The following is a 247996-nucleotide window of genomic DNA, read 5'->3' on the forward strand; positions in this document are numbered from 1 at the left end:
TTACCTGGCTGACTGAGTGTTCATCAGGTTTATCTCCTGTAAAGTTCATCTCTTTCCTCCTTTCCTTACCGTATTTCCTGGAAGCAGGTTACTTTGTACAGCCCCCGCTGAAGGAGAGGGGAGTTATTCTCCTTTGAGGGTGGAGTATTTACATAAATTATTAGGAATTCTTCTAATCCAGAGAGATCTGTCTATTCTCCTGTATTTATTGATTTAATCATTTATTTATATTAGTATGGACTCATGGGTATTTATGTTATTTTTTGGTTATAATTCAATTCCACTTTATTTCTCAGGCTGTCCTGGTTTGGGCTATTGAGGACTCTTTCAGTTGGTTCCTGTGGCTCAGCGACACACACAATCTTATTTTCTGGCACTACAAAGCTGCTCCCGACTCATCTTGTATATTTCCTGATACAGTCATAGAACCAGTCATTTTTCCAAGGGGCCTTGGTTCCTTTTATTGGGGAATGGTATTAGAAACTGAAATCTGGGCACCACATGTGCTCATTGTCCCCACACCCCTTAAATCTGTCTGTTAGCATAGTTAACCAGTAATTCTTCAATACAAGCCTCTAAGTTCCTTTTGCTTTCTTTATTCCTGAAGATAGTTATAATCTGCATGGCAGTAAAGCTCAGGATAAAAAGGCAGGAAAAAATAGTTGTTCAGGTTTAAATTGGGTCACTTTGGGGAACATCATAGAATAGGAGATTAAACCAAATGGCCTCAACATTCATGCCCAATACGAAGGTTCTATGATATCTTATTCTAATGGCTTGATGTGGGATACAATTCCATTTATTTTCCAGGTGGCCCAAGGTATGTGAGATGGGAATGTGGATGGGGATAGGGCATATGTTAGTCTTACTGGAATATAAAATAATCAATTAATTTATTTCATTATTTTTTTCTTTTTATTGAATTTATTGGGGGTCACACTGGTTATCAAAATTCTATAGGTCTCAGGCACACGATTCCACCACATGGAGTAGAGAGTTGGTATAAGCAAGCGCTAAGAGACATGGTTGGAAGGGAGGACTGGGACTGTGTGTCGAGGGGCCTGGCCTTGACTACCAGCCTACGTTCTATGAGCTGTGGTAGCTGTTTTATGTAAGAAACCAGGTTTCTTTGTCCAATGTTTTGTAATATATATGAGAAAGGTTATTTAGTATGAGGCTGGCCACGCAGAAGCAGGGAAGTATTAGTGATCTGCCAGGCAGGTTGTTGACTCTACTAGGGGTCATGGCGGGGGAGGCCAATTTCCTTTCTGTTCCTTAACACATATTAATCACTCTCTATTCCTAGTGGACATAGATATTCAGATAAGTAATAGGAGCATTTTAAATACACTATATGAAATTAAGTCTGAGGTAGACTCTACAGACTTATTTTCCTTCATCACACTTTTTTCCTATTAGATTTCAAGCCCTGCTAGGAAACCCTAGCGGAAAGACGAAAGTTGTGTATGTAACCCAGTTGTCTCACTGGGTGATTGGTTGTGTGTGTATATCTCATTGTCAGAGACTAGAAAATGATAGGGGAGTGAGAACAATTTTGAAGCTTTGGGCAGGAAATATTAATATGTAGGTCTTGGTCTTTAAACAGACATGAAAAAATATTGTACTGGTTGCCTTTTCCTTCTGAGTTTGTTACTTATTAATTTCCCTGTCCCATGTCCCCTGAACTTGAACATTTCATATATATTTTTTCATTGTCATATATATATTTATCCCCTTATGAATCATCCTTCTGTATCTGAGTTTGGATTAGGTGGTTAACCTATTTAATAAGGTAATCACTCTCTGAAAGGATAATAATTCATACAGAGGCAGTTTACCTTGCCCTAAACCTCCACTGAATTGATAACCTTGAAGAGAGAATGCTAGTTTTCACTTTTTAAATTTTTAAATATTTTCTGACCTGATCCCTTCCTTCCTTTTCTTAGCTCTGTAGTTAACTTCCTTCATCTAAACCTTGATCTGAATATTTGTATTGATCATCTGCAAGTGATAGATGTTCAGAGAGCAGAGGAGTCATTATTTTCACTAAGAAGGCCAGTTCTTAGGTTTTTGATCCACTCTATAATTTTCCTTGTTGAGATGTGGATACTTAGATGGTTTCCTCAATACTGTTCAGAAGACAAAAACATTTTAACAAGCTAGTGCTCTTTTTCAAATATTTTAGGAACATTTTACAGTGGGGTTTTAAAAAAACAAAACAGAACATCTCCTTTTGCTTCTGGTTTATTTCTAATAAAAACAAACAGGATTAAAATGAAGAGAGAGAAGTAATTCCCCAGAGGCAAACCAGAGCACCAAAGGACTGTGCTGTTAGGCTTACTGGGGAGCAGAGGATGCTTCTAAGACAAGAAAAATGGATTTTGGAAGAGTGATAGAGGATTCTGACTTGGGGGGGTGGTTGCCTCCTCTTGCCTTTGCTGGGTAATGCCACGAATTAAAAAAAAAAAGAAAGTGGATTATAAGACCAAAATACTTTTGGGGGTTCAAAGTGGTAGGGAGGGAAGGAAAAAGTCAAGTCCATCAAGTCCAGTGATGAGTTTAAATTGTGTCAGGTCAGGACAAAGATAGGACCCCCAAAGGCAAATTATTCATTATTTCTCATTTGTTGATATACATGCATATTTTCTGAAGCTTTCATTTAAAAGTTATGATTACCCACTTTTTTTTTTACTGATGGGGAATGGGTGCCATTTAACCTTTAACAGGTCATTGGGAAAATAGGGAACAGAGAGACTGATTTTTAAATTTGCCCGCAATGACCAAACTTCCCTCCAAATGATGGGTTCCCTTGGTCATTTTCATTATTGTTTCTACAGGCTCAACAAACCAGTGGGGAGATGGCATTTTAAGTGGGTGTACGCTATGACTGGAAAGGACTACGCGTTTTCATCACTTCTCACCTTCCTGAGCATCACAATGTAAGTCTTTGCCAAATGCGAGGGGAAAGAAAGGAGCCACGCGGACATTCTCCGGCTGGCCCCGGACAATGCTGACAGCACACGTCAGCCACTCAGCACTTTTCCAAGTAGCAGCTCGTGCCCGGCTCCTCAACTTTAACCCGGGAGAAGGAGGTCAGCTCAGGAAAGGAAAGCGTGTCAGAGATTGTGATGGTGGTCGGCTGGGGGAGATCATGGCCTGCTGGCGATGGTCGTGCTTTAAGATCTCCTTCAGCTCACTGTCAGCACCCTCTTTGGGGGTAGTAATGTAAGTGCTTCTCTGACAAGGAATGAACTATATGTAGATTCATCATTGCTAGCTGAGGGAAAGAAAATAGTTTTTATCTCAGAGAACTGGAAGAAATCATAATAATTAAGAGTTTCGAGCATTTACTAAGTGTTAGACACTATGCTTAGTGTCTTACATAAATTGTCTTATTTAATCCTTAAAATAATCAGAGCTACACCTCATTTTTCTGCTAAGATTAGCTTTTTCCTTTAGCAGACATTGTGATTAAAACACCACTTGTTTAAAATTACATCCTGTCTCTGACCTAGACTTTATAATAATTGCAGTATATTATGAAAATTTTGTTTCTGACCTTTCACTTAAGCTCAAATATGCCTTCTTTTTCTGTATAGCTTCTCTTATCCCATCGTTTATTACCATTAATTATGAAGATAGAAAATGCCCATTTAGTCTCTGTCCCTTGCACATTCAGAGCCATGTGTGTGGTTGATAGGGCTTTACAGCTACACTTGTAGGAGAGTCCAGCTCCCTTCCTTAACCTCATCATTAGTCCAGACACCGCTAGCCTAGTGTAGTAGTCTAAACAACTGTTCCCCTGTATGTCCATGGCCTGACCCCAGAAGCCTGCGACTATTACCTTATACGACAAAAGACACTTTGTAGAGGTGATTAAATTAAGGATTTTAAGATGAGAAGATTTTCCTGGATGATCAGTGTGGGCTCTGTGTAATCACAATGGTCCTTAAGAGGAAAGCAGGAGAGAGAGAAGACCATGTGATGATGAGAGAAACAGAAGTTGGAGTGATGTGTTTTGAAGATGGAGGAAGGGGCCAAAAGCCAAGGAGTACAGGTAGCCACTAGAAGCTGAAAAATCAAGGAAATGGGTTCTCCCTCAGAGCCGCCAGAAGACACCAGCCCTGATGGCAGCTTGCTCTTAGGCCAGTGAAACTGATTTTATGACTTATGACCTCCAGACCTACAAGAGAATAAATTTATGCTGTTTTAAGCCACTAAAATTGTGACAATTTGGTACAGCAATACCAGGAAGCTAATATACCTAGATACTGTAAAATTTAAGTCTTGTGAGAAAATAATTATATGGAGCAACTGTAGAAATTGTTGTGCACACAGAGCAAAGCACAGGACATCTAATTCTGAGTTCTCAAGATTACATGTTTCTGGGTAGCACCCCACGATAGGACCTCTTGTCCTTGTCCTCCCTCACCACTGCTGGCACGTCCCAATCCCCATACACACACACACACACACACACACACACACACACAGGAACAAACGGCTTCACTCTGGGTGACTAGTTAGTCTTTGTTCTCAGAACAAGAACCATTTTACATTATTTTAAAGATGGTCTCATGGAGAAAAAATATCTTTGATTAAATCTCAGTGGCTCTTAGAACCAACTTTGTCTTTGCTGAGGGTGTGCTGAGGGAGTCATTCAGATAGAGAGCTGGGATGCCAATGGTAAGCAGAAAGGAAGACCTATTTGTTTTGCCCTATGTTGTCTTAGGATACTAAAAATAATTAATTTATTTCCCTTTGGGGCATTATTATGAGTGAAACTTCAGAGTGCTTGATATTTAATACTACTTGGAATTTTTGAATGAGGAGCTAAACAGAAGGCTGTGGTAAATTCTGTGGCTGGTTAGAGAAGAATCCCAGGCATCGCGGTACAAGGAGAGTGAAAATCTCAGTTGGAAGCAACATCTCAAGAAATACATTAAAATAATAGAAGAAAAAGAGGACTTTTAATTGAATATCAACTACCAAATTTTAATGAGCATTTTATTACAAACATCATCTCTAATAGGCAGTTTGAAATGAGAATGTTTTCTATATTAAAATATTCATAAATTGACAGTAGCTCTATATCAACAACTGATTTTCAAAGAACATAATAGATTAAAATTTAGTGAAGGCTGAAGCTAAATTGCACATAATTTATTCAAACTTCAGCGATTCAGATCTTATACAGGATTATGTTATGCACCTAATATATCACTGAAGTGTAAAGGAACAGAGAAAAGCGTCTTTACATTTCTGCCCCTGACCGCCACCAGTAGCAAATTTAAGTGCATTATTGGCTCTGAATAATTTCAAATGGTGAAAAATATTTCTTTATCATCACTGTAGTTAGCAACTTACATTGATGTAGTAACCTTTCCTCAGAAAAGAGTATATGTGGGTTATAGCAAATTTCAAAAGGAAAGAGCAATTGGAGTAGAATTATTAACCTTTTCAGAGTCTGTCCATGACTTCTCCTCTTAACCTCCATCCTTCACAGAGGGTTAAAACAGTGAAGTTGAGCTAAGGAGACACTTGTAAATTTTCAATAGCATCTTAATTTGAAATTGCAGTTTGAGAAGACTAATATTCACAGTGCTTTTAAGAAATGTTCTGTGCTACATATACTCAATTAAAACGCCTGCATTTAGGCCAAATCACTGCGTTGTGGTTATATTCCTGGAAGTGCTCTCATTCCCCTGACCTAGTATTTCCAGGAATAATATTACAGCTCTGGCCAATCAGAGAAGACAAACAAATGATAGAAGTATTTCTGCTAATTGCAATAAACAGTTAAAGAAAACATACGAAAAGTAAATGACAAATGTTTACACTGAAAGTGAGCTAGTAAATGAATTCCTTTGGACAGCTAGTCCTCCTAAAAACTCTATTTAGTATAGTTCAGTCACCAATCATTTAGTTATTGAATGTTGGAAACTGAAAATCTGTAGGCATTGGAATTGCACTGATTCAACCTCTTCGGGAAATATGAAATGGAAAATGTTAGAATAAGCAGCATATATTATATACAGGAAATATTAGACAGTAAACTATATAGGCAAAATTCTCTGTCACTTTTTATTACCTCTTGCATGGAAATAAATATTTCTGAGTATACTATTCTAAATAAAACAAGACCTGCATTTAAAAAACTCATCTTTATGGTTTTCTTCTTCAGTAGTATTAATTTTCAAAGTAACACGATATGGAGATTAAAAAATGGTAGAGCCATATTATCACTGAATATTTTAAGGCAGAAGATAGTTTCTGTGAAAATCCTGCCAGTTATGAAGCTTGTCTGTACAGAGAATGTCATCCATATCTACTGGGATCATTACTGGGGGTTTGACTGTAAATGAATTCTAACATTAGACTCATTAAAAAGTCTAAGTATTTTTGAGAGGTGTTCATTTAACAGTTTTTTGTAATAATTCTCATCTTTTATTATAGAGGTTTTTTAAAAAATGGTTATTTAGAAAATCAGTCTGTTAAAATTGATAGTTTTTTTAATAAATGACTAATTCAATTTTATTTTATAGAAATATAATAATATATGAAATACTATATGAATGAACATACAATATAATATACTTTAAACTTTTGCTCTCAGATGCCAAAACAGTAAGTCTCTTTACTGAGCTGATTTAGCATTGCCTTTTCAGATGGTATCATTGGTAATTGAGTCATTCTGTAGTAAGACAGGCAAATTAAAAAATGTGATTTATATCTGTGTCTTTCAGTTTATTGCTAATTTTAGGGATAGATATGCAGTAGTCTACTTTTACATATTATTTTCAACAGTATTGGAATGATCAAAGTAACAGCTGTTACTGAAAATTTCTTGAGGGACTTGAGTAATTTAAAATAATGTGCCTAAAATACAAGCTTTCCCACTTAGCTTGCCTTGGTAATGATCCTACAGGCAAACTCTACATCTGTATTTCAAAGAGAGAAAACAAGTTTATGTTTTCAAATGCCCTTTCAGCTTTGACTAACACACTTATATTTTAAGTGAGCTGAAGAGAAAAAATATTGTTCGTGTTCACCATTGAGTTTTAAGAAAACTTAAAATTAACATCATGTTTTTCTCCTCCTGTTAAAACAAACCTCTGCGATTTCCCCCTCGGGCTTTGACAGTTAACAATTAACAAGAGTTAGAAGAATGCTCTTACCACCATTTTCCCTGGAGAACTTTGTAAGGTTTGCATGTAAATGCAAACAAAAATTTCAAGGCTTTTGATCTTGGGAATTTGATGAAATCTCCAAATCTCCAGAGCAAATTTAAGGATTACAGGCTACGACAAGTATACATATGAAGGCATGACAAATTAATGGGAAATATGTAGTATTGATCCCAAACAGAAATATGATGGATTTATTTCTTATGACGACATTCTTGTCTGAGCCACTAAAAAAATAAATGTCACTGGGATGGGTGGGAGTGGGAGGAAGATGGCAGAAGTCTGTCTATTGACAGTATTCGTGTTCATTTATATGCAAAAGAAAGAACACAGCTCACTCAAAGGCTTCACTTACTTTCATCTTTTCCTTCTTTTTTTTTCAAACTTGTTCTAAGCAGAGTGAAATTCAATTTTGATCAGACCTGAATCACCAGGGAGTTGATATCCCAAAGGCCTTTTTGTTTCCCTTGTGTCAAGATGTGAGCGAGCTGGTATTTAGCTGGGGGAGCAGAGGAAGCCTCTTGCTAAGCAGGACAATGACCAGGGCTTGTGGAATTACCATAGCTCTACATAGTAATTGTCATTCTGAGAGGTGATCTATGCATTCCCTCTCCCACTTGGTAGCAATGGTGGCAAGTTGACCTGGTCATCCAGGTTCAAGTGTCATTGATGGGCTGATGATGGACAAGGCAAGACACGAATCTACTTTATATTTATTTCACTCAACAAGCATCTTAGATGTATTACCTAAATCAGTCTTTCTTTTTCCTTTATTTTGCTCACAGTTTAGCAACATTAGCATGCAGGGACATATCACCTTGTTTGTATCTGGTAGTGACTCAAGGAGGAAAAAAATGTCTCCTGCAATCTTATGTAGACATTTCACATTCCACAAGTGTTAGAGAAGTTGATTGAACCATAGCAGGAACTAAAAATGATAAAAAATGCATGTAGTTGTCTCAAAAGAAGAACAGAAAATGAACCTGATCCTATTTCTTTTATACTAGGGTTTATTGTTGCTTTCTTTCCTTGTATGTTGTAAATACTGAGGGAATGAGACTTAGCAAAGTCAGAGTACCTATTTGGAGATCCCCATGCAATTTACACATATCTGAATATGTGAAACTTGAGATATTTCTTTAATTTCAATATATAAACCTTGTGAAAAGGAGCATATTTTGTTCATATGCTGGGTGCATACTTTTGTTACTTTCTAAAAGCTTTGATGTCTAAACTGAAGTAAAGACTTGCCCAGACTCAGTGGTAGATTATAAAAATGACAAAAAAATGTGGAAAATGAGATTTATAAGGAAATGATAAGGCAACTCAGGATAATATTTGGAAAGAGGCCAGAAGCATAAGCAGAGGGAACTTCTCAGTGAGATGGTAATCACACTCTTTGGCTTGGGCCTAAAGGAGATACCTATGGAAATGGAGAGACTTTGATCTCAAGTTCTGTACCCACTGTTCTGGATGATGTGATTAATAACACAGAACAAACCAGGTAGAATTCACACCCGTACATGTATCTTCAGTTTTCAAAAATGCACATGAAGTCTTGCTATGTTGATTTATATTATAAATAGGTTTGCAAAGAAAATTTCTTGAAAATTGTAAAAAATATTATCCACAGTATTTCTCCATGTGATAGGAGAAAGTTCACAAGACGAAAAACTTTCAACACAGTAGTTCACAGCTGAGAGTTGTTTCTGGTTTAATTTTCTATTTAACCTTGGCTAAGACCATATTTCAAAACTTTCATCTTAAATAGGCATTCCCAACAATTCTCTCTATGTAATGCTGAAAACTTTTAGAGGAATTTATTATGGATATTGAAATTAAAGAATAGAAGTAGACAGATACCTAAGTGAGCAGTCAAATTGAACACATACTAATTTATGACTAAATAATGAACCTGAGGTTAATGCATTGTATATAGAATGATATTTATTACATAAATGTCACCCCTAGCACTTAGGTCAGCTATGGTGTCTCTTCATCCATTTCAGTCATTTGCAGTGTCTGGGGAAGAACTTCCTTCTGGGGAAGGAACTTCTCAGGTTAGCTTCACAACTGGCATAACTGGAGTCACTTGGGAGTTTGTGGCCGTTTTCTTTCTACTGTGTAGATGAGGACATGTAGATTCCTAGGTAATACTCAGGCCACGACCTGGGAATTGCAAAGGCATAATCAGGCAAGTCTTAATTTTTAGCCTATTGAAGACTTCTGATAAGGTTAAAATCCGAGAAACCCAGTGACTATAGAGCAAATGGACAGCAATATAAACCAAGTTAGGTTACAAGTGATTTGGAAGTAACTAACGGTTTCTGAGCAATATCATATTGTGGTTGATTATATCATTTTCCCAGTAACTTACAGGAGAACGAACATCTTTCTGTAAGCAAAAGTGCTATTTGCCAGATCCTAGTTTAAGACACACTGTATGTCTCCAACAGCTCTTGCTCTTCTCCCTCTGCCATCGGGATGAGATGACCCCAGGCATGGACCAGACACGACCTCAGCCTAAACCTAGGAGTGAAGACTATTGGAGCAAAACCACAAGCAGTCTGTATAGCTCACAAAAAAGTAAGCAAGAAACCATCTTTTTTCTTGTAAGTCCTGAGATATATTTTACAGTTGTTTTTGCTGAATAATACGGTAAAAGCTGACTGGCATATTTATCAAAAAGAAAACGTTAAAAAAGTTTAAGTAAAATTCCTTTGTAATCTTCAGTACTCATTCATCCGTAAATTTTACTGAGTGCCTCCTGTGTTCCACGTACGTGCTCGGTCCTGGAAATACAATACACCTCACGAAGTTTCCATTGGGGGTGCTTTCAGGGGAGCACAGAAACGAGAAAAGTAATGTGACTGGAACAGTCGCATGGAGGAGGTCAGCAGCGTGCTGTGAGGGGTAATAGCTAGAGATGGAGGTTCAAGAAATCGACTTCATGAAGGATGGCAATGGTAGATATCCGTAGGAAGGTGATGTTCAAACAGAGACCTGAACAATGAGAAGCTGTCTGTCTGAAGAACATTCTAGGTCAGGGAACAACAAATGCAAAGGCTCCGCGTCTTTCTTCAGCTTCCAGCCTGACCAGTCTCTAAGCTACTAATCGTATTCTGAGAGATTGTGCTATAAATCACATCAAGAGATAGACCTGAGTTTAATGCACAGGAACGCATGGGATTGCCCAGCCTTCCTAAAACAGAGCAGAATCTAAGACGCGTCTTCTCATTGGCTTAGAGCATCCTGGGTAGGACTATATAAGGAATAATGGTGGCAAGTGTACAAACCAGATTAAAGAGTAGTTTTAATTTTTCTTTCTAAGCAATAGCTACCTGTGAGCCATTTCCTAGTTAGTTAGAAACTTTTTGTCCTACCAGGACTACTCTAGAGCAGGCCTCTTATAGCTCAAAACTGTATCAATGAAAAAATATTTATTGAGTGTCAACCCTGCCCAAAGGCCCCATTCCAGCATGGGTCTAAACATTCAGGGTTTGGCTCCAAACTGGACTGAGAGGAATGGACCGCTATTGCACTGGTATTCTGCTAGATATTAATAATTTTATCATGTCACACAAATGCTTCCAATGGAAGCATGTTCATGCTGCATCTGGACCAGAGTTGGAGAGCTGCCTGATTACCTAACCTGATTTCCAAATTCTAGGTTCCTTTTATGTTCACCCTGATATGGATCAGTGGGGACACAGAGGACTCTCACGGCCACCTGTCCAGGCAGAGAGATACACAGGGAAAGCAATTAAGTTCATTTCAAATGACATGAAAAAAAAAAGCAACCGCCCTTTTTCTCTCCCCTAAGGCAAAAGGTGCAAGAAAACAATTCTTGACTTGGTGTCTTTAAACTCTAAATTCTGCATTTCTGTGATTCCTAACTCGACAAGTACATTTAGAAATCAAAACTCAAAGCTGGGATGGGAAAACAGCCAGTTCTTTGCCCATTGCACCTGGTTCCTTAAAAGATAATTTACATGTGAGGCAAAGAAGGCATTCTCTCTAAAAGGAGAAAAATGCTTTTATCTTTTACAGACGTAATCCATAGACAGCAGCAGAGAATTTATATGTATAATTCCTCAATTTGATGTAGTAGTTAAACTATTTTATCTGGCTTTTGCAGTGATAGAAAACACACTCCTGTAGAGCTCACATACAACTACATAAAGCAGAAGTGGAATATAGACAGATAAAATTGCATAATGCTCTCAGGATGGTGATTTGAGAAGCAATTGCTACATTTCATTTAGAACAGGTAGAGTGCCTGCATTCTTAGGAAAGCCATTCTAATCTAATTAGGAATGCAGGTAAACACCCCTCGCCATTCTGATTTTTCAATATTATTTTCTAAATGAATTCAAGGCACAATTTAAAAATAGAGTTAGTATTAAACGAAATAGCAAATTTTTTTCCCTTTAGAAAGTGGATGTAAAAGGGAATAGTTTGTAAGCGACTTCCCCAGCTAAAATGCTAGTTGCCACAAACTGATCATCATTTGGGTGAAAAGTGTTAAAACTGAAAAACAGAATACCAGTGTAAGTGTGTTAGGGAATAAAATTGCAAATTAAGCCAGCTTTAAATTGATTATCAAATATCAGTATAAATCCTCAAATAAAAGCCCTGTTTACAATTCATAAAAATTCTAGGACATTTAAAAATATGTGCCAGGTTTGTGTGACTTTGAAAGGTAATACTAAGAAATATATTTGGGAGGTGTCTAATTACTAACAATATTTTCATTGTTTTATTTTTTATAATTGTAACATTAATGTGTTCATTTTACATTTGTTTATGTTTTTTAGCTAGACCCCAGAAGTGCTCAGTACATACCCTTCTTGAACGACCTATTTAATAAGATAGTTTATTCTTACATTAACAATCTTATCATATTATCTTTCATAATGTAAACATCCTTCTATTAGGTCTTTTAAGTAGTTTCATGTGATCAAGTGAAGTACTTACTATTTAGATAAATTCTTCTTAGTAGTAATTATCTAAAGAGTAGAACAGTGTAAAGGAATTTTGAGTACTTTAAAAACAATCAGTTTTTAAAAAATCCCTTCACTTTTACTTACTAACCTTAAAAAAAAATCTATATTTCTCAAACAACTTACAATTCTTCAATTCTGTGTGTTCATAAACATTGTTCAAAAAACTTACCTGGTGAAGCATACCAAACAATCATAAGTCTATGTGATAACTTTTCTTTTTGGGAGGGTAACCAATCACATTTGGGTTTATTTTTTTAATCATGTTATACATGTACATAATTTAAAAATTAAATAGTTCTCCAAGCTTTACTTTGAAAAAAAGCAGGTCTTTTCCTCCCTTTCCACCACCGTAACTCCATTTCCCAATTCCTAGGAGAAATCACTTTTAACATTTGTGGTCATTTCTCTTGGTACTTACCTTTATATTATTAAATATTCATTCTTATGCTAGTACTTCCTGGCTTTTTATTTTTAAGCACTATTTATTGATGTCCCCCTGTGGAAATAAGAATTTATCTTTCTTTTACTCTTGTTGCCACCAATATTCTCATTCCTGCTGTCTACATTTCTACTTTCTCCATTCTTCTCATATAATGACATTGTGATTTTGTTTACTATTCAGTGCTTACATTATTATGACTACATAAATGCTATTCACAACCGAATCACGTAGTATACTATAATAATTTTTCTTCCTTTACCATTATTTAAAAGCATAATTTATTTGAATAATGCTCTTGTTTTTCATTTATTTAGTTTTCTGTGAACTTATAGCCAATTTGTCCCACAATCCTTTCCAAGTTGTACAAATCTCCTTTCAGTATATTCAAATATTTCAGTAACTCATTAATTTTATTATTATTATTTTTGGACACCTCTCTCCTATGGCTTTCTGATTTGTTCTAGTCTGGGCCATTTGCTGTGTACACTTGCATATAACTATTATATTATTCCAAGATATTCCTTCATCATCTTCTCAGGCAAGGCAAACTTTTTCCATAGAGTGCCAGATAATAACTATTTTGGGTTTTGGGTGCATTGACTCAATTTTGCCATTGAAGCATAAAAGCAGTCATAGACTGCCCATGGATGAGTGTGACTCTATTCCTATAAAAGTTTTACAAGCACTAAAATTTGAGTTTTATATAATTTTCACATGTCACAAAATATTCTTCTCTTGATTTTTAAAAACAACTTAAAAATGTAAAAACCACGAACTAGACAAAATAAGGTGTCAGGATGGATTTGGCCCATGGGCTATAGCCAGAAGCTATTTGCTGACCCCCTTTTCAGATAATTCTCTTTGCTTCTCTTTTGGATCTCCTGGTTTCCTGGATTTCATGTCTTTCTTTCTTTCTTTTTTTTTTTTTTTTCATATTCTTAATTTGATAGATATTTTTTATAACAGCTTCCCGAGAAGTGTTTGAGATCTTGAATTATTGAAGTCTATTACTCTACGTTCACATTTAATTGTTTAAAATTTAAAATTTTGAAGGCATATTTTCTTTGCTAGCTTCCATTATTGTTACTAAGAAGTCTGATGCCATTCTGACTCTTAATCTTGTGTGTATGTTTTTTAAATCTAAAATTTTATAAAATCTTTTTTCCGTGCTAGTGTTCTGAAATTTCATAATTATATATATATATATATATATATATATATATATATAATTAAATAAAGGCATGTCTATTTTTATCCAGTGTGCTAATTATTCCAGGGGTCTTTTCATTCTGTAAACTCATGTCCTCCAGTGCTGAGAAGCTTCTTGAATTATTTCTTCAGTGATTTCTTCCAATCTCTTTTGGACCTCATATTAGCAGATTTTGGACTCTTAGATAGGTCCTCTTCCATTTTTTCACCTTTTCTCATTTAAAAAAAATCTCTTTGTCTTTTTTTTCTCTCCTTATTTTGGAAATGCTCTCAATTCCTTCATGGGTTTCTGAGTTTTTAATTTCCAAGATCTTTTCCTTTTAAAAAGATTTTTATTGATTTTAGAGAAAGGGAAGGAGAGAGAGAGATATTGATTTGTTGTCTCACCCATCTCATGTATTCATTGGTTGACTCTTGTATGTGCTCTGACTGGGAATTGAACCTACAACCTTGGTGCATGGGGACAACACTCCAATTAACCGAGCTACCTGGCCAGGGAAGATCTCTTTCTTATTCTCTGATTTTGTTTTTTAAAAAAAAGATCCTTTCTTTTTTTTCATAGATGTAGTAACTTCCCATATTTTTCTGAAGTGTGATAAGAAAAGACATCTTGTTTGTGTTTTGAAAGTTTCCTTCTCTATACATAGTCTCTATTTCTTCCAACTTGCTTTTTTTCTTTATTTGTTTTGGGAGTTGTCTTTCATGCTAGAGATTTTTTTTCTTATGTCTTGGCTGTCTATTGGGGATTAAAAATGGTGAGATTAAAAGATTGATTGGAAACTGAGCATGAACGTTACTGTAAGTTGATCTCTGTGGGCTCTTTGTAGGGGAACACTGCAGTATCAGAATCTTTAAGTCTGTCATCTTGGGCCAGTCATATTCCCCCCCCAAAAGAACCATACACTTTCTTTTTAGAAGATATAAATCTGAATGCCAAATTCTAGGAGTAATAAACCTGCAGTCTTCTACTGAGATTGGGAAGGGGTGATTGGCCAGTTTCATGGAATTAAGGAACAGCTTTACATTCACCTCTTCACTTTCGTAGCTGCTGCTGATGTCAATTCCTGGACCTTTTGGGAATTCTTATAAGCAAATTGCGTTGCTTCTTAGCTATCCCCTCTCCCAGTTTATGATTCAGCTTTCTGGAGTTTTATTGCTTGTTCATCTGCTTTCTAGCTTCCAAAATTTTATGCCTTTACTCCCTCTTTCATTGTTGGTCTCCCTGTGGATTTGTCTTAAACATTCTACTACCATCATTAGTGGGTTTGGAGTCTGGAGTGGAGAGAAATTAAAGTTCAGTTTGTCCACTTAAATGGGACAGATTTTATGTGAGAATTTCTTTCTTCATGAAAATATATTAACTCTTAAATATATTTAGTCAGCCCTGGCCAGTGTGGCTCAGTTGGTTGGAGCATCATCCCATAACCAAAAGTTCTCGGGTTCAATTCCAGATCAGGGCACATGCCTAGGCTGCAGATTCGGTCCCTGGTCAGGGCGCATACCAGAAGCAATTGATCAATGTTTCTATCTCACATCGATGTTTCTCTCCTCTTCTCTTCCCCTCCCTTCCCCTCACTCTAAAATCAATAAGCATGTCCTCAGTGAGGATTAAAATATAGTTAATCAAATATAATCTGGTTTATAAAATATTGGGTGTGAAGAAATAGGTTTATTCTCAAGGGATTAATAGTGAGTTGTTGCATATATTTCTGACAAGTGCCTGGAGTTATGTGTCCTAAGTTTTTACATATTTTAAATGTATAATAGTGAAAGTCTATAGGAGTTGTTCTAAAGTAATATATAATGTGTTATTATATTGTTATGAAGATAGTCTATATTTATTAGTAGTAGGTTTGACTGATGTTAACAAAAAACCTCAAATAAAAGTGATTTAAATTATATGAATCTATTTCTTTCTTACATAAATGAAGCTCTGAGGTAAGCAGGTCAGAGTGTATAAGGAGGCCCAAGATCAATAGGAACCCAGATCCTTTTATATTGTTGTACTTTTATCTTCAACATGTGGCTTCCTCCTTACGGTCTAAGATGGCGGCTTGAACTCTAGCCATCATGTTTGCATTTAAGCCAGCAGCCAGATGGAAGGGCAAAGCAAGGCACATCTACTCTCTTTAAGGGCACTTTCCAAAAATTGTATGCATTACCTTGACTTATATGCCATTGGCCAGAAATGTGTCATTTGACTATATCTAGTTGCAGAGGAGTCCAGAAAATGTAACCCTCATTAAGGATAGCCCAATAAAAATTTTTATGTCCTATTACAAGGAAGAAGGGAAGGGTGAATACTGGGTGGTCACTAGCAGCTTCTTTCACAATATCTAAGGTCTTGTATGTAGGAGCTGGGCCTAATAATGGCTTAGGGTCCCTGGAAGTAGGGTGCCGCTGAAGAACAAAAAGAGAAACAAGGAGGAAGAATATAGTCTTTGAGAAAGGGGTGAAGATTAGGGAATGAAGGAAACTGTGACCTGATGAAGAAAGCTCTGGACAGAAGGGCCAGAGACAAGGTGCTACTTTTGCTCCTAAAATTAATTCTGCTCTCTTAAGCAAGTCCCTTATCTCGTTGTACCTTGTTTCCTATCAGTATATTGAAGACCACTGAGTAGTGAATGCAAAGACAGGAGTGCCCTGGGAACTAGTTCCATATCCATAGGTTACTCTGCAGGTGCAAGATCTATGGCATCTAGACTGTATGGAACAAGGGTTTGATCTCCAAAAAACATAAAGAACTCATATGACTCAACACCGGGAAGACAAACAATCCAATTAAAACATGGCAAAGGACCTGAACAGACACTTCTCCGAGGAGGACATAAGAGGGCCCAGAGACATATGAAAAGATGCTCAACATCACTAGCCATCAGAGAGATGCAAATTAAAACCACAGGGAGATACCACCTCACACTGGTCAGAATGGCCATCATTAACAAGTCAACAAACAACAAATGCTGGCGAGGATGCAGAGAAAAAGGAACCCTGTGCACCGTTGGTGGGAATACAGACTGGGGCAGCCACTGTGGAAAATAGTATGGAATTTCCTTAAAAAAATACTAAAAATGGAACTGCCTTTCGATTCAGTGATTCCACTGCTGGAAATATACACTAAGAATCCCGAGTCACGGACTCAAAAGAATTTATGCAATCCTATGTTCATAGCAGCACTATTTACAATAGCCAAGTGCTAGAAGCAGCCAAAGCGCCCATCACTGGATGAGTGCATCAAAAAACTGTGGTACATTTACACAATGGAGTACTATGCAGCAGAAAGAAAGAAGGAACTCCTACCTTTTGTGACAGCATGGCTGGAACTGGAGAATATTATGTTAAGCGAAGTAAGCCAGTCAGTGAGAGACAGATACCATATGATCTCACCTATAACAGGAATCTAATGAACAAAATAAACTAACAAATAAAATAGAACCACAGGCAAGGAAATATGGATCAGACTGAAAGTGACCAGAGGGGCTGAGGAAGGGGGATAAAGGTGGAAAGAAGGGGAAGGGACAAGACAAAGAACATGTATGAATGACCCACAGACATGGACAACTGTGGGAATGGGGGCGGGGCACTCATAGTGCTACGAACTGGGAAAATTTGAGTCCCCCTGGACTAGATAATCTTTAAGATGATCCCAATTGCCTGTTGCTGTTACAGCTTTGAGCCCTATAACCATTCCGAGCATGTGGTTAAAAGGTTGATGTCGTAGGACCTGAATTGTTATAGGAACAGGAAATCTGAACCCTTCAGCTGCGAAGAGAGGGGGGTCTGCTGCATGGGCAACAGCAGACCCTCCGTATTACCCTGCCCAGGCTCTGTAGCTTCAGCTTCACTGGAGAGGACACTCCAGCGTCATCGCAAGATGTCGATTCAACACGGGAGGAGACAGATACCGTGTCACTCCCAGGTCGGACTGCACAACCATTCTCGGCAGTGCAGATAGACTCTTAAGAAGCTACACCATCGTCTCTCGAGACGGACGGCTGCCGAACGAATGAACGACTCAGAGGGATAGTCATGGCTGCTTTGGACTCCTGAGAGTAAGGACAGCCTGGCTCTAACTGCCCTTGTGTAGGGGCTTGTGAAAAGTCTGGCCCCAGTTCATTCTTGGATCTCAATTTGTACTATCTTAGGGCAGTATGTGCCCTAAAGATTTTTCTTCCCATTTTCAAATTTAAAGTTAGGTTCCTGGCTCTCAAGAATATCTACCTCTTGTTGAAGGAGCGGCCTTACTGGGTCATGAGATAGATTTTTCAGCCAAGAGGCCGAGCAGAGATTTGTTCCTGGCAAGCTAAGCTGGAACTTGGAATTCATTTTTATAAGGAACGATGTTATGAATATTTTGATGTAGCTGAGTCCAATTTTAGCATTTATCTAATGTGCAAGAATGCATTTGTGGCATTCATATATTTTTGTATCTTGTAGATAAAACACCCAAGTGACTGACCAAAATCTTTTCTTGAAAATACTTGGTAAACAAACTCATTGTATTATTGAAAAATTCCTCATAGCTCCTTTCCCAAACCCTATTAACTTTATGAAAGTGGCCATCTACCCCAGAGCAAACAACCAGACCAACTCTGGGAAAATCAAACAAGCTTTAATGTCCAGATATGCTGACTGATTTGAAAAAGGAAATTTTGTTTATGTCAAGAAAGCTTTGAATGGTTTAATAAAAATAGTAACAATAATGAGTTGCTAAGTTGCTGTAAGTTTAAAAAGCATTCCTTTGAATTGATTTCTCAATCATGGAGGAACTCATTGTAAATATAGACGCTAGCCTCTTTTATATAGCAGTTCAATCAAAAGAGAAAGATGAAAATTAGGTGTCCTTATCCAGATTATCCAAACAATGCCCAGTGAATCTGGACAGTGCAACTCTAAGGAGACAGAAATGCAGGGCAGATGCTTTTAACATGACGATCTGCTGTTTTTGATTTGGGGCTGGAGTTATGGGTGTTATAAATGGCGCATCTTTTCCCAACTGAATTATTGTGACAAGGATAATTTTTATTACCCATAAATCGGGTTCAGATGTTATTTCTTATAAGAATTTTAGTATTTTTTTTTTTTTGTTCTTTTTGGACACATATAGTAAACCTGGTATTTTCTTATACTAAAAAGAACGACATGAGAGCTTAATCGATAGGTCTGCATATGTCTTGTTATATGTATAGCAATTTTATATACCCCATATTGAACAGAGAATTTTTTTAGAACTACGTTACAGTGAAAATCAAAAGCACAAAATTTAGATCCGTTCTTTAGGGTCTACTCTACTACATATTATGATCTTTGTCAAGTCATTTAGCTTCTCAATGCCTCAGTTTCTTTATCCACAAACCAATAAAAAGTGACTGCATATAGTACATATCCCATTTCCTAGGTCTCAAAATTTCACATTCCCAGTATTCAGGGATTCAGCATAAGCCAGATATTCATATATTTTACTTTCTGGGTGTGTGCTTTCTCAGCCTTTTTCTTCTTAATTTACTCTTTTAGAAATTTCTGGCTGAGATTTAGATTGGGATCTAAAATGCTCCCAGTTATATAAAGGCCATATCCAGTCATGTTGGGCTTGAAGGTGATATGTGCGACTAGGGGTAACAGTCCTTCTGAATACACCCCCCACCCCCCACCCCCACAGTGAGTCTTGCCACACTCACTGGTATGCCTTTAATTACAAGGCTGTTTTTCAAAATTGCAGAAGAAATTGCTTACTCAGCAATTTGTATGGGTAAATGTATCTGATGCTGCTAACCCTGCCTCCGAAACCCTGCCCCCTTCTGTTTCTAACTGCCTGTCACTACTGATCTCAGTAATAACCTCATATCCTTCACAGTTTGGCAACATGGAAGAATTAATGTTTTGGGAGGAAATAAGTGGATTCTAAAGGCCGGAAAAATTTCCAGGCATATTACAAGCTGGACCCAGTTGCACAGAGTTACCAGATCCTTGAAAGAAAATGCTGCAGAATAAGGTGCAAGGCCTACCCTAGTCCTGGGATACAGCAGTACCCAGAAAGATATCGGTCTCAGTTTCCAGCAAAGCAATAAACACGTGTAAAGAAAGAGTGATAAACATTGCACCGGTATGCCTTACGCTAAAGGAAAGCACAGGGATGCCTGCTGAAACTAAAAGGAGTGTTTGAAAAAACAGCAGTTCTCTGCAAATAGTATGCATCGGACTCCTCTAGTATCAGTGACAACTTGGGTCACACGTCCCAGAAGACCCAAGTATGAACACTTTAGCTATCTTGGGATTAATCAAGATTACACCAACCAGGGTGCAATTTTTTTGCTGCGTATGTTTTTTTCAGGGATTTGCCTTCTTGGCTTACCCAGTGGGTTTTGCCTGTTTTTCCTCATTCTTTTCCTGTGTCTTTAGACAGTGCTGCCTCTTGACAGCAGGCTGGATAAATCATCAATTGCATGCTGATGAGCTGGTTTGCCTTCTTTTGCCAGATTAAATCAGGACAGCCTTCCAGTTTAGAAAAGGAGAGGATGGTCTGTGCCATTACTTCTGACCTTTCCTTCCTTTTCTTTTATTCTCTTATATCCTCAATTTAGGATATTTTATTTCCTTCATCTTTTCTGCCAGGAACACAACTGTTTTATTGTCCTGCCAATTTGCTTTTTGTTTATTTTTACTGATTTTACTTTGTGTTCCTTTTAACAAATAAGTACACAACCTTAAGAAAATTTTAATGAAATTCAAAAGTGAAATAGAGTCTGTTCATTGACACTCTGAGCCAATAATCAAATATTTACAGATTCAGTTTTCATATAAGATGGTAATAAGGGAAAAAAGAACTATATACTGGTATTACACAAAGTTGTTTTGAGAAACACATTCCAGTATTTTAATATGCTAATGTGCATTGCAAATCTCCAAGAGGAAATTATGCTGCATTTCCTGAACTCATTAGATGATGAATCATCATTTTCAAAGGATTTTTGGTGGAGTAGTATTCCTAGGAGCACACTCTTGAAAGTGTTGTCATATTCTATTTTCCTATAACTTATTTTATAATTCAGCTTTATATGTAATTTGATAACTAATTAGAATTTCAAAGAACCACAGACTTTATATCGTTTTAATAGTGACCTTTGTGGGGAAAGTTTGGCGTGAGAGTGGTTAAAGATTAATTGTAATCTGAATATTTGAAAAATTTTTAACATTATAGGAATCTTTACATATATATTTGGATAGGAAACCTTCTCTCTTCAATTTCACTTCCATGTTTACCTTAAGAAAAAGAGTAGAAGGAGGTGTGGCTAGAGTTCAGTTTTTTTCTAATGTTATTTATTTACCCTGTGTACCATAGGAAGAAGTAGTGGAAACCATGGATACAAATACTGAATTTTACTTTACCATATGAGTCTTCTGATTTGTCAATATTTTATAACATTGCTCTTGGGGCTCAGCCTGTCATATTAGCATACAGTGAAGCCTCCTTTCTTTCCCCAAATATGTTCTGTATGATGACTATGCCCCAGTCAAGGTCCCAGTCATCAACTTTAAACCCACAAGGTCACTTGGTCATCTTGTGATTACAACAGCAGCTTTACTGCTTGTAATTGTCCTACAGCTGTGGCAGGTCAATGGAAAAATGTTCTTTAAACACCATAAGCATCTGATTGTGCAATACCTAAATGAGTGTCATTGATTATTCACACTGCTGGCTGGTCAAAGCTGGGGAAGTAATTAGGGCTTTTTGTGTGGATTATCCACTGAGAAAAGGTCAAATAACTACAAACAGAGCCAGCAGAGAGGAGCCACCAAGGACCGCAGCATCCGTGATCAGTTAAGAAATGCTAAAGCAAGGCTTAATAATGATGTGCGTATGCCAGGTTCTACAGAACGTGATCATTCTGTCATAGAAATCCAATGAAGCATGAATGATGGCTACTTTTTCCCTGGAAGCTCTGCTTCAGGTCTCTGATGCCCATCAAACAGGTTTGTCAAGGAAACTAGACTGAGAAGAATTTAAAAAGCAGGGCTTCCCCTCCTATGCTTTCTTTAAATCAAGAATAAAGGACTTTCCCTTTTGAAGCATCACAGCAATGCAGTTTTTCATATTTTTTAAATAAAATATGTCATCAAATGGTCTTCATTATGGGGACTTGAAACCATTCATTTGCTGATGTAAATCAGGATCTTGGAAAATTCTCTTTGAGCCAAACTTTTATTTTTAGTAATATAATGCTGCAAACACATTTCAGTGTGCTGAAGGGCCTTCGGTATTTTCCAAGCTTAAGATAGTTCTTCTAAATCCAGTCAGTCATGTTTGGGACTAGCCTCTATTCTCAAAAATACATGAAGTCCTAAGATTAAATCTTCATTGTTTTAGTTTAAATTATAATTATTTGTTTCTATTAAACTGAAGGTATTCAGGGAAAGCCAGCAATTTAGTCATTTTTAACCTTGGTATAAATAAAGCTTTTGCAAGTCAGCTTTGAGAGGCATTAGGGAAATAGTATACAGAAAGTCAAGTAAGTAATTGGGGTTACCCAAGACAAAACATTCTTGGGTTACTTCCTAAACTCTGCTTGGAAATATATTAGTATGGTGGGAAAAATACTGGGTATTAGTTAAGAACACCACCTTTGTGAGGGTTCAAATCCTGGTTCTACCGCTTACTCTGTGATACTGGGCAAATCACTGAAGCATCCTGATCCTTTGTAAGGGCTGGACAAAAATTTTAAAAAGTCTTTTATCAAAATCCAGTGAAATAGCAGGTAAGAGATGAACTAGCTAAGAAAACAGGACCTCTGAAAGCCACCTTGACCTTGTACAATGCAGACTTTCCAGGGTCTCCTAAGAAATAGGAGTTACAACCAATGATCCACACACGAGGACAGCCTTTTGGGCCAAACTGCAAGATTTGGCCTTGGGTTCTCTGGTCTCCCCTACCTATCCCGTTTCTCTTTAGTCCGAGTCCCCAGAATCTATGAGACTGAGGCCACATTTGGTTATGGCTTAAGGAGGATCTACTTTCTCAAACCAGACAGAAGGGTTTTCAAACCTAATGATGGAATTTCAGGCAGTACAACAAATCAAAAGAAAGGTACCACTAACTCAATACCCAGTTGGACAGAGTTCCTACTCTGTTTCAGCTCTCAGTCTTCGCTCAGACCGGAAGCCCCCTGAGTTGGTGGAAGAACTGTAACGAGAATGAAATGAGAAAACACATTGTGAGCTGCCCGCACAGTCCCTGGCGTGAAGTAAGACTCAACTATAGATCTGTGGATGCCAGAAGCCTAGGGGAGGCAGAAAAACGACTGTTAAAATATTAAAGTATTTATGATGCTGAAGTATTATCTCTAACATTCCGTAAATTTGGAATGACAGGGTTGTGAGAGTTGTCTGCTGTTCTGCGCTAATTCCCTTCCATTGATCATTTAAATAAGGGATTATCTTGTTTTCGTTCTGCTTTCTGACTGAGGACTAGATGTTGAAAAGCAAAGCTGGAGTATACGGTGCCTCTGAAAGTTAGAATGTCTAAGAAACACCGCCATGACGTTTGTATTTTGTAAGAAAGGAATTTTTACTGTTCAGCAGTCAGAGGGGGAAAAATGAGAGCAATATGGTTTAAACGGTGAGAAAGTAAAACTAATTCATGCCAAATTGCCATTATCTCTAAGGATATTTTAAAGGCGAAATGAAACGTTTTTCTGTTTCAGTGCACAGACGAGATGTAAAAATTTTATATTTCCTATTTGCATTACTGTAATTTATGAGGAGAATGCTGTCCTAGTCAAAGGCAAGGCAGAGGCAGCCGTCCTAGGGGGCAGAGTTTGCCTCTGACTTCGTTGGGTCCCAGTGGTGGGAACTTGGTAAAGCAACCTTCCGCTGCCCTTGTACCTGTTACTGTGGCTGTGGGCTGGCGGGGCAGGTGAGTGCCTGGGGGTAGTAGGGACAGAGAGACGGAATGGTGGGAGGACCATGGGGGAGGAAGCCGAAGACCTAAATTTCCATCTCAGCCTCGTCTTACATTAGTTTTCTAGCCCTAAAGACATTGCGAAGGGAGAAGGGTTTGTTTGTTTTTGTTTTAATGTAACAGCTTTATTGAGATATAACTAATGTATCAGAAGATTCATCCTTTTAAAGTGTGGCACGAGTGAGTGACATTTCGTATACTCACAGAGTTGTGCAGCTGTAACTCCTACCTAGTTTTAGAACGTTTTCATTACCCTCCGAAGAAACCCTGTGCCCATCAGCGGTCATTCTCCGTTCTTCCTCCCTCAGCCACCGATGCGCACTGGTTTATTTTCTGTCTCTAAGGATCACCCTGTTCTGGACATGTCATGTGAATGGGATCGTATGAGCTGTGTCTGACTTTCTCCCCTTAGCATCATGTTTTCCGGGTTCATCTATGTTGAATATTATATATCAGGACTTCATGTACTTTTCCCTTAATTTATTACTGTGGTAAAATACACGTGGAAAAATTAGCTACCTTAACTATTTTTAACTGTACATTTCAGTAATATTAAGTACATTCATATTGTGCAACCATTACCACAACCCATCTACAGAACTCCCTTAACCTTGCAAAACTGAAACTCTGTACCCAAGAACTCCCTTGTCTGTTGTAGGTAGCATGTAGTTGGATCATTTTTAAAAAATCTATTCTGCCAGTCTCTGTCTTTTGACTAGAGGGTTTAATCTATGCACTTAAAGGAATTCAGCAATATAAAGGGATTTTTGTAATTTTCTTGCTATTTGTTTTCAATGTGCCGTACAGGTTTTTTGACCCTCATTTTCTTATTCCTGTCTTCTTTTGTATTTAGTTTTGTAGTGAGATGTCTAAATTCCTTTTTCATTTCCTTTTGTGTATTTTCTTTGTTATTACCATGAACATTACGTTTAACACCTTAAATTTAATCCTCTCATTTGAATTTATACCTGATTAACTTCAATAACATACAAAAATCCTGCCCTTAGTAAGTTTGTCTCCACCCCTTTTAGTTTTTGATGTCACAAACTACATCTTATATGTTGCGTGACCAAAAACATAGACTAATCATTTTAACACATTAGTCTTTTAAATTATGGAGAAAACAAAATATAGAGTTATCAATCAACGTTACAATTATACTAGCTTATTGACTAATAATTTTTTTAAATGTGTTAGTTTCTTAAATCATGTAGAAAACAAAAAGTCACACCATTGTTACAATAATATGGCTTTTATAATTGCCTGTGCGTTTACCTTTACTGAGATCTTCATTTCTTCATATAGCTTTTAGTTACTGTCTAGTATTCTTTTATATTAACCTACAGGACTCTATTCAGCATTTCTTGCAGGGTAGGTCTTGGGGTAAAAAAACCTCCTCAGCCTTTGTTTATCTGGGGATGTCTTATTTTTTCCCCTCCTTTTGAAGGCAGTTTAGTTGACAATTTTGGTTCATCTTTTTGTTTAGCATTTAGAATTTTTAACCACTGCTTTCTGGCCTTCAAAGTTGCTGACAAGAATTTTGTTGATAATCTTATTGATGAGTTGCTTCTCTCTTGCTGCTTTAAAAATCCTTTGTCTTTTGACAGTCTAATTATAATGTGGATAATGTGGGATTTTTTGCATTTTTTTTTTACTTGGAGTTTGCTGAACTTCTGGAATGTTGATATTCACGTCTTTCACCAAATTTGGGAAATTCTTGCTCATTATTTCTTCAAATATTCACTCTGCCCTTTCTCTCTTTTTCTGTCTCTCTCTTTACTTCTCTATTTCTCTTTCTCTCTCATCTCCTCTAGGAGGAGATGCATGTTGCTCTGCCTGTTGGTGTCTGCTTGTTGCTCTGTTCAATTTTCTTCTTTTTTCCCTTTCTGATCCTCAGATTTTATAATTCTTATTGTCCTATCTTCAAATTTGCTGATTATTCTACTTACTCAAATCTGCCTTTGAATCCCTTCAGTGAACTTTTCATTTCAGTTATTATACTCTTTAGCTCCAAAATTTCTTTTTGTGTTTTTTATATTTTTATTGATATTTCCATTTTGTTCATATATTGACTTCTTGATTTTTTTCACATCTTCCTTTAGTTCTTTGAGTAGTCTCTAAGACAGCTACTTAAAAGTATTTGTCTAGCCCTGACTGGTGTGGCTTAGTGGGTTGGGCGTTGTCCTGCGAACCGAAAGGTCACTGGTTCAATTCCCTGTCAGGGCACATGCCTGGGTCCTGGGTCAGGTCCCCAGTTGGGGGTGTGTGACAGGCAACCGATGAATGTTTCTCATTCATCAATGTTTCTCTCCCTCTTTTTCTCTCTCCCTTCCCCCTTTCTAAAAACAAATAAATAAAATCTTAAAAAAGAATCTATGTAATAGAGCCACCATCAAGTCTTTTTTCAGGGACAGTTTCTGTTGGTTTATTTTGGATCTTTGAATGGACCATACTTGCTTGTTTCTCTGTATGCCTTATGATTTTTTTGTTGTTAAAAACTAGACATTTAGGTCTAAGAATGTGGTAACTCTGGAAATCAGATTCTTCCCGCTTTCCAAGGTTTGCCAGTGTTTACAAAGATTATTGTAGGCTATCTTTGTGTGAAGTATAAGCCTAAGATGTAAACATAAGGTTTTCTCAGGTCTTTTTTGATCCTATAGCTCCCCTTGGACATGCAGAGTGACTTTCTAATTCTTCCCATATATACAGTTGCATTTAAATGTCCCACTCTTTGATTTTGGCTTCCAGAAAGGGGAAAAGAGAAAAATGAAGGAGGGAGGACACTAGCCCTTTGAATGTCCCAGGAAGTCACTCCAGCCACAGGGCCAGGGGCTTGCAACTGTGGGGGGAGGTGCAACAACAATGGTCACCCCTCTTTGGTGCACCTCTGTGATTAGAAGCAGCGATTAGTGATAAGAATATATGCCTATGATATTAGGAGGACAAGGTTCTTTTGCCCACCCTGAATCCTACAAGCTGTGGGCTGTCTGCTCCAGTAACACATGCATAGCTGCCTGTCACTGGACTGAGAGGTGGGTAGCTACTTTTGTGCAAAGAGCTTAAATTGACTGAAATTAATTGCAATTTATCATCCAAGTAATTTCGATCTTCCTCTGGATGTCGCAAACCTTCAATTGATTCCAGAGTTCCAAATAGTTACATCCAACATATTGTGTCAGTGTAATTGTTGTCTGGGTAGGGAGACAGATTTCTGCTGCTTCCTACTCTGCCATGCTCATAAATCCTCCTTCATTCCTTTTTATTGCTAAATAGCATTCCATTTATGAGTATACCACATTTTGTTTATCCATTCATCAGTTGATGGACATTTTCATTATTCCTACTTTTTGGCAATTAAGAATAGTACTGCTATTAACATTTGTGTAAAGTTTGCACAGATATATATATATATTTTTCATTTCTCTTGAGTATATACCTAGTACTAGAATTTCTGGGTCGTATGGTAAATCTATGTTTAACATTTTGAGAAACCACCAAACTATTGTCTGAAGTGACTGTAACATTTTACATTTCCATTAGCTATGTTTGAGGCTTCCAATTTTTCCACTCTCTCATCAACACTGATTATTTTCATTCTTTTTGATTATAACCATCCTAGTGGGTGTGGAGCAGCATCTCATTGTGGTCTTGATTTGCATTTCCTAGATAGCTAATAATGTTGATCATTGTTTTCATGTGGACCACTTTTTGGCCATTTGAAGAAATGAAAGAGATGAGGTTTGTTTTTCGTGTTCTATTTTTTGAAGACTTAATCCCTTTTATGGTGCTATAATCTCTCTAAAGTCACATTTATCAAGCTATATTTTAGGCAGACTCAGTTGATAGCTTGATATCCTGAGACTGCACCTGCATGGACCAGTAAGGGAAAGGAAATAAGGAAGAAGTAGAAGGTCAGTGGTGAAGAGGTGTCCAGCTGTCCATATTATATCATGTAAAGAGCTAAGAAAACTATAAATGGGCCATGATGAATGTTAATACTCAAAGGCTCTGATCAGGTGATTAGGGCCCAGTAGCAGAAATCTCTAGTTAGGAATAGATCTCAGAGTCATTTATACCTCCAACAAATATTTACAAAGCAGTGCTGTGAACCAACCAGAATTTGTCTTATGTGTTCAATTAGCAATACGTTCCCTGGCTTTATATCGCTTATATTCAAGGATCAATCCAGTTGAGAACAGAAACTCAGTCTGTGAGCACAAGAGATTGGCAAAGGCTGGGCAGTGGAACATGTCCAAAATTTTAATAGAATTCTTATTTCAGCATGGGATTCAGATATCACATCAGAAAACTTCAGCGACTTCCAGTCAAGAAGGGTGCAAAGGTAGATGCACTGCATCACCCTTCACAACTAAGAAGGAACACAACTACTTCAAAAATTATAAAAATCAATCAGAAGTTCTAGAAAATTGAACAGAAGGGAAATCCAACTAAGAAATAAAGAAGAAATACACATTCAGACAGGTAGGAGGAGCGGAGCCCGGGCAGAAAGGAGGTGGAGTGGTACACCAGCAGTGGCAGTGACACTGGCACCAGCAGCCCAGTGGCAGCAGCAGTGACAGCACAGTGGCTGGGGCCAGCCGATGGAAAGCACAGCCAAACGTTAAAAAAGGAAGGAAACCTGGGGAACGATTGAAACCCCAGACCAGACTGGGAAGCTCACAGTTTGTCCACTTAGGGGAAAAAAAGCCACATTGCTTCTGACTGTGAAAACCAGTGGGAGTTGGGGCAGCGGAGGGAGCTCCCGGTTCCTCAGCAGAGTCCTTTTGTTTAGTGGAAAAGGGGCAAGTGCTAAGCAGGTGGCGTTGTTCCTTCTCAGACCCCTCTGCACATACAGCACCAATGTAATAGGTACGGCAGCTCTACCCAAGACGCAGAGGCAAACAAAGGAGGCTGTCAAGTTGAGGAGACAGAGTAGTATGGCCCAAAGGAGGGAGTGGATCATGGTCTCAGTGGGGGAACTAAGCGACAAGGAGATAGTCACCTAACAAAGGAGGAGATAGCCAACCTAACAAATGCCAAGTTCAAAACTCTGGTGATAAAGATGCTCACAGACTTGACAGATGAGATTAAGTACAACAGGGAGGAAATGAAGGCTATACTAAGTGAAATGAATAAAACCCATATGAATCCAGTGATGAAGGGAAGGAAACCAGGGTTCAAATGAATGATTTGGAACATAATGAAGAAATAGTCAACAAGTACAGAAGGAGGAAACAAGAATTGAAAAAAATGAGGAGATGCTTAGGAATCTCTGGGACAACTTTAAATGTGCCAACATCCAAATCATAGGGGTGCCAGAAGAAGAGGAAGAGCAAGAAATTGAAAAATTATGTGAAAAAAATAATGAAGGAAAACTTCCTTAATGTGTTGAAAGAAATAGACATACAAGTCCAGGAAGCACAGAGAGTCCCAAACAAGCTAGACCAAAGGAGGACCACACCAAGACATATCATAATTAAGATGCCAAAGGTTCAAGATAAAGAGATAATCTTAAAAGCAGCAAGAGAAAAGCAGAGAGTTACCTACAAAGGGTGCCTATAAGACTCAACTGATTTCTCAAAAGAAACTTTGTAGGCAAGGAGGCACTGGCAAGAAGTATTTAATGGGATGAAACGGAAGGACCTACAACCAAGACTACTCTATCCAGCAAAGCTATCATTTAGATTAGAAGGGCAGATAAAGTGCTTCCCAGACAAGGTAAAGCTAAAGGAGTTAATCACCACCAAGCCATTATTATATGAAACATTAAAGGGACTTATTTAAGAAAAAGAGGATCAAAACTATGAACATTAAAATAACAACAAACTCACAACTATCAACAACTGAATCTAAAACATAAAAACAAAAACAAAATAAACAAACAACCAGAATAGAGATAGAATCATAGATGTCGAGATCATTTGGAGGAGTATCAACTGGGAAGGGAAGGGGGAGAAATGGGGAAATGGTGCAGGGATTAAGAAGCATAACTGGTAGGCTCAAAATAGACAAGGGGGTGTTATGAATAGTACAGGAAAGGGCGAAGCCAAAGAACTTATATGCATGACCCATGGACATGAACTAAGTGGAGGTGGGATTGCTGGAGGGTAGGGGGGTAAATGGGCAGAGGGGAGCAAAGGTAAAAGAAACTGGGACAACTGTAATAGCATAATCAATAAAATACACTAAAAATATGCAAAAAAAAAAAAAAATACAAAACAAAACTGCAGCAGAGGCCTGATCAGAGAAGAAAAACTCCTCACACCAGGATGAAAGACCAGAGGGCCATATGTGGACATGAGAATTTTTACTTTAATGCAGGCAGCAAATTTATTCTACAAGCCAGCAGCTTAGGGACCGGACCTCTTGCTTCTGGGTCATAACTGGTTCAGGAGTGGACTGATGCTCAGCAGATAGTAGGAGGTTATTAGTGTCTGCAGCAGAGATAGACTTCGGGGAGAAAGAAAATGATACCTCTGTTTCAAAATGAGGATTCCTTCCCTCAGAGTCTCTGCAGTGCTTTTTATGGGGACAATAGAGCTGGTAAGAGGCAGAGTTATGAGCCTTCAGGGAAGGAATATTTATAGAAGAGCTCTGAAATATTGTCAAATGGCATCCATATGTAAAGCATTAGAATAATAATGATGATGATTGCTTGTGGCAACTGATGTCTGAGAGGGCACAGGTTAGGGTGGTGGCAGAAGACACAGAGGAGAGGAGGCCACAGGCACATAAGAATCTCATCTCACCTTGCTCAAGGAACCCAAAGAGTTACAAAATTTCAGCATATTTTTGCATCACAAATGTGGTTCTGTCAGAAATGATGGCGTGGCAAAGTCTCTTTGAAGCTAAATCATGCAGAAGGAGAGATGAGAAGCAAGTAGGTAAGAGACTACTTGGATTTACCTTTCTGAATAACCTGGGTTTTAAACTTATAAACCAGTTGGATGCAAAATTCTTATTGCAGAATGCGACTGTTTCCTTTTATATTAGAACCGCAGATCAACAGACTGGTTTCTTCTGGTTGATTATTAAAATCCATGTCCAAATAAAGTACAAGAAGTGGCTTGGCTCCATTTCTCAGATGATTCAGGCAGCGATAAGAAATAAGCAGACAAAGCACGGTATTGGAATGCATTTTACTATAAGAAACAGAACATTCATCTGTAGAGGCATAAGCAAATGGGATTTAATATTTGTTACATGACATCTGGAGGTAGGCAGTTGCCTGTGCGCCTCTAATGACTTCAGGGCCAACTTCTTGGTCATTTTCCTGGCCAGAACACAGCTGCTGTGGTGTTTTAGGACAGAAAGGAGGGCAGGTGGAAACATTTTCCTTGGAGAGTCTTATCTTTTTGTTTAGGAAAAGAGCCTTCCCTAGTGGACTTTCTTGAGGCCTCATTGGCCAGAATTGGGTCATCTGCCCACTCTTTGGCCAATCCCCGAAGAAGGGGAAGGAGATTACTAAAATGGATTTAGACCTATTTTAGCTCGTTCTCTGTGGCTGAGGCAGGGGCCTGACGTTCCTGAAATTCAGGTATCTCTGCCAACAACCTGAATATAAGTTGGAGTTTTTGTTACCAGGGAAGAGAGAGTCAGCTGCAGCTTATACAAGTCTCAGTATCTGGTTCATGTGTGCCAACAGATCCAAAAGGGACTGGCAATTTGGTGTAACAAGATCCACAGAATTTTGCCGTCTTAAGCTAGAAGGGTGACCCTGGCTAATCTTTTGCTCTAATGCATCCATTGTGAGTTCTAGTGGTTCTTTTCTTTCTCACTGTAAATTAGAGATAAAGGATTCTTCAGCTAGTACACACCTCACCACCTTGGGTGGTCTCCTACCTTTTTTTTAACTCTCTCTCCTTGCTGCCAGAGCCTCCTAAGGACTTAAGAACAAAAATAGCTCACATCTGTCAGGCTCCTATTGTGTGCCAGGCATGTGCTGAGTACTTTATATTCTTTATCTCATTTAATCCTCCTAAAGCCCTTTGAAGTAGATACTATTAGTATCATCTTTATTTTATAGTTGAGAAACTATGTTGACCTTGCTAGATGAGGGCCACAAATACCCAGAAACTGTGGACTGCTCCAATTCTTTGGTTTGGAACTAGCAGCCCATCATTTTGTTCTTCCATTTCCAGTAAGCTCAATTTCTATGTCTGTCACTTCTAATATTTCTCATAGTGTCCTGACAAAGGCTAGTATGTCAATATAAACTTACCAGAGTCACACGACTAGTAAGTGAAGAGGCCAAGGTTTGACTCTGTGCTCTGAATCTGTGCTCTGAAGAAATGTGTTAAGCTAGCTACTCTCCACATAGAAGGTGAGTAAAATGGAGATTGAGAGGAAGAACCCAAATATTTAGCATGTGGTGTTAATCTTTATAGACAGCATATGTATATTTAACAAGGGCTTTCTGAAGACATAATGCCCCAATTTAATGCTAATCGGAGAGTCTTCGAATTCCAAGGAATGCTTCTAAGACAACTCTCTGGGGGACAAGCAGGTTCTTGAGACTTCCTCCAGGAACAGCCACATTAGCTCTCAAAAGAAATGTTGATATGGATGATCATTCACTTTCTAAATATCTTCTTTGTCTGAAGCCCTAAAACTTATCAGAACAGTGTCTCTGGAGAGAAATAAAGACCTGGGAATCTCATGTGAGATTGAATATCCTGCCCCTTACGAGTGGCATAAAATGAAACACACCTATTTTGAATGTTATTTTTTGCCCTTATTTTGTTTCTTTAATATTTTTGTTGAAGTTGAAAAACTTTTTCTGAATAGTAAGTGACCTTGACAAAAACTGGCTTCACTCTGCAGATGTTTTAAAGTTATAGCAGTCAGATGGACATACCTGATTAATATTTTTTTCACACTCAGTTCTCTTCTGTTTATTTTAACTTGCGTAACTTGCTTGCATTAGCTTGTACTGGCTCTAACTGCCAGTGGGGCATTCTGTAGTCGATTTTTTCTTATAGCAGCCTTCATACAAAAGTAATTCATGCCATGGTTTGAGCCAAATCAGTACATGGAAAACTAAAAGGACTGTTGTTTGTTTAAGATCGAACAGGGGGAAGACTCCAGGACCCTGCCCTTCCAATGTCAAGCAATGAACCAATCTAAACACTCTGTCATCATCATATATAAACAAACAGCATCTACTGAGTGCTCTTGTTATGCATAAAGAATACGGATGATTCTTTTTTCCTTTTCCTTTTTCATCATATCTAAAAGCACAGGTTTCACCAGGTCAAATATAGTCTTGTTTTTGCTGGCTTATTGACTTAGGAATAAACAAATAACCTGTTTTATGGAGAGAATATCTTAGCATTTCATCTTTTGTTGAAATACCATTCTTATTCTATCATGTTCAAGTACTGTGACAACATTTTGTTAATGAGGGGACTGGGCTGGGGTGGGGAGGGGGACAGGACTAACTAGCATATCAGAGGGTAGGTATATATTTGCCTTTTCTATACTATCTCAAATTAGACCCTTGTTCATGGATTAATTTTCTTTATGGAGGAAACATATTTGAATTTCCCACACACACTTAAACAACTTTTGTTTTATATGCAAAATATAGCACATAACTTAGAATAAAAATTTCCATTTTGCAACCTTATGCATCCAAGTATGCAAAGACTGGTTCTAGCGAACAGAGCAAACAATAAATACCTTTGTCAAAGGGTTACCGATTGGAGCTTGGCTATTAGAAGAATTCTGTTATTACTGCCAAGGGTCTGAACTTGCCTAGACATGCTACACTAGTCATGAGTCTTCTCAGTGATAGCGACGTACAGCAGAAGTCTGTAATTATACATGAAGTGCTTTAATTTAAAGAACGTTTCCTCCAAATGTTCCCAAATGTAATAAATTAGCCTACAACATAACCAGTATTATTCCAGAGGTAATAATGAGGAGAAAGAATGTGTGTATTTTTTTCCACAGGACACTAGCCACTCAGAGAGTAAAACATGCTCATGTTTTAATCAGCCACTTTGCAATTGCTGGTTAGGATGTGTACTTCTGGGGAGAGACTTCCAGTAGTCTCTAATACGAGAACAAAGAGCCGTTAAACTGGCAGTATTGAAACCATAGGTTAAAACTCTCAGTCTCTGAAGTCGTTCTAACATTAGATTGTAGTGATGGTTGTACAGTTCCATAAATATACTCAAAATCATTGAATTGTACATTTTAAATGGGTGAGTTGTATGGTATTGTCTCAATAAATCTGTTTACCACCCCCATCCTTTCTTGCTGGTGTCTCCTACTGTCTCTTTCTCCTCAGATCTCTGTTTATTAATTGTACTGCTATGTGACAATGTAATTTTGTACCGACTGATTTCACCTTGGAAGTTGATGTGGTAATTAGCTATTGGGGGCATGGTTTTTTTTCTCTTTATCATTTCTTAGTATTTAAAACAATAAGCTTAATTCTTTCTCTTCCTCAGTTCTATGAATTAATACGGAGTTACTTTAATGTTCTAGCGCAGTGCTTCTCAACTTGGGGGCCATTTGGCGCTATCTGAGATATTTTTGACTGTTACAACTTGTGGGGGAGGGTGCTACTGGCACTGAATATGTCGGGGATACCGCTAACATCCTACAAGGCACAGGACAGCTTCCCGCAACAAAGAATTGTCTGGCCCAGAATAATGGCGCTGAGTCTGAGGAACCCTACTGTAGGGAAACTGGGTGATATGCAGTGAAGCTGCTCTATTTGCCCTGTGGGTAAACTGAGGCCCAATTCTGAACTCCGTCATAGAGGAGCTTAGTCATCCAGAGAATGAAGCTTCCAGTCCTCATCTGACATCTGACAACAGCTTTTACATCGGGTCACAGCTGACATTTCCATGCCCACTAGCGAGTAACAATGTTAACAAGTGAATGGATTGATTGATTTTCTGCGATTAAACTAGCCATATACCTACTTGCTTGTAGAAAGAGAAATGCTTTGGTACCCCATTGTTTTATTCTCTAGTTTTAGATATTTCTTTGTATTTATAAATTACTTTAAAAATAACTCTAATATATATTATCTCACTCAGACAATTATACTGTGGTTCAAACAAGAAGGAAGTAATTCCTCTCTCTACAATTAGGAAACTGAGAACCAGAGCGGTGGTGGCTTTCCAAAACCGTGTTCCAGGTTATGGAGAAAGTTGGCACTAGCGACCTGGCCGGTGTGGCTCAGTTGGTCTGAGTGTCTTCCTGTAGACTGAAAAGTTGCAGGTTTTATTCCCAGTCAGGGCACATGCCTGGCTTACGGGTTTGGTCCCCAGTCAGGGCGCATATGAGAGGCAACCAATCGATGTTTCTCTCTCACATTGATGTTTCTCTCCCTCTCTCCCTCTCTCACTTCCCTTCTCTCTAAAATCAGTAAGCGTGTCCTCAGGTGAGGATAAAAAAACAAGTTGGCACTAGAGCCCAACCATCCTTTCCAGAGTCATTGCAGGCAGTATTAGTAATTAAGGGCTTGTGCTTTGGTTTCACGCAGACCTAGAATTTTGATTAATTCCTGGCTCTTCTAGCGGTGTGACCTACGGAGAGTTAAATACCTTCTCTAAGGCTCATATTCTCTTCTTGACAAAATGGAGACTTTTCTTATGATAGGATTCTTTTTGGACAGAGTTGTAGTGAAAGAAGAAAGAAATTATTAATACATGGAAAACAACCAGTGCTTGACCCATCGTAAATGTTCAATAAAAATTTGCAGTTACTGTTCTCTTGTTTTTAAATTACCAACCTGGCTGTTAAATACTGTCAAGTCAGTGATTGTTTTAAGGTCTTAGTTTTGTGAAGTCTAAAATAAGGGAATTGCATTAAATTATTTGATTTTCCTTTTTAGCTCCAAAATTCTTTGATTCTCTATTGCTCAGTTACCAAGAGAAGACATACTTTAGAAATAACATAACACAGTGTTTTGAGGGATTTATTATAATGGCTACTTCTTGGGAGACATTGGAATTCTCTAGTTTCTATTACTACTGCTCTTACTAACCATAGTTTTAGGTCATGTTTGCTTTCAGGATTGTGTATGGACTCTGTTTGCAGCCACTTCCTATCTCATCATATACAGAAAGAACATTGAAATCACTCATTCCAAAAAATGAATGAAAAGTAGCAAATATGAAAATCCTCTCAGTCTCATGAGATATATTATAGAGCAATATTGGCCTCTATTTCATGTCCAACAGTTTCCTGAGGGAGCCTAGATGAGGGAAAAGAGCATATGTTTCTACCAAACATCTTCAAAGGTCATTATTGGGCTACTTTGGATACTCTTGCTTAGTTAAGCTTTCTCTATAACATTTTAGGAATTATTTAACAACAACATCACCACCCCAAAAAATGCCCCCACTTAGCAAAATATGGATCAAACATATTGGAAAGACTATCTCTTACCCAGTGTCAAAAAAGAATTCAAGTGTGTGGATGGCATATTCCCGCTGTCTTCTCAAAGCCTTCTCCCTGTGCTTTGACTACTCTGACCCCTGCCCAGTCCTCATTACCCCATCCGACCAGTTTCCGTGTTCTCCCTCTCTTTTGGGCCAGCTTGCCCCCTAATTCTCAACATCCCAAATAATCTTTGCTGCCTTCTCCTACCTTGAACCCTTTGCAGGGGGCTCTTCTCTCCATAGTGAAACTTCAGGGCATCTCCTGCTTCGGGGCCACATATCGCTGTTTTATAAGGGGTCAGCTACAAGTTTGGTGTGATTTAAAAATTTTAGCCCTCCTCCCAGCTTTGATCTTTACTGCAGATAACCTTTTTTTGATTGTGTTTGTAAAATTAATCCTCACAACAACAACCATTTCACAACAACAACCCTAGGATAGTTATAATTATTTACAATTGTTATTCCCCTTTTAGCTCTAGGGAAACAGATCTAGATTGATCATACAGCTCTCCCTAGGCCACACTACTATGAAGTATAAGAGCTAAGATCCAAACCAGAAAGTTTCATAGAGTCCATGCTCTTGTTAGTCTATGCTACCTCTTCAGTAATAACATTTTTGGAGTCCTTACTAAGGGCTGGCTATCTACTAAGTACCTTGATACAGTTTCTCATTTAATCCTTAAAACTACCCTATACTGCTAATACTAACACTTCTGATTAGTTTCCTTTTCTGTAAATTAAGCCTGTGATACCAGTGACCCATATTGCCTCAGTACTTAATCATGCCTGCATTATAACATGTTAAAATGGATTAAATGGCTTACATTTTACTCCTCAACCAGAAAGTAAGCCAGTTGGGAATGTGCCTTATTCACCTTAGTGTGATGCCTGGCACCTAGTAGGCATTCATGAAATACTTGAAGAGTAAATGATACATATCCTTCTCTGTATGGCAAATGAGACAGCACAGAGCATATGCCAGTGCCTTGTAATTTAATTGTTATACAAATGTGAAATATGATTAATAATAATCATTTGTTTGACTTTTTGCTTAACAGGAAGTAAAATGTTCTCATTTTCCTGGTGATATGTGCATTTTTACAGTGGTATCTTAAATCATTGCTCTTGCCTGTGTTTCTCAACCAAAGGCAGATTCTTTTCTGAATATTTCTGGGGAGAGAGTATATTGCTTTGTCTTGGAAATCTACACCCTATTTAAAAGATATATCTAATCTAATTTTTAAAAATCTTAAGCCTCCCAATCATAAGTGCCAATAATATTAGGTTTTTAGCTATAGAAAGAGCATGGCAAATAAAACACAAATGCATTTGTAGAGAGCTGGGGGAGCCTTGCGTGACAGGCAAGTAGATCAGAATAAAGCGTTGTTAATGATTCCCCCAGATGCTTTAAGAAGAGTGCAGAAGATCAATAAATCTACAGAACACTAATCCTTCTTGAAAGTGTGAGCATCCTAGATTTTATTTATTTAAGACCGATACAATTGAGTTATAGTTTTGAGAATCTAATGGAAGAGTAACACATCATCTCTCAGGAAAGCAATCTTCTTAGCCGCACTGGGCAAGCTTCATCTGTTAATCCTTTTGACCAATGAAATAGTTAGTGTACACACTCTTGTAAACTTTCTGGAGGCAGTCTGTCCATTATTAGGCCTGAACTTGATGTTGTTGGAGAAAGAAAGTTAAGTTCAACAGCTGCTCTTGTAGCAAAAACAATGCAAGTGAGTCTCATTTTAATAAAAAATCCAAGAGCACCATATCACCTAGCAAGTAACAGGTACTCAATAAATGTTCTTTGAATGAATGGATGAAAATTTAAATTTGCGAAACAGATTGATAAAGGTGTGATCATTGACACTCCCAGAAGATTTATCTGCTCATTTGCTTTTGAGTGTTACTTTAAATATGGATCTTTTACACTAGTATTAAGGAATAAGAAGGCGAGATTTAAATTTGTGAAATAGATCAATAAAGATGTGATCATTTACACTCCCAGCAGATTTATCTGCTCATTCGCTTTTGAGTGTTACTTTAAATACGGATCTTTTATACTAGTATTAAGGAATGAAGGTGAGATTTTTCTTTTGAAGTTACTTAGTCCTTTTTCCTGTCTTTAGGGACATAGTGACGACCTCAGCAGCTTATCATATGTATGACGAAAGAGAGAGTTTCTGGTTTCTTCATTTTCATAAGTACCAATATCTAATTTTTTTAAAGTAAAATCCTGCCAGACCACCATGATTTATAGATTTAAAATGTGCTGTAATGTATTATGACTTAGCATACACAGCTTTTCCTCCAACATCTGTATCCTGATTTGTAGTCTAATAAACCTTCCTGCTGCAGATGGCATGTGCATAGTTGTTCAGAGGTGTAATACATCAACACAGCATTTCTAAACACAGAGCAATAATGTATTCAATTAAGGGAGGAAATAAAACATCGAGCCGTTTCTTATAATAAATCTTTTACTAAGCTTCCCACATCACATGTTTGCTGAGGAAATAATACATGTCATTCAGACTAAGGGTTATTGTAGACTGCTGAGGGAAACATGAAATTCTGGAGGTTTCAGCAGTCCCGTGAAACCCTGAAACATGGAAAGTGTACAAATTAGAAAAGGATGTAATATGTGACTAATGATACCTCTTGGGATATCTTTGGAACCCATATTTACTGTTATGATCACTAGATTCATTTAAGCTACAGGAGTTGAAAAGCAATACCCTAGTAAGTGAAAAACACCTTTGAGTTCATTAGATGTGGTTGTAATTTAAGCTCTAAAGGCTTTTTTCCTTGCTGTCATTCTTCATATTTCTGGAAATGTGGTACTTGAGCTCCTAATAAAAGTGGTCTACATCATGACCATGTAATCTACAGTTCCTGGAAAGCACATTTACACCTCCACATCTGCAGCTAAAGCTAGGACTGAATAGAAACTTAATTCACCCCAGATGTCACTCCAAAGAAAGTTCTGGAGATAGGTGGCCGCTCTCAAAGTACTCTAGCCACTGAATGTGTCCCAGGCAATGGTATGAACATGCAGCCTGGTTCTTCCAAGCCCAAATGTTGCCAACTCCTTCCATATACTATGCCAACTGCAAAATTAACCAGATCCCACCAAGTAAATCCCCAAGCCCATGTCTCCATTTATGGATGAAGACAATGACTATTTTGACATTGTTTAGAAAAAGCATTTCAGGTCTTTCTATGTTAAGCATCTTAGCAAGAAATTTGTTCTTCTGGCTTGGTGAGACATCATTCCATAATGTTTTAAAGGAGCTTACATGACAGTTTTTTATTTTTATTTTTAATGTGTATGTATATGATTTGGGCTGCTAATCACCAGAATAACATTCGGTGGGTCAATATAATCAGGCAGTCGCTTTCTGCCTAGTCATCTAATAATACTCTTTCTTAGCTTTGGATTTCTCTGACCCATTCTTCTTGCTCTCAGTGATGGACTAGTTGGTATGGAATTGGTTCCCTCTTATTCCCAGGTGATATACCTGACCCATACACTTTATGACTGAAAAAAGCTCAGCTCATACACCGCAGGATTCTCCACCATGTGCAGAAATTCAGCGAGGCAAGACTTCAGTCCCACTCTAACCTGTTTATCATTTTTAGTTCTGTGTCTTAAACTCCTGTATTTCTTGGTGCCTTCCTTAGAGTCATCTTCATTCCACATGATGCTCCGCCCACCGGGTGTGTGGGCTGGGGGGTCTGCACAGTTTCCCAGGAGGCGCTGCTGATGCTGCAGCTTCTCAGCTGTCCAGGGAAGGCCGCTGAAGGCACACTGTGCCTTATGAATATTGGAGCTTTCTCTAGAGGAAAATCATTTACTGCTCTGTCAGGTCAGATATAGAAGCCGGGTTCCCTAGGCACAGTTGGTGCAACTGCTCATAAAAATTACTATTTAATAAGGATATCCTCCGAATTTATTAAGGGGACAATGTAAAGATGGCCATGTGAAAACCAGTTTTGCACATTTGCAAAACTGCTGTTAAAGACATGGTACATTGAATACTTAATAATTAGAGATCCATCCCTCTGGAATTTCCTCATAAAATGTGTTTCCTGAAAACCTGACATGCGTTCCTCTATTAAACATTGAGATCTGTGTAACCTATGGAATTTTCTTTTGCTTCGACTACCAGAAGTAGAACTAAATTCTAAGCTTACTTTTCCTAATAATTTGTACTCTAGTTTCCCCTTCCTCTGTGGTGGTCTATGGAATGGCATTGGTGGTCTCTAAACATTGAAATTTGTACACAATATGTGTGCTGTATGTATGTATACTCACATTCTTTTTGAGAGGAGAAGTTCTAAGTTTTCATCAAATTCTCAAAAGGATACATTTACTCAGAAAAAAAATTGAGGACTATAGTACTATATAGTGTTTTATATCTTTGATACCACCTTTAACTGCCTTGTCTGTGTAGCAAATATATTTCAATTATAAATAAATTGTTTTTTGAGGGGAGAAAAGAAAGAAAAAACAAGTAAAAATTACATACACATGAATATGACAGCATATTTTATTGTCAGTTACTCAATCTGTTAGTAGGTATGATTTTGGTGGGCATTTTTTTGGTTTGTCTCTTTGTGTTTTTCAGAAACAGTGGACTGAAAGAAAAAAAAATCACCCTAGGTAGCATACATCTGTATGGAAATGAAATCTGTGTCTTTTCTATTTTTATTGTTCTATCTTAAAAAAAAAACAAACAAATAAACAACTATCTAGACAGGTCTGTCTAGAGAGCTCCCATATGTAAAGGATCTAAATATCACAGGGAGGTAACAATAGACATAGAAAATTCCATCACCGTGTGACATTGATACATATTGACCTTGGGACTGAAAAAGTACACTGTGTTGTACATATTAATGTGGGATTTTAAAGAAAACCCCAGAGGGGATAGCTTGCTAATTTGGAAACTAGATAAGTCCCATAAAATGAAAACTTGTTCAGAGATAAATCCTTGAAGAGAGAAAAAAAATCTCAGGAGATCCAATAGTAACACCCGACAATTGGAGGAGCAGATATATTCCCCCCCGGAACAAAGTATCTTCTGTCTTGATTTTTCCAAAATAATATTTTATGAACATATTGTGAATTACACAGGACACCAACCCTGCTGCGTTGGGAACAAAAAGACATAGCTGACAGATGTAGTTATTTGCCAGGAACAGCCATGTGAATTTATAAATATTTTACAAGTGCAGCTTTCAGAAGAGTGACTTTTACTGCCATATTAATGCAACTTGCGAATTTATAGTCTGGGCATTTGTGGGTTATGAATGTCCAGCATTCGAGGCTAGTGCCAAGAACATGGTTTATGTTTTGAAATTCTCTTTTTCTCTGAACACAGACTTCTTGGCTGTAAAGGTCTGCGTTATAATTCAGCTGCACATGAGGTGCAAGGCTACATAATACATCAGTTCCCACTCCTAATGGCTGGACTCATAAATATACTCATTACAACATACTCCATGTGACAGAATGACACACAAAGCATAAAAATATCTCTTAAGAACAGAGAATTAGTAATCGTAGGAGCAATGGAGCTTGATTCCATGCCTCTGGTGAGGCCCCGAATACGTGAACTAAAGCTATAATTATGTGCCATAATATGGAGAAAACTGGAATCATACGTTTTGGGAAATAATATTTTCCAATATGTTAGATTCACGTACCCAGCCCTGTTGTCCTACGCGTTGAAGGGTACACTGCTGGAAGGACTTCACTTACTCTACTCACCTTTCAGCAGGGGCTTCCTGGAGGAAGGAGCCCCACTGCGACCCTTTCCACGTGAATTTGTAAGTTGCTTCTCCCACTGATCACGTCTGGGTGAAACCAGCTTTCTGGTGCTCCAGGTCTGGAGAAAGAGGAGCAGATTATTCTGGCCTTGAGCAAACAAGGCCTGGAATTAAACCTTAGCTCGACCAGCCTTTGATCACGTGTGAGAAGGTCCTCTTCTTTCAAGAAGTATGACTCAGGCAGAATCCTTGCCACGCCTTTCTGCCTTCCACTAAGTGGTTCTATTAGCTTGAGCATATCATGTCACTTCTCAGGCTCTCACTTCTTCTTCTTCTTCTTCTCTAAATCATGCAAATGGTACCATGAGATTACAAAATCTTCTTGGCCATTATGATTTTTTCTAATGCATGTGTGTCAACATATGTAGATATTGCTAAACAATAAATTACAATCTTCAATATTAATTCTTCATCATTGGGCACACGTTTCATTTCCTAAAAACTTCAGGTAGCAAGATGCTTAACTGTTTCACACTCTTACATCCACTATTTCTTGCTTTGTGTTAAAACTATATATCACCCCTAAAAGAGTCCATTGGAAGTCTAACCTTAAATAATGGAGGATACTGTGTTCTTACAGAAATTTGTACTTAGTACAGTGAAGAAAGGTCTTCTGAATTACTAAAGCTGAACAAACAAGCAAACAAACAAGCAAACAAGAGAACAGATCATTCCTGTTCTTGCAAAGGTTTAATCCTACTGAGGCCTCCAACCTGATTAACCATGCAGCAGACAGCAAACTGCCTGTTATAAGCCGACCTTACACATTTCAATGAAATGGACTACAGCCTGTAAAAAAATGACACCCCCCCCCCAAATCCCAGGCAGTAATTATATTAGAAAACACTTTGTTAACAGGTTTTAAAGACAACCTTAGCCTTAAGAATAAGATCCTGTCAAGAGCAAATCCTTCTTCTTTCATTTCCTTCTAACCTAAGGGATAGAAGTAGTCAGATGCTTGCTATGGCCACCCGGGGAAGAAGTCAGCTTTAAAACTGATTGAGCCAATTTCCTTTATCTTATTATCTTAAACCATAGCAATTAAAAAAAAAAAAAAAAACCTCAAGTAGGATGATAGCAGTCCAGGATATGGGCAGTCTCATATGTCTCTGGTTTGTTTGCTTTCCTTTTCTTCCTTTTCCCTTTATCTTTATCCTGACATTTCCTTTCTATCCTCCCATGAAGGCGAGAAACCTAAAAGAAAACAATTAGCTATTCATGCTCTTCTAACACAGCCACATGTTCACATGATAAATGAAACATGACTCCACAGAACCACTAATATGACATCCTTATTGCAGGCTCAATTTACTTAATTTTGTGTCTTCCACCTATTAAGACAAGGGTCACCCCTTCTGTAAAATTAATGGCTAATACGAAGTTAGAATGTAAAAAATCATAAGAAAAATATTTCTTCACCCTACATATGGCCAACCTGTGGAATTTACTACCCTCGGAGGTTATAGATTTAGTCAATGGACTAATTAGAAGGAGCTAGGTAATTTTATGACCAGTCATAATACCATAGTTATGGATACTAAGAGGTAATAGAATCTTATGCTTCATGCACAAGCTGATCATTTTAGGAGTTTTGCAAGTCCCTTATTTCATTGTGAGGCTCTGGGCAAGCGGATCAATTCATATTGAAGTTTTACCTCCTTTTTGGTGAAAGCATTGAGCTTTCGCTGGAATAGGATACCACATCCAGGTCACATTGTTTTTTGTTTTGTTTTATCAGTTAATACCACAAGTGTCTACTAACACAGTACCAAAGAAAAAGGAAAAGACAAAAGAATTTATTCTTTATTTAATGAATATTTATCGAGGCCCTATCATAAGCCTGTCACTCTTCTGGGTGTTTGGGAGAGAAAAATAGAGAAATATCTCTGCTTTTAAAAAACTTACTTTCTAGCAGGGAGAGAGAGATAATAAACCAACCAAGTAAGTTACATAGGACATTAGACGGTTTTAAACATGGAAGAAAAAAAAGCAGGGAAAAAAAATAGGAAGCAGTTTACAATTTTGAAAGAGTGGTCAGGAGGAAAGCATCTTTAAAAAATGACATTTGAGGCTTGGAAAGTGTTCCAGAGAGACAGAAAAGCAAGTACAAAGGTCCTGAGGCCTATCGAAAATTATCTATTAATTAAAATATATTCTTGATTAAGTGGAAGACTAAGGGAAATAAAATAAGCTGAATTAATTTTTATTATTGTTTAAAATGCTAAAATCCTTATTTCTACTCCTCTTGCTCAAATAATTTTCTGAAAATATTAGATAATTTTTCTGCCTTAGTATCATAGAACAGTACACACAGCTTTATGATCTCCTCCCCCTGGACTGGGGATGAAAATTCCAGTGTCCGTTACTGTAGCACGTACAACTATTGATGCATCAACTGAATTTGTATCAATTCCCAGATGGGCTCTGGTTTTTACTTTAAAAATAAAATTCTGGATGTGTCAATTGTATTGTCTTCTGTTTTCCTCTCTTTAATTTGCCTTTTGCTTTACTCTTTCGATTTAAAAAAAAAAAACTTTTCTGTGAGATCTTGTTCTGGGTTACGGGTTCCTTTGTCTTTTCTGCTCTTGCTGCAGTCTTCTGAAAGAACAAACTTTTAAAGGAAGCACTTTTATCCATTGAATTTTTCTGGGTAAACACCATACCCAAACTGAACGGATTAAGCAAGATCTATTATCTCTGAAGGTTCTTGGAAATTGTGAGGTTCTTGTTTCCTGTGGTCTGTATGAGATTGGCCAAGCTGGACGTGGTCCAGGATAGTCTTCCTCACCTGCCTGGGAGTTGCTTTGTCAGCTGGGATTACATAGGCTAGCAGGCTGGTCCATGATCTTTCACACGGTGGCAGAAAGATTCCAAGCAGAAGCCGCGGGCAGGGCCCAATATAAAGCACTTTCTAAGCCTCTGTTTATATCCTACTTGCCCATGGCTAAAGCAAGCACACGGTCAAGCTCAGATCTGAGGGGTAGAAAAATAGATGTCACTTCTTCATGGGCTGGTTGTAAAGTCATAGGGATGGGAGAACATGGGCATTTTTTACAGTTTACTAATCTTCCTTCTGGCTGCAAATCATTCATGTTTTTCTTACTCATAAAATATGCTCACTTCTCAACTAATACAGGAACCTAATGAACAAAACAAACAAATGAGCAAAAAAGAACCAGAGGTGTGGAAACAAGGAACAGACTGACTGACCAGAAGGGAGGGGGGAGGGGAAGAAGGGGAGAAAGAAGGGGAAGGGTCTAGTCAAGAAAATAGTATAAAAGATCCATGGACATGGATAACAGGGTGGGGATTGACTGTGGGAGAGGGGGGAGGTGGGTGGGGCAGGGGAGAGCAATGGGAATAAAATGGGACAACTGTTATAGAATGACAATAAAAGATAAAAAAAAGATTAAGGCTGGGGATGAACATCTGATTAAAGGTGAATTGACAACTCAAAAAAAAAAAAAAAAAAAAGCTCACTCATATCAAGAAGTCCCCCAAACCCAACAAATCTATCCTAAGGTATCAGGATTGAAGTTCAGGATTTTGAGTATGTAGCTGGTCGAGGTGTGGATGAGGCTCCCTGAATGTAGTTTCTGAGGAGCAGTTATCTGGCCTTCCACTTTACATAAGATACTGAGACAGAAACATGGTAAGTGGAATAAACATTCCTTTGGAAGTCCCACCTTCCTCTCTTCTTGTGACCTTAATCTCATCGCCCGGGACACTGGGCCTGACCCTGTGCTCTCGTATCTGGCCAGATTAACGTGATTTGCCGCTACTTTCTCAGTGGCCCTTTGAAGTGTGAAATGGAAGTGACTTAACAAAATTAGAGAGGTACAGTTCCAGAAAGAGCTGTAATATTTCTGGTTATAGTTAATACATACTAATTTTAGAGAGTCTGTTATTTTCCCCCAGGAACTACTAACGCAAATCTGTTTCTCGTCAACATAAAAGATAAAGTAAGAGACCAAGAGGCAGATTTGCAGTCCACATACCAGCACATATAGATTCCATCAGGGAAGAAAAAACTGCAATTCAAATTAATGAAACTGGCAAGATTTTCATCAAAGTTTATCATTCTGATAATTTAGAATTCGGAGGTTACTGATCGAAATGGGTAAGCTAACGTAGTTTCTAATGTGGAAGGTTACCACTTTCTTAAGACCCAAGAAAAAAATAACTGCTATTTTGGGTGGACTATTTTCTTGTCATTCTGGCTTCCATTACTAGAGAACCAAGCCCTCACCCCTGGCACACTTTATATCCTAAAACTCTTAAGGAAGTGACAATCAGAATAGCACTTTTGCTAACACCTAAAATAATTGTCCATAGCCATTCTGAAGTTTGGCCTGGCCCATGCTGCTAGGTTTCCTCTCAGCAAGAAGTAGGCCAAGCCTAGTTTCTTAATGAGAGCCCAGTTCTTCTTCCTAGAATTGACTCCCTGGTTCATTGTCCTTTGAGGTTCTCCTCAGAGGGAGGGGGTTTATTGCCCTCTGGGCTCTTTCCTTCCCCTCTGAGACACCCTTCCTTTTCAACCAAAAGCAGCTCCTGTTTGTAGCTGGGTTGCTCTCCCAGCCTGAAAATTGCACATAGAAAATTGAGGACCCAGAGGAATCTTTTTGTTTTGAATTCTGTTTTAGTCCAAATGCCTAGGATTTTGTTAGTACAGCTCTCTTTAAAACTTGTGGCCTCACTATGAAACTAATTTGGGCCTACACAATGCCCTCCAGGCCACATCACCAACTCTTTCAGAGGCCACCTTCACCTTTGGGTTGCATGTCTGGTTGCTGTGACTCAACATCCGTCAGATTCTAGGCACTACCTTCGCCAGGTCAGTGGTTTTACAAAGGGTCTTTCAGCCACACGCTTGCTTTGGATCTTTACCCTGATGTCAGTTTTTACTTTGAGAATCTTTTAGTGACTAGAGAGACCAGAGATATGAAATAGTTTTGTTTTCTAAATTCTCAAGCCTTCGCTCCCTCATATTGCTTATGAGTTCTGCAGGAAAACAGCGCAGTTTTCTCTTGAGCTCATCTTTCGGTTTTTTGTATCTTATCTTGCACAATTAAAAACAAAACCACTCCTTCAACATTTTGCCTGAGATTCTCCTTAGCCAAATCTACAAATTTACTAGGTAAATGTTCTGTCTTCCAAGTTATCCTGGACAACAGTTTTGCTGTCATTTCACTACTAGGCAGGCACAGACCCCCCCTTTTTCCAGGGTCCTGTAGCAGTTTCTTCACCAACTTTCTAGCCTCTGCTAGAAATTTTTGTTCGCCATTTTCCCAATTTTAGCTAACATTCTTTTGCCACTTTTCCAGTCTTTGTCTACATCCTGGTCCCAAAGCTGCTGTTACAGCAGAACTCCAGTCCTAGTACCACTTTCTGTATCAGTTAGCTTTTGCTACATAACAAACAGTCCAAAGCTATAGATGAAAACAATAGTATCTATATTTTTCAGTCTTATGGGTCGACTGAGTGTTTTCTCATCAAAACTGGCTCAGCTGGTGGAGGTAGGGGGTTAAGATTGATGGTGTTTCAGGGTACAAACTTGTAAGAAGTAGTAAATAAGCCATAGAGATCTAATGCAGAATATAATGAATATAGACAATATTCATTGTACTATAATGATGTAATGTGATGAATATTGCTTCAATGACAATCATATTATAATGTATAACTGTATCAAAGTAACACTCTGTATATCTTAAATTTATAAAATGTTACATATCAAATTTCTCAAACAAAGAAACAAGCAAACAACACAAAACAGCAAACCTGGCTTAGCAAGGGATGGCTCTACATATGTCTGGTGGTTGCTCTGTGTCTGGTGGAGTGATAGCCACATGCTTGTCACCATCAGTAGATTGGCCCATGCTTGTCCACATGGTAGAAAGTTATAGTGCCCAGGACCACACACCTAGGAGTGGGAGAAGTTAGTGGGCCAGTTTTTGCAATCTACTACATTTCTGGTCTTTTCACTTCAGTTTCTCTCATCTTCTTTACTTGAGATCAAGAGGCTTTAGCTTCGTTAGCAGCTCGATTGGTTTCCTCACCAATCATTGTCGTTCTTATGCTGCCTGATCAAGACTGTGCAAAGATTTACTAAAACAATCCATTTGGCATAATTCAATACCTATTTGAACTATGTTCCTTTGGATCTTTTTGGCAATTTGAACTCTTTTCAGTTTATGTTTGAGAATTCCATACTGAAACCATTCAGTTATTCTGCCCTGTTTGAGAAGTGTTCGATTAAAACTGTCCTACTTTCAGGGGCACGAGCTTTCAGACAACTTTCTTTATCACCAGGGAGATGACATTTCCCATGAAACTTACCTTGCCCTTAAGAAGATGAATATTGAAGACAATTATGAATTTGTTTGAAGAATGAATATTGTAGTGGTGGGTTATATGAAACTTTAAAAAACATGTTTTCTCTGTCCCAGGATTAGTGGTTTCAAAGGAGAAGCGAGTTCGAGAGAGATCAGGTTGGGAGTGGGAGAGGGAATTACGTTTTGAGGAAAACATCTACTTAAGGCCTCTGCATTCTTAAATCCATCAAAGGAGTCATTTATTTCTCTCATAAATCTGTAATGATGGCACAGTTGCACGTAATGGTTTGTAACGTCCTGTAGTCGGCAAAATAAAAATGAAAGAGGTAAACAAGCTCATGAACCCAATAATGTCTGCCCAATATTTCTTAACAGCCCCTGAGATGGCAAACCTAAATGATCTTGCTCGCTGAAAACCATGGCAATATCTGAGAGGATGAGTTTCCAGTCATAAATGGAACACAAATAATAAGATGATTTCTTCTGCTCTGTATAGCCTAAAATGTCAGCCACGATTTTCTGCACCTGATGAGCCTTCTGCTTTCACACAGACCTGTAATAGGAAATGTAGTGTATCCTTATCTCAGCCCTTTCCCATTTTAATTGCATAAAAATTTATTAACATTTAGACACTGAAAAGCTTAAGCCAAAAATTCTGATTTCGTTTCACTAAACTCTCAAATTTATATCTTGACCTTTTAAGATAATTTTTCTATCCTGTTCCTCAAAACTAAAGAGTTTGTGTTCAAATAAATAAAATTTACTTAAAAATATCTATTTTTAAGCAAGATATATTTTTATATACTTGTTATTAAGAACAGCATATAAAAATATTCCTCTGGCTGGTGTGGCTCAGTTGGTTGGAGAATCATCCCATATGCTGAAAGGTTGCAGGCTTGATCCCTGGTCAGGGCGCATACCTAGGTTGCACGCTAGATCCCTGGGTGAGGTGCCACAGGAGGCAACCAATAGATGCTTCTCTTTCATCCCTCCCCCCACCCCTCACAACCCTGTTCTCTCCAAAAGCAATGAAAAATATCCTTGGATGCGGATTTAAAAAGATAAAACAGTATATAAAAATATCAATTTAACTACCTGAAAGAATTAGTAAACTCTCTATTCATTTTCCAGGAGCAGCTTATAGCCAGTCAGAGATTTTTTGACTTCATATCAGATTCATTAATACTACCACCATTACTTGAATGCTTGATGTTCCTGCTCTGGAAAACTTAAATTGTCTCTTAACCGATTTTTCCTACTGTACTCGTTAGTGGCCACCCAATCATTTTATTCATTGCTGTCAGAGTGATTTTCCTTAAGCTGTCATTCCTTAGTTTAGAAACATTAACCATTTCCTCATAGCCTATGGAATAAAACCTAATTCCCTACTTATTTAAGCCTTATTTAAGGCTCTCTATTAGCAGGTATCACATCATTCCCCACCTTCATCTTCACGGAATAATCTCAGAAAAGGAGTTAAGTTTTTTTTAGTTTTAAGAAAAAGCACTTTCCATATGGAAAGAATTATCTCTTATTTTAAGTAAACAGAGACATCAGGTCTTGATTGGCTTAGAATATTCTATATTATTTTAATCTGGAAGGCCTAACACTGCTCCCGGCCTACTCTATAATTTGGGTTCAACAAACAGTATTTACCAGGAGTTCTTTATGTGCCAGCCATTTTCACATAATTTTATCTTGTGATCTTCAAAACAATCTTGTTGGGCATTACCACAGTTGAGCTCAGAAAAGATAAAAATATATGCCCAAATCCTCACGACTGGGCAGAGCAGAGCCAGAATTTGAATAGCATTCTTCCGCATCTGTAAGCTGCGTGCTTTCCCCTTTGCCACAGCTCTAGCAGGATTTCATCACAGTTCCGTTTTGGTTCATCATGGAAACTTCCTAGAGTTTTCTTAGGTGAACTCTCCACCAGGGTGACTTTGAGAGATGATAGTATATTAAATGAACTTTTTAGAATTACAGTGTCCCAGGGACTTAGTCTCATATATGCTAGGCTCTGAACTGTTTTTCCTCATTGGGTTGCATGATGGCAAACGGGTGTTTTCTTCTTGACACCATGCTTTATTCTGGATATGTAAAGCATGGTATGATGATGAAGATTAACTAACTTGTAGTCATAGTGAACATAAAGCACTTTCCAAGATGAGAGTTCATAGCCTTTGACACATTCAGTGCTGCTGCCAGTGATGCCAAGAATGGGAATGAATCTATTTAAAAGACATTCCAGGCATTGTGGTTTAGCTTAAGTTAAGATTTCTAAGACATTTAAGAAATTTTATTGTGTTTTGGGCCTACAAAAATAATTGAAATAGTCCTTGAAGGTTTTAGTTAATTGAAAGGGACCCTTTTTCCTGCTGCCTCCCAAATGGTTGTCTCTTAGAGTATATTTTATGAATAGCTCTGCAAAAATAAAGAATGCTCGATGATAGAAATACTGAATGCTAATAAGAAACACATAGGCACTTCAAGTTTAATGCAAAAATGTTTAACTCACTGAAGCCAAATTTAAAACATATTTGATTTTCAGTCTCTAAGACTGTGGTTGGGTTTGAATTCTGTATTCCCAAGCCAGAAAAATTTAATAGGAAACTCTTTCTAATTCCTATATCTCCCCAAATGTTTCTTCTAAATATGTTTGGTTATATCTCTCTCAAGTACTGAAAAGGGCTGACGTTTTATCCTACTTGCAAGCCTAGAAGTTAGCCTGCCACAGTTTCATGGGTGCCGGCAAAGACATGGTACTCTTGGGTCAGAAACCAAGGACAGTTTATTACTCACAGTAATGGCAGTATCAGCATTTTTACCAGTTCCCTGAGCCTCACCTCTGGCTGGGCAATGTGCAGAGGTCCAGGTGACAACGGCACATGCAATGAGGAGTGTAATAAGTGAGCAACCCCGAGGTTAGGGCATCCACATTTTTTATAATGGGGAGTAAGCTTGTCTGCCTTTTCCTCCAGAAGGAGACACCATCTTCCAGAACCGAAAGCAAAACCTGCTCTTTATTTCAGAGCAAGATGTGTTTTCAGATATCCAAGGTCTCAACAGAGTTATTGACCCTCTACCCTCTGTCAAAAAAAAAAAAAAATGCATATGCTCAATGAACTGACTGAGCAGAATGAGAACTGGGAAGGCATGAAATAAAAAAAGATTAAGAATCTAACACAGGAGGGAGGCAGAAGGAATTCCCAGGGTGACGGCAAAGGGAAGCCCCACAGTGGCAGGTGTCCAGCAGCCTAAAAACCAGTTAGTCAAGATTGTAATGGAAAGACAGAGGATCCATAGGGATGTCTCCAAGAAACAAATTACATCGACAGATCGTATTAGGTGTTTGACTACATTGAGAGGAGTTTTCGGTTCTAACGGAGAGTTTGAGAATGAGTTGATGATAAGCATATAGCAATTCAAGCAACCGTCCTCCCACAAAATGGAAGAAAGTGAAAACTCTTAGGAAATAAGAAGTTGTACCGAGGTATAATTTTACTACATGACTGAGCTACAAAAAATATTAATAGATCCGTAACTATTTAAACTTCAGTTATGGATTTAACCTAAAAGTATGTGGTAGTTATATTGGGAAGATGGAGAAGGGGAGATGAGTGCATGTTTTGGGGGTGTGTGGGTCGTATTAAGAGAGGTAGTTCCTCATGTTCCATAGAAGGAAGTAAATAAATAATGTTTAAAAAAAATCAGGAAATAACAGTATAAGCCTTTTATTTATAAAATTAATATAAACATCAAAAGAGACGGCTAAAAGAATTGAAAGTGGTCAACTCAAGGAAACAGGAACAGGGCTTGGGAAAGGGGGAACGAGAGGACTGCCTTCTGTCATGTTTTACTTTTTAAACGATGTGCATGTATTACTTTGATCAAAATTAAAATTAACTTTAAAATGTAATGCATTAACTGGCGCATTGCCAGTTAAATGTTTAGCAGAGATTAGTTGAAATTAGAAATGGGATGGAGCCTGGTGGAATAAAGGGGCCACATACCAGAGAGCAGAAGGTGATGCTATTAGAAGAGGTGAGATTTATATTTCTAGCTTGGTTACAACCTTTTTCTAGGGCAACCCTGGCTACATCTTTGATCTCACATCAGAAGCTGTGCCAGAGCATTAATCACGTGTAGAAGCTGTGCTAACTTGTACGGGACACTGAGGTCTATGTGGCAAGTCACTACTCCAGCACACGGAATGCTATCATCTCAGCCTAAGTTCGTGTGTCTTTGCTGAGTGCCTAATTCAGGACCCAGCGGTACTCCTTGTATTTCTGTCAGCCTGTAGAATTTAAATGAATTGTTATTGCTCAATAAATATTATGGCCGTAATACTTGGAGGTGCCCTGGCTGGTTTGGCTCAGTGGATTGAGCGTCGGCCTGCGAGCTAAGTGTCGCTGGTTCGATCTTCCAGTCAGGGCACATCAGAGAAGGAAAACTCTGATTCCAAAAAACCTCCGCTGCCTTGCGGCATACCTCTTCAGGGGAAAGGCTAAGGGAGTAAACCCCGACAGAAAATCCGGAGCCGGAGTCCCTAAGGCGGTTTGACGTTGTAGTCAACACCGGCAACTCCTGCGGCGCACCTGAAGCCAAGCTGTATTGACTCCGTCTTTCCCTTGGATCCTTCAGCTGCGAAGAGAGGGGGGGTCTGCTGCATGGGCAACAGCAGACCCTCCATATCACCCTGCCCAGGCTCTGTAGCTTCAGCTTCACTGGAGAGGACACTCCAGCGTCATCGCAAGATGTCGATTCAACACGGGAGGAGACAGATACCGTGTCACTCCCGAGTCGGACTGCACAGCCATTCTCGGCGGTGCAGATAGACTCTTAAGAAGCTACACCATCGTCTCTCGAGACGGATGGCTGCCGACGAATACTTGGAGGGCCGAGATGCTTTCAGCTTCAACAACGCTGTTGCCATCTGTGCGAAAATGAGCTCAGACCGTGGTCATACTTCTAGCTGACTCTCAAGTGTTGAGCCCGTGTTAGGCTGCTTATCATGCGGTACTTCTTCTGCCTCACTTCTCAGGACGGTTCCGCTAATGCGGGTCTCAGCGCTCTGTGATAGCCGCAGCTGCCGCTTTCTGGGTTATCTGCAGTTTTTGTAATCTATACCGATGGACTTGGGAGGTGAATGCAGGAAAGTGGTGTAAGCAAACTATAGTCTATTAGAGTTTTCAGGTTCCCGCATCCTCTTTTATGTTTATTCGTGAAAGAAACTGAGCGCCTGTGGTACGCAAAGCACAGCGCTGGGCCCTGTGATGCTACAGAGCTGCAAAGGTGCAACCCGACATCTCAAGAAGTTAATAGTTTTGATGGAGAGACAGAGTTTTGAATATTAATTTTAGTATCAGGCAGAATGCTACCTGGAGTTGGACAATCTCGGTTTCATTTCCCTGCTTCCCAATGACACTGCTTTAAACAGGTTTACCTTGTAAAGACCTCTCTGTTAAATGGAATAATAGTGGTGATGATTAAGGGAGTTAATGCCTATTTAGTTAAGTGTCTCACACATCGTGAGGCCTTAATAATAGTTACAATAGTAATAGTAATAAAATATTTTAAGTTTTATTATAAACAAGCAAAATGTCGTGGGAACAAGGTAGAAGAAGTTCCTACTGATGGTATTGGGATAAAGGTAACTAGGGCATGCCAACTGAGCGGAGTACACTAGAAGATGAACAGGAAGAAGGAGTAGAAGGAAAGGAATAGTATTTTAGCAATTTAGACTCAGGGATCCGTACGAATGATGAACGATATGAACGTTTTTATGCTTGGGCGAGTCTGTAGTGAGAAGTCATGCTGGAAAGTGAAATGAAGCCAAGTTGGACTGTACCTGCAATGCCATAGTAAAGAAACTCAAATTTATGCTGTTGGTAGGGAGGAAAGTTAAGAAGCTTTATTAGCTGTTATCTAATTACAAGATGAGGCGAGTACTTGGGAGCTTTTCTGCGGACATTGGAAATGTGGGAAAAACAGTAGATACCACCAGGGGCCAGGGGGGATTGTGTCACTGTTAACTAATGTGGAACCCAAGAGGATGGTCTGGTTTACAAGGAAAGTAATGACTTCTGGTGATTGTTTTATTTCTCAAGCTTATTAAAAAATTATTTTCTCAAAATCAGATTCCTTAAATCAATGATTATATGAAAGCTAAAGATCGGTGTCACTCCAGAGTCAGTAACATGAATAATTTGACTTTCAAGTGGCCTCCTATGTGTCATGCCAGGAAGTCATATAATATGTAATTAATTATGTTACATATTTTCAGCACAAGAGTCCACTAGCAATATTAACATGCCAGACACTCTCTAAAGCCCTCAACATCCCCTCACACTGAAGCAGGAAGTGTAGTATCTAAAGTATGATTACTGATAACTTAGAGGAAGATTATGTCTTCACATGTGTGTTTATTTAGCTTTGCATTTTTAAGAATTACCTCCTATGCATATTTAAACATTTTGTTACTGGCTTATCTATAAGGCCTGCATCAAGAGCTGTTATTAAACATTAACATAATGCTATATTTGGTTGAAGAGCCAGTAGAGTGAATTTAAAACAAGATCTCCCTTTTAGATGAGAGCACTTCTATTCCCCTCACCCACATATTGATTCACCCTGGGATGTACCCTTGAATTCAGTTGGGTATCGTACATTCCGCAGTCTAGAAGGAAGAGAAATAACAATTCACTTAGAATACTTTTTCATATTCATTATTATATTCTAGTTAGGGTGATTTCTGTTAACACCACCAACTGTGACCTTGAACTCAGAAGCTGAAATCCCACTTTTCTAATACAACTACCTTAAAGTTTGTATATTATCCACTGAGCCACATCCACATACACATTTTTATTTAATTGTAGTGAATTTGCATACTCTTTGACATTCTGCTTTTTTAGATTTAATTTTATGTTATGTATTTTCCTATGTTTTACAATAGTTGCCAAAGTTATTTTCATATCTTCCTACCATTATAAAGTGTTGCTATACATAATATACAAATCTATTTAAGGGATACATTTTAAAAATAAGATTTATTAGTGATCTGGTTGTGTTTACGAGGGCCTCTTAAATGCTTATCTTAAGCCTGAAATATATACTTGGTGGGAAATGAGTATAGTAAATGATCAATAAATGTTAGCTGGTATTATTATTGATAACAGGGTTGGACTTCATTGTCTATCCCTAGAGAAGGGAAAGTAAAGAACAAGATCTTGTTTGAAATGGCAGCTGGGGCAAGTTGGGGGACAGCGACACATGCAACACTTCAATTAGCTACAGCTAATCAATACTCATGCGCCGTTTGTAAGACACCCAGTTGTTAGTCGTGCTTATTCTTCAGACGTTCTGGGCTGGAAAGACAGCGCAGGCGCCTTTGTTCACCTTTAACCGTGTCTCCCCTTCCCGTACTCTCATTGCTCTTCCCCACCCCGGACAGTCCTTGTTTCCTCTATGTGACTTCTGGGTCACTGGTGGCTTACTTAGTGTTCTGGGTGTCCTAGTAGAATTGGACCACTAGGAAGAGCATTCCACAGAAAGGCTTTCAAATTTCTCATGTGGTATTATTTTAGCTAAAAGTCTAATATGGCATTCTGAAGATAGTAGGGGTTTCCAGTGTTGGTGGGTTCTTGGTAGAATAATCAATTAATTTGGGGGTACTTCTGGTAAAAAGTATATTACATTTTTTAAATTAAATTTATTTTTTTATTAGATTGATATTTTAATTATAATTGTACATAGGTAATATAGTTACATTATTTCAAAGACCAGAAAGTATAAAAAAGTTTACAGTAATGTCTCAACGTCTTCATCTGCCCAAGTCTCCCTACTCCCTTTGAAATTAACCATTGTTCATAATTTCTTCCTTTTAGAGTTTCCTGACATGTATATAATAATAATAATACATGTAAGCAATATTTTACATTTATATTTATATATACATTTTATATTACATATATATTTTTATTTTCCCTACTCTATCTTCAGGTTGATTTTTCTCATATCTGTACTTCAGTAGGAATTGAGAGTGAGAAAAGTCCAGTACTCTTGGAAAGAATAAAACAGAGAAGTCATACATAGGATTAAATTTTATTTTGATTCCTAGTGAAACAGTGATAATAAACATCACACATTTATTAAGCAGTTAATTAACATAAAGCTAAAAATAGTCTATTATTCTAATGAGAGTAAAGGCAGAATCAGAACATACATTTTTATGGTGATAACAAAAGAAGCTAGGAAAACTATACCGTATTACCCTTCTTTCTTTACTACTTAATAGCATAATTGCTAATCCCTGTACATTATATTTCCCCCAACTCTTTTTAAAATGTTGTTTTCTATTTTTTTAATGGGGAAACATTGGTTAATAAAATTATAGACATTTCAGGTGTACAATTCTATAACACAGCATCTATATATTGTACTGTGTGTTCACCGTCCCAAGTCAAGTCTCCTCCCATCACCACTATCCCCCCTTTATCCCCTTCTACCTCCCCCACCCCCTTTTGCTCTGGCAGTCACTGTACTATTTATTGTCTGTGCGTACAAGGATTTTTTCCTTTGCTTAATCCAACTTCACCTTTCTCACCCAGCCACCCACCCCCCTTCCCTCTGACAGCTGTCGGTTTGTTCTCTGTATCCATGAGTCTGTTTATTTGTTAGTTTATTTTGTTCATTAAATTCTACATATAAGAGAAATCATATGGCACGTTTTCTGGTCTGCTCAATTCACTTAGCATAGTATCTCCAGGTCACATTCATGCTGTCACAAAAGGTAAGGTTTTCTTTTTTCTTTTTCTTTTCTGACAACGGAGCAGTACTCCATTGTGTAAATGCACCACAGCATTTTTTATCCACTCATCTACTGATGGGCACTTGGGCTGCTTCCAAATCTTGGCTATTGTAAATAGTGCTGCAATGAACATAGGGGTGCATATATTCTTTCAAATTAGTGTTTTGAGTTCTGCCAACTCTTGAACTGCTCATTCTGCTCTAAATCTCTTGCTCTTACCTTCAATCAGCACCTAACGGTCTTTCGCCTGTGCCATCTCCTGACTGGGTTTGCCATTTCTTTCTTTCACTCTTTCACAGAGCTTTCAGATGAGCTATCGCTTAATAAAGCTATTATCGTAGCAATCATATTGTCCTTTTGCTGAAAAATCTCAAATTCTTTATCCTGGCTTTCTGATGCCTCAGTAGCTTGGTCCAAATCTACTTTTTCTGTTTTCTTTTTTGCCTTTTCTCACACTTTATTTACCCTTTTCTCCATTCCATGCTTTAGTTAAACTGAATTAGTCATTCTGTCATACACTTTGCCAATTAACACTCTGTTAAACTTACCTTTTTTGTATAACGGTTTCTGATAATTCACCTGAAAGAAATATTTTCTTTTTCAAAGTACCATAATACTTTAATTCAATATTTCTTGTGACATATACCTTGTTCTACCATGCCATATGGTGATGAGTGTACCCGACTTACCTTACGGGCTGACTTCTTTGCATCCTCCTCTTTGCTTACATTTTTGAATGAATAAATGTACTTCCCAATTTTTTTCTGATGAACTTTAGACTAGTTCTGCGTGCTTCTGTGGTTCCAAATCACTTGGAAGAGTTTAATAGGAAGGGCTGGTGATAAAAATATCTATGTTTCAGCTGGCAGCTTGGTAACGTTTACTATTTTCTTTTTTTTTAATTTTGGTTTTTCAATTCATTTACTATTTTCTGACTAGTTCTAGAGTTACTACTTACTGAATGCCTATCATGTGCCAGACATATAAACGTATTCTATAATTCCCACAACACTCATCTTGTCCTCACCTTTCAGGTGAACAAACTGGTACTCAGGGGGAGTAACTTGCCCAAGTTCCTTCACAGGTTAACCAAGCCGAAACTCCAGACTTTGCTGTGTGTCTCTCCACAGCCATACAGGACAGGGTTAAAGCTGAAAATAAAGATGGAGGCTAGATATCAGATTACTGATTTTTTTCCAGCTCACCCACACAAGGTCAGATTCCAATCTGCTCCTCACACATTGGTCTATTCGGACTGTATTCCCAATTCTACTAGGAAAGCTACTTCTCATCGAAACACACAGTTAAATAAAGAAAAGCCAGGTCCGCATGAGATACCTTGAATCCTGCCCAATCCCATTCTGCAGAAACCATCAGAAACCATTAGGATTTAATAACAGAGATTGAAAAGCATCAAAATGAGAGAATACAGAGCTGGTAATGAAAGTTGAAATTTCATGGGGCAAACAGAATTGGTATGAAAGCTCAGTTGCTTTCTTACTTCTTACATATTTACATATGAGGTCATAGAGGTTTTGCCTACATTACCTCAAACATTTGGTTTCAGAGTGAATTTGAATTTGGGTTTGTTACCTGGATATTCCCAAAGTAGCCAGATTTGTGTTTAGCTTTCAAGATGTTTATCTAATATTTTCACTTCTCATCCAGAGACAACCTTGCAGGAAACTATGAATATCAGTTGAATAAATACAATCCAGTTCTGTAGGTTTAGACCTAGAGAATTAAATGTGATGGGAATTAGACAACCTAGTTCTAAAACTGTTACTAGAACAGGGTTATGATTTAGTTTAACAGAGAGTAGCACATCCATTTTTCTTACTCAAAGGTGTCCCTGTATTGTAAATTCCTATCCTAAGTCACTCGTGTGAAGGCCAAGTGTGAATGTAAGAGGTAATGGCAGCAGCGAAAGAGCCTCTTTTAAAACATTTGAGTGAGAACTATGGGCACGATTTGATCTGACAGCCTAAGGAACATTAGGAGAGACGGTTGTGGCCATCGAATTTTTATGGTAGAGCAGGGCTGTAACTTTAATCCTCATATAAATTTTATCTAGTTTCTGGATAACCTACAGAATGGCTGTCACAGTTGAGGTCAGGACTGGGCTTTCCAGTCAGAACTGCTCTACAGCAAAGGGACTTTATTGTCTCTGAAGTAATAATACAAAACTAGACACAGCGGCTACCCAGGCACCACAGAGATTTTGTGATGAGATGTGAAACTAACGAAAAAGCATTTCCCAGAAACTCTAAAACACAGGAACTGCATTGTTTCTAGTGTACTATGCCTTTTATTAGTGAACACTTTTATTAGTCTCCATACTGTTGACCAATGAGTCCCACTTGACACATATATAGAAAGGATACCAAGCTGGTCATAAATGTGACTTTTACTCTAAGTCAGAGAAAAAGATTAGGTGACCAGAATAGTTGGCTGATATTTGATGCTTACTAGGTTCTCAATATTTAAATATTGTTTAATAATTTTCTGTAGCTTTACTTTTTTCTCTACTAAATAGCCTGAATGTATAGGTTAGTGCCTAATGTTGACACAAGGTAGGAAGTTTAAGTTCAATTCCTAGCACACCATGGAGTTGCTGTTGAGCAACTTAAAGTCTTTTTACTTTTGTTTTTTGATTTATGAAATTGGGAGATTCATACCGTGGTCTTATAGGAAAACTGTGAAACCAAGTTAGATTAATAGCTAATAAAGATACAAAGGCTCTGAGCAAATGAATAACAAGTTATTAAGTATATTTGTTTATAACTAGGTTTAAAGAATACTGGAATGTAAATTAGCGTAAATTTCTTAGGAGGATTTTCACTTTATGCCAATTTACTTAAAAATATTTTTTACATGAGAATGTTATGTTTTCATTTTAATTAAATTATTAAAAAAAATACTGTGTCATTTTAAAGGTAGGAATGCTCTAAAGAAAAGTGAATCATTAATGTTTGTCTTTATTCCTTAGAACAGCTGAAGACCAATCAGGTACATAGTTCAGGCTTAATTTTTATTTTAGAATGGCGACATATTAATGGCTCAGTGTGCCAAAGCAGTTTCGACATAGACTATTATATTCTGTATTCTGAGCATAGGATGGAATAGCTCAAATAAAAATGCTTCTGGGCAGCCTTGAAGCACTTTCAAGAAACCCTTGCATTGCTGTGTCTTTCCATCTCAGATTTCTTCAGATTGAACTCGAACTGCTAATACCAGGGAGAACAACAGGAAACAGGCAAAAACCAGCTTCCAAATTCTTGTTAATGAGGTGATAAGTAATCTTCCTAAAGCTTCTGCCATTATAGGCATTGTTGGAGAAAATCTTGAGGGAAGAAGAAAAAAAGAAAAAATTAAAATCAACCTAAGAAAAAAACCAACCTTAGCAATATGGAAATAATAAAACGTTTTAAATCTCTGCTTCAGTTTTGTTTTCTAAAAATATATTACACTGGAAAATTTATTTAAAAAAAAGAAGAAGAATATATGAAAGGGTGAAGCGGGAGACCTTGTATGTACAACCCATGGGCATGGACTTGGGGGGGATTGCTGGGGGAGAGGGGGTGCTGGGCGAAGGGGAGCAAAGGGGAAAAATTGGAACTGTTGTAACAATATAATCAATAAAATATACTTTAAAAAAGAATTAAGGCAGAAGTGAGTGAAGGAAATAAATGTCCAATTTTTATTTTGAGCACTTTAATACTTTCTGAAATTTTTTTGTATTGAGCATGTATTACTTTTTAATAAAGACTACTTGCTATTAAAATATATATATATATTATATTTAATTATTTATTGTGGATTTTTTACTGTATCGTGGGATTTTGCGGTACTGTCCAGTAAATACTAAAATAAATCTACTTCGCAGATTTTCACCTATTGCGGGGGGGTCTAGAATGTAATACCCACATAAGCAAGGGATCACTATATACTGAAGGTCTAACTAGTCTTTTGTTAGGAAGCAATGAATTAATTTTTCATATTAAAAACTATAACTTTTTCTATTTTAAAATAAGGTATTTTTACAAACAAACACTCTCATCCAGCTGTTTTGCATAATGCATTCAAAATGCAGTTAGAGTTTATTAAGACTATGTGAAGGTTCAAGTCAATTTTAGTTGAATTTATGATTAATATACTTACTTTGCTTAGTCAGTTGATCTGATAATGATCTGTTTTTAGCTAACAGAGTGGATTCTACACCCAAGCCCCTCTAAGAAAATTCAGTGAGAACAGTTATTGCTTGGTTTTCTAAATATTGGAAACCCTTTCCTGAGCCTCTTGGCATATTTAAAAAAAAATAGATGTAGATTAACTTTCCCATTATATGGAACTTGAAAACGATGGCTAATTTTCCAACTTCAGAAAATACTACATTTGGAAAGAAAGGTTTTATCAAACCAAAATGAAGAAACAAAGAAATAGACTCTGTAACGCACAATAACGTTCAACCAGGAGAGAGATGAGCAAAGGTGCCAGCGACATGTGACAAATGGAGAGTAGAGCTTTTCCCTAAAACTTAAAAAAAAAAAAAAGAAAGAAAAAACAAAATGAGTTCATTAAGCTATTGCTGTCATAGATTTGGTTCTGTGGTTATTTAGCAAGAAGAAACATACCCAACATGTATGATAGACAGCTAATCATTCCATAATACCTTCTCCTCTTCTTCTAGGCGAACACAGTGTTTAGTTGACATGACACTGCCCGGAATAAATATTATTTCCCAGAGCCCTTTGAGCCAGTGTTGTCATGTAACTAAGTTCTGGCCAGAGAGAGGTGGGACTGTCATGTGGCAGCTTGAGAACCGCTTGAAGAGAAGGCTAGTTCATACCTTCTGTCGCTCTTCTTTGACATTTCCCTCTTCCTGCCTGGGACACAGATGCTGCCGTCTTGGACAATGAAGTTGAAACTTCACATTTGGAAGGAACCGGAGAAAAAAGAAGCAGGGTCTCTGCGTGTGGAACAACCATACCAGCCCTGGACTGCCTATCTGGACTTTAAAACAAGAGAAACATGAACATCTCTCTTGCTCAAGCCACTAGACTCGGGGCTTTCTGTCAAACCTGAACTAGTGAATACACCAGCTTTAAGGTTCACTGAGTTCATGTTGGGAGCAAACCACTACTTATTTAAAATCTAATTAAAAAAGATATAGACTGTTTTTGTTGTTGTTGTAGATAACATAGATAAAAAACTGAAACAAACAAAAATAAGCATCATAGAAGAAAACATTTTATACAGCACAATTGAAATATAAAGTGAGGCCTGAGTTCTTATCTCACTTGTATTGCTAACTTCTACCACTGTATAATTAAATAAAATAAATATGTAAATCATAATAGATACAAATTAGCAATTATTTGTTCTCAAGAGTATGTCAATAGTTATTTTGTTGTATGATGTCATAGAGCACATTTACCTTTGTTTACAATACAATGTACAGATGATGTAGTATAGAATTGCACACCTGTATCCTATATAATTTTATTAACCAACATCACCCCAATAAATTCAATAAAAAAGAAAAAAATTACTTCAAAATTAAAAGAAAATACTTCCATTCCCAATTTCTTGAATCAGATTATGTGCTAGCCAAAAACTAGCTGAAGAAGAAGGTATTGCTGTTGCTAGACTAATCTTTATTAATCATTAAAAAATAAATCAAACCTGCAGTTCCTCCTCTTTCCTGCCACCCCCTCCTCCACTCCACATGCACTTGGCAGTTGATTTCACCTCTTAAAGAAAATAGAATCCTTCAGATAAGAAGTCCCTCCATTCTCTAATACCAGATTCCCAAACCCACTCGTGCCTGTTTTCATCCTGGCCTCCTCTCATGTCATAACAGGAGAGATGTCTCTTTCCACCCAAGGTCTGTTGGGCTTTGCGTTCCAACACCTCCTGCCTTCTAGGGAATAAATGCTATTTGAGTATTTTAAATATCTTCTTAACTGGATTTTCCCCATCTGCTTATAAGCAAGCTTGTTTCACCCATTAAATGAACATTTCCTGCCTAAGTCTCTATCCTTTCTAGATAATGTTTAGGTGAACACTGTCAATTTTTGCCTTCGTGGTTCTCTCTTTTCTGTGCTTTTATAACTGACCTCTAGGTTGAGAAATAGGTCCCCATATTTAATCAGGTTACAGCCAAGTTTTCTGGACTGCGGAAATAGATATTCTATCTCTTTTAAGTGGTTGCATATACCTGCTCCTGCCCTATTTATGTGTAGAATTCTTGGTTTAATTCTCAGAGGATAATCTTAGGTTCCCAGTTTCCTTATTCCTAGAGAGTGCCTTACTGTGACTACAAAATACATCATGCCAGTTTTCACAGTCTTTTCCTAACTAAAAGAATTCCTCAAAGTCAGTATAAATACTTGCACTACACAAATAATAGTAGATTTGTCTCCTAGTCTTGTAGTCTTCAAATTTCATTATAAAACTCACTAAAAGTGCAATATTAATTGAGCAGTTCCACTGGGGGGAAAATGATGTTACTCCTAATAGACTTTATTGAAATTATTTGCATTTACATCAAGAGTTTACTAAGATTTCCTATTTTACAAATGTATATTTAGCTATTTACATAGACCCCACTGCCGTGGAAGTTAACAACAAATTTGATAAAACTGGGGGGGGGGGGATATTTGTAGAGAAACAATAAATGCTTCATATTTATTGAAGTGTTTTATGATTATGTGCATCAGTAAAAAGAAATTGATTGTCTGACCCACATGGAAAAATGTTAAAGCAATGAGAAAAAAGATTTCCTTTTGATTCAAGCTGATAAGAAGACTATTTATGTATTTTAGGAGCACACTTTCATTTACATGTTCCCAAATAATCAACGTTGAACCCAGGCAGCAGGAGAGGCTGCTTCATCTGACTTTTATGACGGCTTTCTGATTTGGTGCTACTTAAAGCAATCACATAAGGGCAGCAAATTCCCAAAACATCAGGAAATGTAGTATTGAAAAATTTCAGCATTAGGTTCTTTCAGATGAAATTCATAAGTAGTAGAAATAATAAAAGACAATGATACGCATGTGTGATGAGGTAGTTAGGGTCACTATGGTTAAACTGGATGACTTTCATTTAACTCACACATGGTCATTCTTAAGTGGCATTTTTTTCAGAGAATAAGCACAGCACAGGCACTCCTCGTCAAAGGCTTTCATTAAAAATAAACCACTGAAGCCCTTTCCACAAAGATAGTGCCCAAGTGAAGAAAGAAGTCCCTGCCCCTCCCAAAGCCAAAGCCAAGGCAAAGGCTTTGAAGGCAAAGAAAGCCATGCTAAAAGGCATCCACAGCACCTCCCACCCCCCCAAAAAAGATCCTCACATCACCCACCTTCCAGAAGCCTAAGACACTGCAGCTCTGAAGGCCACCTAAATATCTTCGATGAGCGACCCCAAGAGAAACAAGCTTGACCACTGCGCCATCATCAAGTTCCCCCTGACTCCTGAGTCAGCATGAAGAAAGTAGAAGACAACAGCCCATTTGCGTCCATTGTGCATGTCAAGGCCAACAAGCACCAGCCCATTTGCGTCCATTGTGCATGTCAAGGCCAACAAGCACCAGCCCACTTGCGTCCATTGTGCATGTCAAGGCCAACAAGCACCAGCCCACTTGCGTCCATTGTGCATGTCAAGGCCAACAAGCACCAGATCAGACAGGCTGGGAAGAAGCTCTATGACCTTGACGCGGCCAAGGTCAGCACCCTGATCCGGCCTGCTGGAGACAAGAAGGCACATGTTCAACTGGCTTTGGATATTACCAACAAAATTGGGATCATCTAAACTGAGTCCACCTGGCTGATTCTAAATATAAACATTTTATGCTATAAAAAAATAAACAGTTCAAAATAATTTTCAATGACATTTATTTTATAAAAAGCTAACCCTTTTCAAAGACTGACGTTTGTGTTGCTTCTCTGTATTTTATAGAACCACGACATGATTTTAAATGTTTCCCAAACAAAGCAGTGTGGAAGTCAATTTTTAAAATTATGTACACATTTTACTTCAAACATTTCTGAATTCCACCTACAGACATTTTACTTTAAAAATAAAATAGAGAAAAATGAAACCATTCTGGGAATCAGGAAGAATTTTTGAGATTTGTAGACCAATAATAAATAAAATAGTGCCCTCTGACCTCCGTGTCTCAGTAAGGGGATAAATATGAGCATTACTATATTGGAAAAGGTTTAATGAGTGGATGGTGAGATCTGAAAAGGAGAGTGGAAGGCAGACTGGCATGAATTTGAAGATGGGAAGAAACTCATGGAAGTTTATCAAGGTTGGATTACAGTAGTTGTTACCTTTGTAAGTATGTTGTCAAACATATTTAAGTCAAGCCTGGAGTTTAGGGATGGTGACATCAGTAATTCTTATTGAGGGGATATGTGTTTGATGGATGAAGAAAACTGTTTAAAAGTTATATACAATAAGGAAATTAAAATCGTAGGCATTAACATATTTTCTACAAGTAGACCTATTAACTAAAATGATATTTAGTTGGTAGTATGATTACATATGTTGTTTTGTATGATTATTTAATAATCTCTTATTCAGTTTATGGATTTTATAGTTATGTGTACAGTAGTCCCTCACTTATCATGGGTATTTCGTTCTAGACCTCCCAGCAAAGTAGGAACCTTACATTCTACACTCTTAAACCTATGTAACTTTAACAACATACATATACAGTACTGCAAAATCCTGCGATACAGCGAAAAATCCATAATAATTAAATATAATATTTTTAAAAATTCTGCAATACAGTGAGGCGACGATAAGTGAACCGCGATATAGAGAGAGACTACTGTATCAGTTTCCAATTGCTGCTGTAACAAATTACCACAAACTTAGGGGCTTAAAATAACATGAATGCGTTATCTGAGAGTTCTGGAGGTCAGAAGTCTGAAATGGCTTTCATTGGACTAAAATTGAGGTGTCAACAGCGTTGTGTTACTTCTGGAGGCTCCGGAGAGGAATCCTTTTTGTTACCTTTTCTAGCTTCTAGAGGTCACCTACATCCTTTTTTCGTGGTCCTTTCCTCTGTCTTCAAAACCAGCAGCAGACACCTTAAAATCTCTCTGTGGTTCTGTCATCACATCCCTTTCTCTTACTCTGACCCTCCTGCCTCCCCCTTATGAGGACTGTTGAGGTTACATTGGGACCACCTGGATAATCCAAGATACTCTCCCATTTCAATATTCCTAATTTAGTCACCTCTACAAAGCCTCTTCTGCTATGTAAGGTAACACATTCACAGGTTCTGGGGTGTAGGATGTGAACATCTTTGGGAGAGGGTCACTATTCTGCCCACTGCAGTGTGGTAGACCGGACCATTGTCCCAACTCTTCATTCCCTCTCCAGAAATAGGATTGTATATTTATATCCTTGCAGTAAGTTTTCAGTGTTATTGCACTGTGGTGAAGGAGTATTTCCCCATCCCCTGGCTCTGGGAATGACCACGTGATTTGCTTTGGCCTGTGAGATTTTAGCAGCTATGATGCAATCAAAGGCTCTGGGCATGCTCTCTTGCACCTCTGTCATTGCCATGAGACAAACACGCCCAAGACAAGAGTCAGGTATAACCCTAGCCGAGACCAGACTGGATTAGTTAACCTTCGGCTGACTACTGGCCACTCCACTGAGAATAAATTATTGTTGTTTTAAGTCGGTGAATTTCACGATAGCTTGTTGTGCTTCATTTTTGTGGCAATTTTCCTCTTTCCTGATTTTATTCGCCACTCTTATTTTACTGCTAAGTAACATTTATTCATCATATATTTAACACTTGCCTAATTACTAGGTGCTAGGTATTGTGCAAAGTTCTAGACAGACATTTGGAAGCTAAACGTGTATGCAAAGATTTCATGGACGTGATTCATAATGGACAATCTACATTGATGTGCCATTAACGTAACAACTTTTTATTTAGTAGCTACTTTATGAGTGAGGTAGGTGTTAGGGATACATACAAGAAGAAGATACAGACTGTTTAAGTAGTTTTTAGAAATTATATTTATGATCATAGAAATTATATTACTGACACTAAGTTAATGAAACCTTTCTGTTCTATTCAATTTGTGTATTCATAACAGGTATTGCAGCTCTGATTTAAAAAACAACAATTTTTTAAATGATCTGCTGCACTGGGCTCAGATTCTGCTTCTGTCCCTGTGATACTATGATTTATAACAAGAAATCATTTAACAATATAATTTAATAAGAAAAAAGTTTAAAACTATTAGTTTAAGGTTGGGTAATGTCTATTGATTTTAGTTCTTTATACCAGTGCTTCTCAAGCTGTGTATGGTGAGGGACCATTTATTTTTTGTTAAATTTCTAATCTATAATGACTGATACATTAATAAAATGTGATTAGAAATACTAAGGCAGTATCAAACTACTAAAAAGTTCCTAAATATTCTCATTTATGATGCTTATCTTTTCATTCACTGGTAACAGTTTGTGGACTGGCACTTGTCTGTAGACTGGAGGCTGAGTAACAATGATACTGTCTCTTATTTTGAAAATCAACAATGTGGATCTATTTGAATGCACAGAATTTGAGGACTTTTACTAATAATTCATGTGTCAAATTTATTGTTTTCTCATATCAGCTTTTATGTTTTAGAAAACAAAATGGTAGATGAAAATGAAAATGAGATGTTTTATTAATTCATTCAGGTCTATCTTACAATACATGTCATGTCTTATGACTCAAACTGAAATGACTGAGCAACTGAAATGACTAAATTTCAAAGTGACTGGAACTTTAAATAATGCAAAGTGGTTTTCAAATATTTTCAAATGAGAAAAAAACCAAAACAAAACAGAAGAACCCACAAAAAGCTGAACCACAAAGATATCTAGAAAAGCAGAGGACACTTTGTTCTGCTATGTGCCAGAGGAAATTATTTTGAATAATATCTAAGGTTGGCCCTTTGGCAAATTATATGCTGAATCTATTTTGTCAAGTTCCTCTAATTAGCATTGCCTCTATGTAAGTGCTTCTCTTTTGCAATTACTGTGCTGCACAATATTTCTATAAATATTGTATTTGTAAATAAATACAGTTTTACCTTTAGGAGGATAATATTTTGTTTTAGACAAGTAAAATTTTTAATGTTACTTGAATGACTCTGAAAATGTTTAACCTTGCCATGGTCTAAATAATTCTTAATTTACTTAGGTGATAGCATGGTAGTACAGGTATTACAGATATGTAATGTATTTCTTATATAGAAAAGCACAAACAAATGTATTTTCCTCAGGTTAGTTAATATGGGCAGTGTGCTTTTCTTTTTTAAACAAAAACAAATATTTTCCTTTAAAATGTTCCATATGAACATTGTTCCCCAGGAAGTACCTAGCTATATTTTATTTGAAAATATAAAAATGAGTAATACCCTCTTCTAATATATAGTGTAGTACAATAAAAGCATGTAATTTGAGGATGCTTCAGGATTTCCTATTTTTATACTACTCCAAGTTAAAGTGATTTTTCTAGATTTAAAAAAGTACACCTTTTGACAGCACTGCATAAAAATATATTAATTTTTTACCTCTATGAAAAAAATTAAGGTGGTTATTAAAAAAAATAAAACTGAATGCTCACAGAAATGTAAAGCAAGCTGGCTGGAGAGGAGTCAGATTTGCCAGTGTGTTCTCCTCGAAAGTGTGGTTCTTGGGAAAGGCACAAAGCTTTTAGGGTCAAAGCTGAGAACTAAAATGAGGAAGCAAGTTTTTCATAGACTGTGATGTGTCTCTAGAATGTTTAACAAATGGACTGAGGGTCAGCAAAGCCCATCAGTGTGGTAAATTACATAATTTTTGATGTCTTCATTGTACCCTAGACTTGTCTGTGGCAGTCCACAAATTGTGAAGACTGGGTCACGATTTGTCAACAGTACTGACTTCCTTTGCTTACCAAAATTTAATCTGTAAGATCGCATTAAAGTGGTAATCAACAAGTAAAAAATAAAAGGGGAAGAATTGAGATACAGATTATCAAGAAAAAATGTCATAAAAAATTCTGTTAAGGATGCAGGTGAAAATTATATTATGAAATGAGATTGAACATGGATTTGATGTTTATATTTATATATAATACTATATTTTTATATGTGTAAATAAATATTATCTATATATATACTATTCCTACCTTCTCAATCTTTCCTATTTAACCTTTTGAGTTAATATTGCATATTTGCCTTTTCTTAATCATGCTTTGAATTATTGCATGTCCAGGCTTCTGCTTTGGTCCTGGCTGAATTGTATCTATTCTATGAGCAATTATTAACAGACCGTATTCACAATATTGAAAATAAATTCCATTGTTATTTAGTTTTTGAAAGTGTTTACTTCAAAAAAGTAAAAGCCATTGATTCAATGTTGTATTTATAGTTTTTAAAACCCTCAGATGAGCAAATGAAATTAAATAACTTTAAGAGCTAGAGATCTCATTTAATTCTTGAAGAGTAAGGCATCAACACAGACTCTTAGGCTTTATCTTAGTTCACTGCTTTTATTTGGGTGTGTCATAATCATTAAGAAGCATATGCCTCCATGTATTAACTAACATTATTGTGGTAGACGTTTTGCATAATGCACATATATCAAATCATAACATTGTACACTTTAAACCTATAAGATGTTATATATCAATTATATCTCATTAAAGCTGGAAAAATCAATTTAAAAAAATGCTGCAGCCGCTTGCAGGAGAATGAGAAAAATATACTTAATTTTTTTTGTCACTTATTAAGGTTGTTTATACTTAAGTGAACCTACCCAGTAGTTTCCCAGATTAGTTTTTGTTTTTTTCCCAACTAGAGCTGAGATATATGAAAAAGGACAAAAATTAAGTGGGGGTAGGGGGTAGGAGAGGGAAGGAAAGGAAGAGTTCCTGGATATAGTAATATACAATGCAAATAATAGGCAAATATTCGAGACAGAGCTTAAAGGCCTGTAAAAATGTTTTGGTTTTTATTTTTTTTGCTTAGTAATGGGACAGTATAGAAAGAAAGAAGAATTTGGTCAAGCCTTTTAAATTTTATTTAATTTTACTCTTATTGGTCTTAAAGTAGCCATTTGTAAAACACTACTGTTTAATATTGACAACTTTGAAAGTCACTGTAAAAAATTAAATGGCAATTTAATGTTAACAGCTGCTTATGTTTATCAAATCCATCAAAACCTTCATGAACGTGCTAGACGCAACCCCACTGAATTACAGCTGCTGCAGACAGCTTGGTATTTTAACATTGCCTTGTGAGGATAGATGTACTATAACAAGAGGGAGGGCTCTGATCACAGTTTACTATCTTGTCTTTGCACAGAGAAAGCAAACCTAGACCTGTTTCTAATTATTGAATGTCCTAAAACATCTGTCACCTTAGCTACAAAATGCTCTCTGTGGAAGTGTATTCAAAAATTATGTTTTGTCTCAATTCATGCTTTTAAGAATAACTACAATAACAAAACAAAAACAAAATTTTCTGTAATAAAAATAATTAGCATGGGTAAGGATAGAGAAAACTGAGTAAATAGTTCATATTGAGCCAATTATGATTCAGAGCCCAAATGTGAGTCCTCCAAAGTTTAATTCATAAGGCTGTCATGCTATTCAATTTTATTCTTTTAGAAGACTGTCTTCTCATTAAATGTTGTTAAGGATGTTGTGGGGTCAGAACTATCTGAAAGAAGAAGGGTGGCACACAATGTAAAATCTGCTCATGAACACCTTGTTTGCTTTACATGGCTAGTTCTAAAACCATTTCTCAGAAGGCTCATGTAGCCTGCTTTCTCTTAGGGTGTTCTAAATCCCAAAATACTGTCTCAGTTACCTTTCATTCAAAGACATGGTGTGCTTAATGCAGGTATCAGAAGACCTGACTTCTCCAACCAATCTAGACTGAGGTGTAAAGGGAGATAGTTACTCATCCACTTTCCTAACTCTACTTGGTAGAATTTCATGGAGTGCAAGTCATACTTATCCTTGGGGAGGCTTAAATTATACCAGTGACCTTGCACATTACTTAGATTAAGCTCAATGATAACTCTTCCTAAGTTTGTTATGAGACAAGAATAAAATGGAATTTTCAAGATCACTCAGTTTGGCCTCTGAGGTAGAAATTGGGGAGAATCAGAAGTTCTTGTCTTTTTATGTACATGTTCCTAGTTCAAAGTAACCTCACCAAACGACAGAGTAGCAAAAAGTTTACATGGACACAGAGGGTGTCTGAAAGGGAACCAGGTGGCATGGGCAAGTCTGAAATGGGATGGACAGTCCCCTCACCTTATTCCTGTTTGTAGAACCCTGCAGACATACAGCATCTTAAGAACTCACATCCGATCTATATTAAATTGCATATTATTCTTACATTTAAATGATTGACCAGAGCAGCAAAATGTCTGAATATATGTTTGTGTGTATGCAAATGAGTTGGACAGCAAAAGAAAAAGAATATGTTACCTAATCTTGCTAAATTAATAAGTTATACTAATAGGATTAATAATAATTACGATGTAAAAACTCAAAAGGCAAGTTACCGAGCCACATCTATCAGAATCTATTGGATCTGGTGGGGTTTTGTATCACATCTTTTAAGGGTAAATGACTATACGAATTCCAGTGAGAAGATAATATTTTTCCTGCTGGTTGCCACACCATGATAAACTTATTAGAGGGGACCCCTTAAAAAAACCGGAATTATCTTCTAGGGCAGCAGTTCTCAACCTGTGGGTTGTGACCTCTTTGGGGGTCAAACGACCCTTTCACAGGGGTTGCCTAAGACCATCGGAAAACACATATATAATTACATATTGTTCTTGTGATTAATCACTATGCTTTAATTATGTTCATTTGTAACAACGAAAATACATCCTGCATATCAGATATTTACATTACGATTCATAACAGTAGCAAAATTACAGTGATGAAGTAGCAACGAAAATAATTTTGTGGCTGGCGGTCACCACAACACGAGGAACTGTATTAAAGGGTCGCCGCATTAGGAAGGTTGAGAACCACCACTCTAGGGGATGGGCCCCTTGTAGTATAGGCTTCCCCCACTGGGTGACTGTTCTAGGAACTCGTCTGCAACAGTGTACCAGTTGGTGTTGTTGTGAGAGGCTGTGTTTGGTTTCAGTGAATTTTTTTGGAAGACTCTTTCAACACGTTTGCGCATTTCATGACGGGTGATTTACGAGAGCTAAGTGTTCAGCGGTTTCTGACCAAAAACGGCATGATCCCCACGCCCCACCCTGCCTATTCACCGGATCTCACCCCGAGTGACTATTTTTTTGTTTTCCCTGATGAAAAAAGTCCTCAAAGGGAAACATTTTGCCAATGTGGAAGAGATGAAATAAAAAAATGGTGGGAGCACTAAAAGGCATCAAAACTGACGAGTTCAAAAACTGTTTTGAGCAGTGGGAAAAACATCTCGATAGGCGTAACACATCAAAGGGAGAGTACTTTGAAGGTAACTGCTGTTGAAACATGCAAGAATAAATACACGATTATTTATAAATAAATTCTGGGTTGTTGTGTCCCCCCTTGTATACCTACCAGCCCAAGAAGATTCAAATGAAGAGGGGAATAAGAATTTAGAAAATAAAATAAAATCTTAATTTCTAAAAACTTTTTAAAGGAGTCCTAAATAGGAGAGGCCAAGAAAAGTAAAATATGTTTTAGCTCACTGTTTTTTTTCTTTTAAAAGATTTTATTTATTTATTTTAGAGAGAGGGGAAGGGAGGGAGAGAGAGAGGGAGAGAAACCTCCATGTGAGACAGAAACATTCATTGGCTGTCTCTTGTTTGCACCTCCACTGGGGACCCAATCTGCAACCCAGGTCTGTGCCCTAGGCTGGGAATTGAACTGGTGACCCTTTGCTTTGAAAACCGATGTCCAACCAATGCACCACACTAGTCACAGCAGCTGACTGTTTTTCTTTAATGCTCATTTAGATTCTTTTAAACCCAGCCCTGTGGGCGAATAGTTATTCAGCTAAGCTAAATTTGAAAGATGTAAGAAAGGAGGTTAGCTTTAGTTATAGGGAGATACATATCATGTGCTACATGTGATGTTTTGGACAACGGACAATATAGACAGTGGTATGCCATATGTCCTAGGTGTGTAGTAGGCTGTAACATCTAGGTTTGTGTAAATACACTCTGTGATGTTTGCAGAATGATGAAATCGCCTAGCAACACTTTTCTCAGAATGGATCCTCACTGTTAAGTGGTGCATGACTATACATATACCTTCTCTGAACGGGAGGATTTACTTCTGAGAAAACCGATCATGATATTCTCCCAGAGTCTAGTGTCTTCCTTGCAGAATGGTAGGGCAGCTGCTACTTCAGTTGGGTTGAGATTTAAAGTTTCATTTATAATTCATTTTTATCTAATATAACTAGTTTAAAGAATGTAAAGTATGATTTGATTTCCTTCCTAGATTTTGTTATGGAAACAAGAGAAATAAGAATATATTTCTTCTAGCCTCTGTTTATTTCTCTTTTGGTCTATAATCAATTTCAGTAACTTTAACAATAAACAGTAAAAATGATAGAGTATACAAAGCATTTCCCAAATGAATCCATCATGAACCTGTGTCTGAGAATGGTTTCCTAAATAGGGGAAATGTGTTTCATACAAAAAGTCCATTTTCTGTTATTGCCTTTTTTATTTGGACTAGATGCTATGTATTTTAAGGCAATCTTAATAGTTTCCTGTCTCTCAGTAACAAGAAAGACTTGTCATAATGAGCAGCGTAGACACTGTCCATTTGATCCACTCCCGAAAGCTGTCTATTTGATATAAGAGTAAATCACCTCAATTCCTTTGTGGAATGGGTTGTTGAGTATAAATAAGTGAATGAGACACAAGAATAAAAAAAGTCTGGTCAGGTCTATTAGAAGGAAACAATGGATAGGAACGTTTGGAGGCCTAGTTTAACAACAACAAAAAAATGTGACAAAACAAAAAATTATATGTGATAACTATAAAGGGAAGAAGAATCCTCACTAATTTAAAATGTCCATGAAATAGTTTCTTCTTTTGGAAAGAAGATAATTTTATAGTTTAAGAATAATAATTCTTAACTCTTTGAAGTTGAAGAACCTATGTTGTAAAATGACTTTTTTACTCACCTTTACTTCCTCCATAAAGAATACTATTTTTTTTTTTTTTGTTGTTCATAGCAGTGCTATTTACCATAGCCAAGTGCTGGAAACAGCCTAAGTGCCCATCTCTAGACGAGTGGATTAAAAAACTGTGGTACATTTACACAATGGAGTACTATGCAGCAGAAAGAAAGAAGGAACTCCTGCCATTTGCAACAACATGGGTGGAACTAGAGAGAATTATGCTTAGTGAAATAAGCCAGGCAACAAAAGACAAATACCATCTGATCTCACCTAATACAGGAAATGAGTGAACAAAACAAACAAATGCTTTACAAATGCGAAAAATTGAACCAGAGGTGTGTAAACAAGGAGCAGACTAACAGTTATGGGGGTGGGGGGCAGCTAGTAGGGGAAGGGTCTAGTCAAGGACCTAGTATAAATGACCCATGGACATGGACAACAGGGTGGGGATTGACTGTGGGAGAAGGAGTGGGCTGGGTGTGGGGGGAGCAATGGGGGAAAAAGTAGGACAACTGCAATAGATAAACAATAAAAAAAAAGAATACTAATTTTTTTACACCAATTCAGAAGAACCTATGCACCCCTATGTTCATAGCAGGACTATTTACAATAGCCAAGGGCTGGAAACAGCCTAAGTGCCCATCACTGGATGAGTGCATCAAAAAACTGTGGTGCATTTACACAATGGAGTACTACACAGCAGAAGGAAAGAAGGAACTCCTACCATTTGCCACAGCATGGATGGAACTGAAGAGTATTATGCTCGGTGAAGTAAGGCAGAAGGCAAAAGACAAATGCCATATAATCTCATCTAATACAGGAACCTAATGAACAAAACAAACAAATGAGCAAAATAGAACCAGAGGCATGTGAACAAGGGACAGACTGACAGTGACCAGAGGGGAGGGCGGAGGGGGGGAAGGGGGGGAAGAAGGGGAAGAGTCTCGTCAAGGAACTAATATGAATGACCCATGGACATGGACAACAGAGTGGAGATTGACTGTAGGAGAGGGGGGAGGTGGGCGGAGCAGGGGAGAGCGATGGGGAAAATTAGGACAACTGTAATAGAACAACAATAAAAAAAAAAAGAAAAGAAAAACAGAATTCTAATTATTAGCACTCTTTCTGTATAATTCATCACATTTCTAAATCTGAATAGGAATTTCAGTTTCCATTTTAGGAAGTGGGTTTATTTTGGGGGTGTCTTTGTTGTTATTTTGCATGTTTTTCCTCAATTGTAAAGTTTTGGTCTTGTATTTTATTTTGAGAAGACTCCAAAATGTTCTAATTTTTCATTTTACAAATAGTGTGTGGTGTACCTCTTAGAGAATGATACAAAAATGTCACTGCATTTGACTATTTAATTTTTTTTACTGTTACTGAGATTATTTTGTGCATGAAATATTAATAAAGGTATTATTCCATGTCAGGTGTAGGGTTCCATGCGGGGATGAAAGCTACGACAAATTTTTTAAGTCTTCACCCAAAGATATGTTTATTGACTTTAGAGAGAGTGGAGAGAGAAAAAGAAACATTGATCGGTTGACATTAAATCTAAGGATGTATAGCTACGGAAGATTGGCTGTCCACCACATCTGCTTGCTGTGGTCATGTCCTTTCACGACAACATGCACAGCACGGTGTCCTACAACGGCGCAACCTCTGAGGCCTTCCCAGTCAGCAGCGGAGTAAAGCAGGGCTGCGTCCTCGCGCCTACGCTGTTCGGAATCTTCTTCTCCATGCTCCTCCAATACGCCTTTAAGGACTGCAGCGAGGGTGTCTTCATTCACACCAGATCCGATGGCAAGCTCTACAACCTGGCCCATCTACGAGCCAAGACCAAAGTCAAAGAGGTGCTCATCCGTGAGATGCTGTTCGCCGACGACGCAGCCTTGACATCACACTCCGAAGAGGGACTCCAGCAGCTAGTCACTTGCCTTTCCCACGCATGCAAGGAGTTCGGACTAGCCATCAGCCTGACGAAGACGAACGTTATGGCTCAAGGCACGGGGACTCCCCCATGCATCACCATCGACGGATACACCCTGGAGGTTGTCAACGACTTCACTTACCTCGGGTCCACCATCTCGAGCTCTCTGTCAGTTGACTTGTAGGTCAACCGGAGAATCGCCAGGGCAGCCACAGTTATGGCCAGACTGAACCGGCGAGCGTGGAACAATTCCAGCCTCACTGAGAAAACCAGACTGCGCATCTACCAAGCCTGCGTACTCAGCACTCTCCTCTATGGCAGCGAGACGTGGACCACCTACGCAAGGCACGAAAGGAAACTCAACAGCTTCCACATGAGGTGCCTGCGACGCGTCCTGCATGTCGCCTGGCAGGATAAGGTTCCCAACACCGAGGTGCTGAAGCGAGCCAACATGAGCAGTTTGCATGCAGTTCTTAGTGAGAGACGCCTCAGGTGGCTCAGCCATGTCAAAAGAATGGATGCAGGCCGTATCCCCAAAGACCTCCTCTACGGCGAGCTAGCAGAAGGCAAGAGGATGACAGGGCGCCCAAAACTGCGGTTCAAAGACATCTGCAAAAAGGACATGAGACAATGCTCCATCAATCTCAACACATGGGAAGTTCAAGCAGACGACCGCCTAGCCTGGAGGCTCGCGGTCAGGCAAGGTACGTCACGTGCAGAGGCTGCGCGCAACGAGGAGGCGGCCCAGAAAAGATCGAGGCGGAAGCAGCGTCAACAGCAGCAACAACGGCCATCCGCCTTCACCTGTACCAAGTGCGGCAGGGATTGTCACTCCCGAATCGGACTGCACAGCCATTCTCGGCGGTGCAGATAGACTCTCAAGAAGCTACGCCATCGTCTCTCGAGACGGACGGCTGCCGACGATAGCATCAGAACCACCTAGAAGGCTAGTTTAAAATGTAAATAATCAGGTCCTACCCTAAAATGACTGGATCAGAATCTCTGGGAGTGGGACTTCAGAATGTGCATTGTATAGGTTCTCTCTGTGGTTCTAATGTAAACTAAAGTTTAAGTGACAATGATCTAGTCAGGGTTAGAGGGTAGAATAATAAACAATTTACACTGTGCTTGGAGCCAAACACAATCTTCAAAATACAATAGTAGCATCTAGGAAAGAACTTTACCATGGCAGTTCCTAAGGGAAGAAATATAAATATCTATTACACACACACACACACACACACACACACACACACCAACAGCACCAGAACGTGTCTTTTGGGGTTTTTGAGTAAACCTGAGATTTACACCTAAAAGACCCTCAATAAGTATTTGTTGACTAAACGATTAGGTTGGAATGAACAGATTTCATAATTCCATTATACTAATCACCAGCAATTTGATGTCTGTAGGTGGACAGTGGAATCTATGTCTATTTAGCTTTCTTTTTTTTTTTTCAACTCAAAAATATAGTGATTAGCTTCGTTCGCAGTGGGGGCAATCAGTCACCTCAAGAAACCTCAAGGTAGAAAAGGAACGTAAGGGCCAATCAGATCGCTCTCTGGACGTGCTTTTCAGGGAGGACTGGCGGAAGATGGAACATTGTTACCATCATTCAATCGGACAAAGAAGGCTAGAATAGTTCAGGGAGGTCGAAAATTCCTTATGGGTTACTAGGTGAGGTGTTAAACCTCGGCAGCGCAGACCGTCGGCCGGAAGGTGTTTTAATCGGGCAACGTGGAGGCACTGAGGATCCCCTATTCTCTGAGTACCTGGGGAAACGGTCAGCAGTTTTGGCGGTGCCAGTAACAAAAATGGCGGCAAGCCGCTTCAGGAGCGGGATCAGGAGATACAGCCCCAGATCTCTCCCTTCCCACCAGCCGCTCCTCCTCCCGCTCCCCGACGTGGTGGGCGTGGCCTGTCCAGAGGCTCCCCTTGGAGGTTAGGAAAACCGAGGGACACACATGCGCAGTTGCGCGCCTCAGGCCTTTGGGTCTCCGCCTCGCCCATCGCCCCGCCCTGGCCTGACGGGCGGGGCAGGGTCGAGAGTCCACCAGCTGCTGGTTGGGGATTCAGTGACTTCCTTGTTGTGAGCCCGGGCCCGGCAGTGTCCGGCATCGCTGACCGGGGCCGCTAGCCAGAGTCTAGGTCGCAGCCGCAACCCCAGCCCGTCGGTTACCCTTTCAGCACAGGTCCTTCCCCCGCACGCCCGCGCTCCCTACCATGCCCAACCCCAGCAGTGCCTCCTCTCCCTATTCCCTCCCCGAGGAAATTAGGAACCTGTTGGCAGGTAAAGAGCGGGAAGGGGGCGGGTAACGCTGCGGGGCGGAGGCGGGGGCGGGGGCGAGGGGACGGCGAGCCGATCGGGACAGTAGCTTTCAGTCTTTCCCTTCCTTTCCCACGCTCCCCCGTCCCCTGGCCAGTGGGAGTGAGACTGGGAGTGGGGACTGGGTCTGAGAAAAGGAGTGAGCGTGTGTGTTGAATTTGGTGCTAGAGGGGGGGAAGCCCTTATTGATGAATTACACTATTCTGTGTGCACCGTGAAGACGCCGTGTGTGTGTACGCGCACGCGCGCGTGAGAGAGAAAGAGAAAGAGAAATGAATGAATATGAGTGTGTAGTGCGAGAACTGGGAAGGGATCAGCAGTCAAAGAAGTACTTGGGTGGCCTGGTCAGTGGGGGAGAAGGGTGTAATGGTGCAAAGAGATGTGTCTGAGCTACAGGTGTTGGGGGCTATGGGGGAGAAGGGTTTATCATTTCTAAAGCTCCCACTTTCCTTGAACATTAAGTCCCCTCATATTTGAGTTTCAAAGAGAGCCTGATTCTCAGATGGCCACTTGTCTTCAGCTTGAGTAACATTAAAAAGGAAGGATGTGTTAAAGTCCGACTTCCTGTGTCACTATGAAAGTACTTCATCTTTGCACCCTCATCTTCCCCTTTTCAGTTTTAAATGGCCATTTATAGGAACTTCCTTTAGGAGTTAAAGTTGTGAGCAGGGGAGAGCAAAGGGGGAAAGATGGGAAAACTGTAATAGAAAAACAATAAAAAATAAATTTAAAAAAAAGTTGCGGTTCTTCAAGGCTCTGTACTAGGTATGGAAATGTGTATTGTAACCAAGGGCCAATGAAAAATTTATATTTCTGCATAAGATAGAAAATATATTAGGGTAACACAAATCATATCTATGCTGATGCTCTGGAATTCTTACCAGTATTCATTTTGTCATACATACATCAGAATTCTGAAAACTTACTTTTGATAGTTTTACTTTAGTTGTCTCTCAAGTATTTATCTTTCAATATTGGTCATGAAGACCTTCTCTTAGATGCCTGTATTACAAGTTGGTTATTTTAACTCTTAAAAAGCAATATGTTAAATGGGACATTTTAAATAGTAAGTTACAATTAGAGTGTGAGACTAAATCTAATACACTTATACTGTTTTGGTGGTTAGCATCATGAATATGATAGAGAAAATAAAATCAATAGTATCTGGATTCAGTCTTGATTTGTGTGAACATGGTTACAGTATGATGAATGCATATGTGGTGAGACAGTATTTTACTCGAAGAAGTGCTGTTGTCGTTAATAGGTACTACTGAGGGAAATATTGAAAGGACTGAAAAGACAGCTTTTATTCTGTTACATTAGAGTTTCACATGAGTACTATTTTGTTTTACTACAGTTAACATTTTTGTTGTTACAATGCTGGAATGGATTAGAGTGTTATTGTTTAGAGTATTATTTTAAGAGCCATATCAGTGTAGTATTTGTCATTACTCCGAAAACAGATGTTACCATTTTCAGAATGTTCTAGGTCTAGGATTGAATTTTTTGCCCCCCCGTTTTTAAGGTATGAATTTTTTAATTTAAGAAATAAAGTACAGACTTCTGGGCGCACACTTTTAAAGCTTGACAGCTCCCACAGTTGACAGTTTGCTATTTTGATCCATAATCATACAATTGCAGATAGTATGATATATAGTTTATGAGATCCTCTATTCTCTGGTTACCACATATTACAAGTGTTTCATGTGGCCCTTATTTGAGTAATTTGACTGAAAGTTTAGAATTACATAATATTTAAATTATCTACCAATGCTAACTTCCTATATACTTTAGTTCCCTCTCTCTTTAGTCAGATAATATACTTGCATAATATCTGCAATCAGCATTTAAAAAGTTATTGACATTTTCAATATTTCATATTAGAGAAGCAAATCACACATTAAAACTCATGAAATAATAAAAAGAAACATTAGACCGTTAAAATTTTGGAGGTTATAAATTTGGCTTATACTTTATTTTCAGAAGATATTTTCAAGTGCATGGATATGAGAAAAAATATATTTTAAAGAAATGAAATAAGTGAACCAGTGTTTAAAAAATTTTTTAACTTTTTCAAAGAAAGTTAACATTTTATGTTTGACTGTAATTAAAATCTTTTTTGAGGCAGGGAGGTTTTCATGAATAAATGATCTCAGTGGTTTTTTTTTGCAGTTTTCATTAAAAAAGCTGTTGGAATTGTGCATGATGATTTGTGTTGAGTAGATGGTTAGATATTAAATTGCCAAAACTGTGGAAGAAGAGTTGGTATTGGTTTGACATTTAGAGACATTACTGGCTTACCTAGTTCTTTCTTTGAAACTAAGAACAGAAATATGGGTGATTGTCGTTAGCAGTTGAGAGCTCTTGGAATGCATGGCCCTGCGCTAGGATTCCGAGATAAAGAAGACAAGCACCTAAACTTTTCAGGTGTTTACAGCCCTTTTCCTTCGGGAAAATGAATATAAAGTAAAAAAGAATGCCTTTCAAAATAAAATTATTTGGACATTTTTCTTTGATCCCATGTGCTTATTATTCAAATCATTATATGTCACGCGTGTTAGCTGTTTGACATTTCAATTGCTTGTTAGAGGTAGGGGCTCAAATATATTCTTACCAGTTTATTATTTCATTTCCCATTATTATTTTTTCTGATTTTAACAGTTTTAGGCTTCCCCTGCTTCTCATTCCTTGCCCCCTTAAAGAAAAAAAAAAACAAAAAAACATTCTATAGGAATGCAAAAACCCATAGAAGCTATCATTTCTAACTCACATTTAATGATACTCTTGAAAAAGTGGCTATATAGTCTGAGTGTTAGTTATTTATATTTCTATGAAATCAGTACTTAAATCTTGAAAGCCTACACTTTTCATAAAAGCGTTGAATTATTCTTTCGTTTCATGAATGGAAAACCACTTACAGATGTTTGTTGTTAAGAGCAAGTTTTGAACTGCCATATGCAGGCAATCTTTAATATTTTAAAATTAAATTTCCTTAAAATTAAATTTATTGGGTTGACATTGGTTAATAATATTATATAGGTTTCAAGTATACATTTCTGTGATACATGATTTGTATATCTCATTGTGTGTGATTTTTTTTCACAACAATGGAAGAACAGTTTTAGCCTGGATAATTAGGATCAAAGGATAACCCCAAATCTTGTCCATTTAAGCTTCTCCTACATCCAAATATTTTGACTAGAACTAACAGCAAGAATAATCTTGATTTATGTGAGTTTTTCCTGCAGGCAGTCATGAAAGTGAGAGGAACTTGGCACCATGGCCCCCCCCAACCTCTTTAATAATTTGTTTAATCACCCTTTGAATACTGGAGTGTTAGTGGTTTGCAATCAGATATTCTCATTCATTTGTTTTAGGACAACACACTTAGAAAGGAAAGCTGTAAGAAGATGTGTTAGTATCTTTTTATGAAGTTAGAAAATGAAACCAATGTTAACAGAAGAATATAGTGGATCTGAAAAATCAAAACCAAAACAAACCAAACAAACAATAAACAAAGTGGGTATATGGTGTCTGCAAAGTGACCTTGGGATTTTGTTCATCTGGCAGTCTTGAATTGAAATATTGCATTTTTCCCTATTGCGGATCTCCAGAGCATTTAAGAAAAAAACAAAATCCTTCACACATTATAATCAAGGATCCCTTTAGGGACACTAGGTAAAGAATGCGATTCAGTTGAAATAGAGGCAAGACTTATTTTTTTCTCAATGCTGAGGATAGTGTGGTTTGATTTCCACCCTTCTGAAGTTCCATTTATAATTTGGTCAACACTTTGATTTTATTCTTCTTATGAGAAATATTTATGGTATATCTAGTGTCCCATAACTTTCTTCTGGCGCCTTGGCTGAGTATGTAAAGGGAAGAGTGCCACCTACTGAGTCACCAATAGTCACCTACTTCTTTAGCACCTGGATTTTTCAACAGAGCAAGATCAAGCTGGCCCCATTTTGACAGTAATAACTAATGAGCAAAAAGTTGATATGAGAATATTTTATCTTAAAATGAAACCAGTCTTTGACACCTCTAAGATATTCTCTTCTAGAAATAAGAAAATGTGTTTGTAAATCAAGGGACCAGAAATTCAGTTTCTTGTTTGAGTTAAATAACAAAGGTGAATTAAGATGTGCTGTAAGGAAAATTATTTGTCTCTCTTAAGCATATGATATCCTACTTTTTCTTGGGAAGGGATCTTTGGCTGGCTTGCTTCCATCATGGATTTCCATTAGAAGTATTTTCGTTTTAGATTACTAAATAAGGCTCTTGATAGTACGTACCATTTTTATAGTTTCAGTCCAAACTATCAATGTTTTCTTGTTAAAAAAGGGAATCTGTACTAAAAAATGAGAAGTACTTAAAATTTTTCCAAGTGAGTTTATCTCTGCATTATCAGCACTAAAGTATTACTAGAAAGAAGATAGAAACAACAGGGTAGGAAAAGCCTCTGGTGATTTGAAACACAGTTCAGTTGTCGCTCATAAATTTAAGATTAAGTGTCATATATGGGTGATAAAAGTGGCATAGGCTAGTTTTTATATACTCATTATTCACTTAGTTTGTCTTTTTCAATTAAAGCCAAGTCTATTTTTTCATTCCACCGAGTTTACATTTCTTTTTCAATCACATACTGAGCACACTATAATAGATGCTGCCTAACAGTGAATACAGTGTAAATCTCAGACTAATATTATTCACTGAGGCTTCTTTGAAAATGTGTGGCAAAAAGATTTTGATTATTATAAGGTGCTATTTATCAAGAATCATCTTTTAAAGATGTTCATCCCTATCCTTAAGCAGTCTAGTATTTTTTTGAAAATCAAAATAAATCATTTAGCCTCCAAAACCAATTCTGAAAATTTTGTCAGATGATAGGAGATAAGACTTAGTTATGTTTTCTATGAAAACTCCTGTGCTTGTTCATGCCTCTTCTTCCCTGTTAGAAAAGTCCACAGTTTAACTGTAACCTGTAAAAGTACGAGGTAATCAAGAGTAAGACATTGATTAGAGCAATCAAAAAGTTTTCAATTAACCATTTTCCAGCTTTGGGTGTTTGGCTCCATTGATCTACATGTGCCAGTTTAATTGATTTTTAGGTTTTCACCCATAGGTGTGTTTGGTTAGCCATATCTTCTTTTAGCAGAGAAGAAAAGCATGTTTTTTTTTTTTTTTTGTTCTGAAGCCAGCTTAAAGTTTGGCTGGAACCCTTACCACATTGTTCGGTGATAAAACCTCAGTGAATACAAACTGAAAGCTGGCCCAATTCATAAAGTAGAGAAAGCTGTAGAATTAAGTAGTAAAGCTATTTGGGATGTAGTGTGATTGGTTTTTCACTTATTTTATTGATCTCGGGCTGAGCAAATGGTAGTTGATTCAGTTCAGTTCTTGCCCCCCTCTCCTATACTCTTCAGACCATCACCATGGCGGCTGTGTGTGTGTGTGTGTGTGTTCACTGAGGGAGGTATTAGGTGTTTGGGAGACAGGCTGAGGACAGCAGGTGTTACCTTTGTGACTTGTTTACAACCTCCAGCCTGGAAGTCCTATTCCAGGCTGTTTGCTGGTGGAAGATAGTAAGGACAAGTAGTCAAACATCCGCTTTCTTCAAGAATGGCAACCAATGCTGTGTACTCAGGTTCAGGTAGCTGACAATTTGTTTTATTGTTTGCAGAAATTTAAAGACTGTTCTAACCTTGTGTGGTTTCACCTTTTCACTGTGTATGGAAGTTCATAGAAAGCAGTTAGCCTTTGTCTGTGTGTGTGTGTGTTAGTTACCTGTCCTAGCCACTCAGGTGGCAGTTTTTCTAGCAGATCCGTATGTGTAGGGAGTCCATAGTACAAGGAAAAAAAAAAAAAAAGACAATTGGAGTACCATTTGGTGATTTGGTGTGTGCTAAGTGCCTCTTAGGGGTTGAGATGGCTGTTAGGAGGTTTCCAACTTAAACTGCTTGAGGATTGCTGAGCCAAGATATGATGTCATCTTTTAATTTTGTTTTCAGACCTTAACATTTATCTACAGAGCAGTTGTAAATCTGATCTTTTTAGAGGCCCTCTCCCCCAGATTTTTACAGTCCTACCGGGAGATGAGGTTTACTCTTGCCAGTGTTGAGGAGAAACAGGAGCAAAATTCACCACCGCATTTACATTCATTGGGCTAATTTCCCCCCGCTGTAATGGCATGGGGGCAGAGGCTGATGGAGATGGGGCTAATTCTAGGGATTCCGGGGGACGCCCAGGCCGCTGACCCGCAGTCCGGGAGACTGGGGAGTGAGGGGTTGCGGGATGGGGGCGTTAGCCCTGGTGGGCTGGGCGCCTCCTCCAACTCCTCGAACTGCTTCTCCTCTCCCGCGGGGAGTGCGCGAGTGAGTGGAGACCCCTCCTTCGGAGGAAGAGGAATTCTAACTCATCGGGCCTAGAGGCAAGTGAGAAGGCAGGCCGACCTTTCCCTGTGATCGAATTATGGCTGTTCTCCGAATTACAGACAGCCCAGAGTCAGTGAAATCTACATATTAACCCAGGGACGCGACCCCTGAAGGAAGGTGGAAGAGGACTTCTGCACTCGCTAGTTTACCGTTTGCAGGGCTATTCAGAGCACAATAAAAAGCTTCAAATCTCTTTTCCACCCAGCCGAGGAGTGCTTGATTCGCCCAGGACTTTTATTGCTGGCTTTTGAAATATTACCCCGGCTCTGAGCCACAAAGCCGCAGCAGATCCAGTGCCATTTGTCTGGCGAAGGCGCTGCCCCAAACCCGGCGCTGCCCCAAACCCAGGGCTTCCTTCTCACAGCTCCTATGACTGGGACCCTGGGGTTTAACACTCGGCTTGTCGAATGTCGCAAACTTCAGAGCCCCAGCATCTCCCAGTAAAGCCCCAGTAACTCCAGTGCTCAATCTGTCTCTGTGCTGGGACCCTGTCGCAGGCCCCCGCACATCCAGAGAGTCTCCTTGCCTGGAGAGGCTGGTTTCGTTGGATTTGAAAATAAGTGGGCACAGTGTGAGTTTTAAGGGAAAAAAAAAGAAAAGAAAAAGAACACACACACACACACACACACAGACAACACCCAGATTTCAAACACTTAAAAACCTAACTGAATTAGTGGGCACCAACAAACTAGGATTATTGCAGTAATAGCTTCCACTTTAAAGCTCTTATTGGTTAAAAAGAGAAAAAAACAGCAAAGCAGTTTCCATGCTTCCTTGTCTCCTTTAAGAAGTATTTTTTAAAATTAATGTTTATTAAATCTTTTTGGTTACCTTAAACCCTTTTCCTGGGATAAATTTAGGAATTAATACATTAAGACTGCTCTAAAAATATAGATCTGTTCCCTTGCCAAATCTTTGAAGCTCCCCCTCACCCTGAATAAACAAACAACATAGGTTTTTCCTGCATCCTCTCTCTCTCAACAAGTATTTCCTCGTAAAATAGTAGCAGGGATCAGTATTTTAAAAACATCTTTTGAGAGTGTTAAGAAACGCTGTATAGAGCATCACAGCTTTTTGTGTTTTCTGTTTTTACAGAACTGAAATGACCTTTTAAAGAAATAACTCTTAGGCTGTAATTTGTTCTGTTATTGCTTCCAGAGATAGAAATAGATTCCGTTTGTTTAAACTTGGATTGTATAATGAAAATGTAAAATAGGCAATTAAATACTCGTGGATGAGGGAATTAAAGACAAACACTGAGGGAAAGTAACATTAAGCAGGCTATTCACCAATCATTGTGCCTGCCAGTGGTTCTCGAAAGTACTGAGTCTGGCTGGAAGGAAGAATCAGTGGAGATGCTGCTCCTTCCCTTGTTCCACTCTCTTAGCAGATTTATTGTACCCATCCTAGAGAAGCCAATGATCTCTTCCATTTCAGCTAATATCTGAATGTTCAAAGGTTGCTTGCTCCATTGGCTACAACATTTAAGAGTTTCGAGAACACTTTCTTTTTTCTGTTTCATTGTTTTGAACTCACTTTAGAAGTCTGAGTCTGATTTGCCCTGGTCCTGGATTATGTCTCTACGTCCCTGTATTCAAAAATATGGACAGCTCAAAGAAGGAGAAGCTGTGACACTTTGCTTTCATTTTGTTTTGCTACTTACTTTTAACATTAAAATGAGAAAGCAGTTTATAAAAAATATATCAAGATTAAATTTTAATTCTTTTACTTGTCATATTGATTTAGGGGAAAATTACCTTTATGCATTTATTGTCAATTTATAGAATAACACTTTAATTAACTTTGTTTATGGGATCAAGATACTTTTGTAATCAAGGATTTAAAATTGATTACATTCTATCTCAAATACTAGGTTTTAAATTGTTAGTTATAAGTAGAGTTGAAAGACTTGTACTGCTTGAATTAATACAGATAATATTATTGTATGTTTTGACACTTTTTATCATTGTGAGTTAGGAGACAAAGTAGTTAAGTAAAAAGAAAGTAAAACATACAACGTACACATATTTCTTCAATACGAGATATGGATGGTTTACAGTCATACCTACTTGAAAAAATTTTTTATGGTATCCTCTGTATTAGAGATCTCAAAGTGAGATTTGAAAATTCAATATATAAAGTTAATTTAAAGTTGTACAGTATTTCATAAACAATAAGAAAGGAGCTATTAAAAAATCATACCAGTAAGGATTTGTTGGAATTTTATACCAGAGAAAACTAGATATCAGAAGAACTTAGAAGTTTGCTAATTTTTTAAAAAAAGAGACTATGTGGAAATATTATATGAGGCCATAAAATCTTATCTCTAGGTTACTATATTTCCAAATAGTGGATGAATCTATTGTTACTTACTTATTCCTTTTTTTAAAGAAATATTTTTAGGTGGTAATACCAAGGCGAGAAGCTAGAAAACATAAAACCACACAATTTATTATCTTTTTTTATTTGAGAGTGGCTGGTGAATGTGGATGAGGCAGGTAGGAAGGAGGAAGGTTTGATTTGGGGAATCTTGGCTAGAAAAGGGGATTGATTTTTTTCTTTTAAAGCATTAAACACCTGAAAATAGATTACACTGGGAAAAACAGGCCCTTGCCAGAGACATTAACTTATACTGACATAATAATGTGAATGCCTTATTCATACAGGAACTCACAAAATACTATACTATGGTAGTAACACATGCATAAAAACTCTGTGCTTGTTTTTATATAAGAGAATTTATTTTATGAGGCACCATAGTTTATTGAAATTTCTGTGGTTCTTCCCGGTTTAATGATACCAAACATCCAAATAGCATTTGCTGTGCTAAGCATAAGTGGAGCATACAAATTTATTAGCTAAGTGGTGAACAGATTTGTCCACCTTCGTATTTGAAACATACTTCAACTGTTATGCTTTGGATTGATAAATAACTATAACAAATTGTACAGATATTAACACTTATGGGTAGGCGCAATCATTGTCCTATTTGTCTTGACAAAAATGATTCTTATAATTTGTATCCCCTTTCGTACATTTTATGGTTTAGATGTTGAAACATTTGTAGCAGACATACTGAGAGGAGAAAGTTTATCCAAGAAAGCAAAGGAAAAAAGAGAATCTCTTATTAAGAAGATAAAAGATGTAAAGTCTAAGTAAGTGGCTTGCCTTTTATTACTAATTTTTACTTAGAAGCAAGTTTGTAATTAACATTTTAATAAGGAATTGATTACCATTTAATTAAAAATGTTAATGTTGTTATTTAATAGCTCTTAAGTATTTTTAAAGGACAAAATATATTTTCACTATAATAGCTTTTAAAAACAGACATGCTTATCATAACACTCTTTTGTGAAGGTTCTTGAATATGTATGTATTTTTCTAAGTATTCTAGCAATATTCAACTGTTTATTTTAATTAGGTGAGGATATATTTGGTTTAAATCATAAGACATAGTTAGATTAAGAATTTTAATATAAATATGGAAAATAACCTCCGGATACTGAAATGAATAAATGTAAGTTGTAGGTATTAAAGATGTGTCCTGATTTTACTACTGTAACTTAGGTCTTTAAAAATACTTTTATTATAAATCCACATACCTTTTGCAATTGTCATTTCAGGATAGGAAGTAGTTTTATTTTCTCTAAATGTATTAAAATAGCTTTGAATTACTGTCACATATTGGACCTTGTTTTGATTTGTCCGTACTCATTTTAAAATATAATCCTCTTGTTTTATTTTGCAGTTATCTTCAGGAATTTCAAGACAAAGGTAAATTTCCAAGTTTGTCAAACTTGAAACTAGTTTTCCTTGTGGAAGTTTTCAATGGGATAATCTAACACATACTGAAATGTGATAGTTGGAATCAAAATTTAAATATCCGACTTGTATACTTAGACTTTCAAGATGAGAGTGCTAGCTCCCCCTGCTGAGAAAAAAAATTAAAAAGCATATCCAGAGTCGACTCTGCACAATCTTCTGATGGAGAAATCTTCTGTGTTTGACATTCTTAGGTTTTAATGTCTCAGAGCGGCAGAATTTAGTTAAGAAAGGTATGTACTTTGCAGTTCTACATGGAATAATTTAGTGAAGCGCAGGCGAGGTTCCAAACCCCACGCCATTTCACCCCACAGAGACAATTTCATAGTGGTGGGTGCAGGAGACCCCACGGCTAGGTACTCGGTACTCGCCGATGTTATTTTTAAGGATAAGGACCATTGTTTTAAAAACAGGACCCATTTTTGTTGAGAGCATGAGTAAAATCTCTTTCAGAGGCTGGTTTCTATTCTCCTTTTGATATGAATAAATGTGTGTCATAGAAATTTTCAAAGAAAGGAATCCAGTTTCATTTTTTTTTTTTTTTAATACATGAGAGCACTGGTAATCTGTTCGTCTTCCTTTGGATTTGAGAGAGAGCTGCTTAGCACACTGAAAGTCAAATCAGGAAAGGCATAGGAAGTCCCTACTTTTTCATGTCTTCAGTTCTGTGAGGGAAACTCTGTATGGCCCTTACTTGCATGATGCTAATTCATAGGTCATGACCTGAATCCTGTGAATGCTGGTATGAGGGTCACAACATGAGGTCAGTTAACCTACCCGGAGCTAGGATCTGCTTTTGGGGGAAGACAGTATGACATCTAACTGGGGTTAGCAGATACCACAGAGTAATTCATATCTCTGCCAGCTGATAAGTGAGAGAGTAGTGACAGCTTCAGTAAACCAAGTACTTAGCCAGACAAGCCTAAAATCAAACAGTGAAAAGGAAACCACAGTACTTTTCACATTAAATCATTACCATTGTTGTGATTGGAGGGAATGGGATTTTTTTCTATTAATTTTTTAAAAGAGAAGAGTGGGGAAACTCCTCCTCCTCACAAATACCCACTTTTTTTATAGTCTGCAACAAACCCTAAACCATGGGTTTAATCATGTTGCATTTTGCTTAGTTGAATATAGAAATAATAAATGTATACATTTTAATTATGATAATATTTATACAGTGTACTGTTTATAGAGGAATATTAGATTTTGCCTCTCTTCTTAAAAGGTGTATTTTGTACCAGGGATTATTTATCACATTCTCTATTGTGACTTATTTTTACACTGAAAAATTTTAAGCTAAGAAAGCATGATAATATGAAGTCATTGTATGATTGCCTATGTTCGGTAATAGAGTAGGAACTTTCCCTTTGGTCTTCTGGTTTAGGACTTGTTCAGGTGTGTGGATATTAAAATTACATTACTGAGATATGTCTCTGAAGAGAATAGAAGTTTATATGGTATTTGATAGAAACTAAAAAAATGAACCTAGAATAAGAGTTCAAATAACATAGAATTCAGAGAATTCCCATGATAATTTTTCTCTGAATGCCATTCGTAGTTCAGTACCACTGTACTGAGTTAGCTAATCACCAGGAGTGCTGGTTCAGAAGTGAGCCTGTGGATAAATTAGATGTATACCTTGGAGAGATAGGAGAAGCTGAGTAATTTTATGCCATTTTACCCTCACAGTATATTCAGCTTTGTTCTAAAGGACTATTCCTGTAATTTGTTTGGAATAGTAAGCAGAAGTAGTGCACACTAAGTAGTTGCAAAGTAATTATCCAATATACATTTTTTTCAAAAGTAGGAATTTATTAATAATAAGATTCTCCACTGAGCAAATTCAGTGTGTCCATGTATGTTTTGATAGTGCTGCTTTTCTTCCCCCCCTTATATTTCCCCTTGGAGTTTTGGATTGTCTTCATCCAAGGAGACCTGGGCAGATTCCTTTTGGCTGTTTTCCTGTTCTTCCTCCCCCCACCCCACCTCCCTCTCAGGTCAATATGGGGTCACAATGAAGTGAACAGAGGCAGTTTTCCTCCTTTTTACCTTTGGAGTCCTATTTGTTCCACATACCTTTTTTTTTTTTTCTTTCCAAATGACAGTTAATTACCATCTTAATATAATTATTGGGTAGAAAAAGGAGCAGGTAGTGAGTTCTTAAATAAAATGAATTAGTTCTGATGTATTCATTTCTATTGAGTAAGCTATTAGTCCTCTAAGGTGCACGGCTGTCCAATATCCTTCCTTCCCTCCCACATCTCCTTCTTTCTTACACTATAGCTACTTACCCCCCTCATGAGATTGAATGGCATAGGACTTACAGTTCGCAGTACTTCAGTTTTTCAAACTATTTGAATTGATACATTAAGCTGCATAGATCTTAGAAGATTAAAAATGTTTTTAATTCCACTTTTTTATGAGAATACTTTATATTGCAAGAAACTTATTTTATTACAGTGGCTTTGGGATATTGAAGCTTGTCCATTAAGTTAATTTCCTAATTGCTGTTTATATTCATTTCCATAGCAAGCTGTGGTCTTAACAGTTCTCTTCTCATTTTTAAAATTTCTTAAAGTTCTTATTTTTATCTCTTTATAAACTGAAGGCTAGATTCTCCATTGATAGGAGGTCAGAAAAATTGTGACTTTAGAATAAATGCTCAGTTGGTTTTCTAAATTTTGTAATTTTGCTTGTACAGAAGAAAAATTTGAATCTAAGCAACTAGGACCCATCTTGCTTAGTCTAGTCCCTGTTAATCATTTGAAATATCTAGAATAGAGAGTTCCTTCTTGTGACCTTCAAATATTGTCCAGACCAGAATAATGAGCTAACCCTAGTCTCCTATTCTTAGTTGTCAAATAGCCCAGTAATATAAAGTGTATCTGAATATAAGCTTTATGCACTAGGATTATGTTCATTTTAGAATTTAGAATAAAATTATAATTATTTTAGAATTTGTTCTGTGTCACAAAAGAAGCTCATAGATCTCTTAAAATGACTTGAAGTAATTATTTTTGTAATGAAAACATATTAATAATTGAGTCCAGACTGTTATTGACCCACTACAAAATGTAATCTTCTAATATATATTTGGTACATGATAAAAAAGCTTTACTTGTAGTAGTATCTTGCCCTTATATTAGCCTTGTTTTACTCCAGTGATGATTTAGGCATGATTATTTTCTGTATAGAATGATTAAGATAATGTGAAGATACCTTATATGACACATAGCAGGTGTTCAATAAATAATTATATTCTTAGATTCAGCTTCATTTATCAAGAAGATTTAAGTAAATCTTGATTTATAATTCAGTTTTCAAATAGTTTTTGAGGAAATTATAAATTATTAAGAGAAGGACATATATAAGCACATGAGACAACTATTTCAAGAGAATATTTTTCAAATTTGTAAAATATTAGTGCTTTAAAAAACAATTCCCTTTAGATGCCATAGCTAGAACGCTCATTTCTCCTTTAAAATATTTCCCTCTAATTAAAAGAATTTAATAGTTTTGTCCTTAAGACTCCACTGATATTGTTAACTATGTATAGGTATACTGAGAAAGAAATTTTCATTGACCTCATTTGTGTTATGAAGTTTATTAATGGACTATAAACTGCTTTTTAAAATAGCAGGATTGGTAAGTAAGAAGGGACCCATTTTAGTTTGTTCTGATGGAATCCTCAAGAACAGCAGAAAAGTCAGAAGTTCAGATGACATTTAATTTCTTTTCCTTTACTTTTCTTGACATAGTGTATGTTCTGTTGAAAGTTAGCTCCTCAATGAAATCTGAGCAGATAACTGGCAGCCCTCCCCCCACCCCTCCATCTCTGGCTTTGTACAAACGTGTTAAGCGTGTTTGAGGTTACGTGGCCTGTGGCGAAAGAAGTATTATATATTGCAGAGGTAGTGCTGGAGAAATGGCATCCTTATTTGAAAACCCTGCCTCACGTTGGCATACTGTAAATTAACGCTCCTATGGTGGAAGAGTTATGAAGAGAATCTTATTTGTAGTGATCTAAATCTTTCCAAGCTTTAAGAATTAAATTACAGATTTTCTTAAGAAATGACAAGTTAAATGCATAAGTCTGTCTATGTATCTGTATTTTATTACTTCTGAAATTAGTTTGGACAAATGAACTGAGTAGAGATTTAAAAATTAATTTGTTTTCACTTGAGTAATTCTCCCCACCTCCAAGTTTGTTTTCATGTTCTATAAAAGTAAATGGTTATATCTAAATTTTAGGCATATTATTTAGTTTAATGTTTACTTAATTAGGTTTAAAATATGACTGTTTGACAAAACAAGCAGTGAGTTGGTTAAATCAGCTTCAGTGGCGGTAGAGATCATGACCGTTTTGTTGCTGCTGGGCTTCATCTCTAGGCATTTAGGGGAATGTTACTTGATAATGAGCCATTTAAATTGAAGATAGAATAGTGATTTGAACCCAACTATTATAAATTTAAAAATATTTTTCAGATAACTATGTTGCTGTGGTACGATTAAGCCTTGGTTTTGCTCTAATATTTTAGTTGCCACTGAATATTGGAAGGGAAGCCTTGGATCATTGTCTTTTAGTAGACTGTTGACTTCGTATCATTAATTAAACTTTTCAAAGTTGTGGGATAAATCAAATGCTTTTCTGGGGAAACAAGAAACAGTATTAATGAGCAACAACCTCATAATTATCCTTGTGAGTACATAACAGGAACACATTCATGTCTTTTCTTTGTGCAATAACTTTTACAAAGAAGTATTTTTAAACTGATCATTAATTTTATGACCACTGAAATGAGATGCAAAATTTATGCTGTTGTCACTGGCATGGGCTCAAGGCACCACTGACATTATGTGTGATTGTAATAGAATGGCTGCCAACTAATGATTCTGTAGACATTTCATTTGAGCATGCTTTTCCTTTAGATGTCTGATTAGGCTGTAATGCTTTCAATTATGTCTGTAAATTGTATTGGATACGTTTACCTGATGCCCATCATTGCTTTGGAGTTCAGTTTTCTATTACAAATACAAGTTGAAACATTTTCCTTTTAATTTATAGAAGTCTTTGCAGGTATAGCTGCAAATACTTAGCCCCCGGGGAGAAAAAAAGACGTTGCACTACTCAAGAGCGACCCCTGTGTTCAATTAAAGCTCTTTATAATACAGCAGCTCTTGATTGGGATTGAAAGAATAATTGGGGGGGTGGAGGGAGAAAGGGATGGGTCATCACTGGAACAACAGTAAAGTGAAGAAGACCATTTTGAAAAATGATGTGTCCTCTCAACTTAATGCAGGTTAAAAAGGGAATAGCCCTGTACAGAGATTCTTATTCTTTACTTTCTGAGTTAATTCAAGGAAAGCTTAAAAAAGGGATGGGGGGGTAGGGCACATGAGTCAGTAGCAACACTTAATTCATACTGTCTTAACTAAATATAAATATCACACTGATTAAAGAAAAAACATTTGAAATGAGCTACAGTTCTTAGAAGGGTAAGTTTAAGACAATTTCCCTTTAATATATATATAATCCAAAATTGTTTCTTTAAAAAAAGAAAAACTTCAAAGGTATTTAACATGTCATTGACCGATCTGTGTAGAATATTTATAATTCGTGTTAAATATGATTGGATTTATAGCTTTAATAATGATCTTTATCCTGTGTGTTCATATGCGTATGCATTTATATGCATGGAAAAAATATGTAATGGATATTATTAAAAGAAAACAAATTAATTCTGATTTTCAAAACTTTTTAAGTTTTATTTCTTCAGCTTATTTCCACATAGAGTTTAATAGACTTAAGCTCAAGCATCTGGATATTTTTCAAAATTCTTTCCATATATTCACTGGTTTTAGTGTTGTATTTTTATATTCTTAAAAGTGAAATATGCTAAGTGCTAAGTTCTGGTGATATATTTTTTTCACAGCAACATTTATTTTATAGTTCATCATATGAGATATTCTTAGAAAATTTATATTATAAAAATTCTTACTTTATTAAAAATATAAGGGTACTCTAGCAACTAAGAGCAATTGAGGACTTTGTGATCTTTACCACCACATATTCCATGAGCTGTCATTCCATGTTCATACATATTTTTACTAGCACTTTATGAGATTCTGTCTTTTCTCATGTTTAAAATCAGACCATGGTTCTTTCCATAAAGATAAATATTGTAAGGGATCACTGAATGTTCTGAAAAATATTTTGAACATCTTGTAAGCAAGAGTGTTAAGATTTGAAGAATGAGTAGTATTTGTATGTATTCCTTGTAATTTTAATTGAGGAAGAAACATCACCATGTATGGTACACCCAGTGATGGAATCACTAAGAAAAATGAATAGTCTCTATATTTTGCTCTTATTGTCTTGATGCGAGATATTTGGATCTTTACTTTCAGCATAAGAATGACAAATGCTGGTGAAATATCAATATTATAGGGAATAAAGATAAATACTGATTTCTTAAGTTACTTTGATGGTGTGGTGGTGAAAAATAGGGTGCCACCCATCAAATGGTTATCAGAGGATACAGATATGCTTTTGGAGCACCTAGTAGCTTTAATCTGGATCTTTTCAGCAACCATGGTCTAAAAGTAATTCTCTTGGTACTGTAGGGTTCCTATGGAGATTTTCACCATGTTTTTTGGTTAGTCCCTAAGGTGACTGGTTTTCTCTTGAATTTTTAACAGATAACTAGAATTGTTAGCAGTTGATGATCGATATAGTATTAACTATATATTTTTCTTTATTGTTGAATATGGATGAGAAATTATTGCTTACATGTAACTAGGCTAGCAAAAATCTGAAACACTCTTTTAAAAAAATTATTCTAAATGAGTATGTGGGGAAAATCCAAACCGCAAGATTTAATTGTGAGGATTAAATGACTTCAAACTAACCAACCAACCAACAAACAAACCAACCATCCTAGGATTCGGAAATCATGTAGAAAACTGGTTAGAACATTTTACAGTAGATTAAAAATAGTTGCATTTTCAAGGGCAGGAATCCTGTATAGAAAAAGCTGCTTTAAAACACATATAAGCCTTTTAAATTTAAACATGGTTATTTATAAACTAGATACTTCCAATTTTCATTCAGTGATATCTCATCAGTTTTTAATCTACTCTGATGTTACCCTGTGATTTTTAATGAAAGCATAAAATGTTCATATGCCTTTGAATTATCAATTTCTCATAATTTTTCAAATATTGAGCAGGTAAGTAGGTAAATTGAATAATTTTTCTGTTGTGTCTTCCATGTTTTTTTGCCATTATTTTCATTATTCTGGTTTCAATTTTTTGTTTATTTTAGATGTGCACTCTGTTTTACTTTGCTTCTACTTTTTTGTATTCATCTTTGTAGAGACCATCATGACTTTGAACTCGTATCCTTTTGTTCGAAAAACAAGCACTTTATATACTGACCTTCAAAAACTCTTACTTTATCTGAATTACAGTGAATATACATTAAAATAGGACCTATTTTTACATTTCAAAAAGTTTTCTTTGTTTTTTTAAAGACAATGACTGAATTGAATAGAAAAAGTTAACTCTTCTATTCATTTTTTAAGATGTAACACTTTTTAAGTTGGCTAAATTATAAAAGTCTTCTCTTATTCTTTTATAGGTGATGCGGAAGATGGGGAAGAATATGATGATCCTTTTTCTGGGCCTCTAGACACTATTTCATTGGCCTCAGAAAAATATGATAAAGATGATGAAACCCCCTCTGATGGTATGTGATATTTTCCCATGGAATATATCTTTTGACACTAACACAAAACCGTGCAATGCATAGACGTGTTGGTCTTGTCAGAAAGCAGATAAATGCGGAGGCTTCAGTGAACTTCAACAGAAACCTTTTAAGGAACAGAAGAGCTCTCTCTAGTGGTTTTCCTAAGTATGTAGTTCTTTTATTTCCTAGGAAATTTTCTTAACTAGAATTTTTAGAAGAGAGCTTTTATGATCATGTGAATATTATTAGTGAGTTTGTTGGTTAATTTAATATTATTAGATTTTTGCTTAATTTTATTATACTGCTAATGGCCTGTTGTATTATTTATTTTATAAATAATGAAAAAGGTTTTTGATCTTTTTTTCCCCTGAAAACTTCATACATAATTAGTTCATAAAATATTAAATTAATTATTCCTATATTGCCTTCTCACATCGAGACAGGTTTTTATCAAATGCTTCTTTTAATACACATTTTCATTTTTCTGATTGTCACTTAAAAGTGCCCCACATTATGCAGTAATATGATAGTGCTTTGTATTAATTGAATTAGCAATAAAGTTGATAGTTTATCTCAGGAATTTTTAAAAACTTGCCGAACCTAAAAAACTTGTTTTTTGTGTAGCGTGTGCTTTCTCTATTATAGCCACTTGAGGACATCTGCCTTAAAGAGACCTGTCAGAATGATATGTAGTTATAAATTAAAAATGTGTATCGATAAATTAGCCATGCATATTAATTTGTGGCACTGAAAGTTTCACATAGACACAGAAATGAATAATGCCTTCTGCCACTATATGATGATCAAACTGTGCAGTCCCATCTCTAAATACAATTGCTGAATGAAAATATGCTTCCTGCAACAGAGCACTCCACATTTTATGTTATCCAGATTATTCCCTTTGGAAGCATAAATTGCTTTTATGAGGTATAAAATTATGTCTATTGCAGAACAGGGATAAGTCAAGTACATGCATAAGTGATAAACATTCTAACCACTGATTCAGAACAACACAATCTTTTCTTTATATTCAGAACTTTGTACAATGTGTAACAATAATAATCATATCCATTTTATGTCAAGTTTTACATTTCAACAAACACTTAATTTCTCGTTTTAAAGGAAGGGACTTTTTTCTCTTATATTTCCTACCTATTTTTTAAAAAGATGCGCACTTCTCTTTAGTTACACTTGCTGTCCGAAGCAGAGCATTACCCTTTTTCACCTGCGCTTCAAAAGCATTTCTACTAGAAAATGTTTTATAATTGATAAAATCCTTTCAGGCAAAACAATGAATTATTATTTGAGTTGAACTATTTTTCAGATACATTACAATGATTTGTTTTGCTTCCCTTTAGAATATTGGTAGATAGGAGAGTGTGTGTGTGTGTGTGTGTGTGTGTACATTATAGGTACACACACACAGAATATATTTACTGAATATATATACTCAGGGTTTCTCAAAATAGTATAAATATTTTTATGTACAAAGAAACATTATATGCGTTCTTGAAAATATTGCAACCTAAGAAATCCAACCATTAAATATCTGTGAGAGACAGTGCTTTGTTAGAAAAAGTGAGTTGTTATTAGAGTAGTTACATGATTATTGTGTGTTTTTATGAATAATTTATTATGTTTATTTCATAACCAAATATATAAGAAGTACACTAATAGCATGAAAAGATTTATTGTTAAAAGGTTGCTATATCAATATTTGACTATCATTTAATAACATATTAACATTAAATTTCTTGTTAAATATTGGTGCATCTTCATTAGTGTTTAAGCAATTCTTAAGCAGATTGAAAATTTAACTTTCAGTATTATTAATTTTTTGTATATAAAACCATTTTTGATATTTTTACATTTTCTTCTGAGAATATTATAAATTAATTTTAAAACTACCACTTGGACTTTTAATTTTCACTCTCAAATATCACATAGTCATCAGTTTTTCTCTCCGTAACTTACATTTGTATGTGTTCTCTTTCCTTTGATGAATAAATTTTCCTTCATTATGTGATCTCAGTCTAATGACATATTAATTATAAAAAGATAATGCATTTAACAATAAGTGTAACTAAATTAGCACAGGTCACCAAAAGGCCTTTAGTCAGATCAGATTGTTGTTTTGTCCTTTTGACTTTTACCTTATGGTAGGCACTAACAAAGTATCTGAACTTTGATGGATGATAAACTCTAAACATGATATGTATTTTTCATAATGCTAATATAATTTTCAAGGTACTGAGAAGGTCAGACCTGCACATCTCTGTGTGCATTCTAAGTCTGTCTTTTCCTTTAATATTTCTTTTTCTCTGTTTCTCTGGTTCAAAAGTTCACTCAGTTCCCAAATGGCTACCTAATTTTCCAGTTATTCCCTCAAGCCATATGTGTTTTGGTTTCTTTATGGTTTATTAGGTACTGTAGGAAAGTAGCATAAGTTATATCTTCTAATGAAATTCAAGCACACTTCAGTGATGCTTCGACTTGATTGCTGGTAGCAATTAAATCACAGCCAAAGAAAATAATGCATAATCTCACAAGGTCCAGACACCCCTATAGAAATGGAAAGGGGATGAAAACAGAAAACAAAAACAAAGTCTTCCAACCCTGCCAGACACGCTTTTCCAGCCAGCCCTTTTTTTTTTTTTTTTATTGGCCAACTGCCTGATTGATAGCAAAATCATAACTTGCTGCATGCTAACAGGCAGAGTTCACTTGTAGGTTATTGTGAGCTGATAAAGGGTTAGATGAAGTTTTGATTTTCGCATTGGACCTTGGTACACCAGATTAATGGAATTTCAATGAGAGACCAGAGTAGCCACAGCTTTGTCAGAGAAACAGATGGAGATTCTATAGTCATGTCTACTCATTAATACTAGTTGCCTGAAAGGTGTGCTGCTTCTCTATACAAAAGAGTTGATATAATTGATTTTTGAGTGGTATATTGAAAAAAAGTACCTTATTGATGACTACAATTGTAACATAGATAGTGACAGATTTTTGTTCAGTTTGTAGCTTAAAAATATTGTACTTTGTAATTTTTTCTCATCTCTCTTTGGACATGCGTTTTATTTATGTTTTTTAGGAGAAATTTAAAGGCCAATAGCAAAAAATGAGAAAATGACATGCGAAATTATCTTTTAAGAAAAAGAGTAGGAGTTTGTATTTTATTTATAACTGATTACATGACTGCTGTTTGTTTCATTTTGATATGGTAATGTTTGTTTAAAAAATCATACTTATTAGAAATATCATTTTATTTGCTTTGTGCTTTATTTGTTCTGGAAAATTTAAAACAAATCAAAATGGGTTCTAGACTATTATGGATCACCGTTACAAGTTTTATGCTATTGTGTGTCTGGATATATTGAAGTGTTAATATAAATGGTGCATGTCAGTAATCAGATAAAATTAGAGATGATGAAACTCAAAACCTTAAAGAAGAATATCCCTTCTTGTGCACATGTGAGAATGTTTGGGCGCTAAGGTGGTAGATGCAGGGTAGCCTTTAAACGCTATATAATGACTTGGGTATCTATTTTTCTATTCTGAAATCATTTTTCATTCATTTTCATCATTTGTGAAAGAAAGCTTCTAACCGTATAGCATTGCGGAAAGTCCCTGAGGTGAGGTGAAAGGGTTTAGTGAGCCTGAAGACATATTGGCTCTGCCCGTCAATGATAGGTCGAAGGATCCCAGTGGACATTTGTTACAGATCTGATTCAGCCCTAGACCATAATCACTTTGTGGATAAGAATCTGGAACCTCTAGGGTGTGAATATAGGAAGCTAAAAGGAAGCTAAGGAGATAAAACAGTCATTTACTTTTTAAAATTTTTACTGAATTTATTGGGGTGAAAAATAGTCATTTATTGTCCTGGTATCTTCCTAATGCAAGATTTTCAAGTAGCATAGGTTACTGAGAACTGTGGACCTTGCAAGGACGTAGGTTGAGAGGAAAAAATATTGGTTTAGGGATGGAATTATTCTTTAAAGCTCGAGGATTAAGAAAAAAAGGCTGTTTGATCATGACTTACATACAGTAGTAAATAATGATTTTCTTCTTTTTGGGTATACTTTTCTTTAAGAAAATCTAGTGTATAAAAATTTTGATTTATAAAACATATACATCACTTATTCCAAAACACTGCTTTAAACAGGATTATCTCCAGGATGCCTATAAATAATGAGCTCTCATGATGCCTCTAAAACAAGTTTAGCTATAAACCCATCGACTAGCACACACATAGTTTAATGTGGAAACATTACACATCAAATTTTTGAGGAAGGTTATTTTTGGGGTAAAATTAGTTGTAGCACTAATTGGTTCTTGTAAAAGCCAAGCCATAGATATGCTTTACTTTTCTACATGTTCTAGCAGAATATGAGACAATGATTAAAACCAGGAAAAAAGGTTCTTTCAATAACTCACCAGTTAGCATAGGTGTTATTCTACTACAGTATCATGTGGTTGTTGATAATAAAATCATATTTTTGTATTTTATTCTGATATTTTAGATTACAATTTGCACATATCTTTGTGTACATAGCACATATTATTATTGCACTTGTGGGTGTCTTTTTTACTTTTTTTATTATTTCAATATACCAATTGCTAGCTGTGTGTGTTATTGCAGTATAAGAACAATGATTATTTTATCCTGTAATGTGTATAGTATAGTTTCAAGTACTGTGGTGAAAGTGAGGGGTTATAGTTTGGGGAAACGATAAAAAAGTAGAAGACCTGCTTTTAACACTCAATACGTGTTGTGTAATTGGAGATATATGAGTAAAGTACACAGATGTGAGATGTTTTCATGATGCAAAAGTATATGTGAATAAGTAAAATAGCCATTGAGAGTCATCGTTCTAAGTTTTATGCCTTTGAATGGGAAATTCAGTACATCAGAACAGAACAATGTGGGCAAATAAGACTATAACGAAGTGGGTTAGATAAAAAATACTGCAGAGGTAATGAAACTCAACAATATGAAAAATAATTCATCTTTACTATGGTAAATTAGCAGCTATTTACACAGTACACGAAGAAAGTAGCAGCACAGGTCAATGGGGAATTCAAAGATGAATATGATAGAGTTCTTATTTTCAAGAGACATATTATCTAGAGAAAGAGAAGGCAATCAGCTAAAATAAGGTAATTAGTAATCTAAGTTACAGTAAGGCAGATTCCAAAAATAGTAATTAGTATTGCTATAATATTTAATTGATTTGATCTATACTGAGGCAAATAATTGGTTTCACTCATTTTCTTTCTTAATTTGTTGGCTGAGTCAGTATTGTATGTTTTGGCCTCATGTTGAATAAACCAAAGCATAAACTTTATGCGCCATGCTGAGAGGTTGTGGATTAAATTGTGGAGAGAGCTTCTCTTATTTAATTGAGTTTTTCATGGTTCCCGAGTTTTGCTGGAGAAAATGTGGGAAAAGAGGCAGGAGAAAATATTTGCAGGTTTTCATACTGATTGGTAATAATTTTGTTGTCAAGGCTGAGACATTTAACCTCCCTGGATTTTTATTTTCTCGTTTATGAAATGAAGAGTTTGGACCAGGTGATTGCTTAGAAGTTCAATGGATCCCTAAATGCTCCTGTCCACATTTCAGAATCAGAAAACTTAATGGTGGCACAGGTGATTTGCCCGGAGAAAGTAATAACCGGAAGTGACGTTGAGCAGGAAGGAGTAGAAGGGGTTTTAGAGTTAAATGTATGGTGGGCAGTAGAAGCTGAAGACCCAGTAAAGTTAAGGGGCTGACCTTTGATTTCGTAGTCATTAAAGTATTTCTGAAGCAATATACAGATGTGACGAATGCAGATTTGAGGGAGATTGTCCTGGCAGTTTAAATGTAGGATGGATTAAAGCATTGGGACCATCCAGGGGAGGCAGCAAGCTTAATGCTTTGCTACATTGTTTATTTTTAATCTTGACAGTCTCTCTGTGAGGTAGATATTATCACTATTTGACAGCTAGGGAACCTCAGGGGTAGAGAGGTTTAGATGAGTTGCCCAAGGTCACATAGCTACTAAATGGAAGAACTGAAATTTGAAATTACGTTTGTGTGACTCCAAGGATCATGCTCTGCTTTCAAAACCATTATATGTTGCCTCTTCCCCAGCGAAGATACTGTTGCTTTGGGTTCAGGGGCTGCTGAGAGCCAGGGTGTAGAGGAGTGGACATTGCACTGAAAACGAAGAGGTTTGCTTGTCCCTTTCTACCCCAAGTGTGGTTAGCAGGCCAACAGCATCAGTGTCACCTGGGAGCTTGTTAGAAATGCTGACTCTCTGTCCCCACCCAAGACCTACTGAATTTAGAATTAGCATTTTAACAAGATCCCCAGATACACATTAAAGTTTGAGAAGCTCTATCCTAGAGGCATTTATCACATTGGCCCTGGCAGCTGGAAAGAAGGGCGGGCCAGACCACAGTGTCGTCCTGGGCTGCACATGCAAATGTGTGACCAGGCCGGGCATTGGGCAATGCCTTGAAGTAGGCAAAAGCATCCTTCTGTGGGCCCACCTGTCTTCACCTCCAGGATTTTTCTGTGGTCCCTCAGCACCCTAATGCTGTGACTTCCTTGGCTGCACAGGGCCTCTTCCCGAGACTGGTTTCAGAGCCTCGTCCCTCTCAAATCGAACTCTGGGTCAGGTGCACTGGGAAAGCTCTGAAAACTTGCTCCCTAACCCAGGGGAGGCAAGCTCCCCTCACACATCTTCAGGTGTCAGCGCTGGGCCCGTGGTAAAGGTGTCCCTGGCTGCTACAGGGCACCGTATCTCATTAGGATTTAGACACGTAACAGGCTTCTCTTTCTTGCGGTGTATTTACGGGACTGGCCTGCGGTCTTTGGAGAAGTCGCACTGTGTAACTTCCTGTTTTCAGTTGCGTCCGCTCTTTACCACCTCAGTCCTGTTTGAGCCACACACTGTGCATTTACAGTGTGAAAACGGAAAAGCAAAGGTTCTTTAAGGCACTGGACTGACCCATTTGATTTTAGAGGAAGGCATGCGTGCTAGCCTGGCTCTGGGTTCCCAAGAGAGCTTCCTTCCTCTGCGACAAACACGAAGAGGGGGCGGGGCTGGTGGTTGGGGTAGCATCTTTAAGGGATTAAGCAATCTTTAACTAATATTTATTGAGAAATAAGTCTGGCACTTAACCAGATTCTTTCAGAATAAGATTGTTTCCTTTAATTGGCTCAAAACTACACTGAGAAGGAGACATTTCCCCTATTTCGCTGTTGTGGAAACTGAGCCTCAGAGACATTTAGTTATCTTGACCGGGATAGCCCACTCATAAGTAGCAAGCTTCAACTCCTCAGACCGTCTCTGCCCGGCTACTTAAAACTTAGGTTAGTTTTCTTTCTAATTACAAGATACATGCATATGGTTAAAAATTTAAAAAGAACATAAAATATTCAATAAAAAGTAAAAGCCTCTTTTTTCATCTCCCCCCCACCCCCCAACCCCTAGGTCTGCTCCCCAGAGGCAGCTACTTGTTACAGTTTCTTCTGTAGTTAACAGAATAACTTTGGACACTTTACTTTCAGTTCTTGTTCGATCAACCTTGAATAGTATCTGACGACTCCCCCCATGATGAATGGATGGTTCCTCACACCTCTCCCACTTCTGCCTCCTGATTTTTTGCTACGTTTGCTTCTTCTTGTGTTTACTTTGGCCTTACATAATTCCCTGCTTACTTTGTAATAACTCAGACAGTGCAACTAAGCCTTCCTTTTATCTCTCTTCCTTCTCCTCAACTCCAGTTTTGTTAAATCATGTTTACATGGTTAAGGTCTATAATACTTATATTTGATTCTCTAAGTCTAAGTTGACTGTGCTTCGCGTACAAGTTGAATTTTAAACATTGATCCTTTTCATTCATGTTTATTGGTTTTCCTCAAATGTCTGAAGACCCTTGGCTGTTGATTCACTTTTATGAGTCAAGGACCAAGTTGAAGAGTGTATGTAGGTAGCCTGTGTGGGGTTCCTTTGCCTGCGAATGTGCATTATCCTGGAAGGTTTTTCCTTTGAATGGGAGGTCTGATTGGTGGCTGTGAGTGAGACGGACAAGGCTTGCTTAGAGGTATCCTGCCTCCCAGGCATCTGAGTGAGAAGCAGAGGGGCAGACCAGAAGCCCCCCAGTTGTCAGAGGAATTAGGACATCACTCAGGGGTTTCATTCCTAGATACACGTTTTTACACTCCTCTGTCCTTTTTTAGGGGTTGGGGTGGGGGCCTTCTGGAGCTGTCTGAAACTCTGCTTAGCTTCTCAGCCTAGGAGACCTCCTCAGAGTGACTAGTGTACTTCTGTTTAGAGAGTGGACTTTAAGATTCACTTGGAGCACAAATGCCTTTACTGCCAGGTGCCTTGCAGGACAGACCCAACCATTCTAGCTGCTTGGATTGCAGTTCTTTAATGAGCACCCGTCCTCACAGCCCTGTAACTCTGCTTGGAGCATTTCCGAGGCTCCTCTGGGAAGACTGACACCTTTTCTGCTTGGTGTTCTCCTGGGCTTTGGTATCCTCTGCTCTGTCTTCATCACTCCAGTCTGCCTTCTAGTGTCTAGGAATTACTCAAAAATTTTGACCCATTGAAGATACCCTTCTTTGATTACCAATCTTATTAAGGTTTTATTCTTTAAAAACAAAGAATTTCAGGGGGACTTTTAGGAGGAAACATTGGTACTCAGTTTATGTTCCTTTTTCTAATGACACAAAGAGACAGTTTTCTCCTAAAACATTTTCACAACTATTCCAATTATCTGTTGGAATCGTCCTTTGGGATAACTGTGCTCTCTGGCTACGGGTCAAAGGTAGTCCAAATAATTATGTTAATCAAGCCTTAGATATAGTCACTTAGAGTGAGTGCTAGCTTTCTAGAAGAACCCAGATGCCTTAAACAATAGAAAAAAATTGTCCCTTGCCCCAAAAGTATTAGTCTTATTGTGGGTACAGGGTATGCATACCTTATAGTAGGAAGCCATATAAACTTTGTTCAAATACAAAATATGTGCCATTGACACTAAATACTCTAGGAGGTCAGAAGAGAGAGAACCTGTTGCAAACTGGTTTTAGTGAATGTTTTCTGGAAGAAATTGGAGTTTGAACTAGAACAACAAGGATGGGTAGAATTTTAATTAGTAAGAGTGGAGGGGAGGATGCTTTTCAGCATTCAGGTAAGCTGAGGGAATGAGAACAAAAGGAAATGGACTTTTAGGCATAGTTGGAGGAACTGTGAAAAGACTAAGATGAGTGAGAAAGATTGAAGAAAATCAGAAGACAGAGACCGACAAGAGCAGCATGTAGAAGGCACTGGCTCCGCTTCGGGCCCTGATTCTGACACTGAGTGACTCTGGCCAAGGCGCTACCTTTATGGGTGGTTCCTATTTTTAAAAGGAATTCCATTATTTTAGGCAAGGTAGAGTTTAAATAGCAAAAACTTTAAATTGTGTCACAAAGAGTTGATTTAGTGAGCAAACGAGTATTCATTTTAGACTCTTGAACAAGAGAATGTTATGATGCAAAGTATTTTAGAAATATTTAGGTAGTTGTGTGATGTAGGTGGATTGAAGGGGGTGGGAACGTTTGGTTTGTGAGATAAGCAACCATCCCATTAAGCCAGGTGTAGAGTGATTAAGAGACTCAGCCAGGATAGGAACAGTGAAACTGAAAAGGAAAGGGTACATGTGAGGAAGAGTGAACAGGACTTGGTAAGTGCGTGTGTGTGGAATTAAAAAGAGAGAGAAGCCAAAGATAATTACAAAATTTAAATTTGGATGACTGGGAGAATTGACTGAAATGTAAAATCTGGGAAGAGATCAAGTTGGAAGAAGATGAAAATGATAGTGAGTTTATGGTAATTGTGGACATCCAAACTGCCTAGTAATTATCTAGAAATACAGAATGAGAGTTTGAGTGATTCTTAGCTTTTCCTTCTCTTTCTAGTTCCATCCCTTTGTGGGAAGCTTTGTGGTGAGACCTACCTCAATAGCCCTAAAAATGTAGCACAATGGTTGAGAACAGTGTCTATGGTCATGCTGCCAGGACTCATACAGTGCTCCTTCATTACTTATTTCTGTGATCTCCAGCAAGTGGCTTAACCTATTCGAGTTTCCTCATCTATCAAATAAGGATAAATAGACCACCCATATACCAAGGTTATTGTGAGGATTAAACAGGATAAAGCATATAAAGAGCTTAGACTACTTCCTGGCCCATAATAAGAGCATATTAAATCCAAGGTATTATTGTTATTGGGCCTATTTTCAGGGTTGCCTAAAATAAGTGTTTATTTTTGCATTTGACTGAGTTATATGCCTGAAGTGTTGTCTGTCTTCTGTACTGTGTAGTTCTTCTGTTTTGATGGCTAAGTTGCAGTTTGTAGGATTTTCAGGTGGAACTTGTAGAGGTTCAAATGAATAATTGCATAAATTCCATTTATATAAATTTACCATTTTAAAATGGAATACTCTCTCTTGAAGACTGTTAGTGGTTTGATTTTTTTGTAGCAAATGTATCATGCCTTTCACCAGAACCATTCTACCTCTGTGTGCCTTAGCTTTTCTCTATTGAGTAAATAATGCAAATATGAGACTAGAGAAATTTCATCCCTGGAAAGGTTGTGTGGATTGATTTCATGAGCCTGTGGAGGAAATCACTCATTTTATTCATGAGCTCAGTAGCCAGTGACTACAATATTTGCAGACTTTTGAGAGTGTTTCAAAGAGTTTGAACTATATTAAAAGATTCATAAAGCTATATAGTGGAAAAAAGCGGGGGAAAAGTGGCCTGAAATTATTAGGAAACAGGATACCAAATAATGTCTTGCTAATTTCATTCAAGAGCTAAATGGGATACTGTTGATGGCGAACAGGTCGAAACAGAAAGAATAGTACACACAACTCAAAATGCAAGGCTCGAAAGTCATTAGTAGCAAATAAATTCTCTGTTAATAAATAAACCCGAAGTGAATTAAGACAATTAAAAAAATTTTTTTACAAGATTAAATATGGAATACAGTCTTTGGATCTGCTTACCAAAGTCCCCCACCCCCAAAACTGATAGTTGATATAAGGGTCCCTCTTCAATACTTGAGGGAAAATTGGATATAGCTTGCTCTGGGTTTTAAAATAATATAGATACCATCGAAGAAAAATCTCTGCAAGGAAGGTATAAGAATAAACTTGAGTAAATTATTTTCTTGAGGAGCTTTTTCTCCACATATGAGGAGCAGCTTGCAATACAGAACTGGGGCTAAGATTAAAGGAATTTCTTTATTAAACCTTCTCAATTTATGGCTTTTGAAGACATAGGCACGTATTGAGTTAGAGGATGACTTTGATTTTACAGAGTTCATCGACAGTTTGGGGGTAAAGTCTAGGATACTTACTCTTTTTTAAATAATAGCTTTGAGATATAATTAATATAACTATAGACTTTGCCCATTTAAAGTATACAGTTCAGTAATTTTTAATATATTCACAGAGTTAAAGCATTACCCCAATCAGCCTTAGAACATTTTTATTGCAAAGAGAAACCCTGTACCATGGACAATCACTCTCCATTTTCCTCAATTCTGCCCCGCCCCCTTTCCCTCAAGAGCCTAGAGCAACAATGAAACTACTTTGTGTCTCTGTAGATTTGCCTATTCTGGACATTTCATTTAATGGGATCCTATAATATGTGGTCTTTGTGTCTGGCTTCTTTTGCTTAACACAACGTTTTCATGGTTTATCCATGTTGTAGCATATAACAGTAAGTAGCTGTATAGATATACCACATTTTGTTTGTTCATTCATCAGTTAATGGATTTTGGAGTTTCTTCTTTTTGGCTATTATTGAAATACTGCTATGAACATGTGTGTTCAAGGTTTTGTGTGAATATGTTTTCATTTCTCCTGGGTATGTACCTAGGAGTGGAATTGCTGGGTCATATGGTAACTCTTAAGTTTAACTTTTTGAGTAATTGTCAAACTCTTTTCCAAAGTGCTACATCATTTTATGTTCCCAACAGCAGTGAGTGATTTCCATTTCCCCACATCCCCTTCAATACTTGTTATTGTCTGTCTTCATTTTAGCCATCCTAGTGAGTGTTTAGGTGCTAAACACTCATTGTCCATTTGTATATGTTCTTTGGAGAATGCCTACTCAAATCCTTTTCCAATTTTTCAGTTGAGCTGTCTTTTTATTTTTAAGTTCTAAGAGTTCTTTATAATATTCTAGTTACCAGTATCTGTTATCAGATATATGATCTGTAAATATTTTCTCCAGTGTTGTGGATAGTCATATCACTTTCTTTTAAAAAATTTTTTTATTGTATTTATTGGGGTAGCCTTGGTTAATAAAATTTTGTAGCTTTCAAGTGTACAATTCTGTAATACATCATCTGTTCATTGTATTGTGTGTATGGAGTTTCCTAAAAATTAAAAATCAAACTGCCTTATGACCCAGCGATTCCACTTCTGGTAATATATCTGAAGAAACCCAAAACACTAATTCTAAATAAACTCAGCACCCCTATGTTCATTGCAGCATTATTTACAATCAACAATATTTGGAAGCAGCCCAAGTGTCCATCAGTAAATGAATGGATAAAAAAGCTGTGGTACACTTACACAATGAAATATTACTTGGCTATAAAAAAAGGAAGGAACTCTAACATTTTGCAACAGCACAGATGAACGTGGAGAGTGTTATGCTAAGTGAAATAAGCCATTTTACTTCTTTGATGATGGCATTTGAAGCATAAAGTTTTTAATTTTGATAAAGTCTAAAATGTCTATTTTTTTCTTTTGTTTCTTGTACTTTTGGTGTCATGTCTAAAAACTCATTACCTAACTAAAGATTCTTAAGGTGTTATTAAGTTGAGGCTAAGTTATTTCTCAAAATACTATGTTCTTTTACTCTAAAGAATTGAGATTAATATACTAATTAAAACAGGGATTATATTCTAGCCCTAGCCTTCCTTTAATGTTATTGTTGCTTAGTTCACTTTTTTTTTTATTGTGAAAATGGCAAAAACCGATTTTCTTGCTGTGCTTTTTCAGCTCAGTGAACTATTGGATTCTGTAACCTTTAACATCATTGAAAAAAGATTTCCTGCTTTGTATTGTTGCATATGATATCACCCCTCTTCTTCGAGCAGTATCACCCATATCTTTTGAAATGTAAGTGCAGTAAGGTCTGTTGCATTACAAATATAAATGTATAATCACATAGCTCTTCTTCAAGTTGTTTTTACTTGAACAAAGTATTTCAGAGAACATATAGTCTTAAGTATATTATTTTGTTGATTTCCTGGCTTTTTTTGGGCTAAGCTTTGTCTCTGTATAATTATGGTGGTGGGACTGGGATGAGCACCTTAGAAAAATTGTTACTATTTTTAGCTTTCAAAAAAAAGGTTTGTTTGTTTCTTTGATGTGTCTCTTTTTTGGTAAGGGCATGTGTTTGTTCATTTTTAATGTTTTTTCTGTTTGTTAGTCATTAAACTGAGCAGTCTTGCCAGTTAAGGAAACTGAAACACAAGGAAACTATGTGAAATATCTAAGCATTGCTACCCAGTGTGTAGTCTGCAGACTGGTCTGGGTCTGTGATCTATTTCTTACTGGTCTGCAACAACATAAGTATAGAAATTGAGAGTAAGCATTTAGAAATGTTTGTAGTATTTTGCTATTCTTGCATTATCCAAATATGTGATTTATATTAATATAAAAGTACTAATTTGTGATGTCTTGGGGGAAAACTGGTCTTTTATCACAGCTAGAAACATTGATCTAGGCTTAGAGAAAGAACTAATTACAGTAGTCTTAGAACTCTTCTGATTTTTGGTTGTGTTTTAGGAGAGTCCTATATTTTTCTTTATAGCATAGAGATAGTCATTTTTAAATTTGAATATTAAGTTTATTTTCACTATGGAGAAATTTTAGTAATTCTAAATCCATATTTCTTGTCAAATATACTTTCAGGTTCCAATGTCATGTTCAGCTATTTTATTATATTTCCATATAACAATGAACAATGGTGTAGCCTCAAAGCTTTGCATTCAGAGTATCCGAAGCAGCGATTTTCAACTGGTATGATGCAGAAATTTAAAAACATGCGATACCTGACTAGTCAGAGGCACTGACATCTTTTCCCTTAGATTGTAAAATAAAAATAATGACAACAGCCAACACAGAAATAGCTGTCTGGTGTGAATGCCCTGTCTTGAACTACAAATATGTAGGTCATATAATAGAGTTGCATCTTATTGGTCATGTCACATATTAAGGTTGCATCTGATTGGTTAATTCTTGGTAACAGAAATTTTTATGTACAAGTATAGGCACCTGATTTAAAAAAAAAATCTCTTTGAAGCAAAAAGGGCAGGTAATTACTATTGTTATCTTTTTTTGTAAATCAATCAAAATTATACCCGTTTTTTGCCAGATTGTCAAAAATGTATTTTTGGCGTGCTGCAGAATTTTAATAATTAGTTTATGTGTGCCGTGAGATGGAAAAGGTTGAAAATCACTGATCTAGAGAAAATTTTAACATAATTTGAATACTATCTAGCTCTTTGCCATGTCTAAAAAGCAGAATCAGGTGGTGTTATACTTAAAATCTCTATCAGAAAAGTAATTTCATCTCAGAGATGTCCTCTTATGTGATTTTGTTTAAATGTCTCCAAGTGCTCTTCCCCACCTATAAGCTTTACTATTTTGAGCACTCCTGTCACTTTCTATTAAACACCAAAGGAGGTTAATAAAAATAATACATTTCAATATAAAAACAGTAAAATATCTTCCCATGGTGAAAAAGAAGTACACACGTGTTCCCTTCATTGACTAGGACTTGTTTTGGTATTGGTTTCCTGCGATCCATGTCCTGGGATGTATGTATGCTATAAACCTCTAACATGTTTAGAATAGAATTTCTTTGCTAAAAGAAAATGTGTCTTATAGATGGAGAAGAATTGATTTTTTTAAATATAAATACTGAGAAAGGGAGACAATGTTGATGTTTTAGGCAAAGTGCTAGTTGGAAGAAAAGTTTATTTCAACAGATTTTATTTAGACTGAGGGGGGGGACGATAAATTGATTAATAAGACATGTCACTGCCTTTAAGATTAGTAGAGATTACAGATTAGTAGAGGAAAGAGAGATGTAAATAGCAACTCTAATTCAAAGCAGGCTGGTGTAATCACCACTGTAAGACAAATAAAGGGAGAAAGAAGATAGTAATTATGATTACAGTTTAGACTGTCTTCGTAGCAGAGGTGGCATTAGAACCAGGTCTGGGAGAATTAAGAAGGCTTCTGAAATGTGAAACATGGAGATAATAGCATTTCAAATTTGTGGCGGAGTCTGGGGAAGGGATGTTTTGGTTAGCACTTTTCCAGCACGTGGGACAGAAAAGAAACCCAGCTCCAACTGCTTGAAGCAAAAGCAGAAAGGGGAATTTATTGGTTTGCCTGTGAGAGTTGGAGTCTGGCCTCATGCCCACTTGGATGCAGGTGGGTGTTCAAACTGTAATGAATATTTGCACTCACATCCTGCTTTCCTGTATGTAGCTTAGATTACTACTTGGACTATAGTAATTTGTATTGCTACTTTTAGTCATATCTTTTTAGCCAGCATAACTGGAGGTAGGGTTGATAATATCTTAAAAAGATGAGGAGCTTATCAAGGATATGTGCGTATCTTAGAAGACCAACCCACCCGTAGGAAAGTAGGCTGAGGAATCTGGCCCGGAGGCAGACCCAATTTTCCTCAGTAAATAATTCTAGGTCTATCCCAATATAAAGACAGTTGGGTAGATGAGAACCAAATGACACCTCTCTTCTGTTTATTACTTTGGCTCATCAGTTGTCATGCTTAACAAAGGTGGTCATGGGTAAGCTATCACTATAGAACTAAAGACCGAAGATCTGATATGGCAAAGAAAATATAAGTAATTATTAATTATTAATTTCCTGATAAATGTTAACTTATCAGATTAAGCAAGTGGAGAAAAAGTTGTAAGGAAGGCATCATAAGACATGTAAAAATTTAGCTTGTTGTGGGAGGGGAGCTGCCCGTGAAGAGAGACAGAGATTGGTGCACTTCTGGGGGATACAGCTCTGAGAGGGTCTGACTGAAAGCTCATTGGTCACCTTGATGGGGAGGGACAAAGGAGAGTAAGTACCCAGAGGGGACCAACTTGACTTTATGATTATGCCCAAGGTAAACCCTGATACTTCGGTTTTTTTTCCTCTGGGAAGTGATACTTTCTGTAAAGAAAATGGGAAAATAGATAAGAAAGCTCAAGTCTGTTGAACTTGAAGGAGTATTGAGAAATTCAGTCAAAGATATTTCAGGGGGAGTCTGAGATATGGGATAGAGATATGGGGAACCATTGATTTATTTGACTAAACATGCTGAATGTCATGAGAAAGGTAAGACTTGCCAGAGATTATAGAAGGAGATAGATTAGGAGGTTGAGAATAGAGACATCTGCCTTCAACATTCCTCACAGGTAAACCAGAACTGCTGCTTTTGCTTCTAAGCATATGATCCTCATTTACAGAATTTTAGAAGCCATTAATTATGGAGATACATTTTATCTCGATAGTTTTCTTTGGCGTCCATTTGAATCCTGGTATGTTCTTAGACTTTTCTTTTCTCTTTGTTTTATTGTCTAATTATTTTCCTCTTTGTAATTCAGGTATGTTTATTAACTATGGTTTGCCCTGACAGCTTATACAATTTTAGCAATCTTTAAGGCAGACCATATGTACTTCTAGTATCTCAAAACTAAATTTTTACAAAATCCTCACCTGAGGACATTTTTTCATTGCTTTTAGAGAGAGAGAATGGGAGAGAGAGAAACAGAGAGGAGCATTGGTTGGTTACCTCCTATATGCGCCCCGACTGGGGATCAATCCCACAACCTGGGTATGTGCCCTGACTGGGAATCAAACCCACAACCTGGGTATGTGCCCTGACTGGGAATCGAATCCACAACCTTTCAGTTATGGGGCGATGCTCCAACCGAGCCACACCGGCCAGGGTGACTAAATTTTTAAGGGCTTTAAATAGGATACATTTTGTACTTCATCATATTAAGGATCAAATTTTATTGTTGTGGTTGGTTAAGTGCAGAAGATGGTATCACATATACCTAGTTTCAATCCTAGTTTGACTTACTGACTTTGGAAGAATTATTTTCCCTCTAAACCTTAGTTTCTTAATTTATAAAAATAGGGTGAATTGTAGTATCTCAGAGGATGGGTGTAAAGAAAAGTGTGAGGCACATAGGACGTGTCCATTGTTATCTCTTGGCTCTTATAATGTCACAAGACGGCTAAGGGAGTGGGTGATTCACTTGGTTTTAGTATATATTTTCTCTGGAATTTTTACCCGTGTTTGAATCTAGGTAGTTTAAGTTGTGTTAGATGATATTTAATTTAACCATGTCATATTGTGAGTAGCTAAAAGGTATGTTGATAACTCTAGGAATTTTTTTATTATTTAATATTCAACTTTTTAGTATAAATATGGCAAGCAGTTTAATGTGGTGGTTCACACATGTCACCACCGATGTTAAATTTCAGCAATCCATTTCTTTTTTGTTTGGGTGAATTGTATTTAGCTTCCTGTCTTTGTTAGATAATAAGAAAGCAATAAAATAATAGCATATGAATTTGATTAAAATTATCTATAACCTTGAGATTACTTTTTCAGAAAGATGACAATATAATAAAAATGTGAATAATTTTGAAATGCTAATTGCTGTATTCTTTGGTTGGGTAATTTTACACTTGAACAAAAAAAAATAACAAGGTATATAAGTATTATACAGTTATTTTAAGGCAACATTTTATAAACAAGATATATTTTCAATATATTAGGAGGTAACTTTTAAGAGAACTTGTTAGTATATTCTATTTTATAAAAGGAAGGGTTATTTTTTGTGATAATTACTCCTTATTTTTAAAGTCATGTTTTTAAATATTTGATTTTTTTAAAGCAAACTCGTATCATGCAACTGTATGTTTCGTGGTTAAATAAAAATTAAAATATTAATATTGTTTTCTTGAACTTTATTAACTGGTATTTTGCAAAGTTGTCCTTTAGATGATAAAAATATATGAAATGTAAGTTAGTGTTGTTCTTTATATGCGTAATATTTGGATTTTACATAGAAGTAGCTCCTTTAGTTTAAAATTGTTCCCCAATATATTTTTCTTGTCCTGTTTTACTACCCATTGAATTTTAATAAGGTGTTCGTTATCACGAGCTATTTTTCTGTTGACATTATTTTAACTTGTCTACTCTTTCTGTTCTGATTTTCATCTAACATTAAAATACGTTTAATACCTTTTATGGATCTTTATGGATATAGGAGCCTAGTGACCTGTGTGAACACAGACACTTCTGGGAATGTGTCCTAACAAGCTGAAATGCTGATGTCCATTTTAAGTTTATAACAGTATTTCAAACAAGCTATTTGAAGTATACGTAGTTTTAGTCAGATAAGGAAAAGTGAATTAGGTATAATTTAGATCAGCGATTTTCAACCTTTTTGGTCTTATACCACACATAAACTAATTACTAAAATTCTGTGACACACCAAAAATATATTTTTTGCTGCTCTGACAAAAAATAGGTATAATTTTGATCCGTTCACACCGGATGGCCATTGTTGTGTTGTGTTGTCACTTCTTTTTATTTGACCATCTAAAGGAAAAGAGGTCAGTGCTCCTGACTACATAGTCAGGTATTGAATATTTTAAAAATTCTTGTGGCACACCAGTTGAAAAATCACTGGTTTATATAAAACATATCCTCTGAGATTAATTTTTCCACCACTGTAGTTGTCAGGGCTCACAACAGGGATTCAGACAGTGCATTGAGCAGCTCATGTTAGCAATTCGTATCCTATCCTGCAATATGCTAGAACATGTATTAGAAAAGGTTTCGTGAACATTGACCAGATTGCTGTATATCTGTGATTTCATTAATTCTTTTCTAGATTTGTAAATTCACTTCTTGCTTTTATACTTATGAGCTAATTAACCAAGAAACTTTTTTGCCGTATATTTATTTATTAATGAAATCTAATTGATCTATACTGATTGGTTTTTAAGACTAAATCAAAGGCCATCCATCCACATAACTGCTAATATATTAAGTGAATCAACACATTTTTATATTGTGCTATTATATGTCGTTAGGATTTAAAAAAATCAATAGTCTGCATTTTAAATTTCTAATATCTTAATTTGCTTACCTTATTATCCAAGTTACCAAAGCTAGAGTAATATGAAACAGCTATATTCATAGGCGACGGTGGGCTAAGGAAAGGTGGTAATAATAATAATAAAAAAAAAATCTCCCCTAGTATAAGCTTTGTCAGTCGCTTCTAAATGTCTAACCACTTTACATTTTAAAAGTATGACTAAAACTGATATTAAATTTCTCATAATTGCATAAATTCACAATGTACATTATCTTTCCCTACCATGATTTGACTTTGAACATATCTTGCCATGTTGCTGTTTCTTTAGAGTTCTTTAGATATTACAAAATGGGGTGCTTTTTTGTAAATAAAAAATAAATGAAATATTTTAAATAGAATATGTAAGTCAGTTATTTAGTCATGAGACTATCATATGTTACTATTATCTGTCGATTATTCTCTTTTTGGAACATATACAGAATTTTAACAAATGCTCTCATTGAATAAATAAATATAAAGAATACAAAGTATAAAAAGAAATATAAAAATATGTAGCTTTATTTTTTCACAACAGAGGTGTGACTAAAATACTTTAGTTTTTGTTGCATGTAGATCTTGTGCAGTTGGGTCAGGTTCTCAGTGCACCTTGCTAGAGCCTATAATGAAAAGGTGAGATTATCTTTTACTTTTTACTATATTTTAGTTTATTGTTCCCAACTAATATTGGGACTCTTTAAACCTTAAACAAATCACTGGTATGGTATTTAGAATCCGTTATGAGGGTATGATAGGAAGGATGTAGTGAGTGGTGTAATTGATTTATCCCCATCACACTGAACCTCCCGCTCTTCTTCCACTTTGTCCTCCCTTGGGCAATAATCACAGGGTCGAGCTGCCAATCTGTAGACTTAATTTTTTCCAGCAGTACCATCTGGCTCCTTGGCACCAGAAGTTATATTGGTTCTTTGTGGTTGCTGCTGAATTTGTCATATTGTTAGACAGCTGATGGGATGTTTCTTGCTATTTGATCCTAATTTTCTTTGAACTAATTATTGATTTTTATTTAGAGAACCTTCTTTAGCCATTTCTGAGAACAGGGCAGAATTTTATTGTGAAAGAATAGAATGCACCTAAACAAATACTGTGTCTGCCTGAGAGTCTCTCTCTGTGTTGTATTCTTAGTGCTCCAGCAGCCTCCCTTTCAAGAGAGATTAATTTGAAGTTAATTGTGGAGGTTTTCTATTTCATTCAAAACCTTGTATCTCTATTTAAAAATTATCTGACTGTGTATTTAAAATCCTGCTATGACTTCTTGTCATTTACTAATCAATGATGAATATTTAGAAATCCTGTCAGTGGCACAGATAACCTCCTCCCATCCAGCCATACCTAATCCCTTTTAAAAATGGCCTTTGTGTTTATCTTGTGCTTCATTTTGTAGATGAGGTAGATTTGCTGTCATGCCCAATAACATCCATAAACAGTTTAAAAGAATAGTTGTTAAAAACACAACTGAGTTTCAATAATTAAAATTTTTTTAAAGCACATGTTTCTACACAGTTAAGCAATTTTTTCATGTCACATAGTAAACTACACATTCTTGATGAAGGCAAAGAATTACTTGACCTATATGTTTCTAAAATAAAGACCATAAACAAAAATAAATTATTTCTTAAACTCTTACAGAATCTGCATATAGAGCAGTTCATTTTGACATGTATTTACTTATTATATTAGATTTCATTCATTTTTAATGGAGCAAGATATATCTTTTAGAAAGTCTTTAGAGGTGTTTATTCATATATAAGTGTTTTTCCTGAGTTTAAACTAACTAGATGTAATCGATGTTGGTTATAATATGACCGTATACTAATATGTTAGAAATATTTACTTTAAATCCTTACTGTTGCTGGTATGTGAGTGTTTGAGGTTCTTAAACGGTGATTTAGCTGGAATTATTTTAATATCACCATATTAGAAGCATACTAAATGAAAACTAGATTTTGAAGATCATTTTAATTTTATGTTAGGTCAAATATACAGCAAAACTGCTGTAATTTGGTCACGTTGTGATGTTCAATCCAGTTGTTTATAATTGTTTTGGTTTAAAGTATATAGGGAAAAGGAGCAATAAATGTCAATCTGTAAGAAGAGCTAAATCAGATGTCAGTGAAATGATTCATGTGTTAACTGGAATAGTTAACATGCATTTTATTCTACTGTCTAGCAGGAGGAGGTGGCTATAGAAAAATGAATTCTTCACTAAATAATTTATAACAATTATATCAAATTTTAATAACTTCAGCTAAGAAGGCATGCATATAATTCATGCTCTCACAGTCACCTGTATTAGAGATTAATTGTGCTTTCTTTAAACAAAAAATGTACTCTTATAAATGTTTTTAATTGGTAAATCATGATGACTTTTATCTTTATAGAGTAGCATCATTTGATCAGTTTTTAGCTATAACTTAGTGTGAAGCTAAAATATAGCAGTTTATCTGCTGTCTCAAACGCTAGCTCATTAGAATTTGCTCCTAATATAAAAAAAAATGCCCTGAATTGTTTGTTGGCTTTATTTTAACTCAAATATGTAAAAGGGACAGTAGAGTATTTTTCTTTAGAATCACAGAGAGTTCGGTGACCTTTTTGTGGCAAATTATGTAGAAAGAAAATATTTATATTCATTTAAAATAACCTCCGTGAAGAAATAGTCTCATTACCCTGTTTGATCAATTTCTTGTAGCCTGAGCTGTAGCATGCTGCTATTGCCATTGGTTGATGGAATACACTGAGTAGTGGCTAATGGTGATGGTGCTCATCAGGAAGGGTTCAGCCAGCGGTCAGCAACAAATAATTCAAGACTGTTTCTAAGTTTGTGGCTGGTGGAATTTGCTTCTTGCCCCAAGCCAGCGGCATTGCTGAGCTGGGCTATTTGATTAGAAGAGAAGCATATTTGCTTCTTAGCAACTGCACATTTGCACAACCCATAGTTCTCTGCCTCCAAAGGTTTTCCTTTTGTGATGGTAGAATAATACTTTATTGTTGATTGACGGACAAAAGAAGTTCTAATACAAGACAGGCTTATAACCATTTTTGTTGTTGTTGTTGGCTCTAAAAATGTTCACTTACACATAACATTTTTTTGAAAAAGCATAGAATAAATATACGTATAGTATAAATAGCCAAGGAAAATCTCAACCCGTTAGAATTTTAATATGCATATTAGCAAGAAGGTTTGTACAGCATGAATACAATTGCATACTGTTACATTTTTGCCCAGCAGGTTCAATGATAGGAAATCAATTCTGACCCTAGTGTATATATATACATGTATTCATACGCTGGGTATATCTTCCAACTAGAATTAATGCTAGGGAAAATTTAATTAATAATGTCGAAACAAAAGTTATTATTAGTGGACTTTTTATAAAGTTTTGGCAAATTTAAGAACTAGTCTTTACGTAAGATTAGAAGTCAAATTGTAAATTCTTATACAATGTGGATGTAGAATTTGGAACACATTTCTCATAGGAGTCAATCTGCAGAAGAAAACATATGTCTTCAATAGAAGACTAAGGTATTTATAACCCAGCAGTTAAGAAACAAGTGAGAAAAGATAAATTTGGGAAGGACAGTCTGAATTTTATGATCCTGGGAAGCCAGGACCAGGAAAAACATTTTTTTTTCTTTTTTTCATGGTTTTATGGCTTTTCTCACTCAAACTATCTGGTTACTACTTGAGTTTCAAGATTTTAAGGAAGATCGTATAAAAATTGATATGACCATAGATGATGTTAATTTTACTTTTGCATTATTTTTGGTAATAAAAAAGCATGCCTACAATATCTTAAAGGAATAATGAAAAAACTATTTGAGCCTATGTATTTTGATATACATAATTTAAATTCATTATTTTGTATAAATTGTTGACACAATTCGTGGTAAAATGAAACTCCATATGTAAGATTAATATAAGGTTAAATTTTTATGTTCTTCTGTGATAGTATATTTAGAACATATTACTTTTTTGTCCAACTTCAGGGATTTTTAAAAACCATTTTGCTGCCTAGGTTCATGATGGATATGAGAGTTTTCATAATTTAAAATGAACAACAAAAAAAGTGCATTGGTGTGAAATTTTCCAGTTAACAAATCTTGAAATGTGTTTTGGGATTTAGAGAAAGTTAAAGCAAGTGCAGACATTAACATAGACATAAAGTGTATATGGGCAAATACTCTCATTTCCCGATAAAAGGACCTTAGGGCATATCAATGTGCATAATATAACCATCACTGTATTTACTTACTAATAAATAGCCACTTCAGTGTCAACCTAGAGCCCCCAAACAGGAAAAGGAAGGAGGTTGAGTGATTTGATAATGCAAGGCAGTAATATGCCTCGTAGTATCAAGCAGCTGTCCCTTTGCAGTTTCAGCTAACATCTTTGAAAACAATCCCGTAACAAAAAATTGGAGCTCTAGAAAGAAATGGAAAATACTTTTAAGAATGTTTTTAAGTTTAAAAATTAACATGTCTGCCAGTAAATTGCAAAAGTTAGGATGTGAGTTTGATGTGATATAAATTAAGATTATAGCTTTTCCAACTGTTTTATATATAAGGTAAATTATGGATTTGATTTAATAAGGAAAGTGTTCTTTAAATCACTTAACTCTCTTACAAATACTTGCAGAAATGGCATTTTAATATTTTAAAATCCTTACCTGAGGATATTTTCTTTGATTTGAGAAAGAGAGAGACAGAGACAGAGACAGAAACCTATTGGTCACCTCCTGCGTGTGCCCCAACCGGGGATTAAACGTATAACCTAGTTATGCTTCCTGACCAGGGATCAAACTCACAAACTTTTGGTATATGGAACATTGCTTCAACCAATTAAGCCACCGGGCCAGGACCAAAAGTGGCATTAAAAGAATTCTAATCTATATTAAAATTACTTGTATTTATTAGATGATATCATTAGTTGGCATTTATTGCTGTGTTCTTTTCCCTATTAATGATTTCTTACTTTGGGGCACATAGGAAAAGGCAGTTTTCTTAGTGGGATCTTATACCAATTGTCACCTGCAGGTAGGGAGGTCTGTTTTATTATTAACTAGGTTCTTCCCTCTATTTCCCACTGGGACTATATGAAGTACAAAGCAATGTACCAAGTGATGTTCTTTTGGACTTCAATTTTTATACATAGATAGTTCCATTTGTGGGGGAGAAGATAAACAGGAACAAAAAGAGCTTTCTGATGTTCTTCTAGGTAGGGAGGATATAGGAGTAGGGAAAGGTCAAGGTGGTGAGGTGAGGGAGATGATGGGATTTCAGTGTTCAGGTGGCTTTCTTAGGTCTGTCTCTAGAGAAATATATCAGATTAATGTCAGTGGCATGCATTGTGAATTGTTGTTTTATTATTGAATAAGGTATGGCCGAACGAGATTAGGTGATTTGTCCAAAGCCACAGAGCAAGTAGTGGTGGAACTGAGGTGGAAATTTAGGATTTTTTTCTCCAAAGCCTATGGTCATTTCTCTTGTAGAGCACTAAAATCTGTCCTATTGGCTGGTAGTGTTTGGAACATGTGCTTTGGAAGCTGTCACACAGGAGATGAAATCTCTGATACTAGCTTTGGACCTCGACAAACTATTTGGTTTCTTTAAAGTTCTTTTTTTAAGTTGGAGTAACATAAGGTTAATAATACCTATTGCATGTGGTTATTTGAGGCCTAAATGAGATAATCTCTGCAAATTTTCTTTGTGGATCTGACTATTTTTTTGCAGTATGGGATTATTGTTTTCCTAACTTAATGGTGCATCTGAGGTCAAGATGATTTGAAGAAGTTGAAATCATGTTTCTTGATTTCTAATCATGGAAATTACAGTCTTTTTAGTCCTGGAAGGGACTTAAAAGTCAATTAGTATGTGACTTCCTCATCTTACAAGTGAACACATAAGACTTAGAATGGCTAGTAGGCTTCTCAAGGTCACACATGTAATTAATGGCATCACTACCAGTACTAGCACTGTGTATTAGAATTTTTTTTACCAGGCACTGTGCTGGAAATTTCTGACATATTATTTCAAATCTTTATGCCATCCTAACATAGGAAGCATTATACTAATGTTATTGATAAAGAAACTGAAATTTAGGATTTTCACACTGCTAGGAGGTGGGGAGTCAGGATTCAAACCAGAATCTGTACAACTACAGTGTTTCTAGTATAATGTCATTTGCTTCCCTTGAACGCCAGGCACCAAACTTCAGCCTCCTGCCTCTAATTAATGAAACATGACCTACTCACACAGTATCTATATTTTCTTTGAAGAATCTATTAGTAATAGCAAGTGTAAAGTTTGAGTTATTTAAGTAGCCTTATTAATCTGCTTTAAAAAAAAAAAACAAATCTTTCTTTTTTCCAGTTATGTGAGAGAATTTATAAGGTGATAGGAATACTGTGTTAGTTTTTTGGATGGAATCAGTTTGCAAGGATATGTATGAAAATACATTAATTGACATAGGTAACAAAATAAATTTCTTTTTAAAGCTATAATCATCTAATTATTATTTTTCTTAAAAGAAAGGAAGTAGTGGCAATCTGGTAGATTATTCCAAAACTAGTAGAATGAACTTTTGACGTAGATGATTTTTATTTTTTCCATGGAAGATTTATCTTCTTAATATAATTTGCTTGGATTTATAGTGAAATTAGTTTATGCAACAAAATTGCAAAATGCCTGGGGAATAGGAGATGGTAAGTTCATGATATTTGGTACACTGGGAGAAAGTGGTCAGTATAAAATATTTTTTTAAATTGGTAAGACAATAAACAATTAATTGTGGGTTGATTATTTTTTCCAAAATGGCATTATAATTCTCCTTGAGAAATAATTGTGCGTTAACTTATGATAATGCACCTTTAGGGGCCCATACAACGGTACTGCCTTATGCTAAGGTCACTTTACAAAGTTGTTCTTTTGTTACTTCAATAACTAGACCTCTTTTTCTGATGGCTAACATTATCTACCCTCTAATGAATGAGTTTTATTTTATAGTTAATAGTGTTTTAATAACTATAATTGGTTTATAAAACAGTGCTTTTATAATATGTAGATATTTTATTATTTTATAGTATAATTTTTAAGTAACAACATTCTGAGGTAAATTAAGAGAAATATAAGAAGCCAAGAATATGTGAATATTTTGAGGAAAATGCTGACATAATAGATAAGGATACTCATAAGAATTAATGATTATCCTGTTAGGGAAACACAAAGACAAGGTCCTTGCCTAGTCATATACATTTAAAATTATAGAACAAAAGCTAATGGTGATATACGACAACATATATGAGGAGACTTTGTTTAACCAGAAGTCAATTAACCAGTTTCCCTTCCCAGTACCACTTTTAGGTGAAAAGACAAATGAATTCATATGAGTACACTTCTACGAAAGATCTCTGGTCTCACCTGGAATTTGTTTATACTCAGCTCAAGAGCTAAGACCTTTCATCTTGAAAGCATAATTTAATATAATATTTGTATTTATAAGCAAGACTGGGGCACTATAAGATCTAGAAATATAAAAATTTAGCGCTCTGGTAAACTTTGCATGGAGATACAAAAGCATGAGGAAAAACTTGGGAGTTATCCATAAAGATTATGGGGCTGCGATAAAGGGGTTCAGTAAGAGCTTGAGACATGAGGTGCTGCCAATGTGGATTTGCCAGTCATCAGTGGATGACTTCAAATTCTAGACTCTGTTTAGATTACATGCAGAGAAGAGGGTAAAAATCATGCTTTGGGGAGATGATCTAGTATTTTTATGAAGCGTGGACTGTTCCCAAGAAACAAAATTTTTTAAAAAAGCGAGACTACATTAAACTAAAAGGTTTCTGCACAACAAAGGAAACTGTCAATAAAATGAAAAGGCAACCTACCAAATAGGAGAAATCATGTATCTGAAAATGGGTTAATAGCCAAAGTATGCAAAGAACTCACACAGCTGAATAGCAAAAAATAAAATAAAATAAAATTCTAATTTAAAAATTGGCAATGGACCTAAATAGACATTTTTCATATATATTCAAATGGCCAATAGGTACACAAAAAGATACTCAGGATCACTAATCATTAGGGAAATGCAGATCAAAACCACAATGAGCTATCACCTCATGCCTGTTAGAATGGCTAGCTTCAAAAAGACAAGAGGTAACAGTAACATCCTAGTGAGGATGTGGAGCAAAGGGAACCCTTGTGCACTATTGGTGGGAATGTAAATTGGTATAACCACTATAGAAAACAGTATGGAAGTTCCTCAAAAAATTAAAAATAGAACCATTATATGATCCAGCAATTCCATTTCTAGGTATATATTTGAAGGAAATGAAATCACTATGTCAAAGAGATGTCTACACCCTCGTGCTCACTGCAGCACTGTTTGTGACAGCTAAGATATGGAAACAATCTTAAGTGTCTATTGACAGATGAATGTGTAAGGAAAATGTGTTGTATATACAAAATGAAATACTATTTAGCCATAAAAAAGAAGAAAGTCCATTTGCAACAACATGGATAGACCTTGGGGATACTGTGCTAAGTGAAATAAACCAGACATAGAAAAACAAATACTGTGTGATTTCACCTAGATGTGGAATCTAAAAAAAAAAAAAAAAACCAAACTTACTGAAAAAGAGATCAGATTTGTGGTTACCAGAGGTGAGAGGTGGAGGGTGGGATGGGGGAGTTGGATGAAGATAGTCAAAAGGTACAAACTTGCAGTTATGAGATAAATACTGGGGCTGTAATATACAATATGATGAGTATCATTAACATTGCTGACTGGTGTATTTGAAAGTTGCTAAGATAGAAGATCATAAAAGTTCTCGTCACAAGGAAAAAACATTTTTAAAAAATAACCCTGTTAAGTGATAGATGTTAACTAAACTTATTTTGGCAGTCATTTCACACTATAAGTCAAATCATTATGCTGTACACCTTAAACTTACACAGCGCTGTATGTCAGTTACATCTCAGTAAAACAAGCAAACAAACAAACGAAAAAAAAAAAAAGAAAGAGAAGCGGACTGTTGTGGGAAAAACATAAAGGTGATCTGGTCTCCAACTGGAAGGCTCTTGAAATAAGAGCAAAGATGAAAAAAAGCCTGATTTTTTTCATTTTGATTTTGGAGAGCAATGGGTCAAATCCTAGAAAGGGGATAGAGGAAAATGAATGAACTAGGTAACTGACACAGAAAAAGAAGAGATCAGAGAGAACTCAATTTATAAGCCCAATGACAAGGATATTAAATTTGTCGTTTACTCAGCTAACAAAATTTAGAGAGAACCTACTTTGCTCAATAGTTCCTCTTATCAGTGCTGGATACACAACTTTGAAAGGGTAAACAGTTATTGAAAGTAATGGTGATGTTCGGAAGAATTACTAAATCATGGGAAAGGTAGTTTAAAATGTTAGTGATGTGTCCAAGTAAAGATGCCCCTCAGAGTCCTGGAACTATGGAATGAAATTGGAGAAAAGAGGAGAAGACCGAAGTAGAGCTATAAAATAGGAAGCCATCTATGTAAAACTTGAGGTTATATTGTGAACTCATGGAAGAAATTGGAATGGAAGAACAAGGGGTTTTGTTAAGTGAAAGGAGGAGAGAAAAAGCTATAGAGGCAAAGGTGGCAGAGTGGGAGTTAGGATGGCATAACGTCCCAGAAGAAAGAGACAACTTTACTTTAGAGAATGACAGAGTCAGAAGCAACAGAGAGGTCAGTGAGTCTGAGAAGAAAAAAAAAAGAACTAGATTTGACAAGGAGGGCATTATTGTTGATCTTAAGGCAATTTAAATTATTTTTGATACATTATTGTTAACCAAAGTCTATACTTAATTTAGATCTCCTCAGTTTTTACCTAATATCCTTTTTCTGAACCAGTATCCAATTCAAGACATCACATTACATTTAGTCAGAATGTCTTACTAGGCTCCTCTTACCTGGAACAGCTCCTCAGATCTTCTTTGTTTTTATCCCATTAGTTTTTGAGCACTTCATTTAGCTCATTTTTACCCAAGTCCTGGAGTCAGCCTTTTCTGTAAGAAGCCTTGGGTCCTTTTCGAAACCAAGACCTGGGTGCTCGCTGTGCTAATGCTGCTGGTGTGTTGTTGCTTCTAGGCTCCTATAGAAGACAGAGCTGGGGAATGTGTGTATAAATAATGTAGATAAATATTTACACATATTTGCAAATGTCTGTATTTATTTCTGTGTCTATTATGGTAACTAATCTCCAAGATGACCCCCCAGTAAGCCATATCTCCTAGTGCTCACCCCCTGTGGAGTCCCCTCCTCTCGAGTCTGGGTTGGCCCTGCCACTTGCCTCTGCCCAGTAGTGTGCGATGGAAGTGGTGCTGTGTGACGTCTAAGGCTAGGTCATCGTTCTGGCAGTTTTGTCCTGGGCCCCTTAGGAGTTTGTTCTGGCTCACCCTTGGGATGCTTTCTCTCAGAAGCCATCAAATATGAGATGTCTCAAAGACTTCTGTAATTGTCACACTAATACTTAACTGTCATTATTTCTTAGGGCTTTAATTTGGGATTATTTGTCTCTAAATATGCTTATTCATAATTTTTCTCATTTTACCATTAAGTCATACATATTTTTTCCTACCCCCTTTTTTGAAACGGAGTTCTTTTCCTCTCTGAAAATTTCATTCACAATTTAGCTCCTTCATGCCTCTTTTGTAGGCCCAACCTCCCTGGTTCTAAATATTGCAATCACTTCATTCCTTTTAGTGGTTGTATATAATGCTGTATATGACATAGTGCTTCTCATTTTTTGTAATACAAAATAACATTTTTTAAAGACATTGGAACCAAAACATGCTCACTTTACTATGATAATAAGTGATATTTTTGAGCACTTGCTGTGTGCCAGGTGTAAGGCTGAATGCTTTACATGTTTTATAGTGTTTAATCCTTGTAACAGCCCAGGCGGTAGGCATTGTTGTTATGCCCATTTTACACATGAAAAAAATGGCTAATAAGTGTTGGAACGAAGATTCAGACCTGGGCAGACTTAATGTAGAACCTGCCCTGCCTTTTTTTTTTTTAATTGTGATGAAATACACATAAAATGTAAAATTTTAACCACTTCTAAGTATATAATTCAATGGTATTGAGTAACCATCACCACCATCTATTTCCAGAACATTTTTATCATCCTAAACACAAACTTTGTACCCATTTAACAATAGCATTCCGCCTCCTTCAGGCGCTGTTAACCTCTATTCTATTTTCTGTTTCTATGAATTAGCCTATTGAACTATAAGTGGAATTATATAATATTTGTTTTTTTGTGCCTGGCTTATTTTATTTATCATAATGTCTTTATTTATCCATGCTGAAGCATGTTTCAAAATTTTGTTCCTTTTTAAGGCTGAGTAATATCCCATTGTGTGTGTGTGTGTGTGTATTTATACACACATACACGGATATATATGCTACAGTTTCTTCATTCATTTGTTGAGGGACACTTGGGTTTTTCCACCTTTTGGCTATTTATAAATAATGCATATCCTGCATTTTTTACCACAACCCTACTCAGATGTGTAATTATTTATTGCTGCATAACAACTTACCTGAAATTTATATATTACTTTATTATTATTTATTATTAAGTAATACAAATTGTATTATTCTCACATTTTCTCTGGGTCAGGGATTTGGGAACAATTTAGGAGTGTGGTTTCAACTTTGTGTATCTCATGAGATTGCAGGCAAAATGTTAGCTGGGGCCAGTCATCTAAAAGTTTGCCGGAGGTGGCGAGTCCACTTTTTAAAAAATTGTACTTTTTTCCATTACCTTTTATTCCACTTACTCCCCCCCCCCTCAATCAGCACCCATGTCCATGAGTCCTTTCTCCTTTTCTCTGAGTCCCTCCACCCCCTCACCCCACCCCCCGCCCGAGCTGTCCTCTGCTCCCCATCTATGAGTCTGTCTCTGTTTTGCTTGCTAGTTCAGTTTGTTCATTAGATTCCACATAGGAGTGAAATCAGATGGTATTTGTCTTTCTCTGACTGGCTTATTTCACTTAGCATAATGTTCTCCAGGTCTGTCCCTGCTGTCAAGACAGGTAAAATTTTCTTCATTTTTACAACTGAGTAGTACTCCATTGTGTAAATGTCCCATAGTTGTTTTATCCACTCATCTACTGATGGGCACTTGGGCTGCTTACAGATCTTGGTGATTGTAAATAACGCTGCAATGAACATAGGGGTGCTTGTGTTCTTTTGAATTAGTGTTCCAGGTTTCTTCAGATAAATTCCAAGAAGTGGAATCACTGGGTAATAAGGAAGATCCATTTTTAATTTTTTGAGGTATCACCACACTGCTTTCCACAGTGGCTGCCCCAGTCTGCATTCCCGCCAACAGTGCAAAAGTGTCCCCTTTCTCCACATCCTCGCCAGCACCTGTTGTTTGTTGATTTATCGATGGTGGCCATTCTGACAGGGATGAGGTGATACTACATTGTGGTTTTAATTTGCATTTCTCTGATGATTAGTGACATTGAGCATCTTTTCATGTCTATTGGCCATGTGTAATCCTCTTTGGAGAAGTGTCTATTCAGGTCCTTTGCCCATTTTTTTATTGAATTGTTTGTTTTCTTGGTGTTGAGTTTTAAAATTTTTTTAAAATTTTGGATGTTAACCCCTTATCAGATGTATCAATGAATATGTTCTTCCATTCAGTGGGTTGTCTTTTTATTTTGTTGATGGTTTCCATTGCTGTGCAAAAACTTTCTAGTTCAGATAGCAACAGTGATCTTGAGAAAGAAGAATAAAGTTGGAGGAATCATGCTACCCTATATTAAACTATACTACCAGGCTATAGTCATCAAAACAGCATGGTACTGGCATAAATACAGACATATAGATCAATGAAACAGAACAGAGAGCCCCAAAATAAACACACCTTTATAGAGAGGAAGCAAGCACATACAGTGGGCTAAAGATAGTTTATTCAATTAGTAGTGTTGGGAAAATTGGACAGATACATGCAGAAAAATGAAACTAGACCTCCTTCTTACACCACACACAACAATGCATTCAAAATGGGTTAAAGATTTAAATGTTAGACATGAAACTATAAAAATCCTAGAAGAAAACAGAGGAAGAAAAATCTTGGACATTGCTCGTAGCAATATTTTTTTCTGATTTATCTCCCCAGGCAAGGGAAACAAAAATAAAAGTAAACAAATGGACCAATCCACTTTCAAGGTAACTTCCATGGCTTCAAGTTGGAGCTGATCATTGTCAGGGGTCCCCAGTTCCTCCTCACATGGGCCTTTCCACTCGCTGCTTCTGTGTCCTCAGGACATGGTGGCCTGCTTCCCCCCAGAGTGACTCCAGAAGGATCCAAATGGAAGTGATACCCTTTTTATACCTGTTTTCAGAAGTCACATAGCATCACTTTAGCTTCATCCTGCTCGTTAGAAGCAAATCACTGACATCAACTTGCATTCACAGGGGAAGGGATTAGTCTCTACTTTTTAAAAGGAGGAGTGTCAAGGAATTTACGAACATATTGTAAAATCACAACTGATGAGCATAAAGAAGAAAACAGTCACAAGTACTAGAAATAATTTCTGCTAAAATTATGGTAGATATCAGTCTAGGGACATTTTCTGTGCATACCTGACCTCATATTATAGATACTGTTTTAGAATCTGATTTTTTAATATTATATACTGCAAACATCTTTTCATGATATTGTGTTTTTCCATACACTACCTGTAAATTTTTGAAGTATTTGCCCAAAACAGTATTTCATTGTTGTTTTAATTTGCATTTTCCCCAATTTTATTGAGATATAATTGACAAATACACTGTTGCATTTCTTTCATTACAATGATGGTGGATTCTTTACACACTTTTATTAATTATTTGCATTTTTGTGAATTTATATATATATGTTTCATATAATTTTTATGTATTTGCTCATTTTTAAAATTGGCATATTCTTTTTCTTCATTAAACATGCAGTATATGGTAAGGAGTCTAAACATTATTACATAGGTTTTAAATATTTCTTCCTTGTTTAGAATTGTATTGATTTAACAAAAATAAATGGTCGAATTTTAGACATAGAAAGATAGCAAAGGAAATCTAGTCCAACACTGATAGATGAAGATGCCTGATTTTCTCTCCCGTCCTCCAGATCTCTTTCTGTCCTTCTCCCATTAAATCTTCACCTGTTATATATACTGTCCAAATATTCTGTGCTCTGCTCATGGTGAAGGGAGTCATGGGTAGATATGATTCATTAGTTGCTATTTGCATTGAACAAGTAAGGATTTCTTAATAACCCCAAACAATTAACCACTGATGATGTATTAGGTAAGAGCCACTAGCTAGTAGGAGAGATTTTGTATTTTTTTAAGGTTAGCAACTTCCCAGGTTTCTCCAATGGTACTCTGCTGGTGACTACTTCCTTTCCCTTTTTATAAGACCGTATCTTAATCATGCAGTTGTTTGTTGCCCAGGAAATCTGAACAGAACACGGGGGTCTAAATGACACACCATTTTTTATGCCTCATCTCTTTCCAAATGGACTTGAGATTACTAAAATTTTGTTATTTCACTTATAGCGCTGCGAATTGTACCTTGTTGATGAATGTTGATTGAATAAATTCTCACTACTTCTAAAGTTATCAAAATAAGGTACTTATTAGTAAGAAGAAAAATTTAAAAATCTGCTTATGAGTTTATCCATCCTATGATCTAAGATAAGGTTAAAGTAGTTAATACTCAGATAATTTAATCTTATTAAAAAGTTTAGAGCTTTCTGGTAGGAAAAGGGTGATATTAGGATATTTATCAAAAGAAATAAATTATTTACTGGAAAGGACTGACATTGGAATCTTTTATCTTCATCCTCTTTGGCTGTATGTAATTACTAAAGTATCTACCATAGGCGATAAGAAAATGGGCCTGAGTTTTAGAGATGGACGACTTAGTATAAACTGAAGCAAATACCGTGTAGCAAGAGGAATATTGAATTTCTGTGGCTCTTATATACCTTTAGGACTTTCTCAGCTTATGTGGTAAAATAGCTTGTTTTGTCTCTCCCTTACCCACTCCTCCCTACCCCTAGGATTATATGAAGCAAGTTATTATAGATGATATATATTGATTTTGAAATTTCTAGAAATGAAAATCCAAATTTTACTAATGCCTGCATTTAAAAATATAAGAGAACATAAATTACATTATTTCAAAAAAAGGTCAGCTTTTTAAAATTGGGCTTCTTCTGGAGAGAGCAGCTCAATTGATTATGGAACCAGTTGACGTTAGGGAATTTTCTTCTTTGCTTTTAACTTATTATGACCATTTCCAAACAGAAGGATTTGATAAAGCAGTTTCAATTAATGTATCAAATACTTCATAGATATTTAACCAATCTCTTATTCTGGTCTTGGTTTCTTTTGAGCTCTTACGTTCCTAAGACAGGCTTATTTCCTGACAGCCAGGCAAATTAATTATTTTTAAAGCTTGGATCTTGCTGTTTTAAAAAGCCTGTCAATATTAGCAAGTGTAAAACTTGACTCATTTAATAGTAGCTCTATATTTCATTCATCTGCTTTTAAAAATGAATCAGTTTTATTCTAATATGTGAGAGAATCATCACCTGCTTGAGTTGAATGTGGCCTCCGAGATGATTTTACAGATAAGGAAACTGAAGTATTGACGTGTTAATGACTTATCCAAGGTTACACAGTCTGTTAGTGGCAAAAGTACTTCTATAGTTTAGATTATATGTCTCCTTTAGGGGTAAGACTTTTTATTTCTTACCCTTCCTGGCCTAACTTCCTGGCCAGTTTATACACAATAGTCATCACTGTTTATACTGCTACATAAAAAATAACCTTAGGAAGCCTTTCCTAGAGAGTTTGGTGTGATTTCATTTACTTTGTGATTTAAGAGTCATCAGTGTTCGTCATAGGCTGTGCTGGGGAGGTGGCCTCTCTTGCTTGGATACTGAGCTGTGAGGACTTTTTATGTAAAGATAGTCCACTTGACACTTCCCTTTTCTGATTCTAGGGCTCAGGGTTAAGGAAAGAGCCCTCTGGAGGATTCCCGAAGCTTTTTCTCACCTTGGAGAATGAGCAGTTTCATTTCTGGTCAACCTAGTTTCATGAATGATAGTTGGCAATTGTGCTTTTGCCTATTTCACATGCAGAAGTTTAACTTAGTCAGGTAAAAGTAAGCCTGTAGGACTTAGGGAAGGTTATCCTGGAAACAGTAGGTAGGTAAAGAAGTTTAGCATTTCAGAAATGAGGTCCTAATTTCTAGCAAACTCCATGTCACTGCTAATTCAGAGCAGCCTAATTGCCATTAGGAAAGGATCGGTTTCTTAAAAGGGAAAAATAATGGGGAAAACTTCTTAAGAGCTTTATTACATTCTTTTTCATGAAATTATTTCTCCAACAAATTGATTAATATCTAACTTTAAGAATTTTATGTAGGCATTTCACCATTATGATTTTGAAATATGGAAAGTTCTTGCAAATATTCTTAGATTGCCTTCTGTCTGTCCGCCTTGTAAAAGATCCTTTTAGTTAAATGGACCATCCTCCTTAAATGATGTCATTAGCTCAGATTGAAAAGACATTGCCTGCAGGGAAATCATTTAATTGAACTAAAGTGCCTTATTTCTGTAGATCTTAGAGCAGCTCACTCACTCTTATCTTCAGATTAGATAATTTATATCAGATAATTTTTTCAACTCTATGAATGATAAAATGTTAAGAAAAGTAATCTCCCTTTTAAGGTATTTTTGTATTTCATAGTTTTTCACTTGTATCAGAGTTAGAACTGATGGTTCTTAAAATGTGGACTAAAGTCTTACTTTTAGATAAAAAGTATTATAGTTCATTAGACTAAATTATTAATGCATTGGGGTTATACAGGTCAGTGGTTTCAAAATATTTGTGACTTCTATAGAAATGAGTCATCCAGTTTTGCTTTTGAGATCTTTCCCCACTTTTGCTATTTTGTTTTGTTCTAAGTCAGGGGTATAATATAGGTACAATAAAATTATTTCTTTTTAAGTATATAGTTTGATGAATTTTGACAAATGTATGGACCTGGGTAACCACGGTCACAATCACGACTGAGATAAGATACAGAATGTTTTAACCACTGCAGAGAGTTCTGTCATGCCCCTTTGTAGCCAGCACTATACCTTCATTCCCAGTTCCTGGAAATCACTGATCAATTTCTGCCCAATAGTTTTGCCTCATTAAGAAGCTCACATATGTGGAATGATGTGGTAGGTAGCCAGGGGAGTGCTTCTTACGCCTAGCAGACTGCTTTTACAATTTATCAGTATTGTTGCATGTACCTGTGGTTCATTCCTGTTTATCCTTGAGTAGTAGTCCATTGTATGGATGTACCACAACTTGTTTATCCATTCACTAATGATAGATATTTTGGTTCTTTTCAGTTTTAACTAATATTAATAAAACTACTCTAAATGCTTTCATCAAGTCTTTGTGAGGGCATCTTTTCATTTATCTTAGGCTTGGGATTGCTGGGTCATATGATAAGTTTATAAGAAACTCCCAAACTGTTTTCCAAAGTTACCATACCATTTTGCATTCCTGCCAGCAATGAGAATAGCAGATGCTTTGAATCCTCACTAGCACTTGGTATTGTCTGTCTTTTCATTTTTGTCCTTCAAGTAGGTGTGCTAATTAGTTGACTCTTTAAAAAATACTAGATTGTTTTGATTCATGATTATAAAATCAATTATAATCATCTGTTTTTTAAAAATTTACATTGAAAGTGTTTTCTACTGGTAGTTCTCTGCTTTTAAGTCATCTTTGCATAATAGAAAGTGGTACCATGTTGAAGGCTTTTTATATAGCATGACTATTTAGTAAAATATTTAAATCCTGCTGATACATGGTTCCTGCTTTTCTTTTTGGATGAACACTATTTTGAAAGGGGATAATTATGTAAAAATTAAGGGTGAGTGAATACTGTCCTAAGATTTTTTTACAATCTCCAAAGCATTAATTGTTTTATACTGGGCACTTTTAAAAACTTAGAAGTGCTAGGATATTACTCTCAAAGGAAATATGAAATATAGTGTTTTATTAAAAGAACTAGCATATGAAAGCTCTTTTGAGGTAGAAGGTAGTACCAACTAGAACAATATATTAAATCATATCAGTAATTGAATTATAACTTGTAAAGCCTTTTCTTAGTATTTCTCCTGAAAACTGGTTGGCTCTTAATTGTACCTCATAGGTTGCTGTATCAAAATATTTCATAACTTGTGTTGTAAAATTCACATGTAATATTTCTAAAAGTTCACCTAATTAAATTTAGGTGATTTCATGTTATGTAGCTCTTCTGTCAGTCATTTGATATGAACCTCACCAAAATCAGTCGCAACATCATTCAATATTCTCTTAGCCTCTAGTTCATTGCTGGGTCAGCAAACTTTTATGGGGAAGGGGATGAAAGGGCAGACTGGTCCGAACAGATAATGGGCAGCTTTTTGTGTCCAGGTGAGAAGGTTCTTTGCTTCCAGACCTAAGTAATTAGGGGGGTAAGAATCCTCCAATAATTCAGCCAATAAAGGTGTTTAATGATAGAATGAACAGTTAGAAGTAATGATTAATTAGCCTGAGCACTTTGGGCTGGCCAGTGTGCATGCAGTAGTACGCACTGGCCATCAGCTGGTAAGCATGCAGCCTTGTAAAGGGCTTTCTGCTCTGACACTGGTCATATATCATTGCAGCTGTGCCCTTTGATTACTGGGAGGGCTTGCAGAGTGATTAATAGCCAGGATCAATGTTTCTGCCCAGCACATGACATTTGGTCACAGAGCAACCATATACTTATTCCCCTTTGGCACAACGCTTAGGAGGAATGAAGGATGAGACCTGCCAATTTATAGCTTAGGAGCTTCCAGTTTATAAAATGAGTCGACTTTGACTGTACAAAATTATTCCCTATTGAAATAATTAGTGCAGCATTAAACACAATTAGAACTAAAACTACAGGAGCATGCTTGCTGAATTCAAGCCAGTTGACAGATGGTTAAGACCTGATATTTGGCTGCCTATGATGACCAAGAGTTATTTTGCTGAGAAAATGAAAAAGCTTGAAAGTGAACAGTGATTACTTAAAAAAAAAAAAAAAAAAGGTGATATGATGCAAAATGCACATTGAAAATACACCAGAATATTAGAATATTCCATTTGACAACTCTATAAATGTCTGTAACACAAACAATTAAATATCTTTGTGTGAACAATGCTTATTACTAATACTATGTACATCCACTCAAAGCAGACCCTGGGTAAAACAAAATTGGGCTACATGAGAGCTACTTTAATATGATATGGTCTTACTGTATGATGTATGTTGGGCTTCTACTTACTTTTAGTGCCATGTATAAACTCTGTTAGAATTGAAGGTTTTTTGGACACCTAATACTGTTAACAACTTAACTATATAGTACAGATGTTTGTGTTAAAATTTTTTTAATGGAAACCTTCACCTTGAAAGCTTTAGATATGTAAATTAAGCTCCTTTATGTTAACTATGTCAACATAGTGGGGGGGGGATTATTTTCCAATCTTCCAGTTTTTTCATAAATTAAAGTCTACTACTTAGTCTAACAGCATAGAACAATGATACTGTGGTCTTTGGTTTTGATAATAATTAATCATGGTTTATATTACCTTTGAAGTGTTGGCATTTAGTTCACAGTGTATTTTACTGTTTCTAAATCAATGCTAGATATTCTGAGTCATTCTACATTCAGAAAATTGACAATGCCTGTAGTGTATACCATATAAATTTACAATTATTTCCAAAATATCTACATATATTTCCATATATGCATTTATGGTTTTAAGCATATGCTTTCAGAGCTATAAGAATTTAGTTTTGGAAGACACTCCAAGAAACTGGTATGAGTAGAATTCTAGTTTTCCAACTTATACACTTGATTTGAGTTGCATTTTATACTCATGGTAACAAAAAGTCAGTTTTCTTAATATGATTTTTCTTCTAAATCATTAAAAAGGGATATAAGTGTAATGTGCTGTTTGGAATTTATATACCCCTTTATTTATAGTTAGAAACAGGCAGGGCCAATTTAAGTGCTAGCAGTTTGGGGTTAATCACTTAATTTATGACATGTCTACATTTCTTAATTTGTAGTGTAAGAAAGACATACTAATTATTACCTGGATTTATATACTAGCTTTGTTTTTAAAGAATTCTGAGTGCTTTCTGGTTTCTCCTATGAAATCTTTTCTCTTTTTTTTCTTAACCACTGAGAAAATAAGGGAATCTAAATATTCTGTGTGTTATTCAAAATCACTTCTAGCCACACTATTATAAAAAGCAGAAATTGTTTCTAATTATCTACCTACTCTTATGTTACTGTAACTTTGTGACAATGTAAAATGGTCACAATCAGCTTTCGTGAAATCTAATGAAATATCTTAAATAGTATTTTATAAAATATTCAGACTTATTTTCTTTTTCTTTCTTTCTCTTTTTTTTTTTTTTTGCTCCTGGAACCTATGGTGATCTCTTCTTATCTATCCACATATAATACTGTCTCTTGACCAATATAATTTCTGAGTTGGTGGCAGTTTGAAAGAGGTGGTTAAAAGTTATTTATGGCTATGGATTAGAGTAAAATTCTGGGCTCACACCGAGGAAGCTGGCTTTATCTTACCTATGTACTAATCTGAGCGAGCTGGACATCAAGTGCATTAAAACTAAAGGTGAGCTTAATGGAAGGCTTTGGATTTCTCCTTTCACTTCATTTCCTGTCCCATGTGGATATATAAGTGTTCCTGTAATTAAAAATTAATTTGTTAGATGGAAAGAGATGCAAAGTGTTAATTACACATTAGATAATGGCTCACTTAAAAAAATTGATCTGTAGGAGAGAGATATAAAAGATTTCCTTAACCTAAAAACAAAACAAAACAAAACAGAACTGGAGAACTCCATAGGTAGAATAAAATCAAAGAATTATCCGCTCGCAGAAACAAAGTTTTCTACAACTGTCACTTTGGGGAGAAAGTGTTTTTTTAGGTAGAGACATAATTTACATACTACAGAGGCCACAACCCTACTCCAGCTAGGGCACTTGTTTATTATAATGGATGACTTTCCCCTTTACAAGGATGTGCACACGCGCACCCTTTGACGGTGCCTGGCTCACTCCTGCGTTGGGTTGATGCTCAGCCTAGTCCTCTGCCCGGAACGCTCTCCCCACTCCCACTTTCCTCCATCTTGACCTGGCTGGCTCTTTTATATCCCTCAGTTCACTGGTCCCCTTTGTGGAGAGGCCTTCCTGGACCACCCTTTCCAAAGCAGCCCCCAACCCCTGACATCAGACTCTGTCCGCTAGTCTGTTTTACATTCCCCACAGCACCCTCCATTACCTGAAATTATCTTACTTATGTTTCTTTATTTATTTGTTTCTTCTCACTAGAATATAATTTCTGTGAAGTTAGAGACCTTGCTTGTCTTGTTCAACTCTGAACGCCCAGTCGTTTCTCTCTTGGAGGAGGTTGAATTCTAATCTTAAAAAAAATTTTCCCCTGGGTCCTAATTTCCCCTGCCATGACTACTAAATAGTTGTATGTGTTGCTAGTATAGCCTTTAGACCCAGGCAAGCAGGGGACCCTGCTTTGGATTCCATACTTTATAGGGCCCTAACCGGGCCCTTCTCTAATTGTACCTATCTCCACAGGTCCAGTCACTGGGGTCAAGGGCAGGTGCCCACTCATGTATACACTTTACTTAATCCCACCTTGCCTTCTACGCCATGCTCTGGGTACCCAGGGTCCCTGAAATCCCTTCCCAGGTACCCCAAGCCTGCTCCCAGGGCCTGTGTGGGCCTCCTTTCTGTTCTGGCACCTGGTAGGTGGATCATAGTGCTGGTGTGTACACCACAGGCATAGGAGGTAGCTCTGGTTTTGTGCACGTGAGTGTGGACAGAGCAGGAATGGTGGGCATGTTACACAAGGCTCCTTGGGGATGTGCTGTGCGGCCAGTGATGGGAAGCAAAGAGATGTGGACCTCTTAGGACACAAGAGTCTAAATTTGGCCCTGGCCTTCCACATTATCATGATGGTATATATTAGTCATGTTTGAAAGATAGGCCATGTTTTAGTTAACAGTTTTGTTAGCTTAATATATAGCATCTTAATATTTGTTTCTTTTCATTTCTGAGTTTGAGAGATTTATTGGTATTGTAGTAAAGACATTCATCTCAGTTGTTTCCCTCTCTCCTCTTGACCATGAGTTAATATTTTGTTTGAATCAAGAAACAAGTATGCAGAGAGGGATGTTATTCTTACATAAACAGTAAAGTGGAAAAAAATTAAGTTTGCCCACATTAAAGCAAGTTAGATTCATGTATTGTGATACCATTAAATCAAGTAAGTAAGGGCTAAAAGTTCTATATGCGTTTCCATTGTTTTACTCAGAGCTTACTCTAATGAATAAAAGTGAATAAAATGTTAGGCATATAAACAGGCTGCTTCTCTGGAGTTATTACCTTTAAAGAGAGCTGAGTGAGTAGTTACCACCACCAAGGCAGTCTGAACTAAAGCAGCCTGCAAATTTAACATTGTAGAAATTCTCAAGAAAATCATTATACTGCATTTTTCTTTAATCTGCGACTAAGCCTTTAAAATATGTGTTTGATCATCACATTATAAAATAATATATATACAATACAAAAAAAACCTACAACATATAGCTCTAACAAAGTATATGTGGTCAAAGATTCCATAAAATGTTTAAAGATGCATTTTCTTTCCTTCTCTTTTCAATATCTAAATTGTGCTTTTAAGAGCCATTGTTAATATGTATACCCTTAAAATAAACCATTTAATTGTATTAAATAAGAATTCCTGTAGTAAGTACATACAAATCAAATTGGATTCACAAGTTAGTAACTGAAATGTTTTGACAAAATTACAGAAAGTGCATCTTTCTCATTTTCCATCTTCATACAATGTTGCTTTTATGCTGTCTGTTACCTTTAAGAAAAAAAACAACAGCAAATATTTAAATATTATGTACATTTAAAATTTTTGGTGGTGGTTTGTATTTTAAAAGAGACAGCTTCCTATGACTTGCCTCAAGTCGGGGGGAAATGCTCAGGAACTAGGCTAATAACAAAAACCAAGAGAAATACTGGTTTACTTTGGTAGCAAACGGTTGTTCTTTGAAGACTAGTGAAGGCAGACAAGACCCATTGCAGTGAAGTCGGCTATAGACAATATTCAACAGTTTACATAAAATTAAAAATTTTTTTTTGAGAACTAAGCTTCTGTATTCACGGATAGCAATGCAATATCTAGTTTATGACTTGAAACAAAATAAATGCCCTTTAGGAAAAAAGCAATATTTTCATTTTACTAATTTACTTTCAGTCAAAACTCCAGTAACACTTTCCTCCTAATATGATACTTCCTCTCTACAAGGCTGTTCCTGGGAGCCAGAAAGCTTAGGTTAAAGGGAGTTAAGTTAGAGAGTAATTACTTGCAGTTTAAACAGACAAGAACTCTTTGCTTCCCTCTTAATGTGCTGATAGTTGTGTCTAAAACAATGCAATTCTTAGGTTCCATTTCTGTTTTTTTTTTTTTTTTTTTTTAAACAATCACCTTTGGAAAGTAATCACATAAAACTACAAAATTAGCAAATGTCTTGAAATCTGTATATAAAACATGAATTATGTCTAATTTCAAACTTTGATTTATTAGTGTACCATTCGATCTTAAAAAATAAAAGGCAGCTGCAAAGATAGTCTTATACCATTCTTTAAAAAGGAAACTGTTCTTTTAACTTCACACCCACCCCACACCCCAATTTCAAAACGTGTCACGTAATTGCCTCGGTCACGGACTTTCCCGAGATGAGATTTTCTGTCTCGCTCCCAGAGCTTCTGGTTCTCAGAACACCCGCGCTCGCCTTCATCCCAGGAGGTCGGTCCTGCTGCTGCTGCTGCATCCCTCCCAGTGTTCTTCATCCTCCTCTTTGCTTCGGGAGGCGTTTCCTCTGGTTTGCTGTCCTCGCTCGTGAAAGGGTTTGTGGAGCAAGGGTGGGAACCGTTGCTTTAGGTTCACCTGACCCACGTTTGATGGCTGTGGCTGAGGCTTTCCCTGTCGCCTGGCTGCCTATGACACATGCAAACTTGGAAACTTCTGTGGACTTTGGTGGGAGGTCTGCGGCTTCTTCTTCAGCTGATCGCTTCTCAGCTCTGCGACTGGAACTTTCCCCTCCGTTCCTGGAAGAAACAGACACAGTTTTCACGGGTTTTTCTGCTGCTTCTTCAGGTCCTCCCATGGCTCCAGTTTGCTGTGGTTCTCAGGCTTCTCCTCTCCCACCTTCCCGTCCGCCATTTCCCCGCAGAGCAGCTTAACTATTGAGACGGATGCTGTGCGGGCCACCATTGGTATTTTTGTTTCAGGCCTGCAGATGTCAGGGGAAGGTTTGAGTGCTGTACCGAATACTTCTCTTCCTCAGGATCCTAATGGCAGGGTCCCTTTCCAGACCTTGAGTATACTGTAACGGTTTAGCAGAGTCTTAATAAAGGTAAAAACTATTTACGCACCTTGTAAGTAAAGAAAATGGCAATACGCTTTTGCTCCAACGTAATAATTTGCTACATTCTGCTATTCTTTTCTTGTGCATGTTTCTAAAACGCAGTAGTTAATAGTCTTTTTTTAGTTAACTTTTTTTTTTTGTAAAAACAAAGACAAACTTTAGCCTACCTGTTCAGAAGATGCTGAAGATAGTATTTATTTATTATAATTTGATGTAGCATATGGTGATTTACATCTGACTTTGTTCTGGTAAATCAGACTTCATGACTTACCACTACCTTTTATTAACTATCAGTTACATAACTATCGTTTAAAGTGATTCTTCAGTGCCAACAAAATAAATTCCTCGGCATGTATACAAGTAATTTAGTGTCTTATAATATATATAGCAACCAGTAAAATCGTCAAATTCTTGTTATGTGCCAGGTATTGGGATTCCATCAGTGTTGCCCCTGTGAAACTTAATGTCTAGTGGAGAAAACAGACATTAATCACACAAGGATAGAAACATATAAAAGCAATGATATCTGCAAGTTCACATGCCATAAAGGAGAGGTATATGTTGCTGATGGAGGAATCTGACCTAGGCAGGAAGGTCGGGAAGGCATCCCTGAGACGGACACCAGCTGTGGTGTGAAGGACAGTGTGAGCGAGGGCAGGTAGAGTGGGTGCCCCTAAGGGGCTCTTTCAGAAGCCGGGGAGAAGCTGACAGGGGCGCCATCTAGGCGAAGTGATGGGGGTGATGGCCAAGGCAGAGCTGGTGGAGATCCTTAGGAGGCCAAATGGTGGGACTTGGTGATGGACGAGCAGAAAGGGAGGTATCAAAAGCTGAGTCTTAGCCTTTGGTTTAAAGTCTTCGTTTTATTTAGAAGTTGCCACTGATTCCATATTGAAATGGAGAAAAAATAAATAAAAAGGCAGCTATATAAAGCCTAAGCATGTTCCCCAGCTTCCTTTTAAAAGGTCTGCATTTAATAAGTTTCCTCTTCAACTAAGAGTTGTTGCAAATTCATTCATTGAAAATTTTAGTAGCAGGTAGATATGCAAATATCTCTGCAGGAGCAATAAAACCCAGGTTGGCATTTGCAGTTCCATCTTCTTTTGACAGGTATAAAGATTTTTTACTGATATATATTGTAATTATATGCAAAGTGAGCAAATGTACCTTTATTTATTCATTTTCACACAGACTTTATCTTTTTTAACTAGAGAAAAAAAGCCCCACAAAACATTACTTTTCTGTTGGGTTTTTCGATGCACCCCTCTCTGTTCAGAGCTGATGTTATGTATGACACACTGTTTTACAGGCGTAAGAGGATCGCATTTGCGTTGATTGTATATTGCTGAGGGATAAGCTTTCATTTTCCTCTTTTATTAAACGTATGTCTGCTGACAGGGATTTAGTGAGTCTGAATAAATATCTTCTCTTGTTGTGTTAAATGAAATCTGGCTACAGCCCTAGTTATCTTGTAAAATAGCACTGGTAAATAAAGTTGGCATTGTAGTGGAAACTTGTCACAGTGATATCTGTACGCTTTTGATTGTGTAACCGTATACCTAATACGGTACGACTTCAGACCCTAAAGAAACGCAGGGTAGTAGCCTTCTGCACTATCTTAGCCATGATTTTTTACGTGGTATGTTTCACTGGGACGAATTGGGGGAAACATTGAGCCCATGAGCTAGATATCATTCCTCATGTGAAAATAAATTTTGCTGTTTGAACATGTACAAGTTAGGAAAGCTGATTACATTCACTTTGGTTTTATAGAGAGAGAAATTATGACTGACAGTGTCTCATATTTTTCAAAGTGTCTAGATTGGCAAACTATAGCCTGCCAGTGGTTTTTATATTTTTTAACTGGTTGAACAAAAAAAACAAAAGAATAATATTTGGTGACTCAGGGAAATAATATGAAATTCAAGTTTTGGTGCCCAGTTTATGGGGCACAACCATGCTCATTAAGTTATGCATTGTCTATGAGTACTTTCAGCGACCGTGCGAGATTGAGTGACAGAATCTTTCTGGCCTGAAAAACCAAAAATACTGACTGTCCACCACTGGTCTAGATATCCCCTATGCAGGAATGGAAGTTATTTAGGTCGTTGAAAACCAATTCCATTATTTTGAAAGAGGGACGACGTAAATATGAACTGAACTAAGCAGAGTAGAACATCTCTACCAAAATAATAGCAGCAGCCCATGTTTATTGGGCATTTATTTTGTGCCCAATCCTCTTTTAAGTGCTTCATACACATTGACTCATTGAATTCGCACAACAGCTTCAAGCTATTAGTTTGTCTTGCTTTATAGGAAGCAGCACAGAGAGGTTAAGTAATTGTCCAGAGTCAGTGCTGACAACACACTAGTTGAGCTGACTTTGAAATTTATCCCAGTGGTTTTCTCACATGTATGTATCTTTTAAGTATTTGCTGTTGGTATGACATTTCCTGAGTACGAGGTAAGGGTATTTTTCTTTGTCTGATACCAATTGCTCCTCACTTCGGGCACTCCTGGGTTGTAGTAGGTTTGTACTAGTAAGAGCTTAATCGGTGCAATTCATCCAACTTCAAGTTCAATCTCTTTTTAGCGATGGCGTCAGTAGATTACATTATAGTACAACAAGCTCTGCAGTCTTAAAACACAAATTACTAGTTTATTTTTTTAAATGGACTTTGTGTTTTCCTCATTGTTCATATGTAATTTATGACCAATCCAGTTGTTTTTTACTTTAAAAAATTATTTTTTATGCCACTTCCCTGATCAAAATGCTCCAGTGGTTTCCCATTCCACTTAAAATCAAGTTCCAATTTCTTAAGGCTGGGGATTCAGCTTAAAAATCTTCTCCTCAGAGAGGCCTCCTTGAGCATCTTTTCTAAAATGAGGCTCCCTCTCTGTCCCCTGTATTATTGTCCGTCCCTGCTTGTTTCCTAAGAGCATTTCTCACAGTTTGTACTGTTTGCATTTATTTGTCACTTATTTTTCTGTCCACCTCCCTCACCCAGTTGTGAGCCCCACAAAAGGCAGGGCCACGTGGCTTGTTTACCATTGTACTCCTCGTGCTTAGCACGGGACACATCGTATCACAGGGCCCCCCTGTGAAAGAGAGGAATGAAAGAGATCTACTTGCAATGCTACCATTTAGTCTGAGACCTCATCACAAAGAATTATTGTGGGTGCCTCCTGAACTAAAAGGATCTCTTACATTTCTTTTATGCTCTCCATTCTAACCTGCCTGTTTGATTGTATAAAATACTACACTGATAGAATCATTTCCTTTCTCAAGACCCTACAGCACTTAAAGATTGCCTGTCGAGTCAAATCCAAATTTCTATGATTGCGTTAATGAGGCTGGCCTCATTCACAAGCCATCAGCATCTGTCCTTTGTGCTCGCGATCTTCCAACACTCATGAGAAGCCCTGCAGCTTCTGTGCCTTCTCCAATAAATCCAGTCCTTCATCCATAAATTCCCATTGCCTGACCCACACTTAGAACTTAGATCTTGATCATGTGTGTGAATAGATTCTCCAATATAAATCTTGTTTGTACAATGGTATTGAATATTCATTGAGAAAGTTTTCCCTCAGAATCTAATGAGAAGCCAATCCTACCTTCAGTACAATATATTTTATAGAATGATATGAATAGAGGTTCTTTGTTATATGGTTGTCAATTTTGGGATTAGAGAAAAATTAAAATGATATCATTTCTGTCTTAGATATTAATTGGGATATTTGATATCAATGAACAAAGTTGCATTTTATGTTTATTAAATTTCATTGATTATAGCCAGGCTTCAGATGTTTCTGATCTATGACATATAGAAAACTGCTTATAAAATTAATGAAGTTCCATTCCATTAATGCAGAATTTGTGCTAATAGGGCAGGAGGTTGTATTCTCTCTAAAAGAAAAAGTGGGTTTCTTCACTGTACAAAGAAAGAAAAGGTTGTAGAGAAAATATTGTCTTAGAATTACTATTTAATGACAGCATTATGGTAATCCTTAGTAAGTTTTTAAAAGCAGAAGGCTCCCCTCCACCAGAACTTTATTTGGAATTATCAATAGATTCAAATTTCTATTCACAATAAAATTAAAAACACTTAGCCCTGGCTGGTGTAGCTCAGTGGACTGAGTGCTAGCCTTTGAACCAAAATGTCGCTGGTTCGATTCCTGGTCAGGACACATGCCAGGGTTGTAGGCTGGGTCCCTGGTTGGAGAAAGGCAATCGATTATTTCTCTCACACATAAATGTTTCTCTCCCTCTCTTTTTCCCTCCCTTCCTTTTTTTCTAAATAATAATAAATAAAATTTTAAAAAGATTACCAATCAAATGTTTAAAAAAAAATTAAGCCCTGGCTGGTGTGGCTCAGTGGATTGAGTGCTGGCCTATAAACCAAAGGGTTGCTGGATCGATTCCCAGTCAGCGCACAGGCCTGGGTTGCTGACTTGGTCCCCGTTTATGGGCATGCAAGAGGCAACCGGTGTATATATCTCTCACACATTGATGTTTCTCTCCCTCTCTTTCTCCCTCCCTTCCTCTCTCTCTAAAAACAAATAAATAAAATCTTTAGAAAAAGATTTAAGAACACTTAGGGTCACCGTCTTATAAAAGTTTTTTTTAATTAAACTTTTTACTCATTTGAATTTATTGCCTCCTAGTTCATTTCAATTAGTGGATTTAACTTCCTGAATCCTTTGAAATTCTAAACTTAAGTTCAGAATGTCTCAGCTATTAAGGCAGACATGATATAGTTTGAAAAAAATGATCATTTTAGTTGCTTTTGATGCTGACAAAACAGATCATTGTAGTTCATTTATTTGGTTTTTTTTTTGTATTGTATCAGATATTTGAAGGAAAGAAAATAAATTTACTTCTGCTTTAAATTTATTTTATGTACATTGTAATATATGTAATACTTGAATTATGTTTACTTAATTACAAAATATATTTCTTTTAGACATATTAAGAAATATATGTGTTTAATATAAGGTGTTACCTTCTTTCCCAGAAAAGTAACTTGCTTGAAGTCATCCAGGTATTAAGTGGAAGAACTTGAACTGGGAAACTCAGTCCTGTCTGGCTCCTGACTTTGACTAATGTGCTATGTTCTTCACAAACATACAGATGATCACAGTGCAAAATAATTAATGCAGTGATAGAAATATGCTCATCAACTCAAAGTTTCTGCGGTCCTTAATGCCCTTTCTGTAGAACCTAAAAGTCTGAGTATATGTGTAGAATCACAGAATATGGGATGAGAAGAGCCTGGAAAACTGTCAAATGCTGCTCAAAGTGCTTTACATAAATTACTTCATTTAACCTTCAAAACAGTCCTGTAGGATTTGTGCTCTTATTGTTTGCTTCTGTAGCTGAGAAAACCCAGGCTAAATAGAGGTTAAACAACTTATGTTCCCAAGGGAGCGTATGCTAAGCCCAGCCCTCTACTTTTAAGTATTCTAAATTTTGCCTCCCTGAAATGTTTTTTCCAGCTCTTCAAAGTGAGGGCTTTCTTGTTCACCAGTAATGATTTTTCTATAACAAATGATTTTCCTATAACTTTTAGTCTTGTCTCTACAGTTCTTAAAACATGCCAGTGTTCTGACCTCAGTCTCAATGGTCAGAAATAAATTCAGGGTCATCAAAAGGGTTTTCTGTACTGCCTTTCCTTGTAGTAGAACTTGTGTAAAATATAATTAATGATATTTTCATGTCAAAAAGTACAGCTCATAGAATTACATATTTCCAGTGTTTTATTAATTTAAATACATACAAATCAGTTTATTTATAGAGGCTGAGTTGTAAAACAACTGGTATGTCATATTTTACCAAGGAATTAGTCTGCTTTTCTATTTTTACCTCAAGATACCATTCATGCTTCTCTTTGACATGTTTTTTTTTTTTTCCTTTTTTAAATGAATTTATTGGTAGAGGGGGGATAAATTGTGATGGAAGGAGATTTGACATTTTTTCTTATCACAAGTATTTTGTTGATTGTTAGTTTTGACACCAAATTCTGGACTTTTATTACAGCCTGCTACCCTGGTATTCTTATGTTTGCCTGTATACAGAAAAGGACCAGCTGCTTTCTGCAGGCAGTTTGGGTACTCATTTATATTCCCACAGCGGTGATTGGTAATATTATTTTGAAACACACTGCTACCCTGTGGATAAGCAGAAGAATACACTGCCTGGTGTTGTGGATCAGCCAGTCTATTTTCAGTGGTTAAAGGCATAATCGCAAGAATAATGAAAGAAAATTAGGGGGTCCTGCACATCTGAGGAAATGCCCCATATTTAAGAACTGTTGGTGTGTACTATTTAATATTGAGAAACTTTCATCAGAAGCAACTTTGATTTCCTCTTTTTCTGTTATTTAGTTTCTTCAGAGAGCAAAAGATCTCACAATATCTCTGAAAAATCCATATAATGTCTAATCACTGGGGCGTACACCTGAAACTAATATAATATTGTATGTCAACTGTAACTGAAAAATAAAAAATGGCAAAGAGAGGTTTACCTTAAAAACCAATAATTTAGACTTTATTTAGTATTATAGTCAGATGTCCACAAAGATGGTATCAACAATCTCACTTCTTTTTCTGGCCATTTTAGGGGGATCATTTGAATTTTATCCTTTGGAGTTAAAGGAACCAAGTAATTACCATCTCCGGACAAGATATATTTTGTTAAATGTTTGAAATATTTGTTCTTTTTTTAAAATTCAGGATACTTTTAAACATTTAAAATTTATTTTCCTCTGAATATCAAATCAATTAGTGATTTAAACTCTCTTAACCTACTGGAAGGCGTAGCTACCATTTTGGTTCCCTCATAGGGTACTCTGGATTCCCCATTTGGAGACCTGTATCACCAATTTGTGAGACAGAACATTTAGGAAAAATTAGTCTGGGGTGGTGAGATCATAGGAAGCAGGTGTATGAAAGGTGAAAGAGGATGGAGAGGTAGGCAAGGGACCGAGTTTGAAGGGCCTTGTGTACTGTGCTAAGAAGTGAGGCTTTAGGAGCCATTGTTAGACCTTAAAGCAGGAATGGCATATCAGGTTTGTATCCAGGTAAGAGCACTTGGCAGATGTTTGGAAACTGGCCTGGAAGATCAGAAGGAGGGAGAAGCTGTTGTAGTGATGCAAGTGCTTAAACTAAGGAAATGGTAGCGGGGAGTAAGAGGAGGGAATTAACTCAAGAAATATTTCAGTGGTAGAGTTGATGGGACTTAATGACGTAAAAGTGAAGGAAAAGAAATTGGTCAATCTGAAGTTTGGGGATGACTAAATATAATAGACGTGGTACTGTGCATGAGATGGGGGTTATAGGAAGGGGAGGAAAGAGTTGGAATTGGGGCAGTCATCGTGAAGAGAAAGGAAGATTATGCATTGGTTCAGTTTTAGACACATTAAATTTAGAAGGTAAAACAGTCATTTGAAAATATGGATTTGGACTTTAGGAGAAAGACCCTGGCTTGTAGTCTTCAGCATACCGCAGGCAGTGGAAGTGACATGTGTGGGTGACGCAGTGGGAAGGTGGGCAGAATTTTAGAAAACACTGAAGTGGAATCTTAGGCGGGTGTCAGTGTTAAGGACTGTGGTGAGGAGGATAAGAGTCTACAGAAGTAAACTGAAAATGAACAGCGGAAGAGGACTGAGAGAGAAGATATTTTTAGGGGAGGGATCAGTGGAGCAGTGTCAGTTGCTTCAGAAAGATCAAGATAAATATCCAAAATTGCCTGTTGAATATGGAAATTGGGAGGTTGTGGTGATTGTAGCAGATACCTGTGGTGTAGCATGGGCAGAAGTCAAATTGCAGTGGATGGAGGAATAAAAAATAAGTAGAGAAACAAAATTTTGGGGGGCACACATCCCTTGGAATACTATTCAGCAATTCAAAGGAGTTAACTGTTGATGTACATGACAACTTAGATGAATCTCCGGGCAATTACACCTAGTGAAAAAGCCAGTCTCTAAAGGCTACAGACAGTATAATTCTCTTTATATTAAACATTTTGAAATGACAGAATTATAGAAATGGAGGACAGAGTAGTGGCTGTAGTCATAAAAGGGCAACATGAGAGATCCTTGTGGCATTAGAACTCTTCATGTCTTGACTATAATCCATACATTAGCCTACACAAGTGATAGAACTTTACACACACACATATGCACATGTACACACACTCAAATAAGCACAAATAAATGGGAGAATCTGTTTAAGATTGATTAATATCAGTGTCATTATTCTGCTTGTTATATCTACAGTTTTGTAAAATGTTAACATTAGAGAAAACTAGGCAAAGTATACAAGGGATGCTGGATTATTTCTTACAACTGCATGTAAATCTATCATTATCTCAACAAATATTTTAGAAAAGTGTAGTGAAGTGGAGGATAGAGGGAACAGCCAGAGGAGATGCAAAGTTGAGGCACTTGATCATGTGTCTATGTTGCAGAGGAGGCAGCAGTTGGAAAGGGAGAGATTCAAGGTGCAAGAGGGAGGGAACTTTCTCTGAATCAGGAGGAAAGTTGTGAGGACGGGTGTGAATACATATGTGTGTGTGTGTGTGCGTGTGTGAAGAAAGCTGAGAGAGCTCCCTCTTAATAGTTTCTCTCTCCCCACCCCCACCTTTGTCTCCATCTCTCTGATTTAGAAAAAAGACACTCATCACTGCAAATTATTTTTTAACCAATACTGTACCAGACATGGGTAACCTGACTTTAAAAAGTTCCCTTTACAATAAAACTAACCAACTCTTTCTTCCAAACCACCGTGTGTGATGTGGGGCCACTTACCCACCAGAGGTGGTAATGAATAAGGTGTTTGTAAACTGATGAGAGTAGCACACTGCTCTTTTTTTTTTTTTTTAATTGCAATTACAGTTTGATCTAACTCAAAATATTTGCGACAGAGTTAAAAAATCTTTACAAATTCTTGGTGCTCTTCCTATTCTTTCTGAGATGTAATTGGAATCAGCACCACAACACAAGTTTTCCTATAAATAGCATATCTTGAGACCCAAAGTTTTAGACTGGCATTGCCTGCCTATTAGACTTTGGCAAAAAAGGAGTGTTGGCACGATTTACATTCATTCAGGGAAAGAGCGATTCAGGACGGTCGCCTGAACTAAGGGGCTGTGAGCTGTGAGGGGTCCGACTGCTCCCTGGGAGAGAGCCGTTGGACCGACAGTGTAGCTGGGCATCTGTACACATATGTACAACTTTCTCTGGTCCTTTGCTCCACCAACGCACATTTCAGCAATGCAGGGAGGCTGGAATTCTTTCTCCCCCCTTTATGCTGTTCAGGATGCATATGGCTCTTTTTTGAAGCCAGTCTCTCTTCATGTTTGTTCTTGTCGTGCTTTTAAAATCAGCCCTTACCTGTAAAAAGGATTGACATGTGGGAGAGAAGGAAGTGTACTGAGTGATAATTTTCCAACCCTGCTTTCCTCAACCACACTCGGCTTCTCAGGTCATACCTTACTGCAGCCTTCCCCCAGGGATTGCAGCTTTGGTCACTGATGATTCAGTTTATATATTACGCTTGTGTAACACATATTATGTAACATGCTGTTGCTTTCCATGTGTAAGATATGTGCCCTTTAAGGGCAGGACCTGTGTTTTCTTTGTCCTTTGTCTCCCCAGGGCATGGCTTTTGACATATGCCAAGTTCATACTAAATGATTACTGCTCCTTAGATAGCGATTATCTCGCCTCGTTGACGTGGGATAGAGACTGTGTGAGAAAGATTGTGTTTGATTCCATTTCTGGCGTCCTCAGCCGATCTGTAAGCAACGCCCACAGCAAAGGGGCAGGGCGCGGTGTGTGTGGCCGCTAGTTGTGGGCCTTCAGAATTACACACCTGAAGTAGCCCCTTTGGTTTTCTTTGGGGGGGGGGGCGGTTAACGTGAGTCTAAACTCCGGAGTACAAAGTGTGTTTCTGGAGAATATCATCCTCATCCCACATGGGGTTGAGTCTAATAGATGGCTCTGAGTTGGGAAGGCCATCAGTGGACTGAGTGAGTAGAACTGCAGGAAGCCTGGGTAGAACACGCTACGTGTTATCACTGGACCCAGCATTATGCTAAGAGTGCAAAATTTCCCATCAGTGTTAAAAGTTTATTAGATATTCTAGGCTCTACGCAGAGCCAAATGAACACGCAGCGTAACTATACAGTGATATTTTATATCTGCCACCAATTAAAGTTACATGCCGTAAAAATAATTGGCTCCCACAGAACAAACACACACATGGATTGAGTTTCACTTGGAATTTCCTCTGGCTGGCTGGATGTGTGCCAAGTGCTTTGTAAAGTGCTGCCTACAAAAAAGTTCAATAGGCCTTGGTTTTTCTGATATTTACATAGTACTTATGGGCTTCAGTGAGAGTTTTATCATTATGTGACTTTGTGGTTCACCATGATTACGTTTGTTTCATGTAGAAAGTAAAAAATAATCTTTCGGTATAAAGGATGATCCCTATAATATATATCTTTATTTAATAACACTTATTTATTCAACATGCATTTATTAAATTATTATGTTCCAGGCACTGTGCAATGGGAATAGGAAGGTGAATAAAGCTTCAGCGGTTCAGCTCCCACGTAGCTTATGCCCACACCTGCATCTCCCCAAATCAGACTGTTATCAAATATAACTTTCTATTTGCTTCTCTTCTGGTGTCATCTTTTAGCCACATGTGGAAAGAATGACCTGAATAAAAGCACTCCAGCTTTTACTTTGGTCATTTCCATTATTTTAATAAAAAATACCGTATTTGATTTATATGCAGTACTTATTCATCTTTTTCAGAATCTGTGAAATCTGCTTTTGTCAGGTTTGTACATTTATTGACAAGCAGATGGTTAATTCCCATTTATACGTGAAGAAAGTAAATACTAAGTCACAAATATAAAGTTGGCAACATAAGTATCCCATTTTAGTAATTATATAAATATTTATCCTATAAATATTTGTGCATTTTCTACCAATCACACAAACAAGCGTGCCTGTCCCTTTACATTTTCTATAGAATGTACAGGAGCATGGCTGACTCTGGCCTAGATGTTCACTATAACTTTGTGGATATCAAAATTATATCACCACCTTATCATTAGATGTACTACTAGAAGTCTGTTGTATCTTTGAACTCTATTTGTTGACTTCCTTTCCTTTAAGCCATCAAGGCAAATTTGGGCAAAAATTCAGATTTGTTTTCTTTCTTGAGTCTGGGAGAAGAGCGTTAGAAGCCAGGCTTTTTGATTAGAGTAGGCTGGTGTACCTTAGCGTTGAGTCCTCAAGTCCCAGCCTGAGTATTATTTAAAAACCTGTTATTACCAGCTATACCTAGGGGGTAAGTTGGCATATTAACAAATTATAACACTTATCTTGCAGAAGCAATGCTTTCTTTTTCTTTGTTGGAAGAAATTTACACCATGTACAATAAACAATAGAATAATGACTACTGTGTTATAAATCATAACCAGAAGGTTCCTGAGGGGAATTATGATTTTATTTCCTTTGGAATATCATTGGTTAAGGCTTACCTAAACAGTTATTATATTTTCCTCCAGTTTTAGTGTTACATTTTTTTCGGATGGGTATAAATGTTATGTGGTAAAGGTAAGATTTAACAAAAACCTTTGCATAAATCACCATATTTTAATGTTATTAGGATATAGAATACTAGAGTTGGAAGGACGCTTACAAATTATCTCTTCTATGTCTGTTATTTTACATGTGAGTTCTAGAAAGCTTGAATTCATCTAGGTACCCGCAATGAAGTTTAGGGGCTGACAGGAGTGGTCTTCTGATTCCTAATCTGTTATTTTTTCTTCTATCAAGGATGACTGTGCCATTGCTATATTCTATTGCACATTTTTCTCAATATATACATTATGAGATTCTATACCTAGTTGCTATGTAGTTATAAAATGTTAATACACACACACACACACACACACACACACACACACATGCACACACACAGTCATATTGGCAGAGTCTACCAGGCAAGAATCAACTATTTTTCTGTCCTAAATATTCAATTCTCAAAATGTTATCATTTGTTTAGCTTTTAGCTTTTCCATATAAAGAATATCTCTACTCTTTATTTTTTTTAAAAAGTTGGAAAAATTGTCATTTGCAATCATGGTAGAAATAATTCAGGCAAGAGTTATCAGTGAGTGCTAAAACATAGTGGGAGAAAATTTGAGAAAGAACCAGGTTATTTACATCTTCTCAGAGAATCTCCCCCATAAGATCCTTATTAATTATAAAATTTAAAATAGTAATGTTACAGTACAGAAATTGTCAGATACCACCTTAAATAGGGATGAAAATTAACACTATTTGTAATGGAGCAAACTGACATCATGTGCCTCCTGTTATGGTGTGCTGTGCCCTAATAATGGTACAAATTTTGGGAAAAAGTTATTGCCTTTTTTCTTTTGGGATTCCTTAGAATAAAATATTCAGACTTTATGGTTTTAGGCCTGAATCTACAAAAAAATATATGGTATTGCTAGATCACTTGTAGTATGACCACTAATTTTCCTTTTTTGAAATTTTCTAATACGGAATATCTTGATAACTTATTTATTAATATGACTAAAAAACATGAGAAAATGATACTCCAGCAAGTAAATATTTGGTATTACTAAAGTTTAAGTGAAAATATTTATAGAAATCTAAAATTTCAGACTTGAAGATAAGATTTTCTTCAGAACATATAACTTCAATTGGTCATTGACACAATTGAAACTAATGCTTGACTAGAAACTTAGTTCAGATAAAATGTATTGTTAAGGAGGCCAGTATTACATGTCTCATCTTACATGGGTGTTATTTTAGTCTCTGATGTGCATATAACATTGGCAAATTAGGTTGCAAGTTTATGATTTTGGTCTTTTGAAACATTCAGTTACCTTAAGCTTAAAAAACCCTTAGAAAATTGTTTTATTTGCATTTAAAAAACATAAGCTGTTTATGAACATCACTATGATTTGAAAAATTAGTCAAACATTAACTTCTCTAGGACTTACTGGGCAACATTACATGTGTGCATTTCACACATACATATACACACACATTTTACGTGTATTTGTATGAGAGAGAACATTAAAATAATCATATGTCCAGAGTCTTCAGGAATTTTATTAGGAGGTTCAAAGGTGACAGTAGACCTAAAAGATTTCAATATGAGTAAATATGTAGTTTGCACAATAGATTTTTTAAAGTTATGTATAAATAGCACTTTGTAATATAATTTAAATACACCAGAGAAATACCACTTTTTCAAGATGGTATGAACAGCATTGGTGCCTGCGACCTCTAAAGCCATTCTTGTGGTTTGAAAGAGATTTAAAGTTTATTTTTCTTAGCTGTTGGCAAACTTTTCTGCTTATCTAATGTGCCATTTTCTTGACATGGACAAATCACCTATAATATCTATCACATTAGTATTGCAGTCTTTTTATCCACTCTGTGTATCAGTCCTTTCAGTAAGGCTAATTAGAAACAGTTGTCTTGTAAGATTTGGTGATGGTGATGTGTGTGATTCTTATAGCAAATTCAACTGACTACCAAATTATTTTGCTTAATATCTGAAAAGCAATTAGATTTTAAGGTCACAGTCTTAAAATATGCAACATGCCATGTAAGACATTTTTACATTACAATTCAGATGTCACTCTAAATTTTCAATGCCAGTTATCACTTTAACCTGTTATTCATTTTTAACATCACATATGAATGTATTATTACTAAATAAGGTAAAAATCAGATTTTTTAAAATTTCAGTATTGGCTTTTAATTATTTTGAAGACTTGGTATTTCATTGCAGTGGAATTTGATATGGAAAGGGAAATATTGCTACAAATATTGAATTAGAAAGTAAACTGGAAATGCTTTTCTCTCTGGCTCTTGTTCCCTCTCTTCCCTACCCCATTCACTACTGAGTTTTCTAAAAGACCAGTTATCTTTACCTGATTCCACTTTCTCTCATTTTAATGAAACTTGGAAGTATGCTTAGCTGAGAACCGGTCCTTCATATGTAAAAATTCTCTAAATGGTTCTGTACGGATGAGCCTTTTTTCTTGGCCAGAAAACTTCTATTTACCTTGACTTAAAAATATTAATAACAAAACAACTTTATGAATAAGCATTGTAGGATCAGCCCTAAGACTTTTCAGACAAAAAAAGTGTGAATTCAGTAAATCAGGTGACTGGGGTCGGGAAGAGAGAGCGGTGAGCCTATTTGTAAACTTTAGGGTTCTGAATGTTAATTTCAAGCTTCCTTTTAAAAGGCCAGCGTTTGTCCGAGCTTATCCTGTCAGCAATATCCTGGGTCGATTGTCAGGTCATGTTTAACGTGTGGAGATGTATTAATCTGCCATAGCTGGCACTATAAGAGGCTGGGATAAACAGAGGGCTCAAACAGATGAAGAGGGATTAACTGTGTGGATTGAGCAAACTCTTCAATCACTGAACCAGTGATTTTACAAAGGATTAGCTGCTGCTTTTACAAATATTGATTACTGATTTGCTACTCAGAATGGAGATGACATAACTTGTCCAGGTGCTGCGTAGTGTGCTGTGTGAAGTGTGCATCATTTATATTAATGGGTTTGTCATAGGCATTATAGGACCTGACAGATTTATTGTAGCAGCAGTTGCTGGAACTGTTATGGTCCAAGTTGTGTCAGCATATCTACTAAAACTTCAGGACTTTAGAAGTTTATGGGAGAGCCATAAAATTCATTTCCCAAGTGGATTTTATAATACCAGTTATAGTCTGGCACAGTTATTCTTATGCATATTTTTACGTGAATCAGTCTGTTAAGTACTTAAGTTGAAGGAGAACAAAAAATACACGGTTGTGTTATTTTTTCAATATCAAAAAATTAGATTTGTTTTATTTAAAAAAAAATTTAAGGTCATCATCAATGCTTGTTTTCTAACCAAGAACATGTCTAGTCCATGTGGACTTCCAAAAATCCATCAGTATTTTTTTCCAGAACAGAGTTTGTCTTGAAGCCTTTGGTTGTTTCTATAATCAGGTGGAAATTTTTAGAAAGTATAGAATGATCTGGATCATTAAAAATCAGTGACTATTTTGTTTCATTTAAGTGACTTTTTAGAACACAGAAAGTTGGTCGTAAGAATTATCTGTGTCAGAGAAAGTATTTTCCTTTAATCTTTTAAAGGAATTAATTTTCTTGCAGATTGTTTTTATCCTGTCACAATGGGAAGCCTTTTTGCAAGTTGAGTTGTGTCTTGAAGGGTGAGCTGGAAGCTTCTAGACAGTGAGAGTGGGAGGGATGACAACGAGACTAAAGTGAGGGGTAGCACATCCAGGCAGAGCAACAGCTGCGTGGGTACGTGAGCCTTGGCCTGTTTGAGGAATAGCCGGGTATGTGAACATTCTCAGTTAGCTTTTCTGGATATGATATAAATAATATAAAAGATTTAATTTAAATTACTTAAAATCCTATATACCTTCTGTTTTTGTGTCTCATTTAAAAATTCTCTATGTAAAAGTTTTAAAGTAATACATGCTGGTAACAAAGAAAAATTTGTTTTCCCCACCAGAAACAACTCTTTAGAAATGCATAGTTCTGAATGTGCCCTTCCAGACTTTCCCCCTCTGAATTGTACAAATATATTTGTGCTAGAATAAATATAAAGTAAGGTTTTAAAAAAATGGGATATGATTATACATGTTATTCTACAACTTATGTCTTTCATCTAAGTATCATGAACATCTTACTACATTAGTACATATCCTTCCCACATTAATACACATAGCTCTATAAGTGCATATTTAAAATGCCTTCATAATGTCCCTTTTGCTGGACATTTTCCATTTTCTGTTGTCACAGTGTCTATTCTGGAACATACACCGTTATGAACTGGTGCTTTATTTTTGTAGGATAGATACTTAGGAGTTGAATTCTTAGAGTCAAATTCTCATCCACAGAGCTGTACGAAGTTACATTCTCAAAAGCAGTGCATGAGAGTACCATCTCTTTCTGTTCTCCTGCTATTGGATGTTATTAATTTTTTTTTTTTTTTTTTTTTAGTTTTTGCCAGTCTCATAAGCTAAAAAAGTAGTATTCTGTTTTAGCTCGTTTCTTTAGTTTTTGTGAGGTTTGTGGATTAATTCAGCAAAATTTAGTGAGTACTTACTGTTCCTGGGCACTAATCCAGGCACTAGGAATATACAGTGGACAAGAGAATTGTGATCTCAAAGCTCAGAAAACTTACACTTCCTTATCTAGTAAAGGTGAGGGGAGTTGAGGGAAAGACAACTAAGCAGTAAACAATGTTTTCTCATACTTATTGGCCTTTGTACTTATTCTATAAATTGTCTCGTTCGTATTGTTCACCTGTTTTTCTGTTAAGCTCTTTATTTTTTTCTTATTGATTTGCAAGAGTTCATTGTATTTTGTAACATCCATGCAAATATTCTTTTCCCATCCACTCCTTGAAAAGTCATCATTTGATAGACGAATGATTGTACTAATTTTTATACATATATGGAACTGTAATACCATATCTGGTTTCTTTGGTTGGTAAGAGATCATTGGACCAAGTGTTAAATTTCCATAATTTTACATCCTTTGTGGAATTTATAAGTTTTTTTCTCTAATTTAATGTGTGTGTATGTGTGTGTGTGTGTGTGTATTTCTCTTCTTTTTTCAGTGTTGTGCTAATTGCAGAACTGTATTTTATCTACTTATCGACGTCCTTTTGATTTTGTATTAAATATTACAGCATTTTTATAAACCCAATAAATAACTCTTAAATGAAGTTTTAAAAATATATATACCAATAAGAGCAATGTAGAGCGTTTACTTCAAAATTGTACCTCTATAATTTTAAGTAAGTACCCTTGGTGATTTGGTGCACATCCAAGTTTGAGAATCATTGTCTTACAATCCTTTGCTCAAAGTCTAGAGAAAAATACAAACTTGTGACCACATGAATGTTGCTCTCCCTGGCCATTCTCGCATATAGCTGTTAAGAGTCATTCCCCTCTGAAGCTAAGGATCAGAAAGAGGATGAGCATGTGGTATGCTTTTATTTTCAGGTACTGGGGGGAAAGGCTAAGAATATTGTATTCTCTAGTCATTTACTCAGTTACATAGGTAACAACACTTTCTAATTCTCTCAGTATTCAGGTATGTATATTATTACCAGCTCATACTGAAGAGTGGACGCAGGCATGTTATCATTCTTAGTAAAATGTCTTGTGGATGTTTTGTTTATGTGAAGTATGCATATGCTTAAACCTTTTGCAAGCTAGAGTCATATGGCACTCAGTTAAAACTTTATGGGCAATTCCTGATTGGTTTTTGTGTTAAGGTGATCTTCATTTAGTCCTGTGTCCTTGAAAAGCTATTAAACTTTATAAATGTTTATGTAAACTTATAAATAAGAGCATATCAACATTACCCTCAACTTGGCTGTTTGTTAAGGGATATGATTTGTATGCAGTAACACGAATAGCTGTGTTAGTTTCTTGAAGGGATTCCCCTTCTGTTTGGGATTTAATATTTAAAGTTTGATCAAGACAAATAGAATTTTGGAAGGATTGCCCGAAAAATATGTAGGACGTCTATTCCTATAGATAATCTGTGATCTTATCCTTGAGTTTAACAGTGCTGTTTGGGAGCTGTGGTTTTATACTCTGTAGAATTACTTTTACTGAATTTTGCTTTGGCATTATGCTGTTGTCTTGATATGAGTGATGTTATACAAAGAAGCCCTATAAACTTTGATTTTACTTACTGTAAAAATGTTATTGTGGACATTGAGAACACATGGGAGAAATTTATTTCTCATTTCAGTACCAGGAACCAGGAATAGTTGTTGTATGTTTCTCCTTGAGCAATGATCTTTATCTGTCTTATGGGCAATGAATCACATAATTTATTATTTTTTGCTTCATGTTGGTTGTTGTAAAGCTTATAACTGCATCCTTAGCCCACCCCTGCTAAGTGTAAATGACTTTGTAGTTCCAACTTGTTTTGTGTTCTACCCTGATTTCTAGTCTTGCCATGATTTTTTACTTATGTATTTTTAAATTTGAAATGTCATTTATAGAAATGACATTGCAGGGATCATACAAAGAATTCCCATTATAACCTTCCCTCACATTCCCGCAACATAATTAGTATTTTTCTATACAGGTATTTTCTTTCTCTGTATACACACACTTTTCTCCTATTTGCCTTTAATTTCCTTAACACATGTGTCTATGCAAATACCTGTGAAATGCTTTTTAGGAGGAATGAAGCAGTATATTCCTAAATTAGTAATAATAATAATAGGTAAGAATAGGTATTGATTTCATACCTATATTTAAAAAAAGAGACCTATGGAGAGACCTGTTTTAGATGGAAGCAAGATAAAGTATGTGTGTGTGAGAGTGTGTGTGTGTGTGTGAGAGAGACAGAGAGAGAGAGAGAGAGAGAGAGAGAGAGAGAGAGAGAGAGAAAGGGAGAGAGAGAGAGAAGGAGAGAGGAAAGACAGAGCACATACGCATTTTAAGAACATACTTACAACACTTTGAATGGCAGAAGGGGGGAAATGCCTAAGGCTTTTTGATTTAAGTAAAAATTAGGGAGTTGTCTTCCTAAACTGAAACAGGTAATAAGTACTAAAATGTGAAGAATATTTGGGAATATATTTGCTTTAGTAATCCACCCCAGTTTAGTAATCAAGTAATCAGAGTAGGACTATAAATAGACAGTCTTTATTAAGAAATATTTACTTTTTATTAACTTCTTAGTCATAAAATGATTTCATATTTGATGCTTTTTATAGTAATAGTTTTCACTTATGTTTAACGACCTCTCAATAATAAGATTTTGGGGGGAGATGGAATATGAGGGGGGACCCCAAAAAACTCATAATTTATAAAAAAATTGTGTATTTATTCTTACATATTTAAACTTCAGTCACCTTCAAAGTACTCTCCATTTGATGCAATTCCCCTGTCAAGATGTTTTTTCCACTGCTCAAAACAGTTTTTGAATTCATCGATTTTGTTGCCTTTTAGTGCTTCTGCCATTTTTTGTTTCACCTCTTCCACATTGGCAAAACATTTCCATTTGAGGACTTTTTTCATTTGGGCAAACAAACAAACAAAAACTTCAGTGGGGGCAAGATTGGGTGCATAGTGAGGGTAGGGCACAGGGGTCATGCCAGTTTTGGTCAAAAACTGCTGACCACTCAGCGCAATGTGAGCAGGTGTGCTCATAAATCACCCATCATGAAGTGGACAAACACTCCCAAAGACTCTTTAAAAAAATTCAGTGAGGCCGAATGCAGCCTCTCACAACAACGCCAACTGGTACACTGATACTTATGGGTTCCTAGAACACTCACGTAGTGGAGGAAGCCTGTACTACAAGGGGCCTGTGTCCTCCAAGAGTTAATTTTATTCTTTTTGGGGGGACCCTCTTCACAGAAAGGCAATTGTTTTTATACCTTTTCTCTTTCTTTAAGGCAAAACCAAAAACATATGCTTCATTATATCATACAGTGTAGAAGACATTCTAATGCTGCATATTCCTATTTCAGATATGAATTTATGTTATTAATGGCTCTAAACTTTTTATACCCAGAATAGGAAAAATAAGTGAGTAAAAATGAACTTTAAAGAATATTACAACTTAGAAAAATGTCAGTCCTATTCTGAAAGTAATTGTACAAATTTATAGCTTAAAATTCACAACATAAAACAGCTGCAAAAGAAAAAGTAAAAACTTGCCCTATGGTCTATGTCAGTGATTTTCAACCCACATGCCACAATTATTTTTTAAAAATATAGTAAATGACTATTTAGTCAAGTGCACTGACCTCTTTCCCCTTAGATTGTCAAATGAAAATAACAACCATCAACACAATAGCTGTCTGGTGTGAATGCCCTGTCTTGAACCATAAATATATAGATCATATGATAGAGTTGTATCTTATTGGTCAGGTTGCATATGAAGTTGTGTCTGATTGGTTAATTCTTGGTACTTGAAATTTTTATATACAAATATAGGCACTTGATTTTTTAAAAAAGTCCCTTTGGAAGAAAAAGGGTAGGTAATTACTATTACTATTATTATTATTGTTGTAAATTAATAAAAATTATACCTATTTTTGTCAGATTGGCAAAAAATGTATTTTTTTTTGTTTGCTGCAGAATTTTAGTAATTAGTTAATGTGCTCCATGAATTGAAAAAGGATAAAAATCTCTAGTCTACCTGGAAATAAAACATACTTGAATGAAAAGGAAGTAAATAATTCAGTCTAAATTATATTCATTTCTTATTTTTATGCAGTTTGCTAGAGGAATCTGCATACAAAAAAGCGTCTTTTTCTTTCTGTAAATATTAGTTTCCCATTACTAACCTGTCCCATGTTTGTGTGTGTGTTTGTAAATCAAAATAGAAGTCTTTTAAAAAGATGTTTTTAGGAAGCAAAGTCAAGTTCTCTGAAATCTTGTAGAAAATGAAATGAAAATTCTAGAATTCTAAATTGAATTAATTTTAAATAATTGTCATTAATGTAATGCCATAGAATGTCACTCAAAGTAACTATTTGTTTAATAAGTAAGAGTGTTCCTTTTTGTTTATACTAATCTTTATATAATACATCAAATATTTTTTCATACATCAGATTTCTTTTTTTTTTTTTTGCTAGGAGAAATTTGCTTTGTTAAAAAGTATTTAAGTTTCAAACTTTATTGTAGTGTTTTATCTTTTCAGCTTTCTTGTTTTTAGAGTAATCTGAAGTGCTCTTTTACTAAATCTTCACAGTTCTCCATAATATGCCCTCTTGTTACCTACATTCAAAGATTTGAAAATGAAATTAATGAAACTAAATATTGATAACTTGTCTAAGTCACAGCTAGTGATCAAGCTGCAATTTGAACCCAAGACCCAGGGTTTTGCCCACAGTTCTAAGATGCAAAATCAGATCAGGGCAACTTTATTGTGTGAAAGAAAACATATTAAATTAAAACCCAGTTCATAATTGTATGTATTTAATTTTATATTATCTAAGAGAAAAATGCATTCCACTTTAAACTTATATCTCATTTCCTCAAAGTGTTTATATATCATAGACTTTTAAAAAAGGCTATTGTTTTTTCTGAACTGAATTAAATTTCTCTTGCTTTAAAGAAGATGATTAAGATACAGGCAAATATGTTTGTGTGTGTGTTAGTAGCCACTTGTTATGTATAATAAGGGATGCAGAAGGTATAATAATAGTCCCCCCAAGAAATCTACATCCTAGTCCCTGGAACCTGTAAATGTGTTCTTGCATGGCAAAGGGATATGAAGTTTCTAGGTGGAATAAGTTTGCTAATCAGTTGACCTTACCATAAGGGCTGATGCAGGTGGGCCCAATGAACATACAAGAATCCATAAGTGGGAAAGAAGGAGGCAGAAGCATCAGAACCAGAGAGAGGCCATTGTGAGAAAGACTTAACTGGCTATTGCTGCCTGTGGACATGGAAAGGAGCCAACAGCCAGTGAAACAGGTCAGGCTCTGGGAGCTAGACGGGCAAGGAAATAGATCCCCCCCCCCACTCCCCTCGAACCCCCTGCCTCAGAAGAACAGTTCTGCTGACATCTTGATTTTAGCCCAGTGCTATGTTTTCTGGGATTCTGACCTCCAAAACTTTAAGATAATAAATTGGTGTTAAGCCACTTTAAAAAAGAGATCTAGGCAGATACAAAGTAACTGAGAAGTTACTCTATACATGTTATAAAAGATGAAATTTGATTTAAATTCTTTATGTGAATTTTTAATGATCTATTATTAAAAAGTGGCATTTACCAAAATATAAAAGTGTAAAGGGTGCCCTTTATTATGAATATATGAAATAGTAGCCTTGTTTTTAGAGTGAAATTTCTTATATTGAAGCAAATTTTTAAATGACTGATTCGGTTTATTGATATGCTTCCATCGCTGTAAATGTTTGCGGAAATCTTACAGGGTTTTCTACAGATCAGTAACTTTGGAATTTTTAGATAAAAAGCATTCTTTAATTCTATAAGGAATAATTCTTCTGTATTATAAAAATGTGATAGCTTGTGGACTATCATTAGACCAAAGAATCAGAAATCTTAAAGAGATTTAAGAGACTTTTTTTGTATATCTAATTTTATGAGCTAAGGACAGCAGTCCTATATTAAAAATTTATCTAAAAAATCAATCTTCAGATATGTAATTACGTAGTTCAAATTCTGGTCATACACTTAAGCATACTCTAAAATAAAAGAAGCAGTTTTAAGTGAATGAAATGGATAATATAATTCTCCTTTTGACCTGTAGCTTTTTGACTGTTATGTTAGTGGATATTGATGAACACACTTGATTTCAGATTTGCCTTAATGCTGATTAATTATTCTCTTAATCATTCATTATCACCATTTGAATTTTACATATTTTGGTAGACTTTCATGAAAATTGGTAGCAACCATAATTATATATGTATATATATATTTTTATATCAATTAGAAGCTTTCGATTAGACTGTGAATAGACCCTTAATGTGTCTTTCGACCACATTTCATGAAGCGTCTCCTGCATGCATATAGCTATAATATGAATAGCAAATGTCTTCTTTGGTTTCAGATAGACCTGTTTGAAAACATATTGAAACTCCCATGAGGCTGTAGGAATTTCCATTTCAAGAAGTGAAGCTAATAAAGACAGACTTGAATTACCCTAATAGTTATTCATTTTTGCTTGGTAGCTTTCAAAGTGACGTGCCACTGTACAGGGAGAGGAGAGACTGACAGATGGCAAACCTGTTAGTTGCACCCTCTGCTTTTGCCCTCAAGTGTCATTACATGGGTCACTGTATTAGTGTTTAAAGCCTTGTCCCCACGGCTTAACCCCCTGGGAATTTTATGGTCTTACTAATTAGAAATTGATCGTCTTTGTGTCTGAGCATGCTATGAGCCTTTTTTTTAAAGGACCAATTATGATAACCTTAGATAGCACCAGTACTAGTCAGTGTATTCATTGATTAATCCTTTCTGAAGAGACTAATAGTGGTGAGAAGATAAGCTCTATGAAAGGACTATGCTGAATTAATGTAATTAGTAATTTTTACTGACTGTGGTGATTTTTTCTTATAGGTTATTGTTTCATTTGTCCATTGAAAATAATAATTTTCTTTTTGCCACTAAAAAACTGTTAAAAAATGGGAAATTCCAAGTTTTCCATGTGAATGGGAGAATATGAAAAATATTTAATTTATGTATTTATTTTCTTTAGAGATATTCTGGACCAAGATTCTAGCTGGAAATTAAACCTTTAAAATGACAAAACAATTCTATGCTAGGTCTAAAGGAAGTTATCAGTTGCTTTACAACAAAAAATATGTTGTGAACAGTTTCCACGTTTAATATCTTTGAAAGTTGAATCCATCTTGGATCTTTGCCATTTGTTAATGAAAGTACAAAAAAAAAAGTATTGGTGTGGATATGTTTCATGGAATCCTAGAACTAGGAGGGCCTTAGAGATTATATAACCTAATTTTTTCATGCGTTAGATGAGGAAACTGATACCCAGAGAGGCTTAGAGCCTGCTGAAGGGATTTTATTACAGACCTCTTTAACCTATACCATGCGTCTTGAATTTAGTATTAATGTAAAACTAAGATTCTGGGTATCTGAAACCATTTTATTTAATATTTATATTCATTAAGTTTAAGTTTCTCTCCTTCATTAGGGAGTAGTATTTTTGTATTGTTTTGTAGGTATATGATGGTATGAGTGAAGTTTTGCACTTAAAACATTTTAGAATAGTAAGAAAAAAAGTGTCAGCAACTCTGTGTCTTTGTATCTGTTATAGACCCTCTAGAAATAAGGGAAATGACATCTAACTTTGTGTGTGCAAATGTGGAGTAAAGTGTAATTAAATTGCACGTGTGGAATAATGAGCTCAGGGACTGAAGTTCAATAGACTGTTTTCTAAAGCTAAGTACCCAATGTGCCTTTCAGCCAGAAATGTCTACAAGCTCCTGGATATCATCTGGAAATATATAGGAAATAAAGCACTTTTCTACCTTTATACAAAATTATAATGCATGAAATATTGAAAGTAATGGAACTCTTCTTCATTTTTCAGATTCTAAAATGTATTACTTTAGAGCTTGTTGGTAGACTACGCCCACTATATACTCAGTTTATTTTAAGGCAAAAATTTTAAGAGATTCTAGAACTCTTGAGTTATCTTTTAAAATAGTGGCCTTGTGAATAAAATACCGCCCTAACTAGTCAAGGAGCATGTATAAATGATCCACGGACATGGACAATGGGGGGGGGGGGGCTGACTGTAGGAGCAGGGGTGGGGACGACAGTGGAGAGCAGTGGGGGGAAAATTGGGATAATTGTAATAGAACAACAATAAAAAGATTTTTTTTTTGTTTCCACTACTGCCTTTCCCCCTTCTGAGTTGCTAGGAATATAGTAGGCACTTGATACATGCTTATTTCTATTTACTGAGACCTTGCTACCATTGCGCATGTTTCGGATTCCCAAACTGCATGTTGGAAGATGACCCGTTCCTTGCCTGCTCTTGTAGGGTGTTATTTTCGATGTTTAATATGTCGAGCTGCTTTAGAAAAACTGGACTATTATACAAGCAATGCATGTTCATGTTATAAGAGGAAACTAGTCTTTGTCAGTATATGCTTATTTCCTTAGAGTACCGAAAACTTGTGGCCACTTAAGCAAGCCCATGTAGTATTTGTCTGCAGTAGAAACAGGCTACTCTACAATATAGGTTAATTCTTTTCTTTCCCCTTAGTTATAATTTCTTCATCAACTACTTTCACCTAGCCAAAAGGAAAAAATAACGACAATGCTCTCCTGGCCGGTGTGGTTCAGTTGGTTGGAGCATCGACCCATAGGCCAGGTGGGGTCATGGGGTCAGTTCCTGGTTGAAGCACATACCTGGCTTGTGGGTTAGATTCCCCGATTGGGGCACGTGTGAGAGGCAGCTGATCAACGTTTCTTTATCGCAATGATGTTTGAAACAAACAAAAATAATAATAAAATAAACTAACTAGAATGCTTAACTTGTGCAGTAACCAAATCATTTTTCTTTCTTTCTCATTAAAATTCTCTAAGCAACATTAGTCTTAAATATACATTGACATCTATTCATTCAAATGATAGTTACACTAACACATAATAATATTTAATTATAACAATTAATAAAAGCTAACATTTTTTGAATGTCTGCTATGTGCCAGAGTATTAAGGATGAGAGTTAAACTTATTTTGGGGACAAGGGTGTGAATTTTGATAGTGAAACTGAGCTGATAATGTAATTGTGAATCTGTTGAAATGTGTAAGTGTCTGTTGCGTAGTTTCCCATGGTGAAGTCATGTAATTGTGGTGTTTGGCAAATGTTTGGCAGCTCTTTTCTGTTGTTCACCAGATAAGGTTATATTAGCCTTCCTGTGTCATTATATCTCGATTTGTATAGCCTTAATTCTTTGAATCAGTGTGAATCTTCTTCAATGGTGGCATACTCTTGGTCATTGTAGGTACAGTGACAGGAGGTCTAAACGATATGAGAATGCATCTTTTTTAAAGAGCAGTTACTACTTTTTATATCTTGTTACAAATTTTCAATTTCTACCATCAAGAAGTATTATGTTAGTATGTTTATGGTGTTATACAAATTAAAATGGTTCCTTTAAGAACTTAAAATCTAGGCGGTTTGGGGGAGGATGAATAAGGCAAAGGTGGTCACGTGCATGATGATGGAAGGAGACTAGACTTGGGTGCTGCGCACTCAGTGGGATATACAATGTACAGAGGACGTGTTATAAAGTTGTACCCCTGAAACTTATATAATGCTATTAGACAATGTTACCCCAATAAATTTAATTAAAAAAATCTAAAGTCCTAATAAACTTTTGTTTTAAAAAAGATTTGCATGTGTATTAAACAAACTGTAGGTATTGGACAAAGAGCAAAAAGGTTTAGACAAATGAATTTCTCTGAGTACAATGAGAAAGAGAGGATATTGGCTATAGAGTCAGAGAAACAAATTTTAGCCATTTGTTTTTGTGGGGAATCATTTTATGTTTTACTTGATAAGAAGAGAGATACGCAAGTAAGAGTAGTATGTATCAAAATTCTTGAAGAGGTAATCCGACATAAATATAGAGATGCTTTCATGATTTATTTGAAATCTCCAACTTCTCTTTCAGGGATTGGTTTCATTTATTTATAATGGTTTCCTCGTTCTTTCTTTAGACTGTAGATTGAAAAGTATTGCCCTTTACATATCATTCATAGTATTACTGTATTTGGGGAAGCATAATATATTAAGATACAGGAATACAGAATTATTCTTTACTTTTTGCTCTTGAGATTTACAGGAGGAGGAAAGGGACTGGACTAGTCTATGGAATGGATCTGAAACAAAGCTAATAAACTTGGATTTAATTAATTTTGATAATTAAGAGTACACAGAATTTAATGAAAGCTGGTACTTGGTTTTTCTAAAATGGATCACTCAATACATTTTCCCCCTTCCTCTACTTCCCACAGGAAACCAGTTTCCTCCAGTTGCCGCACAAGACCTTTCTTTTGTTTTAAAGGCTGGCTACCTTGAAAAACGCAGAAAAGGTAAACTATAAGATTCTAATGATGTCGCTGGTTCGATTCCCAGTCAGGGCACATGACTAGGTTACACGTCAGGGCACATGACTAGGCTGCACGTCAGGTCCCCAGTCGGGGGCACGAGTGAGAGGGAACCACACAGTGATGTTTCTCTCCCTTTCTTTCTCCTTTCCCCGCTCTCTAAAAATAAAATAAATAAATTATAAAAATAAAAATTAAAAAAAAATTCGAATGAAAAATCTAAAAATGGTTTTATCCTTGGATAAAACATGCTTGCAGTATACATTGTGGAACCAATATTCTCTTTAGGTGATTGAAGAGTTGTAAGACTTGGAGAAAATCTGGATGACATTATCCAAACCAAACAATATAACTTTTAGCTCCAAATAATTTTTATAATGAAACATTTGGTCAGGTTTTTAGTTATCAACTTCTGTGACACGCAAATGATTCCAGAACTGTTTCCCGCCTCTTAGAGGAAGGCTGTGGACCATGACCGCAATCTCAGGGATGGGATTTCTCACCATTATCTGACCCCACCAGGCAGCAGGTTACCCTGTGCCTGACCCGGCACACGCCATGTCTGCTCTGGTCCAAGCCTGGTGTATTTTCTGCCATTTTCTATTCCTCATCAGTGTTCCTGTCCACTGGCTATGATAATTGGGAGTTGACCATATGGTCTCGCTCTTTCAACACCCATATATAATGGAAATGAAATATGGAGGTGGTGTGATGATATGAGAAATGGAAAGCAGAAAGTCTCTTCATTACCATTCTGCATATCTCTCAGGGAGTCCCTCTGGGCCTTTCTATTTATAGTCCATTTGTTTTTCCTAGCTTTCTTAGCTGAAGTTTAAAGCTGAAAGAGATAATAGGAATAATCTAGGTCAACTCCTCCCCTCTCCTTTTTATAGCAGATGAGAAAATAAGACCCAGATGAATCACTTATCTCCAGGCTGTGTAGTCAAATGCTTTCTTTTTACGGTCCCTGTCAGGAAAGTTTGTTAGTGGTACTGTCGATCCCATAAATGTAGCAGTTCCATCTCTGCTTCACTTAACTCCTTTTAGCTTTATTTTTGTCTCTCGGAAACGAAGATACAAATTAATTAGTCAGAGAATTTTAGAGCTAAAAAGGAACCTTGGAAATCATATTAACTAACTTTATCCTTTTACAGTAAAGAAATAGTGTTATGTTCACATATGTTATGTGTATTATCTAAACTGTACCCTTTCCCCCTTTATTGTAGATCACAGCTTTCTGGGATTTGAATGGCAGAAACGGTGGTGCGCTCTCAGCAAAGGGGTGTTCTATTATTATGGGAGTGACAAAGGTAGTATTGGCGTTCACTTATCTCAGTGTCTACTGCTTGAGAGTTTGGGAGCCGTTCTTCACCCCCTTTTTTGGTACAGAGTAAACTGAAGACAGATGGAGAAAGAATAACTGGGAACTTTAATGATTGTAGCCTAAGGCTGATTTATAATTCTATTTCATTATTGGACAAATTCTCCAAATTCCAGAATGCCCTAAAACTTAATACAATTATGTTTTATTGAATTAGGAAAGAGGATAAAACAATGTTCGTCTGTGTGGCCTTTCACCTTAGGAAATATTTATCATCCAGGCTATAGTTGTAGAATGTCTGGAGAGGTTAAGACCATTAGGATTGTGGAAGTTTGGCAGTCTGAGCACTTCAGCTATATTATTATCTTGTCTAACTACAGTTCTGGGTGGTAAGATACTATTCGTAGCCCCATTTATTTTACTGTTTGGAAAACTGAGAACAGAGAGGTGAAGTAAGTTGTTCATGGTCACAGAGCTGGTAAATGGCAGATCTGGGCTTTGAACCTGGGCATAATGGTTAGAGTCCATACTGTTAACCACGATTGTCACTATATTAATTTAGAAACAAGAAGATACATTTTGTAACTTCATTTGCTAATGAACAAATCTCTTGGTCATAATCCACATAATTTTCAGTCCATTGTTTGAACAAATAAAGTCATAAAATATTGAAATTTAAAGAATATAAGCTTTTTTAGTTTTGATTTTTTTCTAGGAAAAGGTCAGAATTTAAATATTATAAAGTGTTATATAGAAATAGCTAACATTCATGTCCATAAAGGACACTTAAGGAGAAAAAAGACATAAAAGTTTAATATCACTGAATCTAAGCTTTCCTATGGAATATTTATCAGTATTGTTACTTATCAGTGTTGTTTGGAAATTTATGTTTTATTTGACATTATTTGCAGATTTTAGGGTTTTTTTCCTTATAAAATTGGGCAGATATGATGAATGTATTTCAGATAGATTTGATAAACATGCATGATGCTAGAAGTTGATCTCACCTTTTGGCTAATGGAATCAACAAATTAAGAGTTAATTTAGTTGGCAGTTTGAGTTCTGTCATTAATTTACAATATGTTCAAATGTAATAATGGTATTGATGAAGTGTAAACTATAAATAGCCATCAACAGGCAGCCTTTTTCTGCTAAGGGTAAGTAGGTGATTTTGTCTGAAAATTTAGAGTCTAAGTTCAGTTATGACTATCATAGATCATTAATATGTATTACTATTAAAGAAATGTAATTTTGTACAGCCTTGTGAACTGAGATCAAGATCTTACTTTTCTATAAAGAAATATCCTCAATTTTATAAGACCAGAGGAAGGAGATTTTAAAACCTTGTGACTTTTGTTCAGTTGGGCTTCTCATTTCTAATTTTTTTAAGAATCAGTGAATACTAATGTCTGTTTCCTCACTCCCAGTCCTAACTGGTGTACCAGCTTGTGTCAAAGATTAGCAAGAGTTTTCCAAAAACCTAATGAACGTTTATATTTATTTCAAAGGCTAATATTCAATGAATACATTCTAGGGGCTTTGGGGGGGTATTAATTAGTTACATTCCCATTTCTAGTCTTATTTGATGAGACCTTTTGGTAACAACATTCTTTGTAATTTGTGTTTTAGCTGCTTTGTGATCCATTTAGCCAAGGCTACCACCACTGCTTTTTAAAAATTACTATTCTAGCATTTGTTTTTTATGTGATATTTGAAGATCTGGTTTATATTTCTTTAAACTCTTTTCTACCTGTTGCCATGAAGCCTCCTGTTTTCATGGAGATTTCATATCTGTTTCTAGTGGGTCTTTCCTCTGTGGCTGCTCCCTTTGGAATTCTTGGCCAGTTTTCCTTTTAGGGACTTGGGAGGAGAAAAGTATCTTTAGGCAGTTTTAATTGCTTGTTTGTCATGCTCTTCATTTCCTTCCTTTGTATCTTTTTCTTTCCAGGAAAATTTATGTGTCACGTGAAATTTTTATTTTCTTTTGTGAAATTGGATAACTAATTGTACAGTCTTATTTATCTTATGGGTGAACCATTTACCTAAACTTTTGAAAGCTATTTAGATATATGAGAACTATAATCCTCCAACTAAGTAGGATTTAGATAAATGGATTATAGAAGCACAGAAGGAGTTGATACCACTTACTAGGTTAAACTGTACTTTGTTACTGTTTGACAGATACATAGTTCTTATTTTCTAACATACTGTGTGCTGCTAAAAACCATTTTCACCCATCAAGATAGTAATGGCTTACAAAGAGCAGTTCGAGCCTCTAGGGTAAATAATGCACTTACCTTTGTATCCATAAATATTATCTGTATTTATTATTCATGGCCTTTTGGGGCCCTTAAGTAATAAATATATAGAGAGTACATATTTTATCACTTCATAAAATTGCATCCATCCTTTCATCTCCTTCCTCTTCCTTTGATTGTTTGAATTTCATTCATCAAACTTGTTGGGTAGATGCTGAGGCTGCCTTCAAGGTATTCATTCATTCATTCATTCATTCATTTTTTATTTGCTAAACATCTATTGGATACTAGGCATTGGGAATCCAAAGATAACCCTGCCTTAGAGGTACTCATAGTTGAAGTAAAAGGAAGAGAGGAAGTTGCAGGATTGGAGGTAGGGACTGGGTAGATAAACTGATAATTTCAACCAGGCATAGTAGGTGGTTTAAATTAAATATCTTTGAATCACAAAGGAGGGATGGCTAACTGTCTAGTGAAGTTAGGGAATACTTCCTAGTGGAAAGGATATTGGACCTGAAATAATGAGGGAGGACTTTGTCAGGTGGTGAGAGATAAAATGGGCATTCCAGGCAGAGGAACAGCAGATTCTGAGTTGCAAAAAGCCTTGGATGAGATCAAAGCTGGAATCAAGACTGAGTAAAATAGAGTGAACAGGGGGAGGGGGCCCATAAGGCTAAAGGAATGGGTTCGGATCTGATTAAGAATATGGCTTAATGACCAGATTTAGTTTTTAGGATGTAATTGTAATAGTATCATGGAGGATGGATTGGAATGGTTAGAGACTGGGTCAACAGGGTCATTTACAGGGATACTGAACTAGTGTGTGTATTCAAGAGAGGTTATTACAGGGCCGCTGAGAAGCAGCTAGTGGATCAGTGCGGAACTCTCTGGCTACAAGCTCATGCTCCTTCCACAGCCTAGTTATTATCAGCCCCTTCAACATGCCTGTAAATGATGACTTATTTAGGAACCTGTCCCAAACTCATGCTTTATTTTCTTTTTCCTTTTTTAAAACTTCCATATGATCTTGAATCAGCATTATGAACCTTACTTATCTCTTCTGACTTTTGAAAGAGGAGTGGTTTGTTTGTAGTATTCTCTTTTCTTCCCACTCAAGAGGTTTTGCTGTCCCTACCCCAATTCTGCAATGAGAGAAAATCTTAGTCCCATCCAGTATGTGGCAGCTGCAGGTAGGCTTGGTCCTACCAAATCATCTTAAATGTGTATCAGAAGTCATTTATTACATCAGGGCATTGTAATTTTTTCAGTGTTGTATTTTTTTAATATATAATAAAAGTCATTAGAAAATTGGGCTTAATACAGATAATTAAAAAAAACCTTTTAGATTGGCAAGGAAATAAAAATTTTCATTTAAATTGACCTCTCTGCACTCTCACTTCCCCCACAACCTCACCATTTACAGGAAAAATAGGACATATCTGTTCAGTCTGGATGAAAATTAAAAAGTGTCTTTTGATGTTGAAATAGCATCATCATTCTCTTTGAATATTTTAAAAATACTGTTAAAGGACAGAGTGTTTATATAGTTGGAAGTTCTGTTGTTTTATAACAACCTTAATAAGAGCTATTAAAGCTTGCCTTTTTTCCTGATTCACTTGATAAGAGGCATATTCCTGGCTCAGGGTATCAGCATTTTGTAATTGTATCATGACTATGTCTAAAATGTATAAATGAACTCATTTAAAAATTTATATTATAATTTTGTTTGTGTAAGGACAGATAATACCTTTGTTATTCTTCAAGAAAGAGGAATAATTAATTCTACTTTTTATCAAATTTTTGCAATTTTCATAGATTTTGGGGCCTTTGATATACAAATATTAACTTTACAGTTTATCACAATAAATGTTAAAAGGCCTTTATTTTCTGCCTTTATAGAAGCCTTCTAACAGTACAGAGAGGTTAAAACGTACATTTGATATTTAGAAGGATTTCATCAACGTGTAGAATTATTCAGATATGAAATAAGTCCAATGAAGGGTCTGATGATGACAACTCCTGTTGGTTTGCAATAAAATAGGACACAGTTTGATTTAAAATGTATCTACATCCATATATAGATTGAAGATATATAGAGATTGAAGGTAGATACATTTTAAATCAAACTGTGCACTGTATAACTATTATATAGATAGAGATATATGGATGTTGCTGTATCTATCTGTGTATAGATAGATAGATAGATAAAGGAACATTTATGCCAGTAGACTTTCTTTGGACATCTGTGTGTCAGGTATTATTAATACAAAGTGGTGTAATACATTCGCTCAGAGGAGTGGCCACAGAAGAGACCCATAAAACATTACATTATGTAGAAGCTGGCTCATGGGGGCAGTAGCCAAGTGACGGCCGTGAGCAGGAAAGGATGGGGTCAACTTGTTGCATATCACGAGTTTGGCCTTTCCTGTCTAAGGGACAGTTCGTGTTTGTAAGCATTGGAGGTAAGTAGATGGCATGAGAAACTGTGATTGGATGTTGGAAAGATCGTGCTGACAGCTGTCAGAGAAGGGGAGGCCGAAGGCATGGTGTGTTCTGACGCTGGGGGTGACTGAGAGGTCAGACAGGTTGTTCACCGCCTTAAGGCCGTGAAAGAGCTGCAGGCGACCTTCCGTGTCTGAGCAGCTCCTGTGCTGCACGAGTACAGCCGTGGCCTTTGTTTTCCAGTTGCCATGGGAGACTCTAGGAGGATAGTATCTGTAGGATATGGAGGTTCTCTCTGTGTAATGTTTATCCTAACAATAGCTATATGTTATGATCATCTAATAGACCATATCATAACTATGATCTAAATTTCAGTTGCAGAGAGAAGCAATAGGTCTAGTCAGAAAAGTAGAAACAGGGCTTTAAATTCCCATTCTGCAAAAATGCCTGCGATTTATTTGTTCTCCATTTACATCTATCTCATACTACCTTGTTTTGTTGTGTGTTTTTAATTTTCAGATGATTTTTAATTTTAAACTGCAGTGAAAACATTTTGTCTGTTTTATTTTTTAACTTACTTTGTATTGTTTACACTATTACAGCTGTCCCCCTGTCCCCCTTTGCCCACCTCTGCCCGTCCCTGTACCCCCTTCCCTCTGGCCATCGCCACCCTGTTCTCTGCGTCTGTGGGTTATGCATATGTCATCTTTGGCTAATTTCTTCACCTTTCTTCCAGTTCCCCCTTCTCGCCTCTGACAGATGTCAGTCTGTTCCTTGTGACCATGCCCCTGTTTCTGTTTTGTTCATCAGTTTATCTTGTTCATTAGATTCCACATATAAGTGAGATCATATGGTGTGTGTCTTTCCCTGACCAGCTTATTTCACTTAGCATAGTACTCTCCAGGTCTGTCCTTGCTGTCGCAGAAGGTAAGCTTTTCTTCTTTTTCACAGCTGCACAGTATTGCATTGTGTAAACGTACCACAGCCTTTTTACCCACTCATCTTCTGCTCTGCCTTGTTTTTTAATCATGTTTATATCTGTGCTTGAAAATGTGTGGCTGTATACAAAAAGCCCTTGCTTTTTATTTTAAGTTAAAAAAAAAAAAAGTTTGTAAATGCCTAAAATTTCCTCAGTCAGATCATAGGAGCCAAACTTTTAATTCTAACTAAAATGCCTCCCTTTAGATTCATAAATATAACCTGTGTTTATTATTCAGGGCCATCTCTGGTATCTTTAAATTAAAAAATATATAATATGTAGTATTTTCCACTAAAAATAGTAATACTTTGGTACTTGCTCACAGTATAACTCAAAACAACAGAAGTATATTTCTTTATTAGCATTAGCAGCTGTATTTCTGTGAGCTGTATAGACAAGATAAATGTTCATGTCTTTAACTAAAGGCCTAGAACAATTTGTTAATCAGTGTGTTAAAGTTTATTGGAAGGTATTAAAGTGCATATTTTCCTCTTGCCTGCTAATTCAATGAGGATTAATACATATAGAAATAACATGAGTTTATTCAATAGGAGAAAAGGCTTTAAATATAAGAAGCAGATATTGAAAACTTCTGAACGTGTTGCATATCCTTCTGTTTGCTAGCCCTTTGTACCAACTTAGCATTCTTGGTATAAACCACAGAAACCAACTGTGTTTAACTACATAGACTAGGAGATTTATTGGGAGAATATCAGCTCTCGGACAGAATTGATGGGAAAACAACCAGGCTCAGAAAGCAGGCAAGGACTCAGGAGGGGAGACAGCTAGAACTTCACATGGCCCCAGGGAGACACACAGCTCCCCCTGTGATGTTGCCACTGTGCACTGACACCGATTGGTGAATCCCAGTGCCCTAAGAATAGATTCTGAGCTCTCCTCTGATTTTTTGTTACTTGGTTCAGTTTTCGGTCTTAAGCTTGGGTGATTGGATCTGGAAAAATCTATTCCCTCGAGCATCTGTGGCGGGAAGCTGGCTCTGCCCCCTGACAGTCCCAGAACTAAAATAGGAAAGATATTCGGATTCTGGGGATCTTCAAATGACAAATGCCTGTTACTTATAGGGATGCTCAATGATTTGGAATTGTTTAGTTGTTATGTTTATACTGTATTTTGAATGGTAGGAAAGTAACAGGTATTTTAGGCATATTTTCTGAGAGCCAGGAAGGAAGAGAAAAAGTAGCCCTAACTGGTGTGGCTCAGTGGGTTGGCCATTGTTCTATAAACCGAAAGGCTGCTGGTTTGATTCCCAGTCAGGACACATTTCTGGGTTGCAAGCCAGGTCCTCAGTTGGGGGTGTGCAAGAAGCAACCAATCAGTGTTTCTCTAGAACATCTATGTTTCTCTCCCTTTCTTTCTCCCTCCCTCCTCCTTTCCCTAAAAAGAAAGAAATAAAATCTTTTTTAAAAAGAAGAGAAAAAGTAAGCATATTAGCAAGAAAAATAGGACTGATTGGGTTTTGGTAGGAGGGAGAGAAGATGGACACAACCGATGAATGAAAGGGAGAAATAAAGAATGCTGTTTAGTTTTCTGTTCCGGGGGCTTAGTTAATTGAGGTGCCACTTACTGAGACGGACAGAAAAGAAAGATCACAGGTGCTGGGGGAGTGGCAATAAGATCATCTCCACTGTAGGCATGTTATAGCCATTGTACCTATAGGGCATTTAAGAGATAAAACATGTATAGTGAGCAGATGAAGATTTGGACGTACAATTCTGAAGCTGAACTAAAATGGGAATTATGAGTTGCAAGCATATTGATAGGAATTTAATCTTTGGAATTGGGTGCGGTTGCCCAGCAAAAACTGGAAAGTAGGAAAAGACCAGGATTTGGAGCAGAACCAGCCCCAGGTGTGTTTAGAGGTAGGTAAATGCAGAGGAGCCCGTAAAGCAAGCCGAGAAAGTTGGGCCCAAGTTGCAGGAAGAAATCAAAGATAACATTTATCTTCCCTACCAAGACTTCATAATTACATATTCTAGGACAGTGGTTCTTCAAACATGAAATGTGTATTAAAATCACCTGGGGTGCTTGCTACAAATTTGGTTTCCTGAACCCACCTCCAGGGATTCCCGTATAGCAAGTGCATAGTGGTAGCCATTTCTGCATTTTTAACAGGCGTGCAGGATGATTCTAACATAGGCGATTCTTGAAATGTACCTTGAAAAACATCTTTCTACGGGACAGCGTGAAATGGTTGAATAAGCAAGGCTTTGGAATCAGACTTACATTAGGGTCCTCGCTTTTACAACTTACTGATTGTATGGCCACAAGCAACTTGGTTATTATCAGGTTTGTTTTCCCATCAGTGCTAGGGATATAATAAATACTTTCTCTCTTTGAATTATTGCAAGGTATATATGAGATGTGCTACATTAAATTCCTGACATATAGAAAAAGGAGCTCAGTAAATGTCACTTGTCTCTTTGGCACTTGAAAAACCCAGAACACAGCTGTAAACCTAAAAGCCAGTGAAAAAAGGAGAAGGAAATAGCTATCATTAACCTTATGCATTTTGTTTCATGAGATATTAGAGCCAACTGCTTTTTACCTTGAGCCTACTGAATTAGAATTGTGTAAAATTAAGTTATGATTTAATAGATTTCATTATCTAGGTTTCTCCTGGCAGCCTTCAGTTCTATAGATATTAAATTTGAACAGCAAGATATGGGCAAGGTTAAAGTGTGAGTCAAAAGCTGAGGAAAATTTAATAGAGGGACAAACACCTCAAAAATCTTGAGGGCATCAGTGTGTTACAACAGTATAAATACTAATACTCAAATTAATACTACTAGAACATCGAGAAAATGTCAAATTATGTTTAAAAGAATTGTTTGAGAAGTTGGGGAAGTATATATTTCAGAAAGATTTCCATTTTAATTACATTTTAGAGTTTTGGCACTCAAAGGAATAAGCTTTTGCTATTTAGGATGTTCACTTAAATAAAATATTTTATTAAGTCTTTTACAGTTCTGGGTAGGTCTACTTATATGATCTTATTTCTCATGTGATTAGCATGTTACTGTTTTTAATATTTCTCAAGTCAACAGGTGACCTTGAAACTGTCCATGAAGGCACTGTGGAACTAATTTATATGTAAATTATTATGGATTACCAACGAATGTTAAGGTTACTTCTTTTTCTCTGTCTAGAAGAGATGCTGATGTGAAGGGAAAAGAACAGTCTTATCATAGCCATATTTTGCCCATTTCTTGTCTTGAGCTTCCCATCTCCTAATTGGAAATATAGCTACTTTATGGTTATGGATTTGCAAAAGCTTTTGAGAAAGAATTATGAATGTCCCTTCATTTTCTTCATCCTTTCTGGTATCATACTCCTACCCTCACTTAGATATTTATATGATTACTTATCCTTTGATTCTCAACAATCATCTGAACAGGTTTAAGTGTTAGTTTTTAAAATTATTTTTACTTGGTTAAACAATACCTTTTGTTTTGTAGACTTAGGTCTATCTTTGGCAGAATAAGATTTTCTTCTGTTATATCTTTGATTGTTGGTACTTTTTTGTTACTTTTCTTCTAGGATACCCACTTTTTCTTTGGTATTTTTTGCCAGTCTTCTATATACATCCTATTCCCTTTTGCTTCTCTTCCTCCTTACTCTTTTTTTCCCCCTAAAGGGAGTTTTTTAAGCATCTGATCTGATTTTTCAACAATGTTCAAAATTTTCAACTTATCATTTTAGTACATCATTTGTCCTGCTGCTCCATTTTCTATTTCTTTACACAGTATTTTTCCAGTATTTTAGCAACTTCATTTCATTTTCTCCCAGTCTTAGTCATTTCTCTTTTTATTTTATATTACATTGTTTCATTTTTCATCTCTTTTAGAATCTAAATTTTTTTTATTTTTAAAGGATGCAAAGCAGTTGTTTAACATTGATTTCTGTTTCTTGTAGCTTGCTCCTGCTTTCAGCATCTCAGTGCTGTGTTGTTTTGTATGACATAATATTTTTACAGCACCTTTATCTGTTTGTTTTGTTTTGTTTGGGGGGGGAGGGGTTCTTTGTTTGTTTGTTTTTGCTTTTCTTCTTATCCTTGGACCAGGATCCTTGTCTCTGAATCTGGGTTGCTTCTACACTGGGCCAGGGGTTTCTCTCTGGTTTATCTGACTAGGTGCTGCTCACATCCTCCTCTTAGGCTCTAACAGCAGATCTGATACATGGTCTCGCAGCCTGTATCTAGGGATTTTTGTCTAACGTGTCTGCTAGTCTAAGGAAGGATCACCTAATTTGGCGGTCTGCGTGGTTGTCTCATTCCTAGTTAATCTCGCACAGGAAGATACCCTGTTCCCGCAGCCCTTCCCGACTCGGCCTTTGTATACTGATTTCAGGTCTTTAGATACACTCTCCCTATCTTAGTGGATTTCCATCCCCACTCATGTTACATGGCTAAGAATTTGAGGTCGAAAGCATGGGCTTTGGGTCAGGTGGACCACGTGAGTGGGGCACCTGCGCCCTTGTGCGGCAGGAGAGCCGCTTTTCTCCACCTGGTCCTTGAAAACCCTGTTTTTTCCCGGTGAGATTAAGGAAACCTCTCAAAATTGTCCAGGGTGGCTTTGACAGTTTGCTTTTGATTATTTCCATATCTTGTAATGAAAATTGCCATAAATCCTTTTGCAATCTAGTGGATCATTGCCTAAGGTTTGGGGAGCACTTACATTTTGTGGTGCGTGTGTGTGTTTCAGTGAGAAGGTAGGAAAGGTCTAGTAAGGTGTTACTCGTGTGTACCTCACTGACCCTGCAGCGCGCCCCCACTGGTTTAGTGCTCAGGATAAATTTGTTGAATGAGTGAATGAATGACTTAGTTTTAGAAGGACCAACTGTGCTTAACCATTTATTATTATGATATTTGTTCACCACTATTATTGTACTCAGAGAAGGAAAACTCTGACTCCAAAAAACCTCCGCTGCCTTGCGGCATACCTCTTCAGGGGAAAGGCTAAGGGAGTAAACCCCGACAGAAAATCCGGAGCCGGAGTCCCTAAGGCGGTTTGACGTTGTAGTCAACACCGGCAACTCCTGCGGCGCACCTGAAGCCAAGCTGTATTGACTCCGTCTTTCCCTTGGACCCTTCAGCTGCGAAGAGAGGGGGGGTCTGCTGCATGGGCAACAGCAGACCCTCCATATCACCCTGCCCAGGCTCTGTAGCTTCAGCTTCACTGGAGAGGACACTCCAGTGTCATTGCAAGATGTCGATTCAACACGGGAGGAGACAGATACTGTGTCACTCCCGAGTTGAACTGCACAGCCATTCTCGGCGGTGCAGATAGACTCTTAAGAAGCTACACCATCGTCTCTCAAGACGGACGGCTGCCGACGACGATTATTGTACTAGTTAGGTATTTTGCAAAATATGTCCTGGGAGTACCAGTTCCATAAAATGTTCTGTGAAAACGGGTTCCACGGCCCTGACCAGCATGGCTCCGTTGGTTGGGTGCTGTCCTCCTAAGCGAAAGGTCGCCGGTTCGATTCCCATTCAGGGCCCATGCCAGGGTTGTGGGTTCAGTCCCCAGTTGGTGTGCATACAAAGGGCAACCGAACGATATTTCACTTTCACATAGATGTTTTTCTCGCTCCCTTCTCCTCTCTCTAAAAATAAATAAATAAATCTTAAAAAAAGAAAGAGGCTTCCATAGACCACTATTATAATTTTGGGAAATGCTGCATACTAAATCTTTCCTATAGAAAATCCATTAATGTATTAAGGGCCTCAGGAAGGCTTTCACTAACGAAAGCTGTTTAACTTTATTTAATTTAGAATTTTCCAAACTTATTCGATCATAGAAACCTATTTGTATCTCATAAAACATACTTTGGGAAATGGTGCACTAATTTTTATGATTTTTCTCTACCTCATAGTGTTCATTATAGACCATTTCCACAAAGCAAACTTCAAATTTTTGATTTTGCATAGTTTATTCAATCATCCAAAGAGATGTAAAATATGACTAAATATGATTAGAATGTCCAGATTTGTCAGGAATTGCTAACTCAGATTTTTTTTTCATTTGATGCTTTAAACAAGATGTAATCCTGATGACCTTTGTAAAATGTATGTTATTTCAGGCATTAAATTAGTATATTTAAGAAAAGGAGATAAATATTACTTGGTGCATGGAGCTGAGGGAGCCCATCACCCCATTATATTTATATCTTTATATTTTCCTCGAATTCGGTAAAAGAGACAGTTGTCCTTATGATATTAATATTGTGTGTTAATCTAGGACATAAGCCTGTAGCTGTGCAGCTTTTCTATCAAAATGGAATAACTGGGTGAAATAGAAACGCTAATTTTATTTTCAGTTTCAGAGTATCAAATCCTTTGTTGTATTCCTGCTTTATTTTTCTTTCATATCTGACTAAAGCTCATCTCATCTCTTTTGACACTTCATCGTATGGGATTCGCGTGCGCTCTACTCGTGTACTTTTCAGTGACTTGTTAAGACCCCTTTTCTAGTTGGGTTTTGGTGATTAACTTCTGTACTTGCTGTGCCCCTCTCCATCCGGATATTCTGTTTTGCCCTCCCATCTTCTAATAATTTATTTTGTTTTGTTCTGCTTTGCTTCTTAAATTTAGAGTTTCATTCCTACCAATTTAGGATTTTTTTTAAAAAGAAAAGTTGCATTTTTGAGGCTTTGGGGGTGGTGGGGGCTGTGGGTGGGAGGGTGGTGGTGATGCAGCTCAGCGATTTCTCGTCCGGTCAGGGTTTCCCACTGCTTACTGGGTCTGGAAGAAACGCAGAGTCACGGTGGGTTTGTCTAGCAAGCTTTGAGTTGCAGTTCTTGAATTTGTTTCTACATGAAAGTGTCTTATTTTCATTCATATTTCTGAGTAAGACCACTATCTGCAGACCTCTTCTTCTGGGTCCCTAATACATCCTTTTAAAACCCAACCATCCCAAATACGTCTAAACTTTTAGAATTAAAAGTGGTATCTAGGAACATTATTTAAACATATTATGAAAGCAACATGACCAAAAACTACTCTTTCCAAGAATTGACAAAGAATATCTAAATAAAACATAATTGGACATTTGTTCAATAATAAATGAAATTCTGACTTTCATTTTATCTTCAACAGACAAACAACAGAAAGGAGAATTTGCAATAGATGGCTACAATGTCAGAATGAATAACACTCTTCGGAAGGATGGAAAGAAAGATTGCTGTTTTGAAATCTCTGCTCCTGATAAACGTGTCTATCAGGTTCGAGTTTTTATGTTGTTTTGAAATTAAGTTGATAAAATGTTCTGATTTCATTTATAAAGACATTAACATTTTATTAAAACAACTCTCCCTGACATGTTAATAATAAAAATAATACTGGGTTTTATACACTGAACATTTATATAAGAGGTAATACGTTTTTAAAAAAATTTAGATTAGTTCAAGTGATATCTTCTTGAAAGAGAACATGCGAATATGTAATTTATCAGTTACTTCACATGTTTCATTTTATGTCTAATAGAACTGTGTGATTTCTTAAAAGAATTACATAGTGGAAAGAGTAAAATTATCAGAAGAAAAATATCAGAGTGATAATGCATATTGTAGTGTGTAGGTTTTGGGGAGAAATTGAAGGTAAAGGCATGTATCAGCTCTGCAATTCAAGAGCTATCAGAGAGCATCAATATGGAATGTATGTTTAATAAGTTTTAAATATCTGAGATTGCAGTTGAAAGCCAGTTAATTAAGTTGTCAGATAGTGTGTTGGAATCTGACAAGAACATTTTTAAGAAAACTGTACCCAGCAGTCTAAAGAAATTCATGGGTGTCTTCTAATTGTCAAGGGCAAATTTTGTTCATCAGTCCTCTCTCTGACATTGATGAAGAGAAGCAGCTTTTTTTCCTGCACAGCTGCCAGCTGCTGATCAGAGTTTCAAATCCATCATCCTCTGCTTCAATTACGTAAATTTGTCAAAATTAACTGTACATTATAAGAAGCATCCTTGCAAGAAAAGTAGTATGAGACATGAGAAGAATTACTAATGGTCTTAAAGAAATGATAAGAATATGACATACCTTTCGTTTCTACTGTGGTGATTTTTCTTGTTCTTGTTTGTTTTTTTATTAGTTCACAGCAGCTTCTCCCAAAGATGCCGAAGAATGGGTACAACAGCTGAAATTTGTATTACAAGGTAAGAGCAATCAGTTGAAAAAGTTATTGCAGTCTTTCAATACTGAATAACTGAATAATTTGGATTTCCATATATCAAAAGCTTATTGAATTTCCGTGAGAATGACTAATGGCATGTGATTGGTATTAATACAGACCACTGACTTCAGATATATGAAAGTATTCTATAAGTTCCAATGGCAACTTTGAAATTCACATATTTATGCAACAATAATTTGTAAAAATGTTTTAGGTTAAGACTATAGCATATAATGATGCTGTGACTTTGTAGGCCTGCATTAACTTAGAAAATAGGGTTTTAAAAATCTCATTTGTGTTTTTTACAAATTTACTTCCTAAAATGTGTTTTGTAGATATGGGATCTGATGTTATTCCTGAGGAGGATGATGAAAGAGAAGAGTTGTATGACGATGTTGATCAACCTTTTCCAACCAGCAGTTCACCAGCCAGTAGTCAACCAATTGATGATGAAATTTATGAAGAACTTCCAGGTATTTATTATCTGGTGATTTATTTAAGGATTTGGGGACTTTCTTTTATTTTTAATGTCATCAAATTGACAACTTAAGTAGTAAATGGTGAGCTATTAAGAACAACAAAGAAGAAAATCTTCAAAATTCTATTTTATGGAAAGGGTTCTGCTTGAGGTATTTCAAGTGGATGTACAGTTATGAAAAGTGAACGGAATGTTAAAATGAAGCAGATACAGTCCTAATCTCATGGGACTTTTGGCTCATTAGCATTGTTTATGCTACATAATTTTTTAATTAAAAAATTGACTTGCCTTACAGTTTTTTCCACGAACTCACACATCATTTTTTATGTGTACATCTTGGAATTTCCATTAACCAGAAGTTCCGTGCACACACCCCATATGTCAAAACTTCTGCCTCATACATTCCCCCTTCCTGTAGTGTGCAGCATTGTCTTGGAGGAATATTGGTGAGCTATAAGCAAAGGCCTTTTAAGGCTTGGATTTTTCTTATTTGAAATTGTATCGATATGAATGTTTTCTTATTTTACATTTTCAAGCATGGTTCAGTATTTGTATACTTCAGTATCTGTTACGTAACATAAAATTAATTGTCTGTTAGCTTATTTCACTTTTAGTTTTGAGAGCCAACCTAAAACAGAAAGATAGGCATCGGGACTTAGGATACTTAGAGTATGAAAACATTCAGGGAATTATTGCATTACTCTAGATTAAAATGAGCCCTTTTCTGGCTGTTAAAAAATCAATACAGAATAAAAAGGATTATAAGCAGTATAAGTGAAACTTAACTAACATCTAGAGGGGCCATTTTTCTCTGAATAGAACAATTTAATGATACAGAATATACCTTAAAATTGATTTAAAGAATATGTAAAATGTTACAAATCAATGAAGTCAGTAGAGCATAGTAACTAATGCATGGACTTCAGAATCAAAAAGTTTAAATTCTGGCTGTACCGTCTAGCTCAGTGACTTTAAAAATCAATTTCTTCACCTGTAAAATGGGAATAATATCATGTTGGGGAGGGAAATGAGATAATGTATCTAAAGCTCTTATCCCCATGTTTAAATCATAGCAAGTCCACAGTAAATTATACATTGCTATTGTTTTCATTATTGTATCTGGTAAATTTTTATAAGTGCTTATGTGAGATATAATAATAATTTTCTGAATAAATAAGAATTAATGATCTGAATGGTATTATACATTCAAGATAGATAAAAACTACTCAAAATGTGTGTCTACAAATTGTCTTTTACTACTCTAGAAGAAGATGGTTCATATAAAAACATAATTTGTGGGAAAGGATGATCTGTATATATTTGTTATTTTAACAAGCTACACATACATGTTTATAGCTCCTTTCTTTCTGATTTATCCCAAGGAAATTGCATCTGCCATAGTATCAGTTTTCTTCTAGTGAGGAAGAATATTCTCTTGACTGCTTGCTTTAGCCACACCATATTATTAATGCAATTTCTTAGTTTTAAAATGTTCTTAAGAGCTTGTGAGAATGTATACTGATATAAAATGGAAGAATGTAATGCCTTCAAACATATTAGTGTCATATACATTTCATTCCTTTAAAACCCTCCAATGAATGAGTTACATTACAGTTGTTGAATTACCTGTTAATTAAGTTCTGTTTTTTCAACTTGGTCATTCTCTCCCTGCCCTCCCAAATAAAATATCAGTAAGGAATAAAGATCAAATATTCAGAGTCATTTTTATAACACAAGACCCAAAGAAAATCTCCTGTAAATAGCTTGAAATCTTAAAAATATGAAATGCCTTTTATTTTCCCTCACTTACAGATGTTCTTCTTCATCCCTTTTTTTTGGCCTGGGGCCATATGCTTGTTGGAATTAACTGGTCACTCTTTAAGTAGTCTTATTCCTTGCTGTGGTCCTGGAAGAAATCTAAGCTGCTCTGGGATTCCTTGGCCTCTGCCTGGGATCCCAGTTGCTGTACGAAGTGATTGAGCTTAATAGACCCTGCAACTGTGCCCCTGGGAAGGAAACTGGTGTAGGCAGCTGTGGAATGTCCAGTTCCTCTTTCTTCCCCAGTGGAACCAAGGCCCGCTTCAACATCTGCGCGGTTCAGGTTTGTCGGGTTTGAGCCAGTTGCTACAGAAGGGATTTTTCTTAATGAAAACCCTCAAGTTGGCTCTTAGAGTTAGAGCTTTTTGTTTGATTAGATATCTAAAACTAGAAAGCTAACTTTTTTCCTTAAAAATAAAAGTGATCCCTCTCCTAGGATAAGAATTAAGCCAGTTGCTTTCACTTTAGTGAAATAGGAATACAATTTTGAGAGGAAGTGAAAACAGTGGAAAAGCAGTGAACACATTTATAAACTGTTTGTGTTTTTCCAGTTCTGTACAAAGAATAGCATTTCTCAAAAATCTGACTGGTTAAATCCCCAGAATTAATAAATATGACCATTTCAACATCATTTTCTGTCAATTACATATTAGTGAAAACTAATCCTCTTAGTTGAAAGATGAAATATATAAATGTGTTTGAAGAAAAATCTAAGCATTCATGTGCTACTTTAAATCACAGAGTTCTTTTTCTGAGAAAGTTAAGCTCTTATTCTAATAAATATATATTTTTAATGTAACATAAACCTGCAGTGTTTAGGTCTCAAGAGTAAGAGGAAGAAGACATTGTTTAAAAAATTGTATTGCAAAATATCCCTTGAAAAACATTTATAATTCTATGGTAGTATAAGTATTTTCATTGTAATTGTTTTTCAGTTAGAATATTCCAACTTTATTACAGCAGCTTCTCTTTAATTTCTTGTTCATTAATTTTTAACTAACTTCATAAAAGAGTAAAAAATAAATTTGTAAGATTACTTTGCATTTAGGGAATTTATCCATATGTAGTGAAGAATCGAGAGACTGCTGTTTCTGGAGAGTATTAAAAGTACTGCCTCTTCTTCCAATACCCTATTGTTTTGACACCTTTTATGTCTTAGGACCTGTTAGCACAGGCCAAGACAGGTTTGCTTACGTTGTGGTATTACTGTAGCGAATCTGTGTTTGCAGAGCTACTGTATTAACCAAAGTGTGTTAAACTGTTTCATAACACAGTAACGAGTTCATTTGGCTCAGCATAAATTTCAGACGTTAGTGCTCATTTTTCCATTAGAAGTGCAGAGGAACATTTCTATTTGATTCTGAATCTTGAAAAGAGAAAGCAGCCCTTGTGAAATTGCTGCAGAAATCAACCCAGCTTGCTCATCTCTTCTAATCACTGTGTCACTTGCTTTTTTATTTTTCTTTAATGTCAGGAAATTGTGCAGAAGCAACAACAACAGGGAGATGTTTCTAGCTACGGAGGGAATAAGCCCGGTAACAAGAATGGTAACCACCCATTAGCCTGTTAAATTTGTAGCTTTCAGAGGAATTGCATTTGAAATGCTTCTGGCAAGTGGACTAGAGGAGAGAGGGCAACGTAAAACAGGAAGACAAATTTTCAATTCCATTAACCTGTTTTTTACAAGTGTTAATTCATTCCTTAAAAAAAAAAAAAAAAAGACTGATTGAACTATTCTGAGCCAGAAAAGGATGTTTTGGTCCTTTGGTCATTCCATTTCATTTCAAATTTATTCAGTCCAACTATCTGTATTGAAAATGGAATAGGCAGCAAAATGCAGCTGTAATTCTTTTTTCATGAAAAAAGAACAGTGTTTAGGTCCACTTTCCAGCAAGTGGGCACAAAGGCTCGCTTCATCAATAAGTGATTACGCCCCTCCCTCCAGACACATTTTGGCTTTATTTTCTTGGTGAATGATTATCACTCACATTACCAAGTTAATACCAAGATTATAGGGGATCCTAGAGTCTCTGGTATTAACATCATTGTAAGTGATGGAAAGTTCTGGTTTCACCAGAGAATTTTTCTCATTCCTTCTTTAGAATGCAGTGGAAAGATACCAGTTGACTTTCAGAGAACCACATATATTCAGCATTTTAATATGGTTTGTCCAGCCAGTCTGGTGGCATTCTTTTTCCTAAATGGTACTGAATTACAAAGTTCTTAAGTGTGGTGATATTGTGTTCGAATATATGGTGTGGTAAGATTTTTTCCCAAGTAGATAACTGAGTAGAGTCAATTTTATGTATGGTTTTAGTTCTGAACTCTGTTGAGAGGGTTAACATGAACTTATAGAGTATAAGGAAAACATTCATAAATTAGGGTCACTGCACACATCTAATTGTTTATATTTCTATCTTCGCTGAGTATAATGTGACTTTAGTGTTCTTTATAGAATTGCCTGTTTCATCACATGGCATGAGGCTTTGGAATACAGTTATTCCTGTCATGTAGCTTTGCTCTACGTGGCCGTTGTGTATTACAGATAAATTCTTTTCATTACAAGAGATGGTTTAACATATATTAAAACCCAAAATACCTGTGTGCATGCAAAACATTTCTGTTAGTAGAAAGATTAACCAATTTTTGCAACTTAGAGCTACATCAGTGGTTTTTAACCAGAGGGGATTTTGGCCCCCAGGGTACATTTAATGATTTAATGCCTCGAGACAGGTAGGGGCCAGGGATGCAGCTACTAAACACCCTTAATACACGAGACAGCCCCCACAACAGAGAATTATATGGCCCAAAATGTCCGTAGTGCTGAGATTGAGAAACCCTGGCACAAGGATGTAACAGACAGCTTTGCTTTATCACCTCTTTATCCGTATCTCCTGAGCTATAAAAGCCCATAACCCACACTCTATATGAGTTTATTTTTATGGACACAGCATAGGTTTTCTTACATACAAAAAACTAGGATTACATAGAATGGTTCTAGGTCACAGAGGACCAACTGGACCTGTCTGTCACTGTTTCCTTTGAGTGTGGAGGGGGTTGAGGGTTGAAGTTATATTAATCTTAGAGAAACGAGAAAACCACGAAAGACCAGAAAAGGCGGGAACTATTTTTTCTATTTTCACAAGCTACAGTATGTGTCAGAGGTGCCTTTTTTTTATTGTAAATCTGTATTTCTCTTATCTAGGTGCTTGGTGTATAATATTTTGATAAGGCTGTCTGAGGCTGAACTGAAAGACTGGTGCTTGAGGGCTTGGCTGTTGTGTAAAGTGAGCCAGGCATCCCGGAAGAATGTGGGGCTAAGCGATTCTAGGGCCACCTGCAATTTGACAAGTAGCTTTAAAGGGGGAGGAAGCCCTCTTAGGGCTTCATGGGACTGGGTTTGGAAGAGATTAATGGGCAGATGGCAGGGGCAATAGTCTCTGCCCCTGGGGGTGGACAGGGAGTCACTGAGACAGCCTAGGGGTGCTCAGTGGGGACGGGCTCACCTGAGTGTACTTCCCAGCAGCCCTGTCGGGCGGCTCTTTATCATTCTCTGATGATTTCCTTTTTGCTCTTGCTAAGTCTTAATTTTTAAATCTTTATTTACAAATAATACATGCTTACTGGAAAAACCTTAAGTATTGCCGATGTGCATAAAATTAAAAAGTGAAAGCCATTCACCCCCTGCCCTAAGTAAACATTGTTAACAGTTTGATATGAATCTTATTGTCTTTTCTTTTTCCCATTTAAAAATATGCAAATACACATAACGTTTTTAAATGAAATCCGTTGTTAATTTACCTTTTCTGCCCTTTTATTTTCTTTCCTTTCATTCCTTCCTACTCTCTTAGTACCTGCCTCCATTTCTCTTTCATTTCTTTTGCTCCCTCCCATTTTCCATTTCCATCTGTTCTTTTCTTAATTATAGTACTTTCATTCCTTTCATTCCATAAATACTCTTGAGCACCTGCTATGTGCCAAGGCTGTACCTAGATGCTGGGAATGAGTCCCTCTGCCATCCTTACACAGGCCTCAGAGGTGCAGCTACCCTTTCTGGCCCAAACCTTGATTTGCTTCTATACACGTAGCCCCCGTGTTTATTTATGTCATATATATTTTCTATATTCGTGCCATGAGTTTATTGTTTTAGCTTTTCTGATATAGGAATCCTGTCTTCTAGCAGATAATGTCTAAACTAACCTTGCGTCAAAGCTGTTGTGACAAAACTACACTGACACCTTCTCTCTAGCCATCCTCCTCCTCCTCTTCTTCTCTCACCTGCCTCTTATCTGGTGGCTCCACTCCTGCCCCGACACACAGAGTACCTTTCTGTGTGTCTGTGACCAGTCCGTTGTAGTGGTTGAGAGCAAGGACTTTGGAAGCAAGCACACATTGCTTTGAATCCTAGCTCTGCCCGTTACCATGTACTTTAGCCAGAAGGGTGCAAGGAGGAGAACACAAACAATAGTGGATATAGGCAAAGTATGTCAGTAACTTGATTGATTAGTATATTTTAACTAAAGCTTATTTTTTATTATATTTCTTGGGGTGATATTGTTTAATAAAATGATACCGGTTTCAGGTGCACAATTCTATAACACATCATCTCTATATTGTACTGTGTGTTCACCACCCCAAGTCAAGTCTCCTTCCATCACCATTTATTCCCCCTTTTCTGTCTTCTGTCTCCATGCCCCCCCCCCACTCTGGTAATCACCATACTTTTCTTTCTCCCCTTAATTCTTTCAGTAGTTGAGTGGACAAAAAAAGCTGTGGTACATTTACACAATGAAATACCTACTGGGCCATAAAAGGAAGGAAAACCTACCTTTGGTGACAGCATGGGTGGACCTAGAGTATATTATGCCAAGTGAAATAAGCCAGCCAGATCTCACTTCCATGTGGAATCTAAGAGCAAAATAAACTAACAGAACAGAAACGGACTCACAGATACAGAGAACAGACTGACAGCTGTCAGAGGGGAGGGGGTTGGGAGACTAGGTAAAAAACGTGAAGAGCTTAAACTAAAGCTTATTTCAAATAATTTTTTTTTCAGATAACTTTTAAAATATTTTTTTAAATTTAGAAACATTTTTCTTAGCGGTGATATACCAGAAATAAAATCCCATAGAAATTTTCAAAGTAAGGGAATGGAAATAAATACACCAGGCAGACCTACCCAAAGAAAGCAAGTATAGCGACTGTGTTAGTGTCAGACAGAGTAGAGTTACGGGATAAAGCAATGATAGGACTACAGAATGACACTACATAAGACTAGCAAATACATCTCACTACATAACCTTGAAATCTATAGAGCAAAAGCTTATAAGTTCAACAAATCCTCAATCATAGTGGGAGATTTTAACATACTGCTGTTAGAAACTAGGAGACCGAGGAGGCAAAAAATTAGTAAGGTATGGAAAGTTTGAACAACAACAACAAAAAAGTACCAAATTTTATCTAATTTGGTGTATTTATCTGATACACGTAGAATATTTATGGGAATTGATGCTATGTAAGTTCCCAATTGAAATCTCAACAGCTTTTAATGATTTTGTGTCATACAGACTATGTCCTTGAACTACAATTAAATTTAATTAAAAACCAAAACGAAAAAGAGAGTTAAAAATACCCAAGCCCCTGTGTTTGGAGGCTGAGAAATCAACTTCTAAAGAGCTTGTGAGTTAAAAGAGGAAATCACAGTGGAAATTACAATTATGTGTAGTTCTGAACAACAATGAAATGAGTACAGCTAAAAAACTTGGGGCATGGCACTTCCCCCGCGTGGAGGGAGATGGTGACGAACAGGGCAAATGAGAGAATTAATCCCTAAAGAACTAGAAGTAGGGGAACAGACTGAACACAGACTATAAAACAAGTGTGTTTAAAATGATTATAGAGATGAAAGAAGGAATGGAAATTTTAACAAGAGAAAGGGATTCTATGAAAAAAGATCAGATTAAAAAAAAAAAAAAAAGAACCAAATAGAATTTCACTAGAAATTATTGTTTGGATTATTTAGCCACCAAATTCTAAATATTGAGGCTCAATATTTATGTTTACATTGCCTAAGGTACCATTAGAATACATATTAAAAATTCTGAACCAAAAGATAAGCAATGTCAACCAGTCTAGTCAGATTAAAATGCTAACATTTAAAAGCAAGAAAAAAATTACATGAATAGTGCTGGGCTAATTAAGATTTTTCCGTGAACTTGAGATGAAGAATCCTAAAACTGTGCCAGACATCAGTTATTCCCATTGTTGGTTTTGTATCTCTTAGCACCAAGAAATCTTAAGAATTAGTTTCGAAGCGTTGCTTCTAATCACCTTGGTATCAGACGTTTTAACTGGAATCTTCATACTGCAGATATGGTTTGCCTCCCCTGTAAATTATAAACAGATCAGAGCCTGCTTTTGTTTTTTATTCCTCCATGCTTTCAGAAGACAGAATATGATAAAGTTGATAGTAGCTTCACAAAACTGTATTTCCTTCTTTAGCTTCCAGGCACCCCCCGCCCCACACACACATACACACATACACACATACACACATACACACACCCTCCTTGAACACAAACATCTCCAGAGACAGAATGCAGCAGGAGAGCTTCAGGTTCCACTATTTTTGCAGATAGGTCAGCTGGGAATATCAGCTTCCTAAGAGTACTCAGCTGCTTATTTTAAAGCAATGATTAATAAGAATAGACAAGTTCAATAAAATGTCAGTGATAAATATAAGCACTCTTCATGTCTGGCCTCAGCAAGTGCTACAGTTGAGTAAGTACAAAGCCTTCAATAAAGAGAGGGAAAAAAACCAGTCTACCTTAATTAAGCTTAAGTGAAATTTTACCTTGATTTTGTTTCAAATAAAACATCCTTCTATAGATTTGTTCCTCTGTATTAGAACGTCATTAGAACTCTTATCTGCTTATCCATTAGCCCCTTTGTTCCTTATTACAAAAGTTGAGATGAGGCAGAACATTTTTCTAGTAGGCGGACAATGAGATTCAGATGTAGAGCTGCATTTTCGAACCCTCTTTGGAACCAGATCTCAGATCTCCTGCCTCTTTGTTTGGGCCTCTTTCCATAATCCTAGAACTTAACCCTGTTTCTATTCAGTGTTCAGTCCCTGGGAGAGCTCAGTGCATCCCCGCCCCCACTGTGTCTCTTCACCTGCTCACCTCTTCATGTTTCCGTTCTTATCCTCCTAACTGAGACAGCTTCCTCCAAGTCACCAGTACTGCCCTGGTCATTGGTCTTTGTCCTCAAATTCATCTCTGGAAGTTTTATTTTACTGGCCACCCCTTTCTTTTTGAAATTCTCTCCTTTGGCCTTTCCCATTTTTGTTTTCTTGGTACAGATAGTATTGATAAATAAAGACCCTGGCACTGTTTTAGATTTCTTCATTTCCTTATGCTTACTGAATGTTTCAAGTGGTTTTCTTATTTATCTTTTATTTCTTTAATAGTGAAGCTTTTTGTTTCTACTTTGTCTTTTCTTATCGTCTCATCATTCATTCCTATTATTATGCATTTAATTAATTGATTCAACAAATGCTTATTGAAAGGCCATTACATGCCAGCTGTTGGGGATTTAGGAATAATATTTTTTGATAAGCTATCTACTCAGTGAAGATGTTTTATGTTGTTACGTTGCTCTGTTAAGATAATTACAGATCATAGTTAAGTGCTACAAAGATAAGAGGATGATGTGAAAGGAGTAACTATTTTATATTCTATGGTCAAGAATGAGGTGACAGTTAAACTGAAACCTCTTGGATAAAACTGACAAATGCCACAACGCAAATGAAATACCTTCTAGGCACAGAGAAAACCAGTGCTGAGAAGGCCCGAGGCTGGGGAATGCTGAGCTATTCAGGAATCAGAAAGGAGAACCACGGGAAGCCACACAGAAGGGTAGCCACCCAGAGGGGTTAGAATGAGATTGGAGAGACAGGTAAAAGCCAGATCAAGTGGGGCCTTTGTGCAATAGGACAGAATTGATCTTTAATGCAGTCTTGTGTGCAGAAATGACACTTGAAAAATGTGTACTGAATTACTAAAGTGGGACTGACATGTATAATTATGTGAGGTTGCCCATGTACATCAAATGCTCTTTAGTGGTCCCATGGGATGAAATAATTATATTTGGAGAACTCTTGCTCCTTTACTGTCTCTCCCTGGGCAACTTTATGCCTTCAAGTATGACTACATGTGCGTGCATATGGTTAGAGCAATGTCACAACATAAAACATCTTCACTGAGTAGCTAGTTTATCAAAACATTTTAAAAGATGGTATGATGATAATTGTAACAATAATTGTTAACTCTTAGTATGTGCCAGGTAGGTACTCTAAGTATTATCTCATTTAATTAGCATACATATTTTATGGTTTAGGTACTACTACTTTCTCTATTTTCCAGGTAAGGAAACTAAGGCACAGAAAGATTCAGTAACTCATTTAGAGTCACAGGTTAGGAAGTGGTGGAGTTGAGATTTGAACCTATGCATTCTGACTCTGGAGGTCAAACTCTCAGTCAGTAGCTGACTCTTCAGTAGAAATGTGGTAAGAATCACTTAGTTTTTAGCTGTCAAGTATTTACTGGCACAGGCAAAAAAGACACCGGAGAGAATAGTATGTCAACATCTTCACATCGGGCCTCTCCTCTGAGCTTCGGCCCCACATTTCAAGTGACTTTTGTCTATCATGTCAAACTTGTATCTAAGATCAAATTTATCATCCTTCTTACTGATACTGCTCTTTCTCCTTTTCTGTTTCTATTAACAACATCGATTGCCACACATGTTTAAAAAAATAAAACAAAGCTCGAAACTATCCTTGACTTCTTCCTTGATTCCCGCCCCTTCATCCAATTCATTGCCTATGGCTGCTGATTCTGCCTCTGAAGCGTTCTCCATCCGCAGCTCCCCAGTCAGTCCGGCTATGACGATTTCTCACCTGGATCAGTATAAGAGCTAAATGCTCTCCCCACTTTCTGTGTGCATCTCTTTCTTTCACCAGCCAACCTGATGATCTGTTCTACACACTGCTGATGATTGAGCTTCCTAAAACATAGTGTGGTCGGATTAATCCCTTGCTCAGTGGCCTTTATGGGTCTCAACTTCCTACTGAATCAAGTTTGAAGTCATCTGCCAGGTCCGAACCCCTTCCACATCTGACTCACACGTACTTTTCCAGCCCCATTCCCGCTGCTCAGACCTGTTATACTCCAGACAGACTGAACTTGTCACCACTACTCATTCCTGCCTTGTGCTTCATCTCAGTGTCTTCATCGCCTACACAGTATTCGGTAACCTTGGGCTAAATCAACATGTTGAGTTAATGAAATAATTAAAGGATAAAACTCATTGAATATGTTGTAGATAAAACTTTTATTTTTCCATCTAAATAGTCCACAATCAACTCTACCATATTTTCTTCTTTTATGTGTTTTTTTTATTGTTGTTCTGTAGTTGTCCCAATTTTGCTCCTGTTGTTCTCCCCTGCCCCCCCACCCCCGCTCACATAGTTAATCCCCACTTGTTGTTCATGTCTGTAGGCCATTTATACATCTTCCTTCCCCTTCTTTCCCTCTTTCTCCCCATCCTCTGTCCCCTCTGGCCACTGTTAGTCGTTCCTGTTTCCATGCCTCGGGTTCTATTTTGCTCATTTGTTTGTTTTGTTCATTAGGTTCCTGTATTAGGTGAGACCATAGGTATTTGTCTTTTGCTGCCTGGCTTATTTCACTTAGCATAATACTCTCCAGTTCCATCCATGCTGTTGCGAAAGGTAGGTGTTATCTCACTACCTACAAGATACAGAATGGATGCTAAGATGATGAATAAATAGCCTTGTTCTCAAATATGCTATAATTTAATCAGAGAAACAGGTATACGAATAACTATAGAGAAAATAATAAAATTAACTATATGTAGGTAGGTAGAATTATCAACATTGTCTATCAGTCCATCTAAATCACACTCTTACTAATTGCAAAGTTCGTTGTGTTATTATATATGTTGGCCATATTTTCCCTATCTACACTTATCATAGTCACCCTTTATATTTAAAGAACCTTGATGGTCGCCCATAAGAAACATAAAAATACCCTTGTTAATTCTGTATATTTGTTATACCATTGTGTACCATTACTATAAATATAGTACGTGGGAACATTTTTGGTCATTTGATTAGAAACAATTAAAATGTATATTTACATATTCTGTATATTTATTGGGCATAGTACAGTAATTTAATAAGTATAAAATGGTATTGTACTAAACACAGTGTAGTTTGATGGTATAATACTAAATACAATATTATAATATCATATTCTCTACCATTCTGGGCATTAACCCCTTCATTAAGAATGTCTTAAAAAAATGTCTTATCTGATGCTAGGAGGCAACATCTATAAAATTATTAAAGACTTCCTTTATAAACAGATTAATACTTCTTCATTTAATGGAGAAAATATTTTCAAGAAAAACATAAATCAAGAGTTTCTTAAGGTATATCTTTTTACTGCTTCCAATATTGGTGGCTCTCCACTGGCCGTAGCATAAAGCCCATACCCCTTCTTTTGGCCTTCAGAGGTCTTTTACAGGCTGATCAAAACCTCACCATCATGCCCAGTCCCTATTACACTACACCAACTCTCCCATTTCAATAAACTGAATTATTCTTTCTTCTCCCCAGACATCCCATACTTTTAAAAAAATATGCTGTATTGATTATGCTGTTACAGTTGTTCCAATTTCTTTTCCCTTTGTTCCCCTCCACCCAGTGACCCCCCCAGTTGCCCCCCGCTTAGTCCATGCCCATTGGTTGTGCACATAGTTCTCAACATCTTCCTATCTACTTCACTGCCTCCTACTATGCTTCTTAATTCCTGTATCATCTCCCTCCCTTTCCCCCTTTACCCCTCCCTGCTGACCTCCCCCCATAACATTCCCCATATCTATAGTTCTTTTCCTACTCTCGTTGCCTACTTAGTTTGCCTTTGTTTCGGTTCCCTAGCTTCTGTTGTTGGCTGTTGTGATAGTTTTCATTTTAATGTTCATAGTTTTGATCCTCTTTCTCCTAAACAAGTCCCTTTAACATTTCATATAACAGTGGTTTGGATCTGATGAATTCCTTTGTCCTGGAAGCACTTTCTCTGCCCTTTTATTCTGAATGAAGCTTTACTAGGTAGAGTAATCGTGGTTGTAGGTTTTTGCTTTTCATTACTTAGAATATTTCTTACGAGTCCCTTCTTGCCTTCAGAGTTTCTTTTGAGAAATCAGCTGATAGTCTTATTGGGACCCCTTCATATGTAATTCTCTTCTTCTCTCTTACTGCTTTTAAGATTCTCTCTTTATCCTTAATTTTTAACATTTTGATTATAATGTGTCATGGAGTGGTTCTCCCTGAGTCCAGTTTTTTTGGAACTCTCTGTGCTTCCTGGACCTGTAAGTCTATTTCCTTCCCCAAGTTAGGGAAGTTCTGCTTCATTATTTTTTCACATAATTTTTCTATTTCTAGTTCTTCTTCTTTGCCCTCTGGCAATCCTATAATTCAAATGTTCATTCACTTATAGCTGTCCCAGAGGTTTCTGAGCCTCTCCTCATGTACTTCCCTTTTTGTTTCCTCTTTCTGCACTGGTTGACTGTTCCTTCCCTATGTTCCGATTTGTTGATTTGATCCCTGGTTTTCTTTCCCTCACCACTAGTTTTGTATGTGTTTTTGTTCATTTCAGCATGACTGGCCTTCATTCCTTCCCCATCTTGTTTTAAGATCCGCTGTTAGGTCTGTAAGCATTTTTATAACCAAAGCTCTGAACTGTGCCTCAGGAAGATTTCCTATCTGCTGCTTCATTAGATTAGATATTTGCTGTCTGATCAGCTGTGTCACTGGGATCTCTATCATGGTCTGTGCCATCCTGACAGTTTTGTGTTTACCTTTGCTTCCTGGGCGGGGCTGTCACACCTCCTATGCTATAGGGGGTGGAGCCCCGTGCACTCATCACCACTGGGAGACCCTTCTCACCACGCTGTGGGGTTTTCTGTGGGGGTGGGGGTCCCAGATGGATTCCTGCTGTTCACTCTCCACTGAAAGACCAGGAGCCTCCTCCTCTGTCCCCACACCCTCTGGGCCTCACAGTCCAAGGCAATGGGGGTCTGCCTTCCCTGGCTTTGGAATCGCAAGCTGACGGTTCTGGTCTGCAGCTGGGGGTGCTCCCCGGGTGCTTCTTGCCTCCCCCTAAATACGGGTGTCTGTGCTTACCGCTGTCCTGCCTCTGTTGCTGCTGCTGCTACTGCCAGCACAGCTTGACCTCTTTGCCCTGGCTTCGCCCCTCCTACCTGTCTGGACAAGCACCACTTCTTTATAACTTCATACGTTGGACTTCCATGTATCTTTATTTTCTGGAGCTTCTGGTTATTGCTGGTTTGCAGTAGTTGTATTCCTTCTTAGTTGTGGAGGGAGACGGAGCGTGTCAGTCTAGGCCTCCATCTTGGCCGGAAGTCTCCTGTGTCGACATCCCATACTTTTCTAGCCTCACATTTTTGTTTATATACTTTTCATCTGTATGGGATGCTTCTTCTTAGTTCAGTTTCTAACTAGATTCACCTCACTTTTAAGCCCAGTTCGGTGGGCATGAACTGACCTCTGCTTCTCTGAACTTCAATAGCACCATTTATTTGAAAATTAGGCAAACACAATGAACGGACATTTTTATGTTGTTATCTACTATTCTATAACTCTTATATTAATACTTTACTTTTTATGTGATTATTCAGCAAACAAGAAAATGGATGGATCTTTATCACTTATTTTTCTATTTACAGGGACCAAGCCTTGTATTTCTTAGCATCCCCTAGAGTACTTAGACAAGTGCCTTTTTCATAAGAAGTTAATAAATAATACCTGAATAATGTAGTCTTTGATTGAGGGGCCTGTTAAAGTAGGAGACGCTCTCTCTTTATGGTGATTCTTTTCAAATGGCACCAATTACTGTAGAATGCTAAAAGAATGAAACAAGCGGTATACTATCAGTGGTACATTGAAGTATGGCTGGTCTCCCAAAACCTTGTTAAAATCTAACATTACTACTCCAGTCAGCATAGTCTCAAATAAATAAACATATGAAATGGAATACATTGAGTGAGGAAAAGCTCTAATATCATCAATCTTTTGTACTGTTAAGGCTAGATCATCCACTATGAACAGCAGGACTGACTTGAGTTACCAGTTCCCTATGGTAGGTTAGTCATCTCAAGCAAGATATTTCCCAGAAAATGACATTCTCCTTGACTTCCACTTATTTATAAAAGACCACAGGTAAAGTAGGTCTAAAGAGCACAAGATCATAATTATGATTTTTAAAAGCTGACATCTGCAAGGACAAATATCGAAGTGCTTAATGTAACTCGTAAGAAAATAATGAGCTTCATGTTTAAAAATAAACTTCGCAAGGTTGTATAAGCAGCTTTAACGATGGCGAAACAAAGGTTAAGAATCCATGATTAGATAGACGCTGGGGGAAGGGATTTAAAATTTATCTTTCAAGCCACTACTTTGATTCAGTGGGCAGGGAGGAGTTATTGCAGGGTCCAGAAAACAGGAAGGCTGGTCAATATTCCGTATGCTCACTCCCAGTGCCAGCCACGGCTTACATTAAGCCCTCTATTTCCCTTCTCCATTCCACACCCTTTCCTTCAATTAGGCAAGCTCCTTTTCTCAGCCCGCTGTTTACATGTCCTGCGCCTGATTTCATATTGCTTGTTACACTGCCTCATACAGCAGATAACCTGATTTCACTTCCCCGGTCAGCTTATGTTTCCTTTGAGAAATTACCTTACATCTCAGTTCTTCCTGGAAACCTAGTTTGATTATGTGAGTCAAGGGAAAGGTCAGTTATATATAATCCCTCCCTATATTGCTTAAGACATAACTGTAAGAGACGGTAACCTCAAAGTATATAAATATGCATGTCTAGACACTTTAAGATATGTGTTTTGAGCCTGGTGGTTTATTAATATTTTCTAAGAGTCCGGCATCAATTGAAAGGTATTCTGAAGAGATCATTAAGTATTCTAATAAATGAACTGAAAAGGAAGGGTGAAGAAATGAAATAAAATGATGAAATGAGAAGAGAAAAAAGGAAAGCCCCACATTTATGTAAGTAATTCAGTTACTTGTTATTCATGCGATCAATTATTATCAATTATTTATGTTAGGCACTGGGGGATGCAGTGTTGACCCATATAACTCAGAGTTTGTTAAATAGAAATCTAAAATATAGCAAATACTTAATAAGAAATAGTTTTTTAAAAGTTATCAGAGACTGAAGAGAGACTGATAAACAAGATCAAAGCCAAGTCTGTGCCAGTAGATGAGGTATCTGAAAGGATCTATTCATTCCATGCTACTCATATCTGATGAGCAACATTGGGTTCTGAACACCATCTAAAGTACATTCTAAAGCTGACATAAAATGATTAAGGTCAGGGAGTTTATTAAATGAAGACCCTTTCAAAATGTTTAGGCAGAGCAAAGCAATGGTATGTTTGGAAGAGACCACATTCTAGCATCCTCATGTCATAGAGAAAGAAGGGAATTTATATTTATGAAAAGATTCAAGAGTTAATAGAAAAGAAAAAGACTTTAAAAAACAACGGTCACATCCCCTCAACATTTAAACCTATTTTTTCCCCAACAACAAAAGACTTTCCAAAGGAAGTGACAAAAGAAACCCCATTGCTTGACACCTTCAAAACCAGACGGCCCAAAGCCCAGGAGACATTCCCGCAGGATCAGTCCTTCACTGGGGGAAGCAAAGGAACCAGACTAGTGCAGTTTGTGTTTTGAATCTCTAGCTTAGCAATGCTACAGAAATAAAGATGTATATTTCCTTGGACTTTTCCTGAATTTCTTAGCTCTCCTCTGTGCCCTTACAGCATTCTCTGCTGACTTCTGGTAGGGCTGGCCCCGCGGGGATCGCCTGTTTACGCCGCGCCTCTTCTGCTAGCTCCAAGTATTAAGCGCTTATCAGGTTTTCTCCCTGCCCCTGTGGGAGTGCTGTGCCCTGGGTTCTGGAAATGCTCCTGCACTTGCTTCTACCAGAGCCCCGGGAGTTTCACAATTTTTATGTTAAAGTTCTTGGCTTGGGAATACCACACTTGAAGATAATATGAATTTGGATGTCACTTTGTTTGGGCTTGGGGTTTCGATTTCTCATAGGAAGCTCTTTACCTCCCCCGCTGACCACCATGGTCCAGAGCCCGGGAAAGACGAAAACTTGCTTGTGGCTTCCATGGGCTGGTGGGGTCTTACGTCCAGCTCTCTGCTTCTGCTTGGCTCAAGGCCATGCATGCTGTAGCTGTGAAGGTGTTAAAACTCCAGCCTCAACCCCACCCTACAAATGTGGGCGGAGAGACATTTCTGTTTCAGCTTGGTTGATCATATTTGTGGAGGTCAAATTTCTAGTCGTAAGTAATCAATTGTTGCAAAAACACTACAATACTTAGCTTTATTGTAAGTGCTTGATTTATAAACTTTAATTCAAGTCAAACAAAAATTTGTGTATATACTATAGACAAGGCTCTGTGCTAGGCAACTAATATCTCTTGTCCTTTGAGTACTAATGGGCTATGTACCCTTAATATTAGTTACTTCTTGACTGGAAGAGATTTTTGTTGGTCTTATGAAGGAAGAGATCTTTAATGGGTGCTGAATTTATGAAGTAAATGGTCCTAAATGGCTACTTATTACTACTTAGGGGAAAAAAATGACTATTTGTGCAGAGAATTATAAGTTATATCAAGGTAGAGATCTGCACAGATCCAAATGTGTACCTTGGTTTTAGAAGCTAAGAATAAAACATATTTGTATTTGAGGTCATGCCAAGTGAGGTAAATGTGATTATGTGAGAATATATCTTTAAAAAGGGGTTGACATTCCGATCAAATGAAGTTCTTCTAATTTACATAACATATTTTATTCCCTATGCCAATCAGTCATTTTCTCTCTCAGAAAGTCAAACCAGTTTTTGCACTATTGATTCGCAAAACTTACATGACATAAACATTATGTGACAGAAGTTGTTTGTTATTAAGAGAGAGAATAGCATCTCCAAGAAACTTGTCATCTGGAAATAGGAAAAATCACACAAAGTAATTTTATTTGTATCATGGCTTTTTCACTGTTGGCTACATTTGTGACAGTTGATTTCATATTAAATATTAACAATATTTTGTTTATGCTTGAATGTGGTACAGTAGGGTATAGATTTTACTCAGAACCTTCATGTTAGAAAGTGATACACTTGTGAGCTAGTTATGAAGAACATAAACATTATCTTTCTAAGAAAATTAGGCTACCTCCTTGATGTCAAAACTTTGAACTTTCCCTGGCTTATGAAGTTACTGTTTTTGGAGGTCAAAAGTGGTAATGAGAATTTAATTTGATTCAAACTAATAGAAACAGTTGTTTTCAACAAGTATGGCTTTTAGAAGATCATGGATATTAACGTAAATTGTATGTTTATTAGGAGTCATGGAAGCAGTTAATCTATTGCTGGAAAGAGTTATTGTTGGACTTTTGATATAGGAACCAAATTAGAGTTTATATTTTTCATTTTCAAGAACACTAGTACAATTAAAAAAACATTGTTTTGTTTCTTATACTGGCATAACAAATCTTATTTGTAAATTTTTACATAAGTTTGGTGACATCTACTATAAAAAAGCCTAACTGAATTGCATTGAATCTTTTCGGTTTGTGAAATATGTCTATGATTTGTTTTGTTTTGATATTACTTTTCAATATATGAAAATACCCATGAGATGGGCTCCTGCTGAATTTTTGGTCACTATGTCATCAGTGCTGTGTGTGCACATTGTCAGTTGTTTAAACATTGTTGAATCCACAGCGGGCTGACAAGAAGCATCTGGGAGCCAGACTTTTCCTGTGGACACATGCCAAGTAGTATATTATATTTCCTCACTAAAGTGAACTATATTGAGATAATTTTTCTTCTTGAGTTATTTTAATCCAGAAATTGTTCTCCAAAGCTAAGTGAGGATCATATGATAAAATTGTTTATAACTACCTGAAGTCTATAATAACTGGTTGAGAATTTTATTTAAGTAGAGTAGGTGTAAATAAGTCATGCAATTAAACTACATTCAGCTAATTAACATTATTCTCCTAATTAGACTGTTCAAGAGAGTTCATATGGCATTTCATGTATTTTCTTTAAATCAATGAGTTACTCTAAGGAAGGACAATAAATACTGAATAACCCTTTAATTAAGTACTATATTTGGATGTGCCATTAAATTTACATGTGTGATTGTGTTATTTAATTAGGTGGAAATAAATCCTAAATTGCATTTTAATATATGCAATTATAGCATAATAGTTATGTTAACTAAAAAATACCAGGAAAAGTTTATAAAATGTCATATTTAGCTTTAAAAAATCCGAACAGTTGTGGCTTTGAGTTAAGAGGACAAAGACGTGTTGGCGTCTGGAAAACAGGAGAGGGAGAGGCTCAGAGCATGGGCTCTGCCTGGACTCTAGGAGCCTAGGGTGGCAGGGGTTTGTCTTTCCAGAACAAACAGGATAACTCCTCCTGCTACCCTGGGAAACGACTGCGTGAGCCTCCAAAAAGTAAGATCTGGCTTACCCACCATGGACGCTGGAAATACCCTGGCTCTTGTGCCTAAGAGCAGACATTTTGTTTATGTTGGCTTCCTTTCTAGAATCCAAGTAAGAGGCACTTTGCAAGTGAGAGTTCAACCTTCCCCTTTAGGGGGCCAGCACTGAGCAAGTGTGTTGTTCCTTAAGCTCAAATTTTTGTTCTTGTGTACTTTGAAGAACATCAGATACTATTTTGCAGGAATGAACACCCAAGACCTCTGTCAGCGTGCATTAGTTGTCTAGCCTGCCCTTCTTCCCCCTGTTCTACCTTGCTTCTCTTTGGAAACTCCTTTCTACAAAAATAGCCCAGTTCTAGAAGATCTTTCATTTTCTATACCATATTTTAATCTCTCATTTTCTATAACTATTACATATTTTATCATAAATTTGTGTGTCAAAAAAAATAGCTCTTAGAATTGAAAGTGCCTTAAAACTGTAATTCTGAAAGTCTATGCATAGACCCTCATGGATCCAGGGAAATTTGTATTTGGGGAGTGCTGTTCTTTTGTATTAAGTAAGTGCTTTAATTTGCTGCATTTTTCATGTCTTTCCGCAGTCAAATCTGGTGAGGAACCATAGCTGTCTTCTTTAGGATTAATCAATCTTAGGCTCCTGGCTAGGACGGAAGCTGCTCTCGGCTCTGCTTGCTTCCGGGCTTGGCCTTCTTCTGTCTTTTCATCATATTCAGTCTCTGAGAGGGAGGTGATGGGAGATGATTTTTCCATTTGCAAGCTGCCTTCCAACTGAAAGAAAAATGGAGGGGGCAAATGCCAAGCTTTTCACTTTCTGTGGCCATTACAAACACGACTCCTGTTTTTCTGCAGTGCACACTATTTTTCAAGGGAGCAATTTTTTTTAGACTGTCACAGTAAGCCAAGTTATTTTGTCATTGAAGATTGTTAAAAATAAGAATATATGTCAATATGACATCATGAATATTAACTTTCTCATAAACTGCGTGTCATGGCAGTGGGTTAAAATGCTGTTTAGTTAATTAACTAATACAGAAGCAAATGACCTATATAAGGTCTTACATCAGAGAAACGGCGTAGTGCTTCACAAGTTGGACTCTGGAGGTAAACTGCCTGGGTTCAAATCCTGATATTACTTCTGGTAGCTGTGATATCCTGAGCAAGCTACCTAAGTGTTCCTATGCCTCCATTTCTTCATCTTTAGAACGGGAATAAGATCAACACCTTCTTCATAGGGTTTTGAGGACTGAATGAGATTTATATGCATAGTGGCTAGCATGGTGCCCAATACAGAGTAAATCTTCAGTTATTATTATAATCACTATCATTATAAATCTTCAATGCACTGGGCATTGTATTGGCTACTTCACCTCATTTTATCTTCACAATATTCTCCAAAGTAGATTTTTTTATTTCTGTTTTCTAGATTGAAAATTGTGGTTTGGAGCATTTAATTAGCTTGTCTGTGTTTGCACAGCTAGTAAAAGAGGGTAATGTGAACTTTTGGAGTATGAGTTTTATTTGCATTTCTATAGCTCCATTGTATCTTTTGGGATTAGTAGGAGGTTAATTTCTGATTTACTAATTTCATTATAATTAATCTTACATTAATATTATTTGGGGAGGAACACCTATATTTTGACACTTAAAAGGCAAGTGACATTTGAGGATACAATGTTCTAATCAACTTACATTCAAATAATGATAGCACGCAAACCAGTTGAAACGTTATGCCAAGGAAATCCTCAGAAGATACAGCTTTAGGTCAGTCATTCTCCAAGGCTGGTCCCAGGACCAACAGCATGGGTGGGAACTTGCTAGAAATGCACGTTCTTGTGCAGCCCCCTCACGCCCCCCACCAAGTCTACTGAACCGGAAACTATCCGTGGGGCCCAGTGGTCTGGGTTTTAACTAGGCTTTCAGATGATTCCGATGTCTGCTAAAGTTTGAACACTAGTACTCTCGGTAAACAACACCTCATGGGGCTTTGCCAGGGATATTGATGTACCTCATAATATCTAGTCCCAAACTGGAAGTTATGTATTGCAGAGGGAGCATGTGGGGGTAATAGAAAAATACAAGTGGGCTGTTACTTGATAATTGCCCTATAAATATTAAATATTCAATACTGTGTGCTCAATCCCTTCCATTCCTTGGATTTAGGGCTTCTAAGCAGGTGGTATAGTATTGCTTTCAGGCACAACCAAGTGAGTCACAGAGAGTCACTCCTGACCCTCAAGTCCTGTGGCTGACACACACAGCCAAGGATCAGGATGGTTAGTTTTTCGAGTATTTAGCAACTAGAAATCTTTAAGCGGAATCAATGCTAAGAATATGGAGAAAAAGAAAAAGCAATAGACAGTTATTACCATTGCATCTTTTTTGTCTTCAGATACAGTTTAAACATGGAAGTAGCATATTAAAAAATGAATGAGGCTGAAGGATATAGGAAATAAATAGGGAAGCTGCTGTTATATCCAGATTTAATTGTGGGAAAAAAATTAGACAAAAGCAGTTGTCAACTTAGAATCTGTCATAGCCAGTGAGGAAAAAACTGGCCACCAGCCAGACATAATTGCCTGGACTTTAGGAAGGCACAATTCAGAAAATTTAGAAAAAGAATAGGCACATGTGTATGGTATTAAATACAAACAAGCAGTTTAAAATACCATTTAATCTCAAATGATTCCAATGAGGAAAAAAGGGAGATAAATTAAAGAAATCACTGTCCTTGTGCTAGAATCTCTCCAATGAATGCAACTTTAAAGAGACTTATATTAACCATTGAAGTGGCCAAGATAATCAAAGAACATATGAAAATAACTGAAATGTCTAAAGTATGCTAAGTACAACAAAGGGTGTGTGATTCCTATGTGGTTTTGTTTGTTTTTGAAATTCACTAGGGACAGTAATTCAAATAAAGCAATTCAGTTTCTGTTTTATTTGCACCTTTTCTGTCAAGAATTATCCTCCAACTGATAAGATTGGTAAGAGGTAATAGAAGCCCAGGATGGGCAAAGAGAGTCTAATAGAATACATAGCTAGCCAAAATCCATTCGGTTTTCACTCAAGAAACATTAATGGAAAACACTTTTTTTGTTCCAGCTTGTGTTAGGCTGTGTAACATAGACATACAGGGAATTCGCACTGGGAGGGAAAGTAGACTGACTAGTAGATAGATGTTTAGAGTAGCCTTTGAGAAGAATGGTAATGAAGGCTGCACCAAGGCTGTAAGAGCACAAAGAGGAGGAGGGTAGGGGTGGCCAGCTGTCTGGAGGGGTTTGGGAAAAGCATCCTAAGCTGGAGAACATTTGAGCCGTGTCTTAAAGATCAGTAGGAATTGTTTGTGTTCTGGCCCAGATAAGACTACATCACAACCCAACTTGTGAATGAAGTCATTGAACTGCTGTCACTGATTTTGTGGGAAACACGGAAAATGAAAGAGATGTTAGAAGTATGTAGTCTAGCAATTGAACTGTAAGCTTTTTAAAAACAGTAGAAAGTTGTAGTATCTTAAATTGGGCTCCCTGAAGCAGACTTGGTGAGTGGTCTTGAGAGATACCCTTGTGTGAAAATGAGGAAGGTAGATAGAACTGAACCAGAGAAGCTGGCCCACAATGCAGCTGTGACTGAGGCCTCAGCTGAACTTTCTTTCAGGGAGCCATGGGACTGGGATGAGCCTTCAAGATTGTGCCAAATTGAGGTAAACGGGCCTGACTTTCTATTCCCACACCAGCTAATCATTGGCTCCAGGCTGTTCCCTTGGAGGGGTGTGACCTTCAGTGAGGCAATTTCCTGCAGCCAAGGGCAATTTCTAGGAAGGGACACAGCTGTGAGCCAGCAGTGATCTGAGTCCCGCAGTTGGAGGATGGCTTTGTTAGCCCTGAAGGGGGCATCTGGGAGGAGCACCGCATTATCCGACAGAGGTGGATTCTGCAATTTCTAGACAGTTTGGGGACTTTGAAGTGGACTCCAGAGAAGCTACCAAATAAGGCAGCAAAGAGTCCTTTATGCTATCCAGAAGAAGAAATAACAATTACTAGAAATCAACATGGGTTCAGAGAAATGACAGACATATAACTGGACATCAGTAAGTCATTTGGCCAGGATTCTCATGAAAGCTTTAGAGATATAAAGACCATTGGATAACTGATTATGCAGCTGTGTCCTAAGGGTGTTGATTAATTGATTTTGTGCATGCCTTAGGCTTAATTCTCAATATTGTCATATCATCATATTAATCAATACCTTGGATGAAGATACACAGGCAATGCTTTCAATAGACTTAAATCATGGATCAATTAACAAGGTGAAATATGATAGACTATCACACTTGCTTCAAAAATCTCATTGCATGAGTCTGAGAAAGGAAAGACTTGGCTCCGCAAATGGGAAAAACACAAGGATTTTGGTTAACTGTTCAATATGAGTAAACAGTGTAATGTAATTCATTCCTGAGATTGTGTGCTTTGGGATATAAAATAATTATCAGTGTTGTGGGTTAGCGGGATGTCCGTTTTTTCATAAGTGGATCAACAACTACACTACTCTAGAAAGTACAGGGCAATGATTCTCAAACTTTCTGTTCTCAGGAGCCCTTTATAACCCTAAAAATTACAGAGAACCCCCAGAAGCTTTGGGTTATGCCTCTCAGGATTACTGTATTAGAAATGAAAACTGAAAAATATTTTAAATGTTTAGTAAGTAAGTAAAATTACAATTGTAAACCCATTACATGTAAACATAAGCAATGTATCTTTAGGAAAAATAGCCATATTTTCCCAAAATATCAATAAGAAGAGGAGCACGGTTTTCATTTTTTGCAGATCTCTTGAGTGTATCTTAATAGAAGACATTTAGACGCTCGTATTTGCTTCTGCACTCACTCTGTCATGATACGTCATTTTAGTTTAAGTGGTCAGCAGATGAAGAAAAGCCAGCCTCATACACATAAGTAGTAAGAAAAGGGAAGTATTTTAATAGTTTTTTGCAGGTAACTATGCGTAATCTTCATTGATACTGTACTCAAACTTGACAACAGGTAAAGGTTAGTTTGCAGTGTGGAATCCAAAACCATATCAATGAACTTTTCATACCCTGTTACATTAACATCCATGGGTCTGTCTTGTACTTAGAATGGATCTTGTACCCCTGTGTGTTTTTGTAACATCATTGGTCAGTTGGAGAATGTTGGTTCACTACTTTGTGCAGAACTTGCAAATATTGACACAGTTAAAAAACCACATTCACTACGAGCACCACCAGGCTCTTCAGGAAGGTCTTTAAATACTGGGGAGCTGTCAAGCTCACAGTGACAGATGTACGTTTCTAAAATTCTAATTTCTACTTGAAAGCTTAGATTTGATCATTGGCAATAAACAACTCTCTGTTGTTTTCTTTGACATAAGAAGCTCGCATAGTTCATTTTTTGTGAACTGTCTGCCACATTCCCAAGTCTGAGTAAGCAGTTTGTCAGTGATTCTTTCCAGCACAAACGGTGGTCCCTGGGGGAAGCCACTGGGTCAGCTCGCCATTCACTCTCCCGCACATCAGGAGCTGCGGCAGGAACACTTTCTGTGCTCTTCCCTCTTTATCACACAGGAAGTTCCAAAGACGTGTACTCAGGGCTGTTCTCAAATGAAAATAAGACTTTCTGCTGCTTTATCAAGGACACCCTTGGCTGAAATGGGCTGTTGTTTGTTTGTGTTCAGTGCAAGGCAGTGAAGAGCACAGAGACAGTTGGGGGCCACTGTGCCGATCTGTGCTGCGGTGTCAGCAGTTTGCCCATCGGCACATTGCAGCGTTCGCGCGAATGTTAACGCGGTGGAAAAGGCAAATATCTTAATTTTATTATGAAAATAGTTTTGACCTCCTAGGCCCTGAAAAGAAACCAGCACTGGTGCCAGTTATATGGAACCGGTGATGGGCAATGTGTTCCCTCTGAAGGGTCTGTGCTTTTGCGGCCTTGGGTCCTTGACATTGAGGTGAAGGCGCACTGCCTGTGAAGGGGGGGAGTGTATTTGCATAAGCCAGGGGGTGAAAGAGAGCCAAAGCCAGAGACCCCTGAGCTCAGCATCGGGGTTCCTGCTTGTCCCCTAAGGTGAGAGTAGGCAGTTGTATGTAGGTCCTTGTAAGACAGCCACGTTGCAGTGAAACGATCTTCACACAACCTGTGTATGACTAGATGGTATTTTTTTCTGTAAAAAACAAACCAAACCAACTTTAAAACAAACCAAAATCTAAGGTGAGATGAAATATTTTGCTTTCTAAAAACGGAGTCAAAATGGTTTATAAGGAAACACATAATAACATTTGGGATATTACTTAAAATGAGAATAAAGAAAAGCCAGAAACTGAATAAAGGTTCTAGAAAGGAGATGTTAATGGTGGTAATATAGATAGGTCTTGAATGATTTTTAAACATTTATATTTTTTACTTACCTCTTATTTCCTGACTTCTAGCAATGACCAGGTACTGTTTTTGTAACAAAAAAAAGTATGGAAAAGGTTAATTTAAATTTAAAAAATGAACTTACATGTGCCAAACTGTAATTGTACCAGAAATCCAGCGCCAGATAGGAGTTACTATAACTGAGAAGTAATTTAATTTGGACTTTCTTGGGTTAAAAGAATTTTAGTATTGCAGAAATGATCAGTTTTAATTAAAAAGCTAAGAATTTGAGCTTTAAAGATGAGAAGAATTTTATATTACAACAGATAGTAATTATAAGACACTGGGACAAGAAAGAACCACATGTCATCATTTCCCTTGCTCAGTACTTTTAGAAGTCGGATCATTTTCTGACTCATAGTTGTATCTGACAGATTCTGGCCTATTCAATCCTTATTTTTAACCTGTGTGCTTACTTTGCCTGTCGTAATTGCCTTTAGATGGTCAAGTCTATATAAGACCTCTCCTGAATAGCCAAGTACCTCGAGAGCAGCAGCAGGCTTGCTCAGAAATGTCTGTGGTGCATGGTCCATAGAAGGCAGTTCAGGGAGAGAAGAGCAGGGTGCCAGGTGCATGACCTTGGCCACGTCACTCATTAGCCCCCATCCAGTTCCCCTTCAATGAAAGAAGGGAAGTATAGCTAAGGTTTCTTCTAAGTTTTTCCTCCGATTCTATCAAATGAGATCCTTGCTTGAATTTTATTTTTTTTCCTCAACACCCCAGCCCGATGTTAACAAATTTAATGTCTGCAAAAGTCATTATTTTTGTACTTCCAGAGTTGTGTACAAATTATTAATTTTAATATAGTACAGAAATTGACTGTAGTGACATCTTTTTGCTTTTGAAATGCAGTGTTAAACCCTACAGGAATGAATGTCAAGGCTGAAAATGAGATTGTGTGGTTGAACAACTATTGCTTGTTTTGTTGCCTTTTATATCACATTAACCTTCTTGGTTGCTCAATTAATAAATGGTTACAAAACACCTAGCTCTTCTGGTAATTAACTTGCTATAACATGCTCATTGTGCATTTTTTCTCCTCCTGAGAAATGTGATTATCTCATTGTCCTCCCCAAATCCTGTTAAAGTTCTGTGGGGTAGACAGTCTTTTCACTTTACAAAGATGACACTGAGAATTAGAAAGTGCCAAGGTGACTTGAGTAACTAGGACCTTAACAATAGGCCCCAGTTTGCTCACTTGGCAGAAGAGTAAACATGACTCTAAACATGGCATTTCAGTCATCTTTATCTTTTTATTTTGAAGTTTCGGTAATACTAAAAGGACACATACTTTTATCTTTACAAAAGTATATTTATTATTGCTGTAAAATACATCAGTCTGTTAAAATAGAAAAATTCTTTAGAAGTGTCATGTTTGAAATCACCAGTAGTGCAGGGTGTACCGGCCTTTAAGGAACTCACTTTTCCTCATCATAATTTTGAATTCCCGTGTCCGTACCCCTTGGGCTCTGCTCTTCCACTTTCCTAACCCTTCCACCAGCTTCCTAGCTTGTCCCGGGTCTTGTGAAAGAAGACGGGGAGATAGCGTTTGTGTAAATCCTTCCCACATCTCTCCCTCTTCCACACGGTGCTGCTTGGCCTAGCCCCAGCTGTCTCTGGTTCCCCGTCTGTCTGTCCCATTTTCTCCTGCCCAGGGACATCTTGCTTTGCAACGCCCTGGACCTGAAACCTTGATGAAATGTGCAGTGTAGCCAGTTGCTCTGAAATGTAGGTGAACTTTCCGATCGTGGTTTGTAGAAAGACTCAACCGTCTACATTTAAACGTATTTTCCATATTGAAATTAAGTGAGAAAGAAAAGCTGGCGGAACTAAAAATAAATCCATTTGCAATTATGAGTTTGCATTAGAGACATTTAGAAAACATCAAGTACTGCGTGCTGGGTTTGGGGCATTTCAGCCTGTGGAATATTAGATGTGGGGAGGGAGAGGCAGGAGAATAGAAAAGAGAAAATGCAGGTTTGGGGCGTCTCAACTTGAAACTCTGTTTCTGAACTCCTCGCTAAAAGGATCACTTCACCTAAGATGTACTTCAAGTACAATGATGTGGTAGGATAGAATTTACCCATTTATGTGAAAGTGTTTTCCAAGTTCACAAACAGCCAATATTTGAATGAAAATTTAGAAAACAATCCATCTGTAAACTGAAGATTTTAATGAGAGTCAAGGAAGTGGCACTGTGACTTAGAACAGGGGCTTTAGAGGTACATCCTCAAGTTGAAGTCCCAGCTCTTGTTCCAACTGGATATGTAAACCTGGACAAGTTATTCAGGCTCTGTAAATTTTACTTCTGCATCCATAAAATGATGGTAAAGGTACCTAGTATTATATTATAGAATTGTTATGAGGATTTAGTTACATAACGGATCTAGTATGAACATTTAAGCAATAAATATTAACTTCTTGAGACAAATATATAACCACATAATCAAATGAAGCCTGGACAGGTTGAGATTTAAACCCAAGCTTTATTTCAGAGCATAACTTTTGATTCTGTGTTTTATGTCTTTTAAATACATTGTAATTCAGTAGAGCTCTTTTCTAAAGGTATTAAGTGAGAAAGGCAATAATTGTGTGAGTCAAAGATTTTCTTATGTTGCCATCCTCCTCTTCTCTCTAGATACATGATAAAGTAGAAACAGACTCATTGATACAGAGAACAGACTGACAGCTGTCAGAGGGGAGAGGGTTGGGGGCTGGGTGGAAAAGGTGAAGGGGTTAAGCAAAAACAAGAAAGAGAAAGAGAAAGGGAAGGAAGGAAGGAAGGACAGACGTGACTTACAGACACAGACAACAGTATGGTGACTACCAGATGGAAAGAGGGGGTAGGGGGAGGTAGAAGAGCGTAAAGAGAGGAGAAATAAATGGTGATGCAAAGAGACTTGACTTAGGGCAGTGAGCACACAATACAATACACAGATGATGTGTTATAGAGCTGTACACCTGAACCTATGTAATTTTATTAACCAATGTCGCCCCAATAAATTCAATAAATTTTTTTTAGAAAAATCAATCCTCAGCCCTGATGTGAACATTACATACCCTGGTTTGGCCCTTACAAATTGTCCCTAGCCTTTTTCAAGCAATGTCAGTTACATATGTCATTTGCTTAGTTTTTGTTGTTGTTGTTGTTATTTATCCTTAAAAAAAATTAGTAAGTAAGAAATAGCCATTTTGTGAAGCCTGCATAGCTAGACAGATTTGTGATTCTTATGAGGGTAATAATCTATCTGTTATGGAACTGGATCAATTTGTAAATTAAATTGATTAATCTAGCAGAAAAAAAGAAAGGTCTTGAATTTTTCCACAGTAAGCATTTCCTCAAATGGGCATCATCCTAAAAAAGGCTCAATCTGTACTTAAACGGATGAGTGAGAGAGAGTGGAGTTTAAGCTTTCAGATTCTACTGGATCTGATTGCTCCTGGAAGTTTTATATTTTGACAGGGTTTAATGTTAAAACCTTTCAGTGACTACCAGCACATTTCTGATACCCACTGATTGGTTTAGTAAATGTGTAACTGTATTCGAACTATATTCTGCTATTTCTCTTTATTATTTTCATCTTGTCTGATAAAAATAATCTCCTGATGATCCCTGTAACAATGTGTGATTGGAATAATAACTTCACATGTTGAAGAGTTTGTGCTGCAGCTGAGAGGCATGTAAATACAAGCTGCTTATTTGCAAGAAGCTTCCAGATTTGCAATATGATTGCTATGGAAACCACATAATGAAAACCTTATAACCATCTGTGTGGTTTGATGGATTTTACTGCATAGCTGAACTGTTTTTGTTTACTGTTATTAAAATGTTGAATGAAATATCTTAACCCATAAACATTGACTATTTAAGGTATTAATTAGTATTGTATAATGACATTGTGCCTCAACACCAAAATAAAATATGTTTAATAATAAACCTAAATAAAACAATGTGTTTCTATTTCTAATACAGTGTGAAGGTGATTATTACCTAGGATTTTAGTCACTTGTCCTTATACATAGTTTTGAGTGGTGCACAGAGGTTTGCTCTGTTTATAAATTAATATAGTAGAATTTATTTTAATGATTTTTGAATCCATTTGTTCACTCAGTATTTATTGGACATCGCCCTTATACCAGATTCTATTCAAGATTCTGTCTGAGGTTTTTTCCCTAAGATTAAAATATACACATACACATACCAATTTCATTTTGTTGTCTTTTTTATGGAAGCTGTTTGTATTGTTAGCACAAGATAAAATGAGTTGTTTGAACATTGTTAAGAAAAAAATTGATGTATGAAACGCAGAAGACTTTGACCTAAAAATATCAGTACTGGGTTTGAAATGGAGAAATGAAGTGTTTTTAATGAGCATCTCCTGCTCTAAAATACTGCTTTTTAAGCATTTCACATGGATTTCCGTTTTGATACTTACAGTAAATATTGATACTGAAGTAAATATTTTTAATGTCATTCTGATAATTTAAGAATATACTGTGCATATTATAGGCACTTAAATTTTAATAAGATAAGAATAAATTCATAGTAATAAATTCTAACTTAACTGTGCCAGGAGCCAGGTTTTTTAATTTAGTTATTATAATTCGTTTGATATCTTGATAGTGACTTTGGGTGGTGAGTCTAAATCCCATAGTCTCTTCTTAAGAGCCAAGAATATGTCTCCCTGTATGGTTGTGGCTTTTGACTTGAGGACAGGTGCCCTTAACTGTTCTTTAATTTACTTCTTACTATTGCATTAATGACCAAATTGTAAGAGGGGGATTGCTGGGGGAAATGCAAGTGTGAAAAGTAAGGAAAGCTTTCTCTTTCACCTTTTAAAATATTAACCATCTGTAAAATGAGTAGTTTAGATTAAATGACTGTAAATATCCCTAATACCCTTAAAATTTGAAGAAAACACCTTATTAGCTGGTGTATGATAACTAGGCCTTGAGGTTTGGCATCAATGGGATAACTGTAGTTGACTAGAAAAGAGACAGGATGTAGTATCAGACTTATTAGGTCTTTCATGTATTAATTACTATTTGACTAAACCATGGTAAATTGCCAGTGCTAGGTTCAACTTAATATGTATAAATCACCAAATATTTCCAGCTCTTCCTTATATTGGAGCTTTTCATTATTTTGTTTGAATTGAGTTACAAAAGTCTGAAATAATTGTATTTGTCTTTCAAGTACGATAAACCGCCCGCCCCCCGCAATGCTTGATTTAAATGCTGATTTTTATTAATCACCACTCCAAAATTTGCATGAGCCTTCTAAATTTACATGTGCGGTCCTGACCCCCCACTAGCCTTTCCAGTCGCTGCTGGACGTTACCTCTGGGCTGTCCCACCAGTGTATTCAGCCTCCCACGTCAGAAACAACTCCTTGTGTTTCCTCAGCAAAATAGCTTATCTCTGCTATTCTCTTTTATAGTAACGATGTTCCCATCTCTCAGTCAGCTAAGCTCAAAACCCCAGCCATCCTTGGTTGCTCTCCCCACTCCGGAGCCCTCCCCGCCCAGTCAGGCCCGAAGTTTATCAATTCCAGTTCCTTTGCCTCTCGTGACCATCTCCTGTCCATTTCCTCTGCCCCCTCGGTTTGGGCTTCCTTCTCCTTTAGCCAGACTCCGCGTGTCTCTCCCCATGCCCCGCCTCCAGGAGCTGACAGCGGGACCACGTGACCATTCCTCAAGCATCATTTCAGTCCTGCCCTTTCTCCGCTCAAAAATCTTCTGGGATTCGTACTGCCCACCAAGTAAAGTCTAAAGGCCATAGCAGGGTGTGCATGGCCCTTCAACAGCTGGCCCTGAGGACCAGCATCCTCTCCCACCCTGGTCTCTCCCTCTGAGACCACGTTCTTTAGCTGAAAGGGATATGGTGGTGCCTTGTTCTTTGGTCTCTGCCGTTCCCTCTGCCTGGTATTTTTCTCTCTCCCATCTCTTCTTACTCACATTCTCTCCATCTCTCAGAGCCTTCATGGAATTCCCCTGTTGGGTGGTTCCTTCTTTGCACTCCTTCATGCCTGGACTTCACATGTCAGGTTTTATGCCTCTATTCCGTTTTCTTTTAGATCCTCTCTTCTGCCCCTCTAGGTAGTCAGCTTCCTCCAGGCAGAAGCTCCCTACTGACCTTGCCTCCTTGGTAGGATCTCCCTTTTACATGTAGTTAACACTCAATGAAGAGTTATTGGTTGAACCATTTAATAGTCATAATAGCTATGTTTATATATTTAGCATAATTTTCTTTATAGTTTTAGGTTTTTCTTGAAATTGTGATTCATTTTTAACCCAGTGTTTCTTTGGCATACCACTTCATTTATGTACCCTGCCTTAAATATTTCTAAGTTCTGTTTATCCTTAGGTAAGGAAAGTGGTAATGTCGTGTTTCTTTGATGTAAAAGGATCAGTCTGCTGACTGTATTAAAGTTGTTCTCCTTTCATCTTACCATAGTTCTTCCTGTAACTTGGAGAAGGAATGTGATGGGGAAGTGGAAATAATGTAGATAAGGCACTTAATATATGCAGAACGAGCAACATGGCCTTTATAGTCACAACCTTAAGTTTGAGTAACAAAAATTGGAAATTGCTTTACATTTTCGATTCTCGATTTACTCGTCTGTAAAATGAAGATTTAAAAATTATTTATATATGAAATCTTTATGTCTGCATATAATGTGGTCTGTCCATGTAGTGCTGGGTGTCATTTTACTGGATGTCAGGACTTTTCTGGATCTAAGATTGTCCCAGATCAGTTTCTATAAGGTCTTAAAACAACATATGCGAAGCCGTAGTATGTATCTTAAATTCTATTAAGCCAGCTGGTAAGGTTGCTATTTGGAAATAGCTTGAGGTTGATTTGTTCAACTTCAGATGATTGAAAAGGGAATGTGAATGCTGAGTGGTTCCCTTCTTTGAAAAGGAATCTTTATGTATTCTCAGCTTTTAGCTCTGCTCTTCAGATGGGGTGAGTACTGTATTGTTATCCGGGAGGAAACCCTTCAGTGTGCCGTTTCTGTTGTTTACTTACAGAAGAGGAAGAGGACAGCGCTCCTGGGAAAGTGGAGGAACAAAGGAAGATGAGTCAGGACAGTGCTCATCACACCGCAGGTAATGGGTTGCACAGCTTCCTGGGAAAGCTTATTTTGGTTCTGTTCACTTTCTTACTGCTCTGAAGATGTATACACGGTTCCCCAAAGTTGGCTCCTTCGGTGTGGATACCTTATGGCTGGTAAACTGCTTAGCCCCATTTAGGATGCATGAAAACCACTTGAGAAGGATTTATAAAGTAAGCCAATTTATACAAGGTATTCCTTCCTGAATTACTTTGTAATGACTCAATTAGCTTTCATTTCTGCACAAAGGAGATTTAGTTGCATAAATTAGCTTATCATCATTGAGGAAGTGTCACTGCTAAAGGACAGTTTATAGATACAACATGCAGTTGCTGTCAAACCTATAAGAATGTAATATAGACATCTGTGTATACTTTGTGCTTGAGCAGAACAGACTTCTGCCATTCAGAGACTAGCAGGGGACAACAAGTTGCCCAGGGGACTGGCAATGTAGACATCTCTGAAAAGGTCAACTTGACACAGGCTCTGACAATCGACCCACAGCTCTGTCTTCTTTGATAAAAATCAGATAAACTTAAGGCCGCTAATTGATCTGCAGCCTGTTTAAATGTTGGCCATGCATATCTTCATTGCATATGATTAACACAGAAAGCAAATGAATTGGGTAAGAAATGCCGGGGTCCAGTGACAGCGGCTTAAAAATTGAAAAAGGACGCTGGTGGCCTCCCAGACTAGGAAGGATAGTCCCCTTATCCGTTTCCACTTGGCACATGGCCCCAAGTACTAATTATGACTGAGACTGGAAAAATAACTGCACGTGCTATGGACAGAATCACATGATAGGGGCAGCTTTTCTTGCTGATTGTTATTTCCAGACAGCAGGAGATAAACCATATCTGTAGTGTAAGCATGAGGTGAGTTTTGATAAACCAACAGTTATGTCAGGGAAAGAAGAGGACTGCCTTCTTATCAGACTTTCCCCCTCTTCATAGCCTCGTGTCAGCTGGGGCAAGGTCTGCCATATCATCCCATGTCCTGCAAAGAGCTGTAGTTGGGGGTCACCTTCCCCTCTCTGATATGTCCATACATCACTCTTTCAAGCTGTCAGAGGCAGGGTAGACAAGAAGTGTGTGTTCAGGAAGTGGCTTTCCAGAGTCCTTCCTACTGTGACATGTGGAAAGGAAACAGAGGCCCGATTTCCGGACCTGGACAGGAAAGCAGGAGCAGGTTGCTGCAGAAGGTTTTGGTTTGCTTTTTTCAGAAAGGAAGTGAGGATGGAGTCATTAGATGTTAGCACTCAGGTCCTGGAAAATGCAGCTATAAAACACTCTGGTGGAGTAAAACCTTGAGGATGCTGTTCAGTAGTAATTTAAGTATATATGTTTTATTATGTGTCATAAAGCTGCTGTCAAAAAAGCATGTAGTTTTCTTTTTTTAAATTTCAGTGCAGGTGTAGAACATAGACACATATATTCTTTCCACAAAGGTAAGTATTTTGCCTCAGAGCAATTATGTTTTTCAAAAACCCTTTTATAGTGATTATCTTCCAAATTTTTGCCTTTGAGGGAAGGGGAAAAAAATCGGGTTTTCCTCAGAGGAATGCATTAAATAGATCTAGCTCTTCCTGCAATAGCTATAAATTAGCACTGTAATAATTCTTATCTTTCGTGACATGAAATTCTTTTCAAGCAACAGTTTTAATGCTTTTGCGTAGCAGTAACCTTTGCTCTCCCTAGGCTGTCAAAGATGTAACACTAGAAGTTTGTTTGCTGTGCGGGGCAGTGAGTTGACAAGGGTATTACTATCTTGCTGAGCATCACATGATGTGAACTTCTAACCTTACTCAAGAATGTTATATATTTTCCACATTGACTGATTTTATCAAAAAAAAATAAAATCAGACTACTGTAAAATACATAAGCAAAAACAAAATTAATCTTGGATTTCTAACGAGTTCTTTCATGTTCAAGCTTATAGATCTTGCACGTTTATTATAATTATAATAAAGATTCCATTTGATTTTTTTAACATTGTACAGTATGCTTACCGTTATGAAACAGTTCTTAAACCTGTAACACTACTCAAGAAAAGATTCTCCATTATCTTATTATTGTATATTTCACCATTGTCACCATTTTCAAAACCTTTTCGTTTTTACGAAAGTATCGCCAATGTTTAGTTTATGTTTTTGTATTTTTTAAAAAGCAGGAGCAAGTATATTATTTAAATCTGTCACAGGCTGACTAATTTAGTTTTTTTTTTTTTTTCCTTTTTAAAAACTATTCATGCCTCTCAGGATGAGAAACATAAGGAGGTGATTTTTCCTTTTTTTTTTTTTTCTTTTTTGTAATTTTGAAAACAGATCATAATGTGCATAGGATAAGAAAATTAATCCATGCTGTAAAGACAAGAGACTTAAGTTTTATTCAGAATGTATGCCTCTCTGTGGTTTATGACATTATGCTTCACCTCATGTTTTGCTGTTTTTTAAAAACATGCTTCGCATGGATTATTATTTCGGTGGACAGGAAACAGTGTTAGTTTTTGTTAACCCACTGTGTGCTTCAGAGGCTACATCAGTGCATAATTTTCTGGTGTGTGTTTAACCACACTGAAATTTTTAAAAAGTAAGCCAGAGGTGCTCACTGCTTTCTAAGGAATAAGATAATTCCTAATTTTTATGTGTAGACTTTCTACCAAGAATCTTAACGTTACTTTCCTGAGGAGACTAAGGCTAAGACACGTGCACTTCCAGTAGCTGCGATTCTCCTTTATAACTAGTACAGCGGGCTCAAATAGAACAGTAAATTGTGTACACATGGAGCCACGTGACACAGACAGCTTACTGTTCTTTAACAGAGCTCACATATGGGACACCGGAATGAGGTTGGTCTTTGGGTAGCATCATCATCGAGATTATAGAATGCACAGTGGAAAATGCATCTTCTCCCCGGCGCCGCCACACCGCTAGCTCCGCTGCCTCGTAAGGCAGTGAGATTTAATGAAATGCTCATGATGCACATCTAGGGAGAGATGCATTTTGCACGCGGTGGGGGTCTCTGTGCCCCTCATGTGCTCCTGTAACTCCCATTAGCGTTAATGGGAGTTTCACCAAGCGCATCGAGGGGAAGAGAGACCCCAAAGTGATAAGGATTATTATGCATTAGAAATCATCATATACTTTTCCTTTCTTCCTTCCCCCAACCTCTTGAAAATCTATTGAATGAGAAACTATTGTGAGAGAATCCGAAAGAGGAAAGAGGAAAGAGCAGGCAGCAGGCTGGGCAGCTGCGGAAGCCCCTGGGGCATCCTAGCCACGCCGCAACTTCTGCTCGACTTTTCAGCCCAAGTTTCGTTTCTTCAGCCTTTTGGGATCAAGCCCTAGGCTGAGCAGCCTGGGAACTCACAGGAGCCTTAACTTTTTAGATCCTTTCACCCCCTGGCCAGTGACTGCGGGGGAGGGCCGTGCATGTGAAATGATGTCATCCGCTCTGCGCTCTAATTCCTGGACTTTTAAACTGACACTGACGGACGGCATGGGGTGCAACATTTGACCCATTTAGCAGCTGACTTAATCTGACGAGGATGTTTCAACTTCTAAATCTCTATTTGTCTAAATAAGTGGTTTTTAAAGGAAATCAGTCACTTTATTATTAAGTAATTTTTTCTAAAAAAAAAATTGAAACAATGTTTGGAGTGATCTGTCCAGCCAGAGTGCCCTCTAGTGTCCACTTATAGAATTTACTTAATACGTGCTTTGAGGGGAAAATGTAATGAAGGGCGGCCGCAAGCATTGTTAGCTCTGGGTTGGATTGCCAGGCTTGTGCGCATCCCTGCTGGCATCCGTGATGAGTGCTCAAATGCTAGAGTGGAGAAGTCAATAAGGTATTCCTCTCTCTGTCCCCCTCTCTCCCTCCCTCCCTCCTCTCCTACCCCCTCACTTTTCCCTCCCTCCTTCCCTCTCTTTGTTTTAATTCTTAGAAAACAAGAGAAAAATTTAATTGGAGGATTTTGCTAGGTTGTGTATTCTAGTCCTTGTTTATTTTCTTAAAAGTATAATTGAAAAGTCACATCTTCCTAAATATTCAACTCCCTATTATTCGGATTTTCTTTCTGGCTTAAAAAAATCTCTTCGATATTTAAAATTTCTAATAAACACAGCACTTCATACATATCACAAGCCATGTGTACTAAGATGAGTGCCCTGATGACACGCTAATGTAACTAGTTGTGTCGGAATTGCCAAGGACCCTGCTGTTTGAGAGCCGTGTAACAAAACTAAGATGACAACCCTGATCCAGTGTGTGTCTCCACAGTCATCCCCTCAGAATTCAAAGATGACATTCAGTGATGGAAGTTGTCGGCACATGTATGTTCTGCCTGGTTAGTGAATACCCGGACATCTTATTGCTATCACTTGCATTCTTTTTGCGTTAACTCATCAAAACTCAATTATCATGAAATTAAAAACAGGAAACCGTTCTCAGGGTAACAAAAGCATCCAGTGTATTTAACTCTGTGCTGTGTTTCAGGAGACCCACATTGGATAAGTGACAAAGCATTTATTACCCAGTTTATTGTGGTATTACAGAGCGGAGAGCGCTAAATAATCAATCAGTTAATGGTCTGTATGGCAGTTTGAGCACATCACATCCATTGTGCTTATGCCGTTAGAAGGATGAGCTGATAGCTCCAGTGCATGTTGCATGTTTATTCAGAGCCTAATGTCCTAAACTAGGGCTGACAGAAACCTTGAAAAATGCAGCTTCAGCACTGGCAATTTCTAAGTTGTTAAAATATTTTTTAAATAACTTTGAGAGGTTTTGGGTACAAAAGTCCCCAAAGATAAGAGCTGGAATTACCCTTTGTATTATTTCCACTTTATCCTCTTTCCTGAACTAGCTTAAAGGTTTTAGAATTTTAAAAAGATTGTTTCCTAATTTGGGTTAGATTAGTATCTTAACTCCTTTATTAATGTTTTCACGAAGTAAGTGTCCCAGTTCTGTTAGGCGCTTATTTCGAAATGTGTTTATCACATCTCTTGGATATTGCTCGTTACACGGTGTGGGCCTCATCTTCAAAGCAGGTTGCACGTAAGCTTAGGTTCATATATAGAACAAGTGGGAAGTAACTTTTAGGTGCTGGATTGATGAGAAAATTACAGGATTTAGATGAACAACGAAGGGAAAGAAAAAGAAAAGAAAAGACATTCAAAATCAGATCTTTTTGAAAATGGTCCTTAATTAGATGACAGTAAGAAGTCAGATTCTTGTGTGGATGTAATAAACGTTTTCTTTGAATCAAGACTGACTCTCTTAGGCTGTTTTGGTGGTTTGAGGTGTCCCCATAACTTCTCTTGGTTCATTTTTAAATGGGGGTCTATTACATGAAAGCTCTAACTCATGTTTTCTCTTTTTCCTAGGGGATAAAAGCACCGATTATGCCAACTTTTACCAGGGCTTGTGGGACTGCACAGGTGCTGTTTCTGACGAGTTATCGTTTAAACGTGGCGATGTGATTTACATTCTTAGCAAGGTAAGAAGACACTCAAATATGACAACTGTGAAGGGTGAATACAAAGCTAGGTCTGTATGTGTTTGGATTCCAGCACTGGGGAAAAACGCCAATGGAATTCCTCTAGGTCCTTGTTAACAATCGGGAGTTCACAATAATTAATTATTTTGTCAAGTGAAATATAATCAAAATTTAAACACAATCAGATAACAGGATTCAACTTAACAGTGTGTTTACCTATCACTTCAGCCTTTGGCTCACATCCACGCACTGCCTTCTCCAGAAACAATATACTTATGTGAAAGTTAACATTGTAAGGTATTAGGTTATTTATTATGTTTTTCTTTCCTCTTCCTTTTTATTCTTCTGTGTGCTTATTCTGATTTTGTCTGCCATTCACTACTGGAAACATCGTGTTTATAGAACAAGCTTTTCATCTTTATGTAAATACATCGGGTGTTCCGACAATTTAAGAGCAATGCTTTTCTATTCAGACAGGTTTAGGTAATTTTTTAAGTTTAACATAATTGTATTTGTAAACATAATAGCAAAGTCTATTGCTATGAACCCATCTTTAGATATTAAAAAATCATGTCTCTGCCTCTTTAAGTTACTGGATTATTCAAAATCTTTCTGCCCTTCAATATAAAAGCTTCTTATTGTGATTACTCTTCTGATGACGTGTGTGAGCTCCTGTAATCTTCACATTTTAACTTTTCCTAGTGTAATATGGGTATTAAAGAAAAAATCTCCTTCAGTCTCCTTTATGAGGCTATTTTAGAAACAAATGATATATGGAAACTGTAAGCATGGCAACATTATATAAATCATAAGTCTAGTAATTTAACGTGGTTTCTTGATTAGAAATATTTTGGGCTTTTCAGAAAGATAATATGATTGTTAGATACAGAAGAGAATTTGGAATTTGGAAATAAGGTCACTTATTGAATTTTAACACTAGTTTCCTGGTGCATAAAATCATAACAGGGAATTATAGAACGACTGAGTGACTGATCATCTGTCTATTCATGGTTTTTACAGGTAAGGGAACTTGGGTCCAGAAAGTGCCAGAGCCTGTACTTAACCAGGCGCCCTGACTTCCAGACCAGGGCTTTCTGCTCTTTTTCTTGTGCTTGTATCTTCCTTCCTTCTTCCATCCCTCTCTTTTTTCGTCTCTTCTCCCTCTCTTTTCTCTTGAACTGTCATAAAGTATCTATAATGTGCCAGGTCCCGTTCTAAGCAGCAGAGATGCAAAAGAAATAAGATATAACCACTTGTAGATTATTGGGGGGAAATATTTAGTAAGTAAATATAGCCAACTCCAGTGACTGCTAGTTGGGGTGCCCAAAGCTAAGACTTGTCTTTAATTTCTCAACCCTCTGCTCATTAGTATGTTTTTTTTTATTTTTATTTTTAGAAAGACATTTTTATTTCTTGGAAGCTATAGATAACCATATCACAACTCTTGGATTAAGCCTGTTATTGAGCATTTAATTGCCTGAGTTAGGCAATTAAACACTTTTTGAGTTAATATAGGAACAAAACTGATCGGTTTCAGTGCTTGACAAACTTTCTTGACGTCATTCTTCACATTTACTTAGCTCACAGTTTCTCTCACTAGTTTAGCTGTAAAATTAAAATGTTGATTAGCTTCCCCTCAGAATTTCAGATTATAGGGATAAATGGCAGATAGCCATTATATTTTTATGGTAAAATATGAAACTCATGAAGCCCGGGTGGATCTGGTCTTAAAGTCGTCTTCCTGAATCCGGTTGTCTTTGTTGCTGCTGGAAGCCTCTGAGCACCAACATCCATGGGAGGCTGCGAAGCAAGCAACATCCCCGTAGGCATGGATCACTCCTACCATTCATTGCCTTTGAAATCATTTTCTGTTAATATGGAAAGAAAACTGTAATCACGTCATGCATTGCACTTCTAGGATTCCAGGGAAGGTAATTCCAGTGTTCCCAAAGCTGTTCTGTGGAGATCGTGATTTTGTACGTGAAGCCTGATCTTAGAGGCAAGGTTAGTGAGGGTCCAGCATATGGGAAGAACATCCTGCCATCTAAAACTTCTAAACGCTATAAAACACGTGATCACCATTGGCCGAGTGATTAACTATCCATAGTCACCCAGCTGTGGACCTAGTAGACTCCACCAGGTGAATCTCAGTGAGTGTGGAATGAAGGACACTGAGCGATATATCCCTTCATGAAATTTGGACAGATTTCGGGTCATTGGTGGGTGTTTTGTCTGTCGGCTGTCAGGTGCCTTTGGGGGTTGGTATATGTTTGTGAACATGCTGACTCCTACACTTCGCTTTGGGCAAGTTCAGATCAGAATCTCTGGAAACTAAATTTTTACTTGGCTTGGCCTTTCAGTTTTTATCAAAAATTTGGCAAAGATAGACTGTAAGTTAATATTGTAAGTTCACTTAATAAATGAATGATGACAGCAGTTTGAATACTTGGCATTACTGTAAGTTCAGAATTCAAAGTCCATAGAAGAAGAGACTGAACAATTGCTCAAAGGGCTTGTTTCTAGATCAAAGTACAGCTCATCTTATATACTGATAGGTTATTTAAAAGTACAATTATTATAGAAATCGCTAGATTGTTACATGCCTAAAAATTTGTTTAATCTTTCTCAAAGTTATATTTAGACTTTGTGGTGATGGAATGAAATTTTACCCATTTAATTTATTTTTACACCATCTAGTGGCTCAGAATGAGTGGTGCAGGTAATTGCAGCTAATGTGTACAATCAAAATGATGTCATAAATCCAACTTTAAATCCAGCTATGGGCTATTACTTTCCCATCTCATGTCAATAAAGTATTAGCATTAATCATGAACATTTTTTCATTGTTCTGAATTAATGTAAAAATTGTATACATGAGGAAGAATACACAATATTTATGGAGGTGTAGAAAGTGTGTACTTTGTGACGAAATTAATGCTACAGCTTTTCTAATAATAACACCATTTAACAGATTTGAAAGAACTATAACCTGCTTTCAATAATTAACTGATCTATAATTTGCAATATTTAATTATCACTGTTTGCCTTATCTTCTAGAAGGTTGTCAGTTTTGAAAATACATTTAAAAGGTAACACAAGATAGTTTAAGAAAAGATGCATTCTTTCAATATAAATAAACATTAAACAAGTCATGAAATAAAATGGCATACACTATATTAAGGAGTGTTTTAATTTTGTGAATGTAATGACAGAAAAGATTTAACTGATTTGATGATTAGACTATCTTCATGAAAATTCACTATTGAAAGTTTCATTTTTAAATTCAGTTTTTTTTCTATATTTGCAAGGAAGCCTTGATGGGGTGTCAGCTGTGCTCAGTCAGCCTGCGGGTGGTTTATTTATTTTGAGGCCTCTTTTCAGAGTTAGACAGATCTTAGCCTTTCTTTTTAAATTATAGTGAAAATCAAATGTTGCAGTAAAGAAAGAAGAGTAGGCAGATACCTGCCCTTCCCCCATGCCTTTTTAGCATTTTCCAATGAGCAGCTGTCATGTGACCCCTGGCTGAGCTAGCCCCTCCTTCAAAGTGTCCCACATTTCCTTAGTTTTAACCTTTGAACCTCACAAATAATAAATCTAAATACAGCCTAAAAAGGCGAGCCAGTAGTAATGTTTTGCTTACAGGTCTTTTCACATAGGGTTGCTGCTGGTTTTTTGTGTTAAAATAAAACACGTTATATATACTTCAATAGTTCAGTGGAGGTTTAGAAATCCCCTTCCCCAAAGTGGAGCACATTATCTCCCCCCTGAAAGGGGAGCACATTATCTGAGGTGGATAAAACTGGAATTTTTTATTTTAATGACAACTGCATTGTTAGCGAATTAACTCTGAAACAGATTAATTTGATAGGTAAAAATATCATATTTGAGGTAGAACATTATTTATTTAGGAATTAGATTGTTTAAAATCATACTAAGTCTTTTTACAAGTTTGCATTTCAATTTTATTACCTCCTTAAACCTGGACATATTATCATCATTAATACTATTTTCCTACAAGTATGTTCGTGAAATGTTATTTTAACGGCAGGATCCAGGTCGTACAGCTGGAGGCATGTTCCGTGGCCCCGCCTACCTCTTTGGTATGTTATTGTACTTGCTGTTCTGGATTTACATCCCCTCTTAGTTTATCTTTCAATCTGTTCTCTCTGGTAAATTGCTAACCACATTCCTATTCTTACTTTTAAAGCAATAAATTATTTTTAGAGATGCAGAGACAGAAGAGCTATGCTTCAGCAGGAAAGAGGCATGCTACTTTGTCTGGTATTAACAGAAAAATTAAGAGAGTTAAGAATCCTGGATTAGTTTATCTGGTCTAGGGCATATGTGACTTGAGTTCACAGCTTTGTGAAAGAATGTTTAAGTCAAAAACAGGACCTGTAGGTTGATAGTGGTCACTGATATTCAATAAAAGTCCCCCCCTTTTTTTTTTCACTAGTATATATTGGTTGGAATTCCAAGCGTTGACTCTTCTTCTATTTGTGACTTTTTCCAAGGGCTGGTGAATTGTGACTCACAGATTGTTTGCTTTTCATTGTGAAAATGTAAAGATTCAGTGACTAGAGCTTTTCTTGGCTTCAACCTCACAGAAAAGTAAAATAAAATGAAAGTTTCGCTGAGCTTTGCTGGCAGAGGGCCATACAGGGTTACTTTTTAGCTCTCTGTTTTCCTTTGCGACCATGTGACCCAGTGAGCCACAGATAGCATGACCGACTGCCGAGGAACAAGGACGTCTCAATGTAGGACACGCATTGTTTGCACCAAGCTGGCTCCCAGAACGTGGTCATATCTTCCAGCCTTTTGGGAAGGAGAGGGAGTATTGGGAGTAATTGTACTTGTCACTGTGATGGTTTGGGTTTGGTGGCATTTGGCTTCTCTGCTGTCAGTACGGGGCGGGGGGGTTGTTGTGGCCTGGGGTACAGTGGAGCAGGAGCCCACCTCCCCCCAGTATTGATATGCAGTTTATGGGCACAGCACCGTGTCAGAAGATGTCCCGGTCTCACTCGTGGGAACTCCTTATCTACTTGGGAGCAACATGCTTGAGTACTTCCCTATTTTCTTCTCTTATGTGAAATGGAGGGAGCCTTCCAGGAAAATGCTGACAGATGAATGGGAAGGCGCTATTATAAAGGCAGGCTGGCACGCTCAGCCCCTGCAGTGGCTTGAGAAGTAGAGGAGGAGCCAAGTGGTGGTGTCAGAGGCCAGGTGAGCTGCTGGCGGCAGGGCCTGTGAGATTCAACTCTCCACGGAACACGCAAGTGTTTACCAGAAGCAAAACACAAAAACGCAGCAACAAAGATGCCTCGAAGAAAAGCACTATGCTGATTATTATTTTTAATCCTAAATTGAAAAATCCATGATTGCTTATGCTCTCCACTCCCCCCACCCAAATTAGGAAACCCCTCACTGTGCGTATATCGCCTACTTTTACTCCTTTGAGATGTCTCCTTCCTCATCCCTTTAAAGGCTGGATTCCCTTTGGCCCAGCAGGTAGAGGACCGCTAGTAATAACAAGACTGCCTTAGCTTGCACTCCAAAATCCTCTATTTTTTGTTGTCATGGTATTTTGCTACACCAATTAACAGGAAGGTAGAGGGAAGGAAAGTATTTGTTGCATACCTACAATATCCAGTTCTAGGCACTCATCTGGTTCATAAGCTAACCCTGTGAAGTGTATGGCATTATAATGTTGCAGATGAGGAAACTGATGCTCAGAAAGGTTACTATGTAATCGCCTGAGGATACCAGTGAGCAAGGATATCAGCTAGCAGATCTGACCCTAAAGCCTTTTTTCTTTCTGCTTTGCTATCGAAGTGGGCCCTGACTAGCATGATCCATTTTTCTCTCTCAGCCCTGAACTCCTTGAAGTAGACAATGTGTCTTAAGTCTTTTTGGTATCCCAAATACCTAACATTATGCAAGTAGTTATTTATTATGTGTTATGAAAATACAGTTGACACTAGGAAATAATCCCAAACTTCTTAAAAGCATTAGAACCATAGAATCATAGAGTTAGCAAAACCTTAGTGCTAGCCCTTCACTTTAGAGGTGATATTTCATTGAGGTTTACTTTGCAGTTTTCTGATAATTAATGCTGTTGAACATCTTTTCATATGTCTGTTGGCCATCTGTATGTCTTCTTTGGAGACATGTCCATTCAGGTCTTTGTGCACTTGATTGGATTTTTTGTGGTTTTGGTTTTGAGGTGTGTAAGTTCTTCATAAATTTTGTATATTAACCCCTTATCAGATGTATTATTTATTGCTGAATATGTTCTCTCATTCAGTGGGTTCCCTTTTCATTTTGTTGAAGGTTTATTTTGCTGTGCAAAAGCTTTTTTAGTTTTATGTAGTTCCATTTGTAGCTATGAGAAATGTTTGAGGTTTTACTGCCTATCTTTTCCTCTAGGATTTTTATGTTTTTGAGTCTAGCAGTGAAGTTTTTAATCCATTTTGAGTTTATTATTGTGTGTGGTGTAAGAAGGTGGTCTAGTTTCATTTTTGTGTGTGTGTGTATCCATTTTTCCCAACACCATTTATTGAATAGGCTATCTTTATCCCATTCTATGTTCTTGCCTCCTTTGTCAAATATAAATTGACCAGAAAGGTGTGGTTTTATTTCTGGGTTCTCTGTTCTGTTCCATTGATCTATATGTCTGTTTTTATGCCAATACCATGCTGTTTTGATTACTATGGCTTTGTATTATAGCTTGATATCAGGTAACATGATTTCTACAACTTTGTTCTTTTTCCTCAAAATTGCTGGGGCTATTCAGGGTCTTTTGTGGTTCCATATAAATTTTTGGAGTATTTTTTCTAGTTCTGTGTAATACACCATTGGTATCTTGATAGGAATTGTATTGAATCTGTAGATTGCTTTGTGTAGCATGGACATTTTAATGATGTTAATTCTTCTGTCCATGAACAGGGTACATGCTTCCACTTATTTGTATCTTCTTCAATTTCTTTCTTCAGTGTCTTATAATTTTCCAGCTACAGGTTTTTTACATCTTTGGTTAAATTTATTCCTAAGTAGGTTTTTGTTGTGTTGCAACTGTAAATGTGATTGTTTTCTTAGTTTCTCTTTATGGTAGTTCATTATTGGTTTACAAAAATGCAAGTGATACTTGGATATTTATTTTGTATGCTGCTACTTTACTGAATTTATTTATCAGTTCTAATAGATTTTTGGTGGAATCTTTAGGGTTCTCTATATAAAGTATCATATCATCTGCAAATAATGGCAGTTTTACTTCTCTCTTTTTAATTTGGATGCCTTTTATTTCTTCTTCTTGCCTGATTGCATTGACTAGGACTTCCAGTACTATATTGAATAAGAGTGGTGAAAATGTTGGGGACCACTGGCATATCACTTTTATTGATTAGTGGATATTGTACCAACCTTGCATCCCCAGAATAAATCTAGCTTGATTATTGTGTACGATCTGTTTAATCTATTGCTGGATTTGGTTTGCGAGTATTTTGTTGAGGATTTTAGCATCTATGTTCATCAGGGATATTGGCCTATAGTTTCTTTCTTTGTAGTGTCTTTATCGGATTTAAAAATTAGGATAATGCTGGTCTTGTAAAATGAGCTTGGGAGTCTTCCCTCCTCTTAAATTTTGTGCAATAGTTTGAGAATGATAGGTGTTAGTTCTTTGAATGTTTGGTAAAATTTACCTGTGAAGCAATCTGGTCCAGGACTTTTGTTTGTTGGGAGTTTTTTCACTACTGCTTCAATTACATTAGGTGTAATCTGTCTATTCAGATTTTCTGATCCTTTCTGATTCAGTTTTGGAACATTGTATATTTCCACAAATTTAATCTTCTTTTTGTCCAGATTGTCCAATTTGTTGGCATATAATTGTTCATAATATTTCCTATAATCCTTTATATTTCTTTGGTCTCAGTTGTTACTTCTCCTCTTTCATTTCTGATTTTATTTTTTTGGGTCCTCCCTCTTTTTTTCTTGATGAGTCTGTTTAAAGGTTTGTCAATCTTGTTTATCTTTTCAGAGAACCAGCTCTTGGTTTCATTGATCTTTTGTATTTTTTTAATTCTATTTCATTTATTTCTGCTCTGATCTTTATTACTTTCTTCCTTCTACTCACTTTGAGCTTTATTTGTTGTTCTTGTTCTGGTTCCTTTAAATGTAAAGTTAGATTGTTTATTTGAGATTTTTTTTTGTTTGTTTCTTCAAGCCTGTAATGCTATGAATTTCCCTCTTAGGACTCCCTGACTGCTTTTTCTGTGTCCCAAAGTTTTTGGATTACTTTGTTCTCATTTTCATTTGTTTTAAGGTAACTTTTGATTTCTTCCTTGATCTTATTGTTAACCCATTCATTGTTCAGTAACATGTTATTTAGCCTCTGTGACTTTGTGTGTTTTTCAGGTGTTTTTCCTGTGCTTGATTTCTAGTTTCATAGCATTATGGTCAGAGAAGGTGCTAATATGATTTCAATCTTCTTAAATTTATTGATACTTGTTTTGTGTCCTAACATGTGGTCTGTCCTAGAAAATGTCCCATGTGCACTTGAAAAGAATGTATATTCTGCTGTTTTGGGGTGAAACATTTTGAAAATGTGAATTAAATCTATCTGATCTAGTATGTCATTTAAGGCTGCTGTTTCTTTCTGTCTGGAACATCTATCCATTGATGTCAATGGAGTGTTAAAATTTTTGACTATGACTGTATTACTCTCAGTCTCTCCCTTTATGTCCATCAGGATTTGCTTTATATATTTAGGTGCTCCTATGTTGGGTGCATAAGTGTTTACAGGGATATATATATCCTCTTCCTGAATTGTTCACTTTAACATTATGTAGTGTTCTTCTTTGTCTCTTACTATGGCCTTTTGTTTGAAGTCTATGTTTTCAGATGTAAGTACTGCAAACCCGGCTTTTCGTTTCATTTCCACTTGCATGGAATATCTTTTTTCATCTTTTTACTTTTAGTCTGTGTGTATCGTTCACTCTGAGGTGGGTCTCTTGTAGACACCATATATATGGGTCTTGTTTTCTTATCCATTCAGCTACTCTGTGTCTTTTGATTGGCGCATTTGAACCATTTACATTTAAAGTGTTATTAACAGGTATGTATTTATTGCCATTTTATTCTTTTAACTATGTGGTTCTGTTTTTTCTTTCTTCTTCTTAATGAAGACCCTTTAATATTTCTTGTAATACTGCTTTGGTAGTAAACTTCTTTAGCTTTTTCTTGTCTGAGAAGCTCTTTACTTCTCTTTCAACTTTAAGATAAAGTAGCCTTGGTTGTAGGTCCTGCTTTTCATCACTTTGAATATTTCATGCCAACCCTTCTGGCCTTACATGTTTCCATTGAGAAATCAGCTGACAGTTTTATGGAAACTCCCTTGTACGTAATTAACTTCCTTTCTCTTGCTGCTTTTAAGATTCTCTCTTTGTCTTTAACTTTTGCCATTTTAATTACAATACGTCTTGGTGTGGGCCCCTTTGGGTCCAACTTGTGTGGGACCCTCTTTGGACTTGTGTGTCTTTTTCCTTCACCACTTAGGGAAGTTTTCAGTCATTATTCCTTCAAATAGGTTCTTAATCCCTTGCTCTCTTTCTCCTCCTTCTGCACCCCTATGATGTGGATGTTGTTATGGCTTGGGTTGTCCCAAAGGTGCCTTAAACTATCCTCATTTTTTTTTAAATGTGTTTTTTTTCTTTTGCTGCTCTGATTGGGTATTTTCTGCTACCTTGTTTTCCAAATGGTGATTTGATCCTCTGCTTCATTCAACCTACTGTTTATTCCTTCTAGTGTAGTCTTCATTTCAGATATTGTATTCTTCATTTCTGACTGGTTCTTTTTTTTATGATTTCTGTGTTCTTTTTCATGCTGTCCTAGTTCTCACTAAGTTCCTTGAGAACCCTTATAACCATTTTATTAAACTCTATATTTGATAATTGCTTGCCTCTATTTCATTTAGTTTTTTCCCTGGAGATTTCTCCTGTTCTCTCATTTGGAATATGTTTCTTTGTCTCACCATTTTGGCAGCCTCTTTGTGTTTTTTTCTATGTATTAGGTAGATATCATATGACTCCTAGTATTGATAGGGTGGCCTTATGAAGTTGGTGCTCCGGGAATGTCCCCTGTGTGGGTTATGTGGGCCCTGCTGTTATAATTGGGTCATGATTGCTATTGGCCCATTCATGCGTGGAATCAACCATCAGGCTGGCTGGCTGTGGGGACCGGCCCCGACCACAGAATGTGAGCTGCTGTGCAGGTGCTGACCACATGAAGCAGAATTCACCTCAGCAGGGTCTGGTGCCTGCCGAGAGCCTCCTTTGGGTCTGCCCCTTTGAAGCTAATTGGATCCTGCTCTCATGTTGTCTGGAGCTCACCACTGGGTGTGTTGGTTCTGGGGCCTCTTGGGAGGGACTCTGGTGCAGGTCAATGTCAGATGCTACCTGTACTGCCTGTCACTGGCCCTGGGCAACCTATTTTGAGCAACAAAGTGACCCACCATTTGTGGCTGTCTCTGCTAGGCCTGGCTGTGTGTGGGGAGGACCATGCTGTGCACCTAGGCTGGCTTTTACCAGTACCAGGCCTGGGGGCAAGTCAGCAAAAGTCCCAATGCACCCCAACATCTGCCTTCACCTGCTGGCTGCCTGTCAGGCTCAGTTATTGGAAGAGCCTATGCTGGTCCTCAAGTTGCATGAGGTAGGTTCTTCGTGAGGTACCAGGTAGGGGTGTGTGGTGTTCAGCAGATTCATACAGGTTCAAACTCAGTGCCAGTGCTGGATCTGAGGCCACTCAGAAAAATGTCCCAGAGTATAAACGTCTATAGCTGCCACCTGCTGGGTGCTTACACACCTTTGTGTTAGGGCGGGGTCTCAAGGAGTTGTCAGGGTGAGGCCAGGAGAGTTGATCAGGCCCAAATAGGCAGTGATTTGGCCATGTGAAGGGAAGGCTCTGCACCAGTTGGGCATGCCAGGGGAAAATGGCCCTATCCTAGAGCCACCCAATTCAGTCTGTCCCATATTCTTCCAGGAGCTCAGTTTCAGTGGGCAGGGCCACTGGGAGTTGGGGAGATGGGACTAGTTGATATCCATGAGGCGAGGTGCTTACTAGGCTTGGAGGAAGGTGGGGAGTGTGGTCCCCAACCCAGAGCCGCACACCTCAGTCTGTTGCACACTCTGCCCAGACCATGGCAGGGCAGAGCCACCAGGAGCTGGGAGGGAGGGCTGCCGGAAGCTGGAGTATCTCCCGTGAGGGAGAGGGTGCCAGTCTGGTTCTCACAAGTATGGGAGAGATGGCCTCCGCCCCAAAGCCATGCCACTCGGTTACTGGTACCACCTGAGTCTGCCCAGATCTCTACGTGCCAGCTCAGGCAGCTGACTTAGCAGCGCGCTCCTGAGCAGTGCAAGCTCTGCAGGGTGGGCTACGGGGGCCCAGAGGGTGGGGCTCTTGCTTTCCCCCAGGCTGATGCTGTGTGGAGGAGAGTTCCACCCAAGAAAGACGATGGCATCTGCAGTATTGGGGGGGGGGGTTTGACTCAGCACAGGGACCCTTCTGCTCTCTCCCCACGCAACTGTGTCTACTCTGCACTAGGGTGGCTGCGAACCAGATTCTGTGCGTTGGCCCTTTAAGAGGGTGCCTGTGCCTCTAATGGACCCCCACCTGTCCCCGGTGGACAGAAACACTGCTGCTTTTCTCAGCCAGATGTTAGGTGGGCCCCTCTTCCCAGCTCTTGTGCCCTGGGCTAGGGAGCCCTCCATGGGGCTGAGGCTCCAGTCTTCTCAGGGGGAGCCTTTGCAGCTGAAATATACCTCCAGAGTGTCAGCCACCGCCTGTGGGAACAGGGCCGGCCCTTTTCGCATCCCTTCAGTTGGTTACTCAGGTTGATGGTTCTGTATTTTAGCTGTGATTCCGGTTTGGCCGGGAGGAGGTCAGTGTAGCTTCCACCTATTCTGCCGCCATCTGGGTTACTCCGAGTTTGTCCTTTTAGCTGAGGGGACAAACCAAGGTACATAAAATCCACAGAAGAACAAATGCTCAGCTTGACATGAGAGATGTAAGTATGGATTAGATAATTCACAGAAACATTCATGACGGGTGGGTAACTTGAGTCGGGTCTTAGTCTCTGGTTAGGATTTGGGCGGGGAGGGGAGCCGCGCCCAGGGAGGAAGCACCGCGTACAGAGGCAGCCATGAGCGTCATGTGGAAGGTTGGGTTCCGGGGCCCGGAGCAGAGAGAAGAGTGTTGCTGGCAGGGGCGGGGGTGGGGGGGCAAAGCCACACGGAGGAGTTCACAGTTAATGCACGAGGAGCTAGTGTCAGTTCTGGAGCAGCAGGGTAAACTAACGGAGGAAATTTCAGGAAGGAACAGAGAGGCAGAAGTGATGATGCGGTAATCCAGCGTGAGGTGGCGAAGCTGAGCACGGGTGGTGACAGCTGGCACAGAGGGAGAGGGTGAGCCTGAGAGCAGCTAGCGAGCCACGTGCTGGCTGGGGAGGTGCACGGAGTACCAGGGCCGCCTTCTGCCGAGTCCGGTTGGCTCTTTTTTTGCCTGACAGTATCTATGAGTCATCGATCCGGACAGCCATTCTGACTGTACGGTATTGTAAATGTTGACTGGGTACAATATGAATGAAGTGTGTCTTGACTCTGGTATCTAAACTAAAATGTGTTAAAAGAATTAAATTCTCATATTAGTTTGCTTACTTGTCCTTGCACAGTGCAAGAAGGAAAAAAATACAGTAATTCTTTGAGTTAGAGTGACTCAAAGGTCACAACTGCATAGTAAATTATAAACTAATAAGATTGATTTTCCTTAGCCGCTAGGAGACTGTTCAAGCAGGTTCATGAATGGTGTTCAGATATCAGGGGGACCTTAGAGATGGCGGGTGTCAGCTTTCTCACTGAGCGGGTTAGGAGGCTGGTTGGAGTCATTAATGTGTAGATAAAACTAGTAAAGCACAGGTTCTCAAGTCCCTGCTGTGCGTTTGAAGAGACCCTCTGAAATGATGGATGTATGAGAAACAGAAGGATTGTTATAAAGTTTCTAATTGGAGATAGTAAAAGGGGGAAGATTGAAGAGGTAGCCTTGAAGAAAGTATTTCCAGATTTTAAATAATTATCTAGTTTTCGTATTACTACAATGTTTATGAATAATTTGAAAAAGTGAAGCTATCGCAGTGAATAGTTAGAAAACAGATATGTGTTTGAAAAAAGGACTTTTCTAACACCTGCCGCTTTCAGACAGATTGGTAACTAATTTCTGAAAGGGGGAGCACATCACAAAATCTTATTAGTGTTTCAGGTTTCTGTTAAGGCAGCATTCTTTTACCATATGTTTAGTAGAAAGTGAATTGACATACTTGAAAAGTAAGAATTATGGTGTTGAAAAGGATTTAAGTGGTAAATGTTGGGGCCTCATTGAAGTGTAAAATAATACATTTCAATTTAGATTTAGTTAGTGAGTAAACATGGACATAATGTTTGCTGTTGTGCTGGATCGAGTCCCTGTTTCACTTGATCAAAAGTAGTCCTTTTTTCCTGCCTTATTACACAGTCACTTTAATTTATTGCTTAATACCTTGTAATTGAGGCCTAAAATTTTAACTACAAAATAAAACTAATAAAAGTGACTTTAATGGTATGAAAATTGTAAACAGAAGTTAGATCCCAACTGTTCAGGGCTTTACGATTATTTTCTCGGATTATTGGGCAAGGTTGGCTTTTTTCTTCTTTGACTGCCACATTGCATTTTGCCTTGAAGCCATCCATTTTGCAGATATTGAATTTTGTTTGAGTACTCTTTTTATACAGTAAGTATTCCCTCCACCTCAAGTATTCACTCCACCTCTGGATCTTGATAGCATTACTACCAGAAGAGAAAGAAGCTTTGTGTTAGTAATTACCTAACATTGTCAGAAGCTGACTGCAGGCCTCTTTCTAGTGATAACAGAATAACCACATAATGTAGCTTTATAGCACATGATTAATAGAAAATAATTACACGTCCTACAAAGGGATGCAATATTTCTTATAAATTGACTAGAATGGTTTCCTGTAGATTAAAGGACTCTTCATTATTTTATCAGTCCTGCTGAAGTGCAGTCACTTGCCTGTGTTAGCATTTCAGTTGATGTTAAGACTGAATGGGGTGAGGAATGCCAGATGGCAGATCACCTTGTACCTGAGCTCTCATGTGCCATAAAGTTGACATGATGCTTCCTAACCTTTCAAAGATTCTGGTGGCAGCCTGCTATGGTTCTGTCTCTTTATTTTTTGTTCATTAACAAGACCAGGTTTGAAGGTGGTTGTTTTTTGATGACCCACCTGTGACTTTTAGGACAATACTATAATCAGTATGTGGACCGCAAGACAACATTGTATGGATTGTATTATTTCCCACTGTAAGTAATCTGTCGTTCATAATCACATTTGTTTGGGGGAAGGCAAAGAAAGGCAGATTTTCTTCTTCAAAGGCATCCTTGTATGATATTGAATCTTCAGGCTGAAGTTTAGAATACTGTACTCCAAGAAGCATCTTCATTCCAATTTATAGGCTGCAAATGGTTTAATTGGGATTCATGTTGCTCAGGAGGCTCATCCAGAGGATGGTAATGATAGAAGTAACAGCTTCTGTATTCGCGGCCTCGTTGACATGCTCTGTAACGGCTGCAGTGTAAATCCATAAATTTGCCTACTAGATTTTTACCTCGCTATATTTTATCTTACCTCTTAATTTCACACAGGAGTATTATATGGAATTCTTTACAAATGTAAAGTAATAAACATTCTGGTTTTTTATTTGTACCCTTTTCTGATTTAAACCTGTGATATTCTAGAGTGTTTTTATGAGGTGTGTATTTCATATGCTTTCAATTATTTTAAATTAATTAAGTGAAGCATTTAAGATGATTTCAGACTAAAACTTCTTTCTTCCTTGAATGGTACTTTTAAGGGATTTGTTTACAGCCAGATAAGCTCCTCCCTGCTGCTTGCTACTGTGTTTTCTCCTTAACGAGCCTCACCAGTTACTGTCACGCAGAATCCTCTCGCTTGTGAACTATGTCATCGGTCCGTTGTTGAAGTGATTTGTTAGAAATCAATTTCTCAAGTTTGGATGTGAGTCAGCTTTCTGAGAACAATAATATATCCTTAATTGAGAGCACAGGTTATAACCGCAGCAGCATATTATAAAGTAATATGAATTTTCTGGTTTGTAATTAGGCTCTAAACATTGAAACACAGATTACAGACTATTCTCTGAAAGCAGGTTAGGGTCATAATATGCCCTCTTACCAAGTGTGTTCTGTGTCTGCCCTTGGGGGGACTTAGTTTCTATACTCCTTCCAAATAATCGGGAAAACCTCTGATTGGCCTTGGGTAAGAGCTCTCACACACTTACCCTATTAACCAGCCATTTTGAAATTTTACGATGTAAGCCTTTGGCCTCTGAAAGGTTAAATACATTTGTTTTGTTAAGCATTAGGCTCTAATTGTATTCATTGCCTTAAAAATTGAAAAGGGCAGTTTTATTAGGTACCTATTAGGATATAATGGTTGTTAATCTTAGTTTTCAGTAAGTTGGTATTTTCTTCTGATAAATATGTCCTACACACATTATAGTCATCGTCACTGAGTTCCAGGCATCAGACTATTTTCATTTCTTAGACAGTTTTGTCCACTAAGTTCACGTGATAAGAGAACGTTTAAACTTAAAATCTTGAGTCCATTGCCTCGTGAGCCAGATGTACCCTCGTTAGCATCAGCACTGCAGGGCTGGCCTTTCTCCCCCTTTGCCTCCCACCTTGTTCTTCCAGCAAACCTAATTCTGACAAGTCACAGTTTAAAAGAGTACATGTAGGTTTTAACCCAGTAATCTCTCTACTGATAGACTGCATATCAATATACACATTAATGTTGCTACATTTGTATTGAAGAATTATATGATTTTCCCCCCTGATGCTCAATAGCATGTTAATGAATACAGATGTTAAGCCTGTGCATGTGTTAACATTCCCTCCCCACATGTACTCAACATACATGTCCACATTTGTCTGTGACTCAGATGTTGGAAAATTATAGCCTATTCAATTACTTTGGGGATTGATTTTAAAAATTTATCTATATGAAAAATTAAATCTGGGTACTCCGGTGCTCTTATAGAGTATTACTTTTGAAAGATATTATTCTTGAAACTTGTAATTCATTTTACTCTGTTTGTCTCTCACTAAACATAAATAAACGAGATAAAAATACAGTAGCCAATCTGGCAGATGTAGGAGACCAGTTGTTCATGATGCCTGAAGCAGCGGTGTGACTGTCAGTGGAGGCAGAAGGGAGAAGCGGGGTGCAGGGGTAGCTCCCGTTGCAGAGCAAGGGCAGAAGTGACCCATGAGTCACTCTTGTTTACAGCTGGATTAATATGTCGCGTGTATAACTTGAGGTACTTTCATTTCCTGTTGCTCTTCTACTGTAAGGGTGAATCTAACACCACCTTTAAATTCCTTCTACCCTTCCATTATCTATTATAGTTTATGATTAATAAAAAGAACAATCAATGCTGTAGAGAAGCTTTTTTAAAGGAGCTCTTCTGTGAATGGTTTTGTGAATACTTTTTTTGGTATTATTAGTGTTTCCTTGTTTTCTTTAAATTACCGTTTAAAAAGTCTATACTCATACATTACATCTTTTTAAGGAAGGGGCACACCTCTACATTCTAAATCATTTTTGATCATATGAGTTTAAGTAGGAATTAGTAGCTTATTGTGGGGGAAAGAATCTTGTCTTGCTAGATGATAAGCTTCCTGAAGGCAAAGATAGTAAGTATCTTAAGGAACCCGACTGTAACGCTGCAGCCTCTAGCAGGGAGGGACAGGGGGAGGGAAGAAGGAGCTGCCCGCGGTTTCACTTGCTAGGTTCTTATAAGCAGCTCTTCCTGTGTTCTACGCCCAGTCATAAACAGGCTTTGTCTTATACATTAATTTAAATCTTTGCCTAACACCATTTTTAAAGTGTCCAGGAACAAAAAAGGATTAAAATGTTTCAATTTGCAGCTCAAGCTCCTGTAACTTTATAAAAAGAAATACCATTTCTAAGAAGTTGCACACAAACGACATCGTGCTTGCACCAGCCTAAAGGTTAATACTGCATATTGTTTTCAATTAGGAATACAATAGATATGGCTGGTGGGTAGGAGAAGCGAAGGGAGCCATTGGCTTGGTGCCGAAAGCCTACATAATGGAGATGTATGATATCTGAGAGTCCTGGGTAAGTACATTTTAATCCAATATCCTGTAATAGCGCGTATGTTCTCTTGGTCTCTGCCTTATGAGTCTTTGCCTTTTTAAAAGTCGTCGTAGTTTTCTGATAATACAGAGATTATGCTCCCTAATCACCATAATTTTTTTTTCTTCTAAATCTGGTTGAATTTTAACAATAACTTCATAGAATTTATTTTGGAAATAGATTACTGAGGGAAAGCCCCTTTGATAATTGCCAGCTGTTTTTCCAAACCCTCTCCTCTTCAGTAAAATGCCACTTGGTATGGCCTTTCTGAGGAACCAGATTGACAAAAGGTTGAGTAAATATTCATTTTTCCTTGGCTAACATATGTCATTTTTGTCTAAGCAGGAAAAATCCACATTTTGATCGAAGGAAAAAATTATAATGCAACTTCCCCTTTCTGCCTGCAGCCAAGGATATTTCTCCTGCTCCCCGGCAGACGCTTTGGACCCAGAACCGCCATGAAAGCACGGGTGACAGCTCACAACCTGTCTTCGTTTTGTTGGGCATCGCGCGTCTGCATTATTTGATGTGTTCACTATCGCGTCCCTCTGATGGGAAACTAAATGGAGGATATTACTGTAGGTCAGATGCAAGCAGTAAAGTTATACCTGTTGCTATTTTGCAAAGAAATAATTGTAGTTTCTTACTTACTCATTTGATTTGTGTGAAGAATTCCGCACTATTTTATATGTTCTACATAGTCACTGCTCCCTCCGCTATGAGTTGCAATGTCTCTCAATATTGGACACCAGTTATTTTTTAGATTGTAATATATAATTTCATAGAAATTTAAATTGAATATGTCATGCAAGCTTTGGGTAGATACTATTTAAAGAATAGGGCTTTATTAAAACTTTTAGATGATTTACCCTAGTACTTACTTTTCACACCATAGTAACATGTTTCCATGAAAGAATTTCTACTAATTGGCAAATTACTTTATGTGAAATATAGCCACAAGAAAGAAATGAGGATAGAATTGCCAGTGGCAATGCGCTGTCACCTTCTGCAACACACCTGCAGACCGGAGCCGCGACGCGCGCGTAGTCCTGTATCAGTAACATATGTCCTGCTTGGATGATGGGCTTGCCAACATTTCCTTCCATAAGAAACCCCATTGTCCATAAATAATCACAGTGTAGGAAGGTGTAACCCAGCACTCTCTTATCCTGCCTGATCATGGCTGCCATTAAAGTCCCACCACAAAACAGTACAACTCCAGGTGTGGGTCCTCTGCACACCCCCAAGCAATGAAAAGAAATGCAAGGCTCCGAGAGGGAGCGTGGGACGACAATGGAGTTCCCCGTGTGCTCGCTGCCTGAGCAAGACCTGCAGAATTCTCTCCTTACCTTTTGTGTATTTTTGAAATCAAAGGTATTTTAAATGTCTACAAGGTACCAGTGTGGCCTTAATATGTATCAAAAGGTAGTACGGAATGGATAATTATTTGGAGTAGATACAATTTCCTTATATTGAATCATTGATTAGTAGTACGTACTACCTTTGTGGAACTTTTCAGATCTTTGTTTCATAAAGATAAAGATTCTGACCACACACACAAGCTGGTAATATTAAAAAACCTCCACTATTTACATAAAACTATTTACAAGCATTATTTCAGGATGTGGCCCCTAAATACCATGATCATGTTATTTCAAAAAAAATTTTTTAATATTAAGTTTGAAGATTTGGGGTGAATTCTAGTTTATATAAATTAGACATTGCTGAGTTAAAGCTTTCAGAAATTAATTTGCGCACGCATTAATCTTGTCCTAATAGAAGGCCATTGGGATAGATTGAAATCATCTTGGGAAAAGTAAGACGAGCAGAGATGAAACTAATGGACTGGTTTCCAAAGCCCAAGAAGCTAAAAAGCAAAAGCAGTCGTGGGTTTCCACTGAAAACGTGGACTTGTGTGGAGTGGACACAGGTTTCGTGCCTCCGGCTCAGTGAAGGTTTTAGCCCTGGGCCAGCAGATGGCAGCAGCTTTTCATTGCACACCAGCCACTCGGAAGCCCCTCCCCCACTCGGGCCCAAACTCACGCAGAATGTAAAGCACTTAGAACATTTCTGCCTCCTTTTACAGTTAATCCAGGAGAGGGAGTCCTTTGCCAACTGATGACCAACAATTCCAAGCCAGATAGTCTCTCTGTGAACGGTGACAGTGCAGAAATGAAGTGTTACTTCTGTCCCGAGCTCCTCTGGCCTTTGTTCTTTTTTAACTTGAATCTACGCTGGAGAGAAGAAAGATAACAAAAGATACAAAATTGGAGTGGCAGGAGAAATAATCATTACTTTCGATTCATGACAGCCTTATATTCAGTTGGTGGAATCATTTGTATACTACCAGGGAGAAAGTTTTCTTTACACCCTTGACAGTATATCACACACTCTTCAAGATCATAATAATATAATTAATGTGAATTTAAACAACATGGCTTGTTAGAAAATATGCTAATTGCTATGTTCTCATTATGTTTGCTTAGCTTTTATTTGTTTTTCTATGAACAGAGAGCTAATTTTTTTCAAAGGTGATTGTAAGTCATATTTTACATAGCATTTTGCTTGATTATTTGCTCTGTACTGAATCTGTACTCTATTGCCATTAGATCTTACAATAATGTTCCACTCTGCAAATTTTTAAGGTTCAAATAAAGTTTAATTGTTTGCAAACTGTTATGATGCTAATAATTCAACAGCCTGCTGTGTTACTAATGAAATTACTTTGTTATGATTAATTTGGAAAATAGTGTGTTGATTGTAGTAATTAAGCACAACAAGGTGAAGTAAATGATTCTAATGCCATCTGGCCTCCAAAGTGAATGAAGAAATGAAATAGGGCTGTCATCTGAATTTATTCAAAGAAGTAAGGATAATATAAATGATATTCATCGCTGTAAGGATTTACACTTAACCACAGCTCACTCCATTCTGTTTTTGCCACTTTGTTGCATATGACACTTTCTTTTATGAAAAAGAATGCTGTTTAGCCTAGCAGTTGTTTTCAATACTTTATTTTAAGTCAATTATTTTTACCTTGCACTAATTTAATTACAGATAATTACATAAAGTAGTATAGGATCATAGAAAATCACATTTCAACCATCTGTAGGTGAAATATATATGTGTGGGGTTTTCTGTTTGTTTTTTGCTACTGGTATACAAACACGTTGCTTAGAGCCTTTCATAGAGAGTAGAGGTTCCATTCAATTGTTCCTAAAATGTTTCTAGTCAAGATTCTCTCACAGTCCTTATGATTTTGACTTTTTCTATACTTTCTTCAGTCTGATGTATTCCTATCACTTCATAGAGTCTGGTACCTTCCAGGGTCATGATTAAAAACAGAACCCAGGAGTAGGTTATATATTAGCAACCAAGATTTGCAGTTCAGCCACTGTAAGCAAACTGACCCTAACATTTGTTTCAAAGCTTGAACTTCATCAGTGAGACTGAGTGAAGCATTGTGAAAGTTTTTCAGTCACACAGAGTACTTCTTAACTTCAGGTAAGTCGACTGTATCTCAATCATTGAATGGAATTTTAAATACAAACTATAAAGGATCACGTTTACTTCTCTTGAGTTCCATAGATTTGAGACTATTGAAAAGCAAGCCACATAGTAAAGAAGGAGGTATGGTGGAGGTTAAGACATGATGAAACCATAGAAAATACAGCCACACTCAGAGGATCAAGAAATACAATTAATATATAAAACATGAAAACCTTTGCCAGATGGCCTAGTTTGTTAGTAAAATACTACCAACAAGTGCACTGGATTGGATCGCTGGTAACTGAATCGCATGAGATCATGGATAACAGAGTGTCAGTGAGCCTAGAGAGGCCTCCTCCCTTCCTTTCCCGTGTTCCGTGTCCTCGCTCTTTCAAAGAAGGCTCAGGCCGCTTGGGCAGCTTAGGGCAAGTGGTCTCGTTTCACCTCTAGGACACCCCCAGTCGCTGCTGCCCCACCCGCCACCTGCGCAGCAGCAGGTGCTTCCCATCTTGGAAGCCTCCTCGCTGTCGCCTCGGGCAGATCAAGTGGAAGTTTCCCTGTTGTTGCCAAGTCCAGCCATAATCTAACTTTTGCCCTTTTTTTTGTTTTTTTAGTCTTTACTTCCTATTTCTTTAAAGTTGTATGATTATGTTAACTCGAGTGCTTTGAGTCCCCGAGATGATAGAAACCGGAAGCGCAGGAAGTGGCCTCAGTCGCACCAGAGTCACTGAGGTGGGTCGTGTTGGAAGAGGGGCTGGAGGTTGAGCGCACCAAAAAGACTGGTGAATATGAAGTCGCCCCCGGAGCCTGTCTTTGACGTGCGTTTCTTGATGTTGGAACCTTGGGAGGTTTCCCTGGGTGTTTCTCTTCATCGTTGCCCCTCGGAGAGGCAATACAGGCCCGCACTTGTCTGCTTTACATTTATTGGCCTCAACTTTGTGATAGAAAAAAATATCACCCCTGCTAGAATAAAAGCAGGTACCACTTGGTAGCTTGAGCAGCAATTGGTCTCCTGTTTGAGGAAACGGTCACACAGGCACTGTCAAAAGAGAAAATTAAAGACACCGATGCATGCCAATTAGGAGTGACTGCTTTAGAGAAGGAGAAAGTTCCAGCAAATAAGCAGATTCCCATGGGCAGCCTCCTCTCCCAGGTCCCGTGGGAGTCCATTTATAAAAGCCTGTGTTCTTTAACTATCATGTCAAAATGATAACCGTTTAAATAAGACTAGTAATAGCAGTGGCTAACATTAACTATACTACTCCCATGCTGTGTGCTTTTCCTTCAGTCTACTCACAACCCTATGAGGTAAGTTACGTTGTTTCTTCCCATTTTCCTGATTAAGAAACAGGGTTGGGGGTTGGTTAGTAATTCGTCACAAGGTACAGGAGTAAAAAGGTACCCAGCCTTCCTCCCTTGAGTTCAGCACCATTCTGCTTCCCAGTACTATGCTGAATTCAAACCAAATACTTAATTCTACTCTTTCCATGTAACTGGCACTCAGTAAAAGCTTACTGGCCATTCATATAAAATAGCCGGAAGCACATGAAAAGAATAGTTCCAGGATGGACAATCGGACAGCCAAATTTGCCTCACTAGTTCAAGTACACCATGGTGACTGTGTCGAGTCCAAAGCAGCTAAGGATCCACATGTAGAAGAAACTTTTAATGCAGGAAGCGATCTGCCATGAACTTCCAGTCTGGCCGAAACAAGGAAGTCTGTCAAAGCAGAAGAGTTGAGAGAGAACACAAGTGACCTTTTCCTATCCTCTCCACCTCCCCAGAAGTCAAGTCCAAAGACCAGCTAGGGAAGGCTTGGAGAGGATGTTAAAGCTGGCTGTCTCTGTCTCAAATAGTTTTTAATGATGTAGGGTTTTTTTTTTTTTTTTTTTTTTTTTTCCAGTTTAAAAGATTATTAAACTATTCAGGCCTTACAATCCATGAGCAAACTTCATTATAAAACTTGTATAATTCTGTGACCAAGTGATGGCCGTGTCTGGCGTGAGACTTTTACTTATTAAGATAGGAATTCATTTAAGGAGAACTCTCGCTGGGTTGTCCAGCAATCAATACAAGGTCTTTTTCCTTGGGCACCTACATGGTGCATTGTACAGCGCTCCATAACGGAAGTCTTCTGTTGTGTTTTCTAAACAAATCTTTTTTTTTTTTTTTTTCATCTTCTTTTCCTCTGTGATTGGAGCCTGGCAGGAACGGGGAGTAGGAGGTGACTGAGGGGTAACATTCATTATGAGGCTCTGGACTTGGTCCAGAGGAGGAGCAGGAGTGAACTCTCTCGTGGTCAAAGGTGCACCCTGAAGTGCTGGCTGTCTTAGAGCCCAAACGAAGAGGGGGTACTGAAGGTCAGTTCCCGAGGAGTATTCCATTCTGTATCACACTCTGAAGCGTCCCCATGCCCGGTACTCATAATGTCATGCTTCTAAAGGACAGGGAGGGAATGGCTTTGCACTGTGCTGATCCCCAGCTGCCCACCAAGTAGATCCCAATGGTGTAAAATGGCCTGTCCCATCCAGGTGGATAGACTTGTTCCTGATTCCCGGTGCCAACATTTGTGGGCCATGGAGTCTATCACTCCTTGCTTCCATCTCCTTCCTCCACCGTCGTCCTCCTCAGGCTTCCCCAAGAGCTTAGCCATATGAGGTACGAGACATAAAATTCCGTCCCCGTTCAGAGTTACCAATATCAGCCATGCTCTCTGCCTTCTGCGGAGCCAGCGAAAGCAAAGCGCAGCCACGTTTACCCTGCTCTGTGCGTCCCGAATTGGCTGCCTTGTGAGTGCGCGTTGTTTTCTATCTGTTGCTTCGCTTCCGTCGGTCAGCATCTTTGCTTTATTCTTTATTACCGTCTCAGGGCTTGCTATTTTTCTTCCTATCTAATTAAATGATTCCATTTTGAATAATTACATTTAAGTGCCAACAGTGTGCTGGGGGCATTTCAAACATAGAATTCGACACAGTCTTTCCTAAGCAGACTCATAGTCTAAATAAAATAGACAGGACATTAACTCCGGGAAGGAGAACAGCCCCAGGAAGCTTACCTTGGTGCAACCCTTCGCAGGTTTAATCACTGCCAGTTCCTGAGACATAACAGAAAAGGTTCTCTAATTTCGTTACAGCTAAGCCTGGCAGACTAGGGATACTTTCTTACATATACTTGAACGTACAGAGAGGAAGAGAGAGTTTCAATGCTGGTTCCGATGAAAGGATAGGTTTGGGGAAAATTTCTGAAATGCTTGTAGCTACTGAATTGTGAGGGGAACCAAACTGCTGTGTGTGAGCGAAAGTGAACATCTTCTGCAGAGTTGCTGCCAATTACGGTAAAGCATAATGCCGGGAGCCGAGACCGGCCCCTACCCCTGTAGGGCTCTTTGCTTTCAATCGGGGACAGGGTTGTACCAGGGGTATTCAGCCCAGAGTGGGTGGGAGAAAGACTCCTGAACCTGCAGTCAATCAAAACTCTAGTTGCAGCTCTCTGCCCCAGGAAAAGTTTCCTTGTCTGCAAAATACCGGTGGTCCCTGTTCTCTGTACCTCACAGGTGCAGTCAGGCTCAAGTGAGATGGTATGTGGCGGAGACTCGTAAAATCAGTGACAATGTAAATATGGCTCTCCTGCCCTGGCCGCCGGTGTGAGAACTGAAATGAAACATTGGGTCCAAATAAACATTTCTCCTTCCCACCAGAAGCAAGGGAAGGGGGGGATCAACACTTAGTACTATCTGTAATACTGCTTAGAATAATGTTAGTGAGCTGCTGGTTTTGTTATTTTATAATGAGAATTGATGGGAGTTATCCTAGAGGAGTTTGAGATTAAATTCTCCTGTGATCTTAAATATAGTTTTGAATCAAGCCATTGGTTTCCAAGCTATGATCATTTCTGTTAATAGAGATTTCAATAACAGATGTCACTTCTATCGGTAAAATTTCAAAATTAATTTTTCCTTTGACATTTAAATGCATCAATCTGAATAATAGACTTCGGGTATATGTTGTCTGTAGCTGGTTGGACTTAGCAGAGAATTTCTTTTTGGAACAAATACCCAACGGAAAAAGTTTGTACAGATTTCCTTTGGCCAATCTCTGCTCCCTCTATGAACTATTTCTTCCAAACGGGCGTCAGTGATTTTTGGCATGTGAACACAGATTTTGTAATTAAACATTTTCTTCAGAATCATGTCTAGAACTAAGACGATTTTATTTGAACAAATCAGCCTTGTACTTCAGCACTAATCCCCATTTGTAGCTTGTAAAAATATAGGACTGGAGATAAGGGTGAACCAGACATCATTACACGTAACCTTAACATTTTAATGTTATAACTTTAGGCAAAGCTAATAAAAAATGCAAAGGACTCCTAAATAATTTAAATTATCTAAAAGATGGAGCATATTCCTTCAAATAATAATGGATTTCATGATCTGATTTTTTAAAATTCATTTCTCATGTATTGAATAACTTAGAAGTGTAGATATCAAAGTAAGTTTGAGTTTATTTAAGATTATTAAAGATATTTGTTATCATATAGCATCATTGAAAATTCCATTTTTTAGCCTAGCAATTATAATCTATAATGTTATGCAGCATATAATTCCAGTAGCATATTTGATAATGTTATTATAGGACAGAGTTAACTTTTAGCACTTCTCTTTAAAACAGTGCTCTGTAATGTGATTCTTTGACTATTTTAAGCCATTCATCCATTAAACTCTACGGGGAAATTATTACTTTCATAATGTATTTTCATCACTACACTCTTTTAGTAAAGGAACGTAGTTGAGAATACAATAAACTGTAGTAACTGTGATTAAAGTAAGAATCGGTCCATTCCTAAAACTGCCCCCTCCTTCCTATATGATTGCAGTAGAGAATTTTGACTTCCTCTTGTGCTGTGGTTTATAGCAATAAATACTCTGTATTGATTACTACTTAATTCTAATGGAAGTATACTAAGGCTGGAGACTCATTATAGCTTAGCATTTAGTGCCTTAATTTTTAAACAGTTTTTAAATTTTAAAAATTGATACAGTTGCCCTGAATATGCTTCTGTTATTGGATCCATATTATGCTATAAAATTATTTTCATTTCATATATTTTCTAAAGATTATTTTGTTCACATATTTCCCCTGGCACTTCGTTGCTGTTTTTGCATAACTGAAAATCTGTCATTTTCATTTTAGCTCAGTTTGGAATACAAAAACCATGTCAGAGCGACACATTAAAGATTAGTATAGAAGCACAAAAAAATTAATGGAAGAGAGCCACATAGAGTTTAAATTTAGTCAAATTATTCAAGTGTGCAATTTTGATCCATTAATCTGGTTTGAGACTGCTTAAGAGAAATATTTCTGTCTGAACGAGGTTTTTCTCTGTCAAGATATATTGAAAAGAGAAATCTCTCATTTAAAATAAATACTTAAAAAAAGGAAAATGTTGAAGGAAGAGCTTCCCTAATACTGTGTTTTAATTTATTCTTAGTCAAAAACAGATTGCTATTTACACACTAGGTATTAAAAGCTAGTTATAGTCGTTAAAGGTGGTCTCTAATGCTGGTTATTAAGATACTCAGTATGAGATTTATTTTCAAGCTATTTTGGGGCCACAAGGGAAGGCATTTTCCTTAAGAAGGGAATTCTGCATTTGACTTCATTATTTGTAGGTTTTTGTTTTGGGTTTTTTGTTTGTGTGTTTTTACTACAAAACAGAGAACACGAAGCTGGTTGTTTCTTTGGATCCTAATACAGTACGTCTTCTTAATGAACCTGCTGCAGTGCCCAGAAAGCAGCTCCC

General features: G+C 37.1%; 1 protein-coding gene and 1 pseudogene across 3 annotated transcripts; one reads left to right on the plus strand and one right to left on the minus strand.

The window, feature by feature from the left end:
• Nucleotides 1-78340: 78340 nt before the first annotated feature.
• On the plus strand, nucleotides 78341-240525 carry SKAP2 (src kinase associated phosphoprotein 2). 3 transcript variants are annotated; one of them, XM_090287088.1, is made up of 14 exons: nucleotides 78341-78594; nucleotides 88114-88219; nucleotides 88813-88838; nucleotides 89081-89119; nucleotides 96529-96636; nucleotides 167119-167196; nucleotides 168438-168521; nucleotides 181329-181453; nucleotides 182322-182385; nucleotides 182738-182875; nucleotides 215845-215922; nucleotides 221311-221423; nucleotides 238586-238687; nucleotides 239051-239114. In XM_090287088.1, exons 1-13 carry the CDS (start codon nucleotides 78528-78530, stop codon nucleotides 238676-238678), a joined length of 1119 nt encoding a protein of 372 aa, XP_090143214.1. In that variant the 5' UTR covers nucleotides 78341-78527; the 3' UTR covers nucleotides 238679-238687; nucleotides 239051-239114. The 3 variants fall into 3 exon arrangements, with proteins under 3 accessions (XP_090143214.1, XP_090143213.1, XP_090143215.1); XM_090287087.1 differs by having other exon boundaries at nucleotides 78342-78594; nucleotides 239113-240525; XM_090287089.1 differs by lacking the exon at nucleotides 89081-89119 and having other exon boundaries at nucleotides 78343-78594; nucleotides 239113-240525.
• On the minus strand, nucleotides 138905-140314 carry LOC150001302 (PEST proteolytic signal-containing nuclear protein pseudogene; annotated as a pseudogene).
• Nucleotides 240526-247996: the final 7471 nt, after the last annotated feature.

The sequence above is a fragment of the Furipterus horrens genome, unplaced genomic scaffold (assembly GCF_987537825.1).
Source record: "Furipterus horrens unplaced genomic scaffold, mFurHor1.1.pri manual_scaffold_9, whole genome shotgun sequence".
NCBI classification, from domain to species: domain Eukaryota; kingdom Metazoa; phylum Chordata; class Mammalia; order Chiroptera; family Furipteridae; genus Furipterus; species Furipterus horrens.

Coding starts and splice junctions, on each gene's coding strand:
- SKAP2 (XM_090287088.1), top strand. CDS start 78,528: ATGCCCAACCCCAGCAGTGCCTCCTCTCCCTATTCCCTCCCCGAGGAA. Junction 167,197..168,437: donor CCTTGAAAAACGCAGAAAAG/GTAAACTATAAG, acceptor CCTTTATTGTAG/ATCACAGCTTTCTGGGATTT. Junction 221,424..238,585: donor TGATTTACATTCTTAGCAAG/GTAAGAAGACAC, acceptor GTTTTCAATTAG/GAATACAATAGATATGGCTG.